At 40.8% G+C, this 268,629-nt stretch overlaps 8 protein-coding genes across 21 annotated transcripts in view; 4 read left to right on the forward strand and 4 right to left on the reverse strand.

Annotated features, from left to right (window-relative positions):
- cnn3a (calponin 3, acidic a) overlaps positions 1 to 2,454 on the forward strand; it is an 18,721-nt gene extending 16,267 nt beyond the window's left edge. The window contains exon 7 of the mRNA XM_010891143.4: positions 1,080 to 2,454. Within this exon, the coding sequence (XP_010889445.1) occupies positions 1,080 to 1,451 (372 nt within the window). The 3' untranslated portion in view covers positions 1,452 to 2,454. The remainder of the gene's footprint in view (positions 1 to 1,079) is intronic.
- A 42,363-nt stretch (positions 2,455 to 44,817) lies between these two features.
- On the forward strand, positions 44,818 to 51,244 carry f3a (coagulation factor IIIa). The gene is made up of 6 exons (XM_010891145.4): positions 44,818 to 45,102; positions 46,588 to 46,696; positions 47,218 to 47,411; positions 48,189 to 48,370; positions 48,680 to 48,851; positions 49,343 to 51,244. The coding sequence occupies exons 1-6, from the start codon at positions 45,033 to 45,035 to the stop codon at positions 49,480 to 49,482; spliced, it is 867 nt and encodes a 288-aa protein (XP_010889447.1). The 5' UTR covers positions 44,818 to 45,032; the 3' UTR covers positions 49,483 to 51,244.
- Positions 51,245 to 51,586: 342 nt separating this feature from the next.
- acp5b (acid phosphatase 5b, tartrate resistant) lies at positions 51,587 to 57,306 on the reverse strand. The gene is given in 6 exon segments (NM_001303952.1): positions 51,587 to 52,033; positions 52,164 to 52,311; positions 54,278 to 54,469; positions 54,728 to 54,855; positions 56,811 to 57,001; positions 57,167 to 57,306. Coding segments are annotated over 6 exon segments (969 nt in total). The 5' UTR covers positions 57,237 to 57,306; the 3' UTR covers positions 51,587 to 51,793.
- A 538-nt stretch (positions 57,307 to 57,844) lies between these two features.
- abcd3a (ATP-binding cassette, sub-family D (ALD), member 3a) lies at positions 57,845 to 67,014 on the reverse strand. 2 transcript variants are annotated; one of them, XM_010891146.3, is made up of 20 exons: positions 66,840 to 67,014; positions 66,185 to 66,221; positions 65,992 to 66,093; positions 64,501 to 64,589; positions 64,088 to 64,157; positions 63,510 to 63,607; positions 63,282 to 63,405; positions 62,260 to 62,316; positions 61,987 to 62,129; positions 61,788 to 61,857; positions 61,592 to 61,661; positions 61,187 to 61,376; positions 60,846 to 61,010; positions 60,624 to 60,687; positions 60,275 to 60,352; positions 60,080 to 60,145; positions 59,737 to 59,946; positions 59,519 to 59,623; positions 59,098 to 59,154; positions 57,845 to 58,953 (listed from the first exon to the last, which is right to left on the reverse strand). In XM_010891146.3, the coding sequence occupies exons 1-20, from the start codon at positions 66,947 to 66,949 to the stop codon at positions 58,876 to 58,878; spliced, it is 1,983 nt and encodes a 660-aa protein (XP_010889448.1). In that variant the 5' UTR covers positions 66,950 to 67,014; the 3' UTR covers positions 57,845 to 58,875. The 2 variants fall into 2 exon arrangements, with proteins under 2 accessions (XP_010889448.1, XP_010889449.1); XM_010891147.4 differs by lacking the exons at positions 65,992 to 66,093; positions 66,185 to 66,221; positions 66,840 to 67,014 and adding an exon at positions 64,958 to 65,149.
- Positions 67,015 to 69,265: 2,251 nt separating this feature from the next.
- Positions 69,266 to 119,469, forward strand: arhgap29a (Rho GTPase activating protein 29a). Of its 3 annotated transcripts, none has more exons than XM_010891148.5 (23): positions 69,266 to 69,438; positions 71,063 to 71,539; positions 92,180 to 92,323; positions 97,992 to 98,088; positions 98,254 to 98,326; positions 98,655 to 98,715; positions 100,181 to 100,336; positions 101,067 to 101,131; positions 101,315 to 101,425; positions 102,657 to 102,737; positions 102,982 to 103,143; positions 103,505 to 103,642; positions 104,511 to 104,713; positions 106,152 to 106,333; positions 108,115 to 108,243; positions 109,348 to 109,446; positions 110,148 to 110,311; positions 112,061 to 112,249; positions 112,837 to 112,974; positions 113,895 to 114,130; positions 114,349 to 114,661; positions 114,793 to 114,901; positions 115,083 to 119,469. In XM_010891148.5, exons 2-23 carry the CDS (start codon positions 71,158 to 71,160, stop codon positions 116,126 to 116,128), a joined length of 4,278 nt encoding a protein of 1,425 aa, XP_010889450.4. In that variant the 5' UTR covers positions 69,266 to 69,438; positions 71,063 to 71,157; the 3' UTR covers positions 116,129 to 119,469. The 3 variants fall into 3 exon arrangements, with proteins under 3 accessions (XP_010889450.4, XP_010889451.4, XP_010889453.4); XM_010891149.5 differs by having other exon boundaries at positions 114,796 to 114,901; XM_010891151.5 differs by lacking the exons at positions 69,266 to 69,438; positions 71,063 to 71,539; positions 92,180 to 92,323 and adding an exon at positions 96,430 to 96,956.
- Positions 119,470 to 119,956: 487 nt separating this feature from the next.
- Positions 119,957 to 156,553, forward strand: abca4a (ATP-binding cassette, sub-family A (ABC1), member 4a). Of its 6 annotated transcripts, XR_004575099.1 has the most exons (48): positions 119,957 to 120,286; positions 121,418 to 121,497; positions 121,953 to 122,046; positions 122,251 to 122,392; positions 122,811 to 122,950; positions 123,886 to 124,013; positions 124,461 to 124,658; positions 126,741 to 126,830; positions 128,925 to 129,186; positions 129,383 to 129,522; positions 131,678 to 131,794; positions 135,018 to 135,215; positions 136,597 to 136,802; positions 137,061 to 137,237; positions 137,353 to 137,575; positions 137,875 to 138,096; positions 138,195 to 138,399; positions 138,577 to 138,879; positions 139,753 to 139,939; positions 140,202 to 140,333; positions 140,549 to 140,688; positions 140,973 to 141,110; positions 141,858 to 142,042; positions 142,141 to 142,243; positions 142,459 to 142,664; positions 142,758 to 142,815; positions 143,280 to 143,455; positions 143,641 to 143,765; positions 143,888 to 143,986; positions 144,608 to 144,797; positions 144,966 to 145,093; positions 145,284 to 145,389; positions 145,482 to 145,556; positions 145,653 to 145,822; positions 146,001 to 146,178; positions 146,732 to 146,847; positions 148,651 to 148,798; positions 148,938 to 149,061; positions 150,008 to 150,137; positions 150,255 to 150,375; positions 150,585 to 150,647; positions 150,894 to 151,000; positions 151,120 to 151,261; positions 151,483 to 151,617; positions 151,744 to 151,940; positions 154,541 to 154,790; positions 155,363 to 156,157; positions 156,191 to 156,553. XR_004575099.1 is itself a non-coding variant. In XM_029116421.2 (47 exons), exons 2-47 carry the CDS (start codon positions 121,432 to 121,434, stop codon positions 155,483 to 155,485), a joined length of 6,963 nt encoding a protein of 2,320 aa, XP_028972254.2. In that variant the 5' UTR covers positions 119,957 to 120,286; positions 121,418 to 121,431; the 3' UTR covers positions 155,486 to 156,553. The 6 variants fall into 6 exon arrangements, 5 of the variants coding, with proteins under 5 accessions (XP_028972254.2, XP_034145341.1, XP_034145340.1 ...); XM_029116421.2 differs by having other exon boundaries at positions 155,363 to 156,553; XM_034289450.1 differs by having other exon boundaries at positions 137,956 to 138,096; positions 155,363 to 156,553.
- Positions 156,554 to 158,132: 1,579 nt separating this feature from the next.
- Positions 158,133 to 175,654, reverse strand: LOC105022597 (very-long-chain enoyl-CoA reductase). Of its 4 annotated transcripts, XM_010891154.4 has the most exons (14): positions 175,413 to 175,654; positions 172,593 to 172,610; positions 171,205 to 171,225; positions 164,367 to 164,417; positions 161,714 to 161,765; positions 161,221 to 161,265; positions 160,259 to 160,362; positions 160,000 to 160,115; positions 159,758 to 159,863; positions 159,567 to 159,639; positions 159,394 to 159,437; positions 159,133 to 159,282; positions 158,995 to 159,040; positions 158,133 to 158,858 (listed from the first exon to the last, which is right to left on the reverse strand). In XM_010891154.4, the coding sequence occupies exons 1-14, from the start codon at positions 175,434 to 175,436 to the stop codon at positions 158,731 to 158,733; spliced, it is 978 nt and encodes a 325-aa protein (XP_010889456.1). In that variant the 5' UTR covers positions 175,437 to 175,654; the 3' UTR covers positions 158,133 to 158,730. The 4 variants fall into 4 exon arrangements, with proteins under 4 accessions (XP_010889456.1, XP_019897202.1, XP_019897203.1 ...); XM_020041643.3 differs by lacking the exons at positions 161,714 to 161,765; positions 171,205 to 171,225; positions 172,593 to 172,610 and adding an exon at positions 160,533 to 160,563; XM_010891155.4 differs by lacking the exons at positions 171,205 to 171,225; positions 172,593 to 172,610 and having other exon boundaries at positions 158,135 to 158,858.
- Positions 175,655 to 212,548: 36,894 nt separating this feature from the next.
- On the reverse strand, positions 212,549 to 244,565 carry olfm3a (olfactomedin 3a). Of its 3 annotated transcripts, none has more exons than XM_020041728.3 (6): positions 244,212 to 244,565; positions 228,234 to 228,377; positions 220,246 to 220,401; positions 219,656 to 219,872; positions 218,614 to 218,720; positions 212,549 to 213,830 (listed from the first exon to the last, which is right to left on the reverse strand). In XM_020041728.3, exons 1-6 carry the CDS (start codon positions 244,278 to 244,280, stop codon positions 213,153 to 213,155), a joined length of 1,371 nt encoding a protein of 456 aa, XP_019897287.1. In that variant the 5' UTR covers positions 244,281 to 244,565; the 3' UTR covers positions 212,549 to 213,152. The 3 variants fall into 3 exon arrangements, with proteins under 3 accessions (XP_019897287.1, XP_010889460.1, XP_019897288.1); XM_010891158.5 differs by having other exon boundaries at positions 219,656 to 219,875; XM_020041729.3 differs by lacking the exon at positions 228,234 to 228,377 and having other exon boundaries at positions 219,656 to 219,875.
- Positions 244,566 to 268,629: the final 24,064 nt, after the last annotated feature.

Below are 268,629 nucleotides of genomic sequence, written 5' to 3' on the forward strand. Positions count from 1 at the left end.
GTAGTGTTGAATTACAGAGGTGGTTGTCCTTGCCCGGTTACTTAGTTGGCCAGATGGACAGCTCCAGGTAGAGTCTGTGGTTCCAAACCCACAATGATTGAGCCCACTCCTTTGTGCATTAGGCTTGCAATCACCATACCAATTCATCCCAAAGGTGTTCAGTGAGGTTGAGGTCAGGGCTCTGTGCTGGCCACTCGAGTTCCTTGTTGAACCAAGTCTTTATGGACCCGATTTCACACACAGGAGCACAGTCATGCTGGAACAGGAAAGGGCCTTCCCCAAACTATTGCCACAAAGTTGGACGTACCCAATTGTCTAAAATGTCTTTGTATCCTGTCGCATTAAGGTGACCCTTCACTTGAACTAAGTGGCCTAACCCAAACCCTGAAACACAGCCCCAGACCATTATCCCTCCTCCACCAAACTTTACAGTAAGCACTATGCATTCCGGTAGGTAGTGTTCTCATGGCATCTTCCATTTCCAGATTCATCCATCAGACTGACCGATAGTGTAGAGTGATTCATCACTCCCCGAGAACACGTTTCCATTGCTCCAGAGTCCAGTGGTGGCTCGTTTTACACCACTCTAGCTGACACTTGGCATTGCGCATGTTGATGTGAGGCTTGTGTACAGTTACTCGGCCATGGAAACCCATTTCTTGAAGCTCCCGACACACAGTTCTTGTGCTGATGTTGCTTCCAAAGGCAGTTTGGGACACTGAGAGATGCACTGTGTGCTTCAGCTCTTGGCAGCCCCAAACTGTGAGTTTGTGTGGTCTTCCACTTTGTGGCTGAGCCATTGTTTCTCCTAGATGCTTCCGCTTCACAATTATCGCACTTACAGTTCACCAGGGCAGAAATGTCAAGAACTTACTTGTGGCAAAGGTGGCATCTCAAAGTAAACCTGAAACTGTGTGTATACTGAAAACAAGTTTTTAAATATGCATGTCTTTGAGCACCGTTCTAACAACAGACAATCTACTTATGTCTTCAAGAAGTAACCCATATCAATATTCCTTCTAACAGTTTTCTTTGATGTTTTTACAAATATTTTGCCCCTCCCGTCTCTGCTCTCTCAGGCTGGTATGTCGGCTCCAGGCACACGACGTGACATCTTTGACAATAAGCAGGTGCAGCCAGTGGACAACTCCACCATCTCCCTGCAGATGGGTACCAACAAGGTGGCATCCCAGAAGGGCATGAGCGCTTATGGCCTTGGACGCCAAGTGTACGACCCTAAGTACTGCGGTTCCCCCACTGAGCCCATCATCCATGCCAACGGGAGCCAGGGCACAGGCACCAACTGCTCTGAGATCAGCGACAGTGACTATCAGGCCGAGGAGTTCCTCCAGGAGGGAGAAGGGGAAGAGTACCCAGTGGGGTATGAAGAGGAGGAGAACTACAGCAACGTTGCCCACTACAACGACGTTGACCAGGGCATCGACTATTAGAGCTGTCCTTGGCGGTACGGCACAGGCCTGGCCCCAGATCTGTTTGTGCTGTCTTCAAGTTGACCCATTCTGGTTGGCAAGAAAGCCCAAACAGATCGGCCACCAGGCTAATTCGGCGCAACTTTAACACTACAACAACGCTACATGGAGCAGTATTAAACAAGTGTATTTTATCAACAAACAACGGAGCAAATCTTTTGCTATTCTTGCCAATGTTTTTATTTGACGCACAGGAGAGATGCATATTATCCTGAGTGAATAACCTCTCCACCTGCCCCCCAAATCTTCTTCCATTTGAGCAGTAGGGGTTTTATTTAGTTGGAGTTGAAGCATAGAAAGTGGTGACACAGTGATGGAGGTCTACCATATTATTGAGAACAGTTATTTGAATTGGACTACTACATTGTGAAGTATGGACACTGTGAAGTCAAGATTCATTCAGCCAACTCCATAGCATCTGAAACCCTTCCGGGGGGGTTCCGATCAGTTCATCCCTTTAAAGGAATTTACACATTAATTAAGGGAGGGCAGTCTTAAAATTTCAATGGCTTTGTTCTTTTGACATTTTACCCATCTCCCTACCAAACTAAAGGCCAATTGTACTTTTTTTATATATTGATACAAAGTGTGTGAAAACTTTAGCGAAGCTCTTTCATTTTTGACTTTTTTTAATTGTGAAGTGAGTACTTTGTAATGGCTTATCCTTTAGACAAGAAGACCAAACCAGAAGTTCCTGTTTTATTGCATACAGTAGGGCTAGTCTTGTTGTGCCATGATATGTTTAATGTCCCCCCCCCCCCTCCGTTCCCACTGTATTTATTTCCATGTCTCACACTATAAACCTGGTCTGAAGCCCAAATTGCACCCTATTCCAAGTGTAGTGCACTTTTCCAGTGGACTATATTGGGAAATATTGTTCTGTTTCAGATGCAGCCCTGTTCATTCTCTGTTCTTTGGTTATTTTTGAGAAAAACATGTTGGTAATAAAAAATAAAAAAGATTCCTTGGTTCTTCAAGTATTCATATTCATTGTCCATTGTACATCTTATTTGCGTATCTTATAGGATTTCTTGGAAGACAATCTTTCAGTCGTATGGTAATGTCTTATGTGATATACAGTAATTGACGTTACTGAACCAGGAAGTTGTTTTCCACATTGTGATTTTATTTTGCATTAACAACCAGTTGCTCATTTAATGTTTCACAGTGGCAGGTATGCAGGATGTTTAATTTCATTACCAGGGAATCCGGTCCTGTAGATCAGAGGTATTCAACGGTCTCCTGAGGGGCCCCCAGAAGTTTCCTAATGTTATCGTAGTCCTGGAACAGACACACCTGATTAACTAATCAAGGGCATGATGATTAGCTGTCAGGTCTAATCCGGTGTGCTAACTACGGAATAGATCAAATAGATGGAACGGCCAGGGGTCCCTGAAAAGAGGGTTTAATACCTCTGCTGTAGATTTTTATGATGACAACTTGGAATGGCACTGAGCCTAGGATGTATAATAAATCTGTTCATATAGACCTGAAAGGACTATAAATCTTCTGTTTTGAGGTTTCAGCCGCAGTGCACCTCTCAGTAGTTTTGGAAAGCTGCCCTCTGTTTGAATGATGTCCCACAGTTTGGAGTTCCAGTATGTAACCACACTGAGTGGAAATCCCTCCGTTTAAAATCAAATGTAGAACAGGTCAGCAGTATAAAGTCACAGGGCCTGAAAGTGGCACCCTACCAATTTTTACTAATACATTACTTTTGAACAGGGCCCATGGTGCTCTGGTCAAAGAAGGTCGACTATTCCGGTCAAGATACTGATACTGGCTGACTAAATATACCTAGCCTAATGTTCTTCTGCTTACATCAATTTGAGACATCTGGTTAACCGAACTGGGCCGCATTGGCAAATTGACCTTGGCTGCCCTGAGATATCATACAAGAATGTGTATAGTAACAGGACATCTGCTCTGCCCCATGGCAAAACATTTCAGAAACATGATGTGTATGCTCACGGCCCATTTGGTCAAGGTGTGTGCGTGCGTGCAGAGACTGACAGTGGTTGATAATGTGCTGAAGGTCTCAATCTGTAAGGAATATTAAGAATGAATTTTGAACTTTCTTTAATCTACAAGTGGTTGAATGCACAGAGATATATTCAATATGTTGCTTAAGGTCTTATTCTAATACTAGAAACCCCCTTGTTTGCGTTCCACTCATGTTAACACATTATCAATCATGCTTTCTCACATTGTGGACAGATGACAATGGGTCTACAGTGCAATAGTTACAGATGACATGGGTTGAATTCCTGTTCTGCTTAGCCGTATGTGATGAGCTGATCAAACAGCCTGTGTCCATGCTGAGGGGGTACAGTCCAATTAAACGAATGTTTCTGAACACCGAGGACAGTGAATGAGACAACTCAACCAATGGAATACATGAGAAAGCTCTGGCATTCATTCAAGAACTGTATTCTTTTTTTTTTCCAGCCCTAGTCATTTAGCAGTCTAGGAATAATCAGTGCTTTGTGTAAGAGCTGTGGAATCCGGGATGAAAACGCAAGACTCAATTATAGAGAATGCAGTCCAAAAAAGGTGGTTACTGCAGCAACCACAGCAGAAAGGCCTGTAGAGGACAAGCAGAACAGCCCTGCAGCATAGAGGGTTGCAAACAGAAATCTGGCCCCTCACACACACATTTACACCTTATACTACATATACATACACACACATTTGTTTATTTATCCTTGTGGGAACCAGCAATCTGATTCTCGAATCATTACCTTAACCATAACCTCAATAACCTAACCTTTATCCCTGAACATTACCTAGCCCTAATGTCTAAACCTTACCGGTAATGTCTAACACTGCTCAGTTGAGGTTTCCACTAAACATACCCTGTAAGCCAAAAATTGCATTTTGCCTAGAAGGAGAATGCAATTTTGAGATCCTGCTCAAGGCCAAAAGTATATCAGGCAGCCTGCGTAATGAAGGCTTTTGATAAATGATGTGTGGTAACCTTCGTTATCCACAGCCTGTTACTGGTTAATGTTCATGTTTGCGGTGCCTTTTGGTCACAATAAAAGTAACTTGAGAATGTTTACCAATGTGGTGAATAAGTAACAGAGAATGCACAATGTGGCTGACAATGGAGCTTCATCTTTTCTCTATTCCCAAAGATCTTTCAACTTATACTCAATGAATCCATTAGAGGACTGGGCTTCAAATGGAAGGGCTGTGGTTTTAAGCTGCTTTTAGATTCATCTCTCATTACCATTTGTGAATATTATCAAAAATAATTTATGTAATTCTTTTTCCATTTCTATTGCTTTAATGTTACTTGAGTGGCCAGGTTTTTCAGTGTAATATGATAGAGTCAGTCAGGGATCTAATGACACATGATGGATGTCTGGTAGCCTCCAAAGACAACAGAAATGAAGGAGCCTGTGGCCTGTATCTGTGAAAACATTCTCAACTAGCCTCCCTCCAAGGTCTGGAGTTTATTAGCTGAGGGATCCAGCTAGCTGCTTCTCAGGCTGTAACTCAACTCACCTCATCTTGAAGGGGGGATATGGGTGACGGTGGGATGAGGAACAGGGGCGGGTGAAGGATATATCAGGCTTCTGGCAGACACATGGACATGGAGGCTAGTGTGTGCTTGAATATGTGTAAGACCATTTCCTGCTACGGACGGGCTGCTGATTACCATCGCCACATTTTGTTTTTAAAATTATCTCTCTGGATTTGCCAGTTCTGGTCATTTAATGTGTATACTGTTTGTCGTGTCCGATAGGCAGCATCCAGAGACTGTACCTACCTGAAAAACTGCCAAGGACATAGAGGCCTCGCTGGTGAGACTCCAGTCCTGGTTAAAGACCAGTTAGTGTGGTTGAAGGAACCCACAGACACTCTAATTGTCCTGTGAACCTGATTTGAAATCAGGAAAAGTGATCATTCAACTCGGGTTTATTTCTCATGGTCAAACTTTGTCCATGAAATGTTAACATCTTCCCAGAAGGAACAGAAGTATTGTATTGTACAGAGGTATTGTATTGTCATCATCATAGACATTCTCCCAAATTCTCCCACAGCCTAAGCTATAGCATCTGTAAAGGGCTATAGCTTCTGTAATGACTGTTAGTAGCCTTCAGTGCTATGCATTAGCCTTGTGTGTGTAGCCTAACTTGTGTCTTCATTTCAGAAGGTGTACTAACTCAGGACCCTGTGTGCTGGTGATAATCTAAACCAGCTGGATGAGAGTCATTATCATCGACATTATCTGTAAATTACTTGTTCCTCACTCAAGCAATTAAATGTAATTTCCTTTTGTGCTGACATTAGGAGAGAAAAGGCAACGTTCACCGCAGGAGAACTCTGTTATTTGTAAGGCTCAACCAACACGCTATGAGTTAGTGAAAGCAACATAGGAAAACAATGCAGTTAGTATTTCTCCCAGTCAGATGGTGAATACCTACGATTTAGTAAGACTTCCTCTGTTTAACTGCCAATTAGTGCCAGGCTCAGAGGCAACTCTTACTTTAGATTTTTTTTTAAATGGTAGCTTAAGCATCTGCAGACTTTTTTAAAATCACAGCCCAATATCTCACAACATAATGTTTCTGCTTCAGCTACGTAACTTGAGTTTTCGATGTACTTCGGCAGTATTACTTTGGTTGGTTGAAAGCAACTATCTTCATATTAGCAACTGATTACAAAATAATATGTCCAGTCCGTAGGCAACATTATGTATTCAGTATCCAGTAAATTTACATCAGGAATTATTAACCAGATTTTAAAAAAAGTGGATTTAATGAATGAATGAGGGATTTCACTGTAAAAGTCAGTTCTCAAACCATTCATCTGGATTAACCCACAGGGGTGATGATGTGTCAGCCAGGTATAATGTAACCTATTCCAGCCCTGACCAGAATACTCGACCAGCAACTCAACATCACTCTTTTCTCTGCAGTCCCTGGCCTGCATGTTTTCCTTCAACACCTTTATACAGAGTGTGCTCTGTTCTGTTCCCTGCGTAACAACTCTTTTCAAAGGCTTTTGTTGAACATGTATTTGGGCTGGCTACCCACTAGGCCCAACTCCACCAGCTGGTGAGTCTGCAGAATGTTCTGGAAGGTTTGGTTACATAACCTGATCACACTTACATGCATGCATACACTAAACATGCCTAAACAAAAACGAGATAACCACCAAAATCATTGCAGAGCTGAAAATTTTATAATTTATAATACACATGGCATACATGGCATAGACAAACAGAGAAATGTACAATTAGGTCTGGAAATATTTGGACACTGACACAATTTTCATAATTTTGGCTCTGTACGCCACCACAATGGATTTGAAATGAAACAACTGAGATACAATTGGAGTGCAGATTTACAGCTTTAATTCAAGGGGTTGAATGAAAATATCGTATGAAACGTTTAGAAATTTAGGATCACCATTTTTACACACAGTCCCCTTATTTCATGGGCTCAAATGTAATTGGACAAATTAAAACAATCATAAATAAAATGTTCATTTTTAACACTTAGTCGAGAATCCTTTGCAGGCAATGCCTGCTTGAAGTCTGTAGCGCATCACCAAATGCTGGGTTTCCTTCTAAGTGATGCCTTGCCAGGCATTTACTGCAGCTGTCTTTAGTTGTTTGTTCGTAGGTCTTTCTGCCTTAAGTTTTGTATTCAGCAAGTGAAATGCATGCTTGATCAGGTTGAGATCAGGTGATTGACTCGGCCATTTCAGAATATTCCACTTCTTTGCCTTAAACTCCTGGGTTGCTTTCGCTGTATTTTTTGGGTCATTGTCCATCTGTAAAATAAAGTGCTGTCCAATCAACTTTGCGGAATTTGGCTGAATCTGAGCAGACAATATATCCCTATGCACTTCAGAATTCATCCGGTTACTTCTGTCTTCTGTCACACTTTTACCTCATCAATAAACACTAGTGTCCCAGTGCCATTTGGAAGCCATGCATTCCCATGCTATCCCACTGCCTCCACTGTCTTTTACAGATGATGTGGTATATTTTGGCTCATGAGCCATTCCAAGCCTTCTCCACACTTTTTTCTTCCCATCATTCTGATACAGGTTGATCTTAGTTTCATTTGTTCAAATAATGGGCTGGCTTTTTTAGATGTTTTTTGGCAAAGCCTAATCTGGCCTTTCTATTCTTGAGGCTTATGAATGGTTTGCACATTGTGGTGAAACCTCTGTATTTGCCCTCGTGAAGTCTTCTCTTTGTGGTAGACTTAATGATAATGATATGCCTACCTCCTGGAGAGTGCTCTTCACTTGGCAGGATGTTGTGAAGGGTTTTTTCTTTACCATGGAAAGGATCCTACAATCATCCACCACTGTTGTCTTCCGTGGACATCCAGGCCTTTTTGTGTTGCAGAGCTCACCTGTGCGTTCTTTTTTTCTCAGAATGTGCTAAACTGTTGATTTGGCCACTCCTAATGTTCCTGCCATCTCACTGAAGGATTTTATTTTTGCAGCCTGAGGAAGGCCTGTTTCACTTGCTTTGAAACCTCCGTTTGACAGCATGTTTTGGGCTCACAGCTACAGCTTCCAAATGCAAATGCCACACCAGGAATCAACTCCAGACCTTTTACCTGCATAATTGATGAAGAAATAATAAAGGAATAGCCCACACTTGTCCATGAAACAGCTTTTGAGTCAATTGTCCAATTACTTTTGGTCCCTTGAAAAAGAGGGAGCTACATATTAAAGAGCTGTAATTCCTAAACCGTCCAATTAGGATGTGAATGCCCTGAAATTAAAGCTGGGAGACTGCACTTTAAGCCAATATTCATTATTGAACTTTAATATATTTTGGTTAAGCCAAAGCCATAGACAAAGCTATTGAACGAAAAAAGGACCTGACCTTCGTTTACATGAAAAATATTGTTATTTACATTTAAATGAATTCACTGATATAATAATTTTTTTTGGTGTGATTTTAAGTGGGCGTTTCTTGGGCCTGTCTTTTTCCTTCTGTTACACAAAAGAGGGCAGTAGAGAGTACAGACAGTGGTGTTGGGGACTTTCTGAAGTTGATGAATTTTCTCCTCCTGACTTGTCACTGAAGGCAGTTAGAAAAGGACTGATTCTAAAAATGTGATCAGGTAACCTCGTTAACTTGACCTGAGGAGTATTCAAGAACATATAAACATAACAACAGTAACAACAGGAAAAATATTGTCCCCCACAAATGATGGTGGGACACCCATTGGCCAATTGAGATATCACATGTGACTAAGACATTTCTGTTAATTAGTTTAGCAGCCAACTTGGGCCAATCAGAGTAACAGTAAATACTTTATCTGGTAAAACATTAAAATGAAATGTGTGCAAACTTTCATCAGAGATCAGGAGTTTTATGCAAAATCTAATGTTTTTCATTAAATTAACAAAGATTGGTCCTTCAATTAAATTTGCACAGAGAGAAGAGGGACCTATATTCTGAAATCATAAGTTTATCTCAAATTAAGTTTGTATTTTAATTAACATTTTATAACGCCACCATCTGGTCAATATGTGTAATATTGTACAGGTCTTGCCTGTATAACAAGACACATGATTCACTTAAGTCAAAATTGTGGTTTCGGTGTCTGAGATATCAGAGATTTGTTATTGTATCATTGCATATGTCTCCGGCTAGTAGATGGATTGCACATAGCTATTATCTTGTACTTTCTCTTTGCCTCTCTGGACATTGTTCTGTTAGTTTTATTAGGACAAACTATTGTCTAAAAACTGTCAGTACAATGTTTTATGGTCTCTATAGTAGTGGGACCATCTAGTGGAGAAGAAATATCAATGCATTTACTTGGTGAGTCTGGGAAAAGAGTTACAGTATGTCATCTACAGAAAGTGCTGAATGAGGTTGTCGCTTTTGTGTTTCAGAACTCCACATATCATGTGAACATGTTAGCTGGGTGTTTTAGTATTTGTGTAGTTTGGTGTATTGAGCTTAAAATTACAGGGTTGTGGGTTTGATTCCCATGGATCCCTGGATAGAAAAGTATGAAAACATATGCAGGAAATCCAGTTCCACAGGATATGAGTTTCTGAAAAATGAAATTTGGGTTATCTGGGCTCAGAAGATCAGAAGAATTTAATTATCTTTAAAAAAGCTTTTACATTCTATCCATTAACAGTACTATAGCTTAACAACCAGATGCAACAGGATTTTATTCTAAATTCCTAGTACCCAGTATATGACTAATACAATAAACAACATCTACAAACATCCTGTCCATTAACAGGTTTGCACATTCACTGCTCTTTATGTAATTGAAAGATAAAATAAGGTAGCAGGAATATGCCAGGTTTGGACAAAACATAAAATATGCCAGGTTCTACAAACATAACAAATAACATATACATTTCAAAGAGTTGTGCCATCTTCTGTTTTAAATGTATTTTGTTTTGGGGGTTTGGGTCATTTATACGTCAATCAATACTATTTATTTTACAAAGCTCTTTTTACATTTCCACAAAGTGCTAATACCCACAAAGTGCTCCTGTCCATAAGGTTGCAAAAACACTTGAAAATAGCAGCCAACTGTTAGAATAGTGGATGTCTACTGAGTCAAACTGGCTCAAATGAAGGGACATTTTCCCCCTACATGGGATCTGCCTGTGACTATGAACACAGGACAATTTGAAGATCCCTTTTAATTGTTCATCAGTAGAAACATAATGTATTTTCCCACACTCCTTAAACTTTTATTCCTGTGACTTCCCTCCTTAAAAACTGAACAACAGTGTAGAGAATGCCTACGCTTCTGTCCTGGATGGGGCATTATGAAACACTTTTTGTGGGAAACCACAGCTAATATCAGATGCCAGCTCCACAAATATTTTTCTAGACAAATATGTGCCTGTCAGCTCTTGGTGTAACCACATCCCCTTTAATCACACTCTAATGGTTCACACCGATTTCTATAGAAAGAACTCACTTAACATGATCACTGATCAGTGATTTGCCCTAATGAAAAATGGAACCTCCATTTATTCCCCATAAATGTTGTTCAGAATGTGTTTAATTATGTGTATATTTTCTTGTCCTCATGAGTTAGTGGTTTTGGATTGTCTTTGTAGATTAGGTCATCATTAAGCCTTTGCTTAGCTTTTGACTTATTAGTTGACATAGAGAGTTCTTGGCCTTGAAGTGCAGCAATGATCAAAGAGGGTTTATCATGGTAAAAGAACAGTCAAGCTGTTCCTGATTCAGCCACAAGTAGGCACATTCTTCATGACAGAATGCTGATGGAATGGGTTGAGTTAGAAATTCAGAAAGAAAGCAACATAATGTTGTCAAGAGGATATCTAGGGGAATCATTTTTTGAAATATTTCTTTAATGTGTGACTGAATATTTAGCGTGGACTTTAAATGTTCATACAGAATGCATACCTACCCACAGCTACCTTGGGATTTGGTTGGACGATAATCACTCTTATTTCAGAGCTGGTACAGAAGCTGAAAGTAAAAAGTAAACTTCAACTGGAAGCTGTGGTGCCTCTAAGGCATTTCAAATGCCTGTTGTGTGATATTTTTACTGTTTATTCTGTTTCTTAATTTCTTTCTACATTCCATTTCAAATTATTGCTGTTGTTTCCTATTTGCTGTATTACAAGGCACAATTGTGAAAGAGACCCTGGTCTCAGCTGGTTTCTTCAGTACAGATAACATTTCTGGAACAATGGAGGCTATAAACCATGACCAACACATAGGCCTTTCATTGTAATATTACAAGTTTTTTGAACAAAATAATTTAATTAAACATATTCTATTATTTGGCAATATCCTTATACTTCATGTTTATATTTTTCAATAAGCACACTTTATCAACTCTTATATCAATGGTCTGACAACCACTGATCTATCTGACTTTACATTGTAACTATTTTCTGGTTCTGCAAGTCTATTAACAGGAGTCTGTTACTATTGACAGTGAATATTCAATAGCCTTCTCTCAGATTTGTGTTGTTTAGTTAACTCCTGTGGAATTCCAAATGGAATTTGGAAAGACAACATTCTGGGACAATACTTCCGTGTATAAAACTGGGACCAGGCTTAAATGGCCAGGTAGGTAACCTCCTGGGATGTGGATTATGTTCACTCATGACAGGGACAAAGCCCTTTTATTCTAAAGTCCTGAAAAAGCTGGAACAATGATGTGGAATGCCAGTCATCTAACCTTTGCCTTAAAGTCATTCCAGATCTGTTTGTGTTGTGAAGACAAATTATATGTCAGTACTTGGCTATAAGAATTCGCTGAACAGATCTGGAACCAGGCCAGATAAACTCTGAGACAGGCATGGCTGGTTCGATAACACCTATATTCAGTCTAATATTAGGTGTTTCCAAAAGTAATAAATAATTATATAAATTACATTGACATGGTAGTAATTTGGCAGATGCTCTTATCCAGGGTGACTTGCAGGAACAATTTAAGATAAGTGCCTTGTTAAAGAGCTCAATGAAAGACGTTTCACCTTATCTGCTTGAGTATTTAAACAAACAACCATCTGAATACCTACCACCCTTAGGTTGGAATAATGCTATGCATTACTGACCGATGGTATGTGATTTCAAGTATCTGTCATCACCTAACAGTGAAAAAAAAATTCTCTATCCAGGCAAGATATTAGCAAATCATAACATTTATAATAAAGGTGACTTTCAGCAATGGACAATGGAAGCCCATCCATGCATTTAGTGACACCTGCTTGGCACAACCACCCTCGAGACAGGGGCTTTATGCCTGGGTGCCTCAGAGCGGTGAGGAGGGATCTCTACACTCCCTCCAGGTTCTCATATATCCATGAAAGGAGGTCACAGTGCAGTGGCGATGAGAGGAAAGGAGTGGCCTGTTTACACAGTGTGTTCCAGACACGGAGTCAGAGTATCACCATAAAGATAACAATGTTAAACTCACCTGGTTGCTTTTACACAACACAGAGAATAAGACAGTACAGTCAAGCAAAGTCAGACACAGCCAACCAACTTATGACATGTTTTTACGGCGAGACCCTTATGTTGTGAGTTTCTGTGTTTGGGGTGGGGGGAGGTTCCTGGACTGGGGCATCGTGCATTAAACGGGAAAACATGATGTGCAGTGCACTTATGTACAGAACAGGCCAAAAGTACTGTCTCATACCTAAGTCATTAATAATCATGCTTCTGTCCCGAAAGGCCTATAATGTTCTGCTGACCATGGCCCATACGGAACAGTGTGCTGTGTCTTGATCAGCTTTGAAGAGTCTGGTCTGGAGGGGATCCAAATGAACTTTACTGTTGCCTGGCTTGGGCTCTGCTAGTTCTGCATTCCAGAGCCTCTCTGGCTAGCAGAGCAGAGTGAATGGTCAAACTTGACCAGTTAGTAGCAATTTTGAGAATACTATAAATATTAGTTTATGTCTATCCGTTCTTAACTGTTCCTTTGTTAGTATTTACATAAACTCTCATTATGACTATTGCCCTTTTCCCACATCCCACTGAACTTGCGGCATTAATTAAAATGTATCAACAAAGTATATTCTCATTCATTTAGTTGTTTTTAGTTTAATAAAAAAACTAGCTACTGACTTACTTTAGATGTTCCATGCTGTTGGACTGTACATTTTACAACAGCACATTTTCTTCTTTGTTTACCAAACGTAGATGCCAATTTATCATGTGATCCCTATCCGACAAAGGGAAATCAGATATGGTTGTATTTTGGCTATATTGTGGCACATCAAGCATTTCTGCAGGACAGGATGGCTTTTTTATCTTCTTCAGAGATCAGACAGCTGCTTTGAATAGGTGCAAAGGGGGGTATGTATCATAAACAACACCTAGTGTGGGCCTAAAAAAGTTGAAAACAACTAGAATTCCTGTTTATTGACTTTGAGTTTCTCCATTATTTGCAATGAAAAAGTATTTGCCCCCTGCATTCCTTTGGCTATTTCCCTTGGTTCCTTCTCCACGCCTACAGACCGCAGCTCAAGACAGAACGATCAACAAAAGGGATTGTGAGACTCAGGACAGAGGAAGATGACACATTTCTAAATTGTTCACCCAACATAGAATGGAATATGTTTATTAAGATTAACCAACCAGGATTGAGCAATTTACATTGGCAGCCAAATGTGATTAGGAAATATTTTTATGTTGTTCCCACAGTGACAAGTTGGACAGGTGTGATTCAGAAGTGATTGGGTGCACTTGCAGTGAGTTGCTAAACAGACAGGTTGCAGGGATTTTGCATTTCCCATATAAATCCCTATGTTGGGAATCGGTTTGGGGTGCTTTCAGGCAGTCAGACAGGAATCTAATTCTTTGGTTAATCTAGACTTTCCCTTTAATCTCAATGGTCAGGAGTTGAGTGGTCCCCTATATACGTTTCTTTGTTCTTTTTCAATCTCAATGAAATGCTATCTGCGGTACACTGAGTCTAAAAGTGGGAAGTAAATCAAAAAGATGATGGCTGTGTTGGTGATAAGGGGAGCTTGGCCAAACCTGAGAACAGAGTCAATGATACAATGTGCATCTTTAAGCTCCACAGAGTAAGGCCTGTGACACATCCTGTTTTTTTTCCCTAACCTTCCTCTCTCTGTTTACTATTTTATCCTTTGGCTCTCGTACCCTTTGGCTCTCGTACCCTTTGGCTCTCGTACAGTTCTGGAAGTGAGGCCAATGGTAACATTATCAAGCGGAGCCCAGCGGGCAGGGTGGTCCTTGGGGAACTCGGTGGGTGCCTATAGCTGCAGATTGCCAGACTGGGCATGTTCCGAGCTGTGTGGGTTCTTAGAGATGGTCATACAGAGTCCATACAGTCATTTTAACATGTTTGTTATGGATATGGTTCTTGTCGAGCGAGAGATTGAGAACCTTTCCACACCCCTCATAACGGATATTTCAACTTGTCCCATTACAAGGATGTGAACTACACTTGCTTTTAGGTGACCATCATCCCACTGCCCCAGAAAACCAAGGTAAAATAATGTATGAACTATTGTCCAACTGTACTCACCCCTGTTACCATGCACTGGTTAAGAGGCTGGCCAGTATCACCGAACTTACTCCAATTTGCTAACTGCTAATCTCACAGAAGATGTAATTTCCATTGCTACGTTCACACAGCCACAACAAACCCAAAGAAGAGGAACATGTGAGAATGCCATTCGTTATAATTAATAAATAAACCCTTCAAACTCATCACCATGCTCAGACCACTGGGTCTCCCGGCCACCAACTGGATACCGGACAGTGATCTCTAATAGGCAGACCTCAGGATGTTGGGAATGACGGTTATCCCCACTGGCTGCCCTGGGGTCCCTCAGGGCTCATGTCTGCGTGGCTCTGCATGACACCAACCCCAGCATAAAGTTTGCATACGACACCACGGTTGTAAACTTGATGACTAACAACAATGAGTCAAAACAAACAAGGCTATTGTGGACTTTAGAACACACCCCGATCTACATCAACGGAGCTCCAGTAGAGTGAGTCGGCTGTTGTTAGTACCTTAACATTTACATAGCTGAAGACTTTGGGTGGATAGGCTTTGGTGTTGTCAAGAGTGGAAACAGACGCTCTACTCCCTGAAGTGATTAAAGACTTAGACTTATTTAAATACTACAGGTGTAGATACCATTGAGAGCTTCCCTACGGGCTACATCATGTGCCTGACCATGAAGTTCCCCAACAGATAGTTAACGTGGCCCAGTATATCATGTAGGCCATCCCGGGCAGTGCCAGACAAGGTCCTTCAGCATTATTAGGAAATACACACACCCTGTCTACATGCCATTCATTTGCTTACTATCGGAAAGAAAGGGTTCGTATTGGATCATGAGATTGCAACACACACAAAAAGCTTTCATTTGCAAGCCGTTAGACTGGTCAACACTTGCCCTGGACTGTCTGACCACACACACACACTACATGTTTACATTCTTGCAACATGCCCACTTAATAAAACATTTTATTGTTGTATTATTACTGCACATACTGAACTTGCTACTCTGCATCTTTGCATCTTTATATTTACAGTAATGTTGTTATTAGGATGGTGTCCTTATTACAGTGCAATTGTTGTAATACATTCAATAACTGAATTTAATAAATGTTTGTTTTTGTTGTTGTGTGGAAACCAGCAAGTGTCCATTTCCATCCAATGTCAATGCCTTGTGTTTCATGTTCATATGCCAAATATATGGTAAACCTAGTAGACAGTTCACTCATTTCTGGCTGCTCAATTCCTTTATTTTTTTCTTTAATTGGTCTCTTCACCAATCAGACCACCAGCTCTGGTTTAAAATGACCTAATGTGATTGATCAAAAGACTAATAACAGAAAACCGTTTTGAAATGGGCAAAACACAAACTTCCAGACCTAATAGCTTCAAGGTAGAATCTCTAAGTGGTTGATCTACAACCCTGTTTCCAAAAAGGTTGGGATGCTGTGTAAAATGTCAATAAAAACATAATTCAATGATGTGCAAATCATTTAAACCCTACATTCAATAGAAAATAGTACAAAGACAACCATACCAAATGTTGAAACAGACATTTTATTGTTTCTTGAAAAATATATGCCCACTTTGAATTTGATGCCAGCTACACTTTAAAAAAAGTTGGGACAGAGGCAACAAAAGACTGAAAAGTTTTGTAATGCTAAGAATATCACTCAACTAATTAGGTCAGTTGGCAACAGGTCAGTAACATGATTGTGTTGAAAGATAATTCCAGAGAGGATGGGCCTGTCAACAGTGAGTATGGGGAGGGGTTTACCAATCTGTAAAATACTACAGGCAAATAGTGCAATAATTTAAGAATGTAATCAATGTAAAATTGAGAAGAGTTTGGGGATCTCATCATCTCTGGTACATAATATCATTAAAAGATTCTGAGAATCTGGAGAAATCTCTGTACGTGAGGGACTGAAAACCAATATTTGATGGCAGTGATCTTCGGGCCCTCAGATAGCAATGCATCAGAAAAACAGATACGATTGTGAAGTGGAATTAACATCATGGGCTCAGAAACACTTTCGAAAACCACTGTCTGCGAACACAGTATGTCGCTGCATCCAGAAATGCAAGCTACACCTCTTACCATGCATAGAAGAAACCAGACAAACAAGATCCAGAACCGCCACTGCCATCTCTGGGTCCATGGTCATTTAAGACAGACTGAGGCGAAGTGGAAAACTATTTTGTGGTCTGTCAAATCAAAATGTGATTTTTTTGGGGGGGGGGAATCCATGGACGGACTAAAGAGGAGATGGACCATCTGGCTTGTTATCAGTGTACAGTTTAAAAGCCAGCATCCATGATGGTGTAAGTGCAAATGGCATAGGTGACTTGCACATCTGTAAAGGCACCATTAATGCTGAACAATATATACAGGTTTAGAGCAACATATGCTGCCACCCAGATGATATCTTTTTCAGGGAAGGCCTTGCTTATTTCAGTAAGACAATGCCAAACCACAATGTGCATGTATTACAATAGCATGGCTCTGTAGTAAAAGAGTCTGGGTGCTAAACTGCAGTTCAGACCTGTCACCCATTGAAAACATTTGGTGCATTACGAAACATGGGAATACACTACATTTCACTTCCAAAGCAACAGCAGTTGGTCTCCTCAGTTCTCAAATGCTCACAGAGTATTATTAAAACAAGAGGTGATGCAACACAGTGGTAAACATGACCCTGTCCCAACCTTTTTTAAATGTGCTGCTGGGATCAAATTCAAAACTTTAGATATGATGTCTTTGTACTATTTTCAATTAAATACAGGGATAAAAGATGTGCACTGCACATTGCATTCTGTTTCTATTTGCAATTTACGCAGCGTCCCAACTTTGTTGGAAACAGGGTTGTAGAAAGATGTTGTTCTTCCTCAAGAAATGTCTCTAAGTTAAACATATTGTTAGAAGGTTAAGCAAATGTCAACAGCTGTAGTGCCACACTGGTATTTCATCTATATATTTCAGAAGTACAGGAAGTCTCTATAATGGGACTTATTCAGACAAGAGTCTACTCATTGTTTATGTATCTGGTTGTAATTATAATAGGTTTACAAATAACAGAAATGGTCACATAACAGATATTGGCTCCAGAGAGTGGATGTTTACTATTGACCAAAGCTCTGGCAATGGAATGTTCCTGTGCAGTGTAGAGCCAAGGGCCTAAAGAAAATAGGAAGGAAGGAAAATCAACCGAAAATATTTAATGATCATATTAATTAACAAGGACTTATTGTTGTTCAGTTTAATCACAGAGAATACCAGACTGTGCAGCAAACCTCTCTGCCACTGTCATTGAAAGGTCATACTTGTACACATTTTGATTTATATATTAATATTAAGACATTTGGTGGTATTAGTAAAAATACTTCACTTTATAAAACATTTTGGGCTGGTTTCCCATATAAACATATAGTCCTGGACTAAAAGCATTGAACTTACTGTCAGGTTCAGTATTAGGCTGAAATAATCTGCGTCATGGGAATTGGCCCTTACATTCTTTGCTAAGAATCAAGATAATTCCCCTAGAACTCTGGTAGGAGAACTCAGAAATGTAACCTGATTAACTGAGTGGGATGATGACCTCTGTTTTTAAGTGAGTCAGACAGTATCTCCACAAACATTTTCTCACCAGATCTGGAACTGGCGGCAAAGTGAAACAGTAAAACTGATCAGATGCATTTTTTAAAAATGTAGCTACCTAGGTAGTGAGCTAGTCAAGACATGAAGTATTGCTGACATAGTTCTCAACAGTCTACTGACTGGTGCATTAATATGGTAAACTATTGAACTGGTTTGAAATTGGAAAACTGAATACATTGCTGCTGTAGGTAAATATTTAATTTAAAAAAACGACTTTGCCATCAGCATTACATCATTAAATTTGCTTTACACAGATGACAATATTATCATTAGTTATTATAAAATAGCTAGTGATACTATAGAAAGATACTATATGCTTAATCACTGAACACATATTTTAACACCTATCTTCTAAAGTAATTTTCAATCTACAACTCAAAAGTAAAATAATGTTTCTAATTCACATATAGGAAATGTAGAGTCATTTCCTATAGGAAATGCAGTACGATTCTGCTGTTAAGAGAAAAATTTTATGGTTCTTTGTTTCTCCAGATTTTTGATGTTAAGAAATATGTATGGTGTCTGTTCACAATGCAGGTAAGAATCAATTAAGTAAAATATCAACATCCCATTAAACATTGTTTTTTTTACACATAGCTTTGTTTTAAAGTGAGTTTATTTCCCCAAACTTGGTTCTAACAAACCATGTCCAAATTAGGTCATGTATCATTTCAGTCAAGCAGGTATTCAGAAGCCTGTGTGAATTCCTAATAGGTGAATTTGACTGTTAATACTTTAAGTGTACATATTTTCCCACATGTCGTTTGACATTATTCATCTGTGGTAGCATGCCGTTTCTCATAATAATCCGTTGAGACATCAGCAAGTTAGTAAACATGCATCTTTGTATAATTTAACATGACATAGGTCTGCCATTTTCTGGCAAGGTGTAAGTTAAAAAGCGATTTTGTGTTAATATAGATTTATTTCTCTTGGACCTTTTTCTTTTTTTAAAAATATGACTGCATTTTAAATAATTTCCTCATATTCCGTATTCCAGTATGCCGCATGAAGATATCGGATGTCATTGTCTGGACATGTCGTACAGCCACAGGATTGCATTAAAGGAATTCTGTAGGCTGTCTGCTTGCTTCAAAAAAACACATTGGCCATTCCCTTTTAGTCCACATCATTAGTCCACAACATTCCACATCTGCTGTTCCCGCAACCGTTAATTCCTTGGATAATTTAGTCTATGGCGGTAAAAAACAACAACTACAAAGTCTGTTTACTTGTAATGTCCAGTTAAACACACAATTACCCTAAATGAATTGAAAGTAGGTTCAAACAGAATATGCCTCATGCCATTTGTAATCATTTGCGGTCTGTTTTAGTTGATGTAAGCACTGAGGAAATGGTTAGACTCAAACTTACTTCACATATTTTCAGCCGAGACGTGGAAAAACATTTGTTCTGTTAGCAAACGCTCAGGGTCAGTCAGTCCCAGGATTTTCACTCTTTTCCAGGGGTCACATAGACCTGTCTTTAATATTGGGGGGTTCCCCCCGTCCCACCCTAATTCTACGGCCCTGGCCACATATGTTTAAAATAGATTACCCAATGGGGCCTTTGAAAATACATTTTTGTTTTGTAGTGAGAACTGCTTTTGAGTTGGTGCACACATACTGTATATCCTTCAGTTGCAGCCCACCGGCCTCTCTCAACTTATCTGGCTGTACCTTTTAAACACTATTAAATGTAATGTCAATTATGTAAAATAAGTCATATTTTTCTCTTGATAACTATTTTAAATGGGAAACACATAACCAAGTGTTTATAGCATCTGACCAGTCCCCAAAAGGTAGCTAGATGAAACTCATTGCTGTTAATATGAATGTGTTCTTAGTGTTACTGTCACAGCTGAAGTTGGGACACAGGCGCAGGTAAGTAAAAGATGGGTTTTTAATAACAAACGGTAAATGAACACAAAGAAATGCGACGTGGAGTAAAGAAACGGAACACACCCCTCTGTAAAATGGTGGAAGAAGGAGTTGAGTTACCTGACAGGTGCCTTGGTACACAATAACCGACAAAGACAGGGGAAAGCAGAGGTGGTTAAATACAGGTGGTGGTTGGTAATGAAGTCCAGGTGTGTAACCTGCTAAACGAGACAGCGGGTATTGTTGGTTGATAGTGATGACCTAGATCTCTGTAGGGAAGGAGGAGGCGTCAACGGACTGGATTCGTGACACTTACCTATTACAACTGGAGTACATAACTTCCAGGAGACCTACCATTACTGTCGGAGCATTTATGTTCATATAGTAGTTCTCCACTGAATTACTTTTTTCTGTCTTCAGCTAGCATATCTGAAAAAAAGGTAAAGATAAATACACAAAGGATTCAACTTTCCATTAAAAAACAAACTCACAGTATTATCTCTGTCCAGACGTTAAAATAATTATCCAGTTATGCAGTTATATCTTGGTTGGCATTAGCTGCTATACCACAAAACAATGTAAATACAGTCAGTATGCACAAATACTTTGAAATATGGATATGTCATCTTCACTTCAACAAATACAGAATGATAAAGGTAATCTGTGTTAACAAATGACACTGATAGATTATACTGCCATCATGTATTCATCCAAAATTCTCAGAAATGCAATGTCGTAATGTGGGAAAAGTACACACCTTACTTCAATGACTGATGTTTCCCCCTTTGGCTTAAACAAATTAATGTAGTCATATCTCTTAAATAGACTTACAAAAGCAGTGCCCTTACTTTTACCACATTACATTTCAAAGTTACACTTCTGTTGTGTTATTTCTTAAATTAGGCTCTTAAATGTGTTTGAAAATTAGCTAAAATATCCATGTGTCCGAAACCTGTATAACATTCCAGAGTACTTTTTCACATGACTGTTTTAATATATATATATATATATATAGACCTCTGAACCACACGGGAGCCCCAAACAGACATTCATGTTTCAACAGGTCAGAGGTTCAACTAGAGTATGAGGAAATGTATCACGCATGAGTTTAATCTTCTGAATAATTTTTGCCAAACTTGTTTCAACTGAGTCAGCATTATGTCAAATTTAACCAGACTTCATAGAATGTACTTAAAGATTTGACATTTGATCTAGAGAGATTATAGTAGTATTGACTGAGGCCAGTTCCAGTGAAATGTGTGGGAAGAAATGCATTAATGGAGAACCTCGGAGACCCATGGGAAAAGAGTTTTGAAGGATTCCTGGTACTCAAGCTGTTGTTAGGACAGTTATCACAGCAAATCAAGGCTGAATGAAATCAAATCCACATGAAAAATCATCAGCGTTCATTGATACCCAGTAAATGACGGATTGCCAGCTTTCATTAAGGTGTGTTCCATAATCTAGACCACTTTTGAGCCACTGTATGACTCCTACAATCCGCTATCACTCATCCTTACCACCATGAGGGCAATGGAACTGTATTGTTATGTCTATAGGCCTGACTATCTGATTCCTATCGAATTACTCAAAGAACACGCTTATTGTTCTTGATTTTCCATAATATTCAGAAAGAAATGCAGAATAGACCGTTATATTATAATACACCTGCAGTGGATAAAAGAAGACCGTATGGTCCTCATGTGAGCCGGTGTCCTGGTGAAGTCTAACTCACTGTGGAGGGAAAACTGTTGAGGGGTGGGGAACCGGAAATGCCGGTAATTTCACTTTAGTCACTTTATAGCACTGCATGCCTGTACAGGCTGGCCTCACCACCATCAACCTTTGTCCCTCCCATACCTCTATGGCCCCTACAACTGGTTTTCCATTGACATTAACCAACCGAGCCTCCACATTCCAGTGCGTCAGGGGCGACACGTGGGGACCTGCAAGGAATTGGTGTTACTGCCTTTACAACTCCTCAGGAACAGTTCATGATGTTTGATATGCTTGAATTTCATAAAAGATGTAGGACTGGTTAAAACTGCAGTAATAAAAACATTACTAGCCATGTTTGTTTCTCTGTAAATAATAGAGTTACAAACAGGGCTAGTAACATTTTACCCGGGCTAGTGGAAATGTTGGCCTACTATAGCCCGGCTGGCTGCCAGAAATCCTTAAGATCCACCCCTGTGTAAATGTTTGCTTCGTGTCTGAGTAGTGAAAGGCTCTTTGCTGCTCTGGTTGCTACATGTTTCATCTGCCAAGATCTTTGTTTTTCTTCACATATTCAAATGAATAAAAAATTAGGGAGTGAAAAGGAATATATTTGACTGGCATATGTCATGTATAAAATAAATAATAGAATTGCACGCTACTTGACATAAATTATTATATTATAATTAAGTATTAATGGGCAGTGTGAAGGCTTGAATGATAATACAAAACAACATACAGTATCTCAGGTTTTCATATACAAAGTTAGGTCTGGAAATATTTGGACACTGAAACAGATTTTCATAATTTTGTCACTGTATGCCACCACAATGGATTTGAAATTAAAGAACTGTGAGGCAATTGAAGTGCAGACTTTCAGCATTAATTCAAGGGGATGAACAATGACATTTTAGGAATTGCAACTATTTTCATATGCAGTCCCCTTATTTCAGGGGCTCAAATGTAACTGGACAAATTAACACAGTCATAAATACAATTTTCATTTTTAAAAATGTGTAGAGAATCTTTTGCAGGCAATGACTGCTTGAAGTCTGGAACGCATGGACATCACCAAACATTGGGTTTCCTCCTTTGTGATGCTTTGCCAGGCCTTTACTTCAGCTGTTTTCAGTTGTTTGTTCATGGGCCTTCTGCCTTAAGTTTTGTCTTCAGCAAGTGAAATGCATGCTCAATCGGGTTGAGGTCAGGTGACTGACATGACCATTGCAGAATATTCCACTTCTTTGCCTTAAAAAAATGCCTGCGTTGCTTTGGGTCATTGTCAATCTGTACAATGAAGCATCATCCAGTCAACTTCGCTGAATTTGGCTGAATCTGAGCAGACAATATATCTCTATACAATTCAGAATTAATCCAGCTGCTTCTGTCTTCTGTCACATAAATCAACAAACACTAGTGACCTAGTGCCATTGGAAGCCATGCATGCCCATGGCATCACACTGCCTCCACCATGTTTTACAGATGATGTGGTATGCTTTGGATCATGAGCTCTCGTGAAGTCTTGTCTACATGGTAGACTTGGATAATGATATGCATACCATCTGGAGAGTGTACCAAAAAATCTGAAGGATTTCCTTTCTTTTGCAGCCTGTTTCACTTGCACTGAGAACTCCTTTGACAGCATGTTGTGGGTTCACAGCAACAGCTTCCAAATGTAAATGCCACACCTGGAATCAACTCCAGAACTTTGACCTGCTTAATTGATGAAGAAATAATGAACGAATAGCCCACACCTGTCCATGGAACAGTATTTGAGTCAATTGTCCCATTACATTTGGTCCCATGAGAAGGAGGGGGCTACATATTAAAGAGCTGAAATTCCTAAACCCTTCCTCCAATTTGGATGTGAATACCCTCAAATTGAAGTTGAGAGACTGCACTTGTAGCCCATATTCATTATTTAACTGTAAACACACAAAAAGCAAAACTTGTGTCAGTGTCCAATTATTTCCAGACTTAACTATATATATATATATATATATATATATACTACCGTTCAAAAGTTAGGGGTCACATAGAAATGTCCTTGTTTTCAAAAGAAAAGAAATGTTTGGTCCATTAAACGGCAGATTTCTAATGGAATATCTACATAAGCTTACAGAGGCCCATTATCAGCAACCATCACTCCTGTGTCCCAATGTCTTCAACTGGCAGCTTTAATAAATAGTACCTGCAAAACAAGTCTCAAGAGTGAATAGGCGACTTCCTCTGTCCAGTGTCTGTGTTCTTTTGCCTATCTTCATCTTTTCTTTTTATTGGCTAGTCTGAGATATGGATCATTCTTTGCATCTCTGCTGAAGGGAAGGGAGTACCACATGTACCATATATGAGATCCCTAATCTGTTGGTAATTTCTCACATGGAATAGCTTTCATTTCTCAGAACAAGAATAGTCTGATGAGTTTCAGAAGAAACAACTTCTTTGTTTCTGGCCATTTTGAACCTGTGATCAAACCCACAAATGCTGATTCTGAAGTTATGGAACTAGTCCAAAAAGACCAGTTTTATTGTCTCTTCAGTCAGCACAACAGTTTTCAGCTGTGCTAACATAATCGCAAAAGGGTTTTCTCATGATCAGTTAGCCTTTTAAAATTATAAACTTGGATTAGCAAATAATTTCTTTGTGGTGAAGAAAGAGCTGAGTCGCAAGGCGAAGCTCTCGATTTACCGGTCAATCTACGTTCCTACTCTCACCTATGGTCATGAGCTTTGGGTCATGACCGAAAGGACAAGATCCCGGATACAGGAGGCTGAAATGAGCTTTCTCCGCAGGGTGGCTGGGCGATCCCTTACAGATAGGGTGAAAAGCTTGGTCACCCGGGAGGAGCTCAGAGTAGAGCTGCTGCTCCTCCACATCGAGAGGGGTCAGCTGAGGTGGCTTGGGCATCTGTTCCGGATGCCTCCTGAACGCCTTCCCGGGAAGATGTTCCGGGCCCGTCCCACCGGGAGGAGACCCTGGGGAAGACCTAGGACACGCTGGAGGGACTATTTCTCCCGGCTGGCCTAGGAACGCCTTGGTGTCCCCCCGGAAGAGCTAGAGGAAGTGTCTAGGGAGAGGGAAGTCTGGGCATCTCTGCTTAGACTGCTGCCCCCGCGACCCGGCCCCAGATAAGCAGAAGAAGATGGATGGATGGATCAGCACGTACAACATGCCACTGGAACACAGGAGTGATGGTTGCTGATAATGGGCCTCTGTAGATATTTCATTGAAAATCTGCTGTTTTCAGCTACAATAGTCATTTACAACATGTCTACATTGTATTTTAGATCGATTTGATGCTATTTTAATGGACAAAAATGTGCTTCTCTTGACCCCAATCTTTTGAACAGTATTTATATACAATCAGCCATTTCCACAGCTATATATATATAGCTCTGGAAATGTATATATAAACAGCACTGGAAATAATTTAAGAGACCACTCCTTTTTTATCTTTACTTAATGAGGTACTGATTAGGTGATTTCCTGATCCAAATCAAATTTAACGAGGAAAAGTATAAAAAACCACTGCTGTGGTCATCACTATCCTCTAGCAATCAGACCAGCTGGATGGTAAAAACAGTGCAAGTAGTATCTCAAAGGTCATTTGAATAAAAAAATATCAATTCAGCATGACAAAATAGTTGAAAAGAAAAGCTTTGAGTAAGTAAAAGAAGGGTTCAATTCTGGCTTTACTGGTAGAGGGATACAGTGAGCGTCAGGTTGCTTCCATCTTAAAAATGTCAAAGATGGCGGTTCATAAGAACAATGTCAAGCAACAGACAGTGGGGACAACAAAGCTACAGACTGGCAGAGGGCAAAAACGACTGTCCACTGACTGAGATGACCGTCATCTCATTCAAATGTCACTCAACAACCATAGAATGACATGAATTGCAAACAGCAGCTGGGGTGAAGTGCACGGCGAGGACGGTTCGAAATATGCTCCCAGGGGCAGGGCTGAAGTCGTGCAAAGCTAGAAAAAAGCCATTCATCAATGAGAAACAAAGTTGAGTCAGGCTGACTTTTGCAGAAGACCGTAGAGGAATGGAGTAAGGTCATCTTCTCTGACGAGTCAAATGTTTCAACATTTGAGACCTGGAGAGGCCTACAAGCCACAGTGTCTTGCACCCACTCTGAAATTTGGTGGAGGATCGGTGATGATCTGTTTCACCAAGGCTGGAATCGGGCAGATTTGTCTTTGTGAAGGACGCATGAATCAAGCCAAGTACAAGGTTTTCCTGGAAGAACACCTGCTTCATCTGTTCTGACAACGTTCCCTAAATCTGAGAATTGGTTTTTCCAGCAGGACAATGCTCCATGCCACACGGCCAGGTCAATCAAGGTGAGGACCACTAGATCTAGACCCTGTCATGACCAGCCCAATCTCCAGACCTGAACCCCATTGAAAACCTCTGGAATTTGATCAAGAGGAAGATGGATGGTCACCAGCCATCAAACAAAGCAGAGCTGCATGAATTTTTTGTGCTAGGCGTGGCATAAAGTCACCCAACAGCAATGTGACAGACTGGTGGAGAGCATGGTAAGACACATGAAAGCTGTAATTAAAAATATTGATTCCTAAGGTAAAACATTAGCATTTTGTTATTGAGAAATGAATATGAATTTTAGTTTTTTGCATTATTTGAGGTCTAAAAACAATGCATATTTTTGTTGATTATTTTGACTAGTTGTTGTTTTCTACAAATAAATACTCTAAATGACAATATTTTTATTCTGAATTTGGAAGTAATGTTGTCATTAGTTTATAGAATAAAACATTCATTTTACTCAAACACATACTTATGATTAGTAAAACTAGAGAAACTGATAATTTTCCAGTGGTCTCTTAATTCTTTCCAGAGCTGTATATATACCCCGATCAGCCTTAACATTATATACATAACATACCTGACTAATATTGTGTATGTCCCCCTTTTGCCGCCAAAACAGCCCTGACCCATTGAGGCATGGACTCCACTAGACCTCTAAAGGTGTGCTGTGGTATCTGGCACCAAGGTGTTAGCAGCAGATCCTTTAAGTCCTGTAAGTTGCGAGGTGGGGCCTCCATGTATCAGACCTGTTTGTGCAGCACAGCCCACAGATGCTTGATTGGATTAAGATCTGGGTAATTTGGAGGCCAGGTTAACACCTTGAACTCGTTGTTGTGTTCCTCAAACCATTCCTGAACCGTTTTTGCTTTGTGGCAGGGCACATTATCTTGCTGAAAGAGGCCATTGGCATTAAGGAAGACTGTTGCCATGAAAGGGTCCACATGGTCTGTAACAATGCTTAGGTAGGTGGATATGTGTCAAAGTAACATCCACATGAATGGCAGGAAGGTTTCCCAACAGGTTCCCAACTTGTTTCAACATCAATACCTACTGGGTTGGATGGTTTCTATATGTTAGGAGAAGTGGTAGTCATCATTCCACTAAGGTTTTTTAGGAAGCATATGAAAATATTCATGTTTGGATGCTTCTTGTTATGTGTACATGTAAAAGTAACCGCAGTTTTAACGTGGAGTGGTTTTTGAAGAAAAAGTGGTTAGCATAACCGTGAGAAACGGTTAGCATACAAAAGAAGGCACTCTTCTGTTTTCCATGTCTGCTATTTTGTGTGGATGGTACTTGGTCGAAGGCGGGTTACAAAGATTTGAAACATGGTGGTTATGTTGCGATACATGTTACCTGACAATACAGTGACAGAGAGGTTTTTGGAGTTTGTCAAGTCAAAGATAAAACTGGACTCGGCCTCCCTAATAACATTTGATGGTCCGGCTGTAATGAGTGGAAACGTCTAAGGGGTACAGACGCTAATGAAAGAGACATACCCACATGCACAGTTTGTTCACTGCTATGCTCACCAGCTGAACCTGACCTTGCAGCAACTTTGTTCAGCAAGAATGAGCATCTTGAAGGTGTTTTTTTACAGATTAAACTGCTTTTGCCACCTTTTTCTCTGGCCTCCACAATGTTGAGGCACTTGCTGAAGCAACACAGAAACGCATTACAAGGCCACCCGCTGTATGATGGAAGTTTAAAAGTAGAACTGTCAATGCAGTTTGGGAAAACCGCGCTGCACTGCTCCTGTGTATGGAGGACATACGCATTGTATGATTCTTAAATAATTAATTTGCATTTTATTGCATGACATAAGTCTTTGATCACCTACCAACCACTAAGAATTCTGGCTCTCACAGACCTGTTTTTCTTTAAGAAGCCCTCCTGTTCTCCATTCATTACCTGTATTAACTGCACCTGTTTGAACTCGTTACCTGTATAAAAGACACCTGTCCACACACTCAATCAAACAGACTCCAACCTCTCCACAATGGCCAAGACCAGAGAGCTGTGTAAGGACATCAGGGATAAAATTGTAGACCTGCCCAAGGCTGGGATGGGCTACAGGATAATAGGCAAGCAGCTTGATGAGAACTGTTGGCGCAATTATTAGAAAATGGAAGAAGTTCAAGATGACGGTCAATCTCCCTTGGTCTGGGGCTCCATGCAAGATCTCACCTCGTGGGGCATAAATGATCATGAGGAAAGTGAGGGATCAGCCCAGAACTACACGGCAGGACCTGGTTAATGACCTGAAGAGAGCTGGGACCACAGTCTCAAAGAAAACCATTAGTAACACACTACGCCATCATGGATTAAACTCCTGCAGCGCACGCAAGGTCCCCCTGCTCAAGCCAGCGCATGTCCAGGTCCGTCTGAAGTTTGCCAATGACAATCTGGATGATCCAGAGGAGGAATGGGTGAAGGTCATGTGGTCTGATGAGACAAAAATAGAGCATTTTGGTCTAAACTCCACTCGCCATGTTTGGAAGAAGAAGGATGAGTACCACCCCAAGAACACCATCCCAACCGTGAAGCATGGAGGTGGAAACATCATTCTTTGGGGATGCTTTTCTGCAAAGGGGACAGGACGACTGCACCATATTGAGGGGAGGATGGGACCATGTATCGCGAGATCTTGGCCAACAACCTCCTTCCCTCAGAAAGAGCATTGAAGATGGGTCGTGGCTGGGTCTTCCAGCATGACAACGACCTGAAACACACAGCCAGGGCAACTAAGGAGTGGCTCCGTAAGAAGCATCTCAAGGTCCTGGAGTGGCCTAGCCAGTCTCCAGACCTGAACCCAATAGAAAATGTTTGGATGGAGCTGAAAGTCCGTATTGCCCAGCGACAGCCTGTATGGAGGAGTAGGCCAAAATCCCTGCTGCAGTGTGTGCAAACCTGGTCAAGAACTACAGGAAACGTATGATATCTGTAATTGCAAACAAAGGTTTCTGTACCAAATATTAAGTTCTGCTTTTCTGATGTATCAAATACTTATATCATGCAATAAAATGCAAATTAATTACTTAAAAATCATACAATGTGATTTTCTGGATTTTTGTTTTAGATTCCGTCTCTCACAGTTGAAGAGAACTTATGATAAAAAATTACAGACATCTACATGCTTTGTAAGTGGGAAAACTTGCAAAATCGGCAGTGTTTCAAATACTTGTTCTCCCCAATGTATATACAGCCAACCATTAAATACTGCATTCTTAATGATCTCATGATGTAGAGTACCTCATTTCCAACTGGTACTACTATTTTATGTGGTTATTATAAAGTGCTGCTATACCATTGATGTTTTTTCTGACAGTTCAACACTCTGAAAATATGGGAGACTTGTTGGCACATTCAGGTATTGTTAGAACATGTTAGAACATCTTCCTTTTACAGTAAGTCTTCCTTTTTTAATGGGAAGTTTACCAGACCAGCCAAGCACCATTTCGGTGTATGACATTTTTTTCTTGTGGGCACTGCATTTTATAAGAAACAAAGTCACTTACTATGAACTTTGCGATGGAGGCACACCCTCTACTTAGTGTCTAACAGCAGCATTCAACCTTCTCCTTGGACCACAGACATTCAGCAATCTCTGTTGCAGTCCTAATATGGCACACCTGATTCACTGGGTTAACAGCTTGATGATTTGTTGACTTATCAGGTTAGCTAGATCTGGGGTAGAACACTTTATTCCTGATGTCCGTGAGGAGAGGGCCTAGTAAATGATACATTCACTCTAATTAGTTTTTTAGTAAGAACATGAAAGAAATAATTGAATAGAAGCATTGCATTTGAAACCATCAACAATGATAATGTACCAATGTCATTATTTATTTGAAAGAACGAGTCAGTTTGAATTGACATGTACTGCTTTTATCTTAGGGATGCAACTTGGCCAGCCCCTTAACTTAGCTACTGTTAGCTTGTAGCCCATTTATGAGTAGGTTGTGAAACTGTTCTGAAATGCTTGCATCCATAGTTCATTTTCAACATATTTCACCAATCAGCTTTTAATCCTGACAAGAACACAATTTGGGTCAACAGAATACGGAAAAACCCGTACTATTTCAGAAACATGCCTTTCTGCTAGTCTAACTTGTTTTCCAAGCCTTAGGAGACATCTGGTAGTCTCTGTACGCAACTCCCTAGAGTCAACGATTAGCTCAAAATGTTGTGGTTGGACCGTACACTTGAATGGCAGAAAGCACAACTAGATAGAGGTTCCCATGTGCTGGGGTTTCCTTTCTACCTATACATAGCGCATGTCTCGTCTTGAGCACTGGCGGTCACCAACAGGAGCACACCTGCCAATTCCTTGGGACAGGAATCCAAGAAATGGTCATTGGTTATTCATCTGGCCGGTGGCTTTGCTGACAGTCATTACACTATCGACATCTACTTCCTCTATTACCAAAGGAATATTCCTCTTATGCTGAACCTAAGAGTTCAAACAACAGTTATCCTTCTAACTACTGAAGTCAAGATTACCAAATATATAAAGCTTATTTCTGAGACCGTCAAAAAATCTGGTGAGGCCAAAGGAACAGTTTGGGAGATGCTGATCTGGTGTGATCTATCAACAGAGCAATTAGGGTGGGGGGCATAAGGATTCAGCTGGCTTTTTAAGGTTACATTGTCTGGTATTTTAAGCTAATAAGAGAGAGAGAGCGAGGAAGGGTGAGAGTTTTTACTGAAAGAGCCCAATGGACGGTACTGAACCCCTGTTGCAGCAGCTCAGACCACCAAATCACCCCAGATCACATGGTTGTTTCTAACAACCAGTATGTCGTTGGTTGCTAGCCCTCAGCTGGCTTTTTTTCTTTTTCTGCCTAAAAAAGTTTTACAACACTGTACAATTGTGAATAAAAACAGAATGCAATGATGTGGAAGTTTCAAATTTCAATATTTTATTCAGAATACAACATAGATGATATATCGAATGTTTAAACTGAGAAAATGTATCACTTTAAGGGAAAAATAAGTTGATTTTAAATTTCATGGCATCAACACATCTCAAAAAAGTTGGGACAAGGCCATGTTTACCACTGTGTGGCATACCCTCTTCTTTTTATAGCAGACTGCAAACGTCTGGGGACTGACGAGACAAATTGCTCAAGTTTATGAATAGGACAGGCTTCTAGTTGCTCAACTGCCCAAGGTCTTCTTCCTCTTTATGACGCGCCAAATTTTTTCTATGGGTGAAAGATCTGGACTGCAGGCTGGCCATTTCAGTACCCGGATCCTTCTTCTATGCAGCCATGACATTGTAATTGATAAAGTATGTGGTCTGGCATTGTCATGTTGGAAAATGCAAGGTCTTCCCTGAAAGAGACGACGTCTGGATGGGAGCATATGTTGTTCTAGAACTTGGATATATCTGTCAGCATTGATGGTGCCTTTCCAGATGTGTAGGCTGCCCATGCCATATGCACTCATGCAACCCCATACCATCAGAGATGCAGGCTTCTGAACTGAGCGTTGATAACAACTTGGGTTGTCCTTGTCCTCTTTAGTCCGGATGACATGGCGTCCCAGTTTTCCAAAATTAACTTCAAATTTTGATTCGTCCAACCACAGAACACTTTTCCACTTTGCCACAGTCCATTTTAAATTATCCTTGGCCCAGAGAAAACGCCTGTGCTTCTGGATCCTGTTTAGATATGGCTTCTTTTTTGACCTATAGAGATTTAGCCGGCAAAGGCGAATGGCACGTTGGATTGTGTTCACCGACAATGTTTTCTGGAAGTATTCCTGAGCCCATGTTGTGATTTCCATTACAGTATCATTCCTGTATGTGATGCAGTGCCGTCTGAAGGCCCGAAGATCACGGGCATCCAATATGGTTTTCCCGGCCTTGACCCTTACGCACAGAGATTGTTCCAGATTTTCTCTGAATCTTTGGATGATATCATGCACTGTAGATGATGATAACTACAAACTCTTTGCAATTTTTCTCTGAGAAACTCCTTTCTGATATTGCTCCACTATTTTTCACCGCAGCATTGGGGGAATTGGTGATCCTCTGCCCATTTTTACTTCTGAGAGACACTGCCGCTCTGAGTGGCTCTTTTTATACCCAATCATGTTGCCAATTGACATAATATGTTGCAAATTGGTCCTCCAGCTGTTCCTTATCTGTACATTTAACTTTTCCGGCCTCTTATTGCTACCTGTCCCAACATTTGTGGAATGTGTAGCTCTCATGAAATCCAAAATGAGCCAATATTTGGCATGACATTACAAAATGTCTCACTTTCAACATTCGATATGTTATCTATATTCTTTTGTGAATTAAATATAAGTTTATGAGATTTGTAAATGATTCCATTCCTTTTTGGAATCGGGTTTGTATTTTAATGTTATGTTCTGACACGCTTATCTATATTAGTAATTATATTTGCTAGCGCTTTATTCTTTACATGTTTATGTTGTATCTTTTTTATTTGGAGTTGCTACAAACCTGCTTTCTATGCAATAGCTACAGTACCTTCCTCCAGGACTTGAAACTTCAGCTACCAACATTTCACTCCAGTCCCTTTCATTTCAACCCGCTGCCTCTTCCTGTTTTATGTGTGTAGTAAGGAACCATACTGAACCCCACTAGGACCAAGACAGTGGCACTGATTGTCAATTGCCAACACCCCCTCCTGTTTATTTTCCATTAAGGGAAGGTTGTGAGAAGTGCTGTGGGGGACGACCATTGGATGAGTCAGCCACTAGTCTGTTTGCACAGAGATGAATGCAGCCGAACGTGGACCGGTGAAACGGGAATGTGCATAATGCTGCTGCTCCTCTGAAAAGTCAGTCAGTCATAAGTTGGAAATCAAATTCAAAGACACTGGTTGCACACTACTGATAGGAATCATAACCTCTTCATAAACATCCATATTTCTTTTTAGGAAAACAATTACTTTAAGCTTCAGATGATGTCTCAATATGTCACAGGTCCCAAAGGTCAGGCTACAGTATGGGTTAAACATTAATAACATAATTTTTGATAGTTAAAGCTACATTTTTTTGTTCTTTGCTTTATAAGCCACACAAGTCATATATATATATATATATATATATATATATATACATACATATATCAGTAAACATCAGTGTACATTTGATGTATGATTAATGCAGTTAATCAGTTAGAGTAAACACCTTCACATATTACCAATTACAGCTACCTCTGACAGTAGTGAACCCTTCCCCAAGAAACTCCTAGCAAGCACGCGCCTGTGAGGCATAACTGGAGCAATGACAGGGTGGGGTTGTTTTTAGAAAAGCAACATATTAGCACTGAAAACATTGAGCATTGGGATGTCGGTTAGCTATGGCTAGCTGTAATAATAATAATATACATGGATTCAAATTCTATAGTGTTTGTAATAGAATCGCAGAGTGCTCTTAGAGCAAAAACAAACCAGCAATAAATCATGTAAAACAAGTAAAATCATTAGCAAACAAGCAATAAAACAAATCAAATCATTAGCCAACTGAGGCTAAGTTTTAGAAAGCAGCATCCTTTGAAGTTGAGTGGTAAATTGAATAATCGTGTAGAGAAGTGGTCAGAAGATGGCTGTGGATAGTGTTTTATTCACTATAACCCCTGTTCCTCGGGGCTGGCATACCTCCAATTCTTCCTGTGCTTCAGGCAACTCCCCAAATAAGGATCTCAAAAGATCAAGAACAATCAGCCAAATCAAACAACATAGCTGGTACTGTGTCGTGTCCCACTCACCTTCTCTCTTTGCCTAATTTTATCGCTCATTATTTGGCTGGAATAGAGAATGTATCACCTCCGGAATTCAAGCTTCAACCATGGCGCTGTTAGAAGTTTAAACTTTGTTTCCCATGGTAACTCTAGATAGCTAATCCCAGTGGAGCATGAGGGGCTGGTTCTTTGATGGCAGCTGTGTGATCAGGGACGATAACTTATAAAATCATGTCAGTTGTTCTAAAGAGGAATAAACTGTGCTAAGCAAACAAAAATGAAGTGAAACAGCTCAGATGTTGCTTTTAATTTAACACAGATTGAGAGAAGAGGTAGCAGGAAGATCACATTTTTATAACAAATCAGACAAACTCCTCTCACCATGGGAAATGTCCCACTGTACATCTGGACATCTTGGACCTCCCACAAAGAAAAACTGACCCATTCACAGAAAACTTCACAGAATACTAATGTCCACCCCTTACCCTCCCCGGCTCCAGGGTCAATCTCTCTCTCCCTCTCTTTACCCCCTCTCACTGTCAATCTTTGTCTCGCCTTCTCTTTCAAACTCTCTTTCCTCTTCACTCTCTTTGTCTCTCTCTCCCTCTGTTTTTATCTCATAACATTTCAGCCGGTACATACAATGTTGCAACTCTGGAATTCTGGCTGCATTCCCAAGTTGGTGTTTGAAGTCTACACTTTGTTTCCCATGGTAACAGTAGGTAGCCAATCCCTGTGGAGCATGAGGAGCACTTGTCCTGGTCACAGCTCTGTGATTGTAGTCTCTGCCTCCTCCGTGGACTGGAAAGACATTTCAAGGACTAGAACATCTAGACTGGGAACAAAATGGTTCCTGCAAGTGTTTAGACATGCAATAAATGATTCTTAAGTAGATAATCCTTTCAGCTTAAGGTTGTCTTTATTAAACATTGCAAATACATTTTGCCTGCCGATACTGTTGATTTTTAAGGGCAGGAGTTCTAGAATACTTTTGAGCTTATTTTCCACAAGAGGAGATCAAGCAGTATAACATTTGAGGTGCCAGTATACATTGTATGTCATTGATTCTACTTATAGATTCTGCACAGTGACTATAGCCTTACATTCATCACAGGGCAGGAAGCCAAACTCAATGTTCAGTAGCTATTAGTCATCTGTGAGTTGGTTGGATGTGATCATGTCCAGTAAAGTCTTTTGTGACCCTTGTTTCACTGCAATCTACCAGATGCAGTTCAATTGACTGTGAAAGTTATCTGGTTGATCATTAATAAATAGAAATGTCAAAAAGAAACTTTGAGTCCCAAACTTAAAGGATCAGTATGTGGAATATGTTCTTGCACCATAAGTTCAGCCAGCTGTCAGGGCTAGTTAATGAAGTACATGTTAGGTGTCTACATCAGAATTTCTTCTTTAAACATACATTAAAGTATATTTCACTGGTATTGATGATTCACAATCCAGTAGTTTTTATTATATGCATGATACAAGTAGAATCACTGTCATCTGTTTCGATTCAAACAGGTTTACACTTGTCCTATTGGTTGCGTACTCCTACTGTGCAAACTTATCATGTTACATAACTATGTACTGTAACAGGATACAATTTACATAACATTCCAGCAAGCAGCGGATGTCATAAAGATGTCTATAAGACCAATCTCCTGTTGTTCCTGGGAAACCTAAATACATTTTTGTTTGGGATTACATTGCATGAAGTAGACATTGAACTGAAATTATAGTTGCCATCCAATCATCATGCAAGCTGTCTCACATACTTCCACAACACTTGGTGCAGAGGACCTGAATGATCCAGATAAGTACTACAACACAAACATGCTAGAAAAACAGGATGCTTTTCTGTTAACACCCTGCACTACAGCATTATCAGCACTGATGACATCACAAACAATAATACAGGAATACAGGAAATTGAGATTTCCTTGGACCAAAGTCTGATTCAAAGAACTGAAAACCTATAGACAGGGAGAATCCTCTAGTAGTGAAATATACAAAACCTTTATTCAGACATCCATCTTCCCTATAGTTTTCAGCCATAGGAATGCAATTGGCCATTTATCTGCATAGTCATTGATAACATTTTAAATGTCAAGGTTCAACTTGAGGTTACAGAAGACAACACCAACAACGAATTGGCAGTTAGTAAAGAAGGTCATTACAAAATTGTTAGGATTGGCCTTCCCAGGGTATAAGGTTGGCTAAAATCTTGCCGGGCTATTTGCTGATTAGAAGGTTTTAATCAGAAGACCAGTTACTCAGAGGAGTGACTCAATATGCATGATTCCCAGGTAACAGGCTTACAATATGCCAGACAAATTGGTGATTTGGCATACAGTATCTACCATCTAATGGCATTCCTAATGTTCTCCAGAAAGTAATAAAGTATTATAAATAGCATTTGTTTATCATTGAACTGGAAAAGAGAACATTCCATTCGGCCTAAAACTTTGCTCAGTGAAATAATTATAAGTCACAACATTAAACTTACACTAGAATTTAAAAAGATATCTCTATATTCCCACACCATAAGAGAAGTAGGAGGATGTATAAACCCTACATACATTTGAACTAGAGTTATATGAAGGATTAAATTAAATAGCTCATCAAGGGCTGACTTTTCACAATGGCCACGCCCCAAAATCTGTTTTAGTGCCCATTCAAATCAGCCATAAATTGGCATACTTAAATCTTGTTAATTCTCTTAGATTAAATGCCATGACAATTTGCTGTTAACAGGGAATATTGATTGTTGATGTGTTTAATGCAACATGTAACTGTGGTATTGTTATCAACCTACTTTATACAACTAAATAAATATATTTGTTTTTGTGGGCAGGGTGTGCTAGCTGCGCTAAACAGTTAGCGCAGCTAGCCATCAATAGGATTCAGTGGTTCAGTCAAGCTTGGCTGAATTGATTTCAATGGGAAATAATTGTCTTGAGGATCTATCAACAATCGTTTTAGAATCTGAAGGTTCTTCCTTGAAACATCTACGAAGAGTTATTTAGGAGAACAACATTGTTGGATGTTTCTTCCTAGAAATTTACTAGCCTTGATTTAAAAAATATTTATGACATAACATTTTATTAGATGTTTCTTTTAGGGCCTTGATATACCATGGTGATAGGAAATTCCCGGTTTACAGACCACAAGTCATATCATAATTGTTAAAAGAAATATATATATTATTCCTACAGGAATTTTGTCTGAGCGAGGATACCTGACAAATGTAATTACTAATCACTTACAACCTGCATTAAAAATGACTGACAAGGTTAGGGAATTTATGTTTTTCATATCAAACATCACTACAAAGAACATTATAAAACAAACAATTATGAAAATCACCCTGTAATGCTGGGTATTATGATGGATCCATGGACATCCCTTCTCACCTTCAACAAAATCCTTTTCGACTTAAAATAATAATTTACGAATGTTAAAAGTTGTAAATAAAACCTTTTCGACTTCCACGTTCTTCAGATCAAAAAGTATTATTCCATCCTGTAATTTGCTTCACCAATTTTCCTACAAATATATGTCACCATGGAAAGAGTAGTAGCTCATTCTTATTCATTGTATTAATATGTACCATTCCTGTTCAAGATGAATCAGTCAACTAAACCTCTAAACCTACAAGTGGTTCATCACATTTTCTAACTCATTCACTCCCAATCCCCCATGTGTTTTCTGCCAAACCAACCAAACAAGGACATAAATAAACAAATCAAATGAACCTAAATGGCCTTTTGAGATAGTTGATTACTTTAAATGTGGACAACATTTTTATATTATCTCATCAGTAACTGCATTGTTGAACTGTTTCTATTAACTCAATGTATGGGCTATTTGCCCACTATTAAATGGGAAGATCACAAAATGAGGTCAATTCAGACCAAGAAGCCAAGCTCTCAGTCAGACCTCCACTATAATTAGCTTTCATTTTCCCTTGGACGTGACTGGTAAAGTAATTAAGTTAGAACTGAAACAAAGCAGTAAGCAGCTTCTTGCTCTGTCTATATCCTAGGAATGCCGAAACAGGGGCACACACGTATAGGACAGCCAGGAACTAAGTATGACCTATACTGTATAAGTATGACTATATTTAGAAATAGATACAGAGATCAGACTAGGTCTATGGTGCAATTCCAACATTCTTCATACTCATTGACCATGAAAGTTTCAACAGTAAATCATCAACCAGCGGTAATGTTCTATGAGTGATAGTAACACGCTGGCTCGTGTCTGAGGCATCCACATCCTTTACAGTTTGAGTAATGGTTTTGAGCAGTTAATGTTGTTCAACTGTGGACTTTTTAAATAATGTTTTTTAAATAATTGATAAATGTGAATCATTCTTAGTTTATTTCCCTGAGCATTTGTGAGTTTAGTCTAGGAAATAGGGCGTGTGTATAATATTGTATGCTAGAGTAATGTACCTGTTTTATAGCTCAAATACTTTTATATAGAATATAGGACTCAATAAAGGCTAATGAAATACAGATGCAAAAATGTATGTGCCTTTTCACACGCTGAAACCATGGGAACACTTCATTTCTCTCCATCTTTTGGATATAAAGACATTCAGATTTATATCATGAGTCATAAGTAGACTATACTCAGTAGTCCAGTAACGTTGGTAACAGACTATTCATCTATAGACATCAGCTTGCTTGTCCCTGGCCCACTTGCTGTGCCTTGTTCAATGAAAGGGATTATGCTGCTCCTGTTAACATTCAGACTCTCCAGTAAGTGGTTTAGCATTCAAAGCTATGGCAGAGTGTGAGGCAACGTCTATAGCCTGATTAGCATAAGTTTAATGGGAGAAAGCCTGTGCTGGCATCAGTTTAGTATGGGGTGAGTAAGCGCGAGTGAGCAACACATTGTTATTCCCTAGTTGCTAAAAACCAAGGACTCCTTTCTTTAGTTGTAAAGTGCAGAATGTATTTAAAAAAATCCATGGGAATCTTTAAAAACTCAAACACTCAGACACAACATGTTTATATGATTTGTATGCATTTGTATTATATTATGACAGGTTTGTCTTTTGAAGTGGATGCTGACAATTCATTCTATGAAACATTTTCAGAAATAATGATCCATAGTATACCGTGCACTCTAAAACTCCTGAGAAAGTCAAATGCAGCAACTTTTCACATCAACGTGAATTTCAGACCTGACTATACCTTGAGAAAAATGTCATAACCCATTAACAAATGTACATTTTATTATAATTGACATAATTCCTATTTTCTTTTAGCTCCATGATAATTTTTAACGAATTGGCTCTAATTAAGGTCTTTCATCTGTATGAGGTTTTTGGCATTGATATGATTTTAATTCAGCTTGGCATCAGGCAGTGGTAAAAATGGTCCTGGCAGAGAATATTCTAAATATACCACAGAAACAAAACCACCCATTCTACTCTCTCAGATGACAGTGTTATGTCTTTATAGCCTGCACAGGCAATATATCCTCTTTAACAATTTGTTACACTTTATTTTGAGAGTCTCAATTTCCATCTGTAGATATTAATTGGGTTTGGGTTAGGTTAAAGTTAGAATTAGGTATAGAAGAAGGCTTAAGGGAATGGTTAAGATTACAGTTGGGGTTTGGATAAAGGTTCAGTTTAGGGTAAGGGTTAGGGGCATTACAAATTAAGTGTTACCAAACATCATTATAGCTTTATTCTCAACACTAGATAGTTTACCATTATTGACAATCAAGGTTTTGAACTTGAATTTGACACAAAGCCAGTGAATGCTGACTGCATATTTCCATTCATGAAAAATTATTTGAAAAGCAACATACATTTTCTGTCTGACCACATAAGAGGTGACTAGTATAACATTTTTGTGGTATTGTCATAGTATTCAGTTGTATTTTTAGCTCATCATTTTTGCCGATCTAGAAGTTGCCTTGTTAAATAACTGTCATGGGCATGATGTCATGCTGTGTGTAGAATTCTCCTGGCTTACCCCTCACTTCATGACCTCACCTTGACTCATTGAGGTAACTTAATTTCTGTGGAACAACTATGTATGTGAGCATATGTGTCACTTTTAGCTATGTATTTAAATAAATGGATGTCGATTTGAGGGGCACAAAGTAAGTAAGTCAATAACACTGAGAGCTATTTGCAAAATGTATATACAGGATCTCACAAAAGTGAGTACAGACCTCACATTTTTGCAAATATTTGAGTATATCTTTTCATGTGACAACACTGAAGAAATGACACTTTGCTACAATGTTAAGTAGTGAGTGTACAGCTTGTATAACAGTGTACATTTGCTGTCCCCTCAAAAAACTTAACACACAGCCATCAATGTCTAAACCGCTGGCAACAAAAAAAGTACACCCCTAAGTGAAAATATCCAAATTGGACCCAATTAGCCATTTTCCCTCCCCAGTGTCATGTGACTTGTTAGTGTTACAAGGTCTCAGGTGTAAATGGGGAGCCGGTGTGTTAAATTTGGTGTTATCGCTCTCACACTCCTTCATACTGGTCACTGGAAGTTCAACATGGAACCTCATGGCAAAGAACTCTCTGAGGATCTGAAAAAAATTATTGTTGCATAAAGATGGCCTAGGCTATAAGAATATTGCCAATACCCTTAAACTTATTTAATAGGACAGGCTCCACTCAGAACAGGCCTTGCCATGGTCGACCAAAGAAGTTGAGTGCACATGCTCAGCGTCATATCCAGAGGTTGTCTTTGGGAAATAGACGTATGAGTGCTGCCAGCATTCCTGCAGAGGTTGAAGGGGTGAGGGTCAGCCTGTCAGTGCTCAGACCATACGCCACACACTGCATCAAATTGGTCTGCATGGCTGTCGTCCCAGAAGGAAGCCTCTTCTAAAGACGAAAAATTAAAAAGCCTGCAAACAGTTTGCTGAAGACTAGCAGACTAAGGACATGGATTACTGGAACCATGTCCTCTGGTCTGATGAGACCAAGATTACCTTATTTTGTTCAAATGGTGTCACCCAGGTGAGGAGTACAAAGACAAGTGTGTTTTGCCTACAGTCAAGCATGGTGGTGGGTGTTTCATGGTCTGGGGAGCTACAGTTCATTGAGGGAACCATGAATGCCAACATGTACTGTGACATACTGAAGCAGAGCATGATCCCCTCCCTTCGGAGACTGGGCCACAGGGCAGTGTTCCAACATGATAATGACCCCAAACACACCTCCAAGACGACATCTGCCTTGCTAAAGAAGCTGAGGTTATAGGTGATGGACTGGCCAAGCATGTCTCCAGACCTAAACCCCATTGAGCATCTGTGGGGCATCCTCAAACGGAAGGTGGAGGAGCGCAAGTTCTCTAACTTCCACCAGCTCTATGATGTCGTCATGGAGGAGTGGAAGAGGACTCCAGTGTCAACCTGTGAAGCTCTGGTGACCTCCATGCCCATGAGGGTTGTGCTGAAAAATAATGGTGGCCACACAAAATATTGACACTTGGGGCACAATTTGGACATTTTCACTTAAGGGTGTACTCACATTTGTTGACAGCGGTTTAGACATTTATTGCTGTGTGTTGAGTAATTTTGAGGGGACAGCAAATTTACACTGTTATACAAGCTGTAAACTCACTACTTTACATTGTAGCAAAGTGTCATTTCTTCAGTGTTGTCACATGAAAAGATACAATCAAATATTAGCAAAAATGTGAGGGGTGTACTCACTTTTGTGAGATACTGTATAGGCTTTACACCTGACACACAGTACATAGAACAGAAATAATCTGTAGGCTCCATAACTTTGCAAACATACATGCACAATTCTGTCCATCACCGGAGGTTTCTCTTACTACTGATTTTCCTAGTCTCTTGGCTCTGTCATGTTCCGGCATGTTCCTTCCTATCACTGCTATGCAGATGACACATGCTTTTTTACACCTTCCCCCCATCCAACACCCAGGTGACAACATTCATCTCTTCATGCCTATTCCGCTTGGATGGTGGCCCACCACCTGACCTTTAACCTTCAGATGACCGAGCTTTTCTTTCACTGTAAAAGCCTCTCCGCTCCAGGACATCATTGTTAAAACAACTGCACAGTGTCCTCCTCCCAGAGTGCCAAGGACCTTGGCATGACCCAAGACTACGTGTTAACATCAAGGCAGTGACTCGCTCCTGTAGATTCATGCTTGACAAAAATAGTTGAGTCCTACCTTACCTTAAGTGAGAGCCGGGCTACTCGGCCACAGACTAATGGTCGACTGTTGCTGGCCTGCGTCAGTGGAAACAACAATGTCTGGACTTTAGTGTTAAACACCAGTGTTTGGCACCAGTGGAAACCAGGAACCAGCACAGGTACTTGTCCAGGCACTGGTCACCTCACGTCTGATTTACTGCGACTCAGTCTTGGTGGGGCATTTGGCGCGTGCAACGAAACCCCTGCAACTCATTCAGAAAGCAGCAACACGCTTGATGTTCAACCTTTCTAAGTTCTCCCATGTCACCTTGCTTCTTTGCACTCTTTACTGGCTCCCAGTTGAAGCTCAAGTCAGCTTCAAGTATATGGTTCTTGCATACATAGCAATAAGGGAAGCTTACCTTCAGGCAATGTTCAAAAATAATGTTCAAAACCAACATCCCTATCTGGGCCCATGGTTCAGCCATCTCTGGACTCTTAGCTGTCACACCCATTCGGGGCAGTTCTTGATCCAGGCTGTCAAAACACTTCTCTGTGCTGGTAGAACCAGATTCCCCTGGAGGCTAGATATAAAAGTGTCTCTACTTATCTACCTATCAAAAAACATTTGAAAACTCACCTTTTCATAGAGTACTTGGAATATTTCCACTGCCATCACCTCTGTCTGTTGTCTTTTGTTAACTTTTTATGTTCTATATCTATTATTTGTATGGTCTTCTTTTCAGCAGTGACCTTTGCAGATAACTAATTCATTGATTAGAATGTACTCACTACTAAACTGGGTGATAGTTTCAACTAGCTTTTTTTTAAATGTATGAACTTACTGTATACTGCATAAGAGCACCTGCTAAATGACTAAAATGTGTGTATATATATATATATATATATATATATATATATATATATATATATATATATATATATATGTCTATATATATATATATATATATATATTTTTTTTTTAAGTTACATTGTGTTTGGAAAAGATTGAGGAAAAAATTGTCAGCTCCCTTTACTTACTAGGGGGGTTATTCTTGCTTAGATGTCAAAATAATAACAGCTTTGTCTGATCTACATAGCTTATTACATTTTAGACAAACAATCAAAGAAACAAAGGTATCACTTCAATTTGTAAAATATTCTGTACACTCAACTGACAAGATTCATGCACCAGGAACCAGGAACCATTATAGGGGCTCCTCAAAATACAGCTGAGAGTTCATTATTTGAAAATAAAAAATGTACTTGAGGAACTTTATTGTGGCCTTCCATGGCTTCCTGTTTTACTAGGGTATTAGAGATAATACACATCAAATCCATTCATTATCACTATGACGAAGCTCAAAGAAACTCACAGAAGAGACAAATGATTGTTGACCTTCGGAAATCATACAATGGGTACAAAACACAAATACACAACTCAAAAAACTAAAGTTCAAAACCAGTGAACAGTGGTAAACCCGTCTGGTGGAAGACACAAGAGGACCAGGCATCCATGCAAGTTGAGGAAAATGGTTCTGAAGGTCAAGAAAAATCAACAGGCCACAGATAAAGAGTAACTTCATTGCAATTGTGAATAATGAAGTCTCCAAATCTACATCAGATTAAACCTCTATGTCAATAGCCTATTCGAAAATGTTGCTAGAAGACAAATAAGGCAGCCATATTTTGCTGTCAAATCTCCTGGTACAGTATTTGACTCAAAGATGCCATCTTGCCTAACCAAGAAAGAGACCTACAACATCATATATCCATCACCATACTTCAAAGTGGGTAGTAGGTTTTCATTTGGATCACCTTCCCTTTTATGTAAAACTTTCCTCTGGAGCTTGTTGAAAAAGTTAGACGAAGTTATATATCTCATCCCATCATAGAACTCAGTTCCAATCCAAGTTCCAATGATGTTTAGCAAACTCCAGGCACTGATGTTCATGTCTCGATGAGAGTAGATGGTTTCTACTAAATGTTGATGTTCATGTCTCGAAGAGAGTAGAGGGTTTCTACTAAATGTTGATGTTCTTGTCTCGAAGAGAGTAGAGGGTTTCTACTAAATGTTGGATGAGAGTAGAGGGTTTCTACTAAATGTTGATGTTCATGTCTCGATGAGAGTAGAGGGTTTCTACTAAATGTTGATGTTCATGTCTCGATGAGAGTAGAGGGTTTCTACTAAATGTTGATGTTCATGTCTCGACGAGAGTAGAGGGTTTCTACTAAATGTTGATGTTCATGTCTCGATGAGAGTAGAGGGTTTCTACTAAATGTTGATGTTCATGTCTCGATGACAGTAGAGGCTTTCTACAAAATACGTATATTTGTGGCACATAGGAGGTGTCTAAAGTCCCTAAATAGTTTTGCAGACTAGGTGACCACAAGAACCGTTTTCCATCCTTGGAGTAGGGTTCCAAAACCCCTCGGGATGTCGATAATAGTGACGTATTTATGAGAAATATATCGATTCATTGATTAAAACTTTATTTTTTTCCATTTAACTATTTTACCTTCAAATAGGTTATATTTTGCATGTTTGAGATCAAAATTGATGAACACAATATAATTTTTTTCATAGCCATTTTTACTCAACTTCAAGTGTGCCAATAATCGTGGAGGACGCTGTACTGTATTAGAGTAAGGTTCTCATACGTTACTGCGCTGGCTCTATTGAGATGGTATCCAATTAAGGGCTATACAGTATGATTCGAGAAATACGGATTAGGCAACCTTTTCTCATTACAGAACAATTGAGCACGTCGCATGACCTAGTCTCTCAAAAGCCCATCCCACGAAAATGCGGACAGTCCTTATTTGGTCCATACACGCGTCGTAATTGCTAGACAGTCATAAGAAAAAACTATCGCAGGCGGCGACAGGGGGACGGAATTCAATAAGAGGTGTATCGTATCCGACCACACCGATCCATTCTCGATACCTCTCTGACTACCTATCATTAATTTCGAGCCTGTTAAAACTACAAAAAACAAGACGTAGTTCTATTACTTTAAAATAACTTCTTACATTCTACATTCACGAAATCTACCTTGACTGGATTGCGGTTTGGAACAGAAAATGTTGAAAATGGAATGGATTTTCTTTTTAACCACGTTGTGTAGTGTACTCTTCACTTTCTGCCATGCAGGTGAGTCAAAAACACGTAGGGCATTTACATTATAGTTAACACTCAGTTAAGATGTAGACTACACTAGACAAATAGTAGGTTATATGCATATCAAATACTTAGTACTAATGCACATAGTAGATTACTACTGTATTTAATTGATTTCACAAATTGTAGTAGCCTATTTGGAAAGGTGTCCCACTTAGCACGTTGCTGAGGAGACAGGTATGGCAAAAGCGCAAGATAATGTAATGTTCGTGATAATTTAATACCCAATCTGACTCCATTGTTGTTTGTAAATATAGGTTATCAAGTAACTATAATGCCGGTTGGATTCCGACTCTTACGTCACGACCAATACAATTTAATGAACATAGTCCAGGCCCAGCTATCAACTCTCAAAAGGCTGATTTTAACATAATTTAAGTAAAGTCAGTTGATTGTGTGGCACTCCGGACGCAGGGATGTTGTCCTGAATACCCTATATGCGAGTAATCAGCTGTCGATTATTGGTTCTCAGTTGCCCCACCGGTGTAATTGGAGATGAACGACGAATGCATAGTAATCTATATTTTAAAGTAATTCAGTGTATTCTTATCAAGCAATAACGTTAAAAAGCATACAGTTATGTAACAGAAATATTCAATGTCCTCCGTCTAAAAGAGTATAGCCATACGTGTATGAAAATGCATTATAACACTAAACGCATTCTAGGATTAGGCCCTATCCGTTGATGGACTCCTCCGTTTAATTTAAGCTTTACAAATTATTTTCAACAATAGTTGCGCCACAATAAATGAATAATGTGAACAAATATGTAGGAGTATGTGAAATAAACCACATAAAAAATGTGTAAAACAAGTTAGATCTACAAAACCGACTGTCACAGTTGAGTTAATGCATTGTGTGGTTTATGAAGCCTGTATTTAAACCAAAGTAGGCTTATATATTTTGAAGACCACACGGGTTTCGCATTGTGTTTCATGCATGACTTGTTGGCAAATAATCTAAATGGTTTCTGCTTTAGATTATTTGCCAACATTACTGTAGTGAATTGAAGGCATTATTCAGTTAAAAAAATAAAATAAAAAAAGTGTTTCTCTGAGATTGCCAATGCAAGAACTTATGTTTGTTTAGATTTTAGCAGACACTCTTATCTAGAGCTACTTTACAGTAAGTAGTGTGTTCATACATTTCCAGACTTTCCCAACTCATACTGGTACATTTACGCCAGGGCCTGATCCTACAGGATGTTCAAAGTATTTCTAACAAGTGTAGTGTTACAAATGTGCTCCACTTAGATGTTTTAAGAGACAACCTTTTTGAGGGGCTAGCTAAGTTTTTAAACTTTAATTTACATGAATTCTGATTATTCCCATACATAGATATCAATGTGGAATGTATGGAGACATATTTGTTTGAAAGAGCATGCTATACTTTTGTTGATGTAGTGATGCAAAATGTAAAAAAAAGTATTGCAGTTTACTGATTTTGTTCTTCTTGTAGATACCTATCCCAAGGCACAGAACGTTTCCTGGAACTCTGTAAACTTCAAAACACTTCTTACCTGGGATCCTATACCTGTCAATTATTCCTACACTGTTGAATATTCTATGTAAGTAAATCATGGACACCAATATTATTTTTTGAATAATTTATTTAAACAATCTGTTGCCTATTATAACGTTGTCTACACAGCCAACCATTTATGAACTGTTTCCATAAAAAATTCAACAGATGGCAATGCCAATCATGATTCCATTATGGCTGCAGTAACGAATTATCAGATTATTCTATCTAACAGTCTGCATCACTGACCTTGGGAGTCAAGCTAATGTGTTGGAAGGCTTGGTCATGTGATTATCTTCCTGTCTCCATTCTGTAAAAGGATTTCTAGTATTGATTTTAAGATCGCAAATAGATCATGTCAGTTTGGAATAGATGAAAGAATACAATTATTTGTTTTATTGAAGTACATTGTGTTGCATGTGATGCAATAACTTCAAACATTATAATTCAATACATATCGTAGTGTTAAACTTAAAAAAATGTATACCAGGTGAATCAACTAAATGCAAAACAAGTAAGACAGTGATCCCCCCTTGACTATGAATCTAATGCATTTGTCTGTTACAGTGTTGGTCAGAACAGGGAGAGGAACCCGCACTGTATAAGAACCATGAGGACCGAGTGTGACTTGTCCAACTCTCTGGTGGATCTGAAAGCCAAATACTCAGCTGATGTCCTATCGGAACCCAAATATGGAGAGACCTCTGACCTAGTAGAGTTCCCCCACACAAGTTCGGATTGGTTCACCCCTTACACAGACAGTAGGTACCTCTGTGGATTCAGCTGGCTTCAGCCATGGCCTTCTAAGCATGGCCTTATACATGCCGTGTCTCTCCTGGGGTGCAATAGGAATCAACAGCTCTGTATCAGGGACAAAACTTCTGCGATTGCAGAAATGTTGGTTCTTCTACAGATTATTGGGAGAGGGGTATGACTAACATGCGTTATCAAGATTTCAATAATATGTAAAGATTTTTTTCACATTTGAGACAGGAAGTGCTTAATCTCCAGTAAAACTGGCTTAGATTTCTTGTAATATTTGGACGTGTGTTCCGAACTATGTTGAGGCAAAAAAAAAGTCTAATTCTTATATGGGTACCAAGACCAATACATTATAATTTCATTGTCCTCAATCCACTGCACTAACCTCCGAGGGACCCCGGGGCTAATCCAAGAGCTAGATTAGAACCTAGGCAATGACTTCACCATTGCGCCATTCTAGGGGCCCATACCGTAGTACTTCTACCTACTCTGTTTTTGGCAGCAATGAGCAGTATTCATATACTTGACCAGAGTGAGATTTCTACAGTGCCGCAGCAGTACAGGTTACCTTTAGGTAGCAGTTAGCTGGTGTTAAGATGTGAGCTAAGGGACATTTACCTAAAAGTTGGTAGCAATGAGGTCTTGATAATCTCAATGAAGCTCTTTTAATGTGAATAGGCCCATTGTTTTGTGTCTGAAATGCATGGCACTGTTGACATTGTGAAAACAGGTGTGACTAGCAAGCCTGTCAACCGCTTTTGTTATTTACATTCCAGCTGTTATAGGCAGACCTGACTTTAAGATTGAGGTGAGCAAAGATAAGAAGAAGATCACCCTGTATGTAGAAGACCCTCCCACAGCTTTGTTCAAGAAGAACGAACCAAAGACCATACGGGATGTTTTTGGTGATGACCTACAGTACAAAGTCACTTTTGGGAAATCAGCAAGCACAGGAAAGGTATGCTCAAAGTGTAGGATAGAAAATAACAAAATCCTACACTAAATATTTCCATCTCCCGAATGTAGTTAATGGCCTGGGATTGAATTGAACAAGTTGTTTAAGGGGTACCCCCCTTAAATTGACAAGTCAAGGAGTACTGTATGCTGAAATTAAATGTAGTGTATGATTGGCAAAGCTCACATCTAACTGTACGGCACATAAAATATTTCCATGTGTTGTAGGAATAATCGTTTTTCGATGGTAAAACATTAATACACATGTAAGAAGACATAACACAAATGCTTCTTTATGTTATTCCCTGTCTAGAAAACAAAGATCTCTGCAAGCAGTGAGATATTGCTAGATGGGAAGGATATAGATCCAGGAGTGAGCTACTGCTTCAACGTGCAGGCCTACATCCCCTCCCGCAGCCCTGACAAACAGCTGGGAGAGTCCAGTAAAAGACAGTGTTCAAGCAGCGATAAGTCCTTCATTGAAGGTAAGGGTACCGATGTAACAATCTCAAGGTCATAAATTCAAATCTCAAAGGGATCACGTACACACTTCCTGTTGCCGTACTGTAATCTGGGAAGTGACTAACTGTACATTAACTTTCTATTTGCTTCACTGGCAAATAAAGTAGGCAAGCCGTGGTCTTTTTTTTTTTTTTTTAACCAACTGTGGTCATGAAGGACTTATTGTCCATGACATTTAAGAGACTTCAGATGCGTGTGTTTGCATGTGTATGTATATTTGTGGTACTGGGGTTATAGAACCAGTACCACTTACCTTATTCAAAGCCCTAGTCCTACAAATGTGAATCTCCTCATGTTACTCACGGTGAGCAATGACGGGAACGAGGGGGCTGATGGTTTTTTTGGTGTGGCTGAATGGAGGTAGATTGTTTCGATTCGTGTGAAATGCAAGACTCCCTGTGTGTGTGAGTCACTGTGCAGCCAATAACGGTCCACGGTCGTATTTCCTCTCCAGACTTCGGGGTCGGTGCGATTGCCGGGTTCATCCTCCTCCTCATATTGACCGTAGTCATAGTTATTGTCACAGTGGTGTGCTGCCGACGCAAAACCAAAGCCAACATGGGAAAAGAGCGAGTGCCACTAAGAGATGTGTAAAGTGGGCGTGGCTCATCGACTACAAGGTACAGATGCACCGGACTTACCCTTTGAAAGGGAGGCTGCAAGAGCAGCCCCAGTTCATCACTGCACTGATTAACACTGGAGACCACCATTTTGTTTCTGTGAAACAGCACTGCGAGTTTATTGCATCCAAGCATACTGTACTGTAGTGTACATTTCTTTCTCTATACAATTGTGCAGATAATTCCTCTATTTTTTGGTGAATGGTACTTCGACTACTCCGACTTTTAGCTTTTATAATGATAATGTGATATATATATTAACAAACTGAACATTTTTGTAACGTTTTTAACTTTATATGGTCTTTGGGAAAAACAATTTTGGGAGTCGCCTGAATACGTAATCATATCGGAAATCTAAGCTGTATATTTTTGTATTTAAGTTGCTTAACTTATTTTACGTGTAGCCATTCTTGAAGTTGTATTTGTATATTAGGTTATTTTTAGATATAGGGCATTTGGCTTTAAAAGCCTGATGGCTCGGTTGATCATTTAATATGTATGAATGTAATGTTTTACATGCGTATTGTCTCGATATCTTTAAAACACACTCAGTGGCCAGTTTGTTAGGTACACCTCCCTGTTCAAAATGGATGTCTCTTACAGACCGTGAGTCACAATGTCGTAGTATGCTGTCTAAAGAAGCAAGACAGGGATTAAGGCATTGCTTTACTATTTAATTCAACATTAAAACGGACCAAACAAGTGACCTCAGCAAATTGGAGCTTAGTGTGATCATCGGTGCCAGGCGCGCTGGTTTTATTATCTCAAAAACTGCTGCCCTCCTTGGCTTTTCGTACACAGCAGTCCATAGGGTTAATGAGAAGGGTATATTCTGTCAGCGGACGTTCTTGGCGAAAACAACTTGTTGATGACAGAGGTCGAAGGTGAAGAATGGGAGTCAAACTAACAGAAATAACGGACACCTTGTAGAATAAAATACCTGCCCCAAAGATTATCGTTTTTTATGGAGACAAGTGTGTTAAACTAGGTACTAGTTAGATCTACCAAGTAAACTGGCCACTGAGTTAACAAAACAGGGTGTATACTAATCAATGCAATACTTAAAACTGTGGATTCTGGTACAAGTCAAGCTTGGGGTAAATTTAGGATTTCTGAATTTAATTCAATTCAAATAATTTATCTGGTTTCACTCCATGGAAAGCACAATTTGAACTGAAGGAAGTACTCAAAGCACTTCAATCTACTTCCAATGAGACGTGTATTAGCGGTCTCATTCATTTGACATAGATTATCAAAAGGATATTAGAATTATTTATGCAAAAATACACAAACCATTGATTGATTATAACTCATGTGAAACTGCATTATTGTTTTCCATTAAATGTTCCCTTCCATGCTGCAGAGCTTGATTTAATTAGTTCTTGGAAGAATTTAAATAGACAACCCAGAACATGATCATTTATATATTTTAGGACCAGTGTAATCGTTCAAATTTGTTTAAGGAAGTAAACTTTTTTCTACACGGTATTGGTAACCATGCATTGTCTAAATGAATATTACTATGGCAATGTGTAGAACAAATAAGCTATTTTAATTTCTTGGATTGAAATACACTTCCTGTAATTTAAATTCAGTTCACATTCTGCTTCCTTATGGGTCCATTAAAAACGGTAAAGTTTGTGAATTGAATTTGAAAGCAATTTGCAGCTAATTCAGAATTGACCCCAATGCTGATACTAAGATTGTTCCTAATAAAGACTAATAACTTCTGTGCAGTTATGTGGTTATATATATTCAACAAGATGTGATCTTGTTGAAGAGTGGGGGTATGTTATGTGTACCTGTCTGATGAGAAATGTTATGTATCCCCGTACAGTTATGTACTCGAATACCTATGTTGCGATATCCATTTTCAACCCCCTAATCAGTGATTTATTCAGATCTGGGAAACCAGGTTGGTGCAATTAATGATGAGGTAAAAGAGAAAACTAGCAGGCTCTGGATAAAAAGTTGGATGCCCCTGCTTTTTAGTTTTGCATAGTTAATCAACAGTTATGTTCCTTTTCATGGAATCTAATGTGTCACCAGCACCATCTACAGGACTTTAAAACATACATAGTTTCACAGAAAATATATTTATTAAGAACAGAAAAAGAGAAACATTCAAACTGACATGTAATAATAATTCTGAATAATTCATTTTAGTCCAAGACCAATATCTAAAGGAAGATAGAGAGGTATATGATTGGAATTTAATGAGAAAATATATTTTCTGCTCTGTATATTTGTAGTTCATTATTGACTTACTGTCATGTATCTGTCTGTCAGACCTTGCGTTTCACCAATGTCGTTTGATACACACATTTTCCATTAGTCTGGATGTAGCTAACGGTCATATTGTTATCGGTGACTACAAAATAAGCAAATCCTCCAGATGTATGGTTCACAGCATTGGAGAAGCGTTGCCATGACGACGGGAAGCTGTGGATATTATGGGTGGATACATCTAAAAAGTTCCCGCTCCCACTGATCACATAGGAACTCCCATCGTCCTCTCTGATAAACTGGAGTCGTCGTCATCAAAAAGAAAAACATGTTGTTCATTGGCTACATTTTAATATTCCCACAGTGACGTTGAAGCTACATTGAAGTATGGCCATATAATGACTGAACGTGATACAACACGGTTCCTACCTGTATATTGTGGTCATGACCACTCAGGTAGACTGTCACATTATACTTCTTCAGCAGTGGTCGTAATCGCTCCACGAGACATTTGGTAGGACCATGATGACCGATGGACCACACAGGATAGTGACCAGCCACCAGAACAAAGTCTGACCTGACAGGAAGCGAGAAAGACAGTCACAAGGCTGTTAGCATTTTTACTGAGGGACGTTGGGCTGAATGAGAGAGTGGATACTAAACAGTTACTGAAATGGAGTCAATATTTGAAAGCTGAAATCCTACTAAAGAAAACACTTAATCCTCCCTTATTTACTATCGAAGCATTTCAAGACTGGCTGCATTATAGCATTCCAGGACCAGGAACCAAGAGGATTACGTTTCCTAAAGAGGTTGGGTCATACTGGCTCATTTCACTACACAACAGATATCAGACGAGGTGACACCCAGGTGTCTCTCCAATAAAATGTACTCCAAGGTCACCGAATGGGGGCTTTAACTGTGTTGTTTTTAATGCTGAACAACTATTTGATCAGGTCGAATATCCCTACCAATTTGTGGTCCCTACAAATTTAACATTGAAGAGTGGGTCATACAATTAATCCAACTTCAATAAACGAGTCACTGTGCCAGAATACTCATCAACAAATCCCTTTCACAGCAATATAAACTCCACATAGGATGAGACAGCAATGGGCACCTTTACCACTGACTCAGTCAGGCCACTGAGGCTCTGGCTAAAGTCATGAGGTCTCGTGTAGCAATACATGGGTATAAGGACACTAAAGAATGTCTCTATATGCGGATGACAGTCTGTAATGTATGTAGCTGAACCCTGATCTAGGGAGCATCTTGTTTATGTGACACATTTTTATCTTTCAACCCACCCCCAGTAGATGCCTTCAAGACAAGATGGGAGGAGGAACTAGCTAGTGCTGGCCATTAGAGGCTTCATTACTGTCCTTCTAGCAGTAGGATATAATGCTAGCAGCGCTACCTCTGATTTCCTTTTCAAAATAAAAGCCATCATTGAAATATATAAGGCAATATAGTTAACAATCTACTCAGTACATTTTGTTACATGTCCGTTCCAATGTTGTTCTTGTCCTTTCTTTTTTACAGACTAGACTGTTAACTATATTGCCTTGTAAATTTCAATGATGGCTTTCATTTTGAAAAAGAAAATCTGAGTGCTGCCGGCATATTATCCCGCTGCTAAAATAATGCTAATGAAGCCTTGTTTGGCCATCACTAATACAGCCATTTACATTTTCCTTCCATAACCAACTCCAGGCACTGTTTTATATATTAATTCAAGGTTACACATATATTACACTAATCAGTAATCACATTGGACCTTCCCTGATACCTGTACTTTAGAAATGTCATGCTACAGAGGGGGACGTTACCCAGGGCATTGTGCCCTATGCATTAACCTGCACAGCTACTGGTCTGGAATCTCTTAAATCCCCTCAGGCATTCTTGAGACTTCATTTTACACAGACATGCAGTTAATTATCTTGGGAGGTTCAGAGGTTCTAAGCAGATTAACCTTTGTCCCAATGACAACACATTTCTTTATATCCCATTTTGGCAAAATAATCTTCATGTTTTGGGAAAAGAGGTCCCAACAAATAAACAATGGCTCGGCACATTGGGAAACACTTATGGGGCCTTCTTTTCTGTTTTGATTTGTTTTCATATGTTTGTTCATTTCTGTTCTGTTTGCTTAAAACTAATAAAACTGTAGTTTTTGGTCAAAGTTACTGTACTGACCTTTTATGTTTTAAAATATAATTACATATATTTGAAACTGCAAGACTGTGTTAGCAACCTGAGTTAAAGCCTAGGCATTCGCTTTGGGGAGCACAAGCCTTCAGGACTCAGGGAAGGCCACTCGTCATACACAACTGGTCCATCAAACAAACTAAATTACTTAAGCATCTGGTCCTGATACAATAACAGTTGAGGAATGCGGGTAGCTGTGAGAAGAGCTCTTTTCATTAAAGAGTAATGAGAGTGGAGGATGTATCAGGCTGTGTTTGGCATGTTTTGTTTAGAGGCCATTTTCATGAACCTATATTTAGTCTGGGTACAGGAAACTGGAGGAAAAATGGACTTACTTGCTCTTTGCAAGCCTGGAGTTGATCCAGTCTAACTGCTTGATAGCAGCTTTGGGATCCTCCTCTCCCGTGGGCTGGGTCCCATCATAGGTATTGCCACATAAAACCACAGTGTCAAGCATCAGGACAGTCACTGACACGTTGCTCTGGGGAACCTTAAACTGGAGCTCATAGTAGAGCTCAGGGAACACCCTGAGGTTACAGAGAAGAATGCAGACATGGTGGACCTGGTTCATAGGAGTATGATCACAGGGTTGCAGCTTCAATTGCAGCAGGGCTAACTAAAAAATGAATATTCTGTGCTGTAAATTGCTTTGGGTTAAACTGGGTTTTCAGTGGAATATAATATTGAGTGGAAACTGAATTCAAGATGGAATTCAAACACACCCAATTGAAACACAAAGTATAAAATGATTGAAACACTTGTAAACGTGCCACCAATATGCTCACCATCTTTCAGATCTGTTGGAGTACGCAATCTGAGCAGACACGTTTTTGACATGGTCGTGGTTTCCAGCCACAAGGTACCATGGGATGTTCATCAGAGAGGGTTGAGAGAAGACACGCTCGAATGTATGCTGTAAAATGGAAAATATAAGAAGAGTTCAAACTCACAAATCCATTGTAAGTCTGCTCCTAAATATCACCCCCAATATTCAATATTGCCAAAAAAGTATACTAAATAACCCAAACAGGTGCCCAAATATTAGCCTAGCAAAGCCACTTCATTTAACAAGCGTACATTAAAGATATCTTGAGTGGATCAGGTGGCTTTGCTATGCCTATCAAAAGAAGAATCCCAAATGTACATTTTGTGGCTACATGTTTGTAGGTTATTTTGGGTACCTGCATGAAGTTATTTTGGCTATTTGATTGATGTTTATTTGGGATGTCTATTTGGGATTTTTCTGGATAATATTTTTTATTTTGCAGTGATTAGTAGGATTCCTGTGTGCTACAAAAGCAGACACATTCCACTGCTTTAAAGAAGAAAAATATACAGTATCTCACAAAAGTGAGTACACCCCTCACATTTCTGCAAACATTTGATTTTAACTTTTCATGTGACAACACTGAAGAAATTACACTTTGCTACAATGTAAAGTAGTGAGTGTACAGCTTGTATAACAGTGTACATTTGCTGTCCCGGCAAAATAACTCAACACAAAGCCATTAATGTCTAAACCGCTGGCAACAAAAGTGAGTACACCCCTAAGTGAAAATGTCCAAATTGGGCCCAATTAGCGATTTTCCCTCCCCGGTGTCATGTGACTCGTTAGTGTTACAAGGTCTCAGGTGTAAATGGGGAGCAGGTGTGTTAAATTTGGTGTTATCGCTCTCACACTCCCTCATACTGGTCACTGGAAGTTCAACATGGCACCTCGTGGCAAACTCTCTGAGGATCTGAAAAAAAAAGAATTGTTGCTCTACATAAAGATGGCCTAGGCTATAAGAAGTCTGCCAAGACCCTGAAACTGAGGTTTTCAGTTTCAGGGTCAGCACAGTGGCCAAGACCACACAGAGGTTTAACAGGCAGGTTCCACTCAGAACAGGCCTCGCCATGGTCGACCAAAGAAGTTGAGTGCACGTGCTCAGCGTCATATCCAGAGGTTGTCTCTGGGAAATAGACGTATGAGTGCTGCCAGCATTCCTGCAGAGGTTGAAGGGGTGAGGGTCAGCCTGTCAGTGCTCAGACCATACGCCACACACTGCATCAAATTGGTCTGCATGGCTGTCATCCCAGAAGGAAGCCTCTTCTAAAGATGATGCACAAGAAAGCCTGCAAACAGTCTGCTGAAGACAAGCAGACTAAGGACATGGATTACTGGACCCATGTCCTGTGGTCTGATGAGACCAAGATAAACTTATTTGGTTCAGATGGTGTCAAGCGTGTGTGGCGGCAACCAGGTGAGGAGAATTTCTATTATGACAATACTCATTACGGTCCTCAGAAATTACAGTATTAATGACAACCAATGAGGACATTAAGATCACCATTTCAGTTTAAATACATACCGTAACTTGGATGAAGCATTCATTATGCAACCGTGGTATCTACAACATCCTTCCACAACAGGGCATATGGTCCATTGTATTTGATAAGACAATCATGTGGCTTTAGGGATGAGAGCAAAAGTGCCCCCCCCACACACATTTTAAAAGGTCACAACTGTCAATCCAATATGTCTCTGTGTACACAACAAACCACATTCTTTCTGTTAAGGACGGGTGGCTGTAAATAGGGGAACTAATCAGAAACCACACCGAGATGCGAAACCTAATCTCACAGGTTATGTCACACTTAAAAATATTCACAAAAAAATTATCTAATGTTATTTAATGCTTGTTTGCCATTTATCAACATTTTACACTTTTATTGTTCTATGTACACATCCTTCACAATATCACATCCAGGACAGGAGATGGATTCGATATCCATCTGACACATGTACCACTGAGGCATGGTTTTTATATACACACACACACACACACACACAGTGTTGAATTGTGGTACTGTAGAGTGTGAACTGACTTTGAAACGTGGATCGTCTACATCCTCCACTCCACTGTAGTAGAAGTGATCTCCTAAACTGAGGACAAAGTCCAGTCCCAAGGTCTGGGCCACCCAGGACAGCTCTTTAGCGATGGTCTGCTCATGGGAGGTGTAATAGGGGAAGAAAGGAAGGCCTCCCCAGTCCCCAAGCCCAACAAAGCGCAATGAGGCTAAAAGAGAGACAAACACGCAGAAGAAATCAAATTACGGTTTTACTTTCCTTTTCATATGCTCTCATTCAGCAAAAAAAGGCAGGTCTCTGAATGTAAGGCTACACAAATAATAACAATGAAGACAAAATACAAAATGTTTCATTGAAATATGTAAACCCCTACCTTGTTCCAGTGTCTGGCAGTATGGCCAAAATGCATGTAAGCCCAGAAGTACTAGAAGCAGCCTGTCCATTTCACGAGTGAAGAGGTGTAGAGTAACAAAGAAAACGAGTTGAGTGGCCCGTCTGTGTGTCACATACTGTAACAGGAAGAACCTTGTTGGTCTCCTTCGAAACTGTTAAATACAGGAAACAGTCTAGTTGCATTAGAATAACTTCTTGTATTTAGCCATATGAAAGGAAAAGACAACAGATGCCAGATTGCAAACGAGCTGTAGGATTCTGGTATATACATGTTTTTTTTACCTTTTCACCTGAAAGAATATAGTCCAACTTACAGCTCAGCTTAATCTAATGATTAACATGGAACAAAATGTCAGGTCACGCTTAGTGTGTAACTCATCTCCCAAAGGTCTGAACTCTGGACATGTGGATATCAATAAACTTTCACCCAGTAAAAGGTGTACCAAGACAAGTCAAGTTCAAGGCTAGTCTCATCTTCCTCATGATTTCTGTTTGTATTGAGGTTTGGATGGGAATTTGGGAAAGTAACTGCTACTTACAACTCAAGTACCCATGTAAACCAAATATGGAGAGTAAAATCAATTACTATTAATCCACATGTACAAAAGAAAACTTTGTTTTATAATTCTTAAGCAACAGTGTGTTAACGAGACACTTGTTCATTCAATTTGTTTTAATGAAAATCCATTGATCATACAGTTTATTGCAGGCCCATGCTCATTTAGTAACAAGTCACTATATTAGTCTCTTTCATATAAAACAACAGGTTATGCATTGGCCGTTTCAGTACAGTGCAAAAGTGACTAATGACATGTTGTTACAATATATCGTAGTGAAAAACACTGAAATATTGGCTGTAGACATTTGCTGATATTGACCACATAAGTATTAATGTGAGATACAGAAAATTTGTAGATTAGGGATTCTACACAGCTCAGAAAGATCCTCTCCGATACATTCTCTTAATTCCTCACATGCCCTCTTCTGATTAGTTTTTTCTTAAAACATCTCCAATGAGTTTTTAGCAGGAGACAAAAATGACGGAAAGAATCGCTGTTGGACACACTGAGAAAAAAACTCAGGGACTACGTGGGGAACGGGAATCTCCAGCGGGAGAACAGGAACAGCGAGTTACATTTCTTGACTGAAGGCCTAGCATGTTCCCAGACAGTACATCAATGTCAGGAACCAGACTAAGAAAGAACATTTACCCCCAGAAGAGGCATCCAGCAGCTTCAGTTGCACATACCGTGGTAGGATTTGCTCGTAGATTTAAAAAAACAAAACAACAAGATATTTATACGATTACATACCCTCAGTTACTCATTTACAGTACCACTAGACCTGTTCGACTCTTGTTAATCCACTAGAATAATCTGCATGAGCCAACTCATCCTATTCGTTATGAGACGTGATTCAGTTTGCAGGCATATAACGCAAACATAATTCATCTAGAGTCGATTAGCCTGTTCAGTAATCTCCGTAAGTTTGGACAGACTTAGTTCATAAATTACGATCACATTACTCAGACAAACAGTTTTTAAATATATCTTTTTCAAAAGAATTACATCACCATTGATTAAAATCATTAGTGTAGGTTATCCACTTTAAGTGCAATATTTGTGGGCCCCATTCTCCAGGCCCAAAGATTGTTTGTATACCTAATGCCAGGGTGTTTTTGACATTCACTTAGGAACCAAACTCGATGGTTTCGTCAGTGATGGGCTTGAAGTCATAGTTCCCTCTGCCGTCCATGTGAAGGTAGTACTACACGTTGAAAAACAAAGCCCAGAGTTTCATATCAGACATCAAGCATAAATGCCAATCGTATACAATAACAGAGCAGATTTTTTTTTTTTACATTTTATGCCCCATAACAGGTTTTGGTATAAACTCAGTTTCTGCTCCTACCTCATGGTGTTTCCATAAAGACTTTCTGTGAGAAACCGTAAATAGACTGATGCCAACCTGTGAGCAAAGGGACAAACCAATTAGGTAAGATAAGAGCCACAAAAACATACATGACACTAACCAAATATGTTACGTTTGCAGAGTAATTTCTGTGTAACGTGTATTATTACTTATGCTGAAAACAGCCATGGACACCTAACTGGAACACAGCACTGTCCTCTCCACCCGTTACCTAGTAGAGGGTGAGGGATCTCGTGCAAGATGGTTGGTGTGCTTCACAAGTGGATGCCAACCATTGGTGGGGAACTAGGAGAGCATCTTCCCCTTACTATGTAAAGCGCATTAGACCAAACAAGCACTCAGGTACATAGCAGTACATGCTAAGAGTCCTGGGAAAATGCTGGAGTGATGAAGACCGTACCGTTCGGCAGTGGCTGTAGATGAAGTCTTCCACGTCCACACTTACAGCACTGGTGCACTCATCCAAGATGGCAAACTGGGGCTTGTGGTAGAACAACCTGGCCATCTACAGACAGAAAGACAAACATTTCACATACAAAACATAGTCAATCTCCTTATGACGCCAAACTCTAATCAACTAAATAAGAATGTGATGTGAACTCCTCTCCTCCTTCTTACCGCCATCCTCTGCTTTTCTCCTCCACTGAGAACGTCCATCCAGTCCTGCACGGTATCCCAGGTCCCCTCTCTTTCCAGGATGTGACCGAGCTGGACGTTGTCCAGGTACTCCTTCAGCACCAGGTCAGAGATCCCTTTCCTTCTCTGCTCCTCGTAGGTGTCTGGGTAGATCACCTGATCCCGCAAGGTGCCAAGGGTCATGTAGGGTCTCTACAATACAATTCAACAGGTAAAATGTTATATCAGGTCAGTAGAAGAAGATGGACTGTAGCAAAAAAAAAAAGCCAAAATAGCCAAGAATACTACACTGGTTATATAAAATGCAAAGGTGTCAACTTTGTACCTGAGGAACATAGAAGAGCTTCCCCCTCTCAGGCTTGGTCAGCCGTCCTCCAAACAAAGGCCAGAGCTATAGAGAGACAACAAATCCATTTACCTCCAGAACCTACTGTATTATCTAACCCAGCAACTGGCGGCTGCAGGCCTTCCATTTTCACTCTGTCAATATAAATCTAACCAGATCATGTGGATTACTCACCTCTCCCAGTACTCTGAAGAGTGAGCTCTTTCCACAGCCATTGGGGCCACACACTAACACGTTTGTGCCAGACCTCACCTGGAAACACAGCGAGGGAGAAAGACTGTCAACCAAAATCACCCATTCAAATCTACATAGTCCCAACATTCCAGACGTGAATTCAGTAGTGTACTTCGGCTCACACGGAATGACTGGCTAACATTCATTTGCGAGGGAATTCACAGTCATGGCAGTGTCGCCGTCTGATAACATCCATGTTACAAAAGAGCCCTGTGGGTTATCTCAGTGGGCCTATCAACAATACGTGAAGATTCAGTAGAAGTTAGAAAGGAAATAAACCAATGCCTACTTCAAAGGTCAAGTCCTTGATCAGGATATCGCCATTGGGTGTTGCAAGAGGTGTGTGTTCAAACCTGCAAGAACCAACATGTAGTCAGACAGTATTCTTAACGAGCACCTCGGAAAAAAAAGGCCTTGGACCACTTGAGTAACAAAACAAATGTTTTATATTAAACAGACTCGCTGGAGCCAGTATAATGTACAGAAATGCACCGAGGATTGACACACGTACTTAATCACATGGTCAACATTGACGATCTGCCCACTGCCCGGGACCAGGGCCACCCTTTCCACGGCGTTTGGATCCTTGTCCTGATGGGACACCATAGTGCGCTCGTACTTCCCAGAGTTCAGCTCTTTCAGGACCTTCATGAGCTCGGTGATCCGCATGGTGAACCTGGGTGAAGGGAGACGGGCGTAGTTTAGAAGGCCGAGAACGAGAAGCCGACAGAAGGGCGAACCAACATTTCCGGTTGCGAGCGACGGACGCCACGTGGTCTCTGGCTCCAGCAGCCTACTGACGTAAATGATTTGGGAATGAACAGGCAATGGGAGTGTCCCGGGAGGCCTCACCCGGACAGCCGGGTCATCTCTCTGCCTGCCAGGACGATCCTGCCCAGGGCCTGAGACATCCTCAGCAGCATTCGGCCACTCTGATAGTAGTCCTCCAGCAGCTCGGGCTGGGTGCTGTTCAAGTGACGAGGGTCGGACAGGTTGAGGAAGGGCCTACTCACCACCAGGTAGCCCACCACGGTGGCGATGTCTGCAGGCCGGAAGGCACCAGAGCACTGCGTTAGTTTGTGGTGATGACAGCTACACGTATCTACACGCATTGTCACATTGGGCCAAGCAACCACAACCAGGGCGGCTGGACTACGGTAAGAATGGAAACAGACTGGCAGCCGTGTATCTCTGGCTATGTAACTCAGATGATGGCAGCAGAAGCGGTAGGGTTCAAAGTAAAACGGCAGATCTCACACTTGGCGATCAGGCTGTCCACAAAGCCCATGGTGAAGCGGAAGAAGATGAACTTGTGCAAATGGTCGACCTGAAAAGATTGCGACATCGCAACATCCTTAGACTGTTACACTCACAATAAGGTGTTAGCCCATTATAATGTACGTTAAGAAAAATACACAACATACCTCGGACTGAAATACAGGATGTTACTTACCAGTTTCTTAAATGTTGAGTGAATCGTCTGCTTCTCTCTCATGTTCCCGTTGTAGAAGGCGATCTCCTCACTGTGGCAAAACAGCACGTTTAACACCCAATTATCTTGGTTAGAGGATTAACTTCAACACATTTCACTTCAATCAAAAGAAAAGGCATTGCCAACCCGGGCCTGACTCAGTGAGTGTCCAGGCCTTTACCTGTTGGTGATAAGTCGTGAGTTCACGTATCGGTACTCCCCCTCATAGCGCTGCTCGGTGACCGTCATCTTACCGATGGGCCTCCGCAGTCTAGTTAAGAACAGGCCTGAGATCAGCAAGTAGGCCATCATACTCGCTGGGCCCTGAGGGAAAGTGACAAGACTTCCTGTTAATGCCAGTAACATTCTACACGTCATTTATTTGTATTACGGTAGGTTTCCAAAAGGTTTATGGAATGTGTTGGCTGGTTCTGGAATCAGAGTTTAAGATTACCTGGGCACCAATGGCAGTGGTCAGCTTGAAGATGTACAGTCCAATGTCCAAGAGAGGCTAAAGAGGACATACAGGGCATTGTTTTAGACTAGGTAGGCTGATTTCATTCACTCAATGCCTTGTGACTTGGATCAACACGTTTCCTTGACCTTTATTGTCAAAAGGACTACAGAGAAGCTAAACTGGTCTTCTCGCAACTATGTCACCATGAAAGGACAGGATGTCTTGTTTTAAAAACCCAGGAAACTTAAAAGGAAACAAAAGTTGCTTTCAGGAAAACAATGACCTCAACAAAAAGGAAAGACATAGTCGCTTCCTAATGATGTTATGAGGTTTTAATGAAAGCACACACACAAACACACACTCCCCCAAACCCACTGAACATGGTTTGCAGGCCCATGATCAAGACTGTTCTCACATTCTTCTCCATCTAGTACAACCTGTAGGTCAGTAACAGGAGAAAGCTGCCTCAGGTTGTTAAACAGGACAGTAGTTGGCATTAAATAGGCAGATCTCATAGTACAACGGATTACAAATAAGGAGCCCTACACCTGCCCATTGCATGCATCCTGTCACATGCTGTTGTCTGCACAGTGATTAGAAGAGCCATTTCAGGAAAATGTAATATATATCGATCATTAATCATTCCATCTGCCGTGACAATTCTCAAAAAGACTGGTGAATGGCAATGTGTTCTCAATGTGTCCATTTTTATCATGGTTGTTTTTACATCTATGTTGATCTTTTCAACAAAAAACACATTCCCTATTCCAGCAGTTTTTTTAAGCATATTTTCTTTATACAATTTTTCAGATTTACTACATAACCAATACAAATCAAAACAAACCAGACTCCACGGAACCACACACACAGAAGCACAGACAAACGAAGACAGCTGTAATTGTGCAACTGTAAATGCAATGGGTGTGAAACGGCTAGTCGCGAGCTGGGGTCGGCACTCGTGGCATTTCTACAGCTTACATCACTCACTCTGAGACCTTGACGGCTTAAGAATACCGTACCTTGCTGAGATTGGAGTAGAGGTCCACCACCGAGTTACAGAACTTCTCTACGTCCTGAGTCAGCAGCTGGTCAGCGTTGGCAATACGGTTATCCAGGTTGCCCATCTTGTAGTAGGTGTATCCTCTGGGGGGACACGTGTCGAGCCAGTTCATTCAGCAGTCCGCAGATAATGTATTGGAATGTACCTCAAAAAGCCAGACACCCAGGTTGAACAAAACAGTGCTTACTTGAGATACTCATCATAGAGGTGTTTGGTCAGCCTTACTCTGAACCTCAGTTTCAGCTCATTAAGACCCAGCTTCAAGAAGTTATTAACCAAGGCAATCTGGAAATAGACAGGCAGAAAAAAAAATTAACAACTACTGCTGTGGTTTGTTCCCCAAACAGAGATTTATTTCATTACACCAGGCAAGGGGCTACTTAATAAAAGGCTTGCAGAGCAAACTAAATGCTAATGGGAGAGTAGAAGATTAGAAACACAAAGCCTGCCATTCTCCTAACAAGAATTTACTTAATATCCAGTTTTCCAGGTATTGTGTGTGTGTAATGGTTATACTGATATAATATTAGTAAGCCATTCATTCCAGTATAGATGGAAGTTAATGATGATACTTAATATTTTCCTGTAAAATTATTAGGAGTTCTGAAAATGCACACCAAAAGAAACGTAAGCTTTATTGAAATAGAACTTTTCCAGTTCTGATATTAGTTACATCTTCACTAACTAATAACTACTCCAGTCTAACACTAAAATCCATCTATAATTGAGATATTAGATGCAATAAAATATAAAAAAATCACTTACAAGTGGCATGACTTTGCAAAAGTTGAACAGGTAGCTCTTGAAATCGGTGTTGGAGCGACCGATAATCGCACTGCAAACCACAGCATGCACAAGAATGAACAAATACGGTCAGTTAGTGGAAACAACAGGCGACAGTAATTTCACCTGTAGTGGCAGTTAATAGCCTCGAACACCCGTCAGACATGATTATGTTTCAGCTAACTCCTTGGGCATGGTCAACTGTCAGAAACTGGCGTTTGTCCCAGCATGGGTAACTGGCCAATCAGGTAACAGGGATTCATATTTTAATCGCTTCAACACCACCCGACTTACTGGCCATCTAGCTAGCGGTCTGAGTGAAGCATCGCAGGTCACATGGCGTGTCAGTGTTTGAACAATAGAAATACAGTAGTGGTAGAACATTATCATCTAACCTTTCAATCATGGTTCCATTCTGGATCATCCATACGTCACAGTATGTCCGGGCCACTAGCATAGCAGCAATGAGGATGAGATATCCTGTCTGGAAGAAAAACAATGGAGAAAATTAATAAGGCGGCATTGGTAACTTTAGTAACATTTTCCCCAATGACATCAGCGCCCTCCTTTGGCCAAATAGTGTAATTTTGGAATGTCAGTCAGGATGTACCATTTATTAAGATCAAATTACTGCATTGTAGCCAGACAACCATCTGGGAACTCCTCATCGATCATAAACAATTATTCTGAAGCTATAGTAAAGCATTTGTATGCATTTCTTGCAGCAATAATTTAATACCCTGAGGTATTAAATTATCCAAGCATACCCGTGTGCGGCCTGTTTGTCACAATTGTTTCACTCCACCAACCAGCACCTCACCTAACCATGTGTGCGTTTTCTATTACACACACCTTAATGCACACTTTTCCATTACATTTTGTGAAGAAAACATTGGTAAAGAAATCGAACGTAACCAACATGTTACATTGGGGCCAATGTTACTGTCTCATTACTGTAAAAGTACATTCTTGTAAAAATGTTATCTTTTCCACCCACGACACAATGTCTAGAGCAGTGTTTCTCAATTCTGTTCCTGGAGGCGCCCTGCATGCTTTAGATCTCTCCCTGCTCTATCACACCTGTTTCAAATGATCAGCTCATTAGCAAGTCCTTGATGAGCTACACCAGGTAGGTTGGGGCAGGGAGAGATCTAAAACAGTCAGTTTAGTTTTAATAACAATAGAGTTCTTTAACCAGTTTCATGTAGTATTGCACAATAATTGCGGTAACTAATAAAAAATTATGAATGAATAAAACACAGCAGTTTCAAATAATTATTTCAAATAATGATGTCCTCGTGATCAGAATCTCTGTTATACTATAACTAATTCAGTTCAATGGAGAATGAACTCTGATCCACCCAAGATGTCATTGTGACCTTTTTCTTATCAAACACACAGATCAATATAAAAAAGGTCTTTGTCAGCGGTCAATGGATGGTTTTGTAAAACAAAATCCAAAACTTATGGCAGGAGCTGAAAACAGCAGTTGGTGGAGGACCCTCCCACCAAAATGATTAATAGTAAGGCTGTGTCATGGTGGCCGGGAGTTCAAATCCTGGTTGCGGCACACCGTCAGTATCCGGGTGTTTAGTTTTGGAGATTACCAATGTTGTAAAGTGATGCAATGATGGAACAGATATCTATCAGTACAAAACAAGGCCATCGTCAGTTAGCAAAGAAACTAATAACTTCAAGGTTGAATTCTTATGATGTGGCCATTCAGAACATAATTTACGAACCTAGACATTGACAAACACGACCATACTACATAATAATGGTCTTAAACAATGCTAAATCTTTTTTTATTTTTTTTGGGAAAGCGTGCAATTCCTCAAAGTATTGTCAGTAACATTACACACAACACCCAAACATCACAAGCCCACCTCTTTGCAGAACCATTGAGGCACCATGATCCGAATAATTTTGCTGATTCTGAGGACGAAGACATAGTCGACTGCCGCCCGGTCTTTCTTAGCCGCTTTGTCCTACACAAACAGAAATAAATCAGTGGTCATGGGACGAATGTAGCTATAATAGATTTTATGCAGTAGGTGATGCATTTGCTTGTATGCTTACTTCATTGCTCAACAGTAGCTCTGACGCCCCCTTTTTACTGTAAAAAAATATGGTACATAATCAGCTCCATCTAGACATGTGGAATATCAGACTGTCAACACCAAGGTTGCATTGGTTCATTTGATAATTCTACGCCAAGTTCATGGTGTGTAGGCTACGTGTAACCAAAGTCACAGAATGTAATGACACAGCATTTAACAAATCATTCATTTGCAATATATAACAGTCCAATGGTCTTCCCAAATCCCACCAATTGGGCAGCATGATCCCAATAAGTGCGTGAAAACGGACAGTGACGTCTTTGTTACGTTGTAGCCAAATGTAGCAAACCCTATTATCCCGTTTCATCCGGTATAACGACCTATTGTTAGCAAATGAGAATGGAGATTAACATTGAAAGATATGAAGCACATGCTTACTACTACTACTACAACGAGATATAATCAGTCATCCAGCCCCGTGGGTTATTATGAAAAACGGCATTATTTTGAAACTCCAACGTATCCGTCACCGACTTTCAGACTTCACACCTGACCTGTCATAGGCTGGTCACCCCGCGTTCTGTAACGATCACCCATTACATGAGCGCAGTAGTCACGCACAATTTAAGTAAGCATGTGAGAGAGATGTATAACTATTCTATTCAGATACAAACCTGTTGGACTTTAACCCTTTTCTTCTTTGCTTCAGGATGTATAAAACCAGTAAGACCCCACCAGCTATCGCGGAGTTTTTAGCTGTCAAGTACTTACTGACGGCCGCCATGTTTCCTCTACGGCAGCCTTACTAGCCAAACAGTGAACATTGAGCACCGATTTGCATGCTGGGTAATCGTCAGTGAACAAATGAGAGCAGCCCTTCACAGCGGACGATTGAGTACATACTGTAGGTCTGCCAGGTAGGAAATTACGGAATACATGTTAGGAACTGCTTCACACCTCTTTACCAGTTTTCACTCGTTCCCTTGGTCAACTCATAACAGTGACACTAGCCACCTGTTAACCGTTCTCCCATAGTCCTCAAACGTACTATGCATGGTAAAGTATAGTTCCAATGGTTGATGTGGTTTAGCAAAAAAAGCACGACACCTCAGATTAATCAGTTCAGCCTGGTTATAAAGCCTATTAGACTCACAAGCGTTATGATTAAATGATATACATAATATTTAAATGAATAATCTCCAATACTAGTGGAATTGTATATTTTAAAAGGCTAAGATATTCTTGCATCTTCATAAAGCACAACTACAACTTCCAACTTTGGAGCATTCAAAACATGTGAACTCTGAAACAAACTAGCTAAAACATGGGAAGCTCTGACTTTGTGACCTGACATTTATTGGTGTTATGTTCTACCATTGTTTAAGGTGAGTTTGTAATTTACTGGGGAGGTACAGCATGGTCAGATCACTATGTCATTAAATCAATTGGACCCCAACCACCATGGACAAGCTCGCCTCTTCCTGTCTCATCACCCTCATCAAGCCTCATCAAATAAAATATTTTCAGAGCTGAATACTACAAGCTAAGAGGAAACCAGTTTTCAAAAGTTGCAATGTTATATTTATGTTTATATAAAACATACGCAACACATTTTCCATGGGTTTTTTCCTCTGAGCAATGTTATTATTTATGTTGGCAATGTGGGGTAACTTGTTACAGGAAATGATTGGTTGGTGGACTAAGACGATTAAACTGTTGCTTGTTGCACCTTAATTTTTTACAAATGTATTTTTGGCTTATGGCAAAATTGGCCAAAGTGTTCCACCAGACCTTCTGAAAATGTTTGTGGAAGTGTCCAGGGATAAGATTACACTCTGGTAAACAGGGGAGGAGAATTCCATAGAGCTGAAGGGCAAGGAGGAGCCTAGATTGTTCTCAATGCCTCTGGATGGGAAGATAGCTAGCTTAACTTTTAACAGACGATCTGAAGGAGTTATATCTGGTGGGGTTGGCGGCAACTTCCCTTATCACTAGGCTGCAAGTCTACCAACAGAGATGCTGTCAGAGTTTTAACAGGGCAATGGTAACTACACAGAATTACTTTATGAACACTGTGCTACGGCCAACGATGTCCTTTGGGTTTCAAGTGGTGTGGTGCTAGGCAGTCAGAAAGAGCATAGATGTAACTGGCGGATATGAAAAAATACATATTGAATATATACTTTATTAGCACATCTATGCCTTCTCAGTCTCCTTGCAGGGGTTCCACACCCTCAATTTTCCCAGCTGGCTGTTGTGGCCAATGGCACAAATGTGCAGTTTTGCCCAGGATGATAAAACAGTGAGATAGGGTTACAAACTACTACTTTATTTGTAACCCCTACGTTTCTTGAATATTTACATTATCATCCTGCTATCAATGAGTTGGGATTCAGACTATGCTGTACATTAGCATGCTTCTACAACTGGTTGGATTAAAAGGAACCTTTAGAATTTATTGGGTCAGGAAAAAATCACCATAGTTCATATGTTTCTTTTGCTCACTAGGTGGCATTCTCAACCACAGAGTAATGTTATAGCAGGTCAAAATACTGGCATGACCAAAACCATATAATAATTGTAGGCTAGATTTTTTTTTTGTTGTTGCTGAAAGTGATTACTATTAGGCCCAGCCAATTCCAAGGTAGAACGTGAAAAAAGCAGCGTTTTAGTTCATAATGCAATCATTTCATAATTCTATTAAATTATAGGCTAAATGATCACGTTTATAAAAAATAAAGTTCAACAATACTTGGATCCACCTACATCCCTATTCAGTTTGATGAAACACCCGGCAAATCAGAGGATACATAACCCGCAAGAGATCTTGCAAGTTGAGAAAGACATCAAAGCATAGGACATCTGAGCTGCATTAACTACGTGTACGTTCTGGTACGTTCAGAGAAAAATATATTATGTAAAACAAAAATTAGATGATCCCTTCAGCTCTTTTTCTGTAATGTTTATCCAACGCGAGAGAAGAATATGTGCAATTGAACGTGGCCCAGCGTCTTTAACAGTCGCGTAGAACAACCAATCACAAGTTATCCAATTCATCACGTGAGAAGAGGAGGAGGAGATTTGCGGCGGAGAGTGAATCGAGCCGCCGCGGTCCCACCGAATTCCAATTTCGTGCAGTTTACTAAAGGAACATACACAGATGCTTTGGAAAGAAATAGAAAGACGTGGATACTGGGTTTCTATTTCAAGAGTAATCAACATTAACTGGGATTTTTCAAGGTGCAATGTTTCAGGATTACAGGCCTACGTCCGGTGAGTTATTAGGTCGGATTTGATGAAATAGTTGATTAGCACTCCACTTTTCAGATTTAGGGAACCATAGCTTATTTACAAACACCTACTAAATACATCGCACCTTCTACAAGGATAGAAAATGTTTGTCTTTCGTTAAATATTTAATATTAAAAAAATACTAAGAGCTAAATAATAAAATGCATGTAATCTCAGTAAAATATACCTATCGACTGGAAAATACAGGCACTTCAGAAATGTACATTGGTCAGATAATTTGGATGAGAAGGTCCAGGAGAACGGGTGCAAAATGTTATCCACTTAAATACATATGACAGTGTTTATAATAATGCGATAACATATGCCACACCTTCCCTCTAACCATAATTGATCAAACTAATTATTTGTTATTACACATTTGGCATTATAGGATTTCATGTAGGGTGGTGTTATAGACAGAAAAAGTGTGTCACGAACAAAAATGAATTAGAGCTACATATTGAATAACAGGCTACTTATTCTAACTCTATTCAATTGATCAAGGGAAACCAAACACATTTGTTTAGTTACGGTAATGTACGCATATACTGTTTTACTGGAATCGATACGTTTGATACTATTGTAGATTTGTTGTGTCAGATTGTCAGTCCTAATGTTTAAACGAAATTAAATCTAAATGAAATACTGGTCGGTTTAGGTTAATCCTAAACTCCTGTTTTTTTTTTTTTATCCAACGTGTTGCGTGGACTCTCATTAGGAGACGACCAGTAAAAGCACCCAAGGGGGTCCCCACTACCGCCTGTAATATTGGATAGTGGTTCAGTAGATTGTTTATAAATTAGTTAAAAAACAAACAAACTTGCATGTTGATTTATATTCAATTTAGTGTTTATGTCATGTTTTAATGAGTCTTCTCTATGGTTTTTTATCAAGTGAAGTTGGTTTCAGAGAGACGGGTGGGCAACCCCAATAGTAGTAGTGAGATGTGGCCTTGACTACATGCTAGGGATGTCTGTTAAGTTAGGGTTGCATTGGTTTCTTTTCCCTTGGTTCTCCTCCCAAATTAATGGGTATATAGGCACCAGTCAGTCTACCTGTCCTGCAGGCTTGACCTCCAAATGCTTGGCTATGAAAAGCCAACTGATATTTTCTCTTTAAGGTGTTAAACTGTTCCACCTTCTGGTACCATTTTGATTATTATTGGACTCTGCTGATAATAGGCTATGAATACATACAGCGCCGACAAAGGCCAATATCAAATTATAACTCAGTTGAATAACAAACAGGAACTCTGAAAAAGCCTGCTTGCCTAATTACTGAGTACATTCTCTCAAAATAGATCCATCGGGGAGGATTTAGGTTGAAGAAGAAAAATCTATGAAAAGCATGTTCCGATTTCTTTTCTGAAGTTGTCTTTCTTTTGTGAGAGTTCAGTATTTTCCACTGATAATTACTGTTAATTGGTGGATAGTTAGGAAGTGATCACATGGTGTTTAGCTGCAGTATGAAAGTCTATTCATGGTTCTTAGATATCAGATGCTATTTATATGCTTGAAAACAAGGTTGTTATTGAATCATTATCCTCCTTCTTTTAGTCTTTTTATCAAGTCTTTCTAACCACAGATCTATCTCTATCTCTGCACAGGACGGGCGCTGGAGCAGCGTGGGATCTGAGTAGGACGGAGTACAGAGCTACACCACAGGCTGGTACCTGGGCTATCGAGCCCTAGACGGGCGAGCATGCTGGCTGCCGTTGGGATGCTGAGGCAGAGCAGTGGTGGAAGTGGTGGCGGGGGTGCAGGCGGTACCAGCGGAGGAAACAAAAGATCTCTGGGCATCTCACGCGGTTCCAACTCCCACTTCTTCCCGTTGTCCGCAGGCGCCAGCATGGGCACTAGCAATGGCACTGCTGCCAGTGCCGCGGGTACTGGGACATGGGGGACGGGGGGCAGAGGAGCTAAGAGTAGCTCCCTGAGTTCCATTAGCTCCGGATCGGATGTTGTAGATGCCTCCACCCCTCCCGTCGGCACCACAGACCCAGACTACATCATGCAGCTGGTCAACGATGTGCGCAGGTTCGCCGACGTCCTTCTTCATCTCAAGGAGGCTTTTCACACCAATGGTGAGTTCATAATCCTGAGGGAACGGGGAAGCAGAAGAGTCACTGGTATTATAGTGTAGGAACACTGCCTTTCTGGATGTTGATCTATCTCCTTGTGTATCATGCGAAACATAGTGTAATTGAACTCCAGGCTTAGTGTAGGTTACGCCCCAGTCCATCTGTTTCTGTTACGTGCTGGTCTGTCCTTGGCTGTGCGGTCACTCACCATTGCTTGTTTGCATTGCTAACATTGTTGAAGCTAGTAAAATAGTAGCTGCACATTGTTACTTCTGATATGGGATTTTGTACTTAACAGCAATCATGCAATCATACTTAATGAAAGCTGACGCCAGAGATTCTTTCACTAACTTGACTTTGGCAATAGTCAATTTATTTGTTGAAACAAGTGTCTGCCAAAAAAGAGGAGGCTAACAAATTGTTTAAGTCCATGTTTGGCATTTATCAGAACATGACATTCTGCAGTGTTTAGCTCTTTCTTTTGGTCTCACTGTGTGGTTGGCTGAAGGTAGTCATTACAAACAGTAATATGCAGCAGTTCCCATGCAGGAAATTCCTGTCTATTCCGCTGTACATTCCATTACAGAAGGGTAGCGGTGAGGTGGTGTTGGACCTTCACGCAAGTGGGATCTGAGATTTGAATTACTCTGGAATAAAATAAAAAAACTTTTACCCACATGCAATGTATTCTATTCATCCTAATAATTAATTTCTTTTTTACCTTTGATTAAAAATATTTCATATTTTATCATTAAAATCAGCATCAGTGCTTCAGAGGACCGATTTTCATACTAGCACCTATCCAGAGTGTAATACTCTCCTTCAGTGATTAATGGTCTTTCCTTCTTCTCAACCCATCAGTAATCTGAAGTGAAGCATTTCTAAACCATTGGGAAAAGGCTTTTAAAATGGAAGAGTAAGTGCAGATTAAAGAGAGGTTGATTGCTCTTGCGTGTGTGATTATTGCATTCCTGTGCTGCTGGTGCTATTGGGTCGGGACTTTGGCTTGGACCAGACCCAGGTTCGCTAATCTCTCTCCTTGGTAAGGATTGTCTGTAGGGGGGTTTGCTTGATGTGGTGGTACCCTTCTTCTCCCTCCCACTAGAGCAATGCCATGTCGCTCAGGCCTCTGAGGAATCTGAGCCTTTGTCTGGAGAGGAGAGGGAGGTCAGGGAGGGTGCTTGACCCGGCTGGACAGCCCGGGGGTTTGGATAAGCAGGACTTGTGACCAGTGTTTTTCAGCTCGAGGGACTTCTGAGTAAGGCTGTCACTGGTTCACTGATCAAAGTAATCAACATGGGGAAGAGGAGTAATTCTGCTCATGGCTGGGCTGTTTCATTTAACCCCGAAGACTTCAACCAGGATACAGTATTTCACAAAAACAGACTTTTAAATGGGGTCACTTTGTAACTACTACTAATAATAATTACGATAATAATTGTTATCTATCTATTCTACAGAAAGATACAAATGATAACAGTTCTACAAATGCTATTTCAGCTTTGGTGGTTGTGCAGCTCAGATTTCTTTTAACAACAGATTCTCAGGCAGGCACCTAAATATGTGACACGTTTGCATTACTGTCATAGCCCACATTTGTCCCTACAACTTGCAGGGATCATTTCAGTCGGTTTGGGGACCCAGTTCCGAATGCCTGTCTGTGCTTCAAAGCCATACCTAAGACAAACCTAGTGATACTTTTCCTGTACCTTCTATACATTAAATAGCTTTGAGTTAGCAAAACAATACTGTGTTAAATGTAAGCAAAAGTCATGACTGTGCTTTACCATAAATGTATCTACATTGCATTATGATTTCAGCCGAGTACAGGCTAAACACCACTGAATAAATTAAGTTACTTAAAAACAATACGACCAAGTACACTGGTAATCAACCACGGTTAGCCGTAATACAGGAAAGGGACGATTTGCAAAAGGAGACTAATTGTAGGAACCCATGAGAGCCATGTTTACTCTGAGTGAAGAGGAATGAGAAACTACCAGGAATGTACAGTATCGACACATAATGGCTGTGATCCCTGATTTAACTTTAGGATCGTGGGAAGGAAAGAAACCATGTCATGCTTTGCTGAATGCGGCCGTTGCATCTTCAGTCAAGCTGGTGCTGGAGAGTAGGAGTGCTAGTTTTCTTGCTGTCATTCCTCAAAATTGCGGGCCAAGTTCACATTTCACAACATGGCCAGTTGGCATCTTAGTTTCAGCAGCAATTTCCACATTACAGCAATTCTCCCTTCATTTCCTCATTCATTTGTGTTTTAATTCCTCTGCATTTATTTTTTACCATAAGACTAGAAAGATAACTAGCAGGAACAGCACACACACACACACACTTATTTTGGTTGTGTAAGCTACATTACATCAGCAGCTGCTGTAGAGGTAGAATAATGCGTCAGAGTAATCTTGTTCCCAGACACATCACTCCCAGTGTATTCCTTAATACACTGGGAGTGACTAATCTTATCCAAGTGAGCTGTGCGCATTGCAACATGAACTCAGGACTTGGTTAGCGAAATGACTATCAATCAATCAATCAATCAGATTTATTCATAAAGCCCTTTTTACATCAGCAAGTGTCACAAAGTGCTTTTACAAAACACCCAGCCTGATACCCTAAAGGGCAAACAGCAACAGTGTAGAATTTCACAAAGTTTGTATTTTTAGGTATTACTCGTTCCTGCCACAAGTCAAATAATTACTGCACTTTGTAACACATTACACTGTACACTAAAAAAGGTGATGTTCCTTCTGTTAAGTGATGCATCATGCTATTTTAGGGAACTTGGTAAATGCGTTATATAAAATGTAATTGTTTAACATGATTGGGTATTAGTTCATGCCTTAGAAAAAACATTTAAGCTCTTGTTTTCTTCATCCAAATTTGGCAATGAAGTTTTGTCATTTTTTCCTTAATACACTGGGAGTGACTAATCTTATCTCCACACAATTCAGCACTCTCTAAATTCCATAAATAAAATTGAGGATAATATCTTGCACGATAGTGATCATATACAAATTATTTTTGTTTCGGATCACTGACCATCTTCAAAGTGTGATTGTTGGCGGTTTGAAGGGCAGGGTGGGGAGGGGCTCCAGTAGAGCGTAAGAAAACATTGCTGTTCTGAGTGAATAATGGTGTGATTGGAAGTGATTTAAATCGCCTTCCAATTTACGACTGTATTGTCTCGGCTGCGCTTCACAATAACTATGGCTTCTCATTACCCTGCCCTTTCTTGGAGAGAGAAGGAACCCTCGTCTCCCTCTTTCTGTCTCCAGCACTTTACTATGCATAGATCCAGCAGTCAAACATAATGTTCAGGCCTGGACTCTTGGACCTTGACAACAGAGGGCCATATTCAGGGTCAATGATGTGAGTCTGACATCCATTGTATTGTGCAGCATATTCTCCATACTAGCGTGCTTATAGCTTACTGCCAGTTTTAGCTGCATAAAACTTTCCCATATAAGAATAGCAGTGGCCGTGGGACACATCCCTGGGGAACCTTGCAGCATGCTCCAAACTTATTTCTACTTTTTAATGCCATCTTTTCCCCATTTGTTTTCCTCATGCGTATCGCCTTAAATGGCAAGCATCGGTTTGTAGCAAACAAATCAGATTTCGTTTTCGTGGACTGGAGCACCCGCTTTCCTTTAAAAATGCAGATATTTCAGTGAGTATTTCCCAAAACATGCCACATTTTGTAGTTTTGTATTAGGATGTTTTAGATGTCTAGGCATTTGTGATAGCTTTTCTATTGATGTCTTAACAATATAGGGGATTATTTTTCAACCTAAGAGGTCATGATCTTTTCCTATGGACATTTGTGATGACATGTCTAAGTGGTTGGGATTACTTCTCAGAAAACTCTAAGTCTGGGACACAAAAATAGGTTATCTAAACAATCTTGGAGGTCAATACTTGTGGAATCACTGTTAAGATGTTAGTGAGTTTTATTGCTTGTTATTTCTATTTGGATACAGTATTTGGCATGGTTAAAGCAAAAATCCTTTACTGCTTAAATAAGTAGTCAAACGACCACGGCTTTGGAAATCTGAAAGATGGGCCTGGATTATTTTACATTCACATTATTATACTATGTAATTATATTATTATATTATGTTTTGGGGCTTTACAGTGGTTGCTTATATTTATGACAACTGTGTCTATATCTTTTGAAGATAATCAATGTATCTTTTAAATTAAAGCACCAATGTACATAACTTTAATTTGTATGTCCAAAAATGTATTTAGCAGCAGCAAATTCTTAAAAAGCATGTCTCCAAGGTTGTAATTTAGCTCACAGTCTTACTTAGGTGTTCAAATTTGTGACTGCACCGTAGTGTACTATATTTGCGTGTTCTGCTGTGCTTTGCTGGGATGACATGTGTGTAACTGGTGCTTATCTCGTTCTCTCATGGTCCACTGAAGCGGAATGATAGTTGTTTTGTGTGTCAGCCATTTAGGAATGAAAAACAACATCAACAGAAAATGACTTCATCATCCACACTGGTGACTGGGTACTACAGGAAGAAATGGGCCTTAGAAGTGCCTCCCCTGCAAACACTAATGAGGAGTCTGAATGTCCCTGTTTTGTCTTGTGTCCCCTGACCTACGCTGTTGTTATTATCATTATAAAACAACTATACAACAAAATACATTTGGTAGCTCGGCAACTATTTTCCAGAACCACCATTATCAATTACATTGGAGTAATTTAGCATTGGAGACACTTTTATCTAGAGCTAGTTACAGTTGGAGCATTGATTTTAGAATAGCTAGGTGGGGTAATTACGTAACTCAGTAATAGTAAGTACACCTTACTCACTGACGTATCAGTAATCTAAGTTGGTGCTATGGGGAATAGACAAAATCTACAGAACAATTCCAAGTATTAGCTGGTGGTTTTGGATGCTGACATTTTTTTGAGTGTTCAAACTTGAAGGGATAGACATCTTGACAGGCTGCATCACCGCTTGGTATGTTTACTGTACTGCGGTTTATCTTTTAGAGGGTGGTACGAAGGTGGCCAAATTCAGCTCCGCAGGGTCAGAGGAAGGCACTAAAAATAGCCCATGATCCCAGCCAGCTTGGCCTGAAACTATACTACCTCAAGGCTGACATGGCATGCTGTACCAGTGCCTCAAGTCTGTAACAGACAACACCCCGCATAGCTTATACCCTCAAGCCATGAGGCTGTGATTACAAAATGGCAATGCACAACTGAGTAGGTAATGGCTAAGCTGCTCCCTGCATCTCCCGTTTAGTTGTTCTTTAGTATTGACTATCTGGACAGACCCACACACACATACTGACAAACCACACAAACAAAGACTCGTTCACAACATAACACGAACATACGTACTCACGCCACTTTCCCCCTAGCATGTGCAAACACACACTTGCTGGTGCCACAGCTACTGTTTATTACCACTACTGCCCTTTCCTTTGTGTACTGTACATAAACCTAAATGACCCTTTACTAACACAGACTCAGTACTGGTTGCCCCTGTAAATAGCTAAGTAGCTATTGTTCAAATAATTCTGTTTTCATATCTTTTTATTGTTGTTTGTATTGCTATGTGTATATATTCCATGTATCACTATTTCTATCTTTAAATCTTGGTTAAAGGGCTCGTTAACTAAGCATTTAACTGTAAGTCTATGCCTGATGTTTTTCAAAGCATGTGAACAGTAACATTACATTCATTTTGATTTAAGATCACACTATGAGGTATTCATATTTTGGTTCAGGTGTCTTGAATGTTATATCTATGTAATATCCATCCATCCATCCATCTTCTCCCGCTTATCCGGGGCCGGGTCGCGGGGGCAGCAGTCTAAGCAGGGATGCCCAGACTTCCCTCTCCCCAGACACTTCCTCTAGCTCTTCCGGGGGGACACCGAGGCGTTCCCAGGCCAGCCGGGAGACATAGTCCCTCCAGCGTGTCCTAGGTCTTCCCCGGGGTCTCTTCCCGGTGGGACGGGACCGGAACACCTTCCCAGGAAGGCGTTCCGGAGGCATCCGAAAAAGATGCCCAAGCCACCTCAGCTGACCCCTCTCGATGTGGAGGAGCAGCGGCTCTACTCTGAGCTCCTCCCGGGTGACCGAGCTTCTCACCCTATCTCTAAGGGATCGCCCGGCCACCCTGCGGAGAAAGCTCATTTCGGCCGCCTGTATCCGGGATCTTGTCCTTTCGGTCATGACCCAAAGCTCATGACCATAGGTGAGAGTAGGAACGTAGATTGACTGGTAAATCGAGAGCTTCGCCTTGCGGCTCAGCTCTTTCTTCACCACGACAGACCGATACATCGACTGCATTACTGCAGAAGCTGCACCGATCCGTCTGTCAATCTCCCGTTCCATCCTTCCCTCACTCGTGAACAAGACCCCTAGATACTTAAACTCCTCCACTTGAGGCAGGCACTCTCCACCAACCTGAAGTGGGCAAGCCACCCTTTTCCGACTGAGGACCATGGCCTCAGATTTGGAGGTACTGATTTTCATCCCCACCGCTTCACACTCGGCTGCAAACCGTCCCAGTGCATGCTGAAGGTCCTGGTTAGAAGGGGCCAACACGACAACATCATCTGCAAAGAGCAGAGACGAAATTGTGTGGTCCCCAAACCTGACACCCTCCGGCCCCTGGCTGCGCCTAGAAATTCTGTCCATAGAAATTACGAACAGAACCGGTGACAAAGGGCAGCCCTGCCGGAGTCCAACATGCACTGGGAACAAGTCTGACTTACTGCCGGCAATGCGGACCAAGCTCCTGCTTCGGTTGTACAGGGACCTGACAGCCCTTAGCAAAGGACCCAGGACCCCATATTCCCCAAGCACCCTCCACAAGATGCCGCGAGGGACACAGTCGAATGCTTTCTCCAAATCCACAAAACACATGTGGATTGGTTGGGCAAACTCCCATGAACCCTCCAACACCCCGTAGAGGGTATAGAGCTGGTCCAGTGTTCCACGGCCCGGACGAAAACCACACTGTTCCTCCTGAATCCGAGGTTCTACTATCGGTCGTATTCTCCTCTCCAGAACCCTGGCATAGACTTTCCCGGGGAGGCTGAGAAGTGTGATCCCCCTATAGTTGGAACACACCCTCCGGTCCCCCTTCTTAAAAAGAGGGACCACCACCCCGGTCTGCCATCCAAGAGGCACTGTCCCCGACCGCCACGCGATGTTGCACAGGCGTGTCAACCAAGACAGCCCCACAACATCCAGAGACTTGAGGTACTCAGGGCGGATCTCATCCACCCCCGGTGCCTTGTAATATAATGAATGTTATATCTAAGATTTATTAAGGTAGTGTAAGACCGACTCTCAGTTCACCTATCGTTTCTCATCCTCTGCCTCATGAACACAGCACACTTCCCGATCACCATGAACACCGCTCACTTCCCAATCACCATGAACGCAGCACACTCCCTGGTTCCCAATCACCCAAATTCTAAACTCCTGTTCACCCACCTGGTTTTCATTAGTTGTTCTTTATTTAGTTCAGTTTGTTGCACTGTTTTCTTTGTGAGGTGAAAAATAGTGCAACAGACTGTATTTCATTATGATTGTGATATCCCACAAATACATCAGTTCAAGAAATGTCTATAAGATGACCTAAGCCTTTTTGTAGAGTGCTCTTTAGTTAATAGATTTTCCAGTGTACCAGCCAGTTTTCTACCTGTCTAGCCCCAACCCTGTTTTTGAGGCTGCCTAATTTTGTACTTTCACGTTTCTGATCTTCTGTGTATTGACCATTGCCTGTCTGACTGTTTTTGCCTCTTGGATTCAGAATTAACCACCCCACCGTCTGATTCCTTGTCGTATTCGTACAGCTAATTAGATTTTTTTTAAATGAGTAAAACAGTATTTTTTCTCTCTCTGTCTCTTCTTGTGTGACCTTTCTATTAATTCTGTATACTCATTTATCTTTATTTATTTCCCCTGCTTTTTTGTCCGGCAACTACCCACTTTCAGTGAAACCTGTTGGTAGAGAACCTGAGTGTGTTTTCAGCTGTTGTGTCAATATTGGCCTATACTATGTCAGCCAATGCTATAGGCATAGCTAATCATTTTGATTGTGAAGGTGGAAAAAGCTTCTCTGCCTGTGCATTAGGTTTATTTTACACCCCTGTCTTTTCTCTTTTGCAGCCCCTTTAGTCTTTTCCCTCAATGTCTCTCTCTTTCTCTCTGTTTATCTGTCTCTCTATCTCTCACTGCATACCCTACATTCCTGCAGAACAGTGGTGAACAATGTTCACTTGTTGTTTTAGTGAATTAGATCAATGGTTGCAAAATGTGTGGACACTGTAAAAAATAATAATTGTGATTGTCATTATGGAGTCATTTTTGGAGGTTTGTTCTTCGCCCAAATTGTAGTGCTTTGACTGGTTGATAATATTCAGTGTTTTCCATGTTGGGGGTGTGAAGGGGTGACGGGGGTGGGGGTGGGGGGGTTAACTCGGTAGGGGGATGGGCGTGATAACCTCTATAGAAGCCTTTGGTTTCACTGGTCACTGTCTATAAAAAAAAAATGCAAGAACTGAATCTTTGAAGGCTGCTGCTGCTATCACAAATGAATGGTGGATTCATTGATTTAAAGGCTGCTCATCTGTCTAGTTGTTTTTTTTAGACTTAAAATAGCATATCCCAGAATCACATCAAGGAGTTGTTTCGTTAACACTTGTGACTCAAATCCCTTCATTTGAGTAGTATACCTTAGTAGTCATCCATTTAGAACACGTTCACCTTGAAGTTTCCAAAGAAAGTAATGGGGTTGACCTAAAACAGGATTGATGCTATCATCTTAAATCAGCCATAATGCCCATAGTAGGAGAGGGAATGGAAGCTTGTGTACAACAGTCATTTGAATGCAGGATTCGTTGGCAACACCCAATTTACATTTTTAAAGATGCCCTAATACTTTAGTAATCAACTTTATTGATTCAAGATGACCAGTCTGGTTTCTTTGTGTCACTGATTACATTTTCAGTAATGTAACGTGTTTCACATTGTTTGAGCAGGCTGAATATGTTTGCTTTGGGATGCTATTGGAACATGTCTATATGTAAGTATTGTGTGTTCATTGTTGCACCTCTATAATTACATTATGCATTTTCTGCCAGTTCCCTATTTAGTACAGTATGAAGCATTACAATGAATTACTGTATTTGTTACAGTGTAATTACCCATGTAATTGCACTGTAATACAATATTCTTTAAAATGTGTGAGCTTATATTAAAGTAATTTAATTTAATATGACAGGCTTTCAAAAGAGTATGGTGGGACACTTTTACCTAAAATTGAAACAGAAGCAAAAGTCACTAATTTCACAAAACAACCTTGTAGCATTTGTCCTGCTGGATGGGGGACATACCTTTGTTTTTGTTTAGTAAACCAAACAAGCTCTTTCCACTGCTTTAATTGTATTCACTGAGAGGTTGGGGAGATGACATAAAAGATAAAAGCATGCAATCAATTATTGCTCTTTTTCCGAGTGCTTTCAAGATTATCTTCAGATTCTGAAGTTCCATTGATGTTTATTATGTGTTTTGCGGAAAAGTAAATGAATCCTTCTTATTCTAGTTGCATTTGATCGTGAATGCCTTTGATTGCACGGACATCGGAGCTTTAAAAGTACGCAGAGGGTCTGCTCCTGCACACACATTCACTCACACACACATACACACACACACACACACACACACACACATAGACAGACAGACACACAGACTCCACACAGACTTTAGGCCGTGAAACAGACAGAATCTGTGGAGAGGGATTAAAGACCTCCCCATATGCCAAGTTGCACCACAGTATGCTGTGGAGTGGAGGCTCCCTGGGCCTTCTGATCAGCTTTGTGGTTTTCTGAGGGGTATGTAGTGTACGAGACTATAGGGATCAGAGATTGAGTATTATTTGCTGTACAAAGGGTTGCATTATTGAACTAATTTGACATTCACAAGTAGATATGATACACTGGTGGAGGTTTCACATGCATTATGTCACAGATTTCACATATAATTTTACTGCATATTCCCTCCATTTAAGTGATGTATCTGCAGTATGACTCACTGGCTTACTGTCTGTTAGCCCTGTGTGTGTGTGTGTTTAACATTGCTTTGACATTGACTGGACTTTGCCCCACATAACAATGAGGAAAATAATCATGCAGCGACTGGAAATGTCAATTATTGTGTGCATTATATTTCCTAGATTTTTTGGGGGCATTTAATGCATTTTTCATTAGGGCAAATCAAGTCTGACATTTTCAAAATCCCAATTACATAACTTTATAAGCTATTCTAAAACTTCAATACAATGCTCAACGTTCAATCTAATATGCTGTCTCTGATGTTGTCTATATGATTAATTCATGGAAGTGTTCCATGAATGTTTTGGGAATATCCATCTTCTCTCTTCCCATGAGATAGCACTTGACTAGAGCAACAGTTAATTCAACTTTTGAACAAGTAGTTATTTTCAAATCTGGCATTTGTGCTTTTTAATGTGAGAATGTGAGGGTGAAAGAAATCTCACTTTTTGTATCTTTTTGTGGGTCGTCTTTCACAATACCTATAACCCTGGTGGGAAAGTGCCTCTGTTGTGGGACCTTTGAGAAACCCTAAAAGCTGTTTTGGTGATTTGTGGTCAAAACCACCCCTTGTGAAATACCAATCTAAAATTAGCCTCCAATGGTCTGTTCACTTGCAGTCTTTTACAGACTGTTTGAATAGCTGTGGAGAGTAAAGCTCTCTTCGGAGATGTCCCTGTGGGTCTGAGATCCACTGGAAAGCATCTCCAGCTAAATCCTCACTTAAAACACTCCTTTTATGGCTGCTGAGTGCAGATCCGTATTTAAAGCCACTGTAAATTAAGCTAGCCGGGTCCAGAATCATCTGCTTGCCTTGATCTGTTCAGACACTCCCTTTAAAAGTCTTGTTCCCTTTGCTGCACGTTAGTACCACAGACCAGAACTTGAGAAAAGGTCTTATTCAATTCCAGCTTGTAATATGTTTTACCAACTCATTTTGAAACGGTCTACACTCAACTTCACAGCTAATAAGCTGATTCAAAGGATTTATTACATTAGCTTAATTGTCTTTTCCCCCCATTCTTGTCTTGAAAGAGGTGGTTCTGCAGATTAACTTCTCAGTAGGGGATTGAAATCTGGTCTGAAATGACATATGGCTGAAGTATTTATCCTTTGCTGAGGGGAAAACAGGTTTCAAACAATAGTCAACAGAAGCAGCAAAGTAGTGGGAGAAATAGACATGGACCTACCCTGTGTGGTGTGAGCGTGTGCAGGCTGCAGGTGGCCATCTTCTGGCTGTTTCATGCTGTTTTTCTAGAATTTAATGGCCTGCCGTGCTGAAGAATTAAGCTTTGTTGGTAGTTTTCTATCTGGGAGCAACTTCTTCTCTCTCACTGTCTCTCTTTTCCTCTCTCCCTCTCTCTTTACCACTTTATCTCTCTCCCTCTGTTCTTTCCAAAAAGCAGATTTATTGTTATTGGCGCTGGTAAGGCCAGGGTGAATTTGTTCCAGGAAGGGGGTTCATCTGAGTGAAGCTGACTAGGATTGTGGAGGTGCCCACTTTTCTCCACACTTCTTCATTGCCATAGGCAATTTGTCTGGCTGGAGTGGGCCCCAACTTGGCGTCACCTGTGAAACACATTGATTGTTTTCAAAATGGCACTAAATTCTCTATACAGTGCACTTTTGACTAGTGTCGAATGCATGGGTGGAATAGAGTGCCATTTGAAATGTTGCCACAGTGCCTTTGAGATGCATACTGGCAGGAATGAACACAGTAGACTCTTATCTGTTTTTAGCCATGGAAGGAGTAATGTTCTGCGAGCTTGTACTGGCTTTGAGTTGCTGCTGACACAGCTGCTGATCTGTCAACAAAGATTTTCCCATCGGATTTGTCATGAAGTCATACCGAGTTGATTACACCTGTGGGAAAATAAGGATTTTTTTTACCGATTGATAAAGTTTTGTTAGTCTTAACTCACTATTCAGTCTGATAGATGGTGTAAATTCCTGACATTCAACCTTTGTAATTTGTTTGCTCATCTGTTCGTGTGATTGACCAGAGTAAAGCATCAACATGAGAGATTGCTAGGAAGCTGTACTCTGAAGCCACAGTGGACCTCACACACCATGACAATCATGGTAAGGTAATGTGGTTAACATAGTTGTTTCTGTTCAAACTTACTGAGAATATGTGCTGTGTCTCCTGTTCATTTCAACAGAATGAACAGAGTAAGATTTATTAGAAAGGAAATAAGCATTGAGGATAATTAAAGGGTATCTGCCTACCGTAGATAAATATCTACTCAACTTGAAATGTTTGGTTTTACAACATAGTTCTGTATTCATCCTGTTTAACAGTCAGTTAGGAGTTCATTGATCAATATTAATATATATTATATATGTAAAAGACATTACACACATTTTTATGCAAACACACATTAAGTACCTGAAACCAATTTTACTGGTTGATTACATTCAACTTGCTTAAATTGTCAATTTAGTATTTTTGCTGGTTTATGTTGTTTTTGGGGTGGCAGCGGAAGGAGAATAACAATAAATATGGCATTTTTGTAATTGTGATTTGCTTTTAACATGTCTATCTAATTACACTGAAACAAACCTTCCTTATGATGTGATCGTAAATTAAATGTGAAACAAAAAATACTAAATCTGCTATTTAAATAGAATCTGGTGCCGAAAACCCTTTAAGTTGTTCATTAAATCTTATTTCAGCAAGTATTGTATACCAAGGAGAAGAATGTGTATTTGAAATCCACAGCAAAAGGTTGATTATTTTATTTTTTATTAGCTATCATGCAAAAATGAACACCCTTAATGAATCTATCACTTCCAACCTGATGTTTGATTGAATAAATAATGTGACTTCCTGCGAAACATACCAACATTCATGGCTAGAATAGGGTGATATTTGCCTTAACTCTAAAGGCATATTAGTAACTGGAGGCTGCTTGCCAAACACTATCCTGCTGTAAGAACATGTAGGATGGATGTCATGTGACTGGTGAACTTAATATATCAATGAAGAGAAAACATTGTGCATCGGGTCATTCTTCTCTTGGTTCGCAAGTTATTTTATACCAGGTGTTTGCCCTGATTAATTTGCCTTGTTTATTATCTAGACCTAAACCTTCAGAGCACACTTGCATGTGGTGAGAGAAGATCCATGCAGTGCAGGACTGGTCATCGTCAGGCAGAGCTTTAAACAGAAGCAACTGCTGGGAGAATTAGTGGCAGTCTTACCATCAATTAATCTAAACTTTTCAGTGTGTCAGTTATGTGAAAAAATGGAGATGCTTGTTTTAAGTTGACGCAAACATAAAGTGAACCAACTGGTTTATTGGCGGCCCTTTTGCTTCTTGATGCTCCTCTAGTTCTTTCAGTCAGGCTAGCAGATGTAGCAATCAATACTTCCAGCCTAGTTCAGAGAGTGAGAGCGAGAGAGGAGCATGAAACAAAAAAAACATTAAAACACAGGGTTCTGGGATAACAAATTCCCCAAAATGATTTATGTAATACTGTATTACTACAAAACATATTGTAATAAGATTACGAATACTTTTGATAAACTACATTGCATTCCACATGTAGTTAGACAGAGCCAATTTTTTTAAATATGTCTCAGTACTTCAGCATATAGTTAAAAATTGACTTCTCTGTTGGGAAAGCTGCCCTGAAACAAATGGGAACTCATGATAGCTCCAGTACAATCATGGTCACAGTACATGGTCACCAGGGAAGACAACCAGCATGTGGCGATGTCTGTTGGTCGCAGACTGCAGGCAAATCCAAATGATTTGCAATCAAGTAAGACAAAGGACGACTTCATTTCAGATCCTGTCAATTTCTCCAATAACTTTTAGTATCCTAAAACAAAGGGACTACATAGACAGAGCCAAAACAACCCAACTTGTGAAACTGCCCAATACGGTCCCAAATGGCACCCTATGATGTGCACCACTTTTGGACCAAGGTGGTTGTCATAGATCTGTCCAGAGAAGGATGTTGTTCAAAACATCTCACTCATGTTGTTCCCCTAACCATTAAATACAACAGCAACTAATCGCATTTAAGAGACTCACAGGAAAGTTAACTGTCCCATCCCATGCCTCTGGTCTAAACAGCATTCATTCAGGATTAGCATGGTAGCAAAGCTAGACAAAGTCCTGTTGTCTTCGATGCTCAGTTAAAGTTTTCCTCCATTCAATCTACTGACAGGTGTGTTGAAGAGGCTGTTCAATTAGCCTATTCTGGGTCCTGTAAAACCTCCAGCTCCCTGGGCCGATGGAGCTACCCGGGCCATGCTAAACAGGGTATCAGCACTGAGCCCACCGCTAGTCTCAGCTCACCGGCTAATACAAGCCTATCTTGGCTGACAGCGAGTGGTTGCACTGTGGGGGATTTCGAGTCTCTCTTAAATAAAGCATAGTTGGAATGCCAGCCTTCAGAGCAGCTCACAGACAGGAGTGGGGAGGGGGTCAGGAGAAAAAGGTTGCCTGTCTTCCCTCAGTGTGACGGACAGGCAGCTCAGTGCAGAAATGAAAAGGAGGAAAAGCAAATTCTTGACTCCACGCTAAGCATCTCATTGATATGCAAAGAACCGCGGAGAGGGATAGAGGGATATCCAAGGGTAAACACGGTCGTTGGCTGGAGCAAGGAGATCTGGGGAATATTTGAGGAGATTTCGTTCACCCTTAGAGTTGCGGAGGAGTGTTGTGTTTAAAGGCATCCCATGATCAACATCTTTCATCCGGCGCCAAAGACTTTCACTCACACAGGTTTTGATTTTCATAATGTGTTAATGCGTATTCCCAACGTTCTCGGGTGTTGACACTGCTGACTGGGTCTTACTCCTGAGTGGTTTGTTTTTTTCTTCGGGGGATGCAGTCAGCGTTTCATTTGAGTTGCCTGTTCTTTATGACGACGGAAAAATGTGGTGGTTCGTGATGTGATCTTCGCATACCCTATCGCTAGGTGTAAGAACACTGTTTCCTTCACCTAACCAAAACATCCTGTCAAATCTGTGCTCACTGAATGCCTAAGAAAAAGGCTCAGAGCGCTAATGGACCATGGCCGACAAGTTGTTTCAGAGAATCAACTGCCAGGCAGCTGGACAGTTTCTTAGGTTGGTGTAATGCACATCTCCATTCCATGTCTTCCTCTCACTCAGTCATGTCATGCAATATTCCACTTCAACAATACAATAGCGACTGACCTCAAATTCCCAGACTTCCTTAGTTTATTGACTGAACTGACCTTTTCTGCATAGTGTTTTCTCATGCTAATGAGTAATGTTATGGCTAACCTGTGTGACTGTGGCAAGGCCTGCAGGGTAGAGTGGCAGGGTGGAGAATATAAAGGCCCCCAGACCTAGATGGAAGGGAAGGTGCTGCGTGTGTATGGGGGAGAGTTTCTCTTTTAAACGGTGCTTCTTTGTGTGCGGTCATGGGAAAGAGCGTTTCAAAGGTGAAGCAGCAGGGGAAGTCCTGGCAGGATGGGGAAAGAAGATGGGAAATCTGGGAAGGCAAATATTCTGTGCCGTTCAGTGTAATCTCCTAATCCAGAGTGGAGGGGTGAGGTGGCCCAACTGCCATTGGTTTGGCTACGGGTTGCAGGGGGGACTGCGGTGACTATTGCCACAGAAGTGTTGAAAGGGGTTCGGAGGTGACTCGCTTACCTCATGACAGATCTTGGTTTAAAAGGTATTTGTTTTCTTTAAAAAAAAAAACATGTATGCTATGTTGTTCAAGCCGCACCCACCTGAATAACCACCTCTCTTTGCCATCATTTGGCTAAATTATTCATCAATATTCAAAAAGAAAATATAAAAAAATGTAATAATAATAACCGGTGAAAATGAACTTTTCCTATGTAAAAAAAACCAGACAGTGTCAGTTCTTATTTGCCTTGCAAATGAACTACTTACCTATCAGGCAAATTTTGATTAGGACTTGGGAGAATGATGAATTGATTTCAGCTCACCGTTATTTGATGTTAGAGAGCTATCTATGATGCTAGTGCATTAAGACATTCGAGGTTGTTGTCAATTATGTTATTTGACCATGGCAACTTCATTTTCAAACTTATCATGCCTACAGTTATTCAATGTTTTAAAATTGCTAGTCTTCTCACGCTGGCACTGAAATGTTTAAGTGGCTTTTGTCAGAGACATGAGGAGTGTCTAGTCCATCCAATCAGCGTGTATTGCTGGTGCTAGAGGGAATCCGAGATGTGCCACAGGCTAATAGACTAGGCTGTGTAAAGTTAAGTGAATATCCACTCACTATTGTGACCTGTCGGCCTGGTAGCAAACTCTCCGCAACACTCAATGAAGTGTTGACAACATCTTTGAAGTACTATGGGCAAGAATATATTTAAGTATAGGGATGACTCCATCTTTCCAAATGGAGTCAAGAAATGCAATGATCAGTTCTCCCAGCAACCTATAGCCAGGGATGTAGCACAACATTCTGGGCCTTGTACATTTTGGGCCCTCTTTATTCAAGATTCAAAAAATATTCGAGGTCCCCTCTACACTTTAGGGCCCTATATACTTAGTAGCCCCTTTCCCGCACTCTGACCCCACTGACTATAACTGTTTACAGGAACATACTTCTTTGTCGGTCAGCCACATCAGTATTTCTACCAACAGGTTTTCATTTGACTCAATATAACGTATTGAAGTTTGTTGACTGATTGAAGGTAATAGAGGCTAGTATTGAATGCCCAGGCCCTGCAACATATTTTGCGTGGTGTGTTAGCCTATGAGCTCCTTGTGTTTGATTGGGCCCCCCTGGACCCAGTTGTGACATGTTTAGTGATTTCACACTTGCTTTGTGCCATTAAGCACCCTCTGTCCTCTCAAATGTTTTGAAGCATAAATAATACATCGCTCCCATGATTTGCCGTGCGTGACTGAACATAGCTAGGGTCATAGGGAGAGGAATGTTGCCAAGTCATATCAGATGGGATTCAGAGGCTATTGAATGTCATGTGTTACAAGAGAGAGGGTCACAACATCATCTTTGTTTTGGGACTGCACTGTAACAGTGCACTGTAACGTGTTTTTCTTTGGTTATGTGGTTCAGTGGAAGATACACCTTCTCAGTGCAGAATTAAGATACATGATCATATATAAATTATTCGGTATCCTTGGTCTCTGCAAAGATTCTGTTTCAGTCTTGCCACTGTTACATTGGAAAATATTTGATATTGGAACTAATGCACGGTTGATCCATAGGAAGAATTGAGCATTTTGTGTGAGACAACCTCTGTTGATTACAAATAAAAGCCTATTTCAGTGCGCACTCATTTAGATAGCTGCCAGTTGAGTTAGAGGAGCTTTGAATGGTTTCGTATTGAGGTGTCATCTTGAGGGTGACTGATCCTACAATGTTTTAGGATGGATTTCCCCTGATCCCAGTCACCCCCTTACCCCTTTGCCCTCGCCCCACTTCCTAACAAGAGACACAGGCAGGCTGGAATGCAGTGGTTTCCATGACGCTAATGAGGTAAAAATGTGGCAATGTGGAGCTGGCAAGGCCTCCCATCACACTCCCGATCGGCGGCCTCTTCTTTGGGAACGGGAGACTGATCCCTGTAGCTTCTGTTCCCATCAGAGGGTTCCCGGGAATGTCTCTCTCTGTTCTCCAATAACCTGGCTGAGCTTGAATGTGGGTTTAAAGAGGCAAGTTGGGGACAAAACCCAGGGGAGGTACCACCGCCGTCTAAACGGCCCTTCCTCCCACTGCCAGCCCCCTCATCTCCGCTACCGGAACCCCCCATCCATCCATCCATCCCTCCTTCCTTCTGTGTAAAGTGAAAAGCTGGCGTTGTGATATATTGTTCCATAAATGCTTCATGTGACAGGCAAGCCCACAAGGAGACAGGCCCCACTGTTTGCAAATGGCCTGCGAGACAATAGGAAAGCTTTTCCCACTCAAATGCACTCTCACCAAACGCATGGTATTCCTCTATAGAAAAAAAAAAAAGATATAAATAACCCTCCTATCCAGCGAATTCATTTTTTTTTTTTAAATCAGATTTTTTCCCCCCACTTTAAATGTTTACAGAGTGAGTGAAACAGCTATTCCAGTTCCCAGCAATGCTGGGAGTGAGGTTTGTTTTCCTGGTGAAGCTCCTTGTCATCTATTGTGAACCCATCCCCCTGGACGTTCAGTGCCACAAACACGGGTCTGTACCCCCAATGCCATGGTGGAGCGTGTATAGCTGGAGGTCCCTGGTGGGAACAGGGCTCTATCTCATTGTGATCCCCTCTAACAGGGAGGCACGGGGTTAAACCACCGGCTTCTCTGTACATTATCCTGTGTCCTGCTGGGCCTGAGTACGCAACGTAATGTCCTGCTAATTAGCTCCATGTAGGAGGGCCTAGATGCAATGGCCTACTAACAGCCATTACGAGTCTCCCGCCATGTCACGGACGGAGAAGGGAGCATTCTGAATTATTTTTCTGCCTCATCTTTAGAAGTTATCGTCGAGGATTCTGTCGTTTCTGTGTTTCTGCGAATGAATATATATTTATGTCTGCATGTGGACCGCCGATTCAGGCCATTGTGTCGGGAATGTCTTTAAAATAAGGGGTTCCAATCCAACCCCTAACCGCCAATTACGAGCGTCTGAGGGTGTCTAGCTGTGAAGCCCGTTCCACCTGGTCATTGTGCGCTGATCTTGCAGTGTGAGAACACACACACACACGCTAGGGGTCTGTGGAGCAAATGTCCTTCATAACAGAGAGAGAGAGAATGAGAAACAGACAGATAGATGGACTTTAGTGAGCAGCTGCACTCTGCTGAATGTAATCACTCAAGGGGAACACCCCAACAGAGTAGGAAGTTGTGACTGAATGAGTCACTCGGCTACATTCTTTTGGCATTACCTTGATTTTATTGTAATCTTGTCCTAACATTCCCCATCAAACCAAATAGTATTTAGTAAACATTTGCACACAGAAAGGAATTGTAATCACCACAACCGGAGATAAATCAGACCTTTCTCCTCACCCTCATCTTGCCCAGAAAAAGTCTTCCTGGTAATGGTAGTCAGAGTGGGGCATTCTGGGGGCCAGAGACACACTGTAAGGCTTATTCACCTTCATTATCTTGCGTGAACTGTTGTTTCATGACAGCGCTACTGCACTTAGGTTTATGTATTTAGGTTCATGTAGTCGGCCAATGAAATTATCTGTGGAACTATTGTAAATCTGTCACTTCACGTTGGTAGTTTTTGTTACAGTAACTTGTTACCTACGATACTTATGAGGCAGTCACTTATTTGCTCTGATGCTTGTTGACATTTACTGTTTGTCCCTATGAAGCGGTCAGTCGGTCACCTACTGGTCAGCTGGCTGGATTTCCTGGTTAGAGGGCAGTTGGCATTGTCATGGCGATGGCAGCCACATCCACTCAGCGACATTAGTTCCACTGCCGGTCTTTTTTGTCCTGTTCCAAAAAAGAGGGGGAATGAATAAAAGAAAAAACGGGAGACGGCTAAAGTCTCCATGATCCCCTTTTCCATACGCAGGGTAATCCAGGGGCGACGGTCAGCACAAATGTGGCTTTGACAGACCTGTGAGTGTGTGTGGGTGTGTGAGTGTGTGTGTGTGTGTGTTGACTCTTTGGCCCTCAGTTTCACTGGGCTCTGGGGAAAACAGTCATCGGTGGGCCGTACTAGTATGTGTCAGTACCGTACTCGCTCAGGGGTGGGAAATAGGTTTAAAGGAAGTTGTAAAAGCGTCTCGAGTAGAATATTATTTATGTCCGCCTATTCAGCTGCTTCCAGATGGGCTCATCCTCAAACTATGTGTCTACCCAGCTGGTTGCGTACTAAAGTTGTCTTACCCTTAACGCCTGTGCAGGCAAAAAGGAATGTCATGATTAAAGCAGTAATGGTCAATTTTTTTGTGGATGTGTACACACTTCCTCACATACCTGGTATATCTTATGGGCTAACCACTGATTACAGAAAGACCATTTCAAGTCATGTTTACTTATCTATTAGTTATCAGGTAGGCCCATTACGGTCTCATGTAAGTGCTTATAGGACTCTAAAGTGTCCACTTAATGGTCTGGTGGCCAAGCAAATTTTGAATACTCTGTCTATGTCTGTTTAATTCAATATACTTTATTGGCATTGCATGTTTTCCCACATACATTGCCAAAGCAAACCTTTTAACATACTTTGAATCATCAAGCAAAAAAAAAGAAGCTATTTCAATCTTTCTCTGTCCCACTCTATCGCTCTTGCTCTCTTCTCTGCCTGCCTCTCTCTTTCTATCCTCCCTCTCTGTCTCTATCTCTCTTAAATTACTATGGATGGACTATTCTCTTCACACAAACACATCAGACTTGTTCTTTTACAGTTTTCTTTTCCCTCCAGACAAAATATGGTTCATCCTGTATATGAATAAATGCCACAGTGTTAATGATTTGTCTTAGTATTGTCTGTGGTTTGGTTCCTTCCAGAGGATGGACAGTATGTGGACAAATGCCTGTGCTAAAGTGCTACAGACAGATGTTCAAATGTCTGGTCTTTTGTTGCTTTCTTTTCCAGAACACCAGGACTGTCTTCATCAGCTGGTCCATGAGCGTCTTGGGGAACTGCTTCGTGTCTTGAAGACAGTGATCAGCAAACATCAGACTCTGAACTCTGTGGACATCCTCAGTGCTGCAGGCACTGTCATCGCACAGGTCAAAGGTGAGCAGCACACCCTATAGACAAGGGATTTGAGTCGTACCCCTTCAAGATGATTCAATACATCTAGCCATGTGGAATTTGATACATTATGTACATTACATGATGTAGTTTGAAACAATTCTCTGCAATTTGATTTGATGCACAAACTTTTGTTTAATGAACACATCTATTTTTCATTCAAAATTTACATTGGTTGCTGTGGCGATAATGACCGCTGTAAGATCTATGTGTGTGTGTATATACTTTACATATACAGGTGCTGGTCATAAAATTTCAATATCATCAAAAAGTTGATTTATTTCAGTAATTCCATTCAAAAGGTTAAACTTGAATAATGTATACATTCATTCCACACAGACTTATATATTTCAGGTGTTTATTTCTTTTAATTTTGATGATTATAACTGACAACTGATGAAAACCCCAAATTCAGTATCTCAGAAAATTAGAATATTGTGAAAAGGTTCAATATTGAAGACACCTGGTGCCACACTCTAATCAGCTAATTAACCCAAAACACCTGCAAAGGCCTTTAAATGGTCTCTCAGTCTAGTTCTGTAGGCTACACAATCATGTGGAAGACTGCTGACTTGACAGCTGTCCAAAAGACAACCATTGACACCTTGCACAAGGAGGGCAAGACACAAAAGGTCATAGCTAAAGAGGCTGGCTGTTCACATAGCTCTCTGTCCAAGCACATTAATAGAGAGGCGAAGGGAAGGAAAATATGTGGTAGAAAAAAGTGTACAAGCAATAGGGATAACCACACCCTGGAGAGGATTGTGAAACAAAACCCATTCAAACATGTGGGGGAGATTCACAAAGAGTGGACTGCAGCTGGAGTCAGTGCTTCAAGAACCACCACGCACAGACGTATGCAAGACATGGGTTTCAGCTGTCGAATTCCTTGTGTCAAGCCACTCTTGAACAAGACACAGCGTCAGAAGCATCTCGCTGGGCTAAAGACAAAAAGGATTGGACTGCTGCTGAGTTATGTTCTCTGATGAAAGTACATTTTGCATTTCCTTTGGAAATCAAGGTCCCAGAGACTGGAGGAAGAGAGGAGAGGCACAGAATCCATGATGCTTGAAGTCCAGTGTAAAGTTTCCACAGTCAGTGATGGTTTGGGGTGCCATGTCATCTTCTGGTGTTGGTCCACTGTGTTTTCTGAGGTCCAAGGTCAACGCAGTCGTCTACCAGGAAGTTTTAGAGCACTTCATGCTTCCTGCTGCTGACCAACTTTATGGAGATGCAGATTTCATTTTCCAACAGGACTTGGCACCTGCACACAGTGCCAAAGCTACCAGTACCTGGTTTAAGGACCATGGTATCCCTGTTCTTATTTGGCCAGCAAACTCGCCTGACCTTAACCCTATAGAAAATCTATGGGGTATTATGAAGAGGAAGATCCGATACGCCAGACCCAACAATGCAGAAGAGCTGAAGGCCACTATCAGAGCAACCTGGGCTCTCATAACACCTGAGCAGTGCCACAGACTGATCGACTCCATGCCAAGTCGCATTGCTGCAGTAATTCAGGCAAAAGGAGCCCCAACTAAGTATTGAGTGCTGTACATGCTCATACTTTTCATGTTCATACTTTTCAATTGGCCATCATTTCTAAAAATCATTTTTTTGTATTGGTCTTAAGTAATTTTCCAATTTTCTGAGATACTGAATTTGGGATTTTCATTAGTTGTCAGTTATAATCATCACAATTAAAAGAAATAAACATTTGAAATATATCAGTCTGTGTGTAATGAATGAATATAATATACAAGTTTCACATTTTGAATGGAATTACTGAAATCAATCAACTTTTTGATGATATTCAAATTTTATGACCAGCACCAGTACATATACAGCTCAGGAAAAAATTAAGAAACCACAAAAGGTTTTGAGTGAGGAACTGTTTATTATTTGATGTATGTGGGCATTTGAGTTTAGATAGGGCAACTCCCTTACCACTATCAAATTAGAAAGGTGTTTCGATGGTCTCAGCACTTCCACCAAACATATTGCTTTCCTCTTTATTAAATAATCACCTTAACATGCCCGTATACACTTATTGTTTAAAGCAAAACTCACAAAACGGTTGTTGATGCTGAACTTGAGCAATGAAAATACAATGTATTTCATTCTTGGATCAGGAGGTAGCCTAGGGCCTATAGCCACAATGTAACTTTGCGGCAATATCACACTCAGCGTTTGAACTCTGACTCAAAAATACAGACGGTGTATTATTTCCATGATTGAATCCGAATTCCTGTTGAATCCGACAGTAGGAGGTAGAGTAATGACTGAAGTCTTTGTGCTTTGTGTTGCTGTCCTGAGGGGAACAGATCTGAGGAATCCCATCTCCCTCCTCTCCTCTTTCGGTGATTATGATCAGCCATGGAGGGCAATTCTTCACTTGGCCCACACACAGGAATCTCCGATTAAAGTATACCTCTGCTGGATTTGCATTGCAGGCAACCTGGCCCTGGTTTGGCTGCATACTTTTGGCAATGCTTTCTGTTGAAGAAGTCCCATGACATTATGACCCAGGACAAAGGCTAGATGTGTGTGTGTGTGTGTGTGTGTGTGTGTGTGTGTGTGCGTGTGTGTGCACTTGAATGCCTGCGAGTGATGTCTGTTAAATTATATTCTACCTTTTATTCAACCAAACGGTATTTGAACCAAGGTCGATGCCAAGATTTTCTGCACTGTCATATGCATCCTGGTATATTTCAAGCGGAACTGTAGGAAGCTGCTGTGAGATGGACTGTACAGGGGCAGATTTAGCATTAGCGCTGAATGCTATTGATCTGTATGCTCTGCTTTGACAGTTGGACAGACTTCACAGAGTCTCCTGTGACAAGCTGGCCAACAGTCATGGGTTTCTGCTGAATGGCTAAACTGGTCTCCAAGGCTGTGGGGCTTTCTCTTGGGAACTGTTTAATATTAACAGTTCTTTGTGTCCCTAGGCACAAAGCACTAGATCAATGACCCGTCTGAATTGCAAAGGATATTTTAATGTAAACGGTAGTTGCTGTTGGATTTGATGCATGAGCTATAGTAAAATCGTATTAAAATTGTGCATGGTATTATCCCTGACTCACTGTAACAACCTTTAATCACCACTAGAGGGCCAACAGCTGTGACTCACACAATGACTCCGCTCGACATTTACACACCTATTCCCCATCTTCTGCTAACCTAAGTAACAGGGGGATTGTGTGTGTGTGTGTATGTGATTTTGTCTGTGCATATGTCAGTGAATTTGCACTCGTCTCTGTCACTGTCTCTGTCATGCCAGCTCAGTGGATAAAGTACTGGCTCCAGTCTCTCATGCCTGGCCTAATTTATGCCCTCATAGTGGGACTATGACTTTCACAGCACTGGCCACTGTCCAGCGATAGGAGGCGCACCAGAAGGAGGAAGAAGGGAAGAGAGGAATAAAATTGTATAGGTAGTCGTCACTTTTTTAACAAGGAAGTTGCATGCTCATTGCTGTGGGAATAGGCAGGAAATCCGAATTCCTCTGACTAGGATTTATGGAAAACTGGGAATTTATGTGATGTTACTGGCATTTAGTCAATTACAATCCAGCTACATTATTGTATGTTGGTCAGTAAGGTATTCTCATTCCCATGAAGGCCTCTATGGCCTTATGGCCCCCAACAGTCTGCCTTCTGAGTCCTGGCTAATCCACGTATGTTTGTTCTCATCAATATCTGTTTGGTCAGCCTGCTTTCCTGTTCACTGGCCTGAGAGGTGGAATCGATTAGTGTTCGTTCAGGAGTGTTCTGCTTTCCTGTTCACTGGCCTGAGAGGTGGAATCGATTAGTGTTCGTTCAGGAGTGTTCTGCTTTCCTGTTCACTGGCCTGAGAGGTGGAATCGATTAGTGTTCGTTCAGGAGTGTTCTGCTTTCCTGTTCACTGGCCTGAGAGGTGGAATCGATTAGTGTTCGTTCAGGAGTGTTCTGCTTTCCCAGTGAAAACAATGTCGCTTTTGCCCGATGATGTAACGTCCACGTTTGGACTGTGATTGGCCGGATTGAGTGCTGGCATTGTGTTCCAGTGAGCTTCAGGATGTCCTGTGTTGTGAGGAGAAGGGTGGAGTAAAGGACGTAAGGACAGAGACGCGGCGACAGCGTCCAAAGCGGAGGCAGCTCGCCGGCTGGGTTCACGGACAGATACTTCCCTGACACACCATCTCACCTGAAAGGACCCCCTACAGGTGCTGTTGGAACTTATGGATTGAACCCTGTTGCAGACTCTTCCATTCTCCTTCCTGGACAGATAAGCCTTTTGGGTTGTTTTTCTTTTTTCGGGAAATGTGCGTCTGTTTCCCATGTGCTAGTGGAAGAAGATTTTTACTTATTAAAGGGGCTGTAGATCTGCTTGACCTTGAGGAACCGTCGAAGCACCAAGAACCTGCTGAACTCAACGAGCCGTTTGAACCGTATATGGCCAAGAAGACCACAGAGGAAAGGAGAGAAAGGAGTACTTCAGGGCAGAGAGAGAGAGAGAGAAAGAGAGAAAGAGAGAGATAGTGACAGTGGTTGTACTGCTATAACCCGCTGACCATCAACATTGTAAGGAGGTTTCTAGGAAGGATTCGGCCACTGGAAGGGAAGCCTGGGCTAAGGTAAGAGGTGGCTGGCAGAGTTCCTCTTGTGATAGAGACAGGAAGTTTGGGATGTGAGAGAATAGAGTGCTGCCATTCTCTCTATCTGAGTCTCCCAGATTCCTTCGCTCACCACTTCACTGTATTTAGAAGAAAACTATTGGGTTACGTGGGGAGATCTTGTGCTCCCTGTGTGTTTCCATGGATTGGAGCTGTGTTTCCAGCTAATTTAAACTTTAATCCCGGACTACCAAGCGTTGCGTTTGAGAGTTTGATTTAAGTTTCACATAAGTAAGAAATCTCCAGGAGCGGAGTGTGGTTAGAAGCTTTCTAGAAGGAGCTTTTTACTATTTCCTTTGAGGATTATATCCTGATCTCTAGACATGCCCATTGTTAAGCAGAGAGGAAGGAGAAGAGGGAACGCTGATGGCCTGAGGGAATGACGTCACTGCTGACGTTCCAATTGGCAGCCTATCTGCTTGTAGTGCACTCATTGTTACCATAGGACACTGGTCAAAAGTGGTTCACTGTACAGGGAATGGTTTTAAAGTGGAGGCTGGCTTGCTGTCCCGCTCTGCTTGTTCAGCTCCCATCCTGGATAATTTTCTCTCTGGACTCTCTCTAGACTGGGACAGTCCACCTCTATTTTGAAGAAGACTGATTATAGTCCATTTACATTAGGGTTTTCCCCATTGTCTTTTTCATTCATGACTTGATAAAGGAAACCGTGTGCCTTTATAGATTACAGTTCAAATCTCTGATTTTCCAGTAAAAGCTCTTCTCGTAAATTTTAAGGATGTTTATCACCAATCATATGACCAGTGATTTCTCATGACTCCATACTATGTAAAATCATGTAATATTTTCAAATTCTATAGGCTTTCAACCTGAATAGCAACATTTTAGATAATGACTACTATCATGTTGGACATATGTTCTGGCACTTAGATGTCGGTAACAGTGAGAGGAAGAATACAGCGTATCATGTTAGTTGTTTCAAAAGGGTATGTGGTGTCAGTTATTTGGTTTCACAGGTTTCTTCATCTCTTTTGGCAGGCGTTAACTTCAAGGAGGTAAACGAGGAGAACAAGCAGAAGCTTTTCGGAGAGATTTACACTTCTGTCGACACATTGGCATTCACTTTTGGCAATGTGTAAGTAAACATTCAGAGGAATCACCCGCAGCTACTGATTTGAGATCAGCTTTGCCCTGCCCCCCTCCATACCCCAATCATTGTGCTGAATACTGTCCATCGGACCCCAAACCGGTGCTGTTTTACGCGGTCACCTGTAATTGTTGTTGTGTCCTCTTTCTTCAGAGTGTCTGACTTCCTTATGGGAGATGTAGAGAATGGTTCACCGTTGGGGCTGCCCCTGACCCGAAGAAGCAGGGTAGGAGACACACACACACACACACACACTTTCTGTTTGTCTGTCTGGACATGATGTATGTGTTTACAGTAAAGGAAGGTGATTCACTGTACAAAGATTGCCCAGGATAAGGAGATCAAAGGGTATTTGGGGCACTTGGGAAACAGTATGACACTATATGATTGGATTGAGAGATTGTTTCCTTTTCAAAGTGGAGACTAGTCTTGAAAGATATAGCCATGACATGGTAATAGATTAAGGGTTTGTTGCTTATTTGTAACACAAAAAGTAACCAGCGTTAGCCAAGCTGTCATGCCGAGTACCATCCTACCTTTTATTGTTTTCCCAGTCATTTGAGAACCTCTCTGTGGAATCTGGAGGATCCGGTCCAGAGAAAGATGATCCTTCAGGTGAGATCCTTCATGACACCTTACTACTCCATCCACTAACTAACCAAAACCCAAAAACAGAAAGCTGTTAACCATGTACTGTGGCCTGACTATCCATTCTAATGAGGAATAAAGTAGCACACCCTAAATATGTTCTGAACAATTTGATAGACAGCCAGGGATTCAGCATTAGGCACCTTTTCTGTGAACTTGCAGTCCCTTAAAAAAGATCACACATTGACCTAAACCAGCCCTCTTTTTTATTGTCTCTTTAAGGTGTCAATGAGTTTAGAGGCTATAAATCACTTGGGTTGGCAGTGACAATATCACACGTTGACATGAACCAGCCCTCTTTTATTGATGTGTTTACTGTCTCTGCGAGGTGTCAGGCTAAATAAGTTACTTAGGATGACAGCATAGATATATGTCTTCCTATGTAGTCTGTATGGCAGTTGCTGGAAACCAGACCATTTTCTTTTGGCCCTACAACATTTATTTTTAAATTTGTAAAAATTAGGGAGCAAATGTTCCCACAATTGAGATATGAGTTATTATCTGAAATGTTCCAAAGTGATATAGTATTATTATTATGTTTTAGTTTTTTCTTGAAATATCATGTATTTTGGAACACATCAGAATATATGTACATTTGAAGTGTTAAATTTTAAATATATATATATATATATATATATTTTGGCCAGAGACGGCCAAGAAGAGGTTAGAAACAGAGGGTTATATTGCGACTGTTTCTGGCATGGAAAAGTTATGCTATTTGTGGTGGAGGTACACTTAGTAAGAAACGTTAGTCAGTTTAACTGTATCAATGTCATTCACGAATGGCCAATTAACTATTAAAACGGCCAGTGGCAAAAGAGGATTTGTTCAGGATAGAAACAAGAGGCTATGCTGACACCCGGCAAATGTACAGCTCTGTGGTGTAGTGGTTAACGACACAATATTTCGCATGGGTGACCCGGGTTTGAATCTCGAGATGGCACTTTCTGTTGCAGGGAGGCTGAACTATGCTTGCCTGGTTTCTTATTTATAATCATGGCCCTGTAACCATCCGTTGTCTGTTACAACTGACTCTAGTTGCTCTCCCCTGCTCTATTCTATAGTTAGTGGGCCTGTAAAAGCTGTCCTCTCACAGAGCCAGTGACCCTCAGTCATATAAATACATACAGCAGGCAATCTCTGTCCAGTCTACTCAGCATCACAGTGTATTAACACATAGACAAGGTCAGCAGGGGCTTTGCGGAGTGCAAATCTGACAGACACGCGCCCTCGTAAACACATGCGCTCACACACATTCACTCTCACATGCTGTCATACATACACAGACACATATTTACCCACTGGGGCTTGCTTGTGGTTATTAGCTGATAGAAAGTAGCCAGTAGCCAGTAGTTCGCCATGTTCATTGTCAGACCCAGGGCCAGCCTCCACATGTTCCCCAATCTATGGCGTGTTACTGTCACTCTCCCAGGTCCGTCCCCACCGGCGAGGGCGGAGGAGGTGGATGGTGTTGACCTGGCTCTACAGCGAAGTGAAGGCGGAGTTGAGTCGGCTCTGCTGTACGCCAAGGCCTGGTCCAAGTACACCAAGGAACTGCTGGCCTGGGTGGACAAACGACTCAGTATGGGTGAGCCACTTGTTAAATTGTTACGCCACTTCTTTCTAAATTTGAAATTGTCAACGGGTATGCTTCATAAGAAGTGACTCCCAGTCACAAGAGACTGTGGTAGTATCCAGTAGGGTATGATGAGGCTGCTGTACACATCTTCAGTATTTGTATACATCATTTTTTTTTACTTCTTTAGACCGATGATGTAGAGCTTGATAAGAAATCACATTTATTTATTACTGAATGTATGTTATTTGTTTTTAAGTAATATATGGTCTTGTATAATGTCACACCGATGGGTCCTACAGTTTTTGGCTTATTATTGTGGCCGTGGTTAATACAGTACAGCCCGTAGTAGCCAAAAAGCTCTAACTTATCTTAATGGTCATCTTTTGGAGCCAAAAATATGATGCTTTCGTCGTCTGACACACAGGAGCTGGGGTTGGTGTGTGTTAGGGGCCTCTAAAGAGGTTATCAACAGTTGCTACACGTTTTTGGAAAGATGGTTTATGAACAGTGAAAAAGTACATCATGAGTTTAGTTTGATTATAGCTCATTAGAACATGTAAGGAACTTGATTTACCCCAACGTAAAAAAAAATATATAAAAATTCAAGTTAACTTAAAATATGTGCAAGGACCAGTGAATTGGGTTGATAGGATGTCACAGGGACAAAGGGTAAATTCGTCATATTTTATTTCAGCCAAATTTAAAACATAATTTAAACATACTAACTGTCTGATTGCAGATATGGAGTGTGCAAAGACCTATGCCAAGATGGCAGAATCAGCAAAGACCCTTGCCAGTCAGCAGGTGAGTTGGATGAAACATATTTCCTTTTATCAGTTTCATCAGTATTTGTTGCTGTAACCACATCGTTTTACCTGTCAACTGTGGTGTCAACAGATGATGGCTGTCAAAACAATGAATCATAAAACATCTACTCCACTTCCTTTAATGTTGCAATGTGTAACGTTTGTCATATTCCCACCAAAGGAATTCATGCCGTTCCAGGAAATCTACATGTCAGCGTTTAGGAATGATACAGAGTACAGCAAACTCCTTCTACACACAGCAGCTGCCCTTCAAACCAACAAATTCATGCAGGTTTGTAATGCATACATGTGTAAGCAATTTCTCTATACAATGCAGTGCATAAACTGTACTCAGAAGCGTTTTAATACAGTGTATATAAAAAGTCTATACAGTCTACAAGTCTACCCTTGTTAAAATGACAGGTTTTTGTTCATGTTAGAACTTTTTCCACTTTTAATGCGACCTATAATGTGAACAATTCAATTGAAAAACTAACTGAAATCTTCGAGGGGCGAAAATTTAAAATAGAAACGTTACAATATCCTGGTTGCATAGGTTTTCACACCCTCTTATAAATGGGGATGTGGCTGTGTTCAGAATTAACCAATCACATTCAAACTCATGTTAAATAGAAGTCATTACCCACCTGCCAACAATTAAAGTGATTCTGATTAATCACAAATAAAGTTCAGCTGTTCTAGTAGGATTTTCATGACATTTTCTGAGTTGCGTCTCATAGCAAAAGCAATGGTCGGGCAGAGAGCTTCCAAAGCATCAGAGGGATCTCATTGTTGAAAGATATCAGTCAGGAGAAGGGCACAAAATACATAATTCCCAAATGTATGTTTGGCGCAAAAACAACACTGCACATCACCCAAAGAACACCATGCCCACAGTGAAGCATGGTGGTGGCAGCATCATGCTCTGGGTCTGTTTTTCTTCAGCTGGAACCGAGGCCTTAGTCAGGGTGGAGGGAATTATGAACAGTTCCAAATACCAGGAAATTTTGGCACAAAACCTTCAGGCGTCCATTAGAAAGCTGAAGATGAAGAGGAGGTTCACCTTTCAGCACGACAATGACCCAAAGCACACATCCAAATCCACAAAAGAATGGGTTCACCAGAAGAAGATTAGTTTTGGAATGGCCCAGCCAGAGCCCAGACCTGAATCCAATTGAACATCTGTGGGGTGATCTGAAGAGGGCTGTGCACAGGAGATGTCCTCGCAGTCTGACAGATTTGGAGCGCTTTTGCAAAGAAGAGTGGGCAAATATTGCCATGTCAAGATGTGCCATGCTAATAGACTCAAAAAAGACTGAGTGCTGTAATTAAATCAAAAGGTGCTTTAACAAAGTATTCGTTTAAGGGTGTGCACACTAATGCAGCAAGGCTATTGTGAGCTTTACATTTTTCCCCCTCAAAGATTTCTGTTTGTTTTTCAATTGAATTGTTTACGTTATAGGTCACATTAAAGGTGGAAAAAGTTCTGACATGATTTATCTTTTGTTTTCATGCGTGTGTAGCCTCTCCTTGTGCGGAAGAATGAGCTGGACAAACTGAGGAAGGAGGTCAAGGAGCAGTGGCAGAGAGAGCAGAAGAAAATGGTGGGTGGAACTTGGCTTTATAAGGAGACTTAGACAGGGTGTTAGTGTGTGGGGTTTGTTGAATGTCTCTGCAGGTCCAACTGCACCACCAGCTTAATCGGAACAGCTTTATCTACTGAGCATCAGTGTGTGTCAGTCGTTGACAGGCTGCAGAACTTAACAGCGCTGCACAATCGAGACTCGGTGTGAGCGAAGGGCGTTTGCCTGGCTCCCCCCATACCGAACGCTGCGCGTTTGTTTTCAGCATGAGGCGGACAGTGCACTTCGGAAGGCCCGCGTTCTGCAGGCTCAGAGACAAGAGGAGTATGAGAAGGCCCGGGTGTCCACCAGCCGTGTTGAGGAGGAGCAGCTGGGAGCAGCGAAGCTGGAGAAGAGACGCAGACTGGAGGAGGAGGCGATGCAGAAGGTCAGATTTATGATCCATGACGTCCACAGCTTGTCCCTAAAGCAGTATGCTAATGGAGTTCATCTGTGAGGCCCATAGATTACTCCAGGACGCCCACAGATCATCCCTGAAAACCCATAGTTAATCCCTAAGGGGGTGTAACTACTGACTTAGGCCCCAACTCATCCTACATGCTCTTATGTTACCCCTGAGAGTGTTAGCTCATCACTGGAGCCTAAGGTTGAGTCAAACTCTTTTTACCACCTAACACCTGCTGAATGAAAATCCACGTTCAGAAAATCTTCGACTTTTGATCAGTGGGTTGTAGTTGTGAGCTGTTATGATGTAACCTGTTTACTCCCTCCCCTGCTCTCTACCACAGATGGATGAGGCCAGAGACCACTGCAAGGCCTGTCTGACTGACATCGAGGTGAAGCGAGTTGACATGGCCAACACCAAGAATGACATTATTACCCAGCTACGAAAGCTGGTCTTCCAGTGCGACCTCACTCTCAAAGCTGTATGTTGTCAAGTATATTGTTATTTATATATTTTATTTGTTTAACTTTTATTTGACCAGGTTAGCCACATTGATAGGGACTTGGCCAATAATAGCAGCACACAGAAGTTGCAGCACACAACATAAAACATAGATTGCAACAGTTCCTAGTTACACTGTACAGTAATGTAGGTACAGTATATATTAAGGTTTGAAATAGTTACAGCCCCTCATTTCAATATCTATCATAGACTTGATTTTAGACTTTTATATTAATCACCGTCACTAGATAATTTATTTTTTAAATATTTTGTAGCTCATTCCAGTTGAAAGGTGCACAGTACTGGAATGTTTTTTTCCCTACTTTAGTACGAATCGGCAAGAAAATACAGTTTCGGGAGCACAAGCAAAATGTATCATTAGTCTGCTGGACAATGTAAGAGCAGAGATATACTGAGAGCTGCCTAAGAATGGCCTTGTAAATAAAAATGTACTAATCTGCATAGAGCTAGTGATGGCCAGCCCACTCTCATATATAGGGTGCAGTGATGAGAGATTTTGAGTTTTTCTAATTCTGATGACATGGGTACTGTGTGTCACGAGCTGTGTGTGTGGTACTGTGTGTCACGAGCTGTGTGTGTGGTACTGTGTGTCACGAGCTGTGTGTGTGGTACTGTGTGTCATGAGCTGTGTGTGTGGTACTGTGTGACATCAGCTGTGTGTGTGGTACTGTGTGTCACGAGCTGTGTGTGTGGTACTGTGTGTCATGAGCTGTGTGTGTGTGGTACTGTGTGTCATGAGCTGTGTGTGTGTGTGGTACTGTGTGTCATGAGCTGTGTGTGTGTGTGGTACTGTGTGTCATGAGCTGTGTGTGCGTTGGTCTCCCCAGGTGACAGTGAACTGGTTCCAGCTACAACAGGCCCAGGTTGTGTCTCTGCCCGTCAACTATCAGACTCTGTGTGAGAGTGCCAAGCTGTACGAGCCGGGCCAACGCTACATCGACTTCATCAGGAGTCTCCCGGCCCAATCAGAAAGGTCCAGGGTGGAGTCCTACTCCTTTGATGCCACCGTCTCTCACAGTAACAACACAGGGTGAGGAACATTCGAGCCATGCTGTGATTGGGACAACGTGGCTTAAGCTTCCTCTCTGAAACTCAATACGTCCATAGATTTTTTTTATTAGCGAACACTGATTGAGATCAGCAGGATTGCCATTATCCCAACCCATGAGTGAGTTACTGTGGGAGCCAGCGCTTCAGAAAGTAAATGCTTTCTCGAGACTAGTATTATTATTTTTAACAAGTGACTGTGATGGATTGTGCTAGCAAAGGAATATTTGTGGGGAGGAATGGGGGAGAGGAAAACACAATTGAGTTTAGCCTGCAGGTTTTCCTGAGGAAGTGACTGGTCACGGGAAAGAGAAAGAAAGAAAGGGAGAGATTGGTGGAGAAAGGGGTGAAGGAAGGGGGACAGCTTGGTTTATAGTGTTATTTAGTCCATGCCTTCTGACTGAAACAGGAATCAACACTTAGGCTGATCATTGTACAGATATAAAATTGGCACGTTTTCCCACTGGACGGTCCTTAACTACAATACTGTGGGAAGGGAACTCAGTCAGTGCTGTGTCCCATATTTTCATGTCCCATGTCTGGCTTCAGGTGTCAGTTCATAGTCACACTCATATTTGTTGGAAGCGAATGACGTTGCGCTTGTGGACATCGCCCAGAGGTCTCGCAGATGGGGTTGCAGATTGGATCAACACCTTCTGGGGTGTATTCGGACTCTCCCCGACCCGCTCCGAATTGCCGCAGTGAAGCATGGCCTATAATTGGAAAGGGAGAGCATTGTTGAGAAGAGGTGCACTTTGACCTTAGACCAATATCTTTCCTGCTCCCAATAGCAAATAGTGACCCCCCATTACCCCTTCCAACTAAATATAGATTTTTGGTTGCTGGGGAGAGGTTGGGAACCGTGGGGTATCTGATCCCAGTAGGTGACTTTACCCTCCTTTCATCAAATGGGTGAAAAATACAACCTTTCCAGAAATGACTTCTTAAATACGTTCTGTTCACATATTCTGTTCATTCAGTGGTCATCATAGACTGTGTATAAAGGAGTATGTAATGACACAAATCGGGGATGGACATGCTTTGTTTTTGGATGGTTTGCATCTTCCCCCAATCCTCCCGCCTGATCAAAATGAGCGGGAAGAGACAGATGGGAATTGGAGTTTAAAAATTGACCACTGACCTACAATATATTCTAGACATTCATTCCTCGTACATATCTATTTATTATTAGTAGTCTATTGTCAGTTTACACATATGCAAGTGGAAATTTTTATTGAGTTGTTAATTTCAAGTATCTGTTGTTGATGGGATTAATCAATTTGCTTGTTCAGCCACTGAATTGGTGGATTTTCTAAACGGCTCCTTTGGAGTTCATGTTGATTGATTACTGTTCAGAAGTCTTCGCTGTTTAATGCCTATACTGTGAGATGTAATTCCCTATCCTCTCCCCATCCTTTTAGGCTGCCACTCGCCAAGCGCTCCTTGAGCAGCACCCACTGCAATGCTTACAGTTCCCAAGGTAACCTGTCTCAGATGTCCGTCACGTCCGGGGACTTCCTGGGTACAGAAGTGGAGAGCCCGGTCCATACAGGGCCTGTCAGGATTTCTGAGAGACGCTCAAACAGCACCACTGACATCCAAGGTAGACTACCAGTAGCCATTTGGTCATTTAGTATGAAATACGTGGGGCTTTCTGATGAGGTTGTACATACAAATACATGGGGCTTTCTGATGAGGGTGTACATTCAAAAACATGGGGCTTTCTGATGAGGTTGTACATACAAATACATGGGGCTTTCTGATGATGGTGTACATTCAAATACGTGGGGCTTTTTGATGATGGTGTACATTCAAATACGTGGGGCTTTCTGATGATGGTGTACATTCAAATACGTGGGGCTTTTTGATGATGGTGTACATTCAAATACGTGGGGCTTTTTGATGATGGTGTACATTCAAATACGTGGGGCTTTTTGATGATGGTGTACATTCAAATACGTGGGGCTTTTTGATGATGGTGTACATTCAAATACGTGGGGCTTTTTGATGATGGTGTACATTCAAATACGTGGGGCTTTCTGATTAGGATGTACATTCAAAATATGTAAACAACCAGAGGAGGTGATGAAAACACTTTTCGTTTAAAGCATACGCAAATAAAAACGTATACCGGTGATTTATTTTTTTCCAATATTATGACAAGGTGGGGTCCTACAATTATATCCTATTAATTAACATCAGTATTGCATTTTGCATGATACTTAACCCAATCACTGTAAAGATTGACATCTAAAAGGGAGAAGGTTTAGCAGTCAATATCATTGCTCAGATCAATTTAGATTGCATCACAATGGACGACAGTAATGATTTCCCTAAAACACACTTAGTAAATTGAGTTCTGCCCTTCTTACGCATTCACATTGGTGTCGGGGTGGGCTCTAATAGCTCTACAGACTGTCACTGTGACTGGGATTAGCATGGCCCTCAGAGGGTTGTAAACTTGATCTCAGATCAGTGAAAAGGCTACATTAATGGCCAATAAGAGCACAACGGCACCAGATAATGGGTGTCATGCTTCTGAGGCTGCGAGATGTGAGAGATTAAGAAACTGAGAGCGAGTGGAAAAGAATGTGTTTGTTTGGACACTTCCAGATTGATCCAGTGGTTCATCTCACTGTTTTTGAGGGACTCACACACAATCATGCCAGCTCTTTCAGATAATCTCATAAGCCTGGTGGTGATGACACCATATGTATGCGCTGATAAAAAAGAGCAAAAAAGTTATCTATTTGTTTGTAATTTTGTTTCATTCCCTTCAACCATTAAGGATGTACATTACGCCATTAATTGCTGTCTGCCTACTACAGTATTTGATCAGGAATGGCTGAATTAGCTATTGTTGTTGTAGGCCTATAGTAGCAGGAACAAACCAATCATATTAGCGAAAGAGAGACCTTTCTTGCAATATGTTTACAATTAGGTCTACATTATGAACGTATGCTGAAAAAATAGCATAATATTCTGCTATGCAATTGTTCAACAACTAGAGGGATTTGGAAACTTTTCCATTAAGTTGAACATTTAGAAACCCCGACCTTTGAGCTAAAGGTGGCCCCGGCCATGTTCAGTCCTGACACCACTTGATCCTTTTGTAATTCTCAGGTGTTTTCACGTGAAACACTTAACACGGCCTCAACCACACACGTAACACACTCATTATTCCTTCATCAATAATAATTTTATCAGCCAGTCCAGTAAATTTTTTTGGCTTCATGAACATTTCTCAATAGGTAGACGTGCATTCATGTAAAATACTTTTTCTGGATGCGAGTTTATTGATGAATTTCTGATTACATGCAGATATACAGGTCGATAAAATAAAATAACAGATGCGTGATGAACATCCCCTGTTATGTGTTCCAGCTCTGAGGATCCAGGGCCCATTCAGGGCCTGGGGAACTGGTAATCAGGGTGGGGGGATGTGCAGTGACTCAGAGAGCGCTGGGGGCAGCAGTGAGTCCCGGTCTATGGACTCTCCCACCGCAAGTCCAGGTAAGGCCCCATCTACCCAGTCATTCTTGCCCGAGGGCTCTGTCTACGCACAACCTAGAGCAGGTTCCATCCCTTCTAATGGTTGGCGTGGCCTCTGTTTTCAAACACCTGGTGCCTACCGCCGGCCATAGCTTTCATCACCTGTCATAATGATTGATCGTTTTTATCACGTCGTGGCTGCCTCACTTGACGTGACACAGAGACATAAATGACTGTTGGGGCGTGTCTGGAATGACTGTGGGGGCGTGTCTGGAATGACTGTGGGCGCATGTCTAAGTCTTGATGCTATCTGTTTAGACCATAGACTGTAATGTAAATAGCAGTGAAATGTGCTGCCGGGTTAGCCGAAACGTTATGTGACTCTGGTCAGCGTTCATCCATCTGTAGTTTTTTTCCCGCCGATTATGTAACAAGCTGAAGTCTATGTTTACTGTTCATTATGCACTATGACTGGAAGATTTATTTATAGCGCGCTTAAATTATAATCGTACCAAACAAACATTCCAAACTGATATGTTTTGGTTAAGTATCTGTAATCCATTGAGTTGGATAAAGCAATCTCAGTGGTAATCACCTTTGGACTCAAATCTTGAAGGCTTAGAATGTGCTTTTGCTGGCTAGGCAGGCAATTCATTCCTCTATTTTGGAAGTGCCCTGGTGTCTGGAGGACCCTGAAGAATGTGCCCTATCAATTGGACCATTATCGGAACAATAAGGGGAATCAAGCAAAGGGATTAATCATTGAACGGAGGTGTGAATTACCCAGAATGCCTCGTGGGCATTCTGGGTGTGAATTACCCCAGCTGGTCTCCTGGCCTTTCACCATTGGCTGGTGACACCCCTCAATCTCCCCGTTTTATATCGACTGAACTAATGCAAGTCACTCTGTTCCGTCAGGTCCAGTCAGTCTTAGTCACGCATGTAATGCCTATCAAAGCTATGGATTAAAAGGATCAGACACTCAGAGATAATCGCGTAAACCCAAGGATCCACTACAGCTACTAGACCGGGCCACAGTTAGTGGACAGTAGTACTAAGTAGCTAGACAGTACTATTGAGTAGCTATTATGAGGATCTTGTGTGTGTTCCCTGCCTCCTGCTCAGGTGACTTCAAGAGGAGATTACCTAGAACCCCCTCCACGGGGACCATGTCATCAGCTGATGACCTGGATGAGAGAGAGCCGCCCTCGCCGTCAGACAATGGTGAGTCAGATAGTTCATTGTTTTGATGTTCTTCTATATGTTTGCTTTAGCAATGTATGGGAGTTTAGACATGTATGGGAGTTTAGCAATGTATGGGAGTTTAGCAATGTATGGGAGTTTAGACATGTATGGGAGTTTAGACATGTATGGGAGTTTAGACATGTATGGGAGTTTAGCAATGTATGTGAGTTTAGACATGTATGAGAGTTTAGCAATGTCTGGGAGTTTAGACATGTCTGGGAGTTTAGACATGTATGGGAGTTTAGCAATGTATGGGAGTTTAGCAATGTATGGGAGTTTAGCAATGTATGTGGTAATTTTCCAATCCTCTAAAATGTTTTCTTTTCGATGGGACGATGTGTGTAAAACTGCTGTAATTCTTGAAATGTCATTGCAACCGTTCTATATGTGTTATGACAGTTATGACTGTCTCTGACAGTCTCTGTAGCAGTAAACAGCAAAAAACAGAACACTCTTTGGAATTGTTGCTAGTTTACATTGTGTATTCTTGCTATTATTTTAGCTTTATATCTTTCTTAATTCATACTGCGTAGATGTCGTGTGCCATGCCACAAGGATTTATTTCACTGTTCAGAACAACGCTATGATATTCGGTGCATGCACAGCACAGACCTATTGGTACTCTGGGATAGGATACTGACTCTCTCTCTCTCACCCCTTCCATCTCTTCTCTCCCCTAGGTGTGAGTGAGATGGTGACGGAGACGGCCAGTTCCCCGGGGCCTTTCCGGAACACCCAGATGTCCAAGGCAGCCCAGACACACAAGCTGAGGAAGCTGAGGGCTCTGTCCAAATGCAGAGAGTGTGACAGTTTGGTGGTCTTCCATGGAGCTGAATGTGAGGAGGTGAGTAACTTGTTCAACATTCTGGGGTACTGCCCCCATCCACAGGAGAATTGGGAAGACTCGAGCACATACTAGGTTGATCAGTTGTACATTTGAGGGGAATTTCAGGTGGAGATACTTAAACATGTTTACAGGCAGTGGTCTGTGACCCCAACTGGACCTATCTAGCTAAAACATTGGCACGCAATAGCTAAATTAGACTTCCCAGACCTGCATTTCTTTTAGAGCAAGCGATGGCAACAACATTATGTCTTGGGATGATTTTTGTCGGAGAAGATGGTTGGACGGAATACAAAATAATTTGTACACTGTAGGGGTGTACTTCAACATACACTCCTTCAATAGAAACATTTGAACAACAACAGTGGCATGTGGCCTCTGGCTGATACTGTGAAAGGAAAATTGAGATTTCAGTTATCAGCTCAACAACTGTAAGAAAACAGTAGATGCCACACACACACATGCACACACACCTCTACTCAGAGTGCAAACAGTAGTTAAAATTTAAAGATATGGTGACAGACCATTAATCCGGAAATGTTTATTTAAAATGCAAACGTTATATTTTGATGACAGATGACACAGACTGAACGTTAAGGACGGTAGCCTACGAGCTATGGTAACATTACGTTAGGCTTAACACGGTAGCCTTTAGCGTTTAGTCATTGCAAATGTCATTTGCAAACGTGGAATAGTTGGATAGGCTACACAGCAATGCCAGATGTGTCAAACCAAAATAATGGTAACGTGTTTTTCAGGATAAGAATATAACAAGGATAACACTTTTGATACGTTGTTAATGTAACGTGATTTGAAACTCACGCACCTTGAATTATTCTGGATAAATCTGGATGTTTTGTCTTTGGGGTGTTTCGCTAGTTGGAAGTGTTTCCTTTAGTCTCGAATGTTCGAAGGCACCGTTTGTATACTGGTTTATGCGAATGTATTACTCTCTGGCCACCCCCAAAGTACTTCCATACACGATCAGTGCTGTTTTTCTTTTCAACGAGTCGAGGCGGAGCTGCAGCGGCACTTGCGGCCATCTGTCACATGTTTGAGAGTACCGTCATGGTACCTACGGTACTGTACAAAAACCAGTACCGTCATGGTACCTACGGTAGTGTACAAAAACCAGGGCCGTCATGTTTTCAGAATTGTGGCATCGACTTGGTACCGAGGGGTCGGTCCTCGTGACATCCCTTGACACTGCAACCACGGGCCAGTACTGAACCTTGAGCAGGTATTGAAAGATGGGCCGGTACTGAACCATGGGCCGCTTATTGCCGACACCTCGTTTAGATTGGCCTCAGCATCCCACACTGGAAAGCATCCATAGTGGAAACCAAATACGTTCACTTACCCCACTGGAGTCTGCACAGTAAAATCCACTTGCTAGAAGGGTTTCTCAGCATTGCTTATTTTAGATAGAGTTACATTACATATTTATAGAAACTTTGAGAAAATATTTGGTTACACTGGAACAGCACAGCGTACCAGGACAATGTTACACAAGGGAAATGGTTATTTAGATCATTGTATTACAAGCAGTCCTGTGTAGCTCTGTGACAGTGATGCACCAGCCAGGGTAATCAGTTCCAGTTTTACAGGAATCACATACACCTATATAAAATATATGTATTCAATGTTTCTTTATGTCACTCGGAACCAAAGCATTTCCTAATCTGTACTTAATCTATTATCACTAGCTGACATGGATATTCACTCTCTGTCTCGTCTCCTGTTTTCCAGTGCTCTCTCGCCTGCCATAAGAAGTGCCTGGAGACTCTGGCCATCCAGTGTGGTCATAAAAAACTGCAGGGAAGACTGCACCTCTTTGGCATTGACTTCACCCAGGCAGCTAAGAACAACCCTGATGGAATCCCTTTCATCATCAGGAAGTGTACCTCGGAGATAGAGAATAGAGCACTAGATATCAAGGTAAAGTTATGGTAGCTTTTGAATAGAACGTTTTACAGCCCAGCATTTTTAGATTCTTGTTTGCCAAATATTATTTATGGTTTCAAATTACATTCTGCCCTGTCCTCAAGTTGTATAACCCACCCCCAAAGTTAAACCAATATTTTCTAAATGGCTCTATGATCCAACATTTCGGATATGAGATCCAATGTTTCACATTAGGTGACATTCAAATGTTTTATATGAGGCATGAGTACAGAATGCCACATTTAGGGCATACATGTCTGTTTTAAGTTAAAAGCACTTAATGCATCTAGTCTGCCCATTTGAGGAAGTCAGAATTGTACGTCATCCATATTTGGACAAACTCAACTACAGTAGTGTATGAAAGACTGTTAAAAAATTATTTTGCATATTCCTTGAATTCACTGAATACATCAAGCTTCTAACAAATGTGTTGCATATATTTACAGTGAATAATAACTAATCTATTTTGTCATTTAATTACATATATTCTGACTTTTTAATTACATGTTAGATAATAATTTTTCTGAACATGAGTACAAGTATGTATTATACAGTATTTATTAACTGTCTTGGTTGTCCAGGGTATCTACCGAGTTAATGGGGCAAAGTCTCGTGTGGAGAAGCTCTGTCAGGCATTTGAGAATGGCAAGGACCTAGTGGAGCTATCTGATCTTTACCCCCATGACATAAGCAATGTGCTCAAACTCTACCTGAGACAAGTGAGTAACACACACACACACACATACACACACTAAATACCCTTTTTGAGCCCACAAACCTCCACACAGCATGGAGGTCATTGACACATGACCAATCAATCTGTTTTTGAGCTAGTTTTTATTAAAGAATATATATGTCACTTTAAAGTTATTGTAGCCTATATAATTTCACTTGATGTGTAAGAACCAACTCTGATTTGGCTTTGCCCCCTATGATGGCCATTACATTGTAAAAAACTAAATGTCTCTTGATTAAATCATTTGAAATGTCCAAGCCAATTTTACCAGTACTTCATCTATCTGCAACATATGGAAGTAGATTGATTCAAATACATAACACTGTAAGTTGGTAATGACAAATAATGACATTTTATTTTCCAAGTCATGCATGGATAATCAGCGACCAAATGAAAATATTTACTTGTTTTATTATGTCTGATTTTGTGTGTTTCCAGTGAATCCCTCTGTAGGACACATTGTTTAACATGTGGGTCAGGGTTTCCATATGAATCCATATGTACTATATATATATGTATATATATATGTATGTATGTACCAACTGCCCCCTGCATTATAATTTCAGTCTGTTCTGATGTCTAGTCTCACTAAGGGATGGTGGATTGGTATCTAGTACAAAGCACAGCTATGTCTCAATCTCTTCGTCTCAGGGAGATTTCTTTCACTTCTGTTGGGTAGTTCTTGCATTTAGGAAAACGTTTCTAGTTACAAAGTTCCCCAGGCAGCCAGACCTCATGCTAACCCAATAATATTTACTTATCTCCCTTCTCTTCATTCATTTCTAGTTTATATTTCCAAATGCTTATCTCTTTGTGTCCAGTCGTGTCTGTTGTATATTTACCTAGATATTTTTGTCATTCCAGTTTAAAATTAACATCCTTGTTTATTTTGTTTCTGTGCAGCTTCCAGAGCCTCTCATCCTGTTTCGTTACTATAACGACTTCATTGGCCTGGCCAAGGAGAGCCAGAGCCTTATTGTGGATGAGATGGAGGCGTCCAGGGTCAGCCCCGCCTCCCTGACCCCACCACAGGTCAGTGTGGAGCTCAACCGGGTCCTCTTCAAGATTAAAGACCTCCTGAGACAGCTGCCCCCAGCCCACTACAAGACCCTGCAGTTCCTCATTGAACACCTGCACAGGTATGGAATATTCTGTAATGACCAGCATGTACTCATCCACGGAAATAATGTTTTAATGTCAACGAGCAAAGTCAACAGATATGAAGGCGGAATAAAACCCTGCGAATGGAAACATGCAGTGTGCAAGTCTCACCAAGTTATAGCAAAAAAAAACAGCAACAGCACCTACAATGAACTAGGCATTCACATCCTTATTCTGTCCGTCCTGTCTCTTTTAGGGTGACAGAGCAAGCCGAGGAAAATAAGATGACAGCCAGTAACCTGGGCATCATCTTCGGCCCCACACTTATCAAACCCAGACAGACTGACGCCGAGGTGTCCCTGTCCTCCCTGGTGGATTACCCCTACCAGGCCCTGATCGTGGAGCTCCTAATTAGACACTACCAGATGATATTTGATGCCCCTCTTAGCCCCCTGCCACGTCCCCCGGCCTCTTCCCGGAAGGGCCAGGGAGCCCAGCGCCGCCTCAGCCCTCGTGAGAAGGAGCAACAGCTTAGTAGACACTCCAAGTCTCTAGTAGACATCAAGGAGGTAAGTGACGTGTGGAATCCCGCATGGAAAAGGACTTAAAATGCCTCACTACTGACTTAAAATGTTTTCTCTAACGCCTCTGTTCTTTGGGTCCCGTGTCCCTTTGTTTCCTTTCCACCTGTCCACCGCAGCAGAGCTCGAAGGTTTATAAGCGCCATTCCTCCGTAATCCCCTCCACCTGTTTAATGGACGAGGTCAGAGAGGGGACGTCCACGCCCGAAGGCAGTGACTTTGCACCTGGTCAGTGTTACCGAACTGTAGCTAGACACACTGGGGCCTTGCAGACACTGTATAGGGTTTACTGAATTACAAGTAGACATGAGTGAGTCCTTGGATACAATGTACACACTGTTCAATGTATACCCCCGTCTACCTGGCCTTAGCGCCGTGGTTTTACTGATTCCTCCTCTTTACTCCGCAGTTGTGGATGAGGACTCCGAGCAGCTCAATGGGTTCCTTTCTGGCAGTGTCCCGGAGGTCCGGAGAGCAGGTGGAGAAAGGGAGAGGGGGGACCGGGTCCTCACTCGAGCCCACCACACTGCCACCAGGGTCCACCTCCGCCATCCGCGCTCCAAGTTCGTTTCCCGGCCCATCAGCATGCCCGTGGAAAGGCTGCCGAAAGCCGCCTTCGGTGTGGACGAGAGGAACGCCAGGAACACCGCCGAGCATGAGATCGGGGCTGGCACTGGGAGCACGGAGGATGTCACGCGAGACCAGTCGATTGAGGAGGTCTTAGACGACGACAAGCCGAAGTCCAGGGCCGGCAACCACTATCGGAGCACTTTCATCGACACGGGGACACTACGCAGGACGTGGGACAGACAGTACAAGCATTATGACAGGTCAGCTAAGATCATGACCAACCTGCCTACAATAGACAAGGAGGCAGAGGACTCGACCGACAACTTCTCAAAGTCTGTACCACCATCGTCCTCCTTGAACTCCCTTGGGAGCGGTGGCTACACAACAAGCACCGTCTGCCCTGACAGGCCCTATAGCCTTGCAGTGCGACCGGGCAGGACTTTAAGAAGGGAGGGGAACGTATGCGAGCACAGTTCGGTGCCGACTGCATTCAGGCCCCCACGGACTCTACAGCCACCCCCTGGAACCTTCTACAAACCCCCCTCGGGGAGCAAGCTCAAAGGGCTAGGGGACGCCGGGCTGAAGAGTTGTGCCGTGGCAGCTAACAGTGCAGAGGAGGAGGAAGAAGAGGAGGAGGAAGAAGAAGAAGAGGAGGAGGAGGAAGAGGATATGGGGCTGGAGATGGGACTGGAGGTCTCTGTAGATGAAGACACTGTGGAGGAGGACGTTGAGGTTCCGCAGCAGGCTGCAGGCAACTCTCTGTCTCTGCCGCAGTCCCCGAGCTCCAGCCCAGAGGATCTCAGCCAGGAGGCCAAGCCTGTGTACCAGAGACTTCGGCCCAGACGCTTGCAGGAGTTTGAGCACCGCGAGGCTCATTTTGTATGACTGTGTTAATCGTCAACACAATTCTTTTTACAGTCATTTTCCTTCTATGACTAGAAAATTAAATGGTGAAATGTGTATAATATGTGCCATATTGTTTGCGAAGAACAAAAATAATTTCCAGAACTGTGAAAAGATTACCCCGAAAAGTGTTATACATGTATATATTAATATATTCCTTGTTATGTATTTTTGATTTCCTGCAGTTGGTTCTGGAAGGAACTATTGGAATGCAAGTCCCAAAACCAAGACAGGAGGCACTTAGTTAGCTACACCACAATGTGTCTGTTACAAGTAACTTCACCAATTCTTGATTCCTCTGTAACATTTTTGTATATAGAAAGCCACATAATCAAAATTTGCTTCAAGTTATTATTTTGGATTTTATGTATACACTATTTTAACATATTGCTCAATACAAAGTAAGGCCAGGATAGCATTTTTGGTAGCACTTTAATAACACCTTCTAATAAAGAGTTGTAATGGATTGGTAAGGAATTTATTCACAATGTATTTGTCATCACTACCAAAGTGTGTACATAGTTATTCACACATTTATAAAAAAAAAAAAAAACATTTGAAATATAAACCATTGAAGTAATAATATAATTATTCCAAAACATATTCAATATATGTCCTTTAAACTGTTTAATTAATTTTTTAAAGTGAAGACTATTTGTACTTTATAAATGTTATTGATCATGCTCAAAATGGCCTAGCGCATAGGTACAATACAGGAGATGTTTAAGAAAATATATTTAACACTCTAAAGCCATCCGTGTTATAATAGTTTAATGTGTAACTTCACTGTACTCATTATGTTTTTTTCTCCCAAATATACTAATGTACTCTGGAACCAAAACTTAGGGTATGTTGCAGGAACCGTCCATACTGCTAATAAGGAAACATATTTTACATAAGTATTTCTTAGAACTATCACATAAACTTTGTGGATATCTTTGAAATCAATATCCTTTGTAGGATAGTTAAGCAATAAGGTCCAGGTTGTGTAGATCTATGGCCAACATACCATGGCTAAAAGCAACTGCCTGGATACAGCCCGTTTCATTTGGATATTGGCCATGTACCTGTAATGTGCTTTATTGCTAGTGTAAACCAATTACCAACAAAATGACAAAAGTACATTTTAGTTTTTAATACCCATCAAACAAAGGCTAACATACCATCTAACAGCTTCTCAACATTCAGGGTTGAAACTCAGGTTTATAATCTGCAGTATAATACAGTGAAATTAGTCTGTGGTTAAAACAAAGAATCACTAGAAGCTTTTCAAAGTCACTCGTCAAATATCTACAGCGAATGAATACATTTCACATTTCTACATAGTAAGAAGGATTCTCAAGGATTGTTCAGGTTGGGTGATGGTTCTATTTACTCAAAGAACCATTTCACCTCAATAATGAATTGCTGCCTACAAAATGTGTTGAATTGTATGCCATTTAATATTGTATATTACATGACTAAATGGGATGTTATTAATGTTAATAAAGGGTTAATATAGGATTATATCCATAGCAGAACCCTTTTTTTGATACTATATCAAATGTCATTATGGTTTTGTCTAGATTCTTAAGGGTCCAAGAACCATATGTATTCCATTTAGAATAATATGAGCAATAATTTGAGGTTCTATATAGTGCAAAAAGGCTTAACTGTAATAAACCTTGTTTGGTGCTATATATCCATTTAATTTAGTTTACACTGTACCCTTTATGAGCATGAAAATAGCCATTTCGTTTTGTAAGATATACGCTGGTCAATCAATTAAGTATTTTTTCCAGTATCAATATCCCTACATTTAGAGTGTATTAAATATCTTATGAATGTTCTAATACATCAATAATAAATAATCATATTAAGTAGTTTATAACTGTGTGAATAACTACCTTAGCACAAATTTTGGAGTGAAGATTAATCCATGATGATTAAACTGTTTACTATAATGCATAGATTTTTTTACAAGGAGTTATTATGAAGTATTACCCATGTTCTATATCTTAAGGGTGCAATTACATTTTATTCAAAATATGTATCTCTTGTATGAAATTGTTGTAAACCGTTTGTATTTCTATATGCCAAAACATATTATTTCAACACCTGTTAGAGTGTAGTATGTATTGCCACTTTATGAAATAGAGTTTGATCCACAAACCTATCTGTAATCCAGTCCAGTTATTTTGTGTTACACATTCAAATGTTTTGTTTTGCCGCATTTTGTATACAGTATTACTTTTGTATAACTTTGTATATAGTCATTTGAGAACTTATGTGTAATTGTATATGATGCTTCAATCCATAAAATACTTGTGTTGCTAGTTTAACCTCGAAGCCCAAAGTTACATGTAACAGTGTATTAAAGATGAGGTAGAGTCTGGTAGAATTTATCAATACATAAAAGACCACACCTGTCATTAAAAATAGATCCTAATAAACATATTTGGCACTAACTGGTGGCCGATATTTGTAATTACAATGCAGAAAATCGGTGGAAATATGCGGCCTATCATTGTGGCCCAAAACAGTTTGGTTCACGTTTTTGACGGCCAAAATAGTTTGGTTCACATTTTTGTGGCCAAAATAGTTTGGTTTGTTGTAGATTTTCTGTAATGCAATACATCAAAAACCATCATTCAAAGTATGTATAGTCACTTCACAATTTCATGTTATATTTGCTTACATAATATTTGGCAGTATGTGATCCAAACTACACATTTTACAATGCATTGTAAATGGGAGGATATTACATTTTTCAATATATATATATTTAAAATACATTATTTAGGGTCTCCTGAACCTGTCCTGATCAATGCTATATTTATTTGAAAGGACATTTGGTCCAGGTATTGAAGGGTTAATGCAGATGATGAAAGCATCTGTATCAATGCCTTGATTGAAACATAAGCATTCATGGGAAAAAGGTCTATATGTTAGTGTAAATGTGCTACGAACCAATACTTCAACCAAACAAGAACCTTCTCATTTTCAATGTTTACCTTGAAGTTATTAACCTAACAACACAACTGAAAAGCGTTTTAGTAATGTTATTAGTTGTCAGAACAATAGTCTCTGGCCTCTTGTACCAAGAATAACAATATTACACTGGGCCAATGTTCATAACTTTTCGAAAATGGTTTTCAGTTCACTCAGTTATTTAATCCATATCTTCATACTTTGTACAGGTTTTGAATCCCAATAGGTGCATCATTCATCTATATTTTGTCTTTGCAGATTGTCACTAATGTATTAGATCTGTTTCACTGTACAAACAGGTACATACAAACATACACCTTTTTGTAACTTATTAAAATATATCTGACAACTTATTTCGATGTTTCTGTAGTCCTTTGTATTTCTGCAGCTCTGGGTTGCTGACAAACGATGTAAATGTTGTGTATGGACAGAGTAATGAGCTCATTGTGTTAGAGAACGTCTGAGGTGATTAGTGTATTAAGAAAGTAGAGAATTAGAGGGGATGGGTCTTGGCCCTTGCAAAAGTATTACTAGTCATTTAGACAATCACAAAAGGATTACTGGTCCTGTTATTGGCCCTGTGCTGTTTGTCATGCTGTAGGATATACAGTAGGCTGGTATATAGTTGCCCTTATGAATACAAATCAATGAGTCATATCACATTATTTGGGAAATTAAATTAGGATTAAAGCTACCATATAAACTGAGGTAGCTAGATCTCTTTCTAAATAGGCTTAATTCCTGTTGCCTATCGCCACAGAGATTTGTGGACATGACCCCTTAGTCTTACTCACTATTGACCCCATCTACAGGTGACGCAAACACAACTTGAAAGCTCTACTGAATGGTTACCAGTTAGTCCATCACCATTTTGGGAGCTAGAGTTACCACAGACGCTATTTCTTTTCATAACCTTCAATACAATTGTCCCTCTCTTTCTCTATGGTTATATGGTGAAGTTGTCAGGTCTTTGTGCAAATGGATGAGTGGTGTTAGCAGGCTCTGAAGTATTGAGAAAGAAGATTAAACCAACCCGATTAACTATTCGTCTGTAGGAACCAAAGGAACAGTGTGGTTAGCTGTTAGCCCGGGATATGGGGCATATACCACATGTTCTGGGTTTCTTTACACTCCCTAGATGCTATTCCACAGTTATATTCTTCATCTGAGGTAAGTAGTCTTTCATGTTTTTGAGGTATCCTATAGTTATAACTGGTGTGTTTATGAATGTGTAATAACTATGTCAGCTAGAACAGTCTTTGGAATGGTTGTAAGCTACACCGTTGAATAATACGTTGAGTCCAGTTGTCATCAGTGCATGTAAACATTGTTTCTAAAAGCAAATAGTTGGATTTGAGGATTTGGCCTGACAAATGTTCCCTGTCATTAAAAGTGGTAGCAATGTAACTATTCTTAGACCAGCCTATCGATAAATGGAATTAAGAGTATTACTAGCAGTAACAACAGTTTTCAGTGATGGATTTCTAGTCTTCTTCTGTGCCACAGGGTTGCCATAGAGATGGAGTTAATGTTCAATAAATCCTCACAGAGTTGCTGACCCTAGCAGCAGCACTATTGGCAGCAATGTCAGGTTCATGTAGCCTAACCAACAGTGCTCTTGGTGATGATCTGAAAATCATCATGCATGTGTGTTACTCTAGGCTTTGTACAATATGTGTATTTAAAATATCTGACTGGCGATCGTGTACAGCAGAGTATAGCAGAAACGCATACTTCATTTGATCTATTATAGGTTCAAGTCTGAATCTATTATTATGAGTAATCCATAATGCGACCAGTCACCCGGAATAGTGCCTGTTGGGTTGAATTCATATTATAATATCACATATTACATCAACAGATCAGCCGATGTGTTCCACGATGCTCCCATTGTTGTATATTGATTGGCATGACCTAGAAAGGGGCTTTATCCAGCCCACGGTCTCCTACCATGTGATTCATTTGCCTACTTAAATCTGTATCAAAACATTGAAATCACCAGTAGCCTAGCATGCATCTCAGAGCACACGAGCACAGCATCTGGATCACGTCCTGGTATGTGGCTCATAAAAACAGATCTATGATATTTTTGGGGGAAATGCATAGTTTACTAAGGATTTGAAGATGAGTATATGTTTTCCACTATTTCGTCGTAGATTTTAAGTGGGTTGTGTTGTGAAGTGGTTGTGTTTGTGAGGTTACTGTGTGACGGTTTGAATATTGTTTTACAACAAATGCTTGTGATGTGGTTGTGTGAGGGTCGTGTGTTTGTTGCTTCCATGTCATGGCCATTACCCACAGCGGTGAAGAAGACCATGGGTACGATCAGTCAGGTTCGACTGCTGCTTTGGAAGAACTGGATCATACGCAAGAGACAGAAGGTAAAGCAAGGACAATCCGGTGAATTTAGCCGAAGTCAGTAAAATCAGGATGTCGCATAAGGAAAATGTCTAGCTGTTGGATGATGGGGGATGATGGGGGATGATGGGGTTGTTATACAAGGCTGTCCTGCTTAGCTTGTCTGGTCTGCCGTGTTTAGATCACCGGGAAAGCTCGGTCACACGTGGTCACGTCTCACACTGTGCCAACAGCATAGCTGGACTGTTGAGGCGTGGCCTATGGCACACAGACACTTACACAGTCCCAAAGATGGAAGTCAAGAAATGCCATGTGCTTTGCAAGCCATCCACCGTGGGATTTCTTCATTTGTGTTTACTCGCTTTACAACAACGGCTCACTTCTGTTTCTTTACTAATAGTGATACTGTTATCTTAACGTGGTCCAAATTCATTGCATTCCAAAGGTCAGATTGCATTGTTTGCTGTTTTACCTCCAGATCCGGTTCTTCATGGAGATCATGTGGCCAGTGGTTCTGTTTATGGGATTAGTGTGGCTGAGGCGGGCTAATCCATTATATCGCCAACATGAGTGTAAGAATATATTCTTCAGATAGAATAATTAATGCAAAACTGTTAAATGTACGGATATAATACAAACTTTCAGCTCTACAGTAGGAAATATTCTCTATTAAGCGTTTCATCTTCTGCTAGTTACCTAGTCAGTTTCATGACTAGTGCTGATTTCTTCTGGTCCATGCCGTTGACCAGTACTGTATGTCTTTTCCACCTGTGCAGGTCACTTTCCCAACAAGGCCATGCCCTCATCTGGCATCCTTCCATGGATACAGGGTATCTTCTGCAATGCCAACAACCCATGTTTCCAGTACACCACCAAGGGCGAGGGCTCGGGAACTGTCTCCAACTACAACAACTCCATGTGAGCCAAACAGCAGGGCTGTGACAGCCTGGTCTGAGATCAGTTTTTGTGTTCAAGCTAGATGATTGTTCATAAGACCTCAAAGACGGTAAGAACAGCACAAACAGATCTGGAACGAGGCTAGATCTGTTAGCGGTGGAGGGCCAGACAAGAGAGGGTGGAGAAGTACTATTTTCATGTTAATGTACTACCCAATGAATGGATAGGGTTCTTTAATGATTACACGTTACCATGGAAACCATGCAAGACCACTCTCACACCTACCTAGTTTAATGATTATTGTTGCAAGGTGAATGTGTTGCTTCAATGTCTACATTGGTTCTTGGATGTGACGTTTATCTGTGTATGTCTATTTGTATTTAAAGGTTGTGTTCCTCTGGGTGTGTTTAACCGGTCCTGTGTTCTGCTTTCAATACAGACTGGCTCGGTTGTATGTTGATGCGCAGAAGCATCTGTTTAGTGACCCTGAGTTCCTGCAACTGGGTCAGCTCTGGAGGGAGATGTTGACCATGAGCACCTTTATGGACACGCTGCGGACCAGCCCAGAGCAGGTCACAGGTCAGAAGAACCCCCGTCCACATGAAACTGTCAACCCGAACCTAAGTACGGACCCAGTGAAGATCTGGGTTCAAATGTATTTGGGAACTCGGATGCAAACGCTTGCAGCCATGTCCCCTGCCCTCACCGGAAGAAACATACGAACCCAACACATCCCCCCAGTCCGTCTGCTCTGTATCATGTGCATAGGGACTGCAGTGTGGAAGGATTACATCTCTTAGCTGGGCTTTTAAGGCACTTCCTCGTAGTGGGAACTGGAATCCTAAGCAGCTTACTATCACCACCACAGCAGCTCTGTTTATTTAGCAAGAAAGCATTTTGCCTGTTTCCCTTCCCAGCCGAACACATAAATATCTTCCTGTTCCCCAAGGCTAACATTCCCATACTCATGATTGCTTATATATTCTCATTCTGGTATGACCATTCCAAGCGCTCCTCCTAATAACGGATCTTTTTAACTGGACTGCATTCCCGTTAGGGATTAATTCTAGAAGGCCTGTCTACACCACACACTAGGGACAATGATTCCAACGGTTATACGCTTATTTCAAAATTCTGCAGCTCAACGTGAAATACAGACAATTCTGTCTCCCTATGATTCCACGTCTGATCTCAAATGCCAAAGCTTCCATCTTGGAGCATGTGAGGGGCTGTCAGCAGCTAGTAACAAGAAGAAACCGCACAACCTCCTTTCAAAATTGCTAGTGGTGTTCCCCACTACTTACTCTCAATATGAAGTGAAGACCCAGAGTGATTGCACAATTTTTTTTGCTGTGATTATAAACTCCAGGGTACTACCCCCTTCTCTCTCTCTCTCTCTCTCTCTCTCTCATACTAACTGACATGGTCTCTGTCTTGGTCTCTGTCTGTCTCTTTCACTTCATCTCCATCTCTTTTTTTTCTGTCTCTTTATCTCTCTCACATTCTGTCTACAGGTCGAGGGCTGAAGGTAGAAGACATTCTGAAAGATGATGAGACCCTGACATCCTTTCTCCTTAGGGATGTTCCTCTATCAGTCACTGTGGTCAATGAGCTAGTCAGTGCCAAGATCAGGCCCGAGCAGGTGAGACCAGGACTTAATGGACCTCCTGTCTTTGTGTGTTTGTGTCTGTGTTCATGGCGTGCATATATGTTTGGGTGTGTTCTGTTCCCACTTATACAGCCATTACATACACTCAGTTTCCCATTTAATTGGTACCTAAGGATGTGTTCGGCCGGAGTAATAGTCACACTGTAAGTTGGCAGTCCTGACATCTTAGGACATGATCCCTGTATGAATGTGGCGTTGTATTGGGATTCGGATGTCATTACAGTAAACAGTGCTGTGGGCTTAGTTTTTTCCCCATGGGATCTTATTATTCCCTCAGTTAGCAACAACACCAGTCGTGCATTAAAAGGGCACAGGGGTCCACCTCTGCTTAGAAAACGTGCACAAATGACAATGCAGAATCCTAAATGAAATGGTACTAACTAAACGCTGTGTCTGTGGCCTCTTCCCTCCTCGTTCCAGTTTGCGTTTGGCGTTCCTGATCTCCACCTGAAGGACATCGCCTGCAGTCAGACCCTGCTAGAGCACTTCATTATCTTGCCCAGCCGCAGGGGTCTGTATGGGGTGCTCAGCGCTTTGTGTTCCCTCTCAGCGCAGACACTCCAGGACATAGAGGAAAGACTCTACGCTAATGTGGACTTCTTCAAACTCTTCCGTCTGGTCAGTCATTCTCAATGTCTCTTGTGCCGTCTTGGTTTGACCACCCTTCTGTGCATTATATAGTAAGAGCCTTGCAATTTTGCCTTGAAATGTTGGACTTTGATCAAACTTGGTGGAGAATTCTATTTCCAGTTCATTTCATTTTGGGTTTCAGTTTGGCCTTGATTCCCTTATCTGTCAAAATGTTCTAACTCACTGTGCATGCCTTCATCTTATATCCACACAATCTTTAAGTGACATTTGGGATTCCTTTCAAAGTACACTTCTATTTGTCACATTTGGGACTCTGTCAAATGTATTAACTCACCTATAAAGATTGGGCCCTACTATTGACTGTTCCATCTGCCTACACCCCCAGCATGAGCTGACAGAAGCTGGTGTGGCCAGGAGCAAGTTGGGAATAGTTGGCATAAGCCACCATGGAATTGAAACAATGCCTTCAGTGTGTGTTTAGTAATTGGCACACATTTCCTCTATTGATGTCCTGCTTAGAAACCATTACATTTTTTTATAAAGTAACGAATCACTGCTGAGAGAAATTAACTGGAAAAATAATACACTACCTTGTATTAAAACAAATCAAATTTGTGGGATGGAATGAATACAACATTGCAATACTGTGGGAATGCCTCACTTATAAAATAGACCAACCACCCATTAACAGTCTTCATTGCCAGTATGGTTGAGACCAAAGAAGCCATGGGAAGTTGAACACCCACAGACATATCAAGTCCTAGTTTAAGAAGAGTACTAGACATGGCCTGTTTCCTTAATGAGATTATGGATGTCACGCCTCCTGGTCTGAGCTTCTTCTCTGTAATTACCTGAAGACTGAATAGCTAAGGTCCAGAGAAGTGTACTATAAACTAAGATAAACAACCAAACATTCATTTTGTTTGATTCATAGAGAAAGTTAAACTTTTATGTTTGATTTAGTTTGTTGAATTAATTCAATTCAATTAAAACACACTCTTATCAGGATTTACTCAAAAATACCCAAAAGCCAAAGAAAATGTCTTTCTGAATAATTCACCAAGTTAAATCAAATAGTTGATCTTGTCTGGCCAGAGCAACCATGCAGAAGGCATGAGGCCAACACAGAACCAGAAATACCAGCAGGACTGCACGCGCACACACACACACACACACACACACACACAGAAACACACGTCCCACCTCCTTGAAACCCGCCCAGTAGATCTCAGGAGATAGTGAGGAATGTCAGAGGAAGGATGTGTTATATTGTTTTGTGTGTCACTGCTGTGCACCGTTTCCTGCCCTCTAGCCCATTGTGTTGTGAGCTACAGTACTGTAGTTGGAAGTGTTCTTAGCCGAAACCTTGGAAGAAACCGTTACTGGAGACACTGTAGCTGAGGATACAGATGATGATGGCAACACTCTTGTTAGCAGATGCTGTCCTCACATGTGGGGAAGTGGTTACATTACATTTGTAAATGTTTCTGGGAGCACATTATAATTATCACGAAAGCATTTTTAAAGGACATTTTTCACTTGTTTTAAAGTGCTTATAAATCATTAACAATCATTAGTCAAGTCTTATTTTGGCTATTCATACACCATATACCTTATTCTTGTTTCTTCTGCACAGTGTTAAAACCCAGCGGGCTAAATCATTGATCTTGCTAGGGACAAGCATTCAGGAGGAGTTAGGCTTATTCAGACTCAAACATACAGTATTGGAAAAGAATACGAGAAGCAAAATAATGTATTAAGATATTCAATTACTTAGCTTGTAAACAGGGTATGGAGTGCTCATATCCTCCTGGACTAAACAACATGTTCTGTATGGAGCCCAGAGGGAGAGGCTGCTGCTTTTGTAAATAGCTAACAGGCAGTGGCAGTGGTTACTGTGTTTGTGATTTGGTGGCTGATTATTTGGATGCAGAAAAGAATCATGCAGTTTACCAAATATATTTGTCAGTTATTCACAATTTGACTGCAATATGATAACCTGCATTCAAGTATATGCTATATTTAGCAAACTGATTTCATATTGTGTTCAGTATCATTGTATCGTTTTATTTATGTCCATGTCTGCACTTTGCTTTTTCTTCCTCCCAGCTTCCCCAGGTCTTGGATAACCATTCCAGTGGAATAGACCTACACTTCTGGTCTAGAGTCCTTTCCGCTGCTTCTGAAAAGTGGCGAGAGGTAGGTACACACACACACACACTCCATCATCTCCCTAGAACAACCCAGAGTTTCGCCTACTACCTTCAGAAGAACTGTCCACCCCCATTCATTCCAATCCATCCCAAAGTTCACCCGGCACATATTTTTATCCCTCAGGAAACCCCTGCTTCCTCTCTGCGCCGGTCTTTACGCAAACACTGACAGCAGGGAAAGCATGTGTGCGTATGAGGAAGGCCAACACCGGACCCAATAACCCTTTAATGTCCCATCACACCCTAACCCTGAGGGGGCACCATAGGCCCTGGTCAAAAGCAGTGAACTACATAGGGGTTCAGAGTGCCTTCTCAAGACAGCCACAGTTTAGGGTTTCAGTGCAAGCAAGGCAAAGGTTCATGTGGAGTCAGAAAGTCCTCAGACAGAGATCTGTATTAAATGCAGAGATGCCTGTCTTACAGTATCAGTCACTGGCCCGGGATGGCGGGCCGGCAAAAAGTATTAACATTAACACTGTCAACAGTGTTTTGCCTACATGGTCATACAAGTAAATAACTATTTGAAAAAGCAATGATCACACCAAAATCATTCTCCTGAGGATTTACACACAGTTTGATAACCTATTTTGAAAACAGACAATTACAATTAAAGTTAATTGGCTCATTCATCTTTTCTTTTGCAAATTACAATGCACTTTGGAGGCCAAATTAAAGATGTTTGGTAATGCAATCCATCTTCATGTTTCTTCCATACAGACAATCACAGCAGTTTGCCAAAAAAAGACTGGGCCAAAATGTCTATAGGGCTGGAGGAAGCCTCTCAATGGCTATGAGAAGCGAATGTTATTTAGAGTCTAGGGTGTCAATTATTTTGTCAGTGCCATTTCTGTTTATTTTCTGATTTGAAAGGGTATATTCGTTTCTGAATCAAAAACAAAGGTCCTGTGATATTTACAGTAAAATGAAAAATTATGTAGACCAAATATTCTGATCAATTTCAAGTTATTTGTAGAGATAATGTGAATTATTTGAAGAAAGTGTAAGGTTGCCAACATTTGTGGCCACGATCATATCGCCAATGTTTAAGCTCTTAGAAATACATCAGGCTTATTCGGGACAGATTTGAGCGAGAGGCAAACCTCTCGCTTTGCTTCTTCCTCTCTGCCTCAGGGGAAGTGGTGATTGCAGGGCTGGGGGAGGAGAGTGAGGAGGGAGGGACATACTGAAGAGGTGACATCCTGTTGGTGGGGTAGGCTGGATTCTTGTCTGTCGTCCGTGTGACTGAAGAGACAGAAGACGTGGCGCCAGTTAATCATTTTCCAAATTCCATTTATTTCAGGTCCCATTATGTCTATATTCAGTAGATGCACAGTAGCCAGACTGGCCAGCTAAGTGGAAATTCTGCCACGGGATTCACAGTGAACTGTTTGCCAGAACAAAAATACCAATGGAAGGTGTCTTCCTATTTGTACCTTTCAGGCAAATTCTGTTCAAATGTATCTATTGTATCTATGGAAATATGTCAACATATTCAATAAAATTATTCTGATTCTAGTAACAGATTTTTCAGATCAATGTGAATCTTTTTTATATTGAACGAAAGCTTCTAAACGGCCATCAAGACCTCATGCACATGCATATAACAAACTGAAAGTCACTCATTAAGAGAGGGTCTGCTACATGACTGAAATGTAAGAAATATAGAAGTATATTGAATGGGGTTATTTCAGCTGTTGCAGAATAGTTGGTGGTGTGGCTTATTAATAAGATGTGGATTTTAGTTGTGTTTGAGTTAATATGGTCTATTATACTTCTAGTCATAGTTACATAAGTGTTACTATGCTAGTACATAGTAGTATAGTTGTTAGGAATCAGTTAATATAAATTTGGAGCCATAAATAATTACATATAAACATGCAGAACATTATTCCATCTCCAAACCTTTTTTAAGGCAAACCTTTTTTGATTTGAATTTTATAGGCGCAAAGGTTCAAAGGTTCATTTGTTCAAAGCCCATCCAAGATCAGTTCGTACTCCCTCTCCCTCTCTCCCTCTCTCTCTCCCTCAATCTATATATGTCTCTTTCTCTCATTTTCTCTCTCTCTGTTCATCCCCGCAGTTGTCAAAGACGAACAGCTTCAAAGCTCTGGTGGAGGTGATTTCTCCCCTGTTCCACTCTCCGGGTCCTCCAGGGTCATCTCCACCATCTTTGAGCCAGCTGATAGCAGTTGTGTCCAGCCTGGTATGTGGCTACACGCAGGAGGGCTTCTCTCAGGTGGCTTCCCTGAACTGGTACGAGGACAACAACTACAAGGCCTTCATGGGGATCAATGACAGCACCCGCGGAGGACAGGGGAATTACACTCACGACCACACCACCAGTGAGTACTTACACAGAAACAATTCACAAATAAACAAACGTGGAGTTAAGTGCTACTACTCAACATCTTTCCAGTCAGATAAGTCACTATAAGTCAATAGGGCATCGCTAGTGTTTTGAATGTCATTTTATATAGTGACATCAAATAAGAGATTGTTGCCTGCCCCAAGATTCCCATCCATTGTCTTCTCCCCCAGCTCTGTTCTGCAATGACATGATGAAGGACCTGGAGTCCGACCTCATCACCAGGACCACGTGGAGGTTGGTCAAACCCATGCTGATGGGGAAGATCCTCTACGCACCAGATTCTCCAGCCGTCAGACAGATCATCCGAAATGTGAGAGAGCCCCTCAGGCTGTACGGTTGGACGTTAAGGAACACTGTCGATGAGGGCTGATCCACATCAGCCTTTGACATGTTTCCTCATACCTCATTTTTCTATTGATCTGACGGTCGCTGGCTATTGATATCAACGGAACAGAGAACCGTTTAAACATGAAAGCAGATGGCAAATTGTCCAGTGGATTATTTAACAAAACAGCCTGCATAGAATAAATGAGTGGACCTGTCTGTAACCAGGCTTCACCTTTGGCTTCTTTCTGAAAACCCGCTGCTTCCGGTTTCTGCCAGCTCCGCTAAGGCCTGATCGATGTTGACATATATGTTTAACGGTACTACTCCTTGTAAATAGAGGCAGTATTTTGAAACCAGCATTTAGAAATCTTCAAATCAGTGTTTACTGGTCTGTATACTGTTGATGTATAAACATATCTGTAAGATGGGCCCCAACAGTCATGGCCAGGTGTGTCAGAATGGGCGCAAACACCTGTTTCACTGCACACAGTCACTGTGACACATTATGTTCCCTTGTGTTCCATTCTTCTTCTTACGTAAGCGCTGGCTTACTCTGTGAGGGTCACACGCACACCTACACAGGCATGTAAACACAAGTATACACGCACACACACACACACACATACGCACACAAAGAGAGACACACATTATTTCGCTCCCAACCTTTACCGCCCTCTGGCTTTCACTTACCTCAGTCTGGATTCTAAAAGGAACAAAGTGTTGTTCCATTCTGCCGCCCATACCAAAATAAGGCCTCCACTCTCCCTCCCATCTCCAGACATGATGTACTGCTCTTTGAACTGACCTGTTTGTTTCCATGCTCTTAGCCCTGTCGGACGCACGGCAATTTAAGGAAACTGGGATGATAATTTAGGAGCTGGGATGACATACCTCTCTCACATTTTATCCCTTATCTCAGGTCTCAGAACCACTGAAAACTTAACTAGTGAAATGCTATTTGGAAGATTGTTTCCAAAACTTGGGGTGCACAGGTTATGTGAGAGGACCAGAAATGTATAGGGAATTTTACATGATTATTAAACCTCTATAAAATAAATGGTAAAATATGTAGTTTCTAGTAGGATATCTAATTTCCCTCATTCCAATACATACAGAAATGATACTGTAATACCGTAGCTCATTATGGGCATTAAAAACTCTATTTACTGCCAAGTGAAAGCGTGTGAAAAGTCATCCATATGTGTGAAAATAATGCATCTTATTACCGGTGAACATGACCTTACTGCTCTGATCAACTGTGCATGGTCCTATTGTAGCTTTCACTGGTCTCTTTCTTTGTAACACTATGGACGGTGAAACACCCTGGAAAGACTGATTAGAGGGGAGAGTAGTAGAGTCGGGTCTGCTCTCGCAGTGCCTATGTCCTTGTTAACGAGTGCTAGACACCCCCTCTTCCCCAGGTCCTGCAGACACTGAGGCTGATCCCTTTATTGCCCCCGGTTTCGGGGCAGAAACTACTCTGGTTTCAACTTGTCTATGTCCTAAAGGGTACCCTAACCCTTTATAGTGAATAAATAGGGCCCTAGAAAGGACGTAGGCTGCCGTTTAAGACAACCCAAGTCTGTTTATCTTGGTTTGCCTGCTGTGTGACTGTAGAGCATTCTGCCTGTGGAATCTTGTGGGAACAGGGAGATTCAGTAGGCAAGCTGAATGCATTCAGTCAATTGTCACCAACGGCTCCATTGTCTCTTTAGTCTCATTGTTCCTTTGTCACCAGAGATCTGACACATACAAGAGGAAGGTGTCAAACAGTGGCTTGCTTTTCCCTGCTTTTTAAACCGTATTAATTTGAATGTAATAGCCTGCCTTTGTTCGCGTCTTAAACAATGTATAGCATGATAATAAATGATAGGCTATGTCTCTATGTTTATTTTCACAGGGACTGTCATGAATGGTATGTTTGTGTGTATTTTTGTTTATGTGTGTGTGTGTGCACGTGTGTGCGCGCGTCTGTGTGTGTGCATGTGTTTGAATGTTCAAGTGTCTGTGGATGTATGTGTCCTCATATGTGTTTCCTAATGTATGTGCTTAAATGTGTGTGTGTTTGTGTGTGCGGTATGTGTGGGTTGTGTGCGTGTGTGTGGCATGTCTGTGATTTGCATGTGTGTTTCCTGCAGGCAAACACCACATTTGAGGAGCTGGAGAGGCTGAGAACGATGGGTCGAGCCTGGGAAGAGGTGAGCCCTCAGGTCTGGGACTTCTTCCAGGACAGCGTTCAGATGAACATGATCAGGGTAAGGAAGGATATAGTCAGCATGGCTGCCACAGTCCCATTACACCCCCTAAAGACCGACAATATGCCACTGAAGGGAAGGCTTACGGAAATTAGAGGTAAAGAGATTTTTCTAGCAGAGCATCTTATGTCAGCCTCTCATTGATGACTTAAGAGGAAAGCTGAATGGGTAACAGTTAACAGGAGAGGCATTTCAAAGTTTACAAATGCAACATTTGTATCAAAAATAGTGGGTGTATATACAGTGGATATAAAAAGTCTACACACCCCTGGTTCTTGTGATGTAAAAGAATGAGACAAAGATAAATCATGTCAGTACTTTTTCCACCTTTAATGTGATCTATAACTTGAACAATTCAATTGAAAAACAAACTAAAATCTCTGAGATTTTTTTTTTAATAATAATTATAATCTGGTTGCATAAGTGTGCACACCCTTAAACTAATACTTGATTTTATTACAACACTCCGTCTTTTTGGGTAGGAGTCTATTAGCATGGCACATCTTGACGTGGCAATATTTGCCCACTCTTCTTTGCAAAAGCGCTCCAAATCTGTCAGATTGCGAGGATATCTCTTGTGCACAGCCCTCTTCAGATCACCCCACAGATGTTCAATTGGATTCAGGTCTGGCCTCTGGCTGGGCCATCACAAAACGTTAATCTTCTTCTGGTGAACCCATTCTTTTGTGGATTTGGATGTGTGCTTTTGGTCATTGTCGTACTGAAAGTTATACTTCCTCTCCATCTTCAGCTTTCTAACGGATGCCTGAAGGTTTTGTGCCAAAATTGCCTGGTATTTGGAACAGTTCATAATTCCCTCCCCCCTGACTAAGTTCCAGCTGAAGAAAAACAGCCCCAAAGCATGATGCTGCCACCACCATGCTTCACTGTGGGTATGGTGTTCTTTGGGTGATGTGCAGTATTGTTTTTGCGCCAAACATACCTTTTAGAATTATGGCCAAAACATTCAACCTAGGTTTCATCAGACCTTAACATATTTTTCCACATGCTTTTGGGGGACTTCATGTTTGTTTTTGCTAACTTCGGCCGGGCTTAGATGTTTTTCTTTGTAAGAAAAGGCTTCTGTCTTGCCACCCTACCCCATAGCCCATTTATATGAAGAATTTGGGAGATTATTGTCACATGTAGCACACAGCTAGTACTTCTCAGATATTCCTGCAGTTCCTTTAATGTTGCTGTAGGCCTCTTGCAAGTATCCCTGACCAGTTTTCATCTTGTCTTTTCATCAATTTTCAAGGGACGTCCAGTTCTTGGTAATGTCTCTGTTGTGCCATATTTTCTCCACTTGATGATGACTGTCTTCACTGTGTTCCATGGTATATCTAATGCTTTGGAAATTATTTTGTACCCTTCTCCTGACTGATATATTTCGACAATGAGATACCTCTGATGCTTTGGAAGCTTTTGCTCTATGATGCAACTAAGAAAATGCGTTTGAATGTGATTGATTAATTCTGAACACAGCCACATCCGCAGTTATAAGTAGGTGTGCCCACTTATGCAACCAGGTAATTGTAAGTTTTTTATTTTTTATTTTCAGTTTGTTTTTCAATTGAATTGTTCAAATTATAGGTCACATTAAAGGTGGAAAAAAATTCTAACATGATTTATGCTTTTACATCACAGGAACCTGGCATTTTATTGACTTTTTATATCCACTGTACATACAATGAGATATACACTCACCTAAAGGATTATTAGGAACACCTGTTCAATTTCTCATTGATGCAATTATCTAATCAACCAATCACATGGCAGTTGCTTCAATGCATTTAGGGGTGTGGTCCTGGTCAAGACAATCTCCTGAACTCCAAACTGAATGTCAGAATGGGAAAGAAAGGTGATTTAAGCAATTTTGAGCATGGCATGGTTGTTGGTGCCAGACAGGCCGGTCTGAGTATTTTACAATCTGCTCAGTTACTGGGATTTTCACGCACAACCATTTCTAGGGTTTACAAAGAATGGTGTGCAGAGGGAAAAACATCCAGTATGCAGCAGTCCTGTAGGCGAAAATGCCTTGTTGATGCTAGAGGTCAGAGGAAAATGGGCCGACTGATTCAAGCTGATAGAAGAGCAACTTTGACTGAAATAACCACTTGTTACAACCGAGGAATGCAGCAAAGCATTTGTGAAGCCACAACACGCACAACCTTGAGGCGGATGGGCTACAACAGCAGAAGACCCCACCGGGTACCACTCATCTCCACTACAAATATGAAAAAGAGGCTACAATTTGCACGAGCTCACCAAAATTGGACAGTTGAAGACTGGAAATATGTTGCCTGGTCTGATGAGTCTCGATTTCTGTTGAGACAATCAGATGGTAGAGTCAGAATTTGGCGTAAACAGAATGAGAACATGGATCCATCATTTCCTTGTTACCATTGTGCAGGCTGGTGGTGGTGGTGTAATGATGTGGGGGATGTTTTCTTGGCACACTTTAGGCCCCTTAGTGCCAATTGGGCATAGTTTAAATTACCACGGCCTACCTGAGCATTGTTTCTGACCATGTCCATCCCTTTATGACCACCATGTACCCATCCTCTGATGGCTACTTCCAGCAGGATAATGCACCATGTCACAAAGCTCTAATCATTTCAAACTGGTTTCTTTAACATGACAATGAGTTCACTGTACTGAAATGGCCCCCACAGTCACCAGATCTCAACCCAATAGAGCATCTTTGGGATGTGGTGGAACGGGAGCTTCGTGCCCTGGATGTGCATCCCACAAATCTCCATCAACTGCAAGATGCTATCCTATCAATATGGGCCAACATTTCTAAAGAATGCTTTCAGCACCTTGTTGAATCAATGCCACGTAGAATTAAGGCAGTTCTCAAGGCGAAAGGGGGTCAAACACAGTATTAGTATGGTGTTCCTAATAATCCTTTAGGTGAGTGTATATGTATATATACTAAATGTTATCTTAAAATAATTCAACTGGGTTTGGGTTTGAAAAAAATACTCCTGTGGCTTTATCATATGAGATGTTAATATTAAAACTGTGGGGAATTGAGCTTGTCTCAAAAGCCCCAGTATGAAATATGGTGTCTGTTTTGTCCAATATTATTTCCTCCTCCATACCTTTCCAAAACGTCTTTGGTCTCACGCTGTCGGAAGGCATCTGGGTTTTCCTCTAAAGTCAAGTTGTTATCTTAACTCAATAGCTGCCCTGTGTTATCTCTCTCTTCCCCTCCCAGGACACCATAAGGAATCCCACTGTGAGAGACTATATTGACAGAAGCCTTCAGGACACAGAGTTCTCCTCTAAACACATTCTGAATTTCCTGGACAACAGGCCAATAGAACACAGGGAAAATGACATGGCCAACTTTGATTGGAGGAATGTCTTCAACCTCACAGACCAAGTCATCCGCATGATGAACCGATATGGAGAGGTGAGCTGGGCTAGACTGGAATATTACTTCTCTGGATTGAGACATTACTGGACTGGACTAGGTCATTACTGGGCTGGACTGTGATATTACTCCTTTAGACTGTGATATTACTGGACTGGACTAGGTCATTACTGGGCTGGACTGTGATATTACTCCTTTAGACTGTGATATTACTGGACTGGACTAGGTCATTACTGGGCTGGACTGGGATATTACTTGCCAAATTAGAAATTAGCCAATGCTTTTTTTTTTTTTTTTGCTTTCCGTGAATCTACATTAAGAACAGAATTCTCACATCTGCTTTATCAGTTCCAAACAACTCCCCGTAAATATCCACTTCATGTGATATCAGCATAACATCAATGTATGGCCTTCTAATTTGTTCCCTACTAAAGACATGTAAAATTGCTCAGAAGTGTTTTAGGAAGAACAACACAGAGCTGTCAGCTCTTTTCTACCCCACTGATGTAGTGGGTGGTGAAAACCCACCCGGTTTTCTCCCTTCAGACTCTCTCAGCGGGTCCTCCATCTGAGTTGGCCAAATCGTTCAGGTCACCCCTCACCCCCTCCGTACTAATAAGAGTTCATGGGTGAGGCCTCGCACCCCACGGGTGGTAGGATGGGGTGGAAGGGGGCAACCTGGTCTTCTCTGAGTAGATCACATTATCTCCCAGTCTTTGTCTCCCGTGAGGCTTACAGCACTTCAGTGTGACAGTGTGGACTGGCCCGATTGAGCCTGATTAGGTACAGCTGTCAGTCTGACCACCCTCCTTTTCAACTCAGTGAGCGTGGTCTACTACGGAATTCGATGGGCCGGTACAGCTCTGGAATGGCAGAGGCTGATTAAAGAGTGTTTTACACAGTTTTGTCAATGTAGGCCATTAGCTTGGAGCCATGCTTTGCAAGCAAATTACTTTGTGTGCGTGTGCGTGCTATGTTTTTGTAATCTGACTGAATGTATGTGTGTGTGTGTGTTTTCTTTACATTCCTCTGCATGTGTTTTGGTTTTGGGTCTGTCAGTTGTTCCTGCTGGGTCTCCGCAGGGCCTCCATGGTGGCAGTAGACTGAGTCGTATTGAAGGACTCAATCAGAGGAGGTATCAGAGGAAATGAGATTGGATCTGAACTCTGCCTTTAAGGCTCCATGGGGCCCAGTCCGCACAGTCAAGACTGGGCTCCCAGGCCCCTAAACCCCTCCTAGTCCCTTGGGCTGCTTCATTTCTACACACTTGGAGTCCCAAAAAAGACATGGTGGTGTTGCTTTTGTGTGTGTGTTCGGAGATCAGTGTGTTTCGTATATTCATTGTGGAAAAACCTACATGGTTAAGACCCGGATGTTGATGAATGCATTGCGAAGCCTTTGTTGTTGAATGCCTCTACAGTGTCTACTCCTGGATAAGTTCTCCGGGCTGAATGATGAGGAACAGCTGACTCAGAGAGCGCTGAGTCTGATGGAGGAGAGCAAGTTCTGGGCTGGTCTTGTCTTCATGGAGACCTACCCGTGGACAACCAAGGTCCCTCCCCACGTCAAGTTCAAAATCCGCATGGACATTGACTCTGTGGAGCGTACCAATAAAATCAAAGACAGGTCGGTGTATGCGACCGAATGAGTACATTGACTCTGGCTTCTCCCCGTTCTGTGCTAGGTATATTTTCAAAGCCATAATGCTGAACTGTTTTGCAACATAATATACTTGACAAATTGTTGTCTTTTTTGGTAAGTAACAAATATGTCCCATTCAAATAGAACCATTCCCCTATGCTTTCTGTGTTGAGCTTGAATGCTGAGCTACGCCCCAGACGTTCCCCCCTCCTCCTAATTTCTTCCTTATTGCCCCATGTGCAGATACTGGGACCCTGGCCCCAGGGCGGACCCCATGGAAGATCTGCGTTATGTGTGGGGGGGCTTTGCCTACCTCCAGGACATGATTGAGCATGGCATTATCAGGACCCAGACAGGAAAAGACTGGTCTCTTGGCGTCTACCTACAACAGATGCCCTATCCGTGCTATGTAGATGACGTGTGAGTGACAAACTAATACACAAATGGTATGGCTATATTTAAATGTTTAATTCAATGACCCGCCCCCCCAAAAAAAAAATATATATGTGAACTTCTCTCCATCTTCCCTCCCCAGCTTCATGCTGACTTTGAACCGTTGCTTTCCCATTTTCATGGTGCTGGCATGGGTCTACTCCGTGTCTATGATGGTGAAGAGCATTGTCCTAGAGAAGGAGATGAGGCTCAAGGAGACCTTGAAGGCCATGGGCGTCACCAACGGCGTCCTGTGGGTCACATGGTTTGTAGACAGCTTCCTCACCATGGCTGCCAGCACTGCGTTGCTCACAGGGATCATCATGGTGAGGGGGTAGGGAGGGAGTGAGGGAGGGAGGTCAGTCCTAGTTGACCCCATCTTGTAAATGTCTGCAATGCCTAGCTATTTCATGATTAACATTGATGATGATTAATGATAAACTATAATCTATGTAGATCCATGCCTTTCAGATGGCTGCCGATGTTTTCAGCATACTGTGGTGACCTCTAGTGGAAGATAGGGAAATGAACTAGAACTTCTCTCTGTAGCTAATCAGGAAGTGACTGTACTCTTTATGTAATTGCTTGTGAATCAATCAAAACCAACGACATGCTGGTCTTCCAGGGTGGAAAGGTGTTGAATTACAGCAACCCTCTGATCCTGTTCCTGTTCCTCCTCACCTTCACCACGGCTACCATCATGCAGTGTTTCCTGCTCAGTGTGTTCTTCAACAAGGCTAACCTGGCTGCAGCCTGCAGTGGCATTATCTACTTCACCCTCTACCTGCCCCACATCCTCTGCTTCGCATGGCAGGAGCACATCACCAAGGATAACAAGATCATGGTGGTGTGTGACTTTGCCGTCAACTAACACGTCCACAGAGAAAAACGGTGACCGACTTTGCCACAGTATTTCTGTCTGTCCCTCTATGTTTGTCCTCTCAGAGCCTGATGTCCCAGGTGGCTTTTGGTTTTGGGACAGAGTACCTGTCCCGGTATGAGGAGCAGGGTCTCGGTCTGCAGTGGGACAACATTCGGACCAGCCCGCTGGATGGGGATGAGTACTCGTTTCTCACCTCCATCTCCATGATGGCCCTAGACACCGTTCTCTACGCTGTCCTGGCCTGGTACCTGGACAGTGTCTCCCCAGGTGATTGGCCATTATGATCTGATGGTACATGTAGCATGAAGGTGTCATTGATCTGTTCTAAAAACTCTCAACAAAGATTATGGAAGAAGTCGTTTATGCACCAACGAACTGTTATGGCTGAAGAGAGACTTTGAAAGGATTTAATGGCTGCCTCTGTGTTTGTATCTTCTCTTACAGGGCAGTATGGAATTGGTCGTCCATTTTATTTCCCCATCTTGCCATCATACTGGCTCAACTACAGATACCCAAAGCCTAAAGAGTTGGCGAAACCTAGCTTTGACCACCCGGTAAACCAGGCTGGAGAGAAGCAGAAAATCAATCATGAAGCAGGTGACGAGCAGAAGACTACAAAAATTGTACAAGAGGTTACATCATGCAAGCACCAGGACAAACGAGAGCGGCTGGGGGAAACAGACAACGCGGAAGAGGAAGAGAAAAACAATGTAAACCAAGAGGAAAAACAAAACGGAGAAAGCAAGGGTAAACATTTCTGAGATGTACCATTATGATAGTTAAGGTGTTGCTGCTTGCATAATATCCTCCTTGAAAATATTTTATCTGCCAAGTTAACAAGTTCACATTGAGAAGCATCTGAAAGGCTATTTGCTTTCTTAAGAAATGACAAGTGGAGATTCATTTCTGATGAGGTTTGAAACAATAGAACTCTCTCTCTCTCTCTCTCTGTGGAACTCCCAGGCCCATTATCCTTAGCGGCAGGCAATGTGTGGGAACCCACTCTCCTTGAGTGTTTTTGCTCTCCCTCACAGGTCTGAATTCAGACCAACACACATGACCCTCTCGCAGTTAGTTAATATGTGATGGAGCTCCCGTTTCGATTGCTTTCTTTCACACAGCCAGAGTGGCAGCATTCCTTTCCCCTGATTTCACCTTCCCTGTTTGCCATTGTTTTCCCCTCTCATGACATCTTAATTCAAGGTTGTATCAGCAATGACACAACAAATATCGGGTTAAGAAAAGTGAGTGAATATTGGGTGTTGAAATGGGGTGTTGAAATGGGGTGTTGAAATGGGGTGAAGGGTTATGGTGAGATGTGGTGGGTCATGGGAAGACGCTCACATGTATCTTGAGATGAATCAAATTGTGTTTTGAGTTTAAAATAGCTTACCCATGACTGACCGAGTGATATCTTTTTTTACAATCTGCTCTGATAAACATTTATGTATCCCTTGGACCACTGATAACAGTCAACCCTTTCCGGACTTATCAAAGGCCCCTACAGTGTATGTATGGGACACAATACTTGACAGGGCCTGCATGGATATCGGATGTTATCTATTGATTCTAAATCTGACCTCGGTACCCCTTAACGTCAGACGTCCAATCTCTCCCCAGGTCTGCCCAGTCACCCCTACTTCGAGGGGGAGCCAGAGGGGCTGGTAGAGGGTGTCTGTGTTCAGAACCTGGTCAAAGTGTTCGAAAGGAGCCAGAAACCGGCAGTGGATGGACTGAGCATAGTCTTCTATGAAAGCCAGATCACTGCTTTCCTGGGACACAATGGAGCTGGGAAGACTACCACCATGTAGGTCACCCGCCGCCACACCACATCCCTCTCATCAGTTACAGTTTGGAGCCTTTCTTTAGGACAGTTTCCTCGGGTTTTCCTCTGCCTTATCCCTTGAGGTGATTGGCCTGTGAGCTGGTCTGAGGCGGAGCCTGTTTGTGTGGAAATGAAAGACATTATAGATCAGCCATTTTGGCGGACAGCTATGTGACAGGATGTGTGAAGATGACTGTGCGTCTGACCATGCCACTGTATCTGTCCTTTGTGTGGTCTCCGCCAGGTCCATCCTGACCGGGATGTTCCCTCCCACCGCGGGCACGGCCTCCATCTATGGAAAGGACATCCGGACGGAAATGGACACTATCAGACGCTCTCTGGGAATGTGTCCCCAGCACAACATCCTCTTTCACCAGTAGGTGTCTCAGCACAGCACCTGCCGTCCCACTGAAATACACAGTCATATAGACACAGGGAGGGGCTCCTTCAGTTCCACGTCAGATCCTCAATTTGTTCATCCTTATTCTGTCCTCCTCCCTTTTCCCATCTGTCCGTCTCCATTACAACTTGCACCTGTTTTCTCTCTTGGTAACCCCCTCTGTCCGACCCCCTTATCTGTCAACCCAACAGTATGACTGTGGCAGAACACATCCTCTTCTACTCTCTACTGAAGGGAGGTTCCCTGTCTGAGGCTGAGTTGGAGGTGGAGAACATGCTGGAGGATCTGGGAATGCCCCACAAGAAGGACGAGGAGGCGCAGAACCTCTCAGGTTGAAACTGATACACATGTGCCAGTGCGCACCCACTCACTCACGTACAGACACACACACACACACACACACTCACTCACATACACACGCACACACTAACACAGTTTTGGGCAACTTCTGTGTTGGCTCCAGGCATTGTTTTAAACATCAGTGAATGTCAGATTTTTGTTCCATTGCCAGTTCTTTTCATCTGCCAACAACACTGTAACAAAGACTCCTCGTGCTTGGATTGTGCCCTAATTGAGATACTAGTGGTTGAATCCTCTCTCCTCATCTCCAATCAGGGGGCATGCAGAGGAAGTTGTCTGTTGCCATGGCATTTGTGGGCGGTGCCAAGGTAGTGATTTTGGACGAGCCAACGTCAGGGGTGGACCCATACTCTAGACGCTCCATCTGGGATCTGCTGCTCAAGTACCGATCAGGTGCATAGAGTACATACACCTCCTGCTGGTTGGAGCAGGAAAAACATCTGATTGAAAATTACGCTATGACATGATTGATGGCAGGCAATCAGGTTTTATGGGTTGTTCAATATTCCTTATTGGAACAATATTGAGCAACATGTTTTGTCATAAAAATATCAACAAAACGAACACAAAACAAAATAGACAAAGATGGGCCAATTTGTATTTGTGTGAAGTCTTTCTTGTTTTGTTATAAGTCATTTTGCTACACCAGTGACATATTTTATTATGTGTAAGAAACTTGAAACAAAGAAAAAACAACAAACACACACACAAACATGCACATAAACAGGCACCCTAAAATCAACGGTTAATAATTGATATTTTATTTTCTTTCTTTCTCTCTTTCCACCCCTCCCTCCACACTCTATCTACCTCTCCCTCCACACTCTATCTACCTCTCCCTCCACACTCTATCTACCTCTCCCTCCACACTCTATCTACCTCTCCCTCCACACTCTATCTACCTCTCCCTCCACACTCTATCTACCTCTCCCTCCGCACTCTATCTACCTCTCCCTCCACATTCTATCTACCTCTCCCTCCACACTCTATCTACCTCTCCCTCCACACTCCATCTACCTCTCCCTCCACACTCTATCTACCTCTCCCTCCACACTTTATCTACCTCTCCCTCCGCACTCTATCTACCTCTCCCTCCACACTCTATCTACCTCTCCCTCCACACTCCATCTACCTCTCCAGGACGTACAGTGATCCTGTCCACTCACCACATGGACGAGGCTGACCTGCTGAGTGACCGTGTGGCCATCATCTCTCAGGGCCGTCTCCACTGCTGCGGCTCGCCGCTCTTCCTGAAAAACTGCTTCGGCGCCGGCTTCTACCTCACACTCGTCCGACGCATGAAGTACGAGGGACCCAAGACCAAGGTGGAGCAGATTAGATCTCAGAACCTGAGAGAGTGTTTGGCTGTTATTGGTAAGTACCCTGGGATCGTCTTGTTGATGGGGTTTTGTATCTGTTGTAGATGCAGTGTGACTGTGCTGTGGAGTGCTCCTGTAAGTGCTCCACCTGTGCCGAGTACAAACACGAGTTGTCTCAACCCAAAACCCCCGACAGACAGATGGACGGTAAGGTTTTCCATGACTAAGCTGAGTCGGTTTAAGTGTTCCGCGTTGTAGCGTCTGTGTTTGTGTTGTTCCATGTAGCTCATACGGTATGGTATGTTGCCTGCGCAAAATAAGTTCAAATGAAATACATTGCCTGCACCAACTACCGTATGTCTCTCGGGGTGAGATCGCCGAAATGACTCGGATGTAAAATGCTCGTGCCCTCCATTTCCCAGGGGACGTGTCGAGCATCACACAGTTGATCCATCATCACGTCCCTGAGGCCTGTCTGGTTGAAGCCGTCGGTCAGGAGCTGACCTACCTGTTGCCCCATCGAGGGTTCAACCCCAGGGCCTATGCCTCCCTGTTCAGAGAGCTGGAGGAGACCCACTCTGACATGGGTCTCAGCAGCTTCGGCGTCTCGGACACATCCCTGGAAGAGGTGAGACTAGAGTACAACAGATTGCTGATTGGTTTTATTGCTAATAGCCAACTACAGTATCATTGTGTGTGTGCCTGTGTTTTTCTCCTGTAGATATTCTTGAAAGTGACAGCTGATGGTGAAGCCAAAGGGAAAAAAACAACTGTGGAAGGTAAAATAAAGTGTGTGGATCAGCTGTGTGATTGTTATGTGTGCATCTTCATTCTGTCATTCTATGTGACTTGCTATGATCTGAACTTTTGGGCTCTTAGACCTGAGATTGCAGATGCCTCCACCCAGTGTAGGGCACGGCGAAGTAGGAGTTCATTTCAGTCAATCAAAAGCTGACAAGCTACGGCGGCGGGAATGGAAATGGCAATTATCCCAGCTGGGCCCTTAGAACCATGAATTTGAAGCCAATATTAATACTGAACCAGTAAAAAGATGCTTTCATAGATTTACTGCTGGATGTTGGCACTGCAGGTTAGCAGATGCAGAATGCTTGTCACTATTATTTGTGGTCAACAGACCATTCAAACTGAATCTTGCCAACTGGTCCTTTAAGGGTATTGTTGCCTATGACTTTCTTCCTCAGCAGTCAATGAACCCTTATCTGCTCATCTCTTCTCCTTACAGAGGCAGATGCGGGGCTCCAGGCCAATGGGGAGGGCATTGGAGGGGTGTGTGAGGGCAGGGGGGGGCGGGGCTCCAGACAGGTGAAAGGTCTCTGTCTGATTCTGAAACAGTTCTTCGCCCTGCTCATCAAACGGTTTCACCATGCCACAAGATCACATAAAGACTTCTTTGCCCAGGTAACATTCCCATAATCTCTGAAACAGACCACCAATCTTGTGTTACATGAATAAACTACCCACAGGAGATTACCATCCTATAAACATACACTATTTGTCAGGGTATTCTTTTTTTGTTTCGGAATAACACAGAAGGTGATACGCTGGTGATACCGTAGGTCTTTTCTTTCCTTTTCTTTCTCCAGATTGTGTTGCCTGCCAGTTTTGTATTCATATCGCTGATGTTCACTACGATCGTGCCGCCGTTTGGCGAGTATCCCAGCCTAACTCTCAGCCCCTGGATGTATGGACGACAGTTCACCTTTTTCAGGTGGGCTTTGATGTTGTCTGAATGGAGACTTTACAATTGTAATTCAATTATTGTAAAACATAAATCTGTCACTGATATTGTCGTTGGTTTGTTATTGATTGTTCGGCTGTGTCGTCTTGCAGTAATGAGCGTGCCACGGATCCTGAGATGAGATATTTTGGAGAGGTGCTGCTGAACAAGCCTGGCTTTGGGACTCGCTGCATGGTGGATGAACCTCTGAAGTGAGTGAGAGTTGACCTATACAATAGTATCTGTTTATTACATATCAGAGCATTGCATCTGACTTAATAACCAGTTACATGAACATACATCGTTTTGCCAAAAATTAAGTAATATCACAGGCTTCAGCTATGTGCGACACTGTGTTACAGTCAGAACAAATTGGACAAATTGCTACAATGAGTCTGTTCTTTCACCCATGATAACAAATATAATGAATGCCACGAAACAAAAGGGGGATACATCATCTTTACTTACCATCCTTCAAGACTCTATGTCACATTGTTGGGGGGGGGGTGGATTTGTAAGCTTCCCAAGTTGCCCTATTTGCAAGGCATTGCATCAGAAGTTGTGGCCTTTGGTAGGACCTTGTAAATATGGGACCCATTGCATATTTTTTGCTTAAGGGAATTAGCATTTTCCACCATAAATGACTGGAGAATATGAATAAGGATAATAATAACGAACTGCAAGAAACACAATACGGCTTCAGTGCCATTGCTTGCTGAAGCCCTAATAATGAACAACAATAAACTAAATTGGGCTGTAATGTTTTGTATATTGTGTTCCTGTGGTGCGATTTCACTATGACCATCCTGACCTGTGTATTGTTCCTGGAAAAGGGACTTTCCATGTAATAACATCACTACGGAATGGGAGGTGCCGCTGGTGAACCCTGCTTTGATTGACATGTTGGATGGACCAGAGTGGACCCCAGTTAACTCGTCACCAGGCTGCCAGTGTAGCACCCCTAGGAAACTCACCATGCTGCCTAACTGCCCTGAGGGAGCCGGGGGACTGCCTCCCCCACAGGTTAGACCTCCCCCCATACGCATAGTCTTTGGCTTAATGGGCTTACAGTGTCATGGTAAGCAGGTGGTCAGATTTGAATCCCAGTTAGTAACGAATGCAAATGGTCACATGCACATGGTTCATTTGTGTTTGACCGTGTGTGTATGTTTGCATGTTTGTGTGATTTAGAGGATCCAGTCGACAGGTGATGTCCTGTTGGACTTGACAGGCAGAAATATCTCTGATTACCTGGTAAAGACGTACCCCTCCCTCATCAAGGCCAGTTTGAAAAGCAAATACTGGGTGAATGAACAAAGGTAATATTACCATAGTTCCCAAAAATCCCAAACTTAGTATATCTTATCTACGAGGTAGCGGTTTGCTATTCTTATGTTAATCATCGACATCTATGTTGTATTGCCTGCCTAGCGACCAGGGTTGTATCACGGTTATTGTAGGAATTGTTTTAAGCTTCTCTGAGTATGCTGTGTTGAACACGTTGCCCAGATATGGAGGTATATCTGTGGGAGGACAACTTCCTGTATTAGACGTGGACCCTAAGACCATTCAGGATGTAGCATCCCAGCTGGGACGACTGCTCAATATTACTGGGGTATGTTTGCTGTTGCTGTCCCCGGTGCGTCCCTTACACATCTCAACAGCCCTGACTGGCAGTGTCACTGATCATGTTAATCCTGTCCACAGGGAAAATACTCCAAACAAACTCTGCAGGACATTGGAACCTTCTTACGATACATGGAAAGTCAATACAATGTCAAGGCGAGTACTACCACTGTCTTTCTTCTTGCTCCATTCAACAGCAGAAGACACTATGTTGTTATTTTGACTAGAAAATGGTCTTCTTGCATTTTGCAGGTGTGGTACAACAACAAGGGCTGGCATGCCATGGTGGCTTTTATGAATGTAGCCAACAATGCCATCCTCAGAGCCAACCTGCCTAAAGACGCCAGCCTGGATACATATGGCATCACCGCCATCAACCACCCTCTCAACCTTACCAAGGAACAACTGTCAGAAGTCACTGTGTGAGTTTTGGCCAATCAGGAGCTCTGATATATAAAGGTGACTCTTCAAGTAGTGATTGGAGCACCTAATGAACAGATCTTAAAGATCATCTCATCCCACTCACTATGCTCCCAGTGTCTGTATAGACTGTCTTATGTAACCCCTCCCCGTGTCTTTTCCCTCTCTTTCTTCTCTTAGCCTGAACACCTCAGTGGATGCGGTGGTGGCTATCTGTGTCATCTTTGCCATGTCATTTGTCCCAGCCTCCTTTGTCCTCTATCTCATCCAGGAGAGGATGACACAGGCTAAACACCTCCAGTTTGTCAGTGGGGTCAGTCCCGTTGTCTACTGGATGGCCAACTTCCTCTGGGACATGGTACGTCTGGGCTGGGTCATTGCGTCATACCGTCTTTTAACGTCACATTGACAGACACTGGCTTCTTGGTATCAAAGCAGTTGGTGGCGTAATGGTTAGTCTGTTCTTTTTACACGATCTTCACTAATAGGGAACGGCTGGGAACATAAAGATCTAGAGTTTTCTGAAGCTTTTAATCACGTGTGCAACACGTCCTGCACATGTTTTTATTCTCTATGCGCGCATAGAGAATAGGCCACTCTGGTGAATGGTGCTGATTTCAAAGAAATGGATCAAATCTGAATCAATGTCTGCAAGATCACATCAACTTTTCTTATTGACTGTTTGTATTTGTTGGAATTATTTATTAATCTTCTGCATTGTTCGGACACTGAAACCAATATTTATGTATTCACCATATACATTCTATAATGAGCATCACTTCATGGGGTTTTGTTATATCACATACAGACGGAAGGGCATGCCTATCACTTTAGACCGACAAGCGGAACGATACATTCCTAATTTATTTACAAAGCCTTCAAAATGAATTGCGTCACTTCTCCCTCGTCAGGTGAATTATTGTATTAGTGCAACGCTGGTGGTGGGCATTTTCATTGCCTTTGACAAGAGGTGTTACACATCGTCAACCAACCTCCAACCCCTGGTGGCTCTGCTGATGCTCTATGGGTGAGTCAGTGTGCTATGGAACAGTTAACCCCTTTACGTAGGCCAATGTTGACAGTTCACACATTTTCAATAGAAGTATGTACACAGTTAGGGCTGGAAATAATTGGACGCAAGTTTTGTTATTTTGGCTGTTTACCAAAATATATTCAAGTTACAGTTAAATGAATATGGGTTTAAAGTGCAGTCTCTCAGCTTTAATTTGAGGGTATTCACATCCAAATTGGAGGAAGGGTTTAGGAATTACTGTTCCATGGACAGGTGTGGGCAATTCCTTCATTATTTCTTCATCAATTATGCAGGTAAAAGGTCTGGAGTCGAATCCAGGAGTGGCATTTGCATTTGGAAGTTGTTGCTATGTACCTACAACATGCTGTCAAAGGAGCTCTCAATGCAAGTGAAACAGGCCATCCTTAGGCTGCAAATAAAAATGTAATCCATCACAGAGTTAGCAGGAACATTAGGAGTGGCCAAATCAACATTGGGTACATTCTGAGAGAAAAAAAAGCACTGGTGAGCTCTGCAACACAAAAAGGCCTGGACAGTGGTGGATGATCATAGAAATGCCCCTTGCCAAAATCCAGCCAAGTGAAGAACACTCTCCAGGAGGGTTCACCACAAAGTGCAAACAATTCATAAGCCTCAAGAATTGAAAGGACAGATTAGACATGCAAAAAAACATCTAAAAAAGCCAGCCCAGTTCTTGAACAGCATTCTGTGGACAGATTAAACTAAGATCAACCAGTACCAGAAAGTGTGGAGAAGGCTTGGAACGGCTCATTATCCAAAGCATACCACATCATCTGTAAAACACAGTGGAGGCAGTGTGGTGGCATGGGCATGCATGGCTTCCAATGGCACTGGGTCACTAGCATTTATTGATGTGACAGAAGACAGAAGCAGCCGGATGAATTCTGAAGTGCATAGGGATAAATTGTCTGCTCAGATTCAGCCAAATTCAGCTAAGTTGATTGGACAGCACTTCACTTTACTGATGGATGATGACCCAAAACATACTGTGAAAGCAACCCAGGAGTTTTTTAAGGCTAAGAAGTGGAATATTCTGCAATGGCCGAGGCAATCACCTGATCTCAACCTGATGGAACATGAATTTCACTTGCTGAAGATAAAACTTAAAACAGAAAGACCTATGAACAAACAACAACTGAAAACAGCTGTAGTAAAGGCCTGGAAAAGCATCAAATAGGAAAAAACACAACAATTGGTGATGTCCATGCGTTCCAGACTTCAAGCAGTCATTGCCTGCAAAGGATTCTCGACAAAGTATTAAAAATGAACACGTTATTTATGATTGTGTTAACATTGTCCATTTGAGCCCATGAAATAAGGGGACTGTGTATGAAAATGGTTGCAATTCCTAAACGTTTCATACAATATTTATGTTCAACCCCTTGAATTAAAGCAGAAAGTCTGCACTTCAATTGCAATCTCAGGCGTTTCATTTCAAATCCATTGTGGTGGCGTACAGAGACAAAATTAAGAAAATTGTGTCTGTCCAAATATTTCCGGACCTAACTGTGCTTGGATGGAGCTTATTCTGTGGAACAGCCGAGGCAATTAATAGATTAATTGTACATTGAGAAGTTGCAACTATTGGGTTAATTATGCAACTTAACCTAACCCGATAGTGGTATAATCAGCTGACATTCTGGACCAGAGGGAACCTATTGTTTAGAACCTTGTACTTGAAAGCGACAAGCACATGCAAATGTTTAATTGAGTGGTAGACATGTTAACCTGATCCAACAACAAGAACACATCTGCCTACTCTCTTTTCCCTTGCAGGTGGTCTGTGACGCCCATGATGTACCCCATGTCGTTCATCTTCAGCATCCCAAGTACAGCATACGTATCTCTCTCCTGCATCAACTTGTTCATTGGCATCAACAGCAGTGCCATCACCTTCATTCTGGACCTGTTTGACAGCGCATCGGTGAAAGCACAGCCCTAAAAAAACCCTTAGTATCTCTGTCTTACAGTAGATTGACAACATGAAGCTGTACTGTGCACTTCATTCATCTTGGTCTCTCTCCCTGTCTGCTTTTCACTTTCTCTCCCTCCTTTTACCTCAGACTCTTTATAAGTGTAACCAACTGCTGAAGAAGGTGCTGTTGGTGTTCCCTCACTACTGTCTGGGCCGCGGTCTGATTGACATGGCTATGAATCAGGCAGTTGCTGATGTCTATGCCCGCTTTGGTGAGTCCCCACCCCACCCCGGGTCCCATCGCACCCTCTCTGCCCTGGAACCTTCCAAATACTTTCTCCCTTATTCACCCCTCACCATGGCCACCACTCACTCCAGGGTCGGCACTTTGATTGGTCACAAGAGAAAGGCCACAGGCAACCTTGGCCTTTTCTCCCTGTCACAAACACCCCCCACTCCATCCCTTTCCAAGGCCAAATCCTCTTTGACTTGGAATACCATAGCAGTATGGGAATACCAAGGCCTCAGCCAGGCCCGTCAGAAACATGATGCCCTGCACTTGTCTTGCCAAGTCTTTAGGAAAATCACACTCTATGCATGGCCAAGGTACAGCCAATTAATCTGAACTCGCTTGTCACCAATGAGCTGATAAGACCTAAGCATGTAATGACCACCAGTTTTCTCCCAGGCTTTATCTCAGTTTCTTTGGGTTGGCAACAACACAATGAACCGACCAAAATAAACATGACAAAATCATTGGGAAGAGACAGAATATACTGAGTGTGTAAACACCAATAAAAACAACCTATTTCAAAATACTCAATTTCTAATAACATCGTTCCCCAACACTGTTTACAATATAATTAGCATGTTTCTGCTTTTATGAGGTGGAAATCTTACAAATGGCTCATTTTACTCTGTGTCACTTCTCATGCATCTTTTACTTAGATTGGAGTATGTACTAATGATGTATTTAAAGTTACATAATGGGGTTTTACATGTGATGCTTGTATCTTATTGTTTTGACAATAGCATAATATCATTTTTGTGCTTGTTTGCTGTACCTGTACCATAACTCCTATATTGTTCTTTTAGTGCTGGTTGCCTTTTCAAATTGGGAGCTAATTTGTTTTCAGCACCTGTTTGCCAGAAGTGGAGTGTAAAATGATCATTTGTGTGTTTTGTGTGTGTGTGTGTGTGTGCGTGTGCATGTCTCAGGTGAAGATTTCAGTCTGGACCCCTACAGCTGGGATTTTCTAGGGAAGAACCTGATCTTCATGACTGCTGAGGGCTTTATCTATTTCCTTATCAATATCCTGATTCAGTATCGCTTCTTTCTGGATCACTGGTAAGGAACGGTTTTCTCCACATCTGAAAGTTGATTAGTACCAGCATCTCTATGCGTTATTGATTGTGAGCTAGGTCCAGAACACGTTCCAACCTCTATCCCTTCAACCACCAATAGGATCACAGACTGTAAGAAGGGTCCAATCACGGAGGAGGATGTGGACGTGGCGCAGGAGAGACAACACATCTATAATGGAGGAAGCAGGAGTGACATCCTAAAGATCAGAGACCTCACCAAGGTCCGATATAGTAACTAACTATACACACTGGACTACCAACCCTGCATCCCTGTCTTCAGAACATGATATACAGACATAAACCTTGTATACTGTAGGACATCTGTCACTGAAGTGGCAATGAGAATTGTATGCCTTTCTTATACTTTATATATAGACATACATACTCTCTATATCTGTATACTCTCTGTCTCTCTCCTCCTCTCCCTCAGACATATATGGGGAAGAGTAAGCCAGCAGTGGACAGGATATGTATGGGAGTGTCGCCTGGGGAGGTACGTTCTTTTTTACATTTATAAAATCTATCCAAAACGCCTGTGTATATTAGATAGAGAGTAGAGAAAGACTGGAGAGAGGTTTTTGATAAACAGGCAGTGGGCCAGATTCAACATTTGCCCAAGGCCAGATGTGAAGTACTGCTCTAATAGGCCATGTGATAGTACTACTACCACAGGCTTGAGACCCAGTAGTAGTCAGTCTGAGATCTCTTCTCACCTTGTTCTCTCCTCTCTGCCCCCCAGTGCTTTGGCCTCCTGGGTGTGAACGGGGCAGGGAAGACCACCACCTTCAAGATGTTGACTGGAGACACTGATGTCAGTTCAGGAGAAGCCTCTGTCACGGGCCACAGGTACAGAGCACCTATTGTTTATGTGCATTTGTTTCCTGAAGATAAGTAACAAACCTGTGAAACAGTCTTACCTGTCGTCTCACCCGTCGTCTCACCCGTCGTCTCACCTCTCCCTGCAGCATCCTGACCAACATCCTGGACGTGCACCAAAACATGGGCTACTGCCCCCAGTTTGATGCCATAGACGAGCTGCTGACTGGCAGAGAGCACCTCCACCTCTACGCCCGCCTCAGAGGGGTGCCTGAGTCGGAGATCGGCACGGTGAGAGTGAGGTCAGGGCTTAGCTTTAAGGTCATGGTTAGGATAATTACAGCTTTTATCAATTTAGTGGATACATCTACATCAGTGTAATCATGGAGTTCATTTTTCTCTCCCTTTGTTTATTCAATCCTAAACTCTGTTAAACCACAGCAGTAGGTTTGCTGGTGAAATGTTTGCTCCTGAGTGACAGGCGGACGTTATTTGTCCCTGTCCGGTCTTAGGTGGCAGACTGGGCAATTCAGAAGCTGGGTCTGGCGGAGTACGCGGGCCGCCCAGCTGGAACCTACAGCGGCGGGAACAAGAGGAAACTTTCCACAGCCATCGCCATGATTGGCTGTCCTCCTCTGGTCCTGCTGGTCAGTTTATCATGGTGTTCCACACGGGTCTGGGACCGGATTCAAGGGGTTTAGGGCAATGAGAATGGATAATGTATGCTGCATGTTGGTGCACTTCTTAAGTTGATTCTGTGCGTTACTTCTCAGGACGAGCCCACCACAGGCATGGACCCCCACTCACGTCGTTTCTTGTGGAACTCCATAATGAGTGTTATCCAGGATGACCGGGCAGTGGTCCTCACCTCACACAGTATGGAGGAATGCGAGGCTCTGTGTACACGACTAGCTATTATGGTCAATGGAACTTTCCAATGTCTGGGCACCATTCAGCATCTCAAATACAAGTAAGATATTCTTCCTTCAGATCAAGTGATGCAGGTGCGCAAACTATGTGGAGAACTTGCAGCTAGTGATGTTTGCGTGCAGCTTGATAGTTTGTCAGTGAGTAAGCTGAAAATCAGTATGGTCCGCAATAAGTCAGTCAGAAAGCAAACACAATCATGGGTGTCCGACAATCTGGTTTCTGAATTATCCTGTTATAAATTAATGCAGATTCATTAACCATCGTAAGTTGATGACCATCATGGGTTTTATGAGAGCACAGAGAGTTTTCTGCTGTGTAATTTCAATGGCCATAACTAGCTGTATGTCATCAATGTAGTTTATGCGCATCCAGTATCTAAATATATGTTTGTTCAGCAATGTATAATCTTGTTTGCAAGAACTATTCTCAGCATGGGCAACTGTGACTCATCTGACCATTATAATTATTAATAGAAGTATCTTTCCATTTATTTATTCCACTTATTTCATTAGGAACTCTTTGGTGGTCACCCATGACCTCCTGTTTCTTAGAGAAGGTCAGAGAACACAAAAATTAAATGAAACATCATTTGACCTTCATTAATTAGGCCATGGCTGTAGAAGTTGGATAATTGCAGAAGTTGGTTGAATTTTGGGATCACCAAGTCTCCAAAACTACAAATAAAATGTAAACTCCATACCAACATTCTATTTGGACATCTTTCCAGAAGATAGCCTCTACTCAACTCAAGGCATAAATCAGCTCATCCAAATAGCTTGCTGGCATTTACGAGATGTACAATATTTTTCTGTGAACAATTTTACTTCAATTATAGTTTAGATTTCTAATATTTTGTGTACAATCTAGCTGATGAGCCATAATTATTTCATAGTCTTTTTAGGTAATTTATATCAAAACCAATAATTCTGGAAGGCACTGAAGTTACCAAGGTTTAGGGTTAGTTTATTGTATATGTACATACAGTATCTCACAAAAGTGAGTACACTCCTCACATTTTTGTAAATATTTGATTATATTTTTTCATGTGACAACACTGAAGAAATGACACTTTGCTACAATGTAAAGTAGTGAGTGTACAGCTTGTATAACAGTGTAACTTTGCTGTCCCCTCAAAATAACACAACACACAGCCATTAATGTCTAAACTGATGGCAACAAAAATGAGTACACCCCTAAGTGAAAATTTCCAAATTGGACCCAAAGTGTCCATATTTTTTGTGGCCAACATTATTTTCCAGCACTGCCTTAAACCTCTTGGGCATGGAGTTCACCAGAGCTTCACAGGTTGCCACTGGAATCCTTTTCCACTCCTCCATGACGACATCACAGAGCTGGCGGATGTTAGAGACCTTGCGCTCCTCCACCTTCCATTTGAGGATGCCCCACAGATGCTTGGCCAGTCCATCATCTTTACCCTAGCAAGGCAGTGGTCTTCTTGAAGGTGTGTTTGGAGCTGCCCTGTGGCCCAGTCTCTGAAGGGAGGGGATCATGCTATGCTTCAGTATGTCACAGTACATGTTCGCATTCATGGTTTCCTCAATGAACTATAGCTCCCCAGTGCCGGCAGCAATCATGCAGTCCCAGACCATGACACCCCCACCAACATGCTTGACTGTAGGCAAGACAAGGTACTCCTCACCTGGTTGCCGCCACACAGAGTTGACACCATCTGAACCAAATACGTTCATCTTGGTTCCAGTAATCCATGTCCTTAGTCTGCTTGTCTTCAGCTAACTGTCTGCGGGCTTTCTTGTGCATCATCTTTAGAAGAGGCTTCCTTCTGGGACGACAGCCATGCAGACCTATTTGATGTGGCGTATGGTCTGAGCACTGACAAGCTACCCCCCACCCCTTCAACCTCTGCAGCAATGCTGGCAGCATTCATAAAGACTATTTCCCAAAGAAAACCTCTGGATATGACGCTGAGCATGTGCACTCAACATCTTTGTTCGACCACAGCGAGGCCTGTTCTGAGTGGAACCTGTCCTGTTAAACCGCTGTATGGTCTTGGCCACCATGCTGCAGCTCAGTTTCAGGGTCTTGGCAATCTTCTTATAGCCTAGGCCATCTTTATGTAGAGCAACAATTCTTTTTTTCAGGTCCTCAGATAGTTATTTGCCATGAGGTGCCATGTTGAACTTCCAGTGACCAGTATGAGGGAGTGTGAGAGCGATAACATCACATTTAACACACCTGCTCCCCATTCACACCTGAGACCTTGTAACACTAACAAGTCACATGACACCGGGGAGGGAAAATGGCTAATTGGGCCCAATTTGGACATTTTCACTTAGGGTTGTACTCAACTTTTGTTGCCAGCAGTTTAGACATTAATGGCTGTGTGTTGTGTTATTTTGAGGGGACAGCAAATGTACACTGTTATACAAGCTAAACACTCTAATTTCTTCAGTGTTGTCACATGAAAAGATAGAATAAAATATTTGCAAATATCTGAGAGGTGTACTCACTTTTGTGAGATACTGTAGATCCGAACACACATGTTAAAGCTTATTTGCACATAGTGTAAAATTGACATTTGCCTGAACCTGCTTAATCTGTACCCAGTGATCTACTATATTTGTAATCAGGCCTGCATCGAATTTAACTGTGTTTTCATAGGTTTGGTGACGGTTACTTGGTCACCATGAAGATCAAAGCTTCCACACCTGGTAATCCACCTGACCTGAACCCAGCAGAAGCCTTCATGGAAAGTACCTTCCCCGGCTGTGTCCAGAGGGAAAAACACTACAACACGCTACAGTATGAGATCTCCTCCTCCTCTCTGGCCAGGATTTTCCAGCTGGTCCTGGCCAACAAAGACTGCCTCAACATAGAGGACTACTCTGTCTCACAGACCACCCTCGACCAGGTAAACACTCACCTATGGTGCATTCCTAAAAGTTGACATTTAGTTTCTATTGTGCAATTCTTAGGTGGCCTTTTGTCAAGGAATATCTTTTAATTTGGGAGGGAAGTTTTTTATCCCAGTAATTCTCATATCACTTAGAAAGTCTAGCTAATCAGAAATGTTTACTGTGCCTCACAATATTAGCAATGACAGAAAATAAATAGGCAGCATCCTGAAAAGAAGCACCCTTGACATATGAACTGTTATTTATATGTTCTGTTTCTATTTGTTGTCTATCACAAGCAGCATTGTTGCATCAAGTGACTTTCTGAGTATGTGTAAATGTAATTAACAATTCAAGATGATTCTTTAATCATGATGATTTTCTACATATTTCTCAATACAATATACTAGGGAAACAACCCACATTCCTAAAAGTCATTCATCTTGTATGTAGTGTATTTTTTCTTTATGCTGTCTATGCATGATTATAGGTTAAGTGGTAGAAACATGCAACGCTATTATTATCTAAGTGTTTAGGTTAGCTCTTTACTGTGTTTGTTCTCTGGTGTGTCTGTTTATTTTCTCTCCAGGTGTTTGTGAATTTTGCCAAGCAGCAGTCAGGAGAGGAGGACAACATTGTGCTGCATCCGCGGGCTGCTGGGGCTCGCAGAAAAGAAATCAAGGTCACACCTCTAAGTTGTCTGGGAAAATGAAATGTCCCTTCCCACATAATCTCACACAGACACAGACAAACACAACCCAGAGGATCCAGGAAGAAAGAGCTGAAAGAGAAATCGTACTGTAAGCAATTCCATGCATAGTGCATTTCTGCAAGAAAATTCTAACGCTTAACTGTTACAAAAACAAATACCCTGTATCTGCTTTATGCTGTGATAATGCCAAGGAAGATGTTTGGCCTTTTTTTTTTAGAAGTTTATATAAGTTAAAAAGCAGGTTTTAATATTAACACTTTCATGTTATCAACTTTAACAAGACTTTTGATTAACTAAAATGTAGTGCAACGTAGATATGGACTGTAAAAATGCATCTGCTGCTATTGAATTCATATTTAAATAATGATGTGGTTTTGTAAGCCTATACAGTATGTCCTGTTTTAACTTTTTGCTTTCTCGTGTGGTTACAATTTTGAAAAACTTTGCATATGAAAGATACATAATTAGTTTGCAAGAGAGAATATTTTTACAAAAGATATCATGTGAATCTTGTCTGAGATAATCATTTCAAAATAAATATTTTATATAACACTGAATATTTTGGTAAAAACAAGTGACACTGAGCTGACGTCAGTACTAGTGTTTTAAATTATTATCATTATTTATTTGTCTATTTTACAAAGATAATTACATTTTCTAGGGGAGAGTGAGGTAATAGTAAGTTGTCCCACCCCCTGTATCTAGACAACTGTACACAATTTTAGTCAAGTGACGATATACTAAGGAAGAACCAATCATTTCTAACTGGCAGTGATGAAGAAAGGTGCATGGAAAAAGTGGTACCTATGTTTTTTGATGGTCAAAGTAAAATTGTTTTTACATGTAAGGTATAATGACTGTTATACTGACGCACAGTATCTTGAGCAAAACAAATTATGCAGAAGATACCGAACTAGTCTAAAGAAGGTTTGATTGCTTCTTTAATCAGCGCAACAGTTATCAGTGATGCACACAATATTGCAAAAGGGTTTTCTAATGATCAATTAGTCTTTTAAAATGATATACTTAGATTAGCAGACACGATGTGCCATTGGAACACCTGAGTAATGGTTGCTGATAATATGCCTCTATATGCCTATGTAGATATTCCATTGAAAATCGACCGTCCAGCTCCAGTAGTCATTTACAACATCGATTATATCTACACTGTATTTCTGATCAATTTGATGTTATTTTAATGGACACATGATAGCTTTTCATTAAAAAAAACATGTACATACCTAAGTGACTCCTGTGAGACTGACTTTCCCAATGATGAAGATATGGAATAGAGGTTATGCGTCGACCGTCAGTGTGTACCAAGAGCATTCTATCTAAGCATATTTTAAAATAGTGTTGCCCAACATAGAGGGATTTGGGAAGCCGTAACATATTCTGAAATTAAACAAGAAACTAAAGGAGAGAAAACATGTTAAATTTTTCTTAGAAATAATTAATAATTTGCAATTGTGTTTATTTAAAAAAAAAAAAACAGTATTGGTCAATTTACCCCCAGATGGCTCAACTAACCCATTGACTAAGATCAACTAACCCATTGACTGGATCGACTAACCCATTGACTGGATCGACTAACCCGTTGAGTAGGATCAACTAACCCGTTGACTAGGATCAGCTTACCCATTGACTAGGATCAACTAACCCATTGACTGGATCAACTATCCTTTTGACTAGGATCAACTAACCCACTTACTAGGATCAACTAACCCACTTACTAGGATCAACTAACCCACTTACTAGGATGAACTTACACGTTGACTAGGATCAACTAACCCACTTACTAGGATCAACTAACCCACTTACTAGGATGAACTTACACGTTGACTAGGATCAACTAACCCACTTACTAGGATCAACTAACCCACTTACTAGGATGAACTTACACGTTGACTAGGATCAACTAACCCATTGACTAGGATCAAATAACCCATTGACTAGGATCAACTATCCTTTTGACTAGGATCAACTAACCCATTGACTACCTTGGGGCAAGTTGAGCCACATGATCACTTATTTATTCAGAAATAATATTTTTTAGGCCCTTTGTCATTGGTGCATTCTTATTATTTATTCACCTGACAGGGCACTTCCTGAAATGAGGATAAATATGTTTAATTTCTGTCTCTTTTTCCCTTGTTTGGCTCAATTACCCCACTCTCCACCCAATGCATTCAGCAGCATAGTTTATCTGATTTATTTATGATATTTTGCATGTTTATGTTGTGTAAATTATGATTTATTTAATTTAAGGGCTGTTTGAAAATATGCCATGTAATTTCTGCCTGTTCCGGTGGGATACAGCTTTTGTCTTACTTTGTGATGTCTCAATCTTATTTAATCTTAGTTAATCTAATTGTAATAGACCAATGGCTTTTCATCTGAGATAAGAGGGTGGGCTCATCAGCCAAGTGGGGCTAAGCTTGTTCAGTGGATAGAGCACTGGACAAGACCCCAAATCCCAAAGCCTACTAAGTGAATAATATGTTGATGTGGCCTTGAGCAAGGCAACTGCAATTAATTGCATTGAATAAACAAACAAACACACACACACACACACACACTGATTTACAAGACACATAGCGATGATTTCAAAACAGAATTACAAAGACTATTTAGTTTCCTGTATTTACTCTGTAAGTTCTGAAAATAACAGTTAAACAGCAGCCAAAATAAATATTGTTACTGAAATCTAACTTAACAGATATTTTGTATCATTTTACATTCTAAGAAATTCTCAATAACCTATTACAAAATTATACAATAAATAATTATTCTTAGTTTCTAAAAATATTCACTGTTTAAAGAAATACAAAAAACAGGAACATTCAGTAGCTGCAATGTAACAGTCAGTCATCATTATCAGTTATCTGACCAATATCAATAACTCAGCAAAATAGCAGCGTTCCAATGACTGAACTACATTTTATCAATACAAAAAAGATCAGCGATTCATCAACAGTATCTTTGAGATGATACATTCTTTTCTGTGAATCCCCTCCAATAAATTCACAAAGCCAGGTCATATAAATGACCTATTTCCTACTCTCAAACCAATGGCATAGTTTATCATTGCATAGTTGTTGTTGAAAAAGGAATAGACCTTTCTTATGACAGGCTCTAGATTAAGATAAAGGGTCATCTTGCTGACTGAAACACAGCGACCAACCCTGGCTTTCAGCCAGCCTCCAATACTCCTCCAGTCAGGGTGGGTAAACCTTGTAGATTGGTCAGAGAAGGAGCGGTATGATTGGCATACGCAGGTGTGGGTAGTCTTTGAACTCCCTGGTGTAGGCCTTGTGCTTTCCTTTGGCCCAGATGGTCATCTGGATGAAACCTAAGAAGGTAAACAAGGCCACTGTGGAGGGAGGAATAGTCAAAGATGTGTTACACCTTAGTGGCAACAGATGTGTAAAATGTTCCGCCATTCATTACACATGGAAAATAAACATTTACTGTAACTAGGTACAACCTAGTGCAATGAATCAACTTACCTGGTAGACACTGGGTCATGACTGAAAAACCCACCCAGGCTCCTATCTACATAAATAAAGATATGTTGTGGCTCCATTTACAGTTCCATAAACCACAACTTTACTGTCACACCAAATAGCAATAGCATTCAGCCTTACCTCATATGTATAATTCGGGCAGGACACAAATATGAAGAGCCATGTGAATGGGTTTTTTGTCGGGCAAGGGAACTTTCTGCACTTGGGCCCACCTTCTGCCTTTAGGTTATTCAGGGCCACATGAACTGAGAAATTGCCTGCCTCACAGAGCTGCAGTCAACACACAAACACTGAACAGGTTTGCACGTTTCAAAGTCACCTATAATAATAATAATGTCTCATGCCTGTAATCTCCTTGGGTGCTTTCATACCAATACATACCACAAACATGGCCAGTGCACAGTTCACTTGCAAGTCCCCATACACTATGGAGGGACATAGGAATTGGTTACAAAAATCAATAGTTATTTTGCTCTGCAGTCCCTGACAGATATTATTACTACATCCCTGTTGCTGTATTAGTGAAAGTTAGGTCTGAGTAATAGAGAACTTACAGGGTGGTGTGTACAGTGGGTGGTTGATGTAGTAGGCCAACCATGCTGAGAAAGCCCAGTAATAGAAACAGTTCTGAGAGAAAGACAGGGAGATAAGTAAGACCATACTATCAATGTGCTAGTGTTGGTAGGCCTCGGCATGTAATACTCAAGGCCATAGTGAAAAAACAGTCTAAAGAAGACGTCCGTACCCTGACTATAGTCCTGAGAGGCATGGTACCATGTGAGAATCTGTGCACAAAGATAGTCTCAATCAACCTCTTGATGTAGTGGCAGGTATGACAGACACAAGCCAGTCTGACAGGGAAACACGGAAAGAGAGAAAGAGAGAGAGAGAGGGGAAGGGGTGGAGTAAAGACACAAACAGAAAACTGTTAAATGTGGATCTTACGTGAAAACAATACTTAGGTTTTTGGCAGTACTGGTGACTTACTTGACCACTGAGTAGGGGCTGGAGGTGAATGTATCCTGGTTTAAGTAGATATACGGAACTCGGAAATAGAACAGGAGGTATATAAACAGGGGACCAAGATACTCTGCTAGAAACACCTGTCAATCGAAGATAAGGGTGTATCAAAAAAGTAGAAAGTAAAATCTACAAACCATAAGAAGAACCAGGTTATGTGTACATAAGTGTGCAATGGGGGGGGGGGTAATTTGAATCTATAGTTGGCTATGTTTCTATCTCATACCATTGTCCAGCCGAACTGTGGACCTCGGTCCCTGAAGTATATGGTTGCTGTGGTTCCAACTGGAAGATTTTGTAATACATCTTCATCTTTAAGTGATTTTCCTTCTGAAATGATTCATAAGCAATTGTTAAATAAAATCACATTTGGTTTTCCTTCTATTTACACTAACCCAGAATATATTTTTTGTACAATTGTGATGGACCCTAAGAATAAGTTTTTCCATGGACTGATCCATTAGAACCAATTATCTTTTTTTACATTCTCTTGTACTTGCCGCTCAAGGTTACCATAGTCCTAACCTCTTTCTGTGAAGGAATAATTGAAAGTAAATTTAGTGTAAGCTCAATGGGGCAGAGAGTGACCCATTTAGAGACAGTAGCTTCCACTAAATTACACAGCATAACTGCATGCATTGGCTCTTCAGTAAGAAGCTATATTAGGAGGACATGCTAGTTTATAACCCAGCAATCTCATCTCTTAATGACATCAGGCACAACTGATAATATATTTTCTTGGTGTGTATTTAACTATAGGTAATGTCATGTATCATATTGCATACAACTACAGTGTGTAAAGTTGTACAAATGTATTTATTTGACAGAAGTTTTGCAGGATAAAAAAACTATTGAGATGTTGTTTTCACAAATATCCTGTGAAAGTCGAGTACAGCATCCCAGCAAAATTAACACTGGGCTTACAGTATGTCGTATCAATAAAAAAGGTAAGTATGAAAATAATTAAAATGAAATGTCAAGAAAGCTATTGGGATCTAGACCATTCAAGTTTTGAGTGAGGAACAGAAGCGTTCAATCTGCAGTGCCCTCGTAATTTTAACCCTTCTGTTCCTCACTCAAAACCTTCCTTTTTGACTTTTTTGGAAAGGAAATAAAAAGGTGCAGTGGTCTCTTAATTTCTTCCGGAGCTGTAGTAATAGTCATAGTAATAGAAACACATTCACTTACTGGGGTCAAGCTTGAGGTCCTGTCTTGCTGGATACAACTGTTGATCTGAAATACACACAAACACACAAGCACGTACACGCACATACACACAAACACACAAGCATGTACACGCACATACACACAAACACACAAGCACGTACATGCACATACACAGAAACACACAAGCATGTACACGCACATACACACAAACACACAAGTACGTACACGCACACACACACACAAACACACAAGCACGTACACGCACATACACACAAACACACAAGCACGAACAAGCACATACACACAAACACACAAGCACGTACACGCACACACACACAAACACACAAGCACGTACACGCACATACACACAAACAGCGTAAATTGTCTTTAGACCTGCAGATCCAAGCACACTAGACAATCAGTCTGCACACACATGAACAATTCTGAGTTCTGGATTAACAACGGTCAACAAACAGAATGGACAAGTTAGTGAAGGCCATCAACATATACATACATGACTTATGAAAAAGACTCTTGATTTCTCCTATTGTAGCATGGGGCTCCACCTGGAAATCCAGACCAATGGAAGTGAAATTCAGTGTGGATCTGGCAAGTACTTCAACGCCTTCAAAGGCATACGTTTAATTAACACAAATATCTATTTTTCATTTATATTGTCTTTTTGTCCTTATTTATTTATTACAGTTTTTTACAATCACTTTGGCACTAATTTCAGAACCTTGACGTCATTTTTCAAAACTCTGGACATAAAATTCAAAACGGCCATCACTTGTAACACAGGCTGTCCAATGTTCAAAACATTGCATTGTGCATTCATATCTTCAAAGAAATCTTGCACTTGCACAATCATTGGTTCAAAAAACTAATTTATTGTGAAATACCATTGAAACGTGTCTTTGTTCATACAATAATTAAATATTGTGGTACAAAATAGGTGACACATGTTTCATTATGACATGTTGGTACTACATGTAAATACATCTGTTTATTTACATGTAGTACTGCAGTAGTAGAGAGAATACTACAGACACAGTGGAATCATTGAACAAAATCTGAAATATATTGTTGAAAACAATACAGTACAATCACAGCATAAGTTTATTTGAATCAAAGCTAAATAATTAGCTACAAAATAGAAAAGAAAAGACTGTACTGTACAACATCAAATGTAGTGGTCCTCAACTTTGTCTTGTGGATTTGGCCACAGGTTCTCACCTACATCTATAGCCAAACATCATTGGACACACTTTGCTGTTGCTGCCGCTGTCTTGGTCCGTGGCCTTGTCCTCTACCACGTTCCCCCACCCCTCTGAAACGAGGCCCACGACCACCTCTCAGAAGGGGTGCTTGTCCGCTGCCGTTCCTTTGACCAACATGTCTTCCTCGTCTTCCTCGTCTTCCTCCCACCAGTGCTTGACCTCTATTGTGACCTGGATCACCTGCCGGCTCAGTGTTACGTATCACCATATTGTTACAAGTGGATCCCAATCAATTCTTTATTTACTCGTTCCACAATGTGAACTCAGTCATCAGTAACGTGTTGGCAGGATTGGACAAGCAATTAGAAGGGCCTGCATCCATACAGTGCAGTACTGTCAATACTGTAAATAGTCTGAAAAGGTGGTACATGGGACCATAGAAATGGTGTCTGATAAAGAATGATGATGAAGTATTACATCCATAGATAATGTAGTCTAATTGGTTCATGCTCCACGCTAATTTGTGACAATGAATCTCGTTATCTTGAAACTTTCATGATCTAAACATGGAATATTCTTTGTCTGTTTCCATACAACTATGCATTACGAGTAATGCAACAGTTACTTGTGATTTTGAGCAGTTGGATCAATTGGTAGTTGGATCATTGTAATGAAATGAATAGACACTCATCTGAAATGTAATGTGTGAATTGCCTTTTGAAATAGTAGTGCTTTGATGTTGTGTTGTGTCATATTGAACAGGTGATTTTTGTTAAATGAACAAATGATCTTAGTTTTATGTGTATTGTATCCATGCAATTGAAAAAAGTATTAAGAGTTTTGAAAAATTTGCATTTTGATCATTGGTTGTGAGTTTTGTGTCTATAGAGTTTTGAAAAATGAAGTCAAGGTTCTGAAATTAGTGCCAAAGTGATTGTAAAGTGTAGAAAACTGTAAATATTTTCAAGCCATTTAATTTGCTTCAGATTACATTCAGTTTGGGTTAGAAAAAGAAGGTTTAATAACGAAGGAAGAAGAATAGCCAATCAGGATTCTTCTATGGTGGTCATTGGGTAGCTGAGCAAGCATCAGGCTTTCAGGATCTATACAGAAGGCATTTACTGTTCAACTGTATCAGAGCAGTAAAATCAACAAATCTAAATTGAACTCAATATGGGTGGGACTGTTTTGGTGGAGGAAATGGACACATTATGACTTAACTAGCATTTTCTTTGTTTGAGCTCACTTTTGGAACTCGCTGACACTGGCCGCAGCTACAGCCAATGTTAGCAACATTTACTTTATCTAATTTGTCAACATCTTGTTAATTTGTCAACAAACTTGTTAATTTCAAAATATCATCATCTGGTAAATGCCACAGCCTTTTCTTTTTGCAGATGGCTTGCTTTTTGGGACCCTAACTTATGGATGGTGCCTTCCATAGTAACCAACGTTAAAAATGCCAAGACATGACAAATGCCTGGCCCCACACTGGGCATAAACCCCAAATTCTCTGATTTGCAAGACATGTGACTGCCTGCCAGCACTGTAAGAATTGTCATCTAGGACACATAATATGGGTCTTTACCATTTTATAAACAGCCTATCAACTGTACCAAAAAGCAGACTTGTGGTTGACCAATAGACCCATAACATGCATTTTATTGCTAGGGCAATCACCTGTTAAGTGAGTGCAGGTGAATTTCCAGAAGGGGCAGACAAATTCAATGCAACAGCGTTGCATGTCATGATCTCAGAATCTTAGCATGTAAGTACAGTATATGAGGTGATCATTTGGTGCCAGAACTTTACAGAAATCATCATTATAAATACAAGGAATCCAATAGGCAAATCATTGACTCTTTCATTCCTTCTATTTATATGCATTTACTCCAAATTCAGAGCTGAGACCGAATATCCAGAGTAAACTAATAGCTAAGGCTTTACCTTATCTAGAAAACACATCTGTTGCCTGGTCCTGCCATCCAGAATCTCCACCTGTGGGATAAAAACCTGGCAAGTTAATAAAACAACATATGAAATTGAGATTACGTAATGCCTTCAAGGGGACTGGAATTCTGAAAAGTCCCTGTTGTTCATCTGTTGCTGAAAACAAACCATCACAGCAGCTGGCCAGTTCTAGATCTGGGTGTGATTTCCAGCAGAAGAAGATAATGGCGGACATTAATCAGGAAGTGTCGGAGGGATGATGTGTTTATATTCTAGTATTGTGCCCTCCTCTGACTGAACAACCCTTTCCAGCTATAACACAGATTTCAGTTTCACTCAAGTAGCAGAATACAAAACATTCTAATGTATCATTTTTTCATCAAGCAATACACAGGCTATACTTAGCTTCTGTCTCTTAGCGTTGTGAATATTCAGTCATACCTTCACCACTGTCATGGACTACCATATTGAAGCATTTAGACTAATTGTCCAAACTGAAGTCAGGTGGCTTGCCTCTGATAGTCCATGCAGGCAGACTGGCTTTGGGTCAGCATGACCTTCATTATCTGACACCACTATTGATCACAGCATCCCAAAGGACCCCTTCAACCAAAAGCACCCTTCAGTCCTGTTTAAGTCTCTTTGCCCATTTCCTTAGATGACCTAAAAAAAAAAGAATTCCAAATTATAGGTTGAAGACGTTTCCTTTGATCGAGGGGGGACTTTGTGAACAATTCCAAGTCAGGAAGGATGCCTCATGTCAGGGGGAGGTTGCAGTGAAGGAAGGTCTTTTTTAGTCTTAATTAGCCTGTGTCAGGTGGTGATCTACAGCATGTACGCACCAAGGGGGCTGTCAGTGCACGGTTGCAATTTGCACTGAAAGCACTCGGTGGTACGTCCATAGTGTGGAGCTAAGCAGAGCTGTCGTATGCAAGAGGCTCTTTTACTGGATAGCGTAATATACTTCTAATGGATGCCCATAGATTTGCATAATGAATAGCTAAAAAAAAAAGGAGAAAGAGAGATGGAAGATGGGGGACAGAGAAAGTGTATTTGATCCAATCCTTGCTCCTGGCCTGTGACATGATGTGCTGTTAAGTTGCTATTTTATTACAGAATCTTGGACATAACCACCTGGTGTGCTGAATCACAAGAACATTTTCAGGGTTTTTCTGCCAACCTAAACTGCAATACGGGGGCATATGTTTGTCCTGCTGTGGGGGTGGGGGTTGTCAGTGTGGTGTTGTATTAAACAGTGTGTCATTAGGGCTCTGGTGCCCTTTGCAAATCTAATTATCGGAAATGTCTCTTCCCTCACAGGCAGACAAAAGGCATTGCAACAGAGGAAGACAGCGAGAGAGGAAGAGAGAGAAAGTTATTGACAGTGCAAAGTGGCATTACTGTCAAACTATAGAGCTGTGAGAAAGACAAACGTAGAAAATAAATAGCTGTTCTGTTAAATTCTCACATTGGAAAGACAGTTGAATTGAAGGCACTTGTAAATGGTATCACGCATGTGTTAAAAATAAAATCTGCTATACTTATTCACGTTGCCTTGTCTACACCAGACAGCTCCGGAAGAGATACTAAATACTGAAATTTGTCTATTCTCAGTTTAAAAGCTGACAGTCAACTCCGCTGACCAGACAATAACTGTTTTCAGGAGTAATCAATAAAAGCACTCAGTTGATTTACATGCTCTCCTTATTGACAGCCCCATGCCCCTGCCTCCCTGGAATACCAGCCCAGCCATTGCCCCCCCCCCCTAGCAACCAATATAGCCTGGCTAACCTCTCCCCCCATCCCCTGTTGCAAATACACTCTGATGTGTGAGGGACAAGGCCTTCTTAACACATGTTAAGTAATGGGCTTTTTATTTTCAGCTTTTCTTGATTCTGACTTTTTTTCCCATTCTTTTTTTTCCATGCTGAATGTGTGATTTTCAAGTCTCTCCACAAATATTTGATACACTGCCAATTTTGCAGGTTTTTACAAAGCATGTAGAGGTCTGTCATTTTTATCATAGGTACACTTCAAGAGACAGAATCTAAAACAAAAATCCAGAAAATCACATTGTACGATCTTTTTATAATTAATTTGCATTTTATTGCATGACATAAGTATTTGATCACCTACCAACCAGTAAGAATTCCAGCTCTCACAGACCCGTTAGTTTTTCTTTAAGAAGCCTGCCTGTTCTACACTCATTACCTGTATTAACTGCACCTGTTTGAACTTGTTACCTGTATAAAAGACACCTGTCCACACACTCAATCAAACAGACTCCAACCTCTCCACAATGGCCAAGACCAGAGAGCTTTGTAAGGAAATCAGGGATAAAATTGTAGACCTGCACAAGGCTGGGATGGGCTACAGGATAATAGGCAAGCAGATTGGTATGAAGGCAACAACTGTTGGCGCAATTATAAGAAAATGGAAGAAGTTCAAGATGACGGTCAATCTCCCTCGGTCTGGGGCTCCATGCAAGATCTCACCTCATGGAGCATCCAATGATCATGAGGAAGGTGAGGGATTACAGTCTCAAAGAAAACCATTAGTAACACACTACGCCGTCATGGATTAAAATCCTGCAGTGCACACAAGGTCACCCTGCTCAAGCCAGCACATGTCCAGGCCCTGTCTGATGTTTGCCAGTGACCATCTGGATGATCCAGAGGAGGAATGGGAGAAGGTCATGTGGTCTGATGAGACAAAAATAGAGCTTTTTGGTCTAAACTCCACTCACCGTGTTTGGAGGAAGAACAAGGATGAGTACAACCCCAAGAACACCATTCCAACCGTGAAGCATGGAGATGTCATTGGTTTATGTGAAACATGGCTAAAGCCTAATGAATTCACTGCCTTAAATGAGGCCTCTCCTCCTGGTTATACTAGTGATCATATCCCTCATGCATCCCGAAAAGGAGGGGGTGTTGCTAATTTTTATGAGAGTAAATATAAATTTACTCTCAAACATATCACTGAGTTTCATTCTTTTGAAGTTTTACTAATGAAAGTTAACCAGGCCGATAAATCGTTTTAAATAGCTACTATTTGTAGGCCCCCCGGGCCATACACAATGTTCCTCAATGAGTTTCCAGAATTCTTGTCTAACCTTGTAGTCATGGCAGATAGTATTCTAATTTTGGGCGATTTCAAAATGCATATGGAAAAGTCCAATGATCCTCTTCAAAAAGCCTTTGAAGCCATAATTGACTCAATGGGTTTTATCCAACATATATCAGGTCCAACACATTGCCAAAATCACACCTTAGTCCTGTCAAGAGAAATAGATATTGTAGATCTAATTATTTCTCCCCAAAATCCTGGATTATCAGATCACTGTCTTATTACATTTACCATTTAAACAAGAAATCCACTTGCTCCGGAAACAATGAGTTTCAAAAGCCATACTATAAATTCTCGGACTACAAATAAATTCCTTGATATTCTTACTAGTTCGCTCATTAACGACAGAGTAAATAAATCTGTAAATGATTGAATCGAGGATCTAAACTCAACACTGCGAAATACATTAGACACAGTTGCACCATTAAAAACAAAAGAAATACGCAACAAGAAACTTGCTCTCTGGTACACAGACAATACTAGAGCACTTAAACAAGCCTCCAGAAAATTGGAGCGAAAGTGGTGCTCCACCAAGTTGGAAGTATTCAGACTCTCCTGGATAGACAGTACACTACAATACCGAAAATCACTCACGTCTGCTTGATCAGCTTATTTCTCCAACCTGATTGAGGTGAACAAAAACAATCCCAAATTTCTCTTTGATACAGTTGCAAAGTTAACAAAAAAGCAAAGCTTAGCAAGTGAAGTGGGTCTTCACTTTAGTTGTAATGAATACATGAACTACTTTGATGAAAAGATCATCACCATTAGAAAACAAATAACTGACTCCTCCTTAAATAGTTATGGTCCTCAAAATCTCAGTTGTCCTAAAAATGTCCTGAACCTCCCTGACCAGATTCCAACAAAATTACTTAAGGAGCAATTTCCTGTGCTAGGTCAGCCAATGCTGAACATAATAAATTGTGCCCTTTCCTCCGGATGTGTACCAAACTCACAAAAAATGGTGGAAATTAAGCCTCTTCTAAAAAAAATCCAATCTGGATCCCGACATATTAAACAATTATAGGCCAACATCGAACCTCCCGTTCCTCTCAAAAATCTTAGAAAAATGTGTTTCCCAACAACTGAATGCCTTCCTAAAGACAAATAACATTTCTGAAATACTCCAGTCCTGTTTCAGATCCCATCATAGTACTGAGACTGCACTCTTGAAGGTAACAAATGACCTTCTAATGGCCTCAGACAAAGGTTCCGCCTCAGACCTGTTGCTTCTTGATCTTAGTGCTGCTTTTGACACTATTGATCACTCCCTTCTCTTAGAGAGACTGGAAACCCATATTGGGCTACGTGGACATGTTCGAACCTGGTTTAAATCTTATTTATCTGAAAGATATCAGTTTGTTAGTGTGGATGGCATATCATCTGACAAGTCAAAGGTATGCTTTGGGGTTCCTCAAGGCTCGGTTCTGGGCCCATTATTGTTCTCACTATATATGCTCACTCTGGGCGATGTAATCCGAAATCACAATGTAAACTTTCACTGTTACGCTGATGACACACAGTTATATATTTCAATGAAGCATGGAGAAGCCCCTAAATTAGCTACTTTGGAAGCATGCGTTTCAGATATTAGGAAGTGGATGACAGAGAATTTCTTCGTTGTTAGCAGATTTCACTGAGAACCTCGACAGCTGCATGGTCGTATCCCAAAAAACTGTAAAAAACCTTGGCGTTACCCTTGACCCTGAACTCTCCTTTGAAGAACATATGTCTCAAGAGTTGCTTATTTTCATCTTCCGAAACATTGCAAAAAATATAAACTTTCTATCAAAAACTGATGCAGAAAAATTAATCCATGCTTTTGGTACCTCTAGACTAGATTACTGCAATGCTCTTCTCTCTGGTTATCCAGACAAATTAATAAATAAACTTCAATTAGTGCTGCACACGGCTGCTAGAATCCTAACTTGAACAAAAAAATTGAAATTCTTTGGAGGGAGCTAAAAGGCTGTATTGCCCAGCGACAGCCCCGAAACCTGTAGGATCTGGAAAATCCTTACTCAGTGTGTGCAAACGTGGTCAAGAACTACAGGAAACATATGATCTCTGTAATTGCAAACAAAGGTTTCTGTACCAAATATTAAGTTCTGCTTTTCTGATGTATCAAATACTTATGTCATGCAATAAAATGCTAATTAATTATTTAAAAATCATACATTGTGATTTTCTGGATTTTTGTTTTAGAATCCGTCACTCACAGTTGAAGAGTACCTATGATAAAAATTACAGACTTCTACATGCTTTGTATATGGGAAAACCTGCAAAATCGGCAGTGTATCAAATACTTCTTCTCCCCACTGTATGTTCAATCCATTCAATCTAGGCTTTGCCTGGGACACTCAAGAACATTCACATATTTGTCCCGAAGAAACTCCATTGTTTTCTTGGCTGGGTGCATCACGTTTCTCTTGTGTTGAAAGATCTTTGTCCAATTCTTAGGTCCTGTTCATTGCTTTGTTAATCCTTCCCTCAATTCTGACCAGTTTCCCGGTCCCTGTTGTTGGGAAGCATCCCCAGAGCATAATGCTCCCACAGTGATGCTTCTCTGTAGGGATGGTATTAGCCAGGTGAAATTGTTTTCACCAGATCCAACACTTGGCATTCAGTTCTAATTGTTTGATTTTGGTCACATCGAATCAGAGAATCTTATCTCTCATGCCAACAGAGGGCATGCCCTATGCCTTTTACTCTCCCTCCTTTGTAGAGATACTTTGACCATTGGGTTCTTGGTCATTTCCCTCACCAAGACCCTTATTGCCCTGTTAATTAGCTACAGCCAGCTCTAATAGAGTCTTGGTGTAACGCTTCTAGTTGTGGTGTAGTGTTGGCAAGGAACCAGGCGCAGGCATATATCGCATTCGTGGGTTTAATAACCATACAAAACAAACCAAACACGAACAGAAAACTCTACAAACGACTGAATGAAATAAAAGTGCGCGACATGCGTCTTAACTGGCAATTTTCAGACAGTACAAACAAGCAACACTCACCGATAAACGAACAGACAATAACAGCAACAATGTGGGGAGCAGAGGGGAAACATTTAAACACATACAAACGATACAAATTGGGACCTGGTGTGAAAGATTGAAAACATTTGACAGTCCGGGATGTGTTCGTGTGATATGGGAACTTGAGAATATATGGCACGGTGGCGCTGCTGCTCACCGCACCATGACACTTGGTGGATCCAAACTTCTTCCATTTCACAATAATTGAGCGTCTGTGCTCCAGAGAATTATCAATGCTCAACAAAATTTGTTTCAACCTTCCATCAAGTCTATGCATTGAAACAATTCTTGTGGTCTAAGGTACAAGCAGCCTAATGTGGCTGCAACTCAATGTATAAAATATACAGTCAAGAAGCGTGGTCTAAAAGACTTGGTATGATTGTTGGTAGTACCAGAAACTCAGAAAGCACTGGTCAGGGATTTTCCGGCACAGAGACAGAAAGGACAATAATACTCAAATAAAAACTCTTTACAACAATGGTTTGCAGAAGAGGCACCTCACAACGCACATTGCATGAAACCGTAAAGCAGATGTAGGCAAATGGGGGTCCTACCCAAAACCTAATGTGTGCCTATTAAAGTGCCAGGTATGTTAATAAAAGGACATTTGGTGAAAATCTTTTCACAAATGGGTGGACACTTTCTTATTGTTAAAGAAACGTAATATACATTACACTGATTCTTCCAACATTCCGCTGCACAGTATTAACAAAGGAAAGCACAAATGAATACATAATGTCAGTTAAACAAAACCCTGCTATAATTTAAATGAACCCCAGACAAAAAATTTTTTTTTTAAAATATTACTAAAACATTAAAGGTGCTATACATAGGATTCTTAGAAATTAATAATTAATTAATTAAATAAATAAAAATGATCATTTGAATAATAATAATAATTTCAAATTAGAATGAATGTGTGAACATTAGAATTGTCTTTTGACAAATGGATTGAAACCCAACTGTTACTTTTTTATCTGGTAAGTCTCTAATCCAAGCAGCTATTATAAAAAAATGCAGTAGACATTACAATGGTGCTTCCATTATTCCCCTGCCCCACATTAGAAAACAAAAAAACTGAAATCAATACTTCATAGCAGTTGATAGTTACCCAAAAAAATAACCCCATAAACAACATTTTGTAAATAACATGTTTATGATGCAACACTGGATTCTTGAATATCAATTTTTTCTTGTAATTTTAAGAAATTACCGTAACATCTGTAGTTATAGTGGAATGATATGTCAAAGTATTACTATCCAAGTGTTGTTATAGGATATGATTTCCACTAATTAATTTCTCTGCCAAGATTCAACTGGGAATGCTGTTTTTATTTTTAAGGCTGTCTTGTTTTTTTTTTTTTCATGTTTAGTATATTGGATGATATTTTTATGGGACTTTTATGAAGCCATGAAATATGTTTTAAATAACAGAAAACATCTGTATGTGGGGAGAGGAAGGTTTGTTTGATTGTAGTATAATATTCCACTTTGGGGTGAAATCCCTTGTGTAGCACCTTTTTAAAGTGATAGTTCAGGAGTGCAGTAACTAGAAGTTTAAAGGAATGGTTAGAAAGTCTACTGGAACAATCATCATGCTAACTGTTCCTCAAGACTTTCAAGCATTCTGCTTATGCTAGTTAGTGTTGTCTTGTTAAATTATACTTTTAACTTCCTTCATAGTGGAGACATAAACATGGTATCTATAGGTTCATCTGACTCTGGGAAAGCAGATAAAATCTCAGATAAAATTAATAAAACTTAAGAAGCAACTAGGAATATTAGCTTGGGTTGTGCTAAAATTAGAGTAATATTTGCAGAACATAAACAAAACAAAGAATGAATGAATAAAGGTTAATTTGCTTTCACATTGTGGTCTTAATGAACACATTACAAAACAAATGCTTGGAGCTAGTGTTGTTGCTACATATACTTTGATGTTCTTGTTCATAAAAACATAAAAGAATTCATGCATTTTTATACGTCTAACTGCCTATTGGTGACCTATCCCATAACGGACGATTAGACACAGTGTACAAAAATGTTTAATAATATACATTACAGTTCTTCTGATGTTCCGCTGTGTAGCATAAAGAAAATAATAATAATAGAAAATGTCATTTATGATATACACATTTTAGGATGGCTAATGCTTATATTATTTTAAACTCATGCGGCAAAAAGTGAAAAATGAAAAACAATAATAACGGTGACTTAAGTACTGGATTCAGAAGTGTTGGTGATAAGAATGGTGAGCTTTTGCCCGGCATCGTTTTGAATAGATGTTATGGATGGCTTTGAGCATGGCCTCATGATGCACTCGGAAATGTATACCACCCTCTGTGATCGCGTGTATAGCAGTTCCCATAACAGGCTGTGTGCAGACAGTCAGGTTGCTCTTGATGGTACAGCAATAGACCCTGGGTCGCATGCCAAATGTATTTAGGGAGTAGAATCTCTGTTGCGCCCTCTTGGCAACACTGCTCGCTCATTCTACTGCAGCCCAATTGGAATGCATTGAGCAGTGTTCCATCCTTTGCTTCCTAAAGTCAACAATCATCTTTGTTTTGATAAAATTGAGGGAGAAGTGCCGGGTTGGCATTCCTTCTCGACATTGGTTGACCCTTTGTAGGTTATCTGGTCTACAACCATGGTATCGTCCACAAACCTGATGATGGAGTTTGTGTTGTTCAGAGTGTACACAGGGAGTAAAGCAGAGGGCAGGACACACCCCTGTGGGGGCGCTAGTATTAAGTCCAATAACCAGTTGCACAGGGTGGTGTCACGACCCAGTGGGTGATGAGTATGAGTGTTTGCCAGCCACTATGGAGCTCCAAGCTTCTTGTGGAGGTGGGGGAAGTTGAGTCAGATCTTTCAACTCAAAGCACAAAGTTCTTTGCAGCCAAACACAATCTGTCAGCATTCACTCACACAGCTAGCATATTTCAGAAAATATTATGCTTTTTGAAGCTTGCAAAAAAAGATGAAGATACACTAACTAACTCAACGGAACTTAATATGTAATGCCTGCTTGCAACAAAAAGTATTCAAAATAAGTCTGCCAAGTTACTACTTACATGGATGGGCTAGTGTTTTCCTAAATTAGTTTGAATTCATCTTGATAGAGCAATGAAATGGGGTAACGGTTGACTGGTGGTACCACTGCTGTTTATTTATACAGTGTCCTGTAGAATTGTTGGCCCCTGTGGTCAAGGTGAGAAACAATATGCTGCTAAGCCGCCAAGTCGGGCCCTCCCATCCCCCTATGCCTGATGTGACACTTCTGGGGAAACTTTTTTATCTTTAATCCAGAGTAATTTACATATATTTTTGAATGCATTTATTACTTTTATAAATTTCTTTATATTTTATATGGGAGGAAAGGAAATGAACGAGTCAATTGGCAGCTGGGTTATTATAATAATAGAATTGAAGTTTAGCAAGACACATAACACCCCTACGTTGATATGTGCCATGGCATCTTCAGTGACCCTCCAAAAGATGGCGCCCTATTCAGGTCAATGTCCCCTGTATTACCCCAGGCCCTATGGCTTTGAAATGCGATCTTTAGACAAGAGGGAACCATGCCCCCAACTTGGCCTCCAAAACAACTTCCAGCAGCATATGTTCTTCCACCCAGGGAGCGACCAGGAAAGACCCTGCTAAGCAGTGGCAAAGCAGCAGTGGGACGTAGGCTGGCAGGCTGCTGTCCACAGTATAAATAAACTTTCTTAACCCTAATGACCGTTTGCTGACTTGAACATATTTCATTGTGTGTTCTCCTATGATCAACTTTCCAAACATACCTTAGGATCTCTCGTTAACACTGAGTAGCTCTAAGAAAATTGGGTAATGCCAAGGGAGGGATATTAAATTTGGATGAATGACAAACCTCTTGCTGAAGTACTGAATTATAAAGAAATCATACACTTTTTTTATGATTTGACCAAAGAGAGAAGTATAGTTAGCCTAGCAAACGTGACATTGGGACCGTTACTCCGCTTGCATGACAGCAGCAAAATGATCCCCCACAACAAAGAGAGCAAAAGCGTATAACCTAAACAGTAACTAATATTAATTTGACACAAGAGTAGAGTTCTTACTTTGTTACTTATTTACACAATCATAAACAAATAGGTAGGACAACATTTTCAAAATAACAGGAATTATCCATTACCTCCACATAAGCTCTTTTCCCCCCAATAAGGCCACCAAACAAGGTGTTATTGGAGACATTTTGCGGGTGGATTATGAAACAATATTTACAATGTTACCCTATTAACTGTTTCCATTATGAGGACTATCCATTTGACGTAGTTAACGTTCTGTTTCAATGTAATAAAACTTAATGATGGGCCTGTAAAAGCTAATCGTATTACTTGATAGTCTTAGTATCTATTAACAGACAAATCTTCTATGGCCCAATAGGACATCTGAATTTAGACTGTGTAGTGGGTAGCTGCTCTTACCATAGCACAGGTGAGCTATATATCATCTATATAGGTTCACATTTATTGGCATGTCTTCTGTTTTATGAAGACAGTGAATAGGATAACATTGTTATGCAGTTAGCTGCCTCCCTAGTTAATGGATTTTGCATATCACAGTCTATTAATAATAATAGAAAAGCTATTTTCCACCTGATTGCAACACTATGTCAGAAATGTGTTTAAAACAGATTTTAAAATCAAACTTTAGGCTGTTATTAAGAATCTCTATGCGCTGGTTGTGTAGACAAAGATTAAGCTTAGTCCTGAACTAAAAAATGAAGCTCAATTGAGATTTCTATTGATCCTATTTTTTTTTGTCCAGGACTAGGCTTAATCTGTATTAGCGAAAACTGACCTATATGTTTAAGTACTCATTAAAACTCCTGTCTTACCTCAAAGAAGGTGGTTCTGCTCATATTGCAGGTTTATAGTGTCCTCCCGTTTTCCGTAATATAAGTGCTCCTTACACAATCACACAGACAACTCTCACAAACACAGGAGCAGCTCTTTCATTCCCAGTGACAATTCCAGCACTGCCCCCCCTACATCTCTCTTTCTGCCTTCACTGCTCATCTGAGAGTAGCACCGCAGGCACTCCAGAAACCCAAAGCTCTCACTTTCGCTCTTCCCCCCCTTCTCATCCCACACTGCTACTGGGGAAGCCCTTGGCAGAGTCCAGGCTGGCTAAAATAGAAAATGGTCTCTCAAAATTATGGTCAGGAATGTATCTGCATATTTGCATATTATTTGTACTTAGCCAGCTGTGGGGAAGATAAAGAGAGATCGACTGACAGCCATGTGTACACACACACACACACACACATACTCTCTCTCTCTCTCTCTCTCACACACAAACACACACAGGGCTCAGAAAGCAGTTCGGCAGGATTTTATACACAAAGGTACAAATAGTACAAATACAAAATACTCTAAAGATCAGTGTTTTTTTAAATTAAACAATGTAATGCATTTTGTAATGTGAATTTATAATTTGTACGGTATTAGTGAACCAAAAAATATACAAACATGTAGAGTTCACGTAAGGACATTAGTCAATTGAAATGAAGTATTTTGGTCCTGATCTGTGTGTTTTACTTGACTGGAAGAAAGCTTAGGATGCAAACATAAAATGAAAGTAATTGTGTTCTGTCATCTGCTGTGTCGTTTAGTGACAGATTGCTGAAACACATAATGTAATTAGCCGATACACAGTAAACATATTGCCCCAGTGTTCCTGTTTTAGCCATGTCTCACTAGCCTAACCATTGATCTCAGTTTCATGGGGTTGTACAGCATTGTGCTGACCACTGGGCTATGCAGTTTGGTGTGTCAAACTAATTTTCCACATATCAACATGAAAGCACAAATTGTATTACATTTATTGTGTTTTTTCTCCTCCTAATCAACACAATTACATAGTATAATTTCATTAGCAGAGTATAACAAAAAACATCAAAGCATTTGATCAAATGATATTTCTCTATAGTTGCCTAGTGGTTACCATTTAATCTCAATCAGATTCATGTGGCAATGCATTTACACCATGCAGTGTTGTTTTTTAATGAGTAGGAACATTTACTGTAGATTAAAACAGAAAGTTTCACCTAATCTCGACAGACCAACCTAATTTAGGGATGTGCATTGGACATTATTTTATTATTTCAATACTAACCTTTATTATTTCACCACTATTGGGTTATTCAAATAATGTGTTTTTAAATGAATTTCACAAATATGTTTCTAATCTACAATGTTAACCTATAAATCTTTTAATAATGTCATAAACTCTGGACTGTGCCTTTTAGATTGCAAAGTAGACACTAAATGCTACTGGTTTGGGGCTTTACAAAAGTCAATGTTCTGCATGGATGTAAATCAAACAGATATACATTTGAAATCCAAACTGTTGTCATTTGAACTAATTTACAAAGAAGTATATATTTAGGATGGTCAATTGTAATATTAGATTTATAAAAAATATTCTTAATTTAAAACATACAAAGATAGAAAAGACAGGTCTCCTTTTAGGTCCTGTTAGAAAATGCACTGTATTCTGGTACAGGCCAGTGTCATACACCAAATACAAAAAAGCTATTCAAATCCATTTTAAATACATGTAACAGAAAGTAATGCCCATGTCTAACTACAAGAACAGTAATGACTAATATCACTACAGCACCATGGATGACACCTGCCTTGAGTTAGAGTTACAGCACAGCTAGCCTGTTTGTGCCACTCTGTTCAGCTGTGTCAGTGAAAGATAATCCTGGCAGACCAGAAGGAAACAGCAGCCTGTGGTCCGCCTTTGGAGGGATGCACTCAATCAGTGTTTCCTACATTGACTGAGCAGAATATTTAACTTAGATTATTATAGTCTTCTGAAAGGTAGTAGTGTACAATAAGAAAGACTTAATAAATGTCCACATTAATTGGATGATTTGGTGTGAGGTAATGCAGACAGAAATCCATGTAGTCTTTTTTAATATCAAGGGGATGTGAATGCATACTAGTTGTGTTGTTCCAGCACAACCTGGTCAACCATGTTGGCCCTTTTGCTAAGTTTATAACCTGTCAAACATAAAAACAAAAATATAAATGATAGACATAGTTAGAATTATTTAATTAAGAATTCAGCATGAATACCATTTATATTTTCTTTAGAACTTGTGTTCATTTGAAATTTCAGTATGAATGTATACAATGTAATTTTTGTACGAACCTTAAATTTCTCTCTCATATTTAATGTGTAAAATCAAGCTGAAAAACAACTATAAGCCTGACATCATATGCTTGGGGTTGTTCTCATAGTTAGTAATTATGTTTCTCTGTGATTGTATGATGGTATGAAATTAAAAAACATTTTGATTCTGAATCTGTCTAGGGTGTGAAGTATGCTGCTTTGTAGGTTTCTCCCTCCCCCTTTTCTTGTGGGTTTCTGGCGCCACCTTCAGTCACTGTCAGTGCAGCACACTACATGTTTCCGGGAGTCAATCCACCAAATGGCTGTACCCATGGAATGAGGAGACACAGTGTCTCAATTCCACCGGATCCATTTTCTGCTTATTCTCCATATAACTAAGACAATAATACATGTACAGTCATGTGAAAAAGTAAGTACACCCCCCTGGAAAGTTCTTTATTCTTCTATGCATATTTGGACACATGGATGTTAGATTGTTTAAAGGTAATCCAATTTACCAAATTACAAACATTTCCTACTTTGAAACCATTCAGGCAATGATAATAAACAGAAATGCAACAAAGGTTGATATGCCCTATACATTTACAAAATATAAGAGTAAGGTACATCTAAACAAATGCAAATTATTAGAAAATTATTAGCGTAACTTTTCAGGATCCAGCCCTTCATAAAGAATAGAAACTTGGTCTGTTAGGATCTTAAACTTATGGGTGTGTAGTAACACATGCAAAGAACAAAAGACCTACCTGAGGCCCTCAGAAGATTATTGAAGCCCATGAGTCTGGCAGGGGTTAGAAAACCATGCCCAAGCAACCATGCCCAAGCAAATATAAAATAACAAAACACAACTGACATGTGCCAGACATCACCTGGATAAATACCTAAACTGCTAGAACAATGTGCACTGGACAGATGGGTCAAACGTGGAGCTGTGTGGGCACAATGCCAGACACCATGTTGGGCAAAAGCAAAACCCTGCCTTTGAACAGAAGAATTTCATACCAACCGCAAAGCATGGAGACGGTGGCATTATGGTTAGGGGATGCTTTGCTGCCTCATAACCTTGCCAACTGGACATCATTGAGACAACCACGAATTTCACAATGTACCAGAACATTATTAAGGAGAATGTGAGGACATCTGTGAAAAGCTAAGGCGGAACCAAACATCGATTTTGCTACATAACAATGATCCAAAACACACAAGCAAGTCTACAACAGAATGGCTCAAAAACAAGAAATGGAGTTGTGGAATGGCCAAGTCAATGCCCATGTCTCTCATCAAAATGATGTGGGGAGACTTGAAGAGGGCAGAGCAAATAAGAACGCCCTCAAACATGACACAGCAAAAAATAACCTCCCATTTAAAGGTTATTTCATCAAATGGGGGCAACACCAGCTATAAAATGATATACAAAATGGTCTCTTGTTTAATTTGGATAAATTAATGATTGAAGTGTAATCTTTAAATGTAACTAGTTTACCTTTACCTGTTAATGGCGTTCGAGGGAATAATACCAATATGTCCAAATATGTAAAAGAAAATATTTTTTTCCAGGGGGCCACAAAAACTGTGGTATACAACAGTGGTACCATGGGGCAAAAACATATTTAGTCAGCCACCAATTGTGCAAGTTCTCCCACTTAAAAAGATGAGAGAGGCCTGTAATTTTCATAATAGGTACACTTCAACTATGAGAGACAAAATGAGGAAAGAAAATCCAGAAAATCACATTGCAGGATCTTTAATGAATTTATTGGTAAATTATGGTGGAAAATAAGTATTTGGTCAATAACAAAAGTTAATCTCAATACTTTGTTATATACCCTTTGTTGGCAATGACAGAAGTCAAACGTTTTCTGTAAGTTTTCACAAGGTTTTCACACACTGTTGCTGGTATTTTGGCCAATTCCTCCATGCAGATCTCCTCTAGAGCAGTGATGTTTTGGGGCTGTCACTGGGCAACACAGACTTTCATCTCCCTCCAAAATTGTCAATGGGGTTGAGATCTGGTGACTGGCTAGGCCACTCCAGGACCTTGAAATGCTTCTTACGAAGCCACTCCTTCGTTGCCCGAGCGGTGTGTTTGGGATCATTGTCATGCTGCAAGACCCAGCCACGTTTCATCTTCAGTGCCCTTGCTGATGGAATGAGGTTTTCACTCAAAATCTCACAATACATGGCCCCATTCATTCTTTCCTTTACACGGAACAGTCGTCATGGTCCCTTTGCAGAAAAGCAGCCCCAAAGCATGTTGTTTCCACCCCCATGCTTTACAGTAGGTATGGTGTTCTTTGGATGCAACTCAGCATTCTTTCTTCTCCAAACATGACAAGTTGTGTTTTTACCAAAAAGTTATATTTTGGTTTAATCTGACCATATGACTTTCTCCCAATCCTCTTCTGGACCATCCACATGCTCTCTAGCAAACTTCAGACGGACCTGGACATGTACTGGCTTAAACAGGGGGACACTGCAGGATTTGAGTCCCTGGCGGCGTAGTGTGTTACTGATGGTAGCCTTTGTTACTTTGGTCCCAGCTCTCTGCAGGTCATTCACTAGGTCCCCCCGGGTGGTTCTGGGATTTTTGCTCACCGTTCTTGTGATCTTTTTTTTTTTCTCATTTTGTCTCTCACAGTTGAAGTGTCCCTTTGATGAAAATTACAGGCCTCTCTCATCTTTTTAAGTGGGAGAACTTGCACAATTGGTGGCTGACTAAATACTTTTTTGCCCCACTGTATACAGAACTTAAATATATCAAACCTTGATGTGAATGTGCTACAGTAGAAGACGTGATCCACACCTGTCAGCTAAGAACAGGAAAGTGAGGCTACAGTGATCACCAAAACTGGACCACTGAGAATTTGAAAAACAGTCTGGTCTGACATATCTCGATTCCTGCTGTAACATCAGAAACACTGATCCTTCCCTATCATACCATACCAAACCAGTTAATCCAGGGATCATCCTGCCGTGTGGCAATGGTAGTGAAGGGGTTTGGGGAACGTTTTCTTGGCACACACTAAGCTCCTTAATACTGACCATTGCTGACCATGCTTACCCATTTTCAAGGACACTTCTTGCAAGACTATGTTCCGTGTCAAAAATTGTGCATCATCTCAAGCTGGTTCCATAAAAAGCATGAATTTGGGTTTGAAAAAAATACATGTTATGTGTACATAGTATCCACAATTAATTACATAAATACCCAGGGTTATCAAGGTGTTCTGCAACATTATGAGGTCTGATTCTTCATACATCTGTTGCTTGTTAAGATATGTATTTTTTTCATCACATGAAGAAATATTATTTCGCCAATCAAATTGTTGTACTTGAAGTCGTCTGCATAGGTAAAGAAAGACTAATGAATGGTTAACTCAAGCCCTTTGTCACAGCGGGCAAAACTGGTTCACACATGTTGAATTGCACAATAAGTCAGTAGAGGAGACGAGTAGACACTTGGGATGATTACTGATAGGTGAGTAGGAGTCTATCTCTCTTTCTCTCACACTGACACAAATACACAGACATTTTCTCTGTGTTCAAAGCTCTCTTTCACAAGCATCACCCTTTCCAATTTGAATGTTGAACGCTTCCAAAGAAAGACCTTCAATTTAACCCGAGTTGGAGGGCTTTTTTTTTTCCAGCCAATTAACTCACTCAATTTGCATGTGAATATACATAGCATTAGGGAGCAGGAATAAATCAATAACGTCTGAACACAGAGATACTGTAAATGGCCATTAGAGAACGTTGCTCTAGAGTTTAACAATCCAAAACTGATCCAGCCAACTGCCTAGCGTGATTGGGAGTTTGAAAGGCAGTGGTCGCCATGATAACAGACGTGACTGCAAGGTTGACAAGGTTATTTACTTTCCTATCAGCTGGTGTCATCCTCTGTCTACCCTAGTGGAGTCTGTCTCCACTGAGTCTGGCCGGACTTAAAACTGAGCAGGACATATTTCAGTAAGACTACTGGTGAACGCTTCTTTTTGACATATTACTATACCATCTACATTTGTCTGATGATTCCATAATGCCTTGCTAGCATCGACCAATCTGTGAACGTAGGGGCATTGTGTCAGATCGTGCCGGCTTGTTAGTAAAAGATCTAAGCTGTCGGAGATAGCTAGCTGAAGTAACAAAACATGAATAGAACATAGACATATCTGCTGCTCAGAAGAGGAAAGAAAAGCAGAGCCTTGCAACCATTAGAGTGAAAGCTAAGCTCTGCCTATGGTTGGGGAGTTGGTACTGCGAGTGTCAAGAGTAAGTATGCAGACTGATTGACGTACTGCCAATACTGTTGAAATGTGGAGTATCTTAAGTACTCTGAACATTTTTATAGAAACAAATATTTGAAGTATTTACTGCAGATGTCTTCTGGTCATTTATGCTTGTTTCAAGACTAGTAGCACAGTAAAAAAAAAAATACATACATATGGCCACTTTAATCAGAAACGTATGTAGAGTGAATTACAGTATGTAAACTTTAAACTGAAATCTACATACGGTACATTATATAATACAATAAGCGGTCAGGCAAACATGAATTTACAGTTAATATACAAGATAGTACATGCATCTTTTAGATGTAAAGAGATGAGGAAAGTTTTGGGAGTAGTAAAGTGCATCTGTTTAATTTGCACTTAACAGTTTGGAGATGGCTTGATGTGGTGAAGGGAGTGTAGTCCTTCTCTGTGGGACAGATTTCCGTTTACAGAGGGCCACAGCATGGGAAAAGAAACCATTCAGGTGGAGGATTTTTTGGTAATAATTTAACTGTGCATGTTCACCGCCTTTTGGAAGAGAATGTTTGGAATAATGGTTGCCGAAGCGGGTAGGGAACAGCAATGCTCTAAAGTCATGTAGTGCCTTGATGGAGGGCAGGTGGTAGCAGCTTATTCTTTATGATCTGGATTTACTCCTTTCATAAGATAAAATGACCCGGGAAATAACATTTATATAAAGGCTTGAAACCAAAGTAGTAAGCATGATAACAACATGAGCATCATGCCAGTCTGTAGAAATTATTGCTTTAATGTTTTTTCACGTACCATGACCGAATGCTTTGTCACGGTCAGTTTTAACTGCAACAGACACAGCTAGGATGGAGTAGTACGATCTTTTGCTGGGTGGGGGAGATCATTATAACCGTAAGTTACACCCATGACCCAAGGTGTTGAAGGAATTAGATAAGATATAATACAAATAAAAATTGCTTTCAATAACACATTTGTATGATTTGTTTTCATGGACAGCAGTACATATGTGCCAGAGCCAATAAGTTAAACTATTGGACTCTCCAGGCCTTTGAGAAATTTTTGGCGAATTGCTGTGTCTTTGCTCTACCTTAAATTAGACCAGACACTCTGCTGCCCTGACCGCAACTGAATTCCACAACCAGCCACAACACCAAAAGATTTGTCACTCATAGCTTATAGTCTGCTGTGGGGTTGATAAAGTGAGATAGATCTGGAAGGATACAGTGTGTGTGTGTGTGTGTGTGTGTGTGAGGAAGGACAAGGTCATACAGATACTTGGGTCCTAATCAGAGTATGTGAGTAGACTTGATCTAAATCAGAAATCCCACTCACCGTTTTTAGGGGCAGTTGTTGCGTTCCACTCAATGCCTTTTCTTAATCACTCCACTAAAAACGACTCCTCACTCACAGAGAATTAACTGCCGCTCCATATTTGCTCCATTCATTTTCTGTTTAAAGTCATAATTTGAACAAAAAACTATATTTTTGCCAAGATGTTTGTCTGTGTAGTACAGCATGTAGGGAATGGTGACATTCTGATAGAATATATCAATCTAAGACATGGTAGATGAGTGACTTTGGGTTTATGAGTGATACGGCACATTTTAGATTTTTTGTAGTGTTCTTATTACTGGGGAAGAGGGCAATTTACTTCTAATATGGAAATGTACGTGTCCGCCCCCCATGCTTCTACGGCCTTGCCGACACAGCAGGATGTATCATGCTCAGGTTCCCCTATTCTTTATGTATATTATCAAAACGGTCTGCTAGTGGAGTCAGTGTGCCCACCAGGACCTGTAGCCGACACACTTCGTTTGGGGTGAGTTTTGAACGACATCCTCCTGGCCAGCTCTGATATCACTCCATGCTCCCGTCAAATTGGACCTGTTCCACTTCGCTCTGCTCAAGTTCTCTGATCCAGGGATGTGGACAGGCTGGTGTGAACCAGCATATGGGGAGCCTGTGGAGCGTTGAACAGCACGATGTGATTCGCAGGAGTAGGTGTGGGTTAGGGCACGTTCTGCACATACTGAAGCACTTGGCAGATGCTTGAACAAAAAGGGAATTTCGGTAGTCCAGACGGGTTGAGATAAAGGTGCGGAGGAGTCACTGAGCTGCTGGTTGTGACAGCATGTGTCCTAACCTTCAGTGCTCTGTTGATGGAAACATTTGATTTTGTTCACACTTTTAATGCGGGCCTCAAACCAGAGCAGATTGTCAGATACCGCACAGTTTGCAAACATCACTAGAAGGAAGGGATTTTGACACCATCGATATTATGTCTTTAGCTGCATATGCTGTTATTGACAGTTTCAACCTTAGTCCACACTGTTAATACGGGCAACTGATTTGTACTGTAGTGGCATTGCCAGTATAATGTCATGATGTACAGGGATATTATGATACTGTAGCAACTTATGTGGCCATGTGGAGAGGGATACAATAAATATTTACCTAAACAATAGATTTCTTTGTTTAATAACAGGAAGGTGTTTTACAACAGAAATTAGAGAATATGGACAGCATAAATAAGTATAGGAAATGGAATGTAAGATAAAGAGACTATTGTCCAGGATACAGATGAATATCCATTTGATTGACAGATCGACTTTAGTTGGGTCAAAAATAAATGTGCTGGAGATTCACTTTTGTTTACAATGCCTTAACCCTCACCCTAGCTTCATGTCCACATGTCAGCCTTAACCTTAAACAGAATTGTATTCTCAGTAACTGTAAGTTGCTCTGGATAACAGCATCCGCTTATGACTAAAACAAAGAAAATCACATTAACACACAAGACAAATGCCTGCAAACTATGTCCTACTCGGTTTGAGAAAAATTATGGACATTAACATCTACATGATTCCAAATAAAGCAACTCTAGCCAGGTACAGATATCATGAGCTCCATAATTAGGAAAAATGCCAGATATCCCTCTGGTTGACAGAAAGGATAAAAATGTTCATTGAGTTAAAGAGGGAACAACCAGGTCAGTGTATTAGACTGGAAATATTGTTTCCATTTTGCAAGCCAAAAATGAAGGAAGCTGGAGCTAAATTACATTTTCATTTAGGGTTTGTGCTGAAAGTTAATTGCTTCCCCTTAGTAAAGTCACTGAGAGCAACATTAAGGAAAGAGCTGATAATGCAATAAAAACAATCATCTTGACTCAGTGCTTTTAAAAAAGGCATGCAAGAGGATGAATTAGACAGCCTTTACAAACAAAGAGTTTCAACTCACTCTTCATTAAGTACATTAACCTGTCAGACTTTCCAACTCAAGAACAGGTTGTTTCTTTTGTAACTAATGAGTGATTATGAGTGGGTTATTTTTCTTGATGGAAGGTCAACTCAGCCCTGCTACCAACCCTTTAATTTTATTCAATCATTATTTAACCCTTATACTATGTTAAGGACACCCCGTTTAGAGTTTGACTGCAGAAATGATGACATCCTCAACATTCGATGAATGAACATATGAAATGTCCCCCCAAAAATGGGTACAGTTGTGTAGTAAGGTTCAATGGATCTAGGGCTGGAGGATAGTGGTTGAGAATAATGCTGAGGGAGTGTCTCAATGCAAAAGCACACATGCATTCAAACATGTGCGCACATACATACATACATAGCATGCTTGCTATGGTAAGTTTATACAGAGGTTTTGCGCAAGGTTATGTAAGGTGAAAACTTATTATTGACATTGTGCCCCCTGAGACACTAGGTCATGGCTGACAACACACAAGGGCCTGGGGGGCACCAGCTGTCTTTCTAGGGTCGACCTGCAGTGTGATTGGGTCATGCATCACATGCCACCCATTTTTGTATTTCCTATTTATTAGGCGTGTTAGGCATGCATTTCTTTTTATTACCCACCCGATTTAAAGAATATGTAGTCTTCCCTGAAACCCAGCCTCTGCAAACATCCTCATGGCTCTTTGTGCAAAGAGATCCACTGATCTTGTTCTACCCAATTCCCTAACTGAAGCCTAATTTGGCCCAAAAAGCAAGAAAAACAGAGGTCAGGACTACCGCTCCAAGAAATTCAGTGTTGCATAACCAGCACACATCACAAATGCTAAAAGTATGTTTGCAAATCACACACACAAACACACACTCACACACACCAACAATTAAGTATGCAATGTGAATAAGTGTCAACAGCTGTTTTTGCAAGGTGTTCAGGAATGTATTTTGATCATTGCATGATATGGCTTTAGGACATGTGTGCTAACAACTTCAATCTGATAGCAAGTGCCAAACTCAGATTTATATTGGCCAAGGCTGTCCCAAATCATGTTTTTTTCATCAATGTATTCAAACACCTCCATCCATCCATCCATCCATCCATCATCTTCCGTTTATCCGGGGCCGGGTCGCGGGGGCAGCAGTCTAAGCAGAGATGCCCAGACTTCCCTCTCCCCAGACACTTCCTCCAGGTCTTCCGGGGGGACACTGAGGCGTTCCCAGGCCAGCCGGGAGACATAGTCCCTCCAGTGGGAACCGGAGTGTCCTAGGTCTTCCCCGGGGTCTCCTCCCGGTGGGACGGGACTGGAACACCTTCCCAGGAAGGCGTTCCGGAGGCATCCGAAACAGATGCCCAAGCCACCTCAGCTGACCCCTCTCGATGTGGAGGAGCAGCGGCTCTACTCTGAGCTCCTCCCGGGTGACCAAGCTTCTCACCCTATCTCTAAGGGATCGCCCAGCCACCCTGCGGAGAAAGCTCATTTCGGCCGCCTGTATCCGGGATCTTGTCCTTTCGGTCATGACCCAAAGCTCATGACCATAGGTGAGAGTAGGAACGTAGATTGACCGGTAAATCGAGAGCTTTGCCTTGCGGCTCAGCTCTTTCTTCACCACGACAGACCGATACATCGACTGCATTACTGCAGAAGCTGCACCGATCTGTCTGTCAATCTCCCGTTCCATCCTTCCCTCACTCGTGAACAAGACCCCTAGATACTTAAACTCCTCCACTTGAGGCAGGCACTCTCCACCAACCTGAAGTGGGCAAGCCACCCTTTTCCGACTGAGGACCATGGCCTCGGATTTGGAGGTACTGATTCTCATCCCCACCGCTTCACACTCGGCTGCAAACCGTCCCAGTGCATGCTGAAGGTTCTGGTTTGAAGGGGCCAACATGACAACATCATCCGCAAAAAGCAGAGACGAAATCGTGTGGTCCCCAAACCTGACACCCTCCGGCCCCTGGCTGTGCCTAGAAATTCTGTCCATAAAAATTATGAACAGAACTGGCGACAAAGGGCAGCCCTGCCGGAGTCCAACATGCACTAGGAACAAGTCTGACTTACTGCCGGCAATGCGGACCAAGCTCCTGCTTCGGTCGTACAGGGACCTGACAGCCCTTAGCAAAGGACCCAGGACCCCATATTCCCAAAGCACTCTCCACAGGATGCCACGAGGGACACAGTCGAATGCCTTCTCCAAATCCACAAAACACATGTGGACTGGTTGGGCAAACTCCCATGAACCCTCCAAAACCCAGTAGAGGGGTATAGAGCTGGTCCAGTGTTCCACGGCCCGGACGAAAACCACACTGTTCCTCCTGAATCCGAGGTTCTAATAATAATCCCTTTCACTGGGTTGAATTAACTAGTGGGGCAAGAACTTTTTTTGTACCAGAAAATTGCATTTGATTACCCAAACAATTGAAGCAAGCAGCTAACTTTGTAGTTTTTTTCTTTCAGATTTCCTCTACAACCCACCAAAAGATTTGACTATATTTGATGTGAAAAACTTGCTTAAAATAAAAGAATACAGGGAGTAAATACTCTTTCATGGCACTGCAGAACACCATGTCATATAGGAATATATGAACACATTGTCAAATAAAAGATTTGCTAACTTTCATCCTCACTTTTATCCTCATGAAGAAACAAGAGGTATATTCTCAATTCAATGTGGTTTATATGGACTACACAATTTCAAAAACAAGTATATTGTAATTCCAGGCATGGATGTAGCACAAAATTCTGGGCCCTGTACATAGGCGGTCTCTGAGGGCCCCTCCCCACTTTATTCAAGTATTCAAACATTTTTGAGGGCCCCTCTACACATTAGGGCCCTATATACTTAGTACCCCTTTTCCCCCCAGTCCAACGCCCCTGATTCCAGGTGACAAATGACTTGATTGTTGATGTGAAACACATTGTTGGAGGTAAGGGTGTAGGAGTGACTCTGATATTTGGGGGGGACACATTTGACTACAGTGTGAATGTTAATATATTCACCAAAATGTCTATTTAATATATTAGTTCTACATGTTTTTCCACTTCTAGAATCCACTTCTAGTTCGATTCTCTTTGTCCATGACTACGTTAAATATAGACATGCTCTGGTTAAAAAAGGCGTTGAATAGGACCAGTGCGACCGACACAGTTTCGCTCGGAGGTAGTCTGGTTGAAAACACTGTGGATGATAATTGTTTCAACAACAATGGCTTGCAATACTCATTATGTCTGGATGAGTGTAGCAAGTAGATAGTTACCCCAAATAATATCGTCTTTCTGAACCGAGGCCTTGCGGGTGTTGAAAGGACTCAAGCATTCAGTATGAAAATTCCAGTTTGACTTTAAGAAAGTTGTGATTTCTGAACATGCCATAGTCCTAACTAGCACTGGTAAATTATGCTGTCATTTCAGATAGATGATAATGTAACCAGAGTGCATCTTTTAACCTTTTCACGCGTGAGTTTCAAACCGACCCCCCAGCGTGAGTTTTTTTGCACGTGACTTCGGTACTCTGCAGCATTTGAACTCATGCCAGCCTTTGAACAGTCACCTTGCTAGGTAAGGAACACTACATGCATTGCATTGCAAGCTTCTCTCGTTGACTCGAATTCTAAGAGCTACAAAAGTTGGTTGATTTATTACTGTAGCTAGCTAGAAAACGTCAGCTAACCGCTAGCAAACGTCAGCTGCCTGCTAGCTAACAAATCGTGACCAGTTATTCAATGCAGTGAAAATGAATAAACTATATAAAATGCATACAACGGGGAACGTAACTTCTAGAAAGTTTTTGCAATGGTTTTGATCGGTAGTAGTCGCTAATATAATTCGTTTTTGTGCATTAGTGTTGGCTGTCTGTTGGTACGTAACTAACACTTCTTGTCCCGATTTGAATGCTTTCTACCTGGTTAATATCATAGTATGGTCTTGAAACAATTACAATCAGGAAATAAAGTTATAAACACTGTTTGAGCTAAATGTGAGTAAATAATAGCGCGGTTTTACCAGCCATTGTTACGTTACTTGTAGCTAGGTATGCTAATGGTGCGTTCTAAACATGACGTTCTAATCACACCGGTGTGATCGTACGCTCCAGGGACCACTCTAGATTGATCACACTGGTGTGATCGTACGCGCCAAAGGGTTAAAATAAATTATACTACAATGATGTTGGTAACATCTCAGTCAGGCATGTTAGTCCAGCTTTAAGTATTCCAAGTATTCTCACTATCTTACCTGTTGGTTTGAGGCCTCTCTCTCTCCCATGCTCGGGCTACCTTTCTGACCAGTGTTATTGATATGACAGCCTCCCTTCTGCATAAAGTAAACACGTACAGTACAATCCTAAATTCAGCTGCTGTCCTTTTATCAGAGATCCTATTCAATGACTGATTTACATGATTACTGATCAACAGTCTGTCTTGGCATGGCACTTATCAATGATTTACCTGTTAGTTTGAGCCTGTTTGTTCTATTCTGTCACTTCCCTGCCATGATTATACATAGCATAAACCAAATTATTTAAATATTTAACAGACTTTAGTTATATCTACATGATTATAAAGATCTAAACTGAAGAAAAAAAATTGCCAGCTGTTGTGTGGAAATTGTTACCAAGAAACTTAGCTACTCTCGATTCTTGACTGGTGGTGGCACGACCATTACTTAGCTAGCTACTTGTAGACCTCATGGTGATTGAGATTGTGCAAATAATTTTAGCAGGCGTTCTTCCTTTCAAATCATTCACTATCACCTTTTCACACAGTCATAGGAACGACTTTGTTATCTAGCAAGCAAGCTAATAGTACTGTAACGTTTGTTGGATTAAACTTGAAAATAAAGACAGCTAGCTAACTACGCCTTAACTATGTTTTTAGCCAGAAGAAAGCTTATATTTTATCACGTTTGTTCATTCTATAGCTATGAAAATATACAGACGTTTATACAGGTTGTAGTTACTGTGAAAACAAAACTTACAGCTACAGTAATCCACTTTGCTACCCTACACACATTGCTCGTCATGAAACAATGAATGAGAATGTTGGATTTGGGCCGCGACGTGTGACCAGTATTATGCAATACTTGTCAAAATGAAAGTATTACTCAAAACAACATTATTGGGGGGACACTTTAACCCATTTCTAATATTGGGGGGGCATGTCCCCTCCGTCCCCTCCGAGCTCCTATGCCCTTGGTTGGAGGCTAATATTAGTTGTGATGGTTGTGTGTGTAAATTATTAACATAACACAAGGGTTCAGCTGGAAACACTGTTAGTCCTAGGAACTAAATGTTTCCAGCTTTGGCACAACACAACTGATACATTTTGTTATAGAACAAATTAATAGGATGACTAATACTACCAAAGAACTAAACGTCTGTGTGTACTCTACTGCATTACCTGTCTATTTATGGCCTTCATTTATTGCCTCTAATTCCTTTTCCCTGAACAGTTATTCTGTGTAATCCTCAAAAAGTACTTTCTGTTGAAAGTCTTCATATGAACTTTACACCACTCCTCGTTTTAATGCTTACAGTACTGTACATTGTCTTAATATTGCCATGACTTGCATCATCCACTTCTCATAATATATTTCTCCCAATTACTCCTCCACCACAATATCATATAAATATTCCTGTGTCGCAGTTTTCCTTTTGTACTCTTCCTCTCCTCTCTTTCACGCAATTATAGAGAATGTCTTCGGCACATTAAATGTCCCTTTACTTCCTGGCGGCTCGGAACTCGGAAGGCGTCTGCTGAGTAATGAAGAATGTTCTGACAGCTTGTCTTTTTCAAATGTGATCATCCATTTACATCTTAGCCATTTTGGAGACACTTCTATCCAATATGACTTACAGTAGGTGCATTCTTGCATGGCAATGTATTGTATTCACTGTCCTAATTCGCCACGTCCCCACACCTGATGGAAAATTTGTATGTACCTGAAGCCTTCATAACACCCTAGTTGTATTCTAGATCCACTTCTATTCACAGTTCACTGCTGCTGTCCTCAGCACCACCGATCCTTCTGTGCTTGTGACAACTGTCACATAGTACATGTGTGTAGAACAGCCGAGGTAATAACTGAATAAGCATCCGTGCAGCTGGAATGTACCAGGATTTATTTAGTAAGCGGAGCCATGCTCAAAGCACTTATACACTGTAAGATTTTTGTATCAGCAGATGAAAGGGCAATCATTTATCTGTTGGGACAGGGAATTTATCACACTAGGCCTGGTGTTCAGCATTCATTACCTAGACCACAAGTGGCTGTAAAAATAAGAGACTAGTTGCTTGAGGTGGAAAAACTGCCTAAACTAAAAGAAAAGCCATACCAAGAAAGTTTCAAGTTTAAACTGAAGTGTGACCCACATCTTTTTATTGCTTCTATTGTTGATAAACCACCACTCACTGTGTGGAACAGTTTACTGTTTGTGTACTTAATCATGCATTCAATAATCCTTTATTTCAGCTGTTTAACATATTATAACTATAAGAATTTCTATCCTTAAATTACACAGTTGTAACAGCACAATATTTAAAATAAAAAAGCTAGTTAAAATGCTGATGTACATTATTTGTGTTTGCATAAACATCCATGCAATTAAGAGAAATACTTACAATTGACCTAAATGCGGCATTAAAAATGTTTCATGCCCTTTCTTTTGTATTAATTTACACTGTTTCATTTTCATTGCAAAATGGTCTTAACTACAAAGACTTTGATAAACACATCTACGTTTGAAAGTGAGTGTCCTGATGACATGGGGCTAAAATTGGCATATACTTCATACAATATGCAATCTTCTGGGAACCTTTTTGGCTCACCAGTATCACTTTTACAGCCAGTGGCCAAGAATCACAGTCTTCTTCTTTAAGTCATATGGTAAGAATACAGTACTTTAATCCATTTTGACATGATCCATTATTTTCAAAAGTATTCATGTATCAAATACATTTTATCCAACCATGTTACCTTTGTTTTAAAAGGGTTAGAAGAACATATAAGTCAAGAAATTAATGTTGTGTTTCCCTCAGTCCAGGGCAAACTTAATATATATATATATATATATATATATATATATATATATATATATATATATACATATACATGTTTTAACTGATCACGTTGTAAACTGAGGAACCCTAAATACCACATAAACCCACTATCCCCTACTCTATAGGGAGGGGTTGATCTAGTGAAAGAGGTGGAATAACTCTGGTAGGCATTACAAAAACCTACCTGCACCTCGATGTGAGCCAACCAACCTCTGTGTGCCCCAGAAAAGATTGTTATCGCTGGGAAACAGTCACCTGGAGATCGGCAATCAGTTTCCGTCAATTATTCTTTGTGGCAAATCACTACTAAGTAGTTTGGGTGAAACAACAAGTGGCTGGCTGCCAAGGGACTAGCACATTAATTAAATTTTTTCTACTTGAGCTATGAACCCTTTTGAAATATAGATAGCAAATCAGGGACATTTCTAATAACTGATTTCTACCCTAGATATAGATCACCTCTGCAAACTTCCTTCTCTATACTTTGATGGAAAACGGTGCTCAGAAATAGACCTGTTTACTCTGTAATGAGCTGAGTAGTGTCTGATCTCCGGTGCTGTGGATGATGCATCTTCTTTATGCCTTGCTGCATGTGGAACTGGCCAGCTGTGTTCACAGACAGCTTGCATCACAGGCTCTGCGTGTGTGCGCATTCTTGCTGGCACGCATATGTATCTGCACCCTGCGTATGCATGTGCTTGTTTATTTGTACGTGCGTGACCATAACCGTGAGCACTTGCAAGAGCCTGTTACCATGGCACTACAGAAGATCAATGAGGTACCTTCACTCTTTTCTCTCTCCAATCGTAGAGGACTGTCAGATGGAAAGTAGAGCTTAGAACTAATGTCTTAGCGAACAGAGAGTAATTGTATTGAGCTAACATATTTTGTTTTGTGTCATCTATGGACCAATGCACTGGGTGATCTAGACTATATGCTATGAGACAAGATGATGGATCTGTAAAATATAAGCAAAACTTAATCAAGTACCACCCGCAAGACACTGTATGAAGGTTAGTTGAAGGGAAAATTCCAATCTCCCTACCATTACATCTAATCCAATACAGCATCGATGTATGAACATTTTCAATATGATTGGGGATACACGAAGCCGGAGCTACGCAAGACATGATGATCCTTTAGGCCGTTAGAGAGACAAATGTGTTAACAGGTAATTCTGATATTTTGCCTGTACCTAGTGGATATTCTAGATGTTAAACAAGTTCATTAAAACAGGTTAATATGATGACCATTAGACTGTTTTCAGACATATGGGCTGTGTAGTCTCAGGAGCACTGGTTATGGCATAGCTGTTGGTCTCTAAGGGCAAGCTAGGTAGACTGGGGAGAGAGCTCTGAGTGAGAGAATGCATTCAGAGAGCTCAGAGTGAGTGAGAGTGTGCTGACAGAGTGCTCTGATTGAGTGAGTGAGTGCAGTCAGCAAGCTCTGAGTGAGTGAGTGCAGTCAGAGAGCTCTGAGTGAGTGAGAGAGTACAGTCAGAGCTCTGAGTGAGTGAGTGAGTGAGAGAGTGCAGTCAGAAAGCTCTGAGTGAGTGAGTGAGAGAGTACAGTCAGAGAGCTCTGAGTGAGTGAGTGAGTGAGAGAGTGCAGTCAGAAAGCTCTGAGTGAGTGAGTGAGAGAGTACAGTCAGAGAGCTCTGAGTGAGTGAGTGAGAGAGTGCAGTCAGAGCTCTGAGTGAGTGAGTGAGAGAGTGCAGTCAGAGAGCTCTGAGTGAGTGAGTGAGAGAGTGCAGTCAGAAAGCTCTGAGTGAGTGAGTGAGTACAGTCAGAGCTCTGAGTGAGTGAGTGAGAGAGTGCAGTCAGAGAGCTCTGAGTGAGTGAGTGAGAGAGTGCAGTCAGAGAGCTCTGAGTGAGTGAGTGAGAGAGTGCAGTCAGAGAGCTCTGAGTGAGTGAGTGAGTGAGAGAGTACAGTCAGAGAGCTCTGAGTGAGTGAGTGAGAGAGTGCAGTCAGAGAGCTCTGAGTGAGTGAGTGAGAGAGTGCAGTCAGAGAGCTCTGAGTGCATTCATCTCAAGCATGTGTGTGCAAGACAGGTTGGAAAGATATGCATCAGAGGACAAGTCTTGCTCTTTGATTCTCCCGCATCTGCCTGTGGAGTTGTCGTTACGACAATGTCGAGATAGCTGTCCCACAACAGTGTTACAAAGTAGCAGTCGGTGCTTGTGTTGACAACACTAGTGGGGGAAAGTGTTTTGGAATATTATTACATTTTACATAATGGTAATTTAGTTGCACACCTATTGATTATTTAAATATTTACTGTGGGGGAAAATGTAATGATGCGGAAATTGAAGTTTTGATGAAATACAGTAGTAACACTGTGTCAGGAAGAACACATATTTGCACGCCCAGCATAGCAAACACAGCCAGACAGACCCATGCACCACTGAGTCTGCCAGCCAAAGATAAGAGTCCGGAGCAAACAAGGACAATAATGATGTTCTTCAATCTTTACGCCTCTCCTTCTGTCGTTGACCCTGACCCCTAAGTGTCATGGCAACCAAGAGATCCTCATCCCCACCTTCCTTGTACGTTGTCTCATTGGCATTCTGAATTAGCTGCACAGACCATGCGTGTCCCAAATGAACGGCTATCCTCTAAAAAAAATGCACAATCTTTTTACCAGGGCCCATAGCACTCTAACCAGGGCCAATCTGTTCAAAAGGAGTCCACTATGGAAAAGGTTGCCATTTGGGACACAATCCCAGTGATTAGTTAATGTATTCTACTTATATTGAGCTGGCTGCTGCATAGTCACAGGCTGATAAAGAGTAATTATATTGAGCTAAAAGATGCAGTAGACAGCAAACATGATTATTATGGGACCAAGATTCACTGATAAATGGCCTGAGAAGGAAGGACTCTGTGGGTTGGTAAACAGTCATTGGCTGCAGTTCACCTGGACTAATTAATTCAACATTTTCTTTACCATGCTGTTTTGGATGCTGTAAAGGAAAAGTAAATCCACAAGAAAACCTTAAAGGTACTGTCAGGTGATGCAAATGGTAAGTAACCCAGGGAAGTTACATTAATAAAAATTATAATTTGAAAACCTTTTCCTTGCTGTGTAGACCTGGTTGACCTTGGTGAGTAAGAGACATGCCCAAACACAGACATGTTCTGATACCAGTAGAATGTGGGGGGAAAAATAACATCGACATGATGGGAATATACGGTTGGGTTACATCAAAACAATTATGTGTGACAAACAACATAATATCATAGATAATTAGGCCACATTGTTTTAGATTAAATCAATAATCAGTATGTATTACAGTTAAGCAATAACATTTCAGTATGTCACATGGAGTTTGCAAACCAACAGTTGTCAATGTAACCAAAATAGTCCAAGTCCAACATATAAGATACAAACATACTTTACCACACCCACTTACATATTCCACAAGGCTTCCTAAAGAATTACCATTATGACATATCTTACGTAACCAGACCACACACTGGTGATCGGACAAATATTGCCGTAACGTCAAGATTAATTTTATCTTGGTTAAACATTGAAATCAGGAACACTCACACCGATTAATGCATGCATTAACACAATATCAGGTGTAACGATTTGGTTTTGCTCACCTTTGATTGGTCTTGCTATCCGGCCAAGATGTCATTAACAATAAAAGATGATACATAAACTGTACCATATGATTGGACATATTTAACATCACTACAGGAAACTGAGGAAGTCTAAACAACACTTTGATTCACATAAGAATCTTCCTGTTATTATTTTCCCAGTTGATTCGATTCATGTCTCCACGGTAACCTTTCACCATGAGCGGGGGGGGGGGGGGGGGGGGGGGGGCACTTCTTGTCCGGTGATTGTCAATTCCGATGGTGTTCCTGAATCATGATTAACATGACATAGGCACAGGCTTTCGACAGATACATCTTCATATGTTAAGCATTCTTGGAAGACACCAACTCCCATCCCATCCTATCCCACCACACACACACACACACACACACACACACACAAACAAACACACAAACACACATAGTCAAAGCTTTCAGGAGTTTTTTTCAAAGTAAGTGACATTCTGAAGAACAGAGGCACTTTGATGAATAAGTGCAAATGGAAGGAGGGAGCATTGTGAAGTGTGTTTTTTTTTTTGACAGACACTCTACATTCCACCATCAGCACCTCCCCAGCCTTTTTTATGATTCTAAACAATTTAAGAGAAGCAGCACAGACCATTATCTGTTTTCCAATTAAGAAAGATGCCCAGTTTTTTATGTTAATGTGAACTGTAGGGTAGGGGCTTGGTATGTATTTTCATCTGTCCCAATTTGCATTTATAGTGTTTCCCTCTGAAGTTATTTAGATGTGTTTAGTTTCCATTGTTGGCAATGGAGACATTTGTAAACTGAGACTCATTAAATAGCTGCTATCACATATCAGGATACAATGTTGGCTGGATTACAGTATAGAAAGACAGGGATATAATTCAGTCGGTGGTGGTGATGGGGGTGGGGGGGTAGGTGATTAGGAAATGTGGGGCTTCATGGGGGGGCTTTTAACGCTCTTTTTAAGCTCTTCTATGAACTATTTTTTTAAACAATATTATTGTAGCATGAACTATTATGAACTATATAGCAAAAATAATCGCAAGTTCACATTGCTTAATTATCATGCACTATTTTTCACAAGGGGGCAATAGAACGCAAGGTTAGAATAATTTGAAAAAAACATAAATTTGTACTCTTATGAATTTTCCTCAAGCTACCATCCTTAAAAAAGGAACTACTGTAGGACGGTCTTTCTCAAATAAACATTTAAACACAGTTATTTAACTGGAGTATATAGCCAAACTTTTTCCATAAGAAGTTTACATTTAATGTTTTGATTTGAAGTGGCTGTGTAACCTAGCAGTGGAAACCGTGATAACCTCCTTTTAATTGTACAGACATTTAGTACAGTTACTAGTTACCTGTAAACAGAAACATCATTTTTGATTTGCCAATATTTTCAGAGAATTTTCCCTGTCATTAAGAGATAAAAAAAAAAAGTATCAGTGAACATATCCTCCCCTGCGAAGGATGCACCAGACCTCACCAGACACAATCTTGGACACGATGCTTCATTCAGGTTTAGTCAAAAGTGTTATACGCACAGACAGAGCCTGGTCCATAGTCCTTGCTCCAATTTCATTGTGGTGGACAATGATCCATCAAATGCATTTGGTGTATAATCATAGTGGCCTGATCTCTGAAGGGCTAAAATGTTCACTTTTGCCTTTTTGCTGAATCTGAAAGTAATTAAAATAATCCAGTTTTTCACATGTATCTGTAATCGAATTACAATATTTTTACTGGTATTGTACTTTTTGTTCGGCAATCAGTTAGAATAACAGATTTATTTATCATTTATTTACCAAGCTTGCCTCAGGCTCAAAATGGACGGGATCCAATATTAAAATAGAGATTTATGAGAACAATTTAATTTAGAATACTCTGATGTATGGCATGTAAATAACAGCTGGAATGATTAATTAATTCACTGTCATGTGTATGTGTTGAATGCTAAGCATACTGTAGTAGCAGGTATATTAACACTACAGCTCATTTGACTATGCTAATAAATCCATGGCCCCAAGGAAATTGTTCTCTCAACACAGGGTCATCACATAAATAAATTATATTATCAGGATATTAATCAATTACAATCTATATTAAGATGAAATATAAAGGATATACAAGTTGAAAAAAATCCTGTTGTTTTCAACTTCATATAATAAGAAAAACCCATTGGTGTGGCCGTTGTTTCAATTTGTGTCCTTCATCGAACTAAATGGAAATGTATGTTTGGAGAGTCAAACTTGTAATTAAAAAGTAGAAGCTCTCACACTTGTGTACATTGTAATGCAAGACATAGAGAAATGTGGCTTTAGGAAGACGTGCTTGTTTAACAGACACCGGTGATCCTCTTATGACCTGGCATTGATTTTCCCTCTGGCTTACATCATCAACATTGGAAGCTGTCCACTCAACATCGTTCAGCATCCATCTGGCCATAGAAAAATAATTACTAGAAAAACTTCGGAAAAATCCTCTAAAACCACTGACTCTAAGATAAAGCCTCAAAGGCCATTTCACTTGTATGGTCCTTTTTGTTGATGTTCATATTAATTACTATTACTATATTAATTACATTATTTTAATCTAGTTTCAGTAATTTTTTTCAAAGAAAGAGGCTGAATGTATACAGACACATGCATTGTAATGGTTATTGTAAAGCCTTACTGAACAGTTTGACCTAAATGGAAATGTTCTATTTTATTAATTGTATTTGTAAGCATCACGTCTCTGACATTAGCCTACAGCTGAACTGGCCCAGGTGCAACACTTGCCACAGCAACAAAACCTCACTACAAGACATGACAACATATAGGGTACTGTGGCATATACTGCAATCATCATATCTAATTTACTGTTGTTTTTCATGGTGTGTACAGGCCTTATTTAGAATAGTAACATGGTTGCTGAGTGATAATTTATTGATCTATTAGTCAAACAAATTACTTATAAAATGTTTCAACATACAGTCAAACCAAGACCCCATAGCATTAAAATCAGTTCAGAAAGTCAGTAGACAAGTTACATTTAAAAGTTAAATTGTTTGTATAACAGTTTTCAAACATGAACAGACATTATAAATTGTGTTCCTCTGTAATATGGTTCTGGGTGTCTTTCTTTGTTCCTGTATTTTAGGAATTTGTGGGATTTTGATGGCCTGTGCATTTGTAACCAGTGACTGTGGTTTATTAACCAATCTCCCTTGGCAGGGATATGAATCTCATTACCTGGGTGTCCTACTGACTGAAAACACATTAATCTTCTCATCATATGATATCTTTACCAGAGAGACACCATCTTTACCACACACTCAAGGGCAACAGAAAAACAGAATGAACACTAAGAGAAAGAATGAATATATAGTTTAAATAGCAATATCCCAAGGCTATTTGGCCTGTCCATATTGATTGGATTGGGATACTTCCTGTTAGAAGTCACATTTGAAAGTGGTAGTTTAGTTCTTTCACCATTTTAAATACAGAAAGAGCTTTCTCCATTTTCCAAAAGCATATTATTATTTTTTTCATGACTTTATGGAAAATAATGCAATAATTAAATTAAATCTTAGATTACTTAAAAATTGTTAACCTATCAACAATGTGAAATATTTATGACATTGTGAACAAACTGTGTGAGAGCCGATGACATCTGTAACTTTTTATCGTAGTACTGTAGCCTACCCGTTTGTTAAGGCAAACCTACTGTGCATTGAAAGCTCATTGACTCTATGGGCTAGTATACGACTTTGAACGTAGAACAATTGGCAAGAATTAGAATGTTTGGAACGTGTTCTGAAGTACAGCTGGTGCCACAGCGCTCCATAGAAATGATAAGAACCAGGGTGAAAAAATACCCCAAATCAGGCCTGTTTTCTGGAGATTTCTTTTAAACTACAGCAAGCAGCTTGAATATAAGGTAATATTATAAAACGGGCCTCCATGACAAACACAACAATACAAGTTTCATCCAGAATAAGCGTTGTTACATTTTTCTTCTGTCCAGCATATTTACCTCTCTTTTAACAGATTTGATTTATTTTGATCTAAATCGTATTTTCTTAGGTACCATTACATTCTGAACTAAAATAAAATTGGCCATCGTCTCACGCTGCTTGATCCACAGAATGAGAGTAGCCATTTCCTTATTTTGTCCAACCTCAGCTCCTTGTTTGATACATCAAACGCATCTCTAAAACCCTTCGCAGGATAACATTTCCCGCCACTGCGAGAACTGACAATTTCTTTCCTTAGGAGCAGTACACCGTATACAGAGGTTTTTCAGATGCGGGCCTGGGACCATCTAATATGGTAAGAATTCATCCACGGTCCAGATTAATAGAATGCAAACGATTTATAGAATGCAGAAATCAGCTTTAATACGATTTAGTCAACCAACAGCTAGAAAAGTTGAATAAAGTTAGGAGTTAGGAGTCGTTAGCTAGCAGTTCGTTTTCTTGGCTAGCCAAATACACATAGCTAAAGTCATTCACAGTGATTAAAACATATAATTCATAATTTATTTATGCTAGCTGTTATCTCACCATTACATGTTACCTCATGTTTGAAACAGAGTATTTGTAGGAAGCCATCTCCGTCATCCTGCATAGGCAAAACATGTATTGCCTCATTAGACTGTTTCTCTGCTTGAAGCAGAGTTGGTAATTGAAATACGGCCGACAATTTACATCCACATCCTGTTCTTCAGATGACACAGACACTGGGTCTGTCTATGTCTGAACAGTCTTTCTCCTTGGTTTCATTTATTCATGACACCACTTTGACTCATTTTATTTCTCTTTCATCCTAGCTATTTTTAGTTATGTTTCTTTTTCTTTTTTGAATAGTCTTTCAAACAATGTTGTGCAAAGCTTCTTGTGATTGTCCCATTTTGGGGCAGTGCTTGGTATTTTATTTGATAGGTCAGTGCCACTGGTGTCTGACACAATAAACAAAAATTATTCACATTATTTTTCTGGGCTGCAAATGGCACAGTCCATACTTCTGCCAATATGATGCAGAGGCTATATCAAGATTGAAAATGCTAAAACAATAAGGCTGTACATAACTAGAATGGAGCGGTGCCCTGAACCTCAAAACTTGTATTAGTAGCAAAGCTTGATTCACTGCCCTCACTAATAGCACATCTTTTCATGGTTTGTTATGATTTGAGTGGAAACAGCTGGTTGATTTGAAGGTTTTGACAGGTGGGTGTGTCCTTGCCACACCAAAAGACACCCTTTCCAAGTAATTTTGTTTGGCCGCTGAAAAAGCCATAAGTAGTTATTGGAAAGGCTTTCATTTTCAGTTGGTAAGTTCGTAACACTTTGTGGGATATGCTGTCTTAAATGCCTTTAGTCTAGTTAGCTGACTGAAGTAATAAGAGATCCAGCAAGAATGATTTAATGAAGGCATCCAACCAATGTTTAAGATCTTGGTTCATGCTTCTGCCACCTTTGTACATACTATTCCTGCAATTATTGTCATTAATTTATTTAGATGCAGAATGTGTTGCTGAAAGTTTAGTGCCCCTGCAATCGCCTTGACTTTGGCTTTATCAGAATCAATGGTTAGAAATTGGGCGGGAAGGAGATGTCTGCCCAGTCCAAGGACAATGTCAGAAAAATTTCAATTTAGCCCAAGGTGCAGTGGGTTCAGTGTGTTGGACTACCTAGACAATCAACTGGTGGTGGCTGAACAAAGATAATAGGTAAAGCTGCGCACAGCAATACTGTACTCCTTTTTCATGTTCAATCATTTTGTTTAATGGTGAATCATGACAAAGCCATATGATTCAGTCTCAGTGCATTCCATTTCAGGATTTATAACTGAACTCAGTGGGGAACTGTGTGTATGCTTCCATGTTCAGGGTAGACCATTTTGGTCTCTGCTTAGCCTCATTTGTCCTGTAGTACGATTCCACATATGCCTCAGCCTCTTGGGGATGATAGCTGTCATTCCCCCAGAGCAGTTTTGGATAGACTCGCTCAGCGCTGGGTAATTTCTGTGCGCTTGAACACATCCAGCTAACTTCATCTGAGGCTCTGGGTGTCCCCTTCGTGCCTGAGTTCAAATCAGAACAGATGCTGTGAAAAGGCTAATCTGGACAAAGGCACAGAGTGCCCAGCACATAAATTACTTGTGGCTCCTAGGGGTGTTTTGGACGCTACGGTATTTCCGCCTGACAATGTTGGAACAGCATGCACTGGTAAGGACCGAAGGAACCTGTGTACCGTCATGGGGCACAATAATGTAAAACACCATCATTTAATTATTACTGCAGATATACAATGGCCATTTTCTAAACTTTTAATGCGAAACAACCCATGTGCAGGAACTTTAAGGAAGTCCATAATGTTCTCCCCATATTCTGCCAACATATATATTTTTTTTATGTAGGTAATTAGGTTTTTATCTGCTGGTGTAAATTGAGTGAAATGCAGTGTGATGTTCAGTTACCTCATGTCCTGTCTATGTCGTAAGATATGTCATCACACACTTTTGTTCCTGTCCCCCTGAAAAGCTCATCTCTCTGTCAGAGTCAGACAGTATTCATATCCTGTCTCAATTATGCCAGCAGCCTGTCGAGTCAGAGCAGAGACACAGCTCCACCAAATGACATGGTAATTACATAGTACAAAGACCCTCTGCATATTCAGGTCATTTCTCGCTCCGCAAGGGTAATTTTCCTGGCTGTACTCCGTAGCATCGAAACTTACAGGTTATTAGGGAAGGTAAAGGAAAGCATTTTGGATTTAAAAAGAAGAATTAGCATATGATTTTACTTGACTGCAGCACCGAGACTGTGAATGGCATTGTTGCAGTTTGAAAAAGGTGGAAACTTGTTTCTGAGTCTGTGTCTCCGAGCTGGGTTCAAGTAATAAAATGTTTATTACATTAGGGCTTTGGGGATGAAGAGATGACTCAGAATGTGATTATCCTTTATCAAAGAAACTTTTAGATTCTTCTTTGTTATTGATTCTTTTTGTATCAAAGAATGGCTAGTTTGTCATTTAAGCAGAGAAACCTCATCAACACCAGATGTTTGGCTGGTAGACTTATCCTTTGTCCTTTCCTTATTGAAGAAAATCACACTATTCCCCCAATAGCACTTTTACCGTTTAAGCAATTTGTGAGGTGAAGGCTCTAAACCTACTAAATGTGGAAGCCACACTGAGAAGAACAAAGTAATAAGGTATAGATTCCCAAGGATTGGACGAAAAAACTCTTACAGCTTGAAGACAGTGTTCAAGAGAAGTGTGGAGCTGTGTCATTCATGTGGAATCAGGACTTCTGAAGGTGAATTATGATTCCTGCACTATATGGCCAAAGGTATGTGGACACCCAACCATCACACCTATATGAGCTTGTTAAACACCCCCCCCCCCCCCCACCCCCTTTGCAGTTATTACAGCCGCCACTCTTCTGGGAAGGCCTTCCACAAAATGTTGAGTGTCTCTATGAGAATTTGTGCCCATTCAGCCACAAGAGTATTTGTGAGGTCAGACACTGATGTTGGACAAGAAGGCCTGGCTTGTAATCGCCGTTCCAATTCATCCCAAAGGTGTTTTTGAGGTCAGTGGGGTTGAGGTCAGGGCTCTGTGCAGGCCACTCAGGTTCCTCCGCACCAACCTCATCAAACCATGTCGTTATGGAACCCGTTTTGTGCACAGGGTCACAGTCATGCTGGAACAGGAAAGGGCCTTCCCCAAACTGTTGTCACAAAGTTGGAAGCGCCCAATTGTTTAAAATGTCTTTATATCCTGTAGCATTAAAATGACCCTTCACTGGACCTAAGGGGCCTAGCCCAAACCATGAAACAAAGCCCCAGACCATTATCCCTCCCCCACCAAACTTTCTTCTGGCATCCACCACATACAGATTGGTCCATCAGACTTGCCAGATTTACAACTCCAGAGAACATGTTTCCACTTTTCCAGAGTCCAGTGGTGGTGTGCTTTACACCACTCCAGCCAATGCTTGGCATTGCTTCCTGTTGATTTGAGGCCTGCGTACAGAGGTTCTGCCATGGAAACCAATTTTGTGAATCTCTGGCACACAGTTCTTGTACTGAAGTTGCTTCCAGAGGCATTTTGGAACTCTGTAGTGAGTGATGCAACAGATGGTAGGCGATTTTTACACGCTATGCGCTTCAGCACTTGGCGAACCTGCTCTGTGAATTAGTGCATTCTCCCATTTTGTGGCTGGGCTGTTGTCACTCCTAGACGCTTCCACTTCACAATTATAGCACTTACAGTTGATCAAGGCAGATCTTGTAGGGCCGAAATTTCATGAACTTACTTGTGGCAAAGGTGGTATCCTATGACAGTGCCAGGTTTAAAGTCACTGAGCTCTTCACAACCCATTGTACTGCCAATATTTGTCTACGGAGATTTCATGGCTATGTACTGGATTTTATGCAACTGTGAGCGATGAATGTGGCTGAAACCACTGAACTCAATAATAAGTAGGGCTGTCCACATACTTTTGGCCATATTGTGTATATGACCATTGAGAGATACCAGTTATAAATTAATTACCACAGGTGAACAATTGTTTTTTGGAACTTTGGAACCATTAATTTAGCTGAAATGGGACAGTAAGTGGGCAAAGAAAAGTTCCCTCAAAATCTATGGGGAGAAAATGTACTAGTAAATATTGATATTTTCCACAAAACCCCCTGACAATGTGTATCATCCTAGTGGGAATTGTGTCTAATCTGCTTAAGAACCGTCTTTTCTAAGGCCCCTGAGAGGAAGTATAGGCCTACACAACCATAATGAAGAACCCACTTTAGACTAATATTGGTCCATGAAGTGACAAAAAGAAAGACAGTTGCAAAACATACGGATACCATGCAATTTCAATACTGACAATTTCAATCAGCTTGTAATCAGCTTTGTTTTGCCTTGATTACATACATTATGTGATAGGTATCGTTTCTCACTGTTATTCCGGTGTGTATTTATAGTGTAAATGTTGTCCATTGAGAGACTATAGAAGTAGATCCAGTGTCCATTCCTAGCCTATGGTCAGCAACTTATGTAAACACCAGGAACCGTACATCAATAAGATGGCGGGAAGCCAGAAATGTCTGAATGTATGTTGTCCCAGGATTAGTGATAAGGGTTGTTAATATGCAGGAGTGGCAAGGGGAGACAAGGGGATGTTTTTATGTCATCTTTCTCATTATCATTCAGTGCTCCTTTCTATCAATTTGGTAACCTGATGATATGCTGAGTGTGTCAGTGCATCTTACAGTGAGTATCTGACTGACAACCACCCTTTATTTACAACTTTTGTGTTTTTTTAAAGAACAGTGAAATTGGTTCTCATTTGATTCTGAAGCAATGCTTGATAGAGCACCTAGCGAAGTAGGTCCTTTTTAAAACATATTTTTCACTGTGTATATTGATGCTTATAATTGCAGTTGAAAACATGAGCAGTCAAACTTCAGTGTTTGAGGGTAGGATGCTATCGCTGGGAACCATAGTGCTCAACCCTCCCTCCCAGGAATGCAGACCCACACGTGGAGAGGAGTGAGGGTGGGAAAATCAATTCTAATCAACTTCTCTGGAAGAGCTATTTCTGATTTAATACAGCGCTGCTGAAGTGTAGGGAATTTGTTTCATTTTTGTGGGAGGAGTGGGGTGGTGGATGGGGGGCCGGGGAGGGGAGATGCCGGGGTGACACTTGTAGGCCATTAGATGGGAAGTTGATAAGGATTCATGATTGTGTCTTTTACTTTTACAAAGAAGGGCAGGGGGAGAGGCGGTACATTACTTAGTCTCATGGCCAAGTGGTAGGCATGGTTTAAAATGACAGTATATAACCAGACAGATGGGTAAAATCAGAGTGCCTGTGCGTGTGTATGTGTAAGTTAGTGTACACGTGTGAGAGGGTGTGCTTGTATGCTTCTAAAGTCACCCTATACCATCAGTATTGGTGACAGGAAATAAGCCACCGTATAAGTGGAAGGGTACAGAGGGTGTAGACTCCGGGAGAATGGCTTTGAGCAGGCTGAATAATCCCTACTCTTCTCTGCCTGGTTCTGATTGGAATGCCAAAGGAGAGCACTCAACCCATCAAACGAAAAAGCCTAATAACTGGAGACATGGACAATTTCAATTCACAAGCTATCATCATCATCATCATCGCCAATCCCCCACCACCCTCATCATCATCATCCATAAATGGATACTTCATAATATGATTCCCTTTAGCCTAGCTATTTTCCTCTTAAATTAAAATGATACTTTTTTGGCTTAGCTCTGACTAAGATATTTCAGATTTACAGTATGGTTTCAGGCAGACTTCTCTCAAAACGTTTACAGGCACAGTAGATTTCAAGTAAACTTAAATTCTGCTGTGGCAAAATAAAAGCATAACCACTCTAATGAAAAGTATGTTAGTTCGGTGACCTTGTAGAGTACAATGCACTCTCTGAATGGCTTAACATTCTTGTATTCCTGCATACTCACTAATGTTGGTTTGCCTCCCCATTAACCTTGCTCTGTGAGGGGGAGATACAATGAAGTGTGTCAAATACGTGACACCATTTGTATAGACAGTGCCAGTTCAGATTTCCACAATTTTTATAGCTGTTAACATACAAAGTAATGTATATACAGTATCTCACAAAAGTGAGTACAACCCTCACATTTTCATAAATATTAGATTTTACCTTCATGTGACAATACTGAAGGAATCCCACTTTGCTACAATGTAAAGTAGTGAGTGTACGGCTTGAATAACAGTTTAAATTTGCTGTCCCCTCAAAATAACTCAATATACACAGCCATTAATGTCTAAACCGCTGGCAACAAAAGTGAGTAAACCCCTAAGTGAAAATGTCCAAATTGGGCCCAAAGTGTCAATATTTTGTGTGGCCACCATTATTTTCCAGCACTATCTTAACCCCCTTGGGCATGGAGTTCACCAGAGCTTCACAGGTTGCCACTGGAGTCCTCTTCCACTCCTCCATGTGGATGTTAGAGACCTTGCGCTCCTCCACCTTCCACCGTTTGATGATGCCCCACAGATGCTTGGATCACCTTTACCCTCAGCTTCTTTAGCAAGGCAGTGGTTGTCTCGGAGGTGTGTTTGGGGTCGTTATCATATTGGAATACTGTCCTGCGGCCCAGTCTCCGAAGGGAGGGGATCATGCTCTGCTTCATTATGTCACAGTACATGTTGGCATTGATGGTTCCCTCAATTAACTGTAGCTCCCCAGTGCCTGCAGCACTCATGCAGCCCCAGACCATGACACTCCCACCACCATGCTTGACTGTAGGCAAGACACACTTGTCTTTGTACTCCTCACCTGGTTGCCACCACTCATGCTTGACACCATCTGAACCAAATAAATGTATCTTGGTCTCATCAGACCACAGTACATTGTTTCAGTAATTCATGTCCTTAGTATGCTTGTCTTCAGCAAAAGCGGGCTTTCTTTTGCATCATCTTTAGAAGAGGCTTCCTTCTGGGACAACAGCCATGCAGACCAATTTGATGCAGTATGTGGCGTATGGTCTGAGCACTGACAAGCTGACCCCCCACCCCTTCAACCTTTGCAGCAATGCTGGCAGCACTCATACATCTATTTCCCAAAGACAACCTCTGGATATGACGCTGAGCAGGTGCACTCAACGTCTTTGGTTGACCATGGCGAGGCCTGTTCTGAGTGGAACCTGTCCTGTTAAACCGTTGTATGGTCTTGGCCACCGTGCTGCAGCTCAGTTTCAGGGTCTTGGCAATCTTCTTGTAGAGCAACAATGATTTTTTTCAGATCCTCAGTAAGTTCTTTGCCATGAGGTTCCATGTTGAACTTCCAGTGACCAGTATGAGGGAGTGTGAGAGCGATAACACCAAATTTAACACACCGGCTCCCCATTCACACCTGAGACCTTGTAATACTAACAAGTCACATGACACTGGGGAGGGAAAATGGCTAATTGGGCCCAATTTGGAAATGTTCACTTAGGGGTGTACTCACTTTTGTTGCCAGCGGTTTAGACATCATTGGCTGTGTGTTTTGTTATTTTGAGGGGACAGCAAATTTACACTGTTATACAAGCTGTACACTTACTACTTTACATTGTAGCAAAGTGTCATTTCTTCAGTGTTGTCACATGAAAAGATATAATCAAATATTTGCAAAAATGTGAGGGGTGTACTCACTTTTGTGAGATACTGTAATTAAACTTCGATTACATTCTCTTTATCACCGTCTAGTGACACTTTCATGGTTTTGCTCAGAGGACAAAGGGAAGATCAGTCTGTCATCAGTTCTCTATAAATGTGCCACTTTTGAACTATCATTAAGTATGATCACATTTATTTTACAGTCTTGACAAATATGACATTTTATTTTAGTCCATTAGTTAGATTGTTACTATATTTGAAACGTTTTGTAAGAATTTCAAGTCCTATTCCACCGCTTACACATTATATGCTGTGTGATATTTTATATTTTAACAACATTTGTACCATGTTTGAGCTTGGTTGTTTCCACAACAGTGAGTACACCTAATCCATTAGGGAAAGGGCAAAAAAAGAATTACTCATCATGTTTGAATTGAAGAGGGGAAGGCCAAACATGGATTAGGGTCCTTCCACTCGATCCACTAGATGTCAGCTGGATCTGGGTAAAGTTTCAGGCCATTTGATATAAGATTCAGTGATCTACTTACTTATTTGTAAAGCAAGGCCAAACATTATGGATTTTCAAATTCACACCTACACAGAACATACAACAGTGCTAAGGTGTTAAAAAATAAGGGTTACACACTCCCAGGAATTTTATACATGATGGAAAATTAGCTTACCTTCAGAAAGGTACTAACAGGAGGCGCGATAAGGAGGCGGATCCAATGATCTAACATATGTGGTGTTTGCATCATATTTAGTGATCTAACATCATATGTAGTGTTTGCATCATATGTGGTGATCTAACATCATATGTGGTTTGCATCATATGTGGTGATCTAACATCATATTTGGTGTTTGCATCATATGTGGTGATCTAACATCATATTGTATGACATAGCCTAACATAATCTAACATAGCCTAATATGCTAATGCTAATATATTGTATGTCTCGGGTAATCTATCTTATTGTTCTCACCAAGTTGCTTGACTCACAGTCCATGATTTCTTCCAAAAATCTAGTCCTAATTGGTCTCCTATTTTGCTTTTCCACTTAGGAGTAGCCATTTAAACTTTAAATGCTGAGTATAGTTTTGTGAGCAGCGACAGCTATGCGTCTTGCGCAATAGTCAAGTTTGGTTGAAGAATTGGTTGGGGTGGTGCGCACTATTGGTGTGTGTGCGTCTGACGGTGATCGCTCAACAATTGCCGTACAGTGTGGCTCGTGCACTCTCAATCTAGCTTGTTTCAAATCCATTGGTCGTCATTTGATGAAGATACATGCTATCAAAGACGTGCTTGTGCGTAATTGGTGCCAGACTCCATGTCTTTGCTGATGTGGTGCGAAGCATATAGGCAACCTAGAAGGATAAACTATGTCTAGTTACATGCTAGAGACTCTCATCTTTTCAGAAATACCAATTATTGCTGTGTTAAAACCTAGTAAGGGTTTTGAATATCATGAATAGTTTTGCTCCGAGTTGGTTTTCATTCTACAACGCTCTGATGAACATGAATCGTTTTCGATTATGAAAACTGATTTTATCAAACAAAACGATGCTTTGCTATATCTCTGGGACCATCAAGATAAGAAATCAGACCTGAAACTAGCAACCCTGGTGCCTTAGTAAATGTGTTGTGTGCAAACACTTGCATAGGGGTTAGTCGCTGTAAAAGATTCTTTAAATTGTATACTGCAGTTAGATTAACAAGATTCTAAGCTTTCTGCACATATATAATATGCCTATAACAAAAACTATATTTACAACACTTTTTTTACAAAAAAGCATAGGCGCTCGGCAGCGGTACATCCTAAACGAACAGGTTTTTAAACATAAATGTAAAAATTTTCCAGACCTTAATGTACCATAAATGTACAATTTATTCCAGACCTTTCCAGAAATATGTATTTATTTTGTTCATTTGTATTTGGTGGGAGATGCACATATTTTAATCATGAATTGGTGATTGATGGATTTCAGTTTTTACCATAAGAGTATGATGCTATTTTGTTTATAATAACAAAATAAAACGAGATACAGTTTTATGATAGTAATTTATAAAAAAATATGGACTTAACTGTCACAGACACAAATGTTAACACAATATTTTCCATACGTTTATGATACTGTACATTTTGTTTTGTAATAAATTAGCATCACAGGGCAGCAAAGTCAGTACAGGATGACCTTCAACCCCCAGCATGTAAATACTTTAAGTCGACGTCACTACACCGTGAGAACTAAAGAACGTGTCATAATTCCTGCCTTGAACAGAAAATATTAAAATACTTTCATAAAATACCACAGACAAAATATCCGATATCATGCAGAAAAGCTGGAGATCCCTCAGCTTACACAGAACCAATAACAACAGTAAATAAGGCCATACAGTAAAATTGTATTTTCAGCAGCGATGTAAGTTAAAAAAATATGAATTTAATCATAGTGTAATTGTGGCTTTGTTTGTCACTAAGTGTTCTGGCCCAAAAGGTATGAGAGGCAATATCTTCAAGTAATGGCAATATAAAGACAGCGCAGTTCACTTTAGTGAGGAAGAGAAAACCAGTTAGTAAGCACAAGGTCCCTTTTACAACTTTTCACAACAGCTAACACATATTTTCTGAATGTGTACCATATTTTCTCAAAATCCATAAACACACTTCTTCAAACTCACACAATATTGACCAAACCCCAGATTTCTTACACAAAATGTAACATTATACTCAAAACCAAATTATCTGCCATATAAATTAAACTTTCCCATCAATAGTTACATAAATACATGAAATAAAATGATACTACTAAATATCCATAGCACAACAATGAGAGGAATTTAGAACACTTATATAAAGGTATTAATACATCAATAACCATAATGTGTTCTAGAATTCCTCTTAAGAATTTCCACTTTGCATGATATTATTGACTATGTCTGTAGTGTATGCTGAAGTGTACATAACAAACGAATTAATGTAATTTCACCAGCACTTTTACAAGGAGAAAAACCTGTTTCTTTAGAGGAATAGGGTTATAGTCAAAAATACATGTTTATTCTGCCTCAGCATCACCTACTTCTCCAGCCATATATTCTGCCAGTCAGTAAAGCTTAAAAAATGCCATGGTTTTGAATTATTCTTCCTTACTGGATTTCTGTAAACATATTAATTGTTGTTAAGCAACTTAGTTAACCATGGTTATTTCTAGAGCCTCAGAAATTATTATGCATGGTCTACCACCATCAACTGATTTCACTTCATTATACAAAAATAAAAAAGGTATATTTTATAGAATATACGAATGTAAGTTTCAAGTTCCTGTATTTTCCCAATATGTGCTATTGCATACAGATCCAGAGTACAGAAAATAGCATGGTCAGTACAGTACTCAGAGGTTACTGTAAACCTATTTAAATTTTTGAAAGTCTGATGCAACAGTGTAAGGGCTCGGGTTAGGCTGCACTCAGCCCAGTTTCCCTCATTGTCATACCATGTATAAGAACATGGTCAAGTAGCGTGTCATGAATGTCATTATAAAGTGGGGAGATTTTGCAGGTTTTCCCACTTACAAAGCATGTAGATGTTTGTAATTTTTATCATCTCAACTGTGAGAGACGGAATCTAAAACAAAAATCCAGGTGAGGAAGATGAGGGATCAGCCCAGAACTACACGGCAGGACCTGGTCAATGACCTGAAGAGAGCCGGGATCACAGTCTCAAAGAAAACCATTAGTAACACACTATGCCGTCATGGATTAAAATCTTGCAGCACACGCAAGGTCCCCCATGTCCAGGCCCGTCTGAAGTTTGCCAATGAACATCTGGATGATCCAGAGGAGGAATGGGAGCAGGTCATGTGGTCTGATGAGACAAAAATAGAGCTTTTTGGTCTAAACTCCACTCGCTGTGTTTGGTGGAAGAAGGATGAGTACAACCCCAAGAACACCATCCCAACCGTGAAGCATGGAGGTGGAAACATAATTATTTGGGGATGCGAGATCTTGGCCAACAACCTCCTTCCCTAAGTAAGAGCATTGAAGATGGGTCGTGGCTGGGTCTTCCAGCAAGACAACGACCCGAAACACACAGCCAGGGTAACAAAGGAGTTGCTCCGTAAGAAGCATCTCAAGGTCCTGGAGTGGCCTAGCCAGTCTCCCGACCTGAACCCAATAGAAAATCTTTGGAGGGGGCTGAAAGTCCGTATTCCCCAGCGACAGTCCCAAAACCTGAAGGATCTGGAGAAGGTCTGAACGGAGGAGTGGGCCAAAATCCCTGCTGCAGTGTCTGAAAACCTGGTCAAGAACTACAGGAAATGTATGATCTCTGTAATTGCAAACCAAGGTTTCTGTTCCAAATATTAGGTTCTGCATTTCTGATGTATCAAATACTTATGTCATGCAATAGAATGCAAATGAATTACTTAAAAATCATACAATGTGATTTTCTGTATTTTTGTTGTAGATCCCGTCACTCACAGTTGAAGTGTACCTATGATAAAAATGACAGACTTCTACATGCTGTGTAAGTGGAAGAACCTGCAAAATCAACGGGGTATCAAATACTTGCTCTCCCCACTGTAGATCATAGTTTCTTTTCCTCTTCCCCATCCACCTTCCATTACCTAACTCAGATGCTGTCTTTCAATATTCCAAAACACAGATGGGCTTAACTGTGGCTCTTTTTAATTCATGCCAACATCCTGATTGCATGTTGATTAATTATGCTTGATTTGTTTACACCTCGACAACTGGTGGTTGAGAGTGTTAGAATTGCGATGACATGGGTTCTTGAATGGCAATGTTTTTTAAATGACAACATGGTGACAATTGTGCTTTACAAAGAGAGTTGTGTGTAGAGTTTTGCAAAAAAAAAAGTGTAAATGGAACAGAGATTTGTGTTAAAACAGGTGAATAGTGCTTATGGGTCGGGGTAAATGGTCTTTCTTCTGGAATTTAGAAAAAAAATGTGTGTACATTGTTCATAAAACCAGTTTAAATGTGTTAGCGATTGTGAAAAACTGTAAATCGAAAATCATGATGGTATGTCTTTGAAAGTTGTTTTAATTAGTACAGTGTCCATTATGAGGACCTCTGACATTTGGTGTCCTGTGTAATCTAGGAGTCGTCTTCGGTTTTAATGACGTGGAACAGTGTGACATTGAACAGCACTTGGTGTCCATTGTTCCATGCATAAAGTGCCCTCTCCCTGGCATTGTAGTCTAACATGGAGATGTGAAAGTACTGATTATGGAATGGGATATCTGTGTATTCATAGCTGGACGTCTTGGTGGAGTACGAGTAGTACACTTTAGCACCTGTCAGGTGAGAGTTGGTGATGTAGAGTGTTCCGCAGATCATAAAGGACTCTCCCGCATTACGTTTGGAATATTCTGTATTCCATGTCTTTTGGACTTCCAGTGTGTCCGGGTCCATTTGGGCGATGACAATATTCCCAGCATTCTGATTGGTTGCATACACCAACCACATGCCCAGTTCATCAGTCATGACATCAATGTCAGAGAATCCGCCCCAAGAGTATGAGTAGGTGTTGTGGAAGCCGGAATACTCCAGAGCCCGTTGAGCCAAAACCCGGCCTGTCTCAAAACTGTATTTCACGATGATGTTGCTCTGATACTTGTTGTAGTACAGGGATCCATTGTACACCACATGACCGGTTCCCTCCCATTTAAATGGAAGGTTGTACGTTCGAGAAACTGCATTGGCAACAAAGTCTTCCATGGTCTTGTACTCACGTACAATCTTACTGTTGGTGTAGCTGTCCATGTACCAGACCTATGTCAAAGAAAGATGATTATCATGACTCAGTCGAAACCATAAGCTGATGTGCAGTATATCGAATTGAAGATAATCTGAGTAAACAAAGCAACAAAAAAAAAAAAAAATATTAACATTGTTATTAACGTTTGAAAAGTTGAAAAGGAACGTTTTGAGTGAGGAACAGATGCATTCAATTTCCAGTGGTCTCTTAATTTTAACCCTTCTGTTCCTCACTCAAAACCTTCCTTTTTGACTTTTCTGGAAAGGAAAGAAAAAGGCGCAGTGGTCTCTTTATTTTTTCCGGTGCTGTGTATATATAAACCACTACAATAGCCCTTTAAAATAAAAATAAATTATACTTTGCTTTACAGAAGTATTAATTTAGTTCATATCTTACCAGGAAAATAGTCCTACATCAAAACCAAGAACGTGACATCGGTCATGACTAGAGATCGGTTTATAGTACTATGCAATATCGTAGACTATGTAAGAATATTGATTAAATTTACTGAGCATTAAGTGTTAATTTGGTTTACAAAAAAATACAATAAAATAAACACTATGTAGCATTAAAGTAAACCGCAAGAAACATTAATTCAAGGAAAAGTAACAAAAAAGTGTCCTCTTAAGTCAGTTTTTTATATTTTGCATGTATTTCCAATTATTCTTAAGCAACTTCAATCATGGGGACTGTTTAAATTTCAATTGTTGAAGGCAATTACTGTCATTAGCCGCTGAATATAGAAAATTAGCCTAGAGGCCGTAAGATCCTCTTGTTGACATCTTTTAGCATCCTGATGAAAAGATTGTTGTCCAAAACATCCTGGTAATTGTTCTATGTCAAGTTTTTATTATTAGACAAAGAAATTGACTTAGTAATGCTGTTACTATTTATTGTTTATTTTTATCCCTTTTTTGTTTCATTTGAACACTTGAAAAGGAAATGTTGCATCTCAAGAGTTTTGTTATCCTGCTAAATTTTAAATTAATTTAATAGGATAACTGATAATGCTGTTGACCATAACAAGGACCCCAGGATCAAAACAGCTCCATGACATCAAAGATCCATTCCCATAGTAGTTATGTATCTTACAGAGGTCATGCATTTTCATTTCAATTATAAACCAAATCCTTTTGTCTTTGTTCAAAGAGCCTTATTTTAATGTCATCTGACCAAAGTACCAGTTCAAATCCAAATATTAATGGTGTTTAGTAAATACAACATGTTTAAATTTGTTTGGTGGCATGAAAATAGAGGTCTTTGGCAAAGTCTTTAAATTGTCATATTGAGATGTGTAAATTAAATGGATCTACTTATACATTCATACACTATTATTTTTATTCAAAGCACCTCACGATAGATTGCAAGCTTTAGAACACTTAAAACCCCTGGAATACTATAATCTATATGTAATCTTAATATTGTGTTATTTTTATCACAATTATCTAATACAGTTATCTACAAACAATTACTTAGTATTCCTAAAACAAGCTTAATGATCAAATCCTAGACAGCAAAAAAGATTACTACACAATCTGTGTCCTTCTGATTTCATTATAATATATATATTTTTTAAGGAAACGGCGAACCAACCAAGTGGAAATGGTAGAGGCACACCCCTTAACTGTAGAGGGGGACCTCTGCATCTTGAAAATATACTGTAAAATCTCCTCTACAGGGCAGCCCAGAGGGTCTAGAGATGCTCTGTCACACCAAGTCACAAACATGTCCCAACGTATGGAATACAGTTTGGAAATAGATGCAGCCCTGTATAGTGCATTCCGAAGTCCCCCCCGAATTAGGTAGACATTCCCCCCCGAGTTAGTATGTCCTATTCAGAGGCCAGGCCATCCCTGGCAGTGAGGGATCATCCAGGGATGACCCTCCAGCAGCTGTATCATTTACGATACGCAAACGCATCCGGTCCCAGTGGAGGGCGAACCCGACGATTCAGGGAGAACCAAAAGCAACACTGTGCGTTCTCTTTTGACACAAATCAATTTGGGCTTCCCCAAATCTCTCCCAGATGAGGGGGCCGATTTCGGGATGAAGATGCCAATCGTTGTCTCAAAGGCCTTCTCGGAATGTCGACCGCTGACAGAGACTGAAGGTGACTGTGTGCCCACAGCCACAGGTGCGTAGCCGACAGGTGGAGAGCATGTCCAGTTCCAGCAGATTGATGTGGCGAGGGCCCAGATGCCACATGCCTCCAACTGCTCTTCCTTGAAAAATGCCTCCCCAACCTTGTGGAGACACGTCCGTGTATACCTGTATGAATGATGTCACTCTGCCCAGGGGAGCCCCCTGAAAGAGCACATCGGGGTCTGTCCAATAATCCAGGGCGGGAATCAAAGGGAGTCCCAACCGCAGAAGTAGTACACACAGAACCTAACAGTGAATCACTGTTACCCGGCATTTGCATACGAAGTAGCTTAGCCGCTTGCACACAAACGTCTTAATAGCGACACTGGCGAGAGCCTTCGGACGCGTTGCCATGGAGATGGGTCTCAACAGAAGCCGGCGACGTCGCCGTGCAAACTGCTCAGCCTGCTGCACGGAGCTTTCTCCTACCTGACTGATCGGGATTTGCGGCTGGAAAAGTTATATTTATAACTGCCCTGGAACACCGCGAAGTAGATAGAGATTTACATTCATTCACCCTCACCGAAAAGGGAAGGAAAGCCCTGACAGCTACAGTGCGGCTGTGGGGTAGAAGCCGCTCACTACTGCTCATATCCAAAGGAAACGAATTAGAAAACTTCAGAGAGTTAACTGTTGTAATAGTGGTAAGCATTGGAGGCAAACTGGTCCTTGCAATGGGGTCGATGAGATTTACAGACTCAGACACCGCCTTAGGCTGCACAGAAGCACAACTTGCACCATAAGAGTACAGATCTGTGGCAGATTTATTAAGAAAATATTTGGAAGGGGCTGAGTCGGTGATATGACATGACTCGGCCAATGCAGCAGAGAGAGTGTCAGGCGTGGGGGCCGGGTAGGCAATGTTGCTGTCCCCGGCTGTCCCCGGCCGTCTCCATGCCTCGTCAGGACCTCTTGGTCTTCTTAACTGAGTGCCAGAGGTCCGGGATCTGGGTCTCGCCAAAGCAGAAGGGAGTGTGGGAGGTGGAAATGCTCTTGCCGAGCAGAAAAAGCCGGTGGCCTCTCCAGGCTGATGCACCAGGGCGCTGAGGAACACGGGAGTGACGGATGTCAATCTCCTTCTTGTCCTCATCTATCCTCCGGAATGTCTCGATTGCAGAATGGACAGCGTTGCCGAAGAGCCTGTTCTGGGAGCGAGGAGAGTTCAGCAGCGGCATGCAATACGATTCCTTAAGTGTGGAGAGGGATAGTCAGAGGTGTCGGTGCCCCACCACTGAAGTAGCCATGGCAAGTAGGTTTTATCAAACAGCTGAGCTGTGAACTTATCTTTAGGGAAGGTCAAGAAAGGCTTCTTCCCGTGCCATCCAATGCTAGGGAGGAAATGTGCCACCAGTGTCAGTTTCAGAGGGGGGACGGCAGAGTTAATAGCTAGCTGCCTAACCACAACCTTAGTGAACGCAGAGAAGGACCTCATCGGAGCAGACCAGGACCCCCCCCCGTTTAGTTGCATAGACCCTGGACCCCAGGAACAGGCGCCTCCACTTCTTTAGAGCTCTCAAGAGCTCAAAAGCCATCCCAGAATGAGCCTTCGGGTTAGGGAGAGACTGGAGGGGCAGCTCAATCCTGAGTGCCGCCCTCTCGATCATTCCGTTGAACTCCACTCTCAGAGGAAGAGGCCGGGTGAGAGAAGCAGTGGAGGAGAGGTCGTTGTTGACGTCACGAGATGCAACGGGAAAGACAGACCCATGCTTCCAGGAAAGACAGACTCATGGTTTGGCCTGGGTCAGGGGAGTCGGGCCCTGAAAAGGGCCTTCCTCACCTTCCCCTAGGACCACATCAGATGCGGCGTCGTCAGAGGAGGAGCTTAAAACTCCTCTGATGTTCACCTCCTCCTCAAAAAAGCTTGCTTTTTTTTAGAGAGATAGCACAGCGCAGCAGGGGCACGCCGGCGGGTCGGTGAGGCCACGCCCATGAGAGGGACCCAGGCAAGTACCCAGCTCAGTGCAGCAACAAGAAAAAAATGCAGCAAAAAAATGCTCTGTCCTGAGACATCAGCTGTAAAGAATTGCCGGCGGTGAAAAAATCGCAAGTTGTGCAACAATAAATCCAGAGACGTTCAGATAGTGCTGAAGAAAAAAGGGTGGGTGAGTGTTGGGTATGCTCGGTACTTATAGGGGCAGGCGTGCCCCGATTGGCTGAGCTATGTGCATAATTAACTTTCCCATTTCGTGGCGATATAAAAACCGATTAAGTCACAACCTCTCAATTATTTGATCTTGATACTTGGTATTTACAAAAACAGCTCAAAAACAAATGGAAAAAAGGTTTGTAAAACTGAGACTGTTGGTGAGGATCAGCTTTAGCAAATGTAATGTCACTGATGTACAAATAATTGGCATTGTGCAATTAAGATTCATAGAGCTACACACCATCTGGCTTAGGCAATCCCCCCACCAAACCCATTAGAAGAGCCTTTCTTAGGATTCGCTGCAAACCCAGTGGTTACCCAGTGGTAATGCAGGTCAAACAAAAACTCAAAAACCAACAAACACACCTGCCCGTGACATTATGGCGATCTAATAGCATTATTCTAAATTTATGCAAAAGTAGTGGGAAAATCAAAAAAAAAATCTGGCACCCTGAGAGACACACATACACAAACAAAAAACTCTTCTCCCCTCCCATCCCATAACTCACCCTGTTGTTTCTCTGAGAGGCCTGGGGATCAGTCATCCACGCTCCAAACCGCGTGCCAGATGTCTTTATTGTTACCGGTCCAGTGATTTTCATTAATTTCCCACATGCTGTTAATAAAGAAATGTAGCCATAAGATGTACTGTTTTTTCGTCATCTTCTAACTAGATTTCTCAACCCAATTTCATGCTTGTGCCACCGGAGAGTTTACTCAACAACACTGTGCATATTAAAACAAGACGGGCAGAGAAATTCACAGCCCTGGGCCTAAAGTCGTATCCGACTCAATCAAATGGCCTTAGGTACTGACTACATTTGAAAGCTGTTCATTAATATTGGGCTTTACAGCTTGTGGTATGCCACGTGATATTGCAGTTATATATGCAAAGACACATACAGTACATAATACTGTATGCAAATACGCAAATAATACATTATGCACACATAGAATTAATAGTTTGAGCTTCAAACTAATGTATTATTCACAATTCAACTCTAAAACCACCAACATGGGTCAGTTTTAAATGATGGCAGAATACACTTTCTAAATCTTTCATCCTTTTGTAATACAACTAAAGAGCTTAAATTCTCGACAGAAAAGCAGGATTCAAATGTTTACACAATTCCAGTCACATACATTGTTGTTTTATATATTACTTTAACAGATATTTTCATCATTTTCTTCAACAGCCACATATTATATTATAGAAATGTCTGTATTCAAAGTGTTATGTTTCTGTGATTTAGTGAGAAACCAGAGATTGCTCTGATCTGACAGACTGTTGAGCTTGCATTGCTAGTACAAAATATATTTATACACTTATTTTCACTTTTAGGGTAAAAGAAACAATTATTATTGAATAATACCATGTCACAAATTCATTTATGATTAGCTCACAATGTTGTGTTTATGGGGCCCAATATTACATTAATATTCATATTTTGCAGTTAAAACTAATCAGACTACCTTACCCTGTAGAATTTAACATTGCTCATGTAAAGACTGATAGCTTGCCTGTATTGTTAGAGATCTTGTTTTACTCACTTAGTTTGCCCATGCAGTTGCGTAGCCTGCTGTCCAGTCGAAGGACCCTCTGGTAGAGTTCATCATAATCATATGCTCCCATCTCCTCCTGAATGGCTGCAAGGACCATGGACAGGTTCCTGATCTCCTCTTTAAAGGAGGAGATAAGCTGGGCATCAGTCTTGTACTGCTCCAACACAGGGATCAGAGGCTGCAGCTCATCCATCTTCTCCTTAAGCTCCTGGAGTAGAGATAAAGACAGGCATAGGACAGAGACTGAATGGCCTGGATAAAGAGATAGCCCCAAGGGGAGATATAAACCACTTAAGACGCACTTAAGATATCTTCTGAGAGGTGAGAAGAGGCCATGGGGTAGAACAAGGAGAGGGAAATGTGAAAGATAAGGAAAATGGGGTGAATAAAATAATGAGCAAATTGAGCAGTATTTTTTGTGATGTCAGATATTTCCCTTTGTGCATGTTTCAAAGTGTCCATTATAATAATGGAAAATCTCTGGTTTGTTCACATTATAGAGAAGAACTCCCCAGTTTATTCATAATACAGTACATCCTTTTAACTTTAAGGCATTTTACTAATAAAATGTTACGTACCTGGAAATTCCTGGCCATAATGGTCTTCCTGTCGTCTTCTATCTGTTTGAATTTGGTCCGGAGCCCCTTCATCTGATTCTCCATCTTCATGACATACTGGAAGTCCCTTTGAGTCCGCAGATTCAACACTTCAATGGACTGGGACATGTTCTGCACCTGGAACACAGTAGGATGTAATATGTTGTAACAGAAACATAGAGGTTTATCAGCAGAAACAGAAAGTTTTTCTTTGTATAATGCATATATGTATATTTTTTTTAATGAATGCTTATGAAATGGAAATGATCTATCACATGATCTAAGGTGATACCCTCAAGATAATCTCATGTTTAATAACCACTAATGTTCTGCAGCTAGACCATATCAAACAAGACTATCACATCTAGCCTGGTATGTTTGTGTTGCGAATGTCAATATCCATAGGGTTTACCTAGTAAGCACAAACATTTTTATACATTTAATGTTTTTCTTGAATAAGTAAGAAAAAATACATTCTAGACAAAGCAACACAACTACAAAGAACAAACACATTTAAACAGAAAATAACAACGGAACAGTGAAATACTCCTATCCATAACGTGTTAATCAATGCATGGATGTCGGCTCATTTTAATTCACCTACAGTAGCTGTTAAACTATCAAGAGGGGCCAAAATGTTCTCTTGTAACAGCAAGCCTATCCCACAACATTAAGAGTCACCAATTATGTTTACATTTGTTAAGTTGTTTTCTAATAATCTGTTGTTTGGAAAACATGCTTGGATTTGTAATTACAGAATTCAAGCATTGGTTTAATTAACTCACATTACTAAACTACAGTTAGACACTTATTCAGCAATGGGACAGCCCACTCAACAACATAAAATAGACTGAAATAGTTGTTGAATCATCATCCCCATAAAACATAGCAGCCAAATGTGATACTGGTTCTTTTCACATCTCACCATTCAGTTATCCAATAAAGAATGTTAGAAATGTTTTACATAATATCTGTGTTTCGTTCAGGCTTAACCCAGCACAGAGTATTGATAACTGTGTAAAATCTTGTCAGGACCAATGGCTTTGTCAACATAGTTGCTCAAATTAACTCTACAGAAAATTACCTTTGCTTATATTCAGACAATGTGGATGAAGTCAACTTGTCTTATAAATATTTACAAAGTTATTGTTGTTTGCCAAAGTTTGGGCATCCCTGAAAACATTATCACATGAATGGTCACAGTGAATCTTTCTGTGAACAGAAGTGCTCTCTACATGGTACAAAGTGTAACATTACACTCTTCAGCAATTGTTTATACAGGATTACTATTTATTTCCATTTCTCATAGATTCTAAGTAATAAAAAAAAGTGAACATGTCATGTGCGAAATTTTGGGCACCCTGTAACTTAATCCTTGGTAACACCTCCTTATATAGCATATATAACTGCTTCCAAATGTTTTCTGTAGCCAGTTATGAGTTTTCTATTCTTGACTTCAGGATCAGAAAGACTCTTTGGTGTCATTGTATGCACTGCATGTTTGAGTTCTCCCCACAGATTTTCAGTAATATTCTGGGGACAAAAGTCTGGGGACTGAGTTTCATGACAAGTTTTAGAAAAGGCTTCCTTCTGTCCCATATCCTTGTTGTGTAAGGTACGCGGTATCATGGACCGGTGAACAACTAACTCCTTTGAAGTAACCAGTGAGTTCTGTTGTCTGACCAGTTGTGGAGCAAGAATGTGATATTTTTCATGGTCTTCTGGATCTTGTTTTGATTTGAACTGTCCCGCTTAACATATTTTTCTTGACTATGTTTGTAACAGTTGAAATTGGCGACTGGAAGAGGTTGAGAGAGTTTTTTTATTGCCATGTCCGGCTTTGTGAAAGTCAGTGCTTCTTTTTCAAGTCCTTTGACATCTATTACACTAGTGTTTATTAATGATGTGACAGAAGAAGCAGCCAGATGAATTCTCAAGTGTATATGGATATATTGTTTGCTCAGATTCAGCCAAATTCAGTGAAGTTGATTGGACGGCACTTCACTTTACAGATGGACAATGACCCAAAACATACAGCGAAAGAAACCCAGGAGTTTTCTAAGGCAAAGAAGTGCAATATTCTGCAATGGCCAAGTCAAACACCTGATCTCAACCTGATGGAGCATGCATTTCACTTGCTGAAGACAAAACTTAAGGCAGAAAGACCCATGAACAAACAACAACCGAATACAGCTGCAGTAAAGGCCTGGCAAAGCATCATAATGGAGGAAACCCAACGTTTGGTGATGTCCCTGCGTTCCAGACTTCTAGCAGTCATTGCCTGTCAAGGATTCTCAACAAAGTATTAAAAATGAACATTTTATTTAAGATTGTGTTAATTTGTCCAATACCATTTGAGCCCCTGAAATAAGGGGACTGTGTATGAAAATGGTTGCAATTCCTAAACGTTTCATACGATATTATTGTTCAACCCCTTGAATTAAAGCTGAAATTCTGCACTTCAATTGCATCTTGGTTGTTTCATTTCAAATTCCGTTGTGGTGGTGTACAGAGACAAAATTATGAAAATGATGTCAGTGTCAAATATTTAATATGCAAATATTTCCAGACCTAATTGTAAAGACAACCAGTTGCTCATTGAACCATTTTGCATAATTGACCCCTTTAAATACAAGGCAAGATAGAAATTGGCCTATAATGTGGGTTGAATGGGTTCAATTTTGGCCAACTTATCTTCAGCAAAAACTAACTTCTTTATCTCTATCCAATAAAGCATGAAAATTGGCCCAGTTAGGATCGGCTTGATCTCCCACTTCAAATAAGAGACGCAACGTGGCAGCCTTCCAAATACTGGAAACTTCTGCTGATGGAAGAGAGAGGTTCAAAAGGTGAGAGATGGGCTCAGCAAGGATAGAGCCAGATACCTTGAAGAATCTATCTAGTACATATGACACAGATGGTATATATACAGTATCTCACAAAAGTGAGTACACCCCTCACATTTTTGTAAATATTTGATTATATCTTTTCAACACTGAAGAAATGACACTTTGCTACAATGTAAAGTAGTGAGTGTACAGCTTGTATAACAGTGTACATTTGCTGTCCCCTCAAAATAACACAACACACAGCCATTAATGTCTAAACCGCTGGCAACAAAAGTGAGTACACCCCTAAGTGAAAATGTAAAAATTAGGCCATATTAGCCATTTTCCCTCCCCGGTGTCATGTGACTCGTTAGTGTAACAAGGTCTCAGGTGTGAATGGGGAGCAGGTGTGTTCAATTTGGTCACTGGAAGTTCAACATGGCACCTCGTGGCAAAGAACTCTCTGAGAATCTGAAAAAAATAATTGTTGCTCTACATAAAGATGGCCTAGGCTATAAGAAGATTGCCAAGCCCCTGAAACTGAGCTGCAGCATGGTGGCCAAGACCATACAGCAGTTTAACAGGACAGGTTCCACTCAGAACAGGCCTCGCCATGGTCAACCAAAGAAGTTGAGTGCACGTGCTCAGCGTAAGATCCAGAAGTTGTCTTTGGGAAATAGATATATGAGTGATGCCAGCATTGCTGCGTAGGTTGAAGGGTGGGGGGTCAGCCTGTCAGTGCTCAGACCATACGCCACACACTGCATCAAATTGGTATGCATGGCTGTCGTCCCAGAAGGAAGCCTCTTCTAAAGATGATGCACAAGAAAGCATGCAAACAGTTTGCTGAAGACAAGCAGATTAAGGACATGGATTACAGGAACCATGTCCTGTGGTCTGATGAGACCAAGATAAACTTATTTGGTTCAGATGGTGTCAAGCATGTGTGGCGGCAACCAGGTGAGTACAAAGACAAGTGTGTCTTGCCTACAGTCAAGAATGGTGGTGGGAGTGTCATGGTCTGGGACTGCATGAGTGCTGCCGGCACTGGGGAGCTACAGTTCATTGAGGGAACCATCAATTCCAACATGTACTCAAGCAGAGCCAGTCTCCTCTTCAGAGACTGGGCTGCAGGGCAGTATTACAACATGATAAAGACCCCAAACACACCTCCAAGACGACCACTGTTTTGCTATAAAAGCTGAGGGTAAATGTGATGGACTGGCCAAGCATGTCTCCAGACCTAAACCCTATTGAGCATCTGTGGGGCATCCTCAAACGGAAGGTGTAAGAGAGCAAGGTCTCTATCATCCACCAGCTCTGTGATGTTGTCATGGAGGAGTGGAAGAGGACTCCAGTGGCAACCTGTGAAGCTCTGGTGAACTCCATGCCCAAGAGGGTTAAGGCAGTGCTGGAGAATGATGATGGCCACAAACAATTTTGACACTTTGGGCCCAATTTGGACATTTTCACTTAGGGGTGTACTCACTTTTGTTGCCAGTGGTTTAGACATTAATGGCTGTGTGTTGTGTTATTTTGAGGGGACAGCAAATGTACACTGTTATACTAGCTGTAAACTCACTACTTTACATTGTAGCAAAATGTCATTTCTTCAGTGTTGTCATATGAAAAGATATAATAAAATATTTTTAAAAAATGTAGGGGTGTACTCACTTTTGTGAGATACTGTATATATTTTTTCCAGTAGAAGGACAGGGAGATGACATTTTGAACACACAAGAAAAATTTACTGATAAAAATTTACTGAAATATACCAGTACCTCAGGAGAATATTCAGAAAACATCAATTTCACTGCATTTGTGTTATGACTTGATTCATAATTCATTACAAAAATCTACACATGATAAATTACAAACTGAAAAATAATCTATGCCGGGGCGTCGTTAGGCCTGGGCGTCCGGGGCTATAGCCCCGGATCATTTATGAATAGCCCCGGATCTCAAATTGACCAAAAATTATAATAATAAAAATTAAAAAAACGGATTTATTCATCTATAAATTCAATCGCGCATTATGACAGTGTAGACGTGTAGGCCGCTAGTTAATAACATTTATATAACAGTACTTTGTAGAAACACCTTTGGCAACAATCACAGCTTTGAATCTTACTATGCCTGTGCAATCTTTGTACACCTACAGTTTCTTCCCTTCCTTGTAGATCCACTCAGGCTCTGTCAGATTGAATGGGGCAACTTTAACAGTGATCTTTAAGCCTCCCCACAGATGTTCAATGGGGTTCGTGGCCAGTGTTGAACATTTGCAGACTTGACCTGGAGCCACTCCAGCATTGTCTTAGCAGTGTGTTTTGGGTCAGCATCAAGCCAGAAGATTAGTATTATTCCCAGTCTGAGGTTCTATGATCTCTGGATCAGGTTTTCCTGAAGAACTTCTCTGTAATTTATTCAATTCATCCTTACCTTAATTACTGACCAGTGTCCCAGTATATGCCAATGAGAAGCATTCCCATAGCATGGTGCTCCCACCACCTTGGTCTTACCATATTGATGGTATTAGCCAGTTGATGAGTGGTACCTTGTTTTCGCTTGGCATTCTGGCTAAATAGTTTTATTTTGGTCTCATCAGACCACAGTCTTTTTCCTCATGCTCTCTGTTCTCTTCAAACTGTATTGCCATTTCACAATGATGGAGTCCACTGTGCTCCACTGAATTTGAAATTATTTAACAACTTTTGTAGTCTACAGAGATTTCCTGGGACTCCATGGCTTGGCTTTAGCACTGACATGCACTGTGAAGAGTGAAACCATATATACACTATTCTAAAGGATTATTAGGAACACCATACTAATACTGTGTTTGACCCCCTTTCGCCTTCAGAACTGCCTTAATTCTACGTGGCATTGATTCAACAAGGTGCTGAAAGCATTCTTTAGAAATGTTGGCCCATATTGATAGGATAGCATCTTGCAGTTGAGGGAGATTTGTGGGATGCACATCCAGGGCACGAAGCTCCCGTTCCACCACATCCCAAAGATGCTCTATTGGGTTGAGATCTGGTGACTGTGGGGGCCATTTCAGTACAGTGAACTCATTGTCATGTTCAAGAAACCAATTTGAAATGATTCGAGGTTTGTGACATGGTGCATTATCCTGCTGGAAGTAGCCATCAGAGGATAGGTACATGGTGGTCATAAAGGGATGGACATGGTCAGAAACAATGCTCAGGTAGGCCGTGGCATTTAAACGATGCCCAATTGGCACTAAGGGGCCTAAAGTGTGCCAAGAAAATCCCCCACACCATTACACCACCACCAGCAGCCTGCACAGTGGTAACAAGGCATGATGGATCCATGTTCTCATTCTGTTTACGCCAAATTCTGACTCTACCATCTGAATGTCTCAACAGAAATCGAGACTCATCAGACCAGGCAACATTGTTCCAGTCTTCAACTGTCCAATTTTGGTGAGCTCGTGCAAATTGTAGCCTCTTTTTCCTATTTCTAGTGGAGATGAGTGTTACCCGGTGGGGTCTTCTGGTGTTGTAGCCCATCCGCCTCAAGGTTGTGCATGTTGTGGCTTCACAAATGCTTTGCTGCATACCTCTGTTGTAACAAGTGGTTATTTCAGTCAAAGTTGCTCTTCTATCAGCTTGAATCAGTCGGCCCATTCTCCTCTGACCTCTAGCATCAACAAGGCATTTTCGCCCACAGGACTGCCGCATACTGGATGTTTTTCCCTTTTCACACCATTCTTTGTAAACCCTAGAAATGGTTGTGCGTGAAAATCCCAGTAACTGAGCAGATTGTGAAATACTCAGACCGGCCTGTCTGGCACCAACAACCATGCCACGCTCAAAATTGCTTAAATCACCTTTCTTTCCCATTCTGACATTCAGTTTGGAATTCAGGAGATTGTCTTGACCAGGACCACACCCCTAAATGCATTGAAGCAACTGCCATGTGATTGGTTGATTAGATAATTGCATTAATGAGAAATTGAACAGATGTTCCTAATAATCCTTTAGGTGAGTGTAGATGGGTGTGTGTCTTTATAAATCATGTCTAACCAATTGAATTTGCCACAGATGGACTCAATTAAGTTATAGAGACATCTCAAGCATGATCAAAGGACAAAGGATGAATCTGAGCTCAATGTCTGAGTATGTTTTTATTTCCAATTAATTGACAAGGATTTCTAAAAGGGTTATCATCACACTCATGCAGTCAGATGTTGAAATGTTTATTTTATGTTTTGGCCATAATTAAGATTCAACATTTTAGGGTGCGATTTAACGGAATATAGATTTTTTCTAATAGGCAGAGTGGTCACAAACTATCATTCGTGCATGGGTGTCTAAACCGTCTGACAGAGTGGCTGACTTTCAGTAAGTTGTTGTAACAAAGGATGTGTTATCCATTTCTTTACTTCTTACACTCAGTACAATAAAACACATAACCGTCTTTTTGGTTTATGTTTATTATATGGTAGGTGATCAGTGTTGATGGAAAGCCTTGTTGTTTTGTGTTTATTCTGTGGTAGGTGACCAGTGTTGACGGTGGGCCTTGTTGTTTTGTGTTTATTCTGTGGTGGGTGAACAATGTTGACGGTAGGCCTTGTTGTTTTGTGTTTATTCTGTGGTAGGTGATCGATGTTGACGGTAGGGCTTGTTGTTTTGTGTTTATTCTGTGGTGGGTGATCAGTGTTGACGGTAGGCCTTGTTGTTTTGTGTTTATTCTGTGGTAGGTGATCAATGTTGACGGTAGGCCTTGTTGTTTTGTGTTTATTCTGTGGTGGGTGACCAGTGTTGACGGTGGGCCTTGTTGTTTTGTGTTTATTCTGTGGTGGGTGATCAATGTTGACGGTAGGCCTTGTTGTTTTGTGTTTATTCTGTGGTAGGTGATCAATGTTGACGGTAGGCCTTGTTGTTTTGTGTTTATTCTATGGTAGGTGATCAATGTTGATGGTAGGCCTTGTTGTTTTGTGTTTATTCTGTGGTAGGTTATCAATGTTGATGGTAGGCCTTGTTGCTTTGTGTTATTCTGTGGTAGGTGACCAGTGTTGATGGTAGGCCTTATTGTTTTGTGTTTATTCTGTGGTAGGTGACTAGTGTTGACGGTAGGCCTTGTTGTTTTGAATTTATCCTGTGGTTGGTGATGTTGTACCTTCTCCAGTAGCTGGCGGAGCTGTCTTCCCTTAGCGTCTCTGGAGCACAGGTTCTGTTCAGGTGCCACTACTGTGCAGATACACCTGCCGTCTGCGTCCTGGGCTGAGCTGTACACCTGCCAACCCTCCTTAGGCCCGATTGTCTACACACACAAACGTGCACATACACAGGGGAGATATAAGACATTCCACAGAAAGCTTGAACAACAATTTTTTTAGTGTTAGCTGGTAGCTTCTGAAATATACTGGTGGTACTTCTAAAATAGCTAGTGGTTCTTGCTTCAACCTAGAAGTAAAACAACGCTTCCGGAAAGTAGAACACTAACAGTTGTAAATACACTTTGTGATAAGGAAGTAGACGGCCACTTCTTCCTTTGCTGTAGACAATTTTGACTTTGGAGCCCTGGAATCTAGCAGAAAGCTATTATGATGCACAAACAAATCCTGATTCTTCCAAATAATCAATGAGGAAATCCAAAACAATGGACTACTGATGCGCGTGTATGTCTTACTCAAGACTGCTGTCAGGTACAGGCCATGCACAACCAATAGTAACTCAATATACAGTATCTCACAAAAGTGAGTACACCCCTCACATTTTTGCAAATATTTGATTATATCTTTTCATGTGACAACACTGAAGAAATGACACTTTGCTACAATGTAATGTAGTGAGTGTACAGCTTGTATAACAGTGTACATTTGCTGTCCCCTCAAAATAACACAACACACAGCCATTAATGTCTAAACCGCTGGCAACAAAAATGAGTACACCCCTAAGTGAAAATGTCCAAATTGGGCCCAAAGTGTCAATATTTTGTTTGGCCACCATTATTTTCCAGCACTGCCTTAACCCTATTGGGCATGGAGTTCTAGAGCTTCGCAGGTTGCCACTGGAATCCTCTTCCACTCCTCCATGACGACATCACAGAGCTGGTGGATGATAGAGAACTTGCGCTCCTCCACCTTCCGTTTGAGGATGCCCCACAGATGCTCAATAGGGTTTAGGTCTGGAGACATGCTTGGCCAGTCCATCACATTTACCCTCAGCTTTTATAGCAAAACAGTGGTCGTCTTGGAGGTGTGTTTGGGGTCTTTATCATGTTGTAATACTGCCCTGCGGCCCAGTCTCTGAAGGGGAGACTGGCTCTGCTTGAGTACATGTTGGAATTGATGGTTCCCTCAATGAACTGTAGCTCCCCAGTGCCGGCAGCACTCATGCAGTCCCAGACCATGACACTCCCACCACCATTCTTGACTGTAGGCAAGACACACTTGTCTTTGTACTCACCTGGTTGCCGCCACACATGCTTGACACCATCTGAACCAAATAAGTTTATCTTGGTCTCATCAGACCACACGATATGGTTCCTGTAATCCCTGTCCTTAATCTGCTTGTCTTCAGCAAACTGTTTGCATGCTTTCTTGTGCATCATCTTTAGAAGAGGCTTCCTTCTGGGACGACAGCCATGCATACCAATTTGATGCAGTGTGGGGCGTATGGTCTGAGCACTGACAGGCTGACCCCCACCCCTTCAACCTCTGCAGCAATGCTGGAAGTACTCATACGTCTATTTCCCAAAGACAACTTCTTGATATGATGCTGAGCACGTGCACTCAACTTCTTTGGGGGCGTGTGAGAGCGATATCACCAAATTTAACACACCTGCTCCCCATTTACACCTGAGACCTTGTAACAGTAACGAGTCACGTGACACCGTAGAGGGAAAATGGCTAATATGGCCCAATTTGGACATTTCCACTTGGGGGTGTACTCAACGGTTTAGACATTAATGGCTGTGTGTTGTGTTATTTTGAGGGGACAGCAGATTTACACTGTTATAGAAGCTGTACACTCACTACTTTACATTGTAGCAAAGTGTCATCTCTTCAGGGCTGTCACATGAAAAGATACAATGAAATATCTGCAAAAATGTGAGGGGAATACTCACTTATGTGAGATACTGTATATTGACCAGGCAACATTATACTAAGACCAGGTCCTACTGTGTCTTTATCCAGAGACTTGAACTCTGTTAAACGTATATAAGCAAGCACACTGCAAGATATGCCTATAGTATTATCAAGCGGTTCTCATACAACCGTCCCATTCAAGGCTATAATCTTTTTGTTAAGAGACAGGGAGAGAGAAAGACAGTTTGAAATGCACAACACCATGTATGTTCAGGCAGTAAAACTAATGGTCCACTGGGGATGAGGAGGTAGCTGGAAACAGGCTCCACGGCTCCACTGAATTGTATTTTTTAAGAATGATTAATGCCCAGTCTCTGGAGTGTATCTCTGTAAGGAACCAATGTAGCCTTGTATCAGATCCTCTTCTATCTAACTTACTCAGAGCTGGAACACCATAAGACCATACTGTCTATTGTCTGGGGAGGTTGACTATACTGTACAGTGTTTTTGAGATTGGAAGTTGCCTGCAGTGTTCAAAATGTTGCAATTCATATTTTGGTATATACTGTGGATGGACCTTGGTTGAACCATGTCCTGACTGGTGCTTTAATGTACAGTTAGAATTATACTGTAATATGCAAGACACATCCTGCAGATGCAGGATGTGTGCAGATCAGTGCGTAACCGCTAACGGCAGAGAAGAGACAAAAACACAGACAGTTCATAGTGGGGTTGAGATCCATTAAACACACTCGGAAACACATGCAAACAGAACAAGTGGATGGCGGATAGCCTGGTGAGCGTTGGGGCAGAAACAAAAAGATTGCTAATTTGAATGGGAATACCTTTTCGTGTCCGTAGCGATTGCTAAAATGTGTGTGCGCAGATCTCTGCAGTTAGATTGAGACAGACAAGTCTCCGTTCAACATGACAAATGGCGACCACCAAACACAACAGCAAATATTACAATAAAAACTAAACCCCCTAATGTATGGCTGCAAGCATGAGAGACATGCTGAGTAGAGTAGAGGAGGGGAGGCTTTGATTCATGACTTATTGGTATTGGGGGTGACAGGGAAGAAGAAGGCTGGTGTACATGTGTGTGTTTGTTTGTCTGTATGTTTATGAGAGAGAAAGAGAGATTGAGAAGGCTAAGCAATGAATATTTATTTAAAAGCAATATATTGTATTCTGATATTGTTTTCACTAATTGTTCCTTTGACCAGGTCTGAAAAAGATCTGATTGGTCAAAGACCAACTGCTCGTGCAGAGTAAACATAGTTAAGTAGAATATTAATTGATTAATTTCCTATACTGGAGGTATGTTAGATGTCTGCTTCCTTTGACCTGTAAATAGATGATTTTGCAACATACTGTTTTAAACATTCTTCTTTGGACATCCTCTTTTCATTACGCAATGCATCATTATTTTTCACACTCTTGTCTCCCTGCACTATATGAGCTGCAATTGATCATTTACCCAAAGTGGTCAGCCAGAGTGTTTGACTGTCATAAGCACAATGAATGAACGATAATGAGTGAGCGATCAAACAAGACTCTTAGTTTGATGCCAGAGTGAGGTGGATGGCTGCAGGCCATCAGTTAATCACATGCAATGATGTGAACTGCATATCAAGTGGTAACAATCGACAGCAGGGACAGTACTAACATGGGCCCATGAGCTTGAACACATACTGTACTACTCCTCCAGATGAAGCATCACGGCTGACTAAAATATAATGTAAAAACGGCTTTTTTTACCGGTATTTTAAAAAGTGTTACAGCAAGGAGACACACTGTATTTTTACTTAAGAGTTTGTAATTTAGTGTAAACTTGTAACTAGCATTACATTTTTGTGATTCATGGATACACGAAGGACACAAATGTTGTTTATTATTATTTAAATAAGAGATCATTTTCATAAGCACCATTTTATTTAATGACCCAACAATTTATTCTGGACGCATTTAGTTAATGACAGTTTGGGGTGACCGAAAGAAAAACTAGAGATCTTAGTGTTCTTTTAGTACCGCAGTGGTACTTATAGTGTACACATTTCCAATGAAAACCATGATTGTGTTTCTGGAAAGAAAAAAAAAAGTTGAACAAACTGCTATGTGGCACTGACAGAAACTGTCCCTAGACTCTACTTTTAGGATATTTGTAACTTATTTGTTGAAGACTCATCTCTTCAGTATGGGTCTATTATTTAGCGCAGTCTCGCCCAGGGGAGTGAATGAAAAGGCAGTGGATTGACGAACAACCCTTGCTGTCTCTGCCTGGTGGACTCCCTTTTCTCCGCCGGGATACCATCTCTCCAAAGTTATTACAGGAGCTGAGTATCTGGCTTACCCCTGTTGCCTCATGCCAGCCTTAAGAGGGTTCATCGTGTTAAGTCAGATATTTTTGCAATACTCAGAGTGAGTGGTTTGAGTCACTGCAAGATCTTTCTGTCCCCCTTTGAACCCACTAAGGCTCGTATGATGAGAGAGAACCCTGTAAGCTAAACTTGACCATGGCTCAGGTTTGCTGTCTGTTGTCTCTTTGTGGTCTGGTGCTGTTCTTAGCAAAGTGGGTTGAGCTATTTTAGGTGTGGTTGGCCCAGTCAGGGGGTTATTTTTGGACAGGCCCGGTGTCCCTGGACCACCCCCTCGTCTCAGTCATCTGTATCTACGCTGCAATTATCTGATATCCCATTGGATCTAAGGAATGCTCACTCTAATTTCTCTGTTGTCCTGTTGGATCTAAGAAGGACCTGAGCTCCAGGAAAACGCCTTAGCAGTATGTTGCCTGAAAAGTCCTACAGTAGCCGTTTGTTGGTGATCTGGATTCTGCCTGAAGACATCTGTGTATATACACTCACCTAAAGGATTATTAGGAACACCATACTAATAATGTGTTTGACCCCCTTTCGTCTTCAGAACTGCCTTAATTCTACGTGGCATTGATTCAACAAGGTGCTGAAAGCATTCTTTAGAAATGTTGGCCCATATTGATAGGATAGCATCTTGCAGTTGATGTAGATTTGTGGGATGCGCATCCAGGGCACGAAGCTCCCATTCCACCACATCCCAAAGATGCTCTATTGGGTTGAGATCTGGTGACTGTGGGGGCCATTTTAGTATAGTGAACTCATTGTCATGTTCAAGAAACCAATTTGATATTATTCAAGGTTTGTGACATGGTGCATTATCCTGCTGGAAGTAGCCATCAGAGGATGGGTACATGGTGTTCATAAAGGGATGGACATGGTCAGAATCAATGCTCAGGTAGGCTGTGGCATTTAAACGATGCCCAATTGGCACTAAGGGGCCTGAAGTGTGCCAAGAAAACATCCCCCACACCATTACACCACCACCAGCAGCCTGCACAGTGGTAACAAGGCATGATGGATCCATGTTCTCATTCTGTTTATGCCAAATTCTGACTCTACCATCTGAATGTCTCAACAGAAATCGAGACTCATCAGACCAGGCAACATTCTTCCAGTCTTCAACTGTCCAATTTTGGTGAGCTCGTGCAAATTGTAGCCTCTTTTTCCTATTTCTAGTGGAGATGAGTGATACCCGGTGGGGTCTTCTGGTGTTGTAGCCCATCCGCCTCAAGGTTGTGCGTGTTGTGGCTTCACAAATGCTTTGCTGCATACCTCTGTTGTAACGAGTGGTTATTTCAGTCAAAGTTGCTCTTCTATCAGCTTGAATCAGTCGGCCCATTCTCCCCTGACCTCTAGCATCAACAAGGCATTTTCGCCCACAGGACTGCCCCATACTGGATGTTTTTCCTTTTTCACACCATTCTTTGTAAACCCTAGAAATGGTTGTGCGTGAAAATCCCAGTAATTGAGCAGATTGGGAAATACTCAGACCGGCCCGTCTGGCACCAACAACCAAGCCATGCTCAAAATTGCTTAAGTCACCTTTCTTTCCCATTCTGACATTCAGTTTGGAGTTCAGGGGATTGTCTTGACCAGGACCACACCCCTAAATGCATTGAAGCAACTGCCATGTGATTGGTTGATTAGATAATTGCATTAATGAGAAATTGAACAGGTGTTCCTAATAATCCTTTAGGTGAGTGTATATACACACACACACACACACAGTAGTATATGTATATGTGTGTATATATATATATATATATATATATATATATATATATATATATATATATATGGTATGTATAGATGTATGTATGCCCTAATCTTAACCCTCACAAAAGTGAGTACACCCCTCACATTTTTATAAATATTTGATTAAATCTTTTCATGTTACAACACTGAAGAAATGACACTTTGCTACAATGTAAAGTAGTGAGTGTACAGCTTGTATAACAGTGTAACACAACACACAGCAATTCATGTCTAAACCACTGGCAACAAAATAAATACACCCCTAAGTGAAAATGTCCAAATTGGGCCCAAAGTGTCAGTATTTTGTGTGGCCACCATTATTTTCCAGCACTGCCTTAAACCTCTTAGACATGGAGTTCACCAGAGCTTCACAGGTTTCCACTGGAATCCTCTTCCACTCCTCCATGACGACATCACAGAGCTGGTGGATGATAGAGACCTTGCACTCCTCCACCTTCCTTTTGAGGATGCCCCACAGATGCTCAATAGGGTTTAGGTCTGGAGACATGATTGGCCAGTCCATCACCTTTACCCTCAGCTTCTTTAGCAAGGCAGTGGTCGTCTTGAAGGTGTGTTTGTGTTTATCATGTTGGAATACTGCCCTGCAGCCCAGTCTCCGAAGGGAGGGGATCATGCTCTGCCTCATTATGTCACAGTATATGTTGGCATTCATGGTTCCCTCAATGAACTGTACTCACCTGGTTGCCGCCACACACGCTTGACACCATCTGAATCAAATTAGTTTATCTCGGTCTTCAGACCACAGGACATGGTTCCAGTAATCCATGTCCTTAGTCTGCTTGTCTTCAGCAAACTGTGTGCGGGCTTTCTTGTGCATCATCTTTAGAAGAGGCTTCCTTCTGGGATGACAGCCATGCATACCAATCTGATGCAGTGTGGGGCGTATGGTCTGAGCACTGACAGGCTGACCCCCCCACCCCTTCAACCTCTGCAGGAATGCTGGCATCACTCATATGTCAATTTACCAAAGACAACCTCTGGATTTGACGCTGAGCATGTGCACTCAACTTCTTTGTTCGACCACGGCGAGTTCTGAGGGGAACCTGTCCTGTTAAACCGTTGTATGGTCTTGGCCAACGTGCTGCAGCTCAGTTTCAGGGTCTTGGCAATCTTCTTATAGCCTAGGCCATCTTTATGTAGAGCAACACTTGTTTATTGTTCTTTGCCATAAGGTGCCATGTTGAACTTCCAATGACCAGTATGAGGGAGTGTGAGCGCGATAACACCAAATGTAACACACCTGCTCCCCATTCACACCTGAGACCTTGTAACACCTAACGGGTCACTGGGGAGGGAAAATGGCTAATTGGGCCCAATTTCTTTAGTGTTGTCACATGAAAAGAGAGAATCAAATATTAAAAAAATGTGAGGGGTGTACTCACTTCCGTGAGATACTGTATGTATATAATATTGTAATCACAGCAAGGGCCTACTTTTTCACCGTTCCGTAGGAAGGTTGGTTTGAGGGGTAGGCCACTCAATATGTGCTCAATATGTACTATAAATCCATATTATACATTCAAGTTTGATTGATTTAATTTGAGTTTGTAGCTGAAACGGTCTGGGTTTTAGAGGCGATTTTAAAGTTTTTCTCTTTTATCGGATAAATAATGGCTTATGTTGGCGAACTCGAAAGAGAATGACAGACACAATAATAAAAAACAAACATTAGGTTGCGTCTAGCACAAACACATACAGGGCTTTATGTTAACGTTTTAGTAATTTAGCAGATAACTTATAATTAGCGAATGCATCTTAACATACCAATGAGTATGTCAAGCAAAGAAGTCAGTGGTGCCAGTCTGCTCTAGCCACAGCTTCTGAACACGTTCTTAGCTGGCTATACAAGCAATTCCACATCATAAAGCTGATTTTGCAGCACATCACACAATGCATCCTATTTCACATACACTTTAAATGCAATTACATTTTGAATTCCCTACAAACTACTCTACTTTCTTGAATGTTTAACTCTTCTGTACAAAACAGCTTTGCACAATTGTTCAATCAGCAATCAGTCCTTATTCATGCATAATACTGGTCACCTTTGAGTTGTTATTTGCCCCAATGGACCACATAAGAGGCTGAGGGCGAGAGCATAGAGTAAGAGGAGTTTATATGCATGGTAGTGGAATAGCTCAAAGGGGAATACAAAGAGCTAATGTTTAAATTTGTTTCATAATTATTAACCATATTGTCAATCATGGACTTTTCATAAGAGAGATTTGGCAACAGGTTTTGCCCATTGTCAGCAGATCAGCTATGGCATCAATAGTAAGAATATTTGAAGATTGACAGTAAGTTAGTTAAAATGCTATACCACATTGTATGAAGTACAATATGTGTATAAAAGTACTCTAGTGTATTAATTAATTTGTAAAGGGCAAAATAGAAAAAGGTAAAATAAAGCAATTTGTTTTTACATATTAATTCTCTTGAGTGACATTCCTTCTGCATTGGTTATCTTTAGCAAAGTCATTTTCGGGAAAAAGAAATCAGCCCATGCTGTCATGTTTACTTACCTTTTAGTACATAATATAATTATACTATCAACAATGGCATATAGGGTTTACTGTGTCAAGGTATACTGACAGTTGTAGTTAGTAATTATTATCAGATTCCAGACTCTCCACCACGGCCAAGACCAAAGAGCTGTCCAAGGATGTCAGGGACAAGATTGTAGACCTACACATGGCTGGAATGGGCTACAAGACCATCGCCAAGCAGCTTGGTCAGAAGGTGACAACAGTTGGTGTGATTATTTGCAAATGGAAGAAACACAAAAGAACTGTCAATCTCCCTCGGTCTGGGGCTCCATGCAAGATCTCACCTCGTGCAGTTGCAATGATCATGAGAACGGTGAGGAATCAGCCCAGAACTACACGGGAGGATCTTGTCAATGATCTCAAGGCACCTGGGACCATAGTCACCAAGAAAACAATTGGTAACACACTATGCCGTGAATGACTGAAATCCTGCAGCGCCCGCAAGGTCCCCCTGCTTTAAGAAAGCACATGTACAGGCCCATCTGAAGTTTGCAATGAACATCTGAGCTCTTTGGCATCAACTCAACTCGGCGTGTTTGGAGGAGGAGGAGGAATGCTGCCTATGACCCCAAGAACACCAACCCCACCGTCAAACATGGATGTGGAAAACTTATACTTAGGGGGTGTAATTCTGCTAAGGGGACAGGACAACTTCACCGCATCAAAGGGACAATGGACATGTACTGTCAAATATTGGGTGAGAACCTCCTTCCCTCAGCCAGGGCATTGAAAATGGGTCATGGATGGGTATTCCAGCGTGACAATGACCCAAAATACACAGCAAAGGAAACAAAGGAGTGGCTCAAGAAGAAGCACATTAAGGTTCTGGACTGGCCTAGCCAGTCTCCAGAACTTAATCCCATAGAAAATCTGTAGAGGGAGCTGAAGGTTCGAATTGCCAAACGTCCGCCTCGAAACCTTAATGACTTGGAGAAGATCTGCAAAGAGGAGTGGGACAAAATCCTTCCTGAGATGTGTGCAAACCTGGTGGCGAACTACAAGAAACGTCTGACCTCTGTGATTGCCAACAAGGCTTTTGCCACCAAGTACTAAGTCATGTTTTGCAGAGGGGTCGAATACTTGGAAGTAGTATCATTTTGGGCAAATGTATTTCAGTTCTGGCCTGTTTAGAAAAAAAAAATTCTCGATGGACAAATGTGCTTAAGCAAGCAAGAAAAACTAATGTTCTGAGAGTCATATTGCATTTTCTAAACAAATGTGTCATTTTGGCCATTTCTGATTCAGTTTTGAAAAATGTTGGTTGCACAAAAGATGCAGTTTTTGTTAGTAACTACTGTAGATCCCAATAAAATACTAATTAGAAATGAATAATGACAGATATTTTGCTATTTCATATAAATACCTATCGATCTAGCTTAGTTGGTTGTAATGTGCTAGTTTTTTATTTTAAAAATACATTTTGGATGACTAAGAACAAATTCTCATTATTAGTTTGTTAGCAATAAGGTTTTACTGCCTTCTTCAAGGATAATTTTTTTCACACTGGCGGCTCGGCAGTTGGATCCAGCAATCTATTGTTAACTGGTCAGGTGACCACTCAGCTACACTGTCACAATAATTTTGAAATATACAGCTCTGGGAAAAATTAAGGGACCTGCACTTTTTTCTTTCCTTTCCAAAAAAGTTGAAAAGGACGTTTTTGAGTAGTCTCTTAATTTTTTCCAGAGCTGTATTTGAGACAAGTATTTATCTATTGATTAGGAATTTGTTTTTATTTTTTACCTTAATTAAGGTAAAAAATACCTTGATCATGCGGACAACTATTTAGTCTGAACAGGACATCCAGTTTACAGTTTGCTAAAAACAAACAAACCTAAAAGAGCCTGTAGAGTTCTGAAACAAAGCCTTATTGAAAAATAGAGTGAAGATCACATTTGGTAGAGTAATGGCAAGTGGATGAGAAAATGCGGAGAATGACAAGGAACTCTGGTTGTAGTGTTATGGCTGCAACTAGAACACGTTTATATAAACATTGTATGTTTAGATTTAACCAAATGCATGAACATTTGACATTTGCGGTCTCATTTTACAGTCAACATACTGCCATAGTGACCAAGGACTATTTTACTCGGACAAGAAGTGGAACATTTTTGACTGGGCAAATCAATCTCCCTGTCCAAAGTCCCCCTAGCTCTGTTGCTGATTAAGACAATACCTGACGATTCCAACTGACGGTTCCAGCTTCCATGCTTCTGTCCTGGATTATGTTTTATAGTTTATAGATTCTGGACACAGCCCACTTAATATTTATTAATTACTACAATTTGTACTCTTAAAACGTTCACCAGGCACAGCTAGAAGAGGACTGGCCACCCCTCAGAGCCTGGTTCCTCTCTAGGTTTCTTCCTAAGTTTCGGGCACTTTTAGGGATTTTTTCCTAGCCACTGTTCATGTTTGGGTATACACTGTTGTTGCTTGCACCTTGGGGTTTCAGGCTGGGTGTTTTGTAAAAGCACTTATTGAAAACTGCTGATGTAAAAAAGGCTTTATAAATAAATGTGATTGATCTGAATGAAATTGAGCATTTGACATGCTGAAGATGAGACTCAAGGCAAAAAAGCCCTGGAAAAAAGCAGGAACTAAAGATATCTTCTGATTTAATGAATGATGTAAGGAAATAAAACATCTACTAGAAAAATTTGAATTATTTTTGGTTGAGGTTTATTCTGTTAAACATATTCATGTTGTTGCATATTGTTGTACCAAATTTTTTGCCAAAGTTGTCATTTTCAAAAGAATTCCTGCCTCAAACATCCTGGACGAAATAGTGAAAACTGTTTGCTCCGTAAGTCCAGACAATTTATAGAAATAGGAATTTAAAACCACACACCGTAAAACATTAGCTAGATTGCAAAGTAAAAGCAGAACCTTAAACTGCTTCTGTATGATAATACACTAGCCTAGAAATGGTTTGCAAAAAGTGCTTGTTTGCTTGGTCATATTCATACCACGGACAGGACATGCTATACAAATGGGAATTCCATAGCACATGTTATAATGTTAGCTGTATTGTCAAGATAGCTACCTGTTATCGACAACCCTTTTACCAAAAAAGTTTGTACACTGTAAAATGTCAATAAAAACAGAATGTAATGATGTGCAAATCATTTAAACCCCATATTCAATGGAAAATAGTCAAAAGACAACATATCAAATGCTAAAACTGAAAATGTTATTGTTTCTTGAGATGTGTATGCCTACTTTGAATTTGATGCCAGCAGCGTGTTTCAAAACAGCTGGGACAAGGGCAAAAAAAGACAAAAAAGTTGTGTAATGCTAAAGAAGAAAAGAAACTGGTGGAACATCTCACAACTAATTAGTTTAATTGCCAACATGTCAGTAACATGTTTGGGTATAAAAAGAGCATCCCAGAGGGTATTTCAGAAGCAAAGATGGGGAAGGCCACCACTCTGTGAAAGACTGCACAGGCAAATGGTGGAACAATTAACGTTTCTCCACATAAAATTACAAAGACTTTTGGGATCTCATCATCTATGGTACTTAATATCATTAAAAGATTCAGAGAATCTGTAGAACTCTGTACGCAAGGCACAAGGGCAAAAACCAATATTGGATGGCCGTCATCTTCGGCCATCGGATGGCACTGCAGTTAAAAACAGACAAGATTCTGTCATGGAAATCAGTGCATGGGGTCAGGAACACTTCTGAAAACCATTGTCTGTGAACACAGTACGTTGCTGCATCCACAAATGCAAGTTAAAACTCTACCATGCAAAGAAGAAACCATTTATAAACAAGATCCAAAAAACGCTGCCACTTTCTCTGGGCCTGAGCTCATTTAAAATGGACTGGGGCAAAGTGTAAAACTGTCCTGTGGTCTGACGAATCAAAATGTGAGTTTATTTTTGGGAATCATGGATGCTGCATCCTCCAGGCAAAGTAAGAGAGGGACCATCCGGCTTGTTATCAGTGCACAGTTCAAAACCTGTATCGTGATTATATGGGGGTGCATTAGTGCACATGGCATAGGTGACTTGCACATCTGTGAAGGAACCATTAATGCTGATCAATATAAACCTATTGTTGGAGCAACATATGCTGCCATCCATTCAGCAAGACAATGCCAAACCACATTCTGCATGTATTACAAAAGCAAGGTTCTGTAATAAAAGAGTCTTGGTGCTAAACTGGCCTTCCTGCAGTCTAGACCTGTCACCCATTGAAAACATTTGTTGCATCATGAAACGAAAATACGACTAAGAAGACCCTGAACTGCTGTGCAGCTGCCATCCTATATCAAGCAAGAACGGGAAACATTTCCTTTTCAAAACTACAGCAATTGGTCTCCTCAGTTCCCAAACGCTTACAGAGTATTGTTAATAGAAGAGGTGATGCAACACAGTCCCAACTTTTTAAACGTTTTGTTGGCATCAAATTCAAAATGGACATGTATTTTTCCAAAAACAATAAAATGTCTCTGTTTCAACATTAGATATGTTGTCTTTGTACTATTTTCATTTAAATATAGTGATTAATGATTTGCACATCATTGCATTCTGCTTATATTTGCATTTTATGCAGCGTCCCAACATTTTGGGAAACAGGGTTATAGTTAGCTGCTAAGGTTATCTAGAATTGTAAACGCATTGTTTCTGCAATTCCCCTTCTAGACTCTAGGAGGCTACAAAAATGTCCTTTAAATAAGAACATTGTTTTAGGAAGGTAATATAATGTATTGGGTATCTGAATGTATGTCCTGTCAGATTAAATTAATGTCTTGTTCTATATTTTTGAATCATAGTCTTCTTCCTATGGGCCTCTGAATGGCGCAGCGGCCTTGCAGTTAGCTGCATTGCAGTTAGCTGCGTCATTGCGAGACTGGTTTTTGAATCCCGTTGGCAGATTAGCTCAGGGGTCCCACAGAGGGCGGTGCAATTGGCCAGCACCATCCAGGTTTGGTAGGTCATTAATAGAATATTGTTGCCTTGCTTTGTCGTGCCCTGGCGATGCCTAGTGGCGGATTGGGCACCTGTGTGCTCAGTGTGAGCTGGAAAAAACAGTGCCTAAACTTAAGCAAAATAAATCTACCTCCTGTCTTTTAATCTCTATATACTGTTGGATGTGGCCTATGCATATAAACACAAGTGAAATGAAAGTACATTTCAACATCTTGAATTGAGCACAAAGCCTGCTATACCCCAACATGGAGAGGGGTGCAAATGTAAGACAATTAAAAAGACTGAATGCAGAAAATCCTCAGTGTAACAAAAGTAATGCACTTTATTGTCTGATCCATTATCCCTATAAGCTTTGAAGACGAGCACCCAGTGAAAAGGGACATGTAACTAATGGTTGTGTTTTCACTGATGTCAATGTATTATTGTAGGTTTCTTTGTTCACATTGTTAAGCATTATCTTTAAATCAGAAGGAAATATGTGGAGGGGTTGGGGGGGGGGTCTAAAAGAGATGGAGAGGCAGATACAGACCGAGACACATGAAGAGAAATGAGGAAGAAAGAGATCTGTTGTTCAAGTATTTTATACTGTGTCCTTTCCTCTCTGTTTGAAAGTCTCATGTCATAGGTTTGAATTACAGTCTTTGTCAAACATAATGAACTATATTATCAGTATTTCATATCTGCAAAATAATGTATTTCTTTGAAGACGCACACAAAATTAAGGGAATTTTGTCCATTGAGTATCACATTGAATTTCCTTTTTTCACAATTTGAAACAGATGTCTTACCTGAGAGATACGTTCAAGGAACATAGTTGTTTGATATTATCCAATGCTGTCATGTATAAAGCAAGCTGTATAAAGCAAGTTAACTAAAGTCTGGTTTTAAATTATAACTCAACTTCCATTTTAAAACAGAGATAAGGTGTTTTACAATGCGTTTGAGACTGACATGTGCCTGTGTTGCATGAATGCGTGTGTGTGCTTGCGTCCAGCGTGCGTGCTCATTAGTCTCGTTCCCATTTGTAATCAAGTCATCTCCAGCTATAGAAATGTTCTCCAGGTGTATAATATAATTTGTAATCATAAAACACAAATACCTCGAATTATTTTTTATCATTATGAACTTGTCAACCTTCATCAGCAGCAATACAATTAGCTGCCTGGCACATAACCACTTGGGAATAAACAGTATGCATTTCATTATCTGTTGTCCTCCGGGATCTACGGAGTGACGCGAGGGTTACGATCATCAAATAAAGATACTAGTGCTTTGGTTAATGGATTTAAGGCCACATAAGGACAGCGTAATACCATGGTCTTCGTATAAAATCCAGCCATATGTTGTTATGCACGTTTATGGTATATTCCAACATGCACCCCATGGTGCGTGTTTCGGGAAGGAAAAATAAGGCATATGTACTAACCTAATTAACAAAAACAAAAGTTAAAAGTCGCTTGTTTAATTGGAACCTACAATGCATGCCTGGAGTAGGCTAAAACACAGACGTGTATCGGCGGGAAATAGGCTGTCTAAAGAATTGAAGAAAAAGATCTGAACGGTTTCAGTGAGCCCGGCATTAGCATGACATTGAAGTCAGAAGCAGGAGACAGCACACCGGTCGCGCCCCCTATTGTTCAGTGGATGATTTAAGCACCACTAAGTAGTGGACAGCTCCACACCGTTCCACACCACGCTGACCAGTCTCATCAGACAGCCAGCTTGAAGCAAACGAGCGCACCAGTCCAAGCACGTTTCTTATTCACCCAAAGTTTTAACAGAGATAATCCCTGAAGGTCAGAAAACAACCTGTCGCCCTTTAATCTTATTCATAATGCCCCATAGTGAATTGTGTGTGCAGGTTTAGATGTGACAGAAAACGAGGTAACAGGCTCTACAGACTAGACTGATTAATTCAATCAAATACAAACAGAATGTTCTGGGAAAGGATAGCCATGTCGCTCGACACCACGTTTTAGAATGGGGTTGAGTTGCGACTATTGTAAAAGCTAGGGTTGAGTTAACTTTGCTCTGGAAGGAATGTTACTCTGGGGCCTATTACGGGTATTATAAAAAAAAAAGCAAGTTAACGTGATTTCTGACTGTGTTAAGATGTAAACGTAACGAAAATGTGAATTAATTTACTAATTATTGTGTCTAACTTACATCTTGAATATATTCAAGCCTCTGCTATTGTGTGCAACGCGAAAGAAAACACATTTCCAAAATGCAATGTGCGTAGCCTAATTGAAGAGACACATTGATTTGTAGCAGTTTTAAAAAAATTTAATTTAGCTTTATTACATTAGCCCATGTTACTTGACTAGATGATTGAACATTTGCACAAAACAGAAGATTGTAAAACATATATACTGAAAATGTAGGCACCTAGCATGACATGCCAAGAATTAAGGAGGGAAACTTACCATTGACGGATATAATCCGAAGACCGTGATTGCAATCACTGGATACAGGACACTAAACAGAGCACGCATTATGTTTACCGGGACGCAGCGACACTTCTCTCGCTTTATACACGCACAGCCCTCGTTTCGGGACCGTGTTCGAGTCGCTGCCTGTTCAGAGCGCTCCAACCAAACAAGACGGATAGATCCACGTTCATTCCCACCGCTCTGAGAACTCTTGCGTGAAGCCAATACAGAAAGCGCTACCTCGTCTGGTCAGCACTAACCTACAGTAGCAAGCGGGGCAGGAATGACACCACAGAGAAAAGTTATACTAAGGGACAAGACCGCAGGGTATGCGCACAACGGATATTACATCACTTCGTGTGTGTCTTGGGCGTCGGGAAGAAATAATTATTTATGTTGGTCAGTGCCAAGACCTGCCACTCCCCACACAGTTCAGAGAGAATATGCAACAGAAGCGAGTCACAAATACACGCCTCCGTCCTCTGATAGGCTAGAAGGCCTATCTATATGTTAACCTATTTTCCCAAAACATACCACTTGTAGGCTATACATAATATGTGCTTACAAATGAATACAAATGCATAACAAACTGCTTATACCACAAGTATAAATGAAACATGGAACCATTTTAAAGATTGCACTGCTGTAAGTAAATTAGTCCAATAAAAAATAACCCAGACATCTCATCTTCATCCGCTTATCCAGTATCGAATATATATATATACCTATGGATTTCACATTACTGGGAATCTGTTGATCACTGACACCTTAAAAAATAGGGAAAATGGGTCAGTCAATCATTCTGTGATATCAATCCTTCCTTCCATTTGTGGTTTCTGACCTGTTATGCAAACCCACAGTTTCATCAGCTGTCTGGATGGCAGGTTCCAGATGAGCCTGCATGTAAAGAAGCCAGATGTGGAGGTCTTTGGCTGGTATGGATATGCATATACTTAAACTAAACCTTTGAATTGCTACTGTTTTAACCCTAACCCAGAATGAAATGCTTTCCTTAACCAATTTTATTTCACTTTTGACTTCACAACAGATACATGAGGGCATGGCATTAACAGGCAGAACAAAGTTCTTTGAACCCCGTACATAACATTTAAATACAATTCTGATGTACTGACTTGTGGAAGTCAGGGATTCAAGTTTCGCATCAACTTGTCCCATTTTGAGTCCTTCTCCTGTTTCTTGTAACAGAGAGTGGGTAAGATGAGCAAATGGATAAGTTGATCCACCCCTTGATATTAGACAAATGAACAAACTTTTTACCATGTGAAAACATTTCTAACTGGCTTTGAAGAGTGGTACATGGAAAAAGTAGCTATTTTGTTTTACACAAAAATATTTTTGATTGTGGAATTTTTATATGTCATGTATAAATCAAAGGTGTCAAGGTCTAAAATTATATATCAAAAGTGTTGGCGAATAACCACTGTATAAACACGTGCACTGTTTTGCAAAAGATTAGATCTCAATTCCTAAACTAAATAATCGTTTTTCCCATAATGGTGGCTGTGGGGCAAAATGAGGCAACTGCTCTTGTGTAATTTGAACCAGTGTTTCACTTTGCCCCACAATTAGATAAGTTACGTCTCTGGTGTATCAAATTTGATTTCAGTGTAAAACTGCATACCTGACAATTTATTTCTTATTTTAATTATTGTGGAAAAATTATCATGACTGGTCCTCACACACATTGGCCCGCTTTCAGAACATTTGGATCTTGGACAAAATAGTTGATATGATTGTTCAAATTACTGGATCAGAATTAAGCGGCTGTATAAATGTATCAATGAAAATAACAATGGCCTAGGTCAAATATGAAGTAGTTCCTGTGGAAGTGACTTGCCTAATGATAAAGATTTTGAACAGAGGTTCTGCATAGACCATGAGTGTACAAATGAGTGTACAAATATTAAAACATTTTAGGTATAACAATATATATCTGGCTGTATTATTGTTTCCAAACATAAGTCATTTGCAATTGTTTTCATTTTTTATTTGGAAAAAAAGAATTGGTCACCTGACAGGGGAAATCCTGAAATAAGGGTAGATGTATATGTTACTTCTGTCTCATGTCCCCTTGTCCTAGGGGACAACTTAAGTAAAGATTGTCTCGTTTTACCCCACTCCCCCCTATGTCTAAATATAGCAATAAATAATATTCAGGCAATCCAATGCATTTTTGACCATTTGATAGTGACTGACCCTGCATACCTTTCTTTTGTTTTTTGCTGGCCTTTACATGCAGTTTTAAAAATCGGTTAAAAACAATAATACTCAAATTGAAGAACTATTAATGGTGTTTCACAAGGCTTCCTTTTCTGATTAAAATACTTTCTTTGTGTCACTACAATTGCATTTAAATCCATTTCAAACACAAGATCTCTCCTTTGCACTACCTTTGGTAGGCTTATGGTTTCATTATATAATCATGTTTTCTTTGTGTCTATTTTACAATATAACTGTAACATAAAGCGATTCCTTAATTCAGTTGCTACACATTTGTCAAAAGATTCATTGTATTTGGAGAATATGTTGCAGCTATGAAGTAGCAAAATTCTTGGAGGTGCTCTTTTTTGAATGTTACATATTCACATTCAGTCTCATTACAGGCATGCCAAAATGTGTCTACAGTACCTGTTTTCTAGTACAAACAAAGAAGCTGATATTGGTTGAAATTCCAGTCGGGCTACCACTCCAAATTCACTGCATTGATCCCAAAAGTGGAATTGGAAGTAGAATATAAAAGGGTTAATAACCTACTCATGATGTGTACCATGATAGCTATGCTGTTGGACTGATTGCATGGTTTGCATGGCTATGGCCAGGTACACACCAAATTAGTTAAGCCATATGCATTGTGGCGGAAATCTATTAATTCCAATGGAGTGCAATCTCTGCAACCAAACTAGGTTGCAGAGATTGCGAGCTGTCGCACTCGTATTTAAATTTAAATTTGTTCGTTGCTCTACTCTGTGGTATTGGAATTGGATGTAGATCAACCACAGAAGAAGAAGCTGATAGGCAGCTGTCAACAATGTGTTCATAGGAGAGCAACAAGCTTACTTTGACAGCGCATTGCATTTTATTGAAAAAGCACAAAATCAGCATTGGTGATGATAATGATAATTTTCTGTCCAGTTATGAAAGGAAAATGTTAAATGTTTGAGAGGGAAATATTTGCAGAATTTAGGGTATAGATCAGTAAGTATTTATCATTAATCTATAAAGAGACAGAAGTTCAGGAAGTTAGCTAGCATCAGACTAATTTTGCCAGCACATTTATGCAGCGTGTCTGAAATGTTGATCATGTTAAGCAACTGCAATTATCTCTTCATAGATGGAATTCAACTCTCCATACTGTGATCCAGCACGTGAATTATGATGATTATGTAAAATGTTCCGTGCAACGGAGTATCGCTGCAATTGCTGTGTCCTTGGCCTAAGACATCTCCTGTTTTGTTATAATACTTCTAGTTTATCAGTCCTCTTTTGCTTTAACAGATGCATTGCATACCAGAAGTGGCATTTTAAACAGATCAGTTGTTACATGCTTTTATCATTCACGTTTGATTCATGAAAGGGTTCTGTTTACCACAGCAGCAGGACAAATATCACACATCAGTCATTTACCTCCATCTCCCCCCCTGTGATTTGTATCAATCTATTTGTCAGAGCAGTAGAGGAGATGAGATGTGGCCAGCGTGTGTTATGCGTTGGGGGAGAGGGAGGGCTTATCAGCAATGGCAGTGAGTTTGATTGCTAGTGGCGACCACCACATGTACAGCTGGGAGATGGCGAAGAAGTGCTGCTTGGAGGAGGGTGACGTGACACTGGCATGGTTTGATGAAATAGTTCCCGTCGCTTTGTTGCAAACTGAGAGACAATGCATTATAGCCTAGGGAGGAGAGATGGACACTATACTCTTTTTATGTAATATTTGCACTTTGATTTGACAACAGGAGATTGTTTCATTTTTATCACCTCTCTTTGTCCATATATCATTTTTTTCTTCTCTTGGTCCCACTGTCCCTCTCCCTTTCCCTCGCTTTCTGTGCTTCAGCCCCCCTCTCACAGAATCTAACAGACAGGATCTTAAAAACCCACTGAATCATATCTACAATGTATTTTTATTATATTAAATTCCTCCACATTAGAAGGGCTCATTTTCTTTTTGTACATGTTATAATGGTAGTAAGTTACTCTAGATTCCCACCTTGAGTATTTTTCTGAATTGTTGTAGAATAGCAACATTCACAGAGCAAAGTATTATGCTCAGTGGGAAATGAAGACTGTCACTTCAGGAAGTAAGCTGAAATTCCAATTCAACGTTTCACGTTTTTACGTACAGTATGTTGGAAAGAGGCAATATCTGGGATCCCTGAAACGTAATCACCCCGGGACAAAAAAAAAAAAACCAAACACCTTTTCAACCATATAGACCAACAGCTGTAACAGCTTGCTCACTCTGATCATTTTGAAACAACGCCATGTGTGTCATCGTCTTCATTGCTCCGGGTGAGATATTGTCTGCGCATCAGCGATCACCGCAAACAACCCGGTAGAGGCGGATCACTCTCACGGAGGCCGAGTGCATGGGTGCGCTAGCGGTGGCAAAACAGTCCTTCCCCGCTACTCAAGAGAGCAGATGGTAAACAGTGCTCCTCTCAAGAACCGGGGGAAGGCAGTTGCCTGCGCAACGCCGCATAGCCTGCACTGATTGAACCAAACAATTCTCTCCTGCTATTTGAAAAGTACTCTGAAAGCACAGGTACCTTAATCACATTTACATCACCAATCCACAAAATTGCGTTCATGCATTATCTGAGTATGTGCTCAAAAAAGTTTTAATCGTAACTACCTTTTAGGTCAAAACATGCAATGCCTGCACTCTACAATACTGCAACTGCCTCTGCAATACAATGTTGCAAGGCAAACGTTCCATTGGAAATGAATGTACTAATGTTGTCCCAGAATGCAATGACGCTGTAGGTGTGTTAGAGGCATTGTGCCCTTTTTGAAGCATTCTGTTATGTTGTGCAGGAAAACAATTTCACTAGAGACCTTCCATTTTGGTCTAAATAGACAGCTAATTACTCATTAAATATTCCATTGCATAATTCACATTATCGGCTATTTAGTGGACAGTATTTGCTTTACTAATGCAGTGATGTTTGCCTTTTCAAACTACTCTCTCCCTCTCTCTTGCTGTCCTTGTTTCTTTGGTCAAGTTTCTTTGGTCAATCTTTCTCCTTTTCTGGTGGACTCCTTGAATGAGTGAATCACAGTTTACATCTGCCAGCCATGGTTAGGTGTTCTAATGGAAACCTGGGTCAAAGCATTACACATTTTGGAGGAGGGTACAATAAGAAGTCCAGACATTGGGAATGTGCAAACACACATATATATGCATGCACACACAGACACACTGTCTTTGCAGGGACCTGTCCCCTAACCCTAATTCTAACCATAATCTTAACCTAAACCTTGCTCTAATCAAAACTAGGAAAATCCACTAAAAAGGCCCTCCAACTGGAAATTACTTGCGGCTGAATCTTTTCTGGTCCTTGAGCTCCAAACTCTTCATCCATGCTGATCTCTGACTTCGCATTCGACAACGACATGGTTATTACAAGCAGATGGTGCCAAATAAGGATGCCAGGTATAACCTTTCTGGATCCATAGAGAACTATTTTGGGTTTCATGTAGAACCCTCTGTCAAAGCAATATATGAATACAGAGGTGGCACGGCAGGTCCCAGAGTAACGCGATAACGTGATTCATTTGTTGTAAAAAGGCCAAACGGGCTATTGTGAGACCAGAGCTTTTATATTCCGGTCACATGGTTCTCAAAATCTCCCGGCCTTGGGCAGGATGAAAATCCTTTCAAATTGCACCAACCTTGTACTTATTCATATTCATATTCATACACACAGACAGAGAAAGCAACGTGATTAAACAGTAAAAGTAAATTTGTTTGAAATTTAAAAGTTTGAGTCGCGTCCTGACATACAGTATGCAACTGCAGGCCTACATTTGTTTTGTGTGTAAGCTGTAGGGTTTATTGATTATTTCCAGTTAATAATGTTGGATAGAAAATGTCTAAGCAGACTAGTCAATAAAATATAATCCACATTTGATCTAATTCACATTTTCCATGTTACCGTTTTTTTTTTAACCCCATCAGTGGGAGAGGGCTCATAGGCTAGACAGCTGGAAGTAGCTTAGTCGATCTGAATGAAAAATAATCTTGCCCCAATGCAATCTTGTTTCAATGCTATACATCACTTTCAGATTGCTTATGTTTAGGTGCAGACCTCTATATTTGTTTCAATGTTTTTGCTTAGGTCTATCAAGACTCCTTGTAAGTGATGTGTTATCATGCTTGCTGAATAAATTGGCGAGCGGAGCGACCTGCAATTTCTGTTAATCTGATTGGTCAAGAATCAAGTCACACTCAGAGTCTGTAAGTAGCACTCTGATGATTTGAACAGGGATATTGTGGAGGCGGTAACAAATTATTAAGCCAGATGTCTTTTTAAAGCTTTCTGTCGATGTTATTAAAATAAATCAAAAGTTGATTAAAAGCAAGCAACTACTATGTTCATAAATCTCACATGGTAACGAAGCAAATATTATCCCCCTCTCCATCCATCCTCACTCTTACCGTCCTCATTTAGTCTGACTGTATGTGACCTCTATCTTCTCTCATCTCATTCACCCTCCCCCTTCAGTCCTTTCCCTGCCCTTTCTCTAACCCCTTTCCACACCTCAGAGTGTCTTTGCCCCGCCATTAAACCTCTCTGCCTGTGCCCTCCTGCCCTTCATCAATCTGTCGTCCTCTTTCTCTGCATCTTCCCAACTACCAAGCTCTCTACCCTCCCCTCTCACTCACCCTTTCCCTTTCTCCTGACTTTGGTTGCTCAGCAACATCAACGGATAGCTCACAAGAAGAGAACATATTACTTTTTGCCTGAGCAGTCCTTTCTCTGTTTACTTCTTGCTACAAAAGTCATTTCATACTTGGAAACTATGGCGTGGGAGTATGTTTATCTACCCTAATTGCAGACTCCTTTATGCTCTGAGAGTTTTTTTTTTAATGCACAAGTGGACTCACTAAAAGGTAAAACAATTTATTTAAATTCAGTAATGTGATTAGGACTAACTTCTGACAGTTGAATTAGTGTCGGAATTACCTTTTCAGTGATTGTGTACTGTCAGTCTCAAGGGAAGAAAGCAAAATAATTATTTCAATATTGAATTTTAGAGGCACTGGAGTTAGGTAGGGACGGGAGGGGGTCCTGTGGGGTAATGTCTTGTGGAATGACATTCGAAGAGACAGGGAAAGAAAATGTTAGGGCTGGTTGAAAGCAAGGGACAGAAAGACAGAGAGGAAGGGAAATGGAAGATTAGTGAGGTAAGCCAAAGACAAATACCTAAGCTACTACCTACCAGCTACATCTCTCCTTGAAATAAGACTGCTGAATATGCAGAAGGCTGTTAGATTAATCATTAATAACGTGTCTTCAACACAGTGCTTCTTGTGCTGAAGTGAACATCTATATATCTATATATATATATATACACATACATACATATATACAGCATACACTGCTCAAAAAATTAAGGGAACACTTAAATCCCATATCGGGTCTCGATGAATGGAATAAATTAAAGATCAAAAACCTTACTGTACATTGTGTAATTAGTTGAGAAACAACATGACGTAACAACGGTCAATGGAAACCAAAATCACCAACCGATTGATGGCTACATTTAAACTCACTCCGAAAATCTAAGTAAACAATTGAAATCACAGGCTGTTTCTTGCACATTATGAGTTGAGTAAATTTCATCACAGCAACTCATAATGTGACTCAGTAGTGTGTATGGCCCCCAAGTGCCTGTGTGCACCTTCAAAAACATCAGGGCATGCTCCTGATGAGATGGAGGATGGTGTCCTGGGGGATCTCCTCCCAGACCAGGATCAGGGCATCAGTGAGCTTGCTGGGTTGATGCCCTTCTACAGCCCTGTCCGTCTCCTGGTATCTCCTCCATGCTCTTGCGACTGTACTTGGAGACAGAGTATGTATGGATGTGCCATCCTGTAGGAGCTGGACTGCCTTCTTTGATTCATTGTTGACATTGTTTGAGCAGTATATATATATATACTGCTCAAACAATGTCAACAATGACATACATACCATATATATATATATATATATATATATATATATATGTGTGTGTGTGTATTTGTGTGTTTTAGGTCTAACTATACTCATGGGGACCAAATGTCCCCATGAGTATAGTAAAACCAGAAAAAAATTCCCCGGTCCCCATGAGGCAAAAGTCAATTTCCAGCTCAGGGTTTAGGTTTAGGCTCAAACTTACAATTCATTTTAGAGTTAGAATTGGGGTTTCTTTAAGGTCCAGACGTTGTTGGTTAAGTTTCAGGTTAAGGTAAGGCATTACATCTAGGTAAAGTTTAGGCATACAGGTTACTTTATTAAGGTTAGGGTTAGGGTAAGGGTTATGGTTATGGTTAGGTTTAGGGTTAAGATTAGGGCATACATACATACATCTATACATACCATATATATATATATATACACACACATATACATATACTACTGTGTGTGTGCGTGTGTGTGTGTGTGTGTGTGTGTGTGTGTATATACACTCACCTAAAGGATTATTAGGAACACCTGTTCAATTTCTCATTAATGCAATTATCTAATCAACCAATCACATGGCAGTTGTTTCAATGCATTTAGGGGTGTTGTCCTGGTCAAGACAATCTCCTGAACTCCAAACTGAATGTCAGAATGGGAAAGAAAGGTGATTTAAGCAATTTTGAGCGTGGCATGGTTTGTTGGTGCCAGACGGGCTGGTCTGAGTATTTCACAATCTGCTCAGTAACTGGGATTTTTACGCACAACCATTTCTAGGATTTACAAAGAATGGTGTGAAAAGGGAAAAACATCCAGCATGCGGCAGTCCTGTGGGCGAAAATGCCTTGTTGATGCTAGAGGTCAGAGGAGAATGGGCAGAACTGATTCAAGCTGATAAAAGAGTAACTTTGACTGAAATAATCACTTGTTACAACCGAGGTATGCAGCAAAGCATTTGTGAAGCCACAACACGCACAACCTTGAGGCGGATGGGCTACAACAGCAGAAGACCCCACCGGGTACAACTCATCTCCACTACAAATATGAAAAAGAGGCTACAATTTGCACGAGCTCACCAAAATTGGACAGTTGAAGACTGGAAGAATGTTGCCTGGTCTGATGAGTCTCGATTTCTGTTGAGACATTCAGATGGTAGAGTCAGAATTTGGCATAAACAGAATGAGAACATGGATCCATCATGCCTTGTTACCACTGTGCAGGCTGGTGGTGGTGGTGTAATGGTGTGGGGAATGTTTTCTTGGCACACTTTAGGCCCCTTAGTGCCAATTGGGCATCATTTAAATGCCACAGCCTACCTGAGCATTGTTTCTGACCATGTCCATCCCTTTATGACCACCATGTACCCATCCTCTGATGGCTACTTCCAGCAGGATAATGCACCATGTCACAAAGCTAGAATCATTTCTAATTAGTTTCTTGAACATGACAATGAGTTCACTGTACTGAAATGGCCCCCACAGTCACCAGATCTCAACCCAATAGAGCATCTTTGGGATGTGGTGGAACGGGAGCTTCGTGCCCTGGATGTGCATCCCACAAATCTCCATCAACTGCACGATGCTATCCTATCAATATGGGCCAACATTTCTAAAGAATGCTTTCAGCACCTTGTTGAATCACGTAGAATTAAGGCAGTTCTGAAGGCGAAAGGGGGTCAAACACAGTATTAGTACGGTGTTCCTAATAATCCTTTAGGTGAATATATATATATATATATATATATATATGTATATATATACACACAATAATAGTAACATTTGGTTACACAAACAGCCAAGGAAAAAGAGAATTACATGTGTGTGTTTGTGTGTGTGTAATTCAATTTTTTTCTTGGCCATTTGTGCCATCTTCATGTTTCTCTGACTGGACCACTTATCTATCTTTGGATGCTGATGGTTGACTGTGTCTCTGCTTATATTAGACCGTAATTAAAGTAGTGCATTTTTCAGGAGTGTCAATAGTAGAGATGGTAGATCTCCTGCCAAATCACAGGGCATCCTTAAACCCCATGTCATGCTCTCCCAGACCTGTTTGTGTTTGTCTTCCCCTGTGTGAGTTGCTTGTGTGTGTGTGTGAGAGGGAGAGAGATTTCCTGCCAAAACATACCGGGGGGAAATAATGAAACCTTTAACCCCCAATATAAGAATCTCAGCGGATCCCAAAGACTCCACTACAGAGAACCAAGTAGACAAAGCTGTCATTAACAGGTTATAATGCAGTTGTTTTGCCTTATTTTGGTGGTCCACTGCTCTAGGGAGAGACTACATTTCCTTTAGCCGGATGCCAGAGACGATTGTCCTACACCATCATATTGGTTGGTGCAGGTCTCTGCCAGAAAGCTAAACGTATTGGACCAGCTTGTAAGTGCCAGGCCCAAAGCCAACAGAATAGCTTGAGTTTGTATTGGTGTTGTTTTTGCCTTAAAGGGAGAACGACGAGACAATGTTACATCCATGTTTACCATGGGAGACATAGCAGAATGTATCCGTTATTGAACTAAATGTATGCATGCAAGAAAGTTAGAACTGATGTCCAGTTGGCAGAATGATAAGAGCGGTTTGAGGTGTCATCTATTGACCCCCCCCCCCCCCCAACACTGTGATGATGATCATTAGTACCTCATCTAGGCTATGTTTACTACTGTAACTACTCCCACTGAGACAGCCCTTTACCGCAGCTTAGCAGGGACACTGACTCATCCTCTGCCTTTTGTTCTACCTCCCGTTTTCTCTCTCTCCTTTCCATCTTTTCTCTATTCTCTGCACACAGTGCTAAAATAGCATTCTGGGCTATGGTGCACCTGTGGTGTTTTTCATTAGCAACTTTCAGTGCATGTGTTCGTGCGCGTGCATAGACCAGTCTTTCACCGACCCACAAAGTCTAAAAATTAACGCTTAAACATGTCACAGAAAAATGTCAGCTTTTCCAGCTTACAGTCAGATACTTTGTAATGGCAAATGTATCTTAACTGATGAGGCATTCACTTCCTTGTGGTCCTTTTAATGTTTTAATTTTTATCCTTTTGTGAAATATCCGCTTGCCCTCATAAGAAAAAGAGACTATAATTTGACAACCAATCTTGTACTCTACCTCCTTATTTAACAATTTTGTCTAGGTTTCCACCACATCCAAAATGCTCTGGTTGTTACCAGTTTCACCAATTTTCTGCAGAGTGAACCTGGGCCAGAAATGTAGTAAAGTAGTTTATAGGGAAAAGCTTACCATTAGGGATGACATTATTCTTTCTGAAAGGAACAGTATCTAACAAAAGTGAGTACACCACTCACATTTTTGTAAATATTTGATTATATCTTTTCATGTGACAACACTGAAGAAATGACACTTAGTAGTGAGTGTACAGCTTGTATAACAGTGTAAATTTGCTGTAACCTCAAAATAACACAGCACACAGCCATTAATGTCTAAACCGCTGGCAACAAAAGTGAGTACACCCCTAAGTGAAAATGTCCAAATTAGGCCCTAAGTGTCAATATTTTGTGTGGCCACCATTATTTTCCAGCACTGCCTTAACCCTATTGGGCAAGGAGTTCACCAGAGTTTCACAGGTTGCCACTGGAGTCCTCTTCCACTCCACTATGACGACATCACAGAGCTGTTGGATGTTAGTGAAAGACCACCTCTGGATATGACGCTGAGGACGTGCACTCAACTTCTTTGGTCGACCATGGCAAGGCCTGTTCTGAGTGGAACCTGTCCTGTTAAACCGCTGTATGGTCTTGGCCACTGTGCTGCAGCTCAGTTTCAGGGTCTTGGCAATCTTCTTATAGCCTAGGCCATCAAATGTAACACACCTGCTCCCCATTCACACCTGAGACCTTGTAACTAACGAGTCACATGACACTGGGGAGGGAAAATGGCTAATTAGGCCCAATTTTGACATTTTCTATTAGGGGTGTACTCACTTTTGTTGCCAGCGGTTTGGACATTAATGGCTGTGTGTTGTGTTACATTGTAGCAAAGTGTCATTTCTTCAGTGTTGTCACATGAAAAGATACAATCAAATATTTGCAAAAATATGAGGGGTGTACTCACTTTTGTGAGACACTGTATACAGTTATTATTGAAATGTATGCCTATTAATTCCATTAGTTTCATTTTTTATACACATCAAACAGTGGTTTGATGTCTGTAGCAATTAGTCTGAGCAGCAACAATCAATTGCGTGAAAAATCAAACGTGAGCAACATGTGCTCCGTCTTCAGTCCGCTGGGGATCCTCTCACTGGAGACATTCTAATTCTTCACCTCAGATGGTTAGCTACAGTGGCTGCCGAAGCGCACTGCACATCTGAGTGGGAGGGATACATTCAGAACGTTTTACACATAAAAACACCACTGCATTCTGGTCACGTCATGTTTACTAAACGCATGATTGATTTTTCACTCATCTATAACTACGCCTAGGATGTATGGGCCCATTCCAAACGAATCATATTACTCTCTGCACTGCATTGAGGTGAGGGAGGGAAGATGGAAGGCAGGTGACGCCAAGATTACTACATGCCTGTTTAACGTGTGTCCTGGGGATTCCGGAATCCTTCACGACTCAATCATGTGCATTATGGACGAGCCAGAGTCACTCCGCTGAGTTCCGGAGTTAGTGCTGTAATATAACTGTTTTACAATGCTCTCGTTCTTGTGCCTCTATCCCTTGTGGACAGGACTCGACATTTTAATACCTGTCCTCATTGTCACCATGTTGGTGTTGTCACCATGATGTGAAGGACAACTTTTAAATGTTTGCGCTGTAAAGTATGTAAAGTATTATAATTGTAATATAATAATAATAGATTTTCAAAATGGTATGTTAATTTTTGCTAATCTCTATTTCCGTCTCCCTCTCTCTGACTCACTCACACACACACACACACACACTGATAATTGCCCACCCATCTAACACACTGTTTTCACAGAATTAATAATTGATCGCAAACATTCAGAGCCGTTCATAAACATGCAGGGTTTACAAAAGGGTTGAGACACTTTTAGACCCACTATGCTCTCACACGCCCACATGCATTAGCAATTTGGCTTCATAAAAATACTGTAGTATAATCCATTATCACAGTCTATCACAGTTTTTAACTTGTAAAAAAAAGAGATTATTTTGCCCTCCTAGTTGAAACAACGGTCTGAGACGCAACTTCGTTGCAAGTTGCTGGGAAGCACCATGGCCAGTGCAAATTGCTCAAATTCTACCAGGAAGCAGTGTGGCAATGTCAGCAGGGATTTCCTGGTTTCATCTCACTCTTATGACTACCTCTGGAAGCTTGGGCACAAATGCCTATTCAGTCCATTGAGAGTTGCTGTGATGAGACATCATAAAATGTCACACAATGTCGATATGTTGAAATTGAGGAAAGGAGCAAAATGGGTAAAAATAAGAACGTAAATTACAGTATATTAAAAATACAATGTTGAATAGTTGAATATCATTAATGAAAAATGTTGGCTACTAGTGGATCCAATGGCAATGGCTCTTCAAATTTCTCAGAATATCCTTTGGGTTACAAAATTATTCTCAGCTGTTTTTGCCTTCATGTTTTACTGTATACTATCTATCTCTTCTACTCTCGGCTCTTTCCTTTTTACGTTATCAGAACAATAGCTCTGCCCTTGGTTGGTAAACACAATCACCACACTTGTCCTTCACCTGCAGTTTCAAAGAGCGCTCAAACTCCATCCTTTCTCATCCCTTATTCTCTGATACTCCCTCATTCTCTCTCTCTCACTTTGGGGATATGTGCTAGGAATTGTTAGCAGGTAGGTCTGGGAGCCTGTTGTCCTGGGTGTGATTCATGGAGATTCGGCTCAGATACAGTGGTGTATAAACAGTACACCTCACATAAAGAGTGGGCTGGTGGTGGATTAGAGTGGGGGGAGCGTGGTCAAATAACAGGGCCGATTGAACTTATTCAAATGAGAACATGTCTTTGGTCTTTGAAGTGATGGTGTCAGGAGCTTTGTTAGCAGTCCCGGTGGAGCGGCTGTGTTGACAGTCTCTCAGGTTTCTGACAGGGAAACGGGGAGACCTTGGCGTGTGCCTCAGGGCTTGTTCAGCATCGCTTCGCCTGTCGCTCTGATCACCTTGCCCATCTTGTTTTAAGTTACCCTTCAAGTCAAACCCAAAGAGTCTGAAACACGAAGAAGAATGGAATGGGTAGTGGTGGCAGTGCTGGAATGTTGATACCTTTATTAAATCATTTATTGGTCTTAGTTACATGCCTCTTAATGGAGTTGAGCGACCATGTGGACACTGGTGGAAGTATGCTATTAATCTCTGAATTTCAACCATACAGTGAAACACACGCTAGATTATCATTTAGCTAGGTTACCCCCACACCCGCAAACAGTGGCATTGCATGTTATTAGTATTGCTGTTTGATGTTGCTGCCTGCTACATCAGTGAAAATGAAGCTTCTGATCAGTCAGTAGGGAGTCCAGTTCTGAATAATGAATGATTATTTGAATGTATTACAGGTGCTTTACTGTCCCTAAGACCTTGACGACTTCACTTAGCTTTTTATTCTGAAATAGCTTGACAGCATTTGCTTGTCTGAAAGAAACTCCTCAAAGTTTATCACGGATGTACAAAAGAAATATAAGGTAACTAAGTCATGGTTCTCCCGATATGTGAAAATCTGGACATATTTTAGCACTTTATCCCCCTCCATTCTAAAACAAACACTCACGCACACACAATATGCTCTAGGCCTATCTCTGGAAAACCAAACCAAACTATAATATGTGCACCAAGGTGCTTCACTTGGGAAAAAGAGTAACATGATCAGCTTTCAGTCAAAAACATTAAAACATGGCAGATCAGAAAAACTGTTTTTCAATATTTTTCTCATCTTTCTTGGTATTGAAACTGACATAGATTCTCCTCCTGAGTTTCCCAGAGCTGGGATTGCCAGATTCAAAACTAATTTCCCCCATAGCTATGTTTATGCTGACCACGCTGTATCTTTGCATAGGTAATGTAGTGTTTTGTGCTGGGGACAAGAGAAAGGTCAGGGAGGTAAACTTCTAGTGTAAGACTACACCAGACAATTTAAAGTACACATCTGTCATTTGGTTCTCTTCACTCAACATCAGGACAAAAACAGTTAGGTGGAATCATACTTTGTCTCCCAAGGGCATGGAAAGGAATGGAAGGGGGTACTGGGTTCTACAAGCATTACCTGGGCAGAACAAAGCTTATCTTTACTATTACGAGGTGGAAATGGTAGCTCCCACTGTTTCATGATTTTGTTGTAAATGTCTATAGTATGCAGGCAGACTACAGCGAGACATAGGGGGGTGGATCTTAAAGGGTTGAATGTTGAAATGTATTGTAGTGTTTTGTGCAGAGGCGCTGTTTGCCATTGCCAAATTGACAAACAGACTGGTTTTGGGTACTGTATGAAAACACACAACTATTTCCAGAGTGACTTCTCCGTCAGAAGGGAAGTGAAATACTGTCTGGTGACAGCACAAATGGCTATTATTTTATGGTTTCTCTTCACTTGGATGTATGTACAGTAGGAGAAACTGTTTGTGTGTATCGCTGGGCAGTCTAGGTTATTCTATACATACAGTAGGCTCTGCAGAATCACCACATTCCCCAGTCCCGAAGACTTCTCTGGCTTTTATAATGCTTAGCATTGACCACATGGCCATTTTGAGTACATTTTAAGATTCAAGTCAGATCAGGCAAAAAATGAAAAACATTACAACTGGAATGTGTAATGGCACAGCAAAACAACAAAGAAAAAATATAAACCTATTTATTCATGGTTGGTTTGGTCTGGGAATTCATATAGTCCACATACAGTTTACAATCCTTTCAAGAACCTACCTTGTTCATCCTTTTCTTCAGTTACAAACTGCTATGTGCACATAGAGTACCATGTAATCAATCACTTTCACACCATTCACTCACCACTTTGTGAAGTAGACAAACTGCATATGAAGGCACTGTGTAAATGTATACAAAAAATGATAAGAAGCACTCCATAAATCAATGAGAATTGTTACTGTATGGGACATAGATCATAATGATTTCCAACAAATTATGGAAAAAAGTCTGAAATAATATTTCAGAACCATCAATTAATGAATGTGTTTTAAATCCCAGATTCCTAATCCTAACTTTATTATGCTGTCAAAAACAGTACTGTGCAAAAGACTTGGGCACCCGATATATACAGAAAAAATGAAGAGGCCACTGCACCTTTTTCTTTCCTTTCCAAAAAAGTTGAAAAGGAAGTGAGGAACAGTAGCATTTAATTTGCAGTGGTCTCTTAATTTTAACCCTTCTCTTCCTCACTCAAAACCTTCCTTTTCAACTTTTTTGGAAAGAAAGAATAAGGTTCACTGGTCGGTACATTTCTTCTGGAGCTGTATATTGTAATAGTAATTAACAATTACTTTCCAAATAAGCGGCTTTAGTCTGACTTTCGGGTACCTCAGACTTTTGCACGGTCTATCTGCAGAAATTGTGGATTAGTGTTTCACAACATTTGTTCACCAGAAATGATTTAGTGTGCAAAAAAAAGCACATCCTAAAATACATCGTTTGTATTGGTCAACAAAAGCCAGACAGACTTTCGGTGTCAAATTGAAAAGCTACCCTCTCCACTTCATCAGCGTCACCAACAGATTGGATTATCTCTTCTCCGTATGTGAACAGTGACTGACTAGGGCAAGCAAAATCCCTCAGCCAGTTCCTGGTTGCTAGAATCCTACCCAGTGCACTCAGTTTCTGTTCATGTGAGAAACAAGCACTGAACGGTGTATGAAATCATTTAGCAATTTATGGTCAAACTTTTTTTGAGAGTCCCTAAAGTGTGCCTGTAGATGCTCTACAGATTGTCTGCTGACTATATATAACTTATAACTATCTACTAACCCCAAAATTTATTTTATCCCTGACCTTAACCCTTGCCATTAAACATATTCTAAACCTAACCCTAACCTTAGCAAGCAGTTGTTTATCAACTGATAGTTTATTTAAAGTTTGTTGATAATATTACAGTCTATAGAACATCTACAGATGGAAATTGTGACTCTCAAATTAAAGTGTAACCCAATTTACATAGCTTTTTATTTAAAATGACCTTTAACACATAGTTTTATAGTTGTTGTATGAATTGTGAAAATGAATATAACAAGTGCACTATACGTGCACTGTTTTTGCTGCAGGCTAATTTAGAGATGTATTCTGGAGTTTTGGTAAAATTGCCAAAATGGGACCCTGAAGAATGTGAACTACGCATGTCATGAGTGTGCAGATGTGTGCTCCATATCAACTACTTGCTTTCAAACTGGGAATAGCTCTGCGTTATGATAGTGATTCTACACATGCTGTAAATTACAGTGTCTACATATATAGCATTTCAAAAAATCTAAGGTTAAAAGTCCAAAGACTGCATCTTTACCTTTTATTCAGATATAATCTTTTGTCTAATGTTGCAGTCAGTTTTTCAGGTGTTTGTATAAAACTAATGAAAATGTGCTCGGAGCTGAATTCCTTTTTTCAACATCAAACAACCATATACCAATCGATGGACAAAACCGCTGGGGTGGAAATTTGACTTTACAGGGGGCGTCTTGAAAACAAGAAATAATAATAATTCAACAACAACTTATCTCTGTGATTTATGTCACTACTTGTGACCAAAAACTATGTTTTTTCTTTTCACATGAAACGAGAAATAGAAGCCTTTTTCTACCACAGAAATCGCATATATCAATTGACAAGTCCATCCAGAAGTTACAAAGGATTTCTTCCTTCTTCTCTCCTTCTTGGAACTGGGTCTTTGTAGAGAGAACCAAAGGGAATATCCATCAGAAGGGGGGATACTATAAATCCAGGACACGCTCTCTTTCTCAGCTCCGTCATGAAGAGAAAACTCTGTTCCATACCACTTCTTTTATGAAGGATTGTGTTTGTCAGAAACATATGGATTGTCTTGGCAAGTGTCTTGGCACACACAAAGCCCTATTTTGAACAACAGACAGTAAAGCTGAAACAATCAAACTTTTTCCAGAGCTTGTAAAACTGAGTGTGACGTTCTGAAAAGAGCTAATGGACAATCTTTTTACTAATTCAATGTCTTTGACTAATAAAAGTAAATGTAATGTATTATAATGTTTTCAGCCTAGTACAGTATATGACTGGTTTTCCTTTCTTCATCCCTTCTTTCCTTTCATCCACCTATCTGACTGTTCTTCTTTCCTGTTCTGTCAACTAATGATGATTGACCCTTGATCTGGCAAGACTAGCAAGAAAGATGGTGCATATTCCAGTCCTGAATATACAGTACACTTCTCCCACACTTTCAGTAGTACTGGATTTTTTTTTAAACCTATCTGACTGGATTGATTGCTTCTGTTCTTTTAAGTGAAGTTCTAATTCTTAACTCAAAATAAACAATTTAGAACATGCCAAAGCTAATGTCTTGAACAGTTATACTATCTACTTATTCATTATATAATCAATAACAACTTTTGGTCCAAAAGTATCTCTCAATCTTATTGAACTCATACCGACAACAATTTAAAGTGTACAAAAACTGTGACCTCTACTGAAAGGAATAGTGCATACTATAATCTTTATAGTGTGACTTGAAAGGAATTGTACACTGAAGATGTAGACTCAACCACATATTACCTTAATCTTAGCAATCTGTAATACAAAATGAACCGACGTTCTACATGAATTTATAATTTGATTTGAATCAATGTGGGATCATTTATTATAATCAAGATATTGGAAAAATGTTATACCATACTAATGATGTATCCTGGATTCACAGCAGCAAAGTAAATCCACACACAAAGTGATAATGCCTTTCTTAATGACAAATTGGTTTCTTAATGCATTTCTAGAGTAAATGTTTTTAGTATGAAGATCCTCAGCTCCCTCCCCCTAGCACTAAATTTGCTGGAAAGATTCAGATTGCTCTTAGCTTATACTTCCAATTATATAATAATTAATATTTGTCAGCTGTTGACCTTCAGTAATGTCCCCAATGTCAATGTTTGAAAGGGGGTTGGAAGACACAGTATGGTCAAATTATCTTACATGGAATGATACAATAGTCTAAGATATTGCTGTAACTAGTTAACTGGAACTTCAATTGTAGCACAAGTATTATTACTCTTGATACAAAACAAATGTATAAAATAAGTCATTTAGTAGAAAATAAATCTTTAACAAGGACCAGGAGTCCACAGGTCAATCCTTGTCAGAGGGCTTATATCCAAGAGAGAAATGTAGGCAGCGTAGCAGGCCAACCTGGAGAGATTTACACTGAAACACAATGAAACAAACAACAGCTGCAATGTATAGTACTACCTGAAATATTTCAATATTTAAAGATTGTGTATAAATTCTGGTCCATATCTCAGAGTTTGAATGGATGTGTGATCAAAACATGGGTAAACACTTTCTTCCCCTTTCTGAGAATTATTACAACAACATATTTTAATCAACATTCAATCATTCTTTGGACCTTCTAAAAGACATTGATCAACAGGAACACACACTTTGTTTAAAACCAGTTACTTTACTGACTCTTACTGTATTTGTATGTCCTTTAATGTGTGATTTTCTCTTTGGATGCAGAACCTGCTAATCAAAACCAAAAACACAAAAATAAACAGTGATGTTAAATGTTTAGTCATAACATCTGAAGATTTGAAACTTAATTTTATTTAAGTTCAGCAGTTGTACCCCACAAGTGCTTACGGACATATAAATACATTAATTAACCTCTTAAAACCGTTCACAATTTCCTTAGCACACTATCACCCTTAACCTGCATTTTGCTATGAAATGCTTGCACAAACATCACGTATAGCAGCTAGACATGCCAGGCAACGTACAGACACCTTATATTACATCAAAACCCATCACAAACCAAGTGAAATACAAAAGATATCTTGTTCCTGCTTCAGACAGACTGAAGTAGATGTGTGTACATTTAAGCATTATAGGCATTTAAGGGTGAAAGAGCCGGCTGCTCTAATGTGGCTGAATAGGCTTCCTGACATTATACACTCACCTAAAGGATTATTAGGAACACCTGTTCAATTTCTCATTAATGCAATTATCTAATCAACCAATCACATGGCAGTTGCTTCAATGCATTTAGGGGTGTGGTCCTGGTCAAGACAATCTCCTGAACTCCAAACTGAGTGTCAGAATGGGAAAGAAAGGTGATTTAAGCAATTTTGAGCGTGGCATGGTTGTTGCTGCCAGACGGGCCGGTCTGAGTAGTTCATCTGCTCAGTTACTGGGATTTTCACGCACAACCATTTCTAGGGTTTACAAAGAATGGTGTGAAAAGGGAAAAACATCCAGTATGCGGCAGTCCTGTGGGCGAAAATGACTTGTTGATGCTAGAGGTCAGAGGAGAATGGGCCGACTGATTCAAGCTGATAGAAGAGCAACTTTGACTGAAATAACCACTTGTTACAACCAAGGTATGCAGCAAAGCATTTGTGAAGCCACAACACGCACAACCTTGAGGCGGATGGGCTACAACAGCAGAAGACCCCACCGGGTACCACTCATCTCCACTACAAAAATTGGAAAAAGAGGCTACAATTTGCACGAGCTCACCAAAATTGGACAGTTGAAGACTGGAAGAATGTTGCCTGGTCTGATGAGTCTCGATTTCTGTTGAGACATTCAGATGGTAGAGTCAGAATTTGGCGTAAACAGAATGAGAACATGGATCCATCATGCCTTGTTACTACTGTGCAGTCTGGTGGTGTAATGGTGTGGGGGATGTTTTCTTGGCATACTTTAGGCCCCTTAGTGCCAATTGGGCATCGTTTAAATGCCACGGCCTACCTGAGCATTGTTTCTGACCATGTCCATCCCTTTATGACCACCATGTACCTATCCTCTGATGGCTACTTCCAGCAGGATAATGCACCATGTCACAAAGCTCGAATCATTTCAAATTGGTTTCTTGAAAATGACAATGAGTTCACTGTACGGAAATGGCCCCCACAGTCTCCAGATCTCAACCCAATAGAGCATCTATGGGATGTGGTGGAACGGGAGCTTCGTGCCCTGGATGTGCATCCCACAAATCTCCATCAACTGCAAGATGCTATCCTATCAATATGGGCCAACATTTCTAAAGAATGCTTTCAGCACCTTGTTGAATCAATGGCACGTAGAATTAAGGCAGTTCTGAAGGCGAAAGGGGGTCAAACACAGTATTAGTATGGTGTTCCTAATAATCCTTTAGGTGAGTGTAGTTAAGTTCACAATCTGTACATTTTGTGAGCATAAAAACAACAGTTTTCTCTTAAAGGTGTGATTACATTTAAAGTCAGCCTTTCTTTTACCAGCTTACTTCAAAGACAGCTTACTAAAAATTCTCTAACATCTGTTGCATCACTCAACACAGAGTTCCAAAGTGCCTCTGGAAACACAAGAACGTTTGGATCTTCACGAAATGGGTTTGTATGGCTGAACAGCTGTAAGCAAGCCTCACATCAACATGCACAGTGCCAGGTGTTGGCTGGAGTGGTGTAAAGCACACCGCCACTGGACTCTGGAGCAGTGGAAACATGTTCTCTGGAGTGATGAATCATGCTTCACTATCTGGCATTCTGATGGAATGATAAACGGAATCTGGGTGTGGTGGATGCCAGGAGAACGCTACCTACCAGAATGCATAGTGCCTACCGTAAAGTTTGGTGGAAGAGAGATAATATTCTGGAGGCTTTCAGGGTTTGGGCTAGGCCCCTTAGATCCAGTGAAGGGTCATCTTAATGTTACAGGACAACAAATACATTTTAGACAGTTGGGTGCTTCAAACTTTGAGGCAACAGTTTGGGGAAAACCTTGTGGAAAGCCTTTCCAGAAGGGTGCCGGCTGTTATAGCTGCAAAGGCAGGGCCATTCCATATTTATGGCCATGGTTTTGGAATGGGATGTCCAACAAGCTTATTTGGGTGTAATGGTCGGGTGTCCACATACTTTTGGCCATATAGTGTACCTCTTTCCTAATTTTATTACTGACTTATTCTTTTTAAAACATAATATGCCAGTCACTTCGAGCTTATCAAGTTTTATCAAGGAGATCAGGAGATGGTGGGGGTGTTGATCAGACTTTCTACCTACAAATCTGGCTCTACATATTTTACAGTATTTCTAATAACTGTAAAATATATAGAGCCAGGGATTTTAGAAATCCCTCATGAACATGTGTTTTCCTTTCCCCTCAGAAACATGTTATTTGCCTTAGTACAGAGTGTACAGGGCAAGAACGGAAATAAGACTGTTATTTTTAATAGATCGCATACTGTTTTGATATTGTTTGGTCTTGAATATATGTTGATCTCAAAATGAGGCCACAGGCCCAAAAAGTTTGTTTACCCCTGATCTAATCAATCGAATTGAAACAAATGTTTCCTTATTGACTTTATCTGTTTACTGATGTGAATGATCACATAACTCTGACTGAATAAAATAGGCAGTGATCATATGTCTGTTGGAAAATAGATACATTATATAAACCAAAATCTATTTGTGCACAAGAGAAATTTACCAAAATTATATTATTAGATTTATTTTCCTACTTTCAGTTATGGACAACCAAACATTAATTACCAAAGTATCTATATATCTATATATATATAGCGAAAATAAGGAAAGCTCTGACTTTCCTCAGAAATACAATTGAGGTTCATTATATTTATGAAAAACAATAATAACATAATCTTACATTGCCAGCACATTTGTACATTCTCTTGGCCGCCCATAGGCTTCTGCCTGTAGCTTGTAAAAGTTCATACTATGCTATCATTAGTATAATCTGGGATATCATCAGATTTTGTCACAAACCAATGATAAAATAGGGCATCTGGAATATTATTCTAAACCTGAATATGTAATCTGTATGTAACAGTATGTGTCTTACTACATTTCCATAAAGGTCAAATGCAACTCCTTAAATCGTAACTTGTCAACGATGTCTCACTATATTGTCTGATGTAGAGCAGCAATCTTCTTGAATTGTAAATCAAATCTCTAGATGAGCCTTTGACCTCCTAACGAGGTTTACCCCAATTAAGTCTTTAACTTGCATTATTGAGTGAATATGTAACCTCTTTCTTAAAGCTTGTAATGAGTTTGCATTCTTGCACGTTTGAAAGGTGTTTCTGTCGTCAGTTGTATGAAATGGTGCCAGATTTGTTCTGTCACTATGATCATAGGAGGGGGTTTACATGAGGGCATCGGGTGGAACATGAGAGGTTTACATGGACTCAGTAGAAGCTACATCTTGTTTGGCAAGGGTTAGGCTTCTGAGAAGTTATAATTATTGTGAATTGATAAAAGGACTGTGATGAGCATCCTAAAATATAATGCTAATTTGCAAATTGAGGATAGCTAGTTATTAGTCCAATAGCCTATACAATAAAAGGACTAGTCTATTTAATGTTTATAGGAAACCCATTAAATATCTTCAGATGAAGTGCCCTAGAAAAAGGAGTGGGGTGGAAAATCAATTTCTGTCATGGAATAAGGAGTTCTAGTGGATGTATGATCCTACTTAAAACATAAACTAGACCTTGAGGTCAAATCTGTTAAACTAAATCCTCAAGGAAGATAGATTGCACAGAACGTACTTGTTGATGATAAACACATGTTGTTTATCTAAATCTATACGGAGCAAATCATTACGACCAATACTGCTTTGATATGGTGTCCATTATTAAGTCAGCTGGACAGGTGTCATGTCGTTTGGGCATCTGGCACATAGGTCAAATGTACAGTCCAGTACATAACACACTTTAAGATAAGTCAGCCATTATGCCATGTCAAAATAAAGGGCCCAAGAAAAGTTGAGAAAGAAAAGTGGTCCAAATACAAATAAAACAATCATTTTGACATTTCAGGATATTCATTAATCATTTTACAAAAACCTGTATTGCCTTCTTAAAAAAAAAAGTATAACACAAAATAACACCAGGCTTTCTAAGCCTTCAGAAAAGGTGTAAGGATTTATACAAATATATTGTGAAATCATACATGTTTTGGACAGTGACATTCCTTTTTTGGCTTTAAATTCCAGCAAGTTGGATTTGAAATGATGCAATGACTATAGGGTTAGAGCAGACTGTGAGTAGTTCAGAGTATTTCTGTCCCCATTAGATGGAGCATTTTGAAATGTCA

Source organism: Esox lucius, chromosome 21, assembly GCF_011004845.1.
Source record: "Esox lucius isolate fEsoLuc1 chromosome 21, fEsoLuc1.pri, whole genome shotgun sequence".
Lineage (NCBI taxonomy): Eukaryota > Metazoa > Chordata > Actinopteri > Esociformes > Esocidae > Esox > Esox lucius.

Coding starts and splice junctions, on each gene's coding strand:
- f3a (XM_010891145.4), top strand. CDS start 45,033: ATGTTGAAAATGGAATGGATTTTCTTTTTAACCACGTTGTGTAGTGTA. Junction 45,103..46,587: donor CTTCACTTTCTGCCATGCAG/GTGAGTCAAAAA, acceptor TTCTTCTTGTAG/ATACCTATCCCAAGGCACAG. Junction 47,412..48,188: donor GTTCACCCCTTACACAGACA/GTAGGTACCTCT, acceptor TTTACATTCCAG/CTGTTATAGGCAGACCTGAC.
- abcd3a (XM_010891146.3), bottom strand. CDS start 66,949: ATGGCGGCCGTCAGTAAGTACTTGACAGCTAAAAACTCCGCGATAGCT. Junction 61,662..61,787: donor ACTCAACATTTAAGAAACTG/GTAAGTAACATC, acceptor CAATCTTTTCAG/GTCGACCATTTGCACAAGTT. Junction 61,377..61,591: donor GGACAGCCTGATCGCCAAGT/GTGAGATCTGCC, acceptor TCCGGCCTGCAG/ACATCGCCACCGTGGTGGGC.
- arhgap29a (XM_010891148.5), top strand. CDS start 71,158: ATGCTGGCTGCCGTTGGGATGCTGAGGCAGAGCAGTGGTGGAAGTGGT. Junction 110,312..112,060: donor ATGGAGCTGAATGTGAGGAG/GTGAGTAACTTG, acceptor CCTGTTTTCCAG/TGCTCTCTCGCCTGCCATAA. Junction 114,131..114,348: donor CTCATTGAACACCTGCACAG/GTATGGAATATT, acceptor TGTCTCTTTTAG/GGTGACAGAGCAAGCCGAGG.
- abca4a (XM_029116421.2), top strand. CDS start 121,432: ATGGGTACGATCAGTCAGGTTCGACTGCTGCTTTGGAAGAACTGGATC. Junction 138,097..138,194: donor AGGATAACAAGATCATGGTG/GTGTGTGACTTT, acceptor TTGTCCTCTCAG/AGCCTGATGTCCCAGGTGGC. Junction 140,689..140,972: donor GGAGGCGCAGAACCTCTCAG/GTTGAAACTGAT, acceptor ATCTCCAATCAG/GGGGCATGCAGAGGAAGTTG.
- LOC105022597 (XM_010891154.4), bottom strand. CDS start 175,436: ATGAGCAGAACCACCTTCTTTGAG. Junction 160,116..160,258: donor CACAGTTCGGCTGGACAATG/GTATGAGATAGA, acceptor TTCGATTGACAG/GTGTTTCTAGCAGAGTATCT. Junction 159,640..159,757: donor CTCTCAGGACTATAGTCAGG/GTACGGACGTCT, acceptor TCTTTCTCTCAG/AACTGTTTCTATTACTGGGC.
- olfm3a (XM_010891158.5), bottom strand. CDS start 244,280: ATGCGTGCTCTGTTTAGTGTCCTGTATCCAGTGATTGCAATCACGGTC. Junction 220,402..228,233: donor TCCGCCAGCTACTGGAGAAG/GTACAACATCAC, acceptor ACTGTGTTCCAG/GTGCAGAACATGTCCCAGTC. Junction 219,876..220,245: donor TTATGGCCAGGAATTTCCAG/GTACGTAACATT, acceptor TCTCTACTCCAG/GAGCTTAAGGAGAAGATGGA.